The sequence below is a fragment of the Ovis aries genome, chromosome 20, assembly GCF_016772045.2.
Source record: "Ovis aries strain OAR_USU_Benz2616 breed Rambouillet chromosome 20, ARS-UI_Ramb_v3.0, whole genome shotgun sequence".
NCBI classification, from domain to species: domain Eukaryota; kingdom Metazoa; phylum Chordata; class Mammalia; order Artiodactyla; family Bovidae; genus Ovis; species Ovis aries.
Window position 1 is genome coordinate 16,978,213 of NC_056073.1, and position 271,044 is coordinate 17,249,256.

At 48.9% G+C, this 271,044-nt stretch overlaps 13 protein-coding genes and 2 long non-coding RNA genes across 51 annotated transcripts; 7 read left to right on the plus strand and 8 right to left on the minus strand.

The window, feature by feature from the left end:
• The first annotated feature begins 7,018 nt into the window (after positions 1 to 7,018).
• ABCC10 (ATP binding cassette subfamily C member 10) lies at positions 7,019 to 26,972 on the plus strand. 5 transcript variants are annotated; one of them, XM_027959227.3, is made up of 22 exons: positions 7,019 to 7,141; positions 7,405 to 7,576; positions 10,103 to 11,321; positions 12,575 to 12,802; positions 13,455 to 13,611; positions 13,839 to 13,948; positions 15,683 to 15,762; positions 16,506 to 16,677; positions 18,004 to 18,102; positions 18,523 to 18,712; positions 19,430 to 19,507; positions 19,665 to 19,859; positions 20,300 to 20,453; positions 20,633 to 20,822; positions 22,641 to 22,984; positions 23,301 to 23,470; positions 23,988 to 24,148; positions 24,404 to 24,657; positions 25,530 to 25,675; positions 25,770 to 25,867; positions 26,107 to 26,219; positions 26,536 to 26,972. In XM_027959227.3, exons 2-22 carry the CDS (start codon positions 7,416 to 7,418, stop codon positions 26,687 to 26,689), a joined length of 4,473 nt encoding a protein of 1,490 aa, XP_027815028.2. In that variant the 5' UTR covers positions 7,019 to 7,141; positions 7,405 to 7,415; the 3' UTR covers positions 26,690 to 26,972. The 5 variants fall into 5 exon arrangements, 4 of the variants coding, with proteins under 4 accessions (XP_027815028.2, XP_027815029.2, XP_060259180.1 ...); XM_027959228.3 differs by lacking the exon at positions 7,019 to 7,141 and having other exon boundaries at positions 7,280 to 7,576; XM_060403197.1 differs by lacking the exons at positions 7,019 to 7,141; positions 7,405 to 7,576 and adding an exon at positions 7,280 to 7,404 and having other exon boundaries at positions 11,196 to 11,321.
• DLK2 (delta like non-canonical Notch ligand 2) lies at positions 26,899 to 47,080 on the minus strand. Of its 5 annotated transcripts, none has more exons than XM_042237264.2 (6): positions 46,805 to 47,080; positions 31,009 to 31,139; positions 30,669 to 30,732; positions 29,247 to 29,377; positions 28,502 to 28,646; positions 26,899 to 27,821 (listed from the first exon to the last, which is right to left on the minus strand). In XM_042237264.2, the coding sequence occupies exons 1-6, from the start codon at positions 46,927 to 46,929 to the stop codon at positions 27,086 to 27,088; spliced, it is 1,332 nt and encodes a 443-aa protein (XP_042093198.1). In that variant the 5' UTR covers positions 46,930 to 47,080; the 3' UTR covers positions 26,899 to 27,085. The 5 variants fall into 5 exon arrangements, with proteins under 5 accessions (XP_042093198.1, XP_060259189.1, XP_027815030.1 ...); XM_060403206.1 differs by lacking the exon at positions 46,805 to 47,080 and adding an exon at positions 32,248 to 32,671; XM_027959229.3 differs by lacking the exon at positions 46,805 to 47,080 and adding an exon at positions 31,975 to 32,156.
• Positions 47,081 to 47,147: 67 nt separating this feature from the next.
• Positions 47,148 to 71,318, plus strand: TJAP1 (tight junction associated protein 1). 12 transcript variants are annotated; one of them, XM_060403205.1, is made up of 13 exons: positions 47,148 to 47,206; positions 47,666 to 47,791; positions 54,372 to 56,633; positions 56,725 to 56,854; positions 63,830 to 63,927; positions 64,581 to 64,706; positions 66,199 to 66,227; positions 66,911 to 67,072; positions 67,283 to 67,349; positions 67,577 to 67,606; positions 68,370 to 68,477; positions 68,569 to 68,652; positions 69,555 to 71,318. In XM_060403205.1, exons 6-13 carry the CDS (start codon positions 64,608 to 64,610, stop codon positions 70,650 to 70,652), a joined length of 1,677 nt encoding a protein of 558 aa, XP_060259188.1. In that variant the 5' UTR covers positions 47,148 to 47,206; positions 47,666 to 47,791; positions 54,372 to 56,633; positions 56,725 to 56,854; positions 63,830 to 63,927; positions 64,581 to 64,607; the 3' UTR covers positions 70,653 to 71,318. The 12 variants fall into 12 exon arrangements, with proteins under 12 accessions (XP_060259188.1, XP_060259185.1, XP_060259187.1 ...); XM_060403202.1 differs by having other exon boundaries at positions 47,696 to 47,791; XM_060403204.1 differs by lacking the exon at positions 54,372 to 56,633 and adding an exon at positions 58,806 to 58,904 and having other exon boundaries at positions 47,696 to 47,791.
• Positions 52,683 to 55,303, minus strand: LOC121817410 (uncharacterized). Its single transcript, XR_006057302.2, has 3 exons — positions 55,157 to 55,303; positions 54,420 to 54,598; positions 52,683 to 53,847 (listed from the first exon to the last, which is right to left on the minus strand). It is a non-coding gene; the product is annotated as an uncharacterized LOC121817410 (long non-coding RNA).
• Positions 71,319 to 71,766: 448 nt separating the features above from the next.
• Positions 71,767 to 75,138, minus strand: LRRC73 (leucine rich repeat containing 73). 2 transcript variants are annotated; one of them, XM_027958383.3, is made up of 6 exons: positions 74,334 to 75,138; positions 73,551 to 73,711; positions 73,075 to 73,197; positions 72,592 to 72,692; positions 72,222 to 72,444; positions 71,767 to 72,092 (listed from the first exon to the last, which is right to left on the minus strand). In XM_027958383.3, the coding sequence occupies exons 1-6, from the start codon at positions 74,603 to 74,605 to the stop codon at positions 72,022 to 72,024; spliced, it is 951 nt and encodes a 316-aa protein (XP_027814184.1). In that variant the 5' UTR covers positions 74,606 to 75,138; the 3' UTR covers positions 71,767 to 72,021. The 2 variants fall into 2 exon arrangements, with proteins under 2 accessions (XP_027814184.1, XP_042093201.1); XM_042237267.2 differs by lacking the exon at positions 73,075 to 73,197.
• Positions 75,139 to 76,818: 1,680 nt separating this feature from the next.
• YIPF3 (Yip1 domain family member 3) lies at positions 76,819 to 81,112 on the minus strand. Of its 2 annotated transcripts, XM_015102723.4 has the most exons (9): positions 80,906 to 81,112; positions 80,107 to 80,304; positions 79,818 to 79,924; positions 78,506 to 78,551; positions 78,273 to 78,365; positions 77,986 to 78,117; positions 77,686 to 77,799; positions 77,395 to 77,518; positions 76,819 to 77,296 (listed from the first exon to the last, which is right to left on the minus strand). In XM_015102723.4, the coding sequence occupies exons 1-9, from the start codon at positions 80,984 to 80,986 to the stop codon at positions 77,148 to 77,150; spliced, it is 1,044 nt and encodes a 347-aa protein (XP_014958209.2). In that variant the 5' UTR covers positions 80,987 to 81,112; the 3' UTR covers positions 76,819 to 77,147. The 2 variants fall into 2 exon arrangements, with proteins under 2 accessions (XP_014958209.2, XP_027814808.1); XM_027959007.3 differs by lacking the exon at positions 77,395 to 77,518.
• Positions 81,113 to 81,275: 163 nt separating this feature from the next.
• Positions 81,276 to 92,815, plus strand: POLR1C (RNA polymerase I and III subunit C). Of its 3 annotated transcripts, none has more exons than XM_012100703.5 (10): positions 81,276 to 81,365; positions 81,485 to 81,556; positions 85,914 to 86,021; positions 86,234 to 86,366; positions 86,653 to 86,772; positions 86,860 to 87,012; positions 87,165 to 87,314; positions 87,431 to 87,547; positions 87,662 to 87,821; positions 88,716 to 92,815. In XM_012100703.5, exons 1-9 carry the CDS (start codon positions 81,297 to 81,299, stop codon positions 87,778 to 87,780), a joined length of 1,041 nt encoding a protein of 346 aa, XP_011956093.1. In that variant the 5' UTR covers positions 81,276 to 81,296; the 3' UTR covers positions 87,781 to 87,821; positions 88,716 to 92,815. The 3 variants fall into 3 exon arrangements, with proteins under 3 accessions (XP_011956093.1, XP_042093203.1, XP_004018893.1); XM_042237269.2 differs by having other exon boundaries at positions 87,662 to 87,794; XM_004018844.6 differs by having other exon boundaries at positions 87,662 to 89,123.
• XPO5 (exportin 5) lies at positions 87,384 to 131,848 on the minus strand. 2 transcript variants are annotated; one of them, XM_012100702.5, is made up of 32 exons: positions 131,538 to 131,848; positions 130,068 to 130,189; positions 128,957 to 129,029; positions 127,774 to 127,911; positions 127,386 to 127,568; positions 125,183 to 125,209; positions 124,465 to 124,650; positions 123,742 to 123,818; positions 118,932 to 119,031; positions 117,745 to 117,828; positions 116,992 to 117,117; positions 115,908 to 115,998; positions 114,268 to 114,396; positions 112,887 to 113,005; positions 111,777 to 111,932; positions 110,378 to 110,419; positions 109,963 to 110,052; positions 106,762 to 106,961; positions 106,044 to 106,143; positions 104,742 to 104,923; positions 98,198 to 98,298; positions 96,170 to 96,266; positions 95,401 to 95,537; positions 94,791 to 94,888; positions 93,942 to 93,988; positions 93,116 to 93,213; positions 92,430 to 92,492; positions 91,505 to 91,587; positions 90,977 to 91,084; positions 90,707 to 90,844; positions 90,362 to 90,526; positions 87,384 to 90,213 (listed from the first exon to the last, which is right to left on the minus strand). In XM_012100702.5, exons 1-32 carry the CDS (start codon positions 131,640 to 131,642, stop codon positions 90,079 to 90,081), a joined length of 3,600 nt encoding a protein of 1,199 aa, XP_011956092.1. In that variant the 5' UTR covers positions 131,643 to 131,848; the 3' UTR covers positions 87,384 to 90,078. The 2 variants fall into 2 exon arrangements, with proteins under 2 accessions (XP_011956092.1, XP_060259181.1); XM_060403198.1 differs by having other exon boundaries at positions 87,384 to 90,526.
• Positions 131,849 to 131,939: 91 nt separating this feature from the next.
• Positions 131,940 to 159,393, plus strand: POLH (DNA polymerase eta). Of its 2 annotated transcripts, XM_004018846.6 has the most exons (11): positions 131,940 to 132,228; positions 135,399 to 135,539; positions 136,043 to 136,177; positions 137,642 to 137,856; positions 147,298 to 147,467; positions 149,253 to 149,356; positions 150,523 to 150,642; positions 151,237 to 151,360; positions 152,086 to 152,151; positions 155,839 to 156,008; positions 157,606 to 159,393. In XM_004018846.6, exons 2-11 carry the CDS (start codon positions 135,403 to 135,405, stop codon positions 158,489 to 158,491), a joined length of 2,127 nt encoding a protein of 708 aa, XP_004018895.1. In that variant the 5' UTR covers positions 131,940 to 132,228; positions 135,399 to 135,402; the 3' UTR covers positions 158,492 to 159,393. The 2 variants fall into 2 exon arrangements, with proteins under 2 accessions (XP_004018895.1, XP_060259182.1); XM_060403199.1 differs by lacking the exons at positions 131,940 to 132,228; positions 135,399 to 135,539; positions 137,642 to 137,856 and having other exon boundaries at positions 136,044 to 136,177.
• Positions 152,148 to 173,949, minus strand: GTPBP2 (GTP binding protein 2). Of its 5 annotated transcripts, none has more exons than XM_060403201.1 (13): positions 170,337 to 173,949; positions 167,126 to 167,371; positions 166,987 to 167,013; positions 166,518 to 166,702; positions 166,115 to 166,223; positions 165,460 to 165,657; positions 164,988 to 165,162; positions 164,633 to 164,852; positions 164,078 to 164,213; positions 163,900 to 163,958; positions 163,183 to 163,354; positions 162,583 to 162,747; positions 152,148 to 162,356 (listed from the first exon to the last, which is right to left on the minus strand). In XM_060403201.1, exons 2-13 carry the CDS (start codon positions 167,153 to 167,155, stop codon positions 162,180 to 162,182), a joined length of 1,653 nt encoding a protein of 550 aa, XP_060259184.1. In that variant the 5' UTR covers positions 167,156 to 167,371; positions 170,337 to 173,949; the 3' UTR covers positions 152,148 to 162,179. The 5 variants fall into 5 exon arrangements, with proteins under 5 accessions (XP_060259184.1, XP_060259183.1, XP_011956115.1 ...); XM_060403200.1 differs by lacking the exon at positions 170,337 to 173,949 and adding an exon at positions 168,818 to 169,035; XM_012100725.4 differs by lacking the exon at positions 170,337 to 173,949 and adding an exon at positions 168,818 to 169,035 and having other exon boundaries at positions 167,126 to 167,981.
• An 86-nt stretch (positions 173,950 to 174,035) lies between these two features.
• On the plus strand, positions 174,036 to 179,238 carry MAD2L1BP (MAD2L1 binding protein). Of its 2 annotated transcripts, none has more exons than XM_027958488.3 (3): positions 174,036 to 174,116; positions 174,725 to 174,993; positions 177,181 to 179,238. In XM_027958488.3, exons 1-3 carry the CDS (start codon positions 174,047 to 174,049, stop codon positions 177,691 to 177,693), a joined length of 852 nt encoding a protein of 283 aa, XP_027814289.1. In that variant the 5' UTR covers positions 174,036 to 174,046; the 3' UTR covers positions 177,694 to 179,238. The 2 variants fall into 2 exon arrangements, with proteins under 2 accessions (XP_027814289.1, XP_027814290.1); XM_027958489.3 differs by having other exon boundaries at positions 174,728 to 174,993.
• Positions 179,239 to 180,685: 1,447 nt separating this feature from the next.
• RSPH9 (radial spoke head component 9) lies at positions 180,686 to 222,648 on the plus strand. Of its 3 annotated transcripts, none has more exons than XM_042237275.2 (5): positions 180,686 to 180,930; positions 184,248 to 184,413; positions 186,383 to 186,512; positions 186,929 to 187,075; positions 222,364 to 222,648. In XM_042237275.2, the coding sequence occupies exons 1-5, from the start codon at positions 180,704 to 180,706 to the stop codon at positions 222,372 to 222,374; spliced, it is 681 nt and encodes a 226-aa protein (XP_042093209.1). In that variant the 5' UTR covers positions 180,686 to 180,703; the 3' UTR covers positions 222,375 to 222,648. The 3 variants fall into 3 exon arrangements, with proteins under 3 accessions (XP_042093209.1, XP_004018898.1, XP_011956101.1); XM_004018849.6 differs by lacking the exon at positions 222,364 to 222,648 and adding an exon at positions 193,793 to 194,015; XM_012100711.5 differs by lacking the exon at positions 222,364 to 222,648 and adding an exon at positions 187,282 to 187,555.
• On the minus strand, positions 194,408 to 213,945 carry MRPS18A (mitochondrial ribosomal protein S18A). Of its 5 annotated transcripts, XM_004018850.6 has the most exons (6): positions 213,824 to 213,945; positions 204,876 to 204,907; positions 200,340 to 200,447; positions 197,867 to 197,990; positions 197,584 to 197,653; positions 194,408 to 194,823 (listed from the first exon to the last, which is right to left on the minus strand). In XM_004018850.6, the coding sequence occupies exons 1-6, from the start codon at positions 213,933 to 213,935 to the stop codon at positions 194,679 to 194,681; spliced, it is 591 nt and encodes a 196-aa protein (XP_004018899.1). In that variant the 5' UTR covers positions 213,936 to 213,945; the 3' UTR covers positions 194,408 to 194,678. The 5 variants fall into 5 exon arrangements, with proteins under 5 accessions (XP_004018899.1, XP_042093211.1, XP_027814931.1 ...); XM_042237277.2 differs by lacking the exon at positions 200,340 to 200,447; XM_027959130.3 differs by lacking the exon at positions 197,584 to 197,653.
• On the plus strand, positions 208,833 to 209,986 carry LOC105603710 (D-aminoacyl-tRNA deacylase 1). The gene has a single exon (XM_060403210.1). The coding sequence runs from the start codon at positions 208,846 to 208,848 to the stop codon at positions 209,473 to 209,475; it is 630 nt and encodes a 209-aa protein (XP_060259193.1). The 5' UTR covers positions 208,833 to 208,845; the 3' UTR covers positions 209,476 to 209,986.
• Positions 222,649 to 234,592: 11,944 nt separating the features above from the next.
• Positions 234,593 to 239,977, minus strand: LOC114109665 (uncharacterized). The gene is made up of 2 exons (XR_003586275.3): positions 238,787 to 239,977; positions 234,593 to 234,719 (listed from the first exon to the last, which is right to left on the minus strand). It is a non-coding gene; the product is annotated as an uncharacterized LOC114109665 (long non-coding RNA).
• Between the last annotated feature and the right edge of the window lie 31,067 nt (positions 239,978 to 271,044).

The window sequence follows — 271,044 nt, forward strand, 5'->3', positions numbered from 1 at the left end:
ACACTAGGAATGTAAAATGGTACAGCAACTTTGGAAAACAGTTTATCAGTTTTTTAAAAAGATAAACATAAATTTACCATAATACTTAGCAATGTCATAATTAGGTATTTACCCTAGAGAAATGAAGGGGCTTCCCAGGTGGCTGCTGCTGCTGCTAAGTAGCTTCAGTCATGTCCAACTCTGTGCGACCCCATAGATGGCAGCCCACCAGGCTTCCCCGTCCCTGGGATTCTCCAGGCAAGAACACTGGACTGGGTTGTCATTTCATTCTCCAATGCATGAAAGTAAAAAGTGAAAGTGAAGTCGCTCAGTTGTGTCAAACTCTTAGTGACCCCATGGACTGCGGCCTACCAGGCTCCTCCATCCATGGATTTTCCAGGCAAGAGTACTGGAGTGGGGTGCCACTGTGGTAAAAACACCCACCTGCCAGTGCAGGAGACATAAGAGACTAGGGTTGGATCCCTGGGTCAGGAAGATGCCCTGGAGCAGGGCATGGCAACCCGCTCCAGCATTCTTGCCTGGAGAATCCCATGGACAGAGGAGCCTGACATACTACCATTCATACGGTTGTAAACAGTCAGACACAACTGAAGTGACTTAGCACGCATGCAGAGTAGAGAAGTGAAAACCAATGTTCACACAAACACTTTTACAAGAATATTTATATTAGTGTTATTCATAATAGCCAAAACTGGAAACAGCCCAGATTTCTTCCAGCAGATGAACAGATGTGCAAAATGTGATATATTCATTCAATGTAATACTATTCAGGAATCAAAAGGAAAGAACTGGGATGCAAGATTGGTTCAATATCTGAAAATCAACTAATGTAATACATTCTACCAATAGAATAAAAAACAAAATTTACATGATCATCTCAATAGACAAAAGATGTATTTTACAAAACCCAACACCCTTTCATGATAAAAAAAAAAAACTCAACAAATTAGGAACAGAAACTTCTTCAATCTGATAAGGGACATCTATGAAAAATAAACAGCTAACATCATACTTAATGGTGAAAGACTGAATGCTTTCCTTCTAAGATCGGGAAGAAGACAAGATATCTAATCTCACCACTTCTAGTTAACATAGTAATGGAGGCTCTACCCAGGCTGATTTAGGCAAGAAAAAGAAATAAAAGGGGGGAGGCATAGTTCTTGAGGTGCTAGTCTCCTGTACTCCCACTCTGCCTGACAAAGAAATAAAACCATTGTTTATTTCTCCTCCATAACTCTGTCTCCATATTTCTGTTTGGCATCAGAACACAGAGAGAAAAGATTTTGACATCATTTTGCCTAATAGACCCCCACCATCCTCTACAGGAAAAGCGACCGTGCGATAACAAACCTGCTTTTTGGTATAGCATAACTTCCTTGATCCGCTTCATTTAGCCAATAAAAGTCTCATTTTGTACAGCCCCTCGGAGTGTGCTTCTGTCTGCTAGGTTGTATGCTGCCTGATTCATGAATTGTTGAATAAAGCCAATAAGATATTTTTAAAAGAAAAAAAGGCATCCCAACTGGAAAAGAAAAAAGTAAAACTATTTCTATTTACAGATGACATCATCTTGTATATAAGAAATCCACTAGAATTATCATAACTAATAAACAAGTTCAGCAAGGTTACAGGACACAAGATCACTACAAAAAATCAATTTTATTTTTATACTCCTGTCCAGAACAATCCAGATGAAAGTAAATATCTATGAAAAAGTGAAATAAGTGAAGTTGTTCAGTCGTGTCTGACTCTTTGTGATCCCATGGGCTATATAGCCTACCAGGCTTCTCCATTCGTGGGATTTTCCAGGCAAGAGTACTGGAGTGGGTTGCCATTTCCTTCTCCAGGGGATCTTCCCGATCCAGGGATCGAACCCGGGTCTCCCGCATTGTAGACAGACGTTTTACAAAAGTGAAATAGCCCAGTCTCAAAAAGACAAATATTGTATGATTCCACTTACCATGAAATACCTAGACTAGTTAAATGCATTGAAACAGAAAGAATGGTGGTTGCAAGGGTTTGGAGAGAGGGGGTAGAATGGAGAGTAAGTATTTAATGGGTCTAGAGTTTCAGTTTGAGAAGATGGAAAATGTACTGTCACCGGATAGTGGTTATGTAAGGGAATGTATTTAATACCCCTGAACCGTACACTCAACACATTTAAAATGGTAACTTTTATGTTATGTTTATTTTATCACAATAAAAATAAAAAACGAATGAAGTACAGACACATGCTACAACAATTTGTAAACATTACGCTAAGCGAAAGAAACCAATCACAGAAGTCCACAGAGGAAGTTCCCCGGTGGTGCAGCGGTTAAGACTCGGTGTTTTCATCACTGTGGCCCTAGAGTCAATCCCTGGACACGGAACTAAGATCCCACGAACTGCATAGCCAAAAAACCCCCAAAGTCCTCATATTATATGACTGCATTCACATGAAAATTCCCTGGTGACTGAGATGGTAAAGAATCTGCCTGCAATGCAGGAGACCTGGAAGATGCCCTGGAGAAGGGAATGGCAACCCACTCCAGTATTCTTGCCTGGAGAATTCCATGGACAGAGGAGCCTGGCAGGACACAATCCACGGGGTTGCAAAGTCGGACACAGCTGAGTGACTAACACACACACATTCACATGGAAGGCTAAAATAAGGAAATCTATAGAGACAGACTAGGGCTAGAAATGAAGGGGGTGAGGGGAAATAAAAGACTGATAGCTAAGGGGCATACATGCTAAGTCACTTCAGTTGTGTCCAGCGCTGTGCTACGCTATGGACTGTCCCTCCAGACTCCTCTGTCCATGGGATTCTCCAGGCAAGAATACTGGAATGGGTTGCCAAGCCCTCCTCCAAGGGGTCTTCTCCACCCAGGGATCCAAGCTGAGGCTCTTACATCTCCTGTCCTGGCAAGCAGGTTCTTTACCACTAGCGCCACTTGGGAAGCCCGATAGCTAAGGTACAAAGGTTTCTTTCTTTTAACTGTGCTGGACAGCTTGCAGGGTATTAGTTCCCTGACCAGGGATTGAACCTGGGGCCACCACCCGAGTGAAAGTGCCACTTTGAGGTGATGAAAATGTTCCAAAGTTGACTGTGATGATGGTTGAATGTATCTATGAATACACAGTACAGACCGTTGAAGTGGGTGAACTGTTTACGTGAATTATCGCTCACTAGAGCTGTTTTTCAAAAAAGAGGAACAAACTATTGATATATGCTACAGCATTGGTAAATCTCAAAAACATTCTTCTGGGGACTTCCGTGGTGGTCCAGTGGCTAAGACTCTGGGCTCCCAATGCAGGGGGCCTGGGTTTGATCCCTGGTCAGGGAATTAGATTCCACGTGCTACAGCTAAAGATCCCACATGCCTTAAAGAAGTTTGAAGATCCCAAGTGCCACAACTAAGGCCCAGGGCAGCCAAATAAATAAATTAAAAGCAAAACGAAACGAAAAAGCATTGTGCTAAGTGAAAGAAGTCAGACAAAAAAAGGTCACTTGTTGTATGACCCCATTTATATGAAACGCGGTTTTGGGGAAAGAAAAGCAGATGACAGGTGGTGTGGGCAGGCCTAGTTCCTGTTTCCTTCCCAACCTTGAGACTAGAACCGCTCCAGGCGATCACTTACACGGTGACCTGGCAGTGAGATGATGTGGGCAGAACAAAGCCTGGGTGTATCAGGGGCCTTGCCCAGGTTCAGTCCTAACCACACTTGCCCCCTTGTCCTCCAGCAAATTATCTTGCTGATAATCATGGAGCAAAGTGCAGGCAGAAAAGAGAAAGTGAGCCAAAAGTGAACTAGCAAGACCGAGCTTGGTGGTGGTGGCGGTTTAGTCACTAAGTCGTGTCCGACTCTTGTGACTCCACGGACTGGAGCCCACCAGGCTCCTCTATCCATGGGATTTTCCCAGGCCAGAATACTGCAGCGGATTGCCATTTCCTTCTCCAGGGGATCTTCCCAACAGGGATTGAACCTGGGCCTCCTGTATTGCAGGTGCATTCTTTACCAACTGAGCCACCAGGGAAGCCCCCGCAACAGAACCTACAGCCTTGGAAAATGAACACCTAGGAGAACTCTTCTTCACTCCTCAGAGCTCCTCCACTGCCCTCCTTTCCCTGCCCCCTCCCGGGCACTCAGCCCACCTTTGCCCACCGCCACTCCCACCAGCTCCAGGAGCTGGTGTGCTCAGCTTACATCAGTCTCAAAACTGAAGTCAGTTTGCAAAGTTGTAGAGTCTTTCTTTGGCCATTCAGGTCTTAGAAAAGTTGGCCATCCTTCCACTCTGTAGACTACAAATCATCTAGTGACCAATGATTTCCTCCCCTCCCTCTTCAGCTCTCCTCTTGTTACCTAGCTGTTACTCCAACAGTTCCCCAAAGTGGAAGGAAGGAGACAAAATTGTACCTTTGGGCTCATTTTTAGAAACCATGGTGTAAAATTTCTCCAGAAAACTGGGTGGAACTAAGGGGCTGAATTTATATATATATATATATATATATAATTTCTTTTGGCTGTGCTAGGTCTTCGTTGCCGCGTGTGGGCTTTCTCTAGTTGCAGCAAGCAGGGACTATTCTCAAGTCGCGATGTGCCACCTTCTCATTGCGGTGACTTCTCTTGTTGTGGAGCGTGGGCTCTAGGGGGCACGGGCTCAGTAGCTGTGGCAGATTCTTAACCACAGGGAAGTCTGCCAAATGATATTAATTGGAGGAATTATTGGTTTCAAATTATCTTTCCTCCTCTATCTGCTGCTGCTGCTGCTAAGTCGCTTCAGTCGTGTCTGACTCTGTGCAACCCCATAGACGGCAGCCCACCAGGCTCCTCTGTCCCTGGGATTCTCCAGGCAAGAACACTGGAGTGGGTTGCCATTTCCTTCTCCAATGCATGAAAGTGGAAAGTGAAAGTGAAGACGCTCAGTCATGTCCTGCTCGTAGTGACCCCATGGGCTGCAGCCCACCAGGCTCCTCCATCCATGGGATTTTCCAGGCAAGAGTACTGGAGTGAGTGCCATCGCCTTCTTCGTTCCCCCTCTGTCTGGGAAAATGTAAATTGCTTGTTTGTGGCAGTCAGAAAGGATCCTATTGGTTGTATGACTCCTTGGCCAAAATTCTTACTGAAAATTAGGACCCTGGAGGGTTATGAAAATGAGGGGACCACACTCTGCACTACCTTCTCTGGATGGTCAGTGGGAACTAGAGCCTTTCAGATGTGCTTGAGCATCAGGCTGGCCATGGCTGGCAGTAAAAAGTGGTAAAGGAGGAGGAGTGATCTTTAACAGAAATGCCCCTAACATTAACTGCCCCTCTATTCAGAAATGGCCTCTCTAAACAGCCCTCCTGTCCTCTGATTCTTAGATTCCCCACAATTAACTTCACACCAGCCTGCTCATACCCATGCAATGAAAAACATTTATCCTTGTCTAGGATGACATATCTGTTTACAGTGACTAATGTAAACTTGCATGTAGCTCTGTAGTATTGTTTAGCTGTGTCCTCTATTTCTTGTAACTACATAATTAAGAGTCTGTGTCTTGGTCAATTCAAGATTTTTTTTGGCAAAAATATTTTATTTTTGGTAAGGAGGCACACAACCTCTGGGTATCTCTCCTTTTGTGAGTTAGCAGCCATTGATGATCAATGCCTAAATGATCCATAAATTATTAGAGGGTGTGAAATGCACACCCTCACATCTTAATTTGTAAAAATAGGACCCTTTGATTTCACTTAAAATTTTTTATTAATTTATAGTTGACTTACAGTGGTGTGTTAGGAGCATTAATTGCTGACATTAGAGATTCTAAGCTTCTCACTGAGATTAAAAGGGATAATCTTAGTTATCTGTTGAGCTGCTTTTCTTTGGGTGCTGCACATACTTGTGTGAGATGTTTACCGATACCATACCCCTTAAGTGAAAGTCACTGAGTCGTGTCCAACTCTTTGCCATCTGATGGACTATACAGTCCATGGAATTCTCTAGGCCAGAATACTGGAGTGGGTAGCCCTTTCCTTCTCCAGGGGATCTTCCCAACCCAAGGATCAAACCCAGGTCTCCCACATTGCAGGTGGCTTCTTTACCAGCTGAGCCACCAGAGAATGCCACTTAAACAAATACTAAAACTAAGATACAGAAGTAACCTGGCCAAGATCACTCTACTAAACGTTGGTGGGCTCAGGATTCAAGCTCAGGTCCATTGAACTATAAAACTTGTTTTTCCACTGCTTCCTTAAAAGATTCATTTCTTGTGTTACTACTCTAAGCAAGACACTTGCCCAGTAGCACTCTAAATTATTCAACTCTGTCAACAGTACTTTGGTAGTGATATTATTGCCCCCTTTTAATGATAAAGAAGCTGAGGTTCACAGAGGTTAGGTAACTTCCCAAAGGCCATCAGCCTTGGTGTAAGGAAGGAAATGGTTTAAGTGTCCCTAAGTGGCGCGGGTTCCATCCCTGTGTCTGGAAAATCCCCTGGGGAAGGAAATGGCAACCCACTCCAGTATTCTTGCCTGGGAAATCCCACGGACTGAGGGGCCTGGAGGGCAACAGACCATAGTGTCGCGAAGAGTCGGACACGACTTAGGGACTAAAGAACAACAAAAAGCGGCACTTAGCTCGCCCGTCTAGGTTCGCATGGCTGGAAGCTTTCAGAGTTACTATGAAATGCATGTCCCTGCTAGTAAACAGTAAACAGATGGGAGCGAGTACTCCAAGTGAGAGAGTATGGCTGACGCTGCACTAGAGCTGAGATCAGTCCATTTGCAAGCGAGGCAGCAGAAGCTCACGTAAACAGCAGTATAACCGTGAGACCTGCATCAGTGCGCCTCCTTATAGAGAACCCCCAGAGAGAGCGGGGCGCACGCGCACAGAAGGCCTGAGAATGGGAGGGTCGGTGCGCACTTGGGAGGTCATCCCGCCTCTAGGGGGTGCCAAGCGAGCCTAGCCAGGGTCCCACGTCGGCCGCAGGCTCTTTCGCTTCCACCAGTGTTCGGGATTTCAGGATCCGGTGGAAACCAGTTTTACTCAAGTTAAACGTTCCGGATCTCTGGGGATGGGGACACAAGGAGTGGGGAAAAGCGGAACCCGGCTAGGGGACCAGTACAGAAAGCCGCCAGCTTCTGGGAGCCTAAGCAACTCGCTTTCTACCGCTGAGGTAACGCAAGAACTGCCGGGTCCAGATTCCGGGCTGAAGCAAGGGAAGGCCCCGGGGCGGGGTGGGGGTGGGGGTCGTGGGCGGGGTTGGAGGCGGCGAGGTCAGTCAGGGTTCGCGCTGTCACTCTGGCTCCACCCCGCTTCCTGGTCGGCGTCCCGCCCGCTCGGGTGCAGGGTCCCAGGCTGAGCTGGGTCCTTGGGAACGCGGATTTCCCTCCTTCTGGAAGAGACCTTCCCTCCCTCCACCCTCGGCTCTCCCCGCAGGTGAGGCCTCGATGGAGAGGTTCCTGGCCCGGTTGTGCGGCACCAGCGAGTTGCAGCCGCTCCCGGTGTGGGAGGGGGACACCACCGGCCACTGCTTCACGCAGCTGGTGCTCAGCGCCCTTCCCCACACGCTCCTGGCCGTGCTCAGTGCTTGCCACTGGGGCCACCCGAGGTGAGTAGAGACAGGTGCAGACATCTGTCCGTGTATACCTGCACACTTCACTCGAAACCTACGTCTCCGCGGAAGTGTACCCTAAATAGTGAGGTCTCTAGGGAAAAAGGAGAATAAAATGTGGGCATTACTACTTTGAAGCATTGTGTCTGTTTGAGGGCAAGTTAACCTGTTTTCCTTGTGCCTCATAGCACTGTTGAGAAACTTAAATTAGATAATGCATTTAAGCATATAGTGCAGAGTCTGGCACATTTTTAAACGCCCAATGCATGGTAGCAATCATCACTTTTGTAGATTATCAGATGCCCAACCGCATTTGTCATGAATTGGAGACGAAAGTGGGTGAACAGTGTTTTTAAGACAAAAAGGTTAATGTGTGCTGAAGCTGTTGGACCAGTTTCTCACCCCTGCCATCTAGGAAACTTCAGTGTTTCTAGGCCAAGAAAAGCATAGGTACTCATCTGGACAGGAAGCGGTAGGTAGAAGAGAAGAGCTAAATTAGAACCTTAATCCTGCCTCCATTTGGGGCTATAAGATGCAGGTGCTGAACTCACCTTGATTTTGTGCTTAGTTCCTGTATAGCTGGATATGGTAAAATTAATCTCACTTTGGCTACTGATAAGGCAGGAGGAAAGTCTAACTTGTCTAGTCTAACGGACAAACGCGTCCTTACTTAAGATGAGTTTCAGAGATGGCAAATCCCTTCCTTGAGTAGAAGCTTCAGATCTGCTTGGTCTTGGAGGAATCCTGCTTTGTCCCTTATGCAGAGACAAAAGTCTGGAGATGGCACAGAGGGAGACCGACTGTGCTGAGACAAGTATCTTTTTAAAATGGGCATAGTCCCTTCAGAACTCACAGTGTAAGGAAAAGGCAAGAAAGACCAACATGTAATCCATAGAAAGTATGTTTCTCTCACTTCACTTAACAGACTCTTTGCAAGTTGTTCAAACGGGTAAGAGAGATCCAGAATCTCAGACAGAAAAGAATCTCAGAGGGCTTTGGGTCCAGACTCCTCACTGTTCACTGTGCTGATAAGAAAAATGAGATGCAGAGAAGAAGCGGCTTGCCCATGTTCGTAAACCTGGTTAATGACCAGGCTTGGAGCCAGTGTACCAGCCTCCAAGGGTTCACAATGTTTCTTATTCTGCCCTGCATCTTAAGAAGTAGAATCATGAAAGACCGACTTTTACTCAAATATAAACCCTTTTGTATAACTGTGATCGTTGAACTTTTTAAAGGAAACGCCAAACGTTTTACTCTACAATTAAAATTTTCAGTCACCCAGCCCTGCCAACAACAAAGGGAGTGTTTTTTAATGCAAGTAGTTCACTCTTGTTTATTAAAAACATTTTTTGCAAGCCAAGAAGATACAGACAAAACTCAAAAGATGTTTTTCTTCAGCTAATGGAGCTGCAAAAATGATCCACACCGTTTTCTACAACCATTAGAGAGACAGAGAGTGGAATATCCTGAGGCTTCAGCAAGTTTAACCTATACTAATAGAGTACAGAAGCTGTGTGTAAATCAAATTATTATTCATCTAATAGTGCTTCAGGTGAATTTAAGGGCTCGTTTTCAGTTGAGTTGCTCAGTCAAGTCTAACTCTTTGCGACCCATGGACTGCAGCATGCCAGGCTTCCCTGTCCATCACCAACTCCTGGAGCTTTCTCAAACTCATGTCCATCAAGTCGGTGATGCCATCCAACCATCTCATCCTCTGTCATCCCCTTCTCCTCCTGCCTTCAGTCTTTCCCAGCATCAGGGTCTTTTCCAGTGAGTCGGCTCTTCACATCAGGTGGCCAAAGTATTGGAGCTTCAGCGTCAGCATCAGTCCTTCCAATGAATATTCAGGACTGATTTCCTTAGGATGGACTGGTTTGATCTCCTTCCTGTCCAAGGGACTCTCAAGAGTCTTTTCCAACACCGCAGTTCAAAAGTATTAATTCTGCGGCACTCAGCTTTCTTCACAGTCCAACTCTTACATCCATACATGACTACTGGAAAAACCATAGCTTTGACTGGACAGACCTTTGTCGGCAAAGTGATGTCTCTGCTTTTTTATACGTTGTCTAGGTTTGTCATAGTTTTTCTTCCAAGGAGCAAGCATCTTTTAATTTCATGGCTGCAAAAGGGCTCTTTTGAGTAGATACTTTTGTAAAAGTGAAAACTCACCCCATAGAGGTTATCTGTAGGAAATTTAGGTTGAGGTGACGTGTGTGTGTTTTATTTGTTTGTTTGGTAATTAGGGTCTTCATGTTCAGTACAACCTTACCTCAGAATTGTTTTTATTTCTGTGGTGAAAGAATGATCAGAAATGGTATAGAAATGAGAAAATGGATTAGGTTAATCCAGGAAGATTTCCTGGGAGAAAAGACCATGAGTTCCAGGATAAAATGGGATGAAAAGGTATACAAAGCAGGAAAGGGAATTGACTCCCTCCGTGAGTGAGTTGCTGGAAGTCTCTCTGGGCCCTGAGTCAGCTGTGATGTGCCTGCCTTCTTTTCTCTTTCCCCCTGTTGTCCCCAGGAATCCAGATTACGCCCCACACTGCAGTCCCGGCTGGCGCCTCCGACTCGCAGCCTCTGTCCTGCTCGCCGTCTTGCCACTGCTCGACCTGCTTCCAGTCATTTTGCCACCAGGGGCAGGCCCAGGGCCCACAGGGCTTGAGGTGCTGGCAGGGGGTGTGGCGGCCGTGGCCTGGATCAGCCACAGCCTGGCCCTGTGGGTGTTGGCTCATGCCCCACATGGCCGCTCCCGGGGGCCCCTGGCCTTGGCTCTGGCTGCCTTCCTGCCGGCCCCAGCCCTGGTGCTGACCCTGCTGTGGCACTGCCAGCGAGGCACACTCCTGCCGCCGCTTCTCACAGGGCCCCTCTCCCGCCTGTGTCTCCTCATCCTGCAGCTGGCTGCTCTCTTGGCCTATGGACTGGGCTGGGCAGTCCCTGGGCGGCCACGGGAACCCTGGGCCCATGAGCCCCTCCTCTCTGAGGGCCAGGAGCCCGAGGTGGCTGAAGATGGGGAGAGCTGGCTGTCCCGCTTTTCCTATGCCTGGCTGGCACCGTTGCTGGCCTGCGGGGCCCGGGGAGAGCTCCGGCAGCCCCAGGACACTTGCCACCTCCCCCGCAGGCTGCACCCGACCTACCTAGCCCGTGTCTTCCAGGCGCAGTGGCAGGAGGGGGCCCGGCTGTGGAGGACCCTGTATGGGGCCTTTGGGCACTGCTACCTGGCTCTTGGACTGCTCAAGCTGGTGGGGACCATGCTGGGATTCTCAGGGCCCTTGTTGCTGTCCCTCCTGGTGGGCTTCCTGGAGGAGGGGCAAGAGCCACTAAACCACGGCCTGCTATATGCCCTGGGGCTTACCGGAGGGGCCGTTCTGGGAGCCGTGCTGCAGAATCAGTATGGGTATGAAGTTCGGAAGGTGGCTCTTCAGGCACGGGGGTCTGTGCTGAACATCCTGTACCGAAAGGCTTTACAGCTGGGGCCCAGACGCCCTCCTGCCGGGGAGGTCCTGAACTTACTAGGCACCGACTCCGAGCGGCTGCTCAACTTTGCTGGGAGCTTTCATGAGGCCTGGGGCCTGCCCCTGCAACTGGCCATCACCCTCTATCTGCTGTACCAGCAGGTGGGTGTGTCCTTCGTGGGTGGTCTGATCCTGGCGCTGCTGCTGGTACCCGTCAACAAAGTGATTGCCACCCGCATCATGGCCAGCAACCAGGAGATGCTACAGCACAAAGACGCACGGGTTAAGGTGAGGGGCTGCCTGGGTCCCTCAGCCTTCCAGAGACCCCACCCAGCCTTCTGGTGCCCAGGTCTCCCATGCATAATACCTGAGAGAGTGAGTGTGTGCTCTAAAAGTTAGGAGCTCAGACCAGAGAAAGACAGATGGGGTTCACATCTTGATTCTACCACTTACTAGTTCAGTCACTTCAGACAAGTCACTTCACCTCGTTGAGACTCCTGTTTCCTCATCTGTGAAATGAGGGTAATCATAGCTTGCCTCATAGCACAGTTGGGAGGATCGTGCAAGACGCTGCTCATCACGGTGCCAGTTACAAAGTAAGCACTAAGTTAATGTGGCCTGTTAGTAATGTTATAGTATCAGCTTCTGCAACCCTGAGAGAGGTGGGAACTGAGCTATCTGGGGCCAAATGGGATTTTAGTGTTAGAGCCAGGATCCAAGTCTCCAGCCTCCTCATCTCAGCATGGAGTGCCCCATAGCCACATGTAGAGGCCTAGGAGAACCCCAGCTGCCTTTTTGGGATGGGCTATGGGGAAGGGAGCAGCCATCTCCCCTGCCTGGGCCAACTCTAGGTGTGAGGGTCTGGCTGAGTCAGTTCTGCAATGTACAGTGATTGTGGTACCTTTTCAGAGGGGATGGTGGGCTTCGGGTCCATACAGCACAGTTGTCCATCTCTCACTGGCATAGCTCCGAGTGCTAATGGTGAGGGGGTGTCCCTGATAGCTGGTTATGGCATGGCCTTTTCCCCTACCCATGACAGCTACTGACCAGTCTCTAGGGCCTCCTGGGAAGGCTCCCAGTGCCTCCCTGGCTTGCAGGCGGGAGATGTTTGAGTGTTAGGATCCAAGGAGCTTCTCTGGCCCTTGCCCATCTTACCTGGGTCTATCAGCCTGCCCAACCCTGGGCTGTGGTGTGTACTCCTACAGGAATGGTTTCTATACCCCCCAAGCTGTGGGGCCAGACTGGTGACTAGCCCCTGAAGCCCACATCTTCTGGCTTTGGGAATGGTTCTTAGTCCCTCATCTAATGGAAGGAGTGCTTTTACCCCAGTGTGGTGACCTCCCCCCACTGCCCTCGTACTTTCGACCACTTCATCTGCTGAGAAGGTGGGGGGATTCCAGCTCCAGCCTGCCCCCAGCTGGGGCATAGGGGAGCTCCAAGTCCTTGACACCCCATGCCGGGAGCCTGGGGGAGGCTGGGCAGAGGAGAACACATGTGAGCAGTGTCTCCACTTCGCCCTGCTCTCTTGTTCCTGTCCCTAGCTCGTGACAGAGCTGCTGAGTGGCATGCGTGTCATCAAGTTCTTCGGGTGGGAGCAGGCGCTGGGGGCCCGCGTGGAGGCCTGCCGAGCTCGAGAGCTGGGGCGACTCCGGGTCATCAAGTACCTGGATGCGGTCTGTGTGTACCTGTGGGCTGCCCTGCCGGTCGTCATCTCCATCGTCATCTTTATCACCTATGTCCTCACGGGGCACCAGCTCACTGCCACCAAGGTGAGGACCAGGAAGGCTGGCGGGGGGGGGGGGGGGCATGGCTGCAGGGAGATGTGAGACGGAAGCAGCAGCACAGAGACCACAATGGAGTGGGGCGTGGGCCGGGGGCCTCATGCTGCTGGGAAGGAGTGGAGGGCCCCTGTCTGCCTTCCCCTTCCCCTACTGAGGGGAAGTTCTCTGAAGGGACCTTTCATCTGAGGCCTCGGATATATGACCCTTCCCTCTGCGAAGGAATTACTTCTTTTCCCCACCTCTTCCTCTCCAACTTCTTGTTGGGTCCCCTTAGCCTCATTCTGATAGCCCTGGGGGAAAAATTCATGATCCAGTGCAGGATGGATCGAGTGCTGGGTCTAGCCAGGAGATGTCGCCCCTTAGAAATTCTGAGAAGGTCTCAGCGTGAGTTGGGCATGTGTGTTTATCAGGGAGTGACCTGAGTCCCTGGAGGGTATCTGGGATTTCTGATATTCTTAGAGTGGCCACCTCTACCATCTGTAACCCAAATATCAACCAGCTAAGCCCTCAGTTCTGCTGCTGCCTGTTCTCCCCTCCACAGACGTGTTTGCAGGGCCACCCATAGAGCAGGCCTTCAGATAATTCCTAAGCTTTAGGTGATGCTTCAACCCCTCCCCCACCCACCTCTGACCCCACTTAGGTGTTCACTGCCCTGGCACTGGTGCGCATGCTCATTCTTCCCCTCAACAACTTCCCTTGGGTGATCAACGGCCTCCTTGAGGCCAAAGTGTCCCTGGACCGGATCCAGCATTTCCTCGACCTTCCCAACCATGACCCCCAGGCCTACTACAGCCCAGGTAATGGGAAGCTGGTGGGAAGAACCTGGCACAGGGGAGCAGAGATCTGTAGTCCTTCAGTTGCAGTACACAGATGCTGCCAAGAGAAGCCAGAGGAACAGAGTCTAGGTGGGGCAGGTGGTCATTTCCCCAGGGAGAATCCTCAGACCAAGACTGAGGCCAGACTATCCCTGGGCAAGTAGGTTGTGGACTAGAAGCCCAAGGTGAGTGGCCTCTTCCTTGTACAGATCCCCCGACAGAGCCATCTGCAGCCCTGGAGCTACACGAAGCTCTGTTCTCCTGGGACCCAATTGGAACCAGCCAGGAAACCTTCATCAGTCACCTCGAAGTGAAAAAGGTTCGTTGGTCAAACGCCCTAGGAGAGTCTCCAGACTAAAGAAAGACATGGGAGCTCAGTGACTGATAGACCAGGACAGAGCCAGTCATAGCAGTGGCCCCTGTGGCTCTTATTACCGAGGGGACGAACAGAGAGGTTTTGGTGGGCAGGCTTGAATTGGAGAGGTGATGAGATTTTTATCTCAGGATGGCATTTTTCTAACACCTAGCTGCTTCAGAGCAGTCACATCCATCGCTGGTCGCCAGACCGCTCATGTCCGCCTAGTCCAGACCAGCAATTGCATTTGTCTCTCTCTGTCCTGCGGGGGCTGTCGAGTTCAGAACAGACCCCATAACTTGTCCAGCATCTTCCCCAGGCTGGGGAGCCCCAGCAGCCCCTTCTCAGAAGGATATTGCAAATGGTTAGATAATCCTCTATTTAGCCTGGTGAAAAGGCATCACACCCTGTGACTCACACCAGGGCATACATCGTCAAAGGAGCACTTGTAAGAACGTTCCTGGCAAGACAGCAACTCCTGCTCATCAAGTCCTAAGTTTTCACTCTCCCCTGACCCGTGTCCAACCCTTTGCCCCACAGCTCAACCCGGTGTTCTCTAGCTGTTCCTGAACCGCCTCAACCACATTTGGCTCACATTTCTGGCTTGGGCTACATGTTTTGTTTTTTGTCTTAGTTCAGGCAAGACAAGGCTGGAATTTTTCAAAGGAATTTTACTAACGTGTCAGTTGGGGTTTTTTTGGATTTAAGTCATAGAAAGCCGCTGGAGCTAGCTTAAGCCAACAAGACTTTGTAAGACGGATATAGGGATGAATTGCAGAATCCACAGTCAAGCACCTGGGCAGATCTCGGCCGCAGCTCGGAGCCAGGCCTCGACTTGCCGAGCTGGTCCTTCTGTTCGCTCCTTCTAGATCTGCCTCCTTTCCTCTCTGGATCTGCTCTCCCCCAAACAGAAGTAGGCCTGCAGAGAGCCCTTCCACTTACAGGCCCTGGACAGGAGGAGGGGGGTTCCCAGGGCTAGGTCTCAGATTGGTCTGGTACCCACTCAAAGACAGGCTCACCCTGGCTGCCAGGGTGGGCACCACAGACAGCTGCTAGGATCCCACCTTTTTCTAGAGAAGGAATTGTTTTCCTTTGTGAACCCACTCCAGTATTCTTGCCTGGAAAATCCCGTGGACAGAGAAGCCTGGTGGACTACAGTCCATGGGATCCCAAAGAGGGGGACACGACTGAACACACAGACAGCTCCATGAATGTATGTTACAGCCAAGCAAGGAAGGGAGCACAGAAAATTTTAAACTGCAGGTCACAGAAATGGGCATTTGTATAAACATTGCTTTTTGTCCTGAGTCTTTAGAAGTCTGGCTGCAGGTGAACTTAGCCAGCCCACTCTGCAGGCCCCAAAGCCTGCAGTCCTTCCTTCCCCTGTCCCCATCCTGAGTTGCCTGCCTCAGTGCTTTCCTGGAAAGTTCAAGGACAGTTTTCCTCCCATCTCTCTGGCACACTGTTCCTCTCCAGAGGCTCTTCACACAGTGAAACTGATGCTTCTCTGAGTGGAGAATAAAACACTGCTCCCCCGGGGCCAGCATCGCATCTGTCACTGAAGCACACCTTAATCTGTGGGCTGGGGAAATCTTTCCCTTCAGGCTTAACTGGGGCCTAGAGAGAAGCTGTGGGGTGACTGGCAGCCCAGGGCCTCTGGAGGGAGGGCTGACACTCATGCTTGTGGCTTCCTCACAGGGAATGCTGGTGGGCATCGTGGGGAAGGTGGGCTGCGGGAAGAGCTCGCTGCTGGCCGCCATTACCGGGGAGCTGCACAGGTAAGCAACTTGCCGGCACCCCCATCCTTAGTTCTGCCCTTCGCCAGCGCCTCCCTGGCCCCCGCTATGTGGTAGACACTGTTTTAGGGGCCAGAGATGCCCAGATGAGCAAGACCTGGTCCCTTTCTTGGGATAGATTTCAGTCTGGAAAGGGAAAGGCAGTCAAGGAAGTGGATTCTCATAACCATCACTGGAGAAGGAAATGGCAACCCATTCCAGTGTTCTTGCCTGGAGAATCCCAGGGACGGAGGAGCCTGGTGGGCTGCCATCTATGGGGCTGCACAGAGTCGGACACGACTGAAGCGACTTAGCAGCAGCAGCATAACCATCACTGCAGAGTGTTAGAAGTGAGTGAAGAAATAAATGGAAACACCTGGCATCAGCTGCTCTCAGAGAGTGTCGGAAGGGATCCAGAGAGGAACAGAAGTGAGGGAGGACCTACTTGTTTCACTGTGAGAGTGAATGTGTGTGGGGTGCTGGCCACACTCTTTTCTGAGCACCTTGACCTTGATAGCTGTTTGACTGCAGTCAAAGAGCAGTTTCTGCCCTACCGGTCCACAGGGGGCCTCCAGCCTCCTTAGGACCCCTTGACCTCAGTGGCTGCCAATCCAGAGAGCCATGTGACATGAAAGGGGCCCCCGTGCAAAAGACAGCCATCAGGAGAGGCTTCTGAGAGGCAGGGGCTGAGCCGGGAGGGGACCAGCAGGGAGCCGGCCCCACACTGCTGGCCTTGGTCTCTGCAGGCTCTGTGGGCAGGTGGCAGTGTGGGGGCTGTCCAAAGGCTTCGGCCTGGCCACCCAGGAGCCCTGGATCCAGTTTGCCACCATCCGAGACAACATTCTCTTTGGGAAGACATTTGACGCCCAGCTGTACAAGGAAGTGCTGGAGGCCTGCGCCCTCAATGAGGACCTCAGTGTGAGTGCCTGGCCTCCTGCTTCCCTTTGTCCCTGACACCGGCAGGTCAGAGACTTGCTTCTCTGGGAAGGGGTTGCTTGTACTCGGGCGTCATTTATCCAGGACTGGCCGCCAGGCTATGGTCCTCACAGAGTGTCCCACGTCTGCGCAGCACCTGGCAAGTGTACGGGCTGGTGACCAGGTACTCCACACAGCAGCTGGGGGACTCTGTGGGTCTCTGAGACTAGGGGCGGGTTTCCCATGAGGTTTAGCTCTCTGCAGATCTGGCTAATGGTTCTGATTCAAGAGGCCTTCCCCCACCTCCCCCTGAAAGAGTCATGGTCATTCTAGAGAAGTCTGGCAAGCCACTAGAACCCCCACATCCAGAATGCTGAATTTAGGGGAATGAGAGTCCAGCTTTGTCCCCTGACTTTTCCCCGGCAGGACTGTGGTCAGCACTACCCTGTCCAGGTAGATGTGGAACATCCCTGGAAAGGAAGACCTCTGACTGACCATGGGACATCCTCTGTCCACTTCTCATTTGCTTCTACCTCGGAGACATTTCCCACATGTCTCCTGGGTGCAGGGAACTGCTCTGAGCACTAAGAAAAAGAGGTGAATCACAAAGCTTTTCCCTCAGAGGAGCCACTGTCTGGTGGACCACAAGTGCTTCCTCTGGCATGAGGACCCCTTAGCAAAGGAGACCACTCCCTAGGCCACAGGGAGGCTCAGGTACCTTCCTCCTCTAAAAGCCTAGGGAAGTTTCACTTCGAATTTGCCCATCTTCATCCTTGCCTGTGAAAAAGGCAGGGTAGTGAGTGTGACTACCTGTAGTCAGGGTAGTGAGTGTGGTTAAGAATCTGCATTCGTGTCCCGCCCTTAACTTGCTATGGAATGACCTTGGACAGCTTATGTACCCTGAGCTTTGGTCTTACCTGTGAAATGAGATAGTATCAACATCAGAAGGTTGCTGTGGGTTTGGGTGAGAGGATGCATGTAAACTGCTCAGCACATAGAAGGTGTTCAACGGGGTTCCCTGGCCGTCCAGTGTTTAACGCTCTGTGCTTCCACTGCAGGAGACATAGGTTTGATTCATGGTTGGGGAACTAAGATCTCTCATGCCACAAGGGATGGCCAAAATAGGAAAATAGAAAGTGTCCAACACATGCTTGTTGCTGCTGGAGTTGTGGTTTGCCCCCTCTGGCTCCGACACCCCAAATTTAAGTTCAGTCTCCTCAAACTCCCTGGCTCTCTCACCCTCGCCATTTCTTCCCAATGGAGGGATGGGAAATGGGGCAGAAGGTACTGGGAGCTCGCTGACCAACACCGGGAGGCCTGTCCTATCAGATCCTGCCTGCTGGGGACCAGACGGAGGTGGGGGAGAAAGGCGTGACCCTCAGCGGGGGACAGCGGGCCCGGATTGCCCTGGCTCGTGCTGTCTACCAGGTAAGTTGAAGACAAGAGGTGTCTGGAGCCTCGGGACTCAGAAGCTTGGCTGAGGGGTGAGGGGGTGGTGTGGGGATATTTCCATCAGCATCCGGTTTCTTCCCTCCCTCCTCTGTGCTGCTAAGGTGTTGGTCCTTTGGCCATCCCATCCTCCTTTTGCTGATTCAAGGCAGCATTAAAGACCCTTTGGAAAAAACATTATGTGGCCTGAGGGATAGAACCAGCACAGTTGAGCACTGGCCTCACTTTACTGGAGGCAAGTCCACCCTCTGGTCTCACTTCCTTCTTTACTGCTATAGGGATAGCCCCCAGAGTTCCTCTCAACCCTCCTGCATGACGGCCTCAAGATCACGTGCTTGGAGAGGTCTGGGTTCTGGCCAGAGGACCTGGCTCCCATGGTGTCCCCACCCCCCTCCCCAGGAAAAGGAGCTGTACCTCCTCGATGACCCTCTGGCTGCCGTGGATGCAGACGTGGCCACCCACCTGCTGCACAGGTGCATCCTGGGAGTGCTGAGCCACACCACGCGGCTGCTGTGCACCCACCGCACTGAGTACCTGGAGCAGGCTGACATGGTGCTGCTGCTGGAGGCCGGGCGCCTCGTCCGGGCCGGTAACATGGGCCACCAGGCCAGGCGGGAGCCAGGCTGAGTGAGGGAGTCACCTGCTGGGTGCGACAGATGGATCATCAAGGGGAGACTCGGCCACCTGCCTTGTGTGTGTCCTGGGTCCCCCTCATCCTTCTGTCTGATGGGAGGCCCTCTCCTGCCGTCACAGAACTGGCATGAAGGATGGAGAACAGGAGGGAAAGGAGCCGTGGATCTGGGACTCGGGGCTTGGGGAAACCTAGAGTACTAGGATCTCTGAGAGCAGTCTGATGTCCTCAGAGAAGAGAGAGTCAGGTTTAGAACCGTCATTTTATTTACAAATAGATACATAGAAACTCTGATGGATTATTATCCAGAGGGAAATGACCATCTGTAGGTTCACTAGATAGAAGCAGGAGGAAATGAAGCTCCGGCAGTGTTAGGAGTTGCAGGAAGTATGAGGAGAAAGCCCAGCAGTAGTGACAGGACTGGGTGCTCACACGTGGCCATAACTCTCCTCCCAGGGGTGGACCTTTTCTGTCTCTGCTGATCAGGCTCCAGACACAGAAGGAGGGCCGAACTTGAGGGTTCTGCTCAGGGTCTGGGGGTCCAGGGCAGAGGCCTGCTAGGGGAAGTCAGGTAGGGGTTCCAAAGAGCATGGAAGGTGGACTGGCTGACACGTTTAGAAACACATAGACTGCACCCCAAAGAGCCCCCTCCTAATCTCTCCTGCTGCCTTCCAGGGCCTCCCTCTGAGATCCTGCCATTGGTACAAGCTGCCCCCAGAGCCTGGGCTGAGGCTGGACAAGAGTCTGACCCAGGTACGGTCTGGGGGTGAGAGGAAAGGGCCTGCTCTTCCCCACCATGCTTGTAGAGACAGGTTTCTAGGAAGCTTGCCTGCCCCTGAAAACACTGAGGTTTTCGGCTATCATTCTATAAGCTGAATTCCCCACCCCGCCACCTCTCTGATCCTCGCAGCCACAGCCTGGTCCATGGAGAACCCAAAGAAGACAAAGGAGGGGCTGGAGGTGGAGGAGAGCGCATCTGGCCAGCTGCGGCAGGAGGAAAGCAAGAAGGAGGGCGCCGTGGCCTTCCATGTGTACCGTGCCTACTGGAGGGCCGTGGGCTGGGGCATGGCTCTCGCCATCCTCTTCTCTCTGCTTCTCATGCAAGGTAGGAGCAATCTCTGCAGGCCTTCATTCCCCCACTCGCCCTGTTGTCTAGGTCCCTGTCACTTGCCTCACCTTGTGCTAATCATGACAAAGCCCAGAGACCCACCAGGCGTGGGCAGCAGCTGGGACCAGAGGCACGTGTCTAATTCTGAGAGTCCCGTGACTGGCGAGGGGTAGGGAGGCTGGGCTCTGTAGCCATCTTCTGACTTGCCCGCAAGGCTGACTTCCCATTCTGCAGATTTAAGATCACACTCTCCCCAGAGCCGAAGGGTGACTGGCCCGGGAAAGACACGTACACTAGGGAGGACACGGGGTGGTGGCAAGGTAGGGAGGGCTGGGGGCCAAGGAGGGTAGAAACCAGAGTCAAGGGCAGAAGAGGGTATCTGAATGGAATGAGGAAGGTGAGTCTGTCCGGCAGCTTTCTCTCTCCCATCCCCCCAGCCACCAGGAACGCGGCCGACTGGTGGCTCTCCCACTGGATCTCTGAGCTAAAGGCAGCCAAGAATAGCTCCCAGGAGGCGCCAGCCCCCACCAGGCTGGGCTCTGCGGGGCCGCTGTCTGCCCAGCTGCTCCTCTTCTCCCCCGGGAGCCTCTAGTGAGTGGCCGGGGCACAGGTCTGGGGCTCTCATTGGTTCCTGGGCAGGGAGTGAGCTGGGGGCTGCCGTTACAGGGGCTGTGTCTTCTGGAAGGTGGGGAGAGGTGGCGTGGGGGCGGGGAAGGGAACCCTGAGTGGCCCCACTTTTGGTTACCCACAGCCCCCTCCCCACCATCCAGCACCTCAGTGTTCCCACTGCCCAAAGCTGCCCCCAACGGCTCCTCAGACCTCCGTTTCTACCTCACCGTGTACGCGACCATCGCTGGGGTCAACTCCCTCTGCACCCTTCTCCGGGCTATACTCTTCGCGGCGGGCACCCTCCGAGCAGCCGCCACCCTGCATCGCCGCCTCCTGGGTCGAGTCCTCATGGTGAGGGGACGGGAGGGTGGAGGTGGCCTCAGGGGCCCCTCCCAGTACCTGGGTTCCACTGGGGGGCCCGTCACATCCCCCAGTCCTCAGGAGAAATCAGCTCCTCTCAGATGGGTGCAGCACTTGACACCTTGAGACCTGGAGAGACTGAGAGCAGAGCAGCTGCTTGGGTTCAAATCCAGTTACTTAAGCCTATGGGTTTCTCGTCTGTAACGTGAGGAGAAGAGACTCTTCCTGAGTCATTTCCAGTTGGACTTCAAGCTCAGAGGACTGAGTTAACCACCCCTTAGTTCATGTGCAGAGAAGGCAATGGCACCCCACTCCAGTACTCTTGCCTGGAAAATCCCACGGATGGAGGAGCCTGGTGGGATGCAGTTCATGGGGTCGCTAAGAGTCGGACACAACTGAGTGACTTCACTTTCCCTTTTCACTTTCGTGCACTGGAGAAAGAGATGGCAACCCACTCCAATGGTCTTGCCTGGAGAATCCCAGGGACGGGGGAGCCTGGTGGGCTGCTGTCTATGGGGTCACATAGAGTTGGACACGACTGATGTGACTTAGCAGCAGCAGCAGCAGTTTTATAAATGACATTCTTTTCTTTCCGGTTTTATTTAGAGCTCATTTTAAGATCCATGCCTGTTGCTGTGTGTGTATGTTGTCTGTTGCTTACCCTATAGTACATTATGAGGATTCATCAGTACATGGAAAGCACTTAGCATAGTGCCTGGCATATACTGCATGCTCAATTAGCAATTATTATTAACGATGTTATTATTACAAAGCTCTTTTTTGTCTGGTATCTTATTAGGGCTTCCTTATAACCCTGTGAAGTGAGTACTGTTATCCTCTTTTTACAGATGAGGAAACAGGCTCTGAGAGTGCATGTGACTGGGGCAAGCTAGTCCTGTGGCCATTAACCCAGGACTGTGTGGGTCTTTCCCTTGCCTCTCAGGGAGCAGCTGCCCACTGTCTGCTCACATCTTCAGGCTGTGAAGGAATTGATTTTATCATAAGCTGACATTAGGGGTGACATTCGCAAGTCCCTTTGACCTAGTTCCCTGCCTTAAGATAGGACTGTTCTCCCAGTAAAGGCCGAGAGTTGGGAGACAGGGAAGGCGGGGAAAGGAAAAGGGTTGTCTTTGAGACGGTACCTCCCAGTAATGAGTAGTCTAAATAGCTCCTGAGCCCCTGCTCTGTGGCAGGCAGGCTCCGCTGAGCCCCTGGCTGCTGTCTATGCAATCAGCTCCAGGATGTGTGGTTCCATTACCGTCCCCCTTTTGGAGATGAAGGATGGGGGCCTTGAGGAAAGGAAGCCCCCTTGGCTGGGGTCTCACATCTGATAAGCATCAGGGCTGGAATCCAAGGGGCAGTCTGATTCCAGAGCCTGAGCCCTTGACCATGAGACAGTATTGACTTGACCGCTGTCCTCACCACTCTGTCCAGCCACAGGCAGTCAGGGTGTTCCTCCTGACGTTGAAATTGTACTCAACATGGCCTGAGGTCTCCACCTTCTGGAATGGGATTAGCTCCCTGCCCTCAAAAGCTGAGTAGGCACGCGTAGCATAGAGGTAGAGGGGTGGCCAGCCTGGCCTCTCAGGGTCCCCACCAGCCAGAGGGACAGAGAGCCCCTCTCTTGCCCACCCTGGGGTATTGTTCTAAGCTCTTCCAGCCCCTCCTCGGTGCCCTGAACTCTGGGAACACTTTACTGCTTTCCTGTCCTCTGCCTTGGGCCTTTCCCCCCAGCCCACCTCCCCGGGGGCGGCCTCCGCGGCTTTTCTGCCTTGTCCTACCCTGGCCCAACCACATCTCTTCTCCCAGGCTCCGGTGACTTTCTTCGACTCCACACCCACGGGCCGGGTCCTCAACCGCTTCTCCTCTGACGTGGCCTGTGCGGATGACAGCCTGCCCTTCATCCTCAACATCCTGCTGGCCAACGCAGCAGGCCTGCTGGGGCTCCTGGCTGTGCTGGGCTTCAGCCTGCCCTGGCTGCTGCTGCTGCTGCCGCCTCTGAGCGTCATCTACTATCACGTGCAGAGCCACTACAGGGCCTCCTCGCGGGAGCTGCGGCGCCTGGGCAGCCTCAGCCTGTCTCCCCTCTATACCCACCTGGCCGACACCTTGGCCGGCCTCCCTGTGCTCCGGGCCGCCGGGGCCACCTACAGGTGTGTGAGTGCCTCTTCCAGCCAGAGCCACAGGCATGAGATGCTGGGATGGTCGGGGTGAAGTTGGTGGAGGGGATTGGTGGTGGATCTCAGGTCCCCTGAGAAGAGAAAGGTGGATGATGGCACTAGGGGAGAGAGGAAGGAAACAGGAAAAACAGGTTAGTGAGGCCGAGAAGCCCCCCTGTGAAAGAGCGCACTGATTCCTCCGTAGCTCTGAGGTGCGGCCTGGGGGCAGGCGGGCCAGCGCCAAGGAGGGGGTGTTCTGCAGGGAGGAAGTCTGGGCGGGCCAATGCAGCCACAGCATGGCCTCCTCCAGGTTTGAGGAGGAGAACCAGAGACTCCTGGAGCTCAACCAGAGGTGCCAGTTTGCTGCCAGTGCCACGATGCAGTGGCTGGACATCCGGCTACAGCTCATGGGGGCTGCAGTGGTCAGCGCTATCGCGGGCATCGCTTTGGTGCAGCACCAGCAGGGCCTCGCCAACCCAGGTGCCACCCGGGGCCCTTCAGTCTCACCTCAGAAGCCTGTTATTCCTCATCCCCCCCACCCCCCTGACTACCATGACGTCTCCCTTTACCACCAAGGATTTTCACCTCTTGACCAGGATTCCCTGTGAGGATGTTGTCATTCTCAAGACCCCCGTTTCAGAGTTGGGGATGCTGAGTCTCGAGGAGTCCCTTGCCGGGTAGTGGTGGGTCTGGGGCTAAACAGGTCTTCTGATCACCACCTGCGCCTGTTCACCCCGTCCTCAGCGCCTACTACCCCACCCCAGTCCACCTGCCTTCTCCCTGTCCCCCTGCGTAGCCTTTCCAGGCCCACCCTCTCCCTTGCATCCAGCCTCCCGTGGGCCTGGCCTGGCTCCTGCATCTTCCCGCTTCAGTGCTAGCTTCCTTTAAATGCCCACGGTCCACAGCTTAGGGTTCGCCCATTCTGCCCACCCCCTCCCTACACGCATCCCAGTGTCCAAGCCTGCCCTAGCGCTCTGTCCTCTGTCTCCTCCCCCAGGACTGGTGGGCCTGTCGCTGTCCTATGCCCTGTCCCTGACAGGCCTGCTCTCAGGGTTAGTGAGCAGCTTCACGCAGACAGAAGCCATGCTGGTGAGCGTTGAGCGGCTGGAGGAGTACTCCTGTGACCTGCCCCAGGAGCCCCGGGGCCAGCAGCCACAGGTAGCCCCAGCCTGGGCGCTGGCACCCTGAAGGCGCCCCCAGTTCCTCTCCTTGTGCCCCTCACCAACGTTTCTCCACTCCTGTAGTGTCCCTTGTGATCTCCCCATTCTACGTGCCTGTCCCCCATCCCTCCTAACTCTCCCCACCTCTCCTCTCACACCATCCGTCCCTCCCTTCCACTCTTCAACCCGTCCCTCCGCCCTTCCCCACCATCTCACCCGTCTCCCGCCCTCTCCCATGCATGGACCCCACCAGCTGGGCATCGGCTGGTTGAGCCAGGGGAGCGTGGAGTTCCAGGATGTGGTGCTGGTGTACCGGCCGGGGCTGCCCAACGCCCTGGATGGGGTGACCTTCCGCGTGCGGCCTGGGGAGAAGCTGGGCATCGTGGGCCGCACGGGCTCCGGCAAGTCCTCCCTGTTGTTGGTGCTCTTCCGGCTGCTGGAGCCCAGTTCCGGGCGAGTGCTGCTGGACGGCGTGGACACCAGCCAGCTGGAGCTGGCCGAGCTCAGGTGTGGGGGAGTGAGAAGAGGGGACACGGCCACTGGTAGGGAGAGGAAGGCCCAGCCAGGAAGGCTTTATATCAACACACAGCAGCCAGGGTGGATCAGGAGGTGAGACAGAGGGTGGGACAAGCAGGCTAGAATAGTGAGCTCCCTGCACTCAGGCCTGGATTCAAAGCTGCGGCCTTAAGGCTTTCACCTTCCCAGCTTCATCTTGGACTTCCCAGCACATGATGCCTTCCACTCTAGACCACCGGTCACTGTCTCCTGAATCAGAGCCTCCCAGGTGCCGTGCCCTGGGGCTTGGGACAGCTGGTGACCTGGGCCAGTAGCCCCTGGCCACAAGTGGCTTCATCTGGAGCCAAACATTCCCCCAACCACGTTACTCTGTTATAATTTTCTCTTAGTTCCATGATATGGGAAAAGGTAGGGGGAAGCGCTGTCCTAAAGCCATTACTGACCCCAGGCCCTGGCCCTGGCCTTCCTGCCTTCTCTTGTAACCTGTGCTGGCCTCCCCTTATGGCTTGACCAGAGAGAGCCTCAGGACCTGATTTCAGGCCTGCTTTCAATGTGGAAGCGTGCCCTACCCAGTCACACTCTCTGGCCGTTCCTTGCCATCCACTGCTGCCCCATGACCCTGGCGTCAGTGCCACACAGTTTGGCTTATGCTTGTTCTGTTTTCGCCCCTCAGGCCTTTGGTTTCCTTGGTGTTCCTCATAGCACCAGCACAATTCTAGGTGCATGGCTGACCAAGCAGGGAGCAGGATGGGGACTGTGATCAAGTCCTACCCCACGCTCTCCTGAAGGGCTGGACCTATAACTGAGACCTGTGCTGGGAGCAGAAGTGGTCACATCTCGAGCCTCAACCCCTGTCCCCCCAGATCCCAGCTGGCGATCATCCCCCAGGAGCCCTTTTTGTTCAGCGGGACCGTTCGGGAAAACCTGGATCCCCGGGGCCTGTATGAGGACGGGGCCCTATGGCAGGCACTGGAGCAGTGCCACCTGAGTGAGGTGATCGAGTCTATGGGTGAGTGTCCTGTCCTGCGTGGTGGCAGGAAGAGCAAGCAGAGAGGGGCTGGAGGAGGCTTGGAACCCCAGGGTGAAGATGCTGTGCTTTGCAGGTGGTCTGGATGGTGAGCTGGGCGAGGGGGGCCGGCGCTTATCTCTGGGGCAGAGGCAGCTTCTGTGTCTGGCCAGGGCTCTCCTCACAGATGCCAAGGTAAGACAAGAGGGAGGGCCATTCGAGAGGGCCAGGAAGAAGGCAGGGGACAGGTGAGGGCTGAGGAAGAAGACTGGGGAGAGGTCTCAAGGGACCGAGTTCATTTTCCTTTTAGAGCTGGAGGTGGGGAGCTGTGGGCTGGCCTGGGCCAGACCAGGAGGTGGGGGCTGGAGGCTTGGGTAGCAGCCTCAGCTAACCCTCTTCTCCCCTCTCCTCCTAACCCTCCCAACATGTTCCAGATCTTGTGCATTGATGAGGCCACAGCAAGCGTGGACCAGAAGACAGACCAGCTGCTCCAGCAAACCATCAGCAAACGGTTTGCCAACAAGACAGTGCTGACCATCGCCCATAGGTGTGTGGCATCCAGAGTGAGAATCTAAATCAGGGGTGTCATGGACCCAGAGCCTCGCTTCCTTTCAGGGACCCTGGAGTCAGGGCTCTGGAAATTCTAACCCCTGTGACTCAGCTCCTCATTCTCTAGGCTCTCACCAGGCTTCTTGGAGGGCGTGGTCTCGGGGAACATGCAGCCCCTTCCCTAGCACAGAGCCCGGGGGCTGAAGCCTGTGGGGCAGGGGGCCACTGTCCAGGAGGGAAGAGGAGGAAAAGGAGGTCAGCCTTCTCTAGGGTGCTGTCTTCCATCCCCGCATTGACCCCCCCCTCCCGTGCAGGCTCAACACGATCCTGAGCTCCGACCGGGTGCTGGTGCTGCATGCGGGGAGAGTGGCAGAGCTGGGCTCCCCTGCCGCCCTGCGCACTCAGCCCCACTCGCTATTCCAGCAGCTGCTGCAGAGCAGCCCGCAGGGAACACGCTTCTCTCCGTGAGGGCCCAGCCCCCACTGCCGATGGTTTACACTCCTCCGTGTCTCTACCTCTCCCCCTCCTCCACAGAGGGGAAAGGGCGCCCTGGGCTCCTCTTCACAAGCCAGTCTGTGTGTGGGCAGAGTCCCGTGGCTTCTCCAGAGGCAGGCCTCTGCTCTGGCGCTCCGGCATCTGGGACTCCAGGTGGACTTTTTCTGGCAAAGGAGCCCACGTGCACTTCCATAGTTTTATTTGATAAAATTCCCATTTTTACATTCTGTGTATTAAAAAAATAATATTTGTGGCATGAGGCTGAGGTCCCTCAGTGTGTGTACCCCAGCTGAGGGGTGGCGAGAAAGGGCCACTCCAGTCCATGCGCCCTAGGAGGTGAAGGAGGGGCCCAGAAAGCCCCCACCTCCATCACAGAGCAGTGGTCTTTCCAGGCTCGGGGGGCAGGTCAGGCAGCAGAGGGAACCCTGCTGGCAGCATGCTAACCTGACACTCCTGGTCCTGGCGTGCTGGGGCGTAGTGTGGGGCAGGGTAGCAGCAGGGTCCAGGGGGGCAGAAGCCCCGGCGCCAGGCCCTCAGGGTCAGCAACACCGTGGACAGGACCAGGGCGGCAGTGACGGCCCCAAACACCACCACGGCCACCAGGCTGGGCTCACCCAGCCCGGCCTCTTGCCGCCGCACCACCTCCTTCACAGAGATGCGCAGCAGGCCGGCGCCCACGCTGTGAGGGATGGGCCCTGTGGCGGGTACCAGCACAGCCAAGGTGGGCCCTGGGGGGCTGTCCACTGTGGCGGCAGGACTCAGGATGGGCAACACTAGCTCACAAGTCTTGCCACCATAGCCGCTGGGGCAGAGACAGTCAAAGTCGTGGACCCGGTCCCGACAGCGGGCCCCTCTCTGGCAGGGGCGGCTGGCACAGTCGTCCAGGTTGATGGTGCAGAAACGCCCAGTGAAGCCCTCGGGGCAGAGGCAGGAGAAGCGGTTGATGCCGTCCAGGCATGTGGCGCCGTTAGCACAAGGCCGCATCAGACAGTCATCCACATTCACCTCACAGCGGGCACCCACGAAGCCCGCCAGGCAGCGGCAGGTGAAGTTGAGGGCAAAGCCTTGGTCGTCCTGGCACTGCCCACCGTTCCGGCACGGGGAGCTGGTGGGGGAGGCGGGGAGGGTGTTTTATCAACTGCCACCTGCAGGGTAGACCAGGTCGACATCCGGATCCCTGCTACCACCACCCCTCTCTAGCTCTGTCCCCTCGAGCCACTCTCTCTGAGCCTCAAATGCCTTCTTTAAAAATGGGATCAGAGCAGTACCCGGCTTCCCAGGTTGTGAGGGTTAAATGAGATGATCGAGGTCAAGCAGGTAGCAGAGGGCCTGACCCAGAGTCAAGACCAAGGCGAGTGTACTGTTCGTGTCCTCTTAGACTCTCAGACCCGAGGCGGGAATGAGGACAAGTCCAGCCCCACAGGCTGTCTCCTCATTCACCATGAGGCCTAGGCTGTCGCATGGGACAACTTCAGGGGCTGCACGCCAGCTTTCCTGGGAGGATGAGGGGGGTCCTAGACCCACAGCCTCCCCAACCAGGGAAATCACGCAGTGATGAGTTATACCTCCAGCCCCTGTCAATTTTTGTCATTGGAAAAATGGTTCAGATGGTGTAAAAAAAAAGCTGAGAAGCCCCTAGGATACTCCCACAGACTGGGGTTTTATCCTTGAGTGTCCCCATGTGGGACTTAAGACCCTCAGCCCTAACACTGCCCCGCCACCCCCCTCCACAGTCCTCTCTCCTCTGTCAGCAGATTCTCAGCTAACCCCGGGGCCAGCACTCACCCTGCCTGCTCACAGGGTCCGGCCTTGCGCTCACAATCACGCCCGTGGAAGCCTGGTGGGCACACACAGTGGTACTCACCGCCCCCGTCATACACGCACTGGCCTCCGTTCCGGCAGGGGGACTGCGTGGTACAGATGTGTTCATCTGCAGAGGAGACCGGGAGGGTTCTAGGACAGCCCCTCGCTCGTAGCACCCAGACCTGCCCAGGCCCCACCCAGAACTCTGTGGGGCTGGCTCATACTACAGTCCCGACCTGGATGGAAAACAACACTGAATTTGGAGTCAGGAGGCACCTAGTCCTAGCCCTGTCAGTCTGTCTCAATGTGCCTTTGGGTAAGTTGTATCTCATTTGTGTATCTCAGTTTCCTCACCTGTGATATGAGGACAGTTTCCCGCAGGTGTCTTACCTACCACAGAGGGTTGTGTTGAGGACCAGCTCAGATAACAGATAGGTATAAAGTCTACAACTATAAAATACTACAGGCTTCCCTTGTGGCTCAGCTGGTAAAGAATCTGCCTGCAATGTGGGAGACCTAGGTTCGATTCCTGGGTTGGGAAGATCCCCTGGAGAAGGGAAAGGCTACCCACTCCAGTATTCTGGCCTGGAGAATTCCATGGACTGTATATAAAATACGTATTTGAGGGTTTGAGCCAGACACAAGAGGCACTCAATAAATAAGGATGCATGTTTCTCCCAAGACACGTGGGGCCCCCAGTCCAACAGCTACCCTTTCTACTCCCTACCTTTGTCACAGAACTTGCCTGCCCAGCCAGGGTGACAGATGCACTGCCAGGGCTGGTGGCAGGCGCCGTGCTGGCAGCCAGGCATTCTCACACAGCGCTCACAGTGCAGCCCCTCCCAGCCGGGGTCACACCTGACGGGGGGAAGCACAGGGTCAGGGCTCTGGGTAGGAGGAGGTGAAGACAGGGAGGAGGCAAGCTCAGAGCTTCCAGGAAACAGGAGACAAACAGAACAGCCCCTAAGGGAAAGCAGGCCTATCCCAGGTGGATAGAGAGCTGCGCCAGGCCACCAGGCACCAGCGTTGGGAGTTCTGGTTCTGCACTCTGTCCAACCTTTCCAAGCCTCAGTTTTCTCATCTGTAACCTGGGGTGACACCTGGCAGGGACGTGTTGAGGAAGAAATGAAGATGAGGGGCTTCCCTGGTGGTCCAGTGGTTAAGAATCCACCTGCCCATGAAGGGGACACAGGCTCAATCCCTGGCCCAGGAAGATCCCACATGATGAGGAGCAACTAAACCCATGTGCCGCAAACTGAGCCCGCACACCCTAGAGTCTGTGCTCCCTAGCAAGAGAAGACCCCTCAATGAGAAGACCCCTCAATGAGAAGCCTGAGGACTGCGATGAAGAGTAGCACCTACTTGAGGCAACTAGAGAAAGTCCATGTGCAGCCTGAAGGGCCTGCACAGCCAACAACAAAGATAATTTTTAAAAAGAAAAGACATTAAGATGATGTCTGTTAAGTGCCCCTAGCACCATTTCTCGTATATCTGAGGTGCTTAGAAACATTTTTGAAAGAAAAATGACCTTGAAAGGTCATCAGGACTATCTTCCTACTCTGATTCCAGGGCAAGGCCTGCTTTAGAGAGTCCCCAACACCCCCAGCCCCTCCAGCAGCTTGCCTGTCAGCTCATGTTTTCACATCCAGACACACTCCTCCTGCTGCAGAATTTACCCGACCCCTACCCCAGTGTGTCAGTTACTTAAATTCATCAAAGAAAGACCCCCTTGCATAAGTGCATCTCCCCAACAACCCTGGCAAAGCCTCTTTTCCAGGCTAAACCGTCTGTCTTATCTTTATCTCCTCCCCCTTGCTTCATGGCTCCCACTCTCCACACTCCCTCAAGCTTCAGATCTTTCTCCTGGTATCTTGAAGAGGAAAGTTTTAGAGTTCCTGGACCAGAGATGGGAGAGTAAAGTGGGAAGCTGTAGTTAGAACACACAAAGGAGAGGCAAGGCAAAGTGGAAGGGGGAAGGGTTGGGCATGGTGCTGGGCCGCCCATCTGCCCTGTGTGCCACGGCTTTGAGGGGATGGGGAGGGCCCTAGATGTTCTGGATCAAGCCTGGGGCTTGACTCGGTTGTGGGTATGGAGGCCTGGGAAATGCGGAGCAAAGGGTTTGGGAGCACCGAGCTCTACGGAGAGGTACCTGCAAGAGCCGTCAGGCGCGCAGCAGCCGTGAGCCAGGTCACAGAGGGAGCTGCAGTCATTGCCTGCAAGAGATTGATGTGGGAGGGGTGAGCCCGGAGGTCAGGGTTCGGCTGCCTGAGATGCCCGGCCAGGGAAAGGACGCAGGGTCCCGGTAACTGGAGGGGCCCAGCTCTGGGGCAAGGTAGAACAGACTAATTGCATTCCAAAGGGAAGTACTGGTGTCGCCAAGCCCGCGGTCGGAGCGGCTTGCAGTGCCATCTCTGGCCGGCAGAGGTCAACGTGCGAGCGAGGGACGGCCGGACAGGGCCGCGACCACAGCCCCCCGGGGGAGCGCTCACCTCTGGCAGGCTTTACGGGTGCCCCCAGGATGCACAACAGGCAAACGAGATGTAGGCAGCGGCAGCCGCTGGGCATGGTCAGCGCCGGCCCCGGGACGGACAGACGGATGGATCGCCGGACGTGCAGACACCTGTGGGATGACATGGGCTGAGAGGCGGCCGGACGTGGAGATAGCGGCGAGGATTCCGGTTCGGTTCCGAGTGACAGGAGTCGAGGGGGAGAGGGGCGTCCAGAGAAAAACAAGGCGGGGGGAGTGGTGCAGCGAGAGGGCGGGGGCGAGGAAGGTGTGAGCAGGCGAGGGGATTGGAGACAGAAACGCGGAGCCGGCTACGTGGAAAGGAGGTGAAGGATGGACAGCGCGAGAGAGGTCAGGGCCGGGGCTGGGAACGCAATCGGGACGGAGGGGTACTGGGATACCGCCGAGAGGCGACACGGGGACCCGGCGGCGCGCAGGCTCTGCCCCCGCCTCTGACTCCCCACGTCCCCCTCCTGTCTCCGCCGCGCTGGGCTCGGCCGCGGCGCGGGGCTTCGGATACCCAGCGCGCCCCCAGCCCGGCTCTGTCCCGCGGTCCTCACCTCTGGCTGGGAGGCGGCGCGCCGCGGGGCGCAGAGCGAGGCGGGATCCGACGGACTCCGCCGAAGGGCCAGACCACGGAGCGGGGCCGCCCCTAGCGGGGCGCGGGGCCGGGCACCCAGGCGGCTGCCATGCGAGCCGAGCGCTGGGGAATCTGGGCCTCGAGGCGACCCCGAGCGGCTGCGGCGGCTCCTCGCACGCGCTCAGGCCGCCTGCCAGGGGCGGCGTGTGCCGGCGGAGCCCGCCTCCCCCCTCCGCTCCCAGGCTGCCGCCGCCGGCCCGCCCCCCACCCGCCCGCGCCCGGCGCTCCCACCCCCAGCGGTCACTCCTTCCTCCCGGCCTCGCGCTCCCCTGGGCCCCCGCCCGCCGCAGTCACCCGACCTCTCCGAACCTCGCCTTCTCCGCTGCAAGGAGGAAATTACGGGAGGCTAAGTGGGAGCCGACTGTAAAGGGTCGGCCAAGTGTGCGCAGCCGTTATTCTCCATCTCGCATCTCCGCCTTCGCGACCCGAGCAGCTCACCCCGCGCCCCACCTCTGCTCTCCCCAGTCCGCCGCCCATCACGCCTCTCAGATAAATCTCGCGCACGCTCAGGGCACACTTGACGCTCCCGGCCCTCCTCCTGTCACCAGCCCACGCCTCCTCCATTTGTAAATCCTACATAACCTGCTTAATCTGTCCGCTACTCTCCTCTACCCCGCCGTCCGCTTCTTTCTCCCCTCGCGGCCATCAACAGCCTTCCAGGGTCGATCCCTGCCTAGGTACTGGCGTGGCCCACTCACCCACCCCTCCATCCCTCCTCCCGCCACCTCTGTCTTTCCTATCTCTGCGTTCCGCTACCACTACTGGGAAGGTTCCGTGCACTGGGAACGCCCCCGGCTCTGTAAATGTGCACCCCAAGTTCCCTCCTCTGTACCCCGGATCACCTCCATTCTTGACCACAGGCTAATCGTCTACTGTCCAAACCCAGAGCTAGACTGAGTGTTGTGAGGAAGCTCTGTGCCTCCAGGCTAATGGCTCAGAGACCTCTGTCCCGGGAACGGACAGGAAACCGATTCTTGTTTGCCCAAGGCAAGAGAGCAGAAATCAGGACCACCTGCCCCATCTCTAGTCCTTCAAATCAAGATTTGGTTTCACCATCCTTAGATTCGTGGTAAGAAGTAGTCCCTAGCCTGTGCAGAGCAGCTTTCTACAGACAACCCCCACAGGTCGGAGCCCCTGAACTAGTTTTTCTTGCATTCTTCATTAAACGTAGCCACACCCACCCCATCTGCCTAGCCATCTTCCCCAAAACACTGATCCCCTCTTTCCTCCAGAGCTTTCTAAATTTGAGTTGAACAATGCCATAGCTCTGACTATATGTTTTACTTTTTTTTTTTTCACTGAAAAATTGCAAACAACTTATACTGTCCAAAATGATTGTAAACAAATTATGGTATACCAACACACTATGTGACTACTGAAAGTCACCTTTGGGAAGTCTAAAGATTTTTTTTAAAGCTAAGAATATATTAGGTGGAGGGAAAAAAAACAAGAAACAGAATGTGTCTCAATGTTGGCAGTGATTTTTTTCCCCAGATGATGGAATTACAGGTAATTTTTTCTTATTGATGCTTTTCAACATTTCTCGTTTTCCCAGAATGAGCATGTTTAACTTTTTCTTATTGTAAGAGAAATTCAATAACATTAAAGAACTTTTAGAATAAAGTAAAAATTAGGGGAATTTCCTGGTGGTCCTGTGGTTAGGACTCGGCACTTTCACCGTCCTGTCCCAAGTTCAATCCCTGGTTGAGGAACTAAGATCCCACAAGCTTCTCTGTGCAGCCAAGAAATAAATGAATAAAATAAAAATTTAAAAATCACCCATGATCCTATTTGCTTGATAAAACCACTGTTGTTGTTTGACGCCTTTTCCTATCCAGCTGTTTTTATCCAGAACCTGTAATGTTATATCCTGGTGTTTTGATTTTTTTTTTTTCACTGCATCATATATCAATAGTTTCAAAAGCTACACGATGGATACAATGTATAAAAATACAACTAATGAGAACCTACTTTATAGCACAGGAAACTCTACTCAGTGCTCTCTGGTGACTAAATGGAAAGGAAATCCAAAAAAGAGGGAATATTATGTGTAGCTGATTCACTTTGATGTACAGTAGAAACAAACGCAACATTTTAAGGCAACTATACACCAATGAAAATTTTTAAAATAAATTAATTAAAAGCATAATTTTTATGACTGCATGATAGCCTGTTAAATAGATATACCCTAATTTATTTAACCTGGGATTCCCACCCTAATTTATTTAACCTGGCGCAGTGGTAACAAATCTGCCTGCCAATGCAGGAGACACAAGAGACACAGGTTCAATCCCTGGGTCAGGAAGATCCCCTGGAGTAGGAAATGGCAACCTGCTCCAGTATTCTTGCCTGGAAAATTCCATGGACAGAGGAGCTTGATGGGCTACAGTCCATGAGGTCGCAAAGAGTCAGACTCAACTGAGTGACTGAGTACACACAACTTATTTAACCCAGCCTTCATTACTAGATACTTAGGCTGTATTTGCTTTTCATCATTATAAATTCATTCAACAAATTTTTACTGAGCACCTCTCTGCTGCTAGAGAATCCCATGGACAGAGGAGCCTGGTGGGCTACAGTCCATAAGGCGGCAAAGAGTCAGACACAACTGAAGCGACTTAGCACACAGCACTCATGCAGCACGTATGTGCTACTACTCCATGCCAGACATCATCCTAGACACTGAGCTACAACTCCAAGATAAATAGTAGTGCTACAGATTTTCATACAGTTTTTTCCCCATCTTTTAGATTCCTTCCTTAAGATGGAGTCTGAATTGACGAGTGACTGCGTCAAAGAATTTGTGAAAAATAAATAGTTGCTTTCCATGAATGAAATTCACTGGCAATTGCTGATGAAACAATAAAGATACTTAAAGCTTTGGAAGTTGATGGCATCAGATTGTATCACTTACTTCATGTTTTGAAGATTTTAGCACCTGGCATGTCACTCTCTTCACCCTTCCTTCTGCCAAATTCTTGGTGATTTTTTTAAAAGACTTTTTAAAATGTGGATCATATTTAAAGTCTTTATTGAATTTGTTACAATACTGCTTCTGTTTTATGTTTTGGTTTTTTGGCCTTGAGGCATATGGGATCTTAGCTTCCCAACCAGGGATCAAGCCTGTACCCCCTGCATTGGAAGACGAAGTCTTAACCACTGGACCACTAGGGCAGTCCCTCTTGGTGATTCTTGATTCAGTACCACATAGGCAAATTTTCCAATAAGCGTGATAGTCTGTCTGCAAAGATGGCCACTGCACTTCCTCCTGTCCCACATGACCTTTAGCAATGGTTTTGCTGCTTCTCCCAGCGAAAGATGGAAACCTATTTCTCAGGCTCTTGAATCTGGACTGGTCTTAGGACTTGTTTTGACTAATAGAATATGGTGGAAGTGACATTATGTGAGTCCCCAGTCTGGGTCCCAAAAACCGTTGCAGCTTCTGTTTGCTCCCTCAGAAAACTTCCAATATCATGTAAAGAAGTTTGGTCTGGCACGCTGGAAGACAAGAAGCCCCACGAAGGAGACCTGAGATGTCCTGGTCAATATCCACAATATAGGAGGTCCTGTTAACTGCCTCAGTCAAGCTTCCAGATGACTCTAGCTCATGAATGAGCCCTGGCAAGACTAACAAGAACTGCTCAGCAGAGTCCAGCCATATTACTGGATAAACAGTGGATGAGCAGTTGAATGGTGGGTGTTTTAAGCCACTCTGTTTTGGGATGTTGTTACTATAGCAATGCTGCTGTTCAGTCACTCAGTCATGTCCAACTCTTTGTGACCCCATAGACTGCAGCACGCCAGGCTTCCCTGTCCTTCACCATCTCCCAGAGCTTGCTCAAACTCATGTCCACTGAGTCTGTGATGCAATCCAACCATTTTATCTTCTGTCATCCCCTTCTCTTCCTGCCTTCAATCTTTCCCAGCATCAGGGTCTTTTCTAATGAGTCGACTCTTCACAACAGGTGGCCAAACTGATAAAAACCAGCTGCCCATTCCCTTGATTTCTTCCTCTCCACCAATGAGAAGGGTGTTCCCACCCGAATCTTGTTACTACCGGTTGTTTCACACAGTCCATAATTTTAAGTATTACACTTTCCTATAACCAGATCCTCTCTTTTCAGCCCATAGTACCTGGACTCAAACAGGTACTTTTGATACTTGGGTTGTGATTACTCTTTTTGCCATTATAAATGCATTCAACAGGGACTTCCCTGGTGGTCCAGTGGTTAAGAATCCACCTACCAGTGCAGGGAACATGGGTTCAGTCCCTGGTCTAGGAAGATTCCGCAACTAAGCCCAGGAGCCACAGCTACTGAAGCCTTTGTGCTGTAGAGCCTGTGCTCTGCCATGAGAAGTTCGAGCACCGAAATGAAGAGTAGCCCCTACTCGCTGCAGCTAGAGAAAGCCCACTCACAGCAACAAAGACCCAGTGCAGCCCCAAATACATAAATTAATATTTTTAAAATACATGCATTCAACAAATATTGAATTTGGATCTACAGGGATCACTCATAAGGACTACATTACAACCTTAGTGGGCCCTAGACACTTTGCCTGCATGGGCCTCTTCCTCCATGAAAGAATATTAAATGTTATATTTTATGATTGCCTTGGTATCAAGATAAATTTAATCCAGGCTGGATTCATTATTATATTTTCATTTTTATTATATTCACTTTTTTCTTCTGATTTTACAGAAGAAAAATTTAAATATTTTTTGGCCCCTAAAAGTATTGCAGGCCTTTGGCACTGTGCCTCCTGTGGATAAGCTGGCCCTGTCTCTCAACCATTGATCTCACCTTCTTTTCAGCAGCCCCTACCCCCATCACATCCACCCTTCCCTCCTTACCCAGCTTTGATTCCACGATCTATCATGATAATCAGCGCCTTGTCTATACCAACTCCCAACTCCCTGGCCCCTCTCTCCCATCATATTCATCTGGTAAAAACCCCGCCATGGTATGTTCTACAGCCAACACCCAAGCAGCTGAATGTGGCTGAAAATAACACATATCTCGGCTGTCTGGTGTCACTTAATTTCATATCCTCAAGCACTCTTTGTGTTGAACACTCGTGCTTCTGCTTTTCCCCAGTGTTGTGCACTCTCAGCCTCCTCGATGGTTATTTTTGCTTTCTCCTTTCTCCTCCCAACTGCCAGCCCCTTGGTTCCTCCTCCCCCTGCTGGTGGTCTCGCTTCCAACTTCTCGAAGAAAATAGAAGCAGCCTGAAGAGAATTTCCGCGTGCTTCCTCCGCCCACCTGCACCTGTCCCCATATACTCGCATCTGTTACCGTTGATGCGATGCCAGTTCTCTTACACAGGTGAACCCCTCCCCCCGCCTGGGCACTAGTTCCCCATCCCTTCTTACCTGTGTCCCTCAGGGGCCACAGCAGTTCTCCTCATCCCCTCTGCATCATCAGTCTGCTCTCTGTGAGCTCATTTTCATCATCCTGTCTCCCATCTTAAAATAAATGTTGTCGTTCAGTGACCAAGTCAAGTCCTACTCTTTTCGACCCCATGGACTGCAGTACTCCGGGTTTCCCCGTCCCTCACCATCTTCCAAAGTTTGGCCAAGTTCACGTCCATTGAATCAGTGATGCCATCCAGCCATCTCATCCTCTGTTGCCCTCTTCTTCTGTTTTCTATCTCTCCCAGCATCAGGGTCTTTTTCAAAGAGTCAGCAACCTCTCTCCAATTCCATATTCTCTTCCAGCTATGTTTTTTGGCTCCTCTTTACTGAAAATTCTTCAAAAACATTTGTCAACACCTGTCTTCACCTCATTTCCCCCCATCATCTCTTGGACCCACACTCGCCCCACCACTCCACCAGAATTCCCCTTGTCAAGGTCACCGATTCTATCGCCATTGTCAAGGGTTGCTTCTCAGTCCTCATCTTGGTGGCTCTGTGAGCTGCCTTGGACATGGTGGCTCCCCAGGTCTCTAGGGTCGATCTTGCAAGCTTTCCTACCTACCGCAACGGCTGCCCCTCCTCAGTCCCCTTTGCTTCATCTTTCTAATTTCTTCCACAGCCCCAGGGCTCCATCCTTAGACCTCTTCTCTTTTCCAGCTGCACCCACTCCTTTCCAGCCTAATGACTTTAAGTACTAGCTGTAAGCTAATCATTCCCAAGTTTATATTTCCAACTTAAGATGTATCCTTAAAATCCAGGCTCATGTATCTAACTGCCTACTCGATTGACATCTCCAGCTGGGATTCTCCAATAGGCAACTCAGAGTTAGCATGCCCAAAGACGGGAGTCCTGATTTCAGTCCCAGATGGCTTCCTATGTCAGTCTCACCTCTATCAGTGAATGGCCAAGTGTTTTAGGCTAAAATCCTTGGCATCATATTAACACTCCTCTTTCTCTCACATCCCATGTCCTGAAAATCCTGTTGACTCTGCCTTCAACTGAGAATTTGTTTGCTTTCCACAATCTGACCTCTAACACTTGGGTCAAGCACCACTATTTACTGCCTGGATGACCGCAACAGCTTCCTAATGGGTCTTCTATTATCGTGTAGCAGCCGTGGTGATCCTGATAAAGTGAAAGCCGGCTAAATGCCATGTGGTTTCTAAATTGAATCTTGAAATAGAAAAACAAATCATTAGTGGAAAAACTGGTGAAGTCTGGAGTTTAGTTTGCACAAAGTACCAGTGCTGGCTTCCTAATTTTTAAACGATAATTTTATTTATTTATTTTGGGTCTTCTTTGCTGCATAGGCTTTTCTCTTGTTGCAGCCAGTGGGGGCTATTCTCTAGCTGTGGTGAGCAGGCTTCTCATTGTCGTGGCTTCTTTTGTTTCAGAGCATAAGCTGTAGAGGTTGCAGGCTTCAGCAGCTGGGGCTTGTGGGCTCAGTAGTTGTGGCTCCCGGGCTCTAGAGCACTGGCTCAATGGCTGTGGTATACAGGCTTAGTTGCCCCGCAGCCTGTGGGATCTTCCTGGACCAGGGATCAAACCCGTGTCTCCTGCACTGCCAGGAGGATTCTTTACCACTGAGCCACTGGGGAAGCCCTGACTTCATGGTTTTGACAAATGCACCACAGTAATGGGTCACGGCGTCTGGTCCCATCACTCCATGGGAACAAATGTACCACAGTAATGGATCATGGCATCCGGTCCCATCACTCCATGGGAAATAGACGGGAAACAGTGTCAGACTTTATTTTTCGGGGCTCCAAAATCACTGCAGATGGTGACTGCAGCCATGAAATTAAAAGACGCTTACTCCTTGGAAGAAAAGTCATGACCAACCTAGATAGCATATTCAAAAGCAGAGACATTACTTTGCTGACTAAGGTCCGTCTAGTCAAGGTTATGGTTTCTCCTGTGGTCATGTATGGATGTGAGAGTTGGACTGTGAAGAAGGCTGAGCGCCGAAGAATTGATGCTTTTGAACTGTGGTTTTGGAGAAGACTCTTGAAGGTCCCTTGGACTGCAAGGGGATAAAACCAGTCCATTCTGAAGGAGATCAACCCTGGGATTTCTTTGGAAGGAATGATGCTAAAGCTGAAACTCCAGTACTTTGGCCACCTCATGCGAAGAGTTGACGCATTGGAAAAGACTCTGATGCTGGGAGGGGTTGGGGGCAGGAGGAGAAGGGGACGACAGAGGATGAGATGGTTGGATGGCATCATGGACTCGATGGACGTGAGTCTGAGTGAACTCCGGGAGATGGTGATGGACAGGGAGGCCTGGCATGCTGTGATTCATGGGGTCACAAAGAGTCAGACATGACTGAGCGACTGAACTGAACTGAATGTATAATGTTAATACTAGGATAAACTGGGTGAATGCTATATGGGAACTCACTTTACAATGTCCTGTAAATTGCAAATTACTCAAAATAAAAAGTTTGGGTTTTTTTGGTCATGTCCTGAAGCATGTGGGATCTTAGTCCCCCAACCAGAAATTGAACCCACATCCCCTGCATTGGAAGTGTGGAGTCTTAACCTCTGGACTGCCAGGGAAGTCCTTAAAACGTTTATTTAAAAGGTAGAGGTCAGATTGTCACATCTCTGCTCAAACCCTTCCAGTGGATCTTGTCTGACCTTGTCCCCTACCTTCCCCATCCTTGCTCTGCTCCAGCTAAATTGGCCTCTGTGTTGGTATTTGAACACATCAAGCATGTTCTCTGCCTCAGGACCTTTGCACTAGCTGTTCCTTCTGCCTGGAATGCTCTTACTCAGATATTTTCATAGTTCACTCCTTCATTTCATTCAGTCCTCTGTTCAAATTTCATTTTAGTAAAGAGGCCCTCCCCAGTTACACTATAGAATAACCCCATTTCTACCCCAGGCATATTCCCATTCCCCTACTTAATTTTTCTCCATAATTCTTATCCCCACCTGGCCTATACATCTATTAGCATATTTGTATATTGGCTGGCTCCTTCCATTAGATTATAAACACTGTGAGGGCAAGGACTTTGATTTTCTTTTTTCTTTTTTGGCTGCACCTTGTGACATATGGAATCTTAGTTCCCCAACCAGGGACTGAGCTCCCATTGGACCACCAGGGAAGTCTATCACAGCCCTGCTCTTATCCTTGTGAAAACTGACTGGTATGGGCTATCTGGTGCTAATCAACTCTTGGCTTTGATTTCTGCTTCACAATACAACTTAGTGGCTACTCTTTGGAAGACTTTGGGAACAGTTAGGCTAAAAACATGATGACTTTGGGGTTCTCCTAAGCCTGCCTGATTAGTGAGTGGCCTGTTTTAGAAGGGTGCCAGTAGACATCTAAGGTTCATTTCTGGCTTTGATCCCAGACCCTACCAGTAACTACTGCTTTAGAACACCCCAGTCTTCCAACCTTCTGGATTCCCCACTTTCCTGAGCATTTCCTTTCTGAGTACCAGCCAGTCAACCTCTCCTCCAGGGCCCCCAACCATGTGGATTCATCTTTCTTGGCCTTCCCACCTATCACCTTGGGGGCAGGTCTCCAAGTCCCCTTCCTCTTTCCCTAACCTCCTTTCAAACCAAAAGTTTTGTATATTACCAACACCAAATGAGGATGCAGAGACAAGAGAATGGGGAACAAGAGGAGAGCCTCATTTATTTGCACATTCATGGACCCACCCACAGATACTTCTCTTTCTCCCTGTCAGAGCCTAGCATGTGGTCAGGAGCTGGGAAAGGACCCCACACACTCAGTAAGCATCAGTCAAATGTATGCATGAATTAATACGAATGAAAACAGATACTGGGCCTTGACCTCAAGTAGCTGACAGTCTAGTAGGGCAGGCACACCCACTCACCACCCACACGCTCCGTGTAAACAGGGGTCCAGGTACACCTGTAGGGTTAAGACCTCATGGAGACCCAGGGGCATGCAGGCCTGACCCTTGTCCTCACCAGGTAAGGGACAATCATCTGCCTGCTTGTTCCTTCCTGCTACTGCTTCCCCAAGCCAGTTCTGGCCAGTCCACCGAGTGGGGGCTGTAGGTGGAAGCTGAGTTGTGCAGGCAGGGAGTCAGGCGTGTTTGTGTTGTCCCACCCTTTGCTGGGGCTTTCTGCCAGCCCAGGGCCCTGCACAAATGCCCTCCCCGTCTGGTTGCTTCCTGTCCTCCACCCCTACCTCTCCCTCAGAGCAGGAGTGGAGGCAGCTGCTCAAGGCCTGAAAACTAAACCAGCTATTGTGCCCCTCCTTTTGGCGTTGTTTGACTGTGGGGGAGGGGGAGGGGGAGGGGGAGGGGTGGGCTTATTATGTGCCTCAGGGGACGGAGTGCCAAGACTCAGGCCCCAGATGCCATGCTTGGGGTATCTGGGATACCTGCTCAGGGAAAGGGAGGAAGCTGGACGAGGGTTGACGCTGACTGTGGGCCTCGGGGTTAGTTGAGAAGTGGCAGAGGGGGATGCTTTGCCTGCTGATGAGCTGAGTGCAGTCACACAGCTCATGTCCACATGTCAAGAGAGGGGGTGCCTCTATTTGGAGCCATGAGAGTGTGCAGTTCCTGTGCACAAGCCCGGAAGGACAAGAGGCTCACCCACATCCAGAACTATGAGTGCAAAGCTCAGTGGTACCAAGTGTTCACACAGCACCCAGTGCCCATGAGGGATTGGGGGAGGCGATAGCCCAGGCAGGTCCTGCTCTAGCCCCTCCAGCAGCTGCTAAAGGAGCCATCCCCAGAGTTTTCCTTGAAGCCTCTGGGAGCTGGGCCCCTCTTTTCACATTTCATGTACAAGCCCCAGTCACCTGATCTGTAGGACAGCATACACGTTCGAGGCCAAGTGTCAATGCACACCTGGGATGGATGGAAGCCCTTGTGATTTGGCAAAGAGACAGGGGGTGGCAGAACTACCCAGCTGATAATGGGTCAGAGTGAAGTAGGGCCTAATGAATGGGCCACAGTGTGGTCCAGAAAGGGAGATAAGCTGTTACTTCTGCACCTTTTTGAGCTTCCCCAGGACTCAAAACTGAAGTCTGAGAAGGGAAGCATTTGCCGGAAGTCTGAAGGTGGGAGATAAGCCCTGCCCTTAAGGAGTCCCAGCCTTAGAGCTGACTGTGGTGGGACTCCACCAGAAGTCAGAACACAAAACTCAGTATCATATAAAAATGTATGGGTTGTGTATTTAAAAATAACTTTTTACTGGAAATGTTTTTATTGTGGTAAAATATATGTGACATTTTCCATTTTAGCCAACTTTTTTTTTTAAGATTAGAGATTGGTTGCTGGTAGAAGTGGGAGTGGGGGAGATGAATAAACAGAGCACAGAAATTTATTTAAAAATATGTATATATTTATTTGGCTGTACCAGGTATTAGTTGCAACACACAGGACCTTTAGTTGTGCATATGAGCTCTTAGTTATGGCATGTGGGATCTAGTTCCCTGACCAGGCATTGAACCCGGGCCCCTTGCATTGGGAGCTCAGAGTCTTAGCCACTGGACCACCAGGGAGGTCCCTTTAGCTAATTTTAAGTGTAGTTCAGTGGCATTAACACTGATTGCCAACATTCACCTTGTTGTACAATCACCACTATCCAGCTCGAGAATTTTTCATCTTCCCAAACTGAAACTCTATACCCACTAAACATTAACTCCCCCATTCCCCAGCACCTGGCAACCACCGTTCTATTTTCTGTCTCTAAGAACCTGAATACTCTAGGCCTCTCATAAGAGTGGAATCATGGAGTATTCGTCCTTTCGTGACTGGTTTATTGTACATATTGCAGTGTCTTCAAGGTGCGTCCGTGTTGTAGTGTGTGTCAGAATTTCCTTTTAATGGCTAAAAAGTATTCCACTGTATGTATGCCACATTTTGTTAATCCATTTATCCTTTACAATTGGGTTGCTTCCACCTTTTGTCTGTTGTCATAATCCTATCTTTAACAGTTAAGAGGCTTTAAGAATATTAAAGAATGCAAGATCCTATCCAGTTTCAAGGTCTTTAAAATTACATTTCTTAGCCTTACACCAAATTCAACATCCCGAGATAGGAAAAAAGACATTTAAATGTAATAAAAGCTTATCCACCAGGGTGGCAGCTGTGGTATTCTATTAATAGACAGAAGAATTATGAAATGTGTATAACCTAAATCTAGGGAAGCAGACTAAGTTATCACCTCTTGAGGTTTTGAAAGCATTGTCAGAAAAAACATGTAAATGGAGTTCAGCAGGTCTAATCAGGTCACAAACAAGAAGACAGCCTCCTAAACTATTAGTAGATAAAGTCAGCTGCAACTCAAATGACTGAATATGGTTTAAGGTCCTGCAAGCTAACATAATAGGGACTTCCCATGATGGTGGCCCAGTGGCTAAGACCCCGTGCTCCCAATGTAGCGGATCTGGGTTTGAACCTTGGTCAGGGGACCAGATCCCACATACCCCAACTAAGAGTTTGCATGCCACAGCGAAGATGGAAGATCTTGCATGCGGCCAACTAAGACTCAGTGCAGCCAAACAAATAAACATTTTTAAAAAGCCACACACACTTGTACATTTGCACATCCAAAGGAGAGGAGTGATGATGTCAACCAGCTCCTTCATAGTAAAAATAAGTTTATCTTGCATATGCTAAAAGTTAAAAACTCTGGAGGACTGTGACTTCCTTTCTTTTCAAACATATGTTTATGTTTACTGCCACTTTCCCTGCTTACAAAATATAAACTTAAATAGTTTTTCAGATTTATTTACACTAAATTTGTTTACCTGACAGTTCATGGACTTTCCTCTCCCTATGGATCCCAAGACAATTTTGGGAAAGGTAGAGAGATGATCTTTCTTTTCTCTTTCTTCCTTCAGGCAGATTCCTTTCAGAAAATAGTAAAAGTCATTTCAAAATAATCTGTTGTGGTCTTATATCACAACAAATGTCACATTTTGAAAGTACTGTATGGGTAATTTTAAAACTATTTTTAAAGAAATATTTATTTATTTGGCTGTGCTGGGTCTTTGTTGCAGCCTGTGGGATCTTCCATCTTTCCTGTGGCATGCAAACTCTTAGTTGTGGCATGTAGGATTTAGGTCCTTGATCAGGGATCAAACCCAGGCCCCCTGCATTGCGAGGAAGGAGCCTTAGCCACTGAACCACAGGGAAGTCCCTGTATGGGCAATTTAAAGGGAAACATGCAGAAATGTGGCTTCCCAGGTGGCTTAGTGGTAAAGAATCTACCTGCAATGCAGGAGACGCGGATTCGAACTCTGGGTCAGGAAGATCCCCTGGAGAAGGAAATGGCAACCCACTCCAGTATTCTTGCCTGGAAAATCCCATGGACAGGGGGGCCCGGAGAGCTATGGCCTATAGGGTCTCACAGAGTCAGACATGACTGAGTGACTGAGGACACACACATGCAGGACTGTACAGTGATGTATGGCAAAAACCACCACAATATTGTAAAGTAATTAGCCTCCAATTAAAAGAAATAATAAAAAAGAAATGTACAATGACTGGGAACCCTTATTTGAAAAGCTCTGCAAGAACCAATATAATTGATTCATGGAGTATAAGTTTATTAAATTAATAACAATACAAAGTTGCATGGGATTGAAAAACATAGAGAGGATGAGAAATAAAGATGGCTGACCTCTCCTTCCAGGGGCCTGGGAATCTCTGCTGAAGTTTCACTTGTTGTGTTGTTCGAGGAGTGAGTGCTTGAGGCCAGTTCCACCAAGGGACAAACCTGACTCCCACCCCTCGAGCCCAGGGAAAGAGGACACCTCTCCACTCTGAAATGTTGATGAGCTGTGGAGGGGAGAAGGACAGGGGAGCAGATGGAATTCCTGGACAATTGTTCCGGCTGTCACCAGAGAAGAGAGACAGGAGGCAGCACGGATAATTTACAGAGGAACAGATGCCTAGGCTCCTCTAGCACCATCTGGCCAAAAGAGGCCTGGGCTTGGGCTGGATATTATCTTTAGATCTGAGTAAACGCCTCAGCCTCCAGCCCATCCTATTTCCTCGACCTAAGCTGGAGCTTTCCCAGGAGAGCTCTACTCCCTGAGGACCCTGCTCCAAAGTTCTACCTGGCTCTCATCCTGCTCCCTCCCTTCCTTCCTGAGTCTGGATTCTGTCTTCACTCCCATACCTGATGTGGCCAAGTCTGGCCTTGGGGACCTGTACCTTCCATTTATGCATTTCTCTATTTTACAGTATTTTCAACCTCTTCTCCCCGTCACTACATTCCGAAATTCCTCCATCACTTCTTTCCATGCTATTTATGCATTCCACAAACATTTATTGTGAGGAGTTTCCTGGTAGTCCAGTGGTTAGGGCTCCATGGTTCCAATGTAGGGGGCACAGGTTCGATTCCTGGTCAGGGAACTAAAATGCTGCATGCCATGCAGTGTAGCCAAATAAAATAAATAAAATAGACATTTATTGAGTATCTACTATGCCAGGCATTATTTTAGATCCTGGGGATACAGTAATGAATGAGATAAAGTCCTAGAGCTCTGGAGTTTGCAGTATAGTGGGAGATGATCAACAAACAAAGAAAAATATGTCATAATAGTAAGCAGGGTAAGGGAGCAGTAGTAGTAGTGGTGTGGTGTGGTGTAGTGGTGTGGTGTGGTGTAGTAGTGTGGTGTAGTGTTCAGTTCAGTCGCTCAGTTGTGTCCAACTCTTTGCAACCCCATAAATCAGAGTAGTGTTAGTCACTCAATTATGTCTGACTCTTTGCAACCCCATGGACTGTAGCCCGCCAGGCTCCTCTGTCCACAGGATTCTCCAGGCAAGAATACTGGAGTGTGTTGCCATGCTCTTCTCCAGGGGATCTTCCCAACCCAAGGATTGAACCCCAGTCTCTTGCACTGCAGGCTGATTCTTTACCATCTGAGCTACAGGGAAGCCCCAAGGGGGGAGTGATTGGGGATGTTGTCTTAGACAGAGTGGCCAGGGAAGGCTTCTCTGAGGTGGTAAATTTGAGCAGAGACACAAATGGGTGGGACTGTCTGGAAGTAGCCCATCACAGGCACAGGGAACAGTAAATCTAGAAGTCCTGAGGCAGATATATGCTTAGCTTATGGGATGTTATGCTATTTATTTGTTACACATTTGTTGTGAGCCACACACCTGCTAGGGTATGAAGATATAATCAGATTCAGGCTTTGCCCTGAAGGAGCAGCAAGTTTAGCAAGGGACACAAAGTGCAAATAAATAATTACAGCTGCTGTTACTGCTACTGCTAAGTTGCTTCAGTCGTGTCCAACTCTGTGCGACCCCATAGATGGCAGCCCACCAGGCTCCCCCATCCCTGGGATTCTCTAGGCAAGAATACTGGAGTGGGTTGCCATTTCCTTCTCCAATGCATGAAAGTGAAAAGTCAAAGTGAAGTCGCTCAGTCGTGTCCAACTCTTGGCGACCCCATGGACTGCAGCCTACCAGGCTCCTCCGTCAATGGGAGTTTCCAGGCAAGAGTACTGGAGTGGGGTGCAATTGCCTTCTCCAAAATAATTACAGCATAGGGTAGCTACAATGAAGTGTAAGTGGCTAGAGATAACCAGCAAAAGAGCACCAAATCCAATCTAGGAAATTGGGGAAGGCTTCCTGGAGGAGGTGATAATCTGACTTGAGGGCTGAAGGAGGAGCAGGAATTCACAGTGCAAGGGGAGGAGAGGACTTGCAATGGCGAACAGGAAGTCCCCGGCAGAGGTGAAAGATGAGGCTGGTGAAGGGGCGAAGAAGCCAGGTCTTACCGATTTCCACGTGACAAGCTGAGAAGCTGCCTTTTATCCTTTGAGTGATGGGGAACCATTGCTACAACTATCACTACGTTTTTGTGCTGTTTTCCATCCATTCTTTTTTGTTTTTCTTTTTGCATACCAGACTCTCTCCTCACCCTTCTCGCTATCTCCCTAGTCCTGACAAGACACCACCTTCCATCTTCTGCAGCCAGCCCACAAAATCCTGCTTTTACAAGATCCGCGGCTTTCCTCCGGGTCCCGCACCCCTGTACCCCAGTCGGAGGCCACACCCCCATGGCCACGCCCCCCAATGACGCGCGGCGCCTGGTGCGTGGGGATTCCCGCGGCCGTGGCCACTACCCGGCCTGCCCCGCGGCAAGATGGCGGTCTGAAGGCAGTGGGCAGCGGCAGAAAGTTTGTTGTGGGATTGGATTAGTCGGGCTGGGAGTCTATACTTGTAGGGGATCGTGAGGATGCCAACAGGGAGTTGGGGCGGAGGGAGTAGCTCTGGGGTTGAGAAGAGGAAGTGGAGTGGTGGAAGGTTGAAGGCAGAGAAAAAAATGAGATAGGGATGGAGGGGAGGGGGCCTAGATTCCAGTGGTAGCCTTGGGGGGAGGGGATTCCAGGCGGGGAGCCAGAAGTAGGTGTGCAGGGAGAAAGAAGCAGAGTCACGAATTGGAGCGGAACTTCTTAGCCAAGAGTAAAAAGCCCGGAGCGTGGAATAGAGGCCCTAGCGCAGGCTGGTGAGAGAGGAAAAGGGGTCTTTTCCATGGAGGAGAATAGTAGGGAACGGAGGAAGAGAGACCTGAAGGAAAGAGGGAACTAAAGCCAAACAAATGACCCTCTTCTAGACTTAGATCAGCCTTTCCACAGTTCTTATAGCAGCATCTGCCCCAATTTCAGCTGAAGACTCAGGGGCCCCAGGGATTGGAAGAAATCACAGTGCCTGCTTGGAAAGAAGAAGAGGTAGCGACTTGCCCCAGCTCAACCCCAGAGCGGGTAAGGTGGCCTCCGTTGACAGGCTGGCATGCTCCCTGGAAGCAGGATGCATGGGCTCCGAGTGATGCTGAAAATCATTTTTTCTGAGAAGGGTGCTCTTCTCTAGAGGCTGCTTTTTGCCTGTGGTCCCTAAGTTAGTCTTCTGCTTAGATCTCACGCTGATTTGTTAAGAGTTGGGTGTAGTACTGAGCCTTGTATGCCTTCACCTGTGCAGGCGAACGTGGGCAAGAGCCTAGAGATCAGACTGAAAATGTTTTAACACATCCCTGTCACAAGCAGTTTCCTTCACGGTCACTGTATTTTCTTTGATCTCCCCATCACATCTTCAGTTTGGTCTCCTGCCCAAAGTGGAGATTTGTGGGTGACAGATGGTGGGCAGCCGTAAGGAAACAAACTTCTGGTTGGTGTCCGTTAACCATTTAGGCACCTGCTGTCGCCGATTCCTGAATTCATTCTTGCCACATGTCTGCCTCTTTTGATCTTTTCTTTTAGTAAGAAGGGCTCATTTATTTGGGCCCGTGTTATTTGGGGATGTGGATTTGGTGCCGAGGTTGGGTCAGAGGAGTGAGGCAGGCAAGTTGGGATGAGGGAGGAGAAACCCAGATCAGTTTATGGTAAGAGGTCAGGCTGACTGGTGCAAAGCTCTGCACATGTTTTTCACATCATTCTGTCCCTGAGACCCCTGATATTTGAGAGTTGCTTTACAACCTGGAGCAGTGTGATGCAAGGAAACGCTTGTAGAACTTGCCTTTTTCTCTTCTGGTAGTTTTTTCCTCTTCCTTTATATCTTCCTATCAAACCACATGAAAAAAAAACTTTTTTTTTAAGTTTTGGGGACTTCCCTGGTGATGCAGTGGTTAAGACTCTGTGCTTCCAATGCAGGGGTCATGGGTTCAATCCCTGGTCGGGGAACTTAGGACCCACAGGCTATGTGGTGTGGCAAAAAAAAAAAAAAAAAAAAAAATTAGTTTTATTAGCAAAACTAACCATGACTTTAGAAATAGTGGATTTGGGTTTGGAGGAAAGAGAAGGGGTTTGGAGGCAGAGAGCGCAATGAGTGTGGTTCCCACTTCTTTGATGCCCTTTGGTTATGCCTAAGCCAGAATTAGGAGCATGCTTCTTACTGGAACCTGTTTCAGCATCTGCTGAAACATCTGCTCCATGGTTGGATCAGCAAGTCTGATTTGATCTAGGACTCCTTACTAACCATCTTCTGCTCCCTACTGTCAACCCATCTGTGCCCCCAAAAGTCTTACTCCAGGCAGACCAGCCTAAGTCACTGTCACTAGACTAGCTTCAGTACCCTCAGGTATCTGAAGAACTGGTGTTATTGAGCTGTGACTTCATTCCTAGAAGGTTGAAAAACTTCTCTTTCTGAGAACAATTTGTGGATGTCTCTAGGAGATTGTAACCAGCAAGGACAGTGTGGTGAGTCAGCACAGAGATTAAGAGCACTGACTCTGGAGCTAGATTGCCTGTCCAAACCTAGACCTTGCCGTTTGTGACTCTGTGACCTTTAGATACTGCACAGCTCTCTGCCTCAGCTTTCTCATCAGTCAAATGGAGATGGTTGGAGTACCTATCTCACAGAGTGGTGCGAAGGTCAAATAAGGTAATACATTAGTGCATTTAGAACAGTGCCTGACATTCAGTACATATATTTGTTGTTGTTATGCTAGCCAGATCTCAGCCCTAATTTCTGATTCATGATTGAACTTGGTGTCTCTCTGTGGCAGACCTGTACTGGTTTGAGCTGCTCTCCTGGTGTGAGAAGAGGACAGTATGGATTTTACATATAGTGAGAATATCCTCATTAAACTATCTAAAGTGATATTAAAATGCCAGTGATTTCCTGTTTGAAACTGTGAGGCTGTAGAATTATCAATTTACCATCAAGTGATGAAGATAATAATAGTGCTTACTGAGCACGTTCTGTACTTGGCACTTTTGTAAGTGGATTAGTAGTTTAATACTTAGTATCCCCATCTTACAGAAGAGTAAATAGAGGTGCAGCATTGTTAAGTAATCTGCTCAGTATCACCCAGATAGTAAGTGGCAGAGCTGGGATTTGAAGCTAGGCAATCAGGCTTAAGCAGTTGAGCTTTTTTTTTTTTTTTTGCATTTGGTATGAAGTTAACTTTTAAATATGCCTACTGGCAATTTGTGTCTCTTGTTTGCTTGTCATGACGGTTAGATGTGAACCCATATTGTAGTGAACGTTTTTTTGATTGTTTAAAAAATGTTTTAGAAGTTGAGCTCTTATCTCAGCTCTCCCCTTCCTCTCAGAGTTAATAACCCTTGCAGGCACTGGTGGGACTTCCCTGGTGGCTCAGTGGTAAAGAATCTGCCTGCAATGGAAGAGACCTGGGTTCGATCCCTGGGTTGGGAAGAACCCTGGAGGAGGGCATGGCAACCCACTCTAGTATTCTTGTCTGGAGAATCCCATGGATAGAGGAGCCTGGCGGGCTACAGTCCATAGGGTTGAAAAAGGTCGGACACGACTCAAGTGCCTTAGCACACACACGGGGACTGGTGTGGGAGTGCCCTGTGCCATGTTCGCCCAATCTAAACTCTGTCATCATGATTCAACTTGGTGACTGCTCTTTGGAGAACTTTGAGCTGGGTGGGGTGAGCAGACAGAAGGACATAGAGCTCCATTCTTAGTGTGCATTGAATGTGTCGGTGTTTGTGTTAGTTAATGTAGATGTAAATATAGGCTCATTTCTGACTATGGTTACTGACATGAACCGTTGAAGGAACCATAGTGTTAAACTCATAGACGGTCTACATGCATCTTTCTTTAAAAACAGCAAACTACAGAAGGGGAAAAACTGTGGTATTAACATGAGAGGAAGTTGGAAAATAAATGTGCTTCTGCTGAAGCTTGTGTTGTAGAGGAAGGCCCTGGTGCCACGCCCAGGTCTCTTTCCTTTAAGCCAGGCAGGAGGCAGAGTATGTGTAAGGATTGACTGACGACCGGCTTTCCTTTGCCCAGTATTCAAGACTCACCCTTTCCCTCCATCTGAGTCATGCCCTGTCTATTTAATACATGCCCTCAGGGCCCATCTTTTTCTTTAGTAAATGACTCTTCACTCTGCCATCAGGGCAGGCACACGCCTGGGCTCATGGTGTCGGGGACTCAGGACCTAGGACTTGCCCCGTGATGAAATTTTCTGTCTGTTGTTGCATAGCGCATGTGCTTCTGAGAGCATCTATCAGTCTCTGCTCCCCTCCTCCATCAACAGAGGCGCCACAGGCCTCAGGATGGTGTGCTTTATCTTGACTTGTGCTGCAGTCAGCATGCTGAAACGTGTTATCTCCATAGAGTACGTGTTTGTGTTTTGGTAGAAATTCCCTGACTTCCTAGATTCAGGTCACATTTTAGGAAACGATTGAACTTCAGGGTGAAGGCTGATGGATTTTGAGCCAGTTCTCCCCTGTTACCATTCTCTTTTTGTTGTTGTCTAAATCAGCTTGTTTTCATAACACCCTGTATTCATTTGTTATCTTTGAATCAAATTCCTTCACCTCCTTTTCGCTATCATATTTTGAGTGCCAAGTCCTGTGAGTAAACTGGGCCTTCATTTCTCCAGTAGGATTCAGCCTCTTAACAGCTCTTTAAAAAAAAAACAATTATTTTTAAATTGTATTATTAGTTTTGGTTGCACGGGGTCTTTGTTGCTTTGCAAGGGCTTTCTCTAGTTGCGGGCAGTGGGGGCTACGCTTCGTTTTGGTGCATGGGCTTCTCATTGAGGTGGCTTCTGTTGTTGTGGGACGCGGGCTTAGTTGCCCTGTGGCATGTGGAATCTTCTCAGATCAGGGATTGATCCCATGTCCCCTGCATTGGTAGGCAGATTCTTATCCACTGTACCACCAGGGAAATCCCTTAACAGCTCTTTAAACTCCTCGCTCTCTAGCTTCTGGGTCTTTGTACACGCTGGTTGTGCTGCATTCCAGACTCCCTTTACCTTCCTTATTGCTCTCGTGGTCTCATTTTAAATGTCACTTCCTTTGGGATCCCACTGCCCTTTACTGTCCTGTGCTTACTTCTGTTTTAACACTTGGGCTATATTGTAATTGCCTGTTTATTTGTCTGGCTCTCATGAGACTGCAAGTGCCCTGAGAACAGACACTGTCTTACTGTTGTATTCTAGCGTTTGGGTTAGTGCAGGGTACGTAAGAGGTGCTTTATAATGCTGTGCTGCATATAGAGTGAAAGAAATGTGATGGGCAGTCTCTCCCTACTCTATCTTCCATGCTGCTGTAAAAATTTACTTTCCTATAAAAAATATATTATCTTTTCCCTTGAGGCCATGGTTTCTCTCTTGTTTGGGATAGAGGCCACAACCTTCAGCCTTGTGTGCTCAGAGGCCCAAACTCCACTCTCTAGCCTGAGTTACTGCCACTGTGTTTCATCTGTCCTGTGTCTCCTTGCTCCTGAGTTTCCTACTGCTCCGGAACCTTTTCTGAACATTTGTTTACTTTTTTTTCTTACTTGTGCATTTTACTCTCTGCATCATGCTCACCTTTGTCTCTGAAACTCTGCTGACCTCCTGAGACCCAGCTTCTCTGTCACCCTGGATGAGAAGACGTCTCTGTTTTCCTTTCTTCCTCTTGGTCCCTACAGCACTTTGAACCTCTGTTCTGACACTTGTCTACTTGTTTACCTGTCTGTCTCTTTCACTGAGCAACAAAAGCAGGTGAGACTGGGGAACAGTGTCAGGGTGCAAAGGAAGTTTGTTGATGCTTCTTCCCATCTTTTACGTTGAAATGCTTCCTTTGATGGATTGTGACAAGCATGTGAAATTAGCAAAGACTTTGGTGGATACACATGGGAGTGAGTAGGTGGCGGATTTGTTATGTAGTTAAGGCCGGAGATGACTAAATGGTGTGGGGTTTTGCTGTTGTTGTTCTTTTATTAAACTTCTATTGGAGTGTGGCCAGTTAAAATGTTATGATAGTTTCATGTGGACAGCAAAGGGACTCAGCCATACATGTGCATGTATTGGATGGGCTGTTTAAGGATCCATGTTCCCTGGTGTTTTGTGGACTGAAAAAATGTTGGGTAAAGCTGGTGGTCTAGTCTTTGAGAAACCCAGACTTCTTGTCCCAGTTTTTTTTTTTTTTTAATTGGGGGGGGTGGGCTTTGATGATCTTGAGTCACAGAACAGGCTGATGAACTCAGGTGCTCCCCAGAAATGGGGTGGGAGGCTGAGGGTTGCTGTCCATTCTTTGACTTTTTGTTTTCAGTATAGCTGATGGGAATAATTCTTCAGCACCAGTTCTGAACAAGCGCCAGAGAAGTTTGTTTCCAGAAGTCTAGACCTCTTAATTGTATAATACCGGGCCGCACTCCAATGGGAGTTTGCAATCACAGGAAGATTCGTCTGGTTCTTGGGAGGGCAATCTTTCTGTCTGGTGTTTAACTCCCTGCCCCAGCCAGATGCCTCTCCTGTTTGCTCTGAGAGCACTCACCACAATGTGATGCAGGGGGGCTGTTAACCTGTCTCTCCCCACCTAGGGGTCTTTCTTTGAAGCTTCTTAGGGGCAAGGTCATTTATTGAAGGCTGAGCGTTTAGTTAGCCCCTACATTGGAGGTGCTGAGCAGTCCTGTTCCCAGTCTAGTCTTTTCTTAGACTAAAGCAGATAAAATCTATCTGCTGAAACTCTTTGAACTCTCAGGAAGGAAAGTCCTGCATAAACAAAAGGTGATAGTATTAACAATCGCATTACTAATTATTTTCTGGGGTTGAGTTAATGCGGTTAAATGATCTAGGTGCTTGGCTTCAGCTGTCTCCCTCTTCAGCCTTGTATTCTAACCACACATCCCTAAGCCAGCCGGAAGGAGTTAAAGGAGGCACTGAAGTACACACAGGTGTATTTTCTTGCTTAATTAGCATCTTAAAAAGGCTTTAGCTGCCGGCACCCGCCTTATTATTCATCGAGCTCCTTTTAGTGCCCGCAGTCGTCTGCTGGCTTTTCTGTGGTATCGCTGGTCCTACCTTGGTGTGCTCCACGCTCACAGCCAAGACATCTTGGTACAGCCTTGTTCACGCCTAGGAGAACCACAGGATGAAACCAGTAGTTGGAGGTGGACTGAAGGCGTTTTCCCTGGGCTCTGCCCTCATCCCTTGGTGTGGGGTGCACACTGCAATGTGGCCCGTCCTCATGATGGTATCTTGGCAGGAGTGATAAGCTGCGCTGTACGTTAAGCAGATTTGAGAGGAGATCGGGTGAGCCAGCTGGACTGGATTGTGTTGTGTGCTTTTAGGCCTCAGAGGGACTGAGTCTGGTGAGGGTCCGTGAGTAGAAGAGTGAGACTTTCTTTGTTCCGTCTCTCTTGTAAGTGCCAGCTGTCCACTAGGTGACATTGGGATCTATCAAGGACACGGCCCCCTGTCTGTGAAGCGCTTTTATGTTCTCATGGTAAACTGGCAGAGAACTCCCTGATGGGGGTGCTGCCTTGTGAAGAGTCAGCCTAGACCCGAAAGCCCTGGGCTTCCATTAAGCTCACCAGCGGGATAGAACTCTGCACTTATCACCTTGGGTGCTGAACAGTGGCCTCTTTGCCCCTTTCCAGGTGAGCCAGATGGGGAATTCGGTCTCAGATGTCTTTGAAGGGCTTTACCTCAGGGCAGAATTGTCATCGTTTTCCTTGGCTCCCGGCAGAAGACAGCTTTCCAGGCTTTGAACTGGAATTGGAAGTGGAGGGCTCTGTCCCCGTGTGTCTGTGGCCTTGGGCAAGTCCTTTATCCTCTGTGTCACTTCAGGATGGGAGAACTCCACCTGTTCCCTGGCCTCACTGAGCTACAAGGACCAAAGGAAATACAGTTGAAGGGGAAGCACTTCTGGAAGGGTACAGCACAGTGCAGATGGAGTGATTTTGTCCATTTGTCAAGAAACAGTGCGTTTTCATCATAAACATGGTGTATCACCTCATTGAAAATACCAACCGTACAGGAAAATACACAAAATTAAAAATAAAGTAAAAAGACCTTCCCTTTCTTGCCCCACTGCTCCTGTCTAAGCCCTTTTCCAAAGACAGGGAATACTGTTAACCATTTATCCTGTATCCTTCTAATCATTCTAATGTATTAATACTTCCAGACATTCCCCATCATGTATTGCCTGTAAAATAAACACAACTCAATGGTAATACATATTGTTCTTCAGCTTGTTCTGCCCTCCTAACAATTAACCCTGGATGGGGCGGGGAGGGGGGAATTAGTCCCTGCTGGAGCCTTCGAGGAGCCCAGGCTGCAGCCTCCCGCCCAGCTTGGTGTGTTCCTGGGGGGCTGGCTGGCTCCTTGGGAGGGCTGGAGCAGCTTTCTCAGCGGTTCTTGCCACAGCAGACCCCCTGCTTACCTCTGAGGGATTGTCTTTTATGCTGGGATGAAGTGTTCTGGTGGGAGTGCCCTGGGGTGGGAATCAGGGTGGTGCGGGCATGATGGGGGCACCAGCACCCCCGGCTCACGCCTGTCTCTCTCCTTCACTCTTCTTTCCTCTCGGGTTGGAAAGGGCGGAGACTTCCCTGATTTCTCAACCCCTGCTGTCTGAAACCTTGGATTAACTAGGTCACTTGTTGCTCCCCATTTGAAAAACACACCAGACCCAACTGGTGCGTGTTTGTTTATTTATTAGTATGTGTCTGTGTCAAGGATTCAGAAGACAGTCTGCCCATAGCCATGCTTCCTTGCCAGTCCAGGGAAGCGGTCAGAGCCCACAGGAGGAGTTGGCGTCTTCTCTGCTAGATGGCTAGCTCACCGTTCCTGGTCAGGCCTCGGCCTTTGGACCTCCAGGGCTATCAGAGCAAGGTGGGGAGCCCAGCGAGGGGCCAGTTGGGAAGCCTGTTGGAGCTTCTCTTGCTCGTGTTCAGCGTCGGCCTGGGCTCGGGAGAAGCCAGGCCTATGTGTGCGGCCAGGGTGGTCTCTCTTTTCCCCTTCCTACCCCAAGTCGTCATATCATCAGACTGAATGGGGGTCGTTCTCCTGCTTTTTCCCTGCCAGCCCTTCTCCGTGAATCACAGGCAGTATTTGCTGATGTCTGTGCTGTAACTTTCCTGTCCTGCCTCCCCAGGGGTCGCATCTTGGACAGGGCAGGGGGTCTCTGGGACGCCACTGCTGTGGCACATTTGCCTGGAGGTCTCCAAGCCAGGGTGTGTCACTTTCCCTGGGTGATTCTGGAGGCTTCAGGGAAGAGTGTTCTCTGGGCTAGCTGTGTGAGAACCTTAGCCTTTCTGGGCTTTGTCATTCTGAGGGAGTGGGGGAGGCCCTCCGGGTCTGGGGAGCCTGCCTGTGGCCTCGCCCTTACCCTTGCCCCGTGGGCTCCTTTGGGGCCAGCTCCCTGGGAAACACCGTCCCCTGGGCCTTTCTGAAGCTGAAGGTGGCGGTGTACCACCCGTTCCCTGGGCTGGCGTGGCTCTGGGCTGGGCGCACACTGCCCCATTGTGCTGTGCCTTCCATGCAGCTCTTGTTGCAGCCTCCGGTCCCTGGGCCAGTTCTCTCCCAGCGCCTTTCCTCGGAGCCCGTGGGAGGGGGTGGGGTGGACTCTGCTGGCACAGGCTTGGGCGAGGTGGCAGCTGCAGCTGTGGGTGGCTTTGTTCTCAGAAGCAGCTTTCAGGGCTGTGGTCCAGCCTGGCAGCGGTGTTCTGGGAATAGGTGAGACAGGAGAGCTGCCCCCTGGTAGCAGTGCCCCCTTCCACCACGGCGATGCTCTCTTTCTGTTGACAGCCAGAGAGCCTTGCTCCCTGGGGTCACCAGCCGGGCTCACTGCTTGGCAGGGCGGGTGCTGTACCTCCATGTGGCCTGTCTGCCAGAGGGGAGAGGCCCCGCAGGGTCTGGCGGTAAGTCCGGAGGAGCGTCCCTGCCAGGAGAGGGCAGCGTGTGCCCTCGGGCGCCCTGCAGCCTGGCTTTCCTTCTGCTCTCTCTCTGCAGCTCCGGAGTTGGGCTGCTCACAGACCAAGCTGTCTGTCTGTATGGAGTGCCTGGAGGGCGTCTGCCACAAGTCTGTTGCTAACCGTGCTAACCAGGAGAGCTGGCTGGTTGGGGAGAAGACACTAACCCTGTGAGTCTGACCCAGGCCAGCTAACCCACCCTGAAGGTGCCTCCAGCCAAGCCTCTCGCCTCCCTTCCTGCCCCTGGCCTCCTTCCCTCTGCTTACACCGAGCCATCTCCTCTGCGCGCTTGTCCTTACCCCCGGGTTCCCTCCGTTGGCCGGGTCTCCTTGCCGTATGTGGGGCTGTGCACAGGTGTCTGTCCACCTGCCAGCCAGCTGCTGGGCTCTGCCCCCATCCCTCCCCTCAGTCAGTATGAGCTGCTCAGTTCTCCCTTAGAACAGCATGTCTCTTTAATCTGCTTTTAGCACCATGGAGTTTGAGAGCATCCCTCAGTCATGGTGCTGTTGGTTTCATGCCGCAGAGACAGATGGAAGGAGAGTAGGAAGGGAATTTTCTGCTAGACTGGATAGTTTCCTCCCTTTATCAAGAGGGGATGATGATGGAAATCCCTGTGGCAGTCCAGTGGTTAGGACTCAGTGCTGTCACTGCCAAGGGCCCAGGTTCAATCCCTGGTCAGGGAACTAAGATCTCTCATGGACATAGCCGGAAGGAAAAAGAAGATGATGTCCCCATTATTCCCATCCCAGGATAAGATTTGAAATTGCAGGTTCTTCTTGGGGACTGGGAGGTTGAGGAAAACCTTGGCCTGGCTGTGAGAAATGGCCTGGACAGAGGAGTGAAGCTCTGTCTGAAAGTTGGAGCCCAGAACCGGATACTCATCTGAGATGTAGCTCCCATTGGTGACCGTTGCACTGGGAGGTGGAGTGGGAGGACTTGATCCCCGCCCCCCGCCTTCCACGTCTGGAGCTTCAGGTGGACTTTAACCGAAAAGAGCTGGGAAGGGCGCCTTAGCCAGAGGGGGCAGGACCTGGCTCTGGACTCCACAGTCGGCCTGAGGGAGGCGTTGGCCTCAGCTTGCCATGGAGAAGCTCCCAACAGGCTCCCTCCTCCCTCCAGGCTGGGAAAGGAGAAGGGGGGTCCAGAGGTTGCAGGAAGGCTGACTACGCAGGGTGCCCTGGTGGTCTGCACAGGTAACTAGACAGACCCTGTCTGCTGATTCTGGGGGCAGTGCCCGGGGAGGGGGGCGGAGTGTGGTGCGCTAGATAGGGGGACCTGAGACCTGGAGGCCCTCTAAGCTGCCTCTGTTTCCCTTGAGCCAGGAGGCAGAGGGCAGGAAGCTGCTGGCGTCCACAGAGTGGGAGTGTATAAACAAGGGAGGGTGTAGGGGCTCCGAGGATGGTGTGGACCCTGAATAGAGAGTTAGCAAGCTGGAGGGAAAGGTTGAGGGCAGGAGGAGAAGGGGACGACAGAGGATGAGATGGTTGGATGGCGTCACCAACTTAGTGGACATGAGTTTGAGCAAACTCTGGGAGGTGGTGATTGACAGGGAAGCCTGGCGTGCTGCGGTCCATGGGGTCGCAAAGAGTCAGACACAACTGAGCAGCTGAGCAGCCCCAGGCTGGAGGGGCCTGTGGCTTGGCTCTGACCAGGAGAGCAGAAGGGGCGAGGAGTGGAGGGTTGCTTCTTCCTGAGGGGCAGGATGGGGATGAAGGTCAAGTGCTGCTTCTGATCTGGGGACTTTTGAGCACCCCCTTTGGGTTGGGGTTGGTTTGCTTGGCTCATCAGCAGTCTTCAGCCCCTTTCCTCCTGTCAAGTGTTGTCTTGAGCAAGGCCGGGTGGATAGACTTGAGGTATTTGCTCTGGTGGGAGCCAGGTGAGCTCTCACAGGCCACCAGCACTAGTTCTGAGACCTCAGGATGACTCTTGGGCGGAATATTCCCACCCATTCTGGTTTTTTAAATACCTGTAGTTTGTTCCACTTAGAGTGGGCGGGGGGCCAGGTTAGGGCCGCAGGCAGCATGTCCCAAAAGGGTGAGGTTGTGCTTTCCCAGAGGGGTGGCAGGCCTGCCTGGGGGAGGGGCAGTGGGGCTGGTCTGGACACAGACTGGCATCTTCCAGCCTTGTCATCGGCCCAGAGGAGAGCCTGCCCGGGCCCCACCCGTGTTCTGCTGGCTGCTTGCCTGCCACGCGCCCAGGATCGCTCAGGGCTTTGCTCAGGTATCTCGGGAACAGCTGCGCCGGAAACCGGGGCCCCAGTGCTGGGAGGACTGAACCCAGGCTGCCTCAGTGGGATTGGCTCCGTGTGGCTGTTCACTGACAGCCAAGGGGGATAGTAGCCTTCCTGATTAGGGGTGGACAGGGCAGTCTCCAGGCCCCCTGCTGGCCCACCTGGCTAGGGGCTGGCGCTTGCAGGGTGGAGGTTTGTGTTTCTTGGTCCTTAGTTGGAGCCAGAGCCCGGATTTCAGAGGCCTGAGAAGCAGTTGGGCTTGCACTATAGGAGTGTGTCTTGCCCCCCACCCCACCCCACCCCCCGAGGCGCAGCTTCCTCCAGGCCTGCAGGGTTCAGGGACCACTTCACAGCTGAAGACCATTCCCACAGGGGAGACACTCATCCCTGTGACCACACGCTCCTGTTTAGTGGTTCACCGGGGGCTTTAGGAAGGGCCCATATTTGGTTTTATTATTAATTTATATCCTGCTGGGGTAAGGCAGCATACAGCACAGCTGGGGTATTCTGAAAAGGGGCCAGTTTTCCTTTCATTTTAAAAGCAGCAATGCCTGCTATCTTCCATTTGACTTTCTTTGGGTGAATTATGAAAGAAGAGCATTAGTTAATGATTTTTGTGATGAGTGTGCCTTCCCTGATTCAGAAGATTGGGTTCATTGGCCCCTCAGGGTCCTTCACTTGCTTGATTTCAGTGACAGCTGGGGACAGAGACATCAGTAAGTACAGAAATGCTGAGCCCAGGTAGACTGCTGGGGTCATCATTTCTTAAAGAGACTGTGGGGTGATGGAAGTCGCGGAGGCAGGCACTTTCTTTGGGTAGGCAGCTGAACTGGGTAGGGAGCAGGGGTGTGGTACAGAACTTGGGGGCTAGAAGAGACCTGGGGGGTGCGGGGGAGGGCAGAGTTTGAGCCACACCTGTTTGGATTCAGTCGTCTCCCTCTGCTCGGCCAGTGTCGAGGGGGTAACCTCTGAGCAGAGAGAAAGCTGGATGCTGGGAGCTCCCTTCCTCTCTTGCACCTTTGACTTTGCCCTGGGCCTTGGGCAGACGCACAGAAGGGACGGCAGAGGGAAGTAAGAGAGTGTCCTTGGCTCTTGGAATTGAACCTTTCACTGTTGCCTCTGCGGGTGTTTGCAGGGAGGAGGAGAAAGGATAGTGGTTTGGAGAGAATCAGATTCTGAAGAGGGCTCCTCCTCATCCTGCTCTGTCTCCAGCAGTGTCAGGACTGACCTCGGGGGCGGGTGTGTGTGTGGGGGGCCCTGGTCACATCCACACACGCTCCCTGTCCGCAAAGGGGAGCGAGTCAGAGAGCCGTCCCCTGGTTCGAGAGAGGAGACAGGCAGATTTTTTTGTCCTTTGACTAAAGGACACTGCTCAGCCGGCTCCTGGGATATATTGCTCCTTATGTCTGCCTCTGATACACGCTCTGCTCAGCTGTTCAGCGGGTTCAGAGCGCAGGTTCGCTGTGCGTGCTGAGCCCCATCTCTAATGAAAGCAGACTTTGTTCTCTGGAGGCAGCTAATCGTGCCCGTGGGCTGCAATCAGGGAGAAGGTGTTTAATACAGGGCAGGCGGCAACAGGGGCCTGCGCCGACTGGCAGATTGCAACATGGCAATTACGAGGCTATCACCCCCTCCCTCCACCCCGCAGATATGGTTGAGTCCTCTGAACTGCTCCTGAGTGAGTGAAGAATGAATACTCTGCAGGAGAGGGAGGAGGAGGCAGGTTAGGTGGGGTGGGGGCTGTGAGAGAGCTGCTTTCCTTTCTCACCTCGCCTCCATGATGTGGGGGGTGGGGTGGGGTGTCTCCCTCAGCAGTGCCTGCAGGTGCAGCCCCAAGAGCCCCAGACCAGGTCAGCTGGGGGGATTGACTCAGGTCTCAGCCTTTCTCCCAGAAAGGCTTCCCTCATAGCTCAGCTGGTAGGGAATCTACCTGCAATGCAGGAGACCCCAGTTTGATTGCTGGGTTGGGAAGATCCCTGGAGAAGGGATAGGCTACCCACTCCCGTATTCTGACCTAGAGAATGCCATGGACTGTATAGTCCGTGGGGGTCGCAAAGAGTTGGACACCACCGAGCCACTTTCACTTTTCTCCCGGAGCACAGCTATTGTCACACAAACCCAGCCTGAGATGTGGTAGCCCACATCCTGAGTCTTCTGCTTCCAGTTCCTTGAAGCTCAGGTAGTTTGTGGTGAGAGGTGGGAGTGGAATTCTTCCTTGTCAGTTTCCAGACTTTCTAGAAGACCCTTCTCGTGGAGGTGCCCTGGAGCCAGCGCAGCATCCAGAGGCTGAGACCTCAAGGGCTGTCTGCCCGCTCCTCGTGGCCTGTGGCCCATTTGGATTTGTCCAGCCTTCCCTGGGGGGCTCTTTTTCTTGCTGTGGGATTAGGAGTCGACCTCGGGTTGAAACACTCCAAAGCAGCTTGGAGATCTCTGGGTGAAAGCTGTGTGCCAGGGAGGCTGCCTCCAGGAGCTGGGTCTTCCTGGAGGGGCTGCTCTGCTGCTTTGTAACCTGCCTCTCCGCTCCTCCCGTGACCCTGCTGCCCGGCTGCTGCTCCCTGTGTTCTCCAGTAGGCCTGGTGTCGCGCTCACCCCTGGGGCTGACCTTCCCTGCAGTGCCAGCAGCCTGCCAGGCCTGTGTGTGCCTGTTCAGTGCTGGAACTGTGGTCCCCTCCAGGCTGGATCTGGGGCCCTTAGCAGACCTCAGGAGTTGGAACCAGGGCCCCAGCGTGCACTGGAATTTAGGGATATGGGGCAGGGAGTGGCACGGAGTCTCCCTCCTGGACATGTGTTGGGATCGCTGCAGCTCCCTGGTGGATTGTCCTCCCTAGCAGGGTGTGGCCTTCTGCTTCCCCAGTCGGGAGCCATGTCCCTCCGTGTGACTCCGATATGTATGAAAAGGGCACCTCTGGCTGGGGGAAAGAACCTCCAAAACCACTGTTGTTCATCTGAGAGTCCTAGTCTGCACTTTGACCCGTCTCACTACTAGCCATATCCACGCTACCTGTCCCCCTCAGCGGGCCAGATTATCTGGGCATGAAAGCCCCAGGAATATGTGCTGTGGGGCCATGAGGTTGAGACAGGGCAAGATGAGCTCGTAGGACATGTGACAGCTCGAGCTGGGGCCGCAGGATGTGGAGTGAGGCCGCTGCCTCTCCTCACGGGTAGGATGATTAGATACCCGGGCACAGCGGTGTCCTCCGCCCACCACCCACACCAGTGTCCCAGAGCTTGGAGGGCAGTGTGGGCGCTGGCAGGAATAGGGAGGAGGGGGGAAGGCAGAGGCCAGCTCTGGACTTCATGGGTGCGCCTGGCTACCAGTGTCTCTCACTTCTGCCGTCTGACATCCTTTTCTAACATATACACACACACCCCGCCCCCGACCCCAACTTAGACCCTCTGAGTATCAGAACCCAGGTGCCTGGGCTGCTTGGCACTTTCTGGGCCTGTTCCCCAGGCCAGAGGAGCTTCCACCCAGGGCCCCACTGAAGGGGTAGCCCCAGGGAACTGTGGGGGTGATTTGTTTGCTCCCACACACCTCAGGAATGTGCTGTCCCTTCAGGCCTGCCCAGATTCCTGAACAGGGAGTCAGCCTGACACAGCCCGCTGCGTGTGCCCTGTGGGGACACGTTCTGCCTCGCCATCAAAGGGCTGGAGGTTGGCGGCTCGTGCCTGCTGCCACACCCCAGAACCCCACGCCAGAGGCCAGGCTGCCCAGACAGGGGGGAGGCCACTCCTCTTCCCGCCCTCCCCACCCCCTCACTGTGCCTCCCGCCTCAGGCCCTGTTGGAATGTGACAGGAGTCGTGGCCAGGGCATGTCCCGACTGCAGGAACACACGCTTCAGCCCGCAAGGCTTCCCTCAGCCCCCAGCTCTGGTTAGATGGATGGCGGAGGCAGAATTGTTGATGCCCGGAAGGCCACCTGAGGTTGGTGCCTCCACCGGTCCCTGTGGTAGCTGCTGCCCCCATGCTGCAGCCCAGCTCATTACAGGTGGGGGAGAGGTCGGAACCCCAAGAACTTGGAGGGGGCCTCACAGGCCACTCATTCCAGCCACCTCTCTGCAGATGAGAGACAAGCTTATCCAGTGAGGCAGGGACTTACCCAGGGCCACATCGTGTGTCAGAAGCAGCACCGAGCCTAGAAGCCAGGTGTTTCAGCTCTCCAGACTGGGGCTTCCTGCACAGGCTTTCCCAGCCCCAGGAATATCAACACTGTGTGCCAGTAATTCCTTGTCGTGGGAGGCTGCACCGTGCTTTATAGGATGTTGAGCAGCATGCCTGGCCTCTACACATTAGATGCCAGTACCACCCACCTCTGGTGTGACAAGCAAAAATGCCTTCAGATATTTGCCAGATACCAGGGGCGGGGAAAGGAGGGGGCTGGGGAAGACCCAAATCACTGTGGTTGAGAAGCATCATTGCTCTAACGTGCTGCCTTCTCCAGTTCTCTCACTGGGACCTTCCCTTCCACCTCGCGGCCTGTTCACCGCTGTTGCCCATAGAACTGGTGTTTGGGCTCCTCTGGAATCACGAGGAGCTTTTTCTTTTTTTCCCCCCAGCATCTTCTTGGGCCTCTCCTAGTCTTTTTCCTGGTGTTTTCTTCTGCAACCCACATCCCCCAAATCTCTGAGTTGTTGTTTCTAGACTCTGAGAGGCCCTGGAGATGAACAGGACAGATATGGGGCAGGATAGGGACAAGACAGGACCAGGCCTCTTCTGGAATCAGGCGTGGGGTAAGCCAAGAGCATGGTCACACAGACACACCTGTGTCTCCCTGGGCCCGGGACGCCGTTCATGGGGAGCCCAGTGCTTCCGCTCCGGTCCCGCCTCCATGGCTCTTCTGCGTAGCTCTCCTGTGGGCACTGACAGACAGGCCTTGACACCTGGGTTCTGTTTTCTTCCTGTCTCCGGTTTCAGGAGCTGTTGGCCAGAGGAAGTGGCCGGGCCGTGGGATGTAGAGAGCCACAGGCTGACTCCTGGACAGCAGAACAGAGAGTGCTGCCGACGGACGGACGGTATGTTGGTGAGGCCTGCGCCCCCCACTGGGCCCCTTCCTGGGAAGGCTGGCGGGTGAGGGGGCAGCAGGTGGCCCCTCTTGGTGGGGGCTGGTGAAGAGAGTGGTGGAGGCCAGAGAGGCTTGACCTTCAGGGCCCCCAAACCTGGTGACGCCCCGCCCCGAGGGGTCCAGGCTGGGCGTACATCTCAAGCCCTTACTTTCTTAGCTAACATTAGTTGAGCATCTGAGTGCCAGCTTCTGTTGTTAGTGCTTTCCATAGTCATTACAACAACCCAATGAAATTGGTTGTTGAAACTCAACCCAGTTTGGAGTTGAGGAAACTGGTGTTTGGAGAGTTGCTCTTCCCTCTGCGGTGGCCCTCCCACGCCCGCAGGGGCCAGGGGTGGGTCACTCCTCCAGCCCAACCCATGCGCCCTGTGCCCAGGCCCTGGGCCCTGCCTTTCCCCTCATGTGTTCCCACTGGCCCTGGACCCCTCTCCTGTTCACCACTGACCCACAGGCAGTGGCACACCAGAACTGAGCACTTCAGATAACCCTGGGAGTGGCCCAGGCCTATCTGCCTGTCTGGTGGCTCCTACCTGTCCCCCTTTTCCCTCAATTCAGAGGCTTCTTGCCACGTCTCTAAGCCTCCTCCCTCCTTATTTCCCTCAGCAGGTTGAAGAGCTCTCTCCTCCCAGAATGACCAGTGCTGCCCCTGCTAAGAAGCCCTACCGTAAGGCACCACCTGAGCATCGTGAGCTGCGGCTGGAAAGCCCTGGCTCCCGGCCCGAGCAGGAGGTCAGCAAGAGTGGTCCCCCTGCTCCAGCTGGCAGCTGCAGACCCCTGAGGCGGGGCCTGGCTGTCCTGAGGGGGCATCTGGTTCCCCCAGTTGGGGTGCGGGTGTGGTGTTGCTGGTACCTGCTTGGGCTCTCAGCTGCCGCCATGCTTGTGGGGGGCCATGCAGACTAATGGGGGACGGCTGTGACACGTCCACACATCCAGGAGCCCCAGAGTCTGTAGCCTGGACTGGACTGTAGTCTGGAGCCTGGACTCTGGCCCTCCGCTGGTGGAGCAGAGCTGTGCAACCTGTGGCCCCTCTGGGCACCTTTAGGGAGCTCCAGCTGCTTACCCTCAGCCTAGCTATTCTCCACTGTCCCCGAAAGGCTGCCCTTCGTCCAGCTTTGCTTTGTCTGGCTGACATTGATCAAATATGTGCTCCCTGCTAGGAACCGCATTAGATTCCTAGGAGGCCTTCTTCAGGCAACCGCCGAACATTCTCCAGATTGCTGTTCCTCTCTCATTAAGCTCCTGCAGGAGGAGGAGAGTTTATTCTCCCTGATACTGTGTCTCTACCCTGTTGAAATTCATGGAGCACATTTAGAGAACTTGAGAGATGGCCAGCATGTGCCAAGCACCCAGGGCAGAAGTGCCATCCACGACTTGCCCATTTTCAATTCAGGAAACATTAAAAGGCCAGATACTGTGCAAGGTGCTGCCCTCTGGGCACCACCCCCCTCCACCGGTTTTGTAGACATGGTCTCTAGGGTTCATCAAGATTAATGTAACCAGTCCAGGTGTCAGTGGCTCCGAGGGCCATAGTCTGGGCCACGCACCTTATTGTCCTGCCTGTGATGAGTGTCCTGAAGCTGTGAGGCCAGTCGAATGCCACTCAACATTTCCCTCCTGCCATAGCACGGGCTGGCTCTGCCTTGTGGTTGGCTGAGTTCTGGCCCTTGGGCTCGTGACCTGTGTGGGGGCTTGAGGAGGATGCTGCAGGAGGGAGAAAGCAGGCTGAGACGCTTCACTCCTCTCCGTCTGGGTTACCCCAGAGGCTGTCCTGCACTCGTGCCTCCCAAGCCTCTGGGAGGGCCCAGTGTGGCCCAGGGGGCCCGCAGGGCTTCATCAGAGCTCCAGACCCTACTCCATCCCACCTGGCTTTGTCACTTCCCTAGAAAGTCTTCAGCCTTGCCTGCAGGGCCCACTAGGAGCCCAGTGAACAGCTGAGAGGCTGTCTAGCCCAGGGAGAGGTGGCATGGCCTCTAGGACTCAGAGGGCTTGGAGCTGGTGTGGGGAAGGGCAGGGTTGGAGTCTGGCGGCATGGGCGAGGGTAGTCTCGGCTGGTCCAGAAGTTACTAGACGGCCTCCATCTCTGTGGGGCCCTGCAGCCCACTTGTGCCAGACACGTATGCTGCAGACATGAGCCTCTCTGAGGCTGTTTGGAGGAGGTGGGAGTGAGCGGGAGGCAAGTGGTCCAGAGCCAAGCCTCACGCTTCTGTTCTTTCGTGCACAGGAGCCGCTGACTGATGCGGAGAGGATGAAGTGAGTACCTGGTGCCCAAGAGCTTCCCCGCCTCAGCTCGGTCCCCTCAGCCCCAGGCTGTTGGTACCGTTGGGCTTTTCCTTGGATTAGGTAGAGGTAAAGGTTGGGGATTTTAGGGACTCTGGAAGGCAGCTTGACGTTTGGATATTCCTCCTGGAAAAGCATCTGTCTGATGAGAGCGTTGGGGAGGCGAGTGGCTCTGAGGGGCTGCTCGGGCAAGTCCCCAGCTGCCGCCTCCCTTGCCAGCTGTCTCGCAGCCCTTTCTGTCAGCTCCGTGAGGCCTCTGCAGAGCAGGGCCCTCCTGGGCTGGGTTTCCACGAGCTGAATAATGGAGCAGCTTGACTGTGCAGTGGAGAAACTGGAGCTGGGGGCCGCCTGGCTTGGGTTGTAACCAGAGACAGATGGCAACTGTGGCCCCTGCAATTCTGTCTTCTCCAGTGAGGGGGGCCGACTGTCCCCCTCCATCCCCTCTGCCTCCCCCACCCTCCAGGCCCAGCCTTGTTCTCAGGGGCAACAGGCCTATGGGATACGCTTCCCTGGACTCAGGCTGAGCCTCAGGGAGTCCCCTGCCCATAGCTGCCTGTCCTTCTGCCACCCCTACTTCCTTCCTGAATCCAGCCTGGGATTCCAGGTGGCCCTTCCACCTCTGATGCCCCTCTGCCCTTGACCCCTCATCCTCCTAGGCTTTTGCAGCAGGAAAATGAAGAGCTTCGTCGGCGCCTGGCCTCGGCCACCAGGCGCACGGAGGCTCTGGAGCGCGAGCTGGAGATCGGGCAGGACTGCCTGGAGTTGGAGTTGGGCCAGAGCCGGGAGGAGCTGGACAAGTTTAAGGACAAGTTCCGCAGGTGTGGGACCGGGGGCTGGGACACGCATGCATGCATCTCCCCGTTCACAGGGGGTTGTTAGCCAGGCGTGGCCTCAGAGGTGGTCCGATTCTGATGTGAAAACTGAAGTTCTGGGAGGGGCCCCTGCCCAAGATCCCACACCAAGAAGGGACTGAGCAGGGTCTAAAGAACAGCATCTTGACCCAGGGGTCTGCCTTGTGTTCTCTACAGACTGCAGAACAGCTACACGGCTTCCCAGAGGACCAATCAGGAGCTGGAGGACAAGCTGCACACGCTGGTAATCTGTCCAGGAGGGCAGCTTGTCGGGTGCTGCACTCACAGCACAGCACGGGGCTGGGACTTGGAGGGGGCCCCCGTCCTGCCCTGGGCTCGGGAGGGGGTGGCTGTAGTGGGGAGGGGCCTGCCATGTGCTGTGCGAGTCAGGATCGTCTTAACGTTCACACTGTTTCTCTTCTCTCGTCTTCCCCTCACGCTGCCACCGCCGCTGCTGTACTCTTCTCTCAGGCCTCTCTTAGCCACAGCTGGATTTTTGCAGTTGCGTCTGAGTTTGTGTGTTTTCTCCCTTGCCCTTGCCTCCTGCTCAGCTGAGATCTGGGATGGCTGGGGCCTGGCCCTTGCCCTCTGCCCACTCCTTTCCTCTTCCTCATGGGAGGCCTGGTCAGCAGTCAGTGCCTCACTCCTGGGGGACAGGTGGGGAGCCTGTTCTTGGCTTGGGCAGAGGTACTGATTGATGTCACCACTGAACACTCACAGCCTCTCAGCTGCAGTGGCAGCTAGCCCCGCCACTTGGAGGAAGGGGGCCTGTGGATCCAGTCCCTGAGCTGAAGATCAGAAGACTGTAGCTCCCTCCCTGCTTGACTAGATAATCTCCCAGGTGCCCCCAGCTGCCACCCAGCCCCGCTCTGTGCCCAGCCTCCTTCCCCCACCCAATGGCCTGATCCTGGAAACAGCTCCATGCAGCATAGGCCTGAGCCCCTGGGTTTGCAGTTCTTGCCTCTCAGGGTAGAAGCTCCCTCCCCTGGTATGTAGAGCTCCTTGAGCGCCCTCCAAGGTTGGGCAGCTCTTAGACTGCTCTGGGCCCGGGCCACTGTCGGTCATGCTCAGAAAGCCCCTGCCCCACAGCCCGCCTGCACTGCAGGAGAAGTGTCCGGTCTCCTTCTGTCTGTCCGCCATCTGTCTCTGCTCCATGTGCCTTGGCTGCCCTAGCACCTGTGGCTTCCTGTGTCTCTGGGCTGGGAGGAGGGAGGAAGGGCTGGCTGGGGCCCGGGCTGGGTTCACTGTGAGCCTCGTGCCTCAGATCAGGAAGGCCGAGAGGGACAGGAAGACGCTGGACTGGGAGATCGTGGAGCTGACCAACAAGCTGCTGGATGCCAGGAACACCATCAACAGGCTGGAGGAGCTCAACGTACGGCCTCTTGGGGCCCCCGCCTGCGCCACTCTGGCCCCGCCCCACTCCCCGCGCGGGGCTGGGCTCTGAGCCGCGTCTGTGTCTGCAGGAGCGGTACCGGCTGGACTGCAACCTGGCCGTGCAGCTGCTCAAGTGCAACAAGTCCCACTTCCGTAACCACAAGTTCGCTGATGTGAGTAGCATACCCTCCCAGCCAGTGCCCACCCACCCTTTCTAGGACCCCTCCAGCTCCAGTGTCTATGCCTCTCTGTCCTGTCCTTGCACCTCTGGCTCCCCTGCTTTCTGCTTTGCCTTCCCCTCGCCTTCCTGTTTCCCCTCAAGCCAGGCAGCTCAGCCTCTGGTTGGTGTCCTACATGCTCTCAAGGGCCATCACTAGGGGCAGGGTGAGGACTGGCCCTATGGGTATTTCTGGAACAGAGATGGGGAGAGGGTCTCAGTTTCCAGATCTGATGCAGGAAGGAGGGGGATGCCAGAAGTATGGGCCATAAGATAATTGAGAGAGCCCCTTGCTCCAAGGGGAAGCCCTAGACTCCAGAGCTGCGGCTTAGGGCTGACAGGGTCGACAGAAGGAGTAGGCCTTAGCACCAGCTCTGGGGTCAGATCCTGGCTGTATTAATCAAAAGCTTCAAGTCATTTCACTGCAAAATGAGCACATACCTCGGTGTGCTGTGAGAACAGCTGATAGCAAAGTGCCCCGCACACTGTGAGGAGGGAGCCTTGCACACGGCAGCCTTTATTTTTGCCCTGGAGAAGGTGATGGCACCCCACTCCAGTACTCTTGCCTGGAAAATCCCATGGACGGAGGAGCCTGGTAGGTTGCAGTCCATGAGGTCGCTAAGAGTAGGACAGGACTGAGCGACTTCACTTTCACTTTTTACTTTCATGCTTTGGAGAAGGAAATGGCAACCCACTCCAGTGTTCTCGCCTGGAGAATCCTATGGATGGAGGAACCTGGTAGGCTGCAGTCCATGAGGTCGCACAGAGTTGGACACGACTGAAGCGACTTAGCAGCAGCAAGCTGTCTTAGGCTGGGATCCTTCATGTCTCTTTCCTTCTCTCGTTCCTGTACCCCAGCTGCCCTGTGAGCTACAGGACATGGTTCGGAAACACCTGCACAGTGGTCAGGAGGCCTCCAGCCCCGGGCCTGCCCCCAGCCTGGCCCCTGGGGCTGTGGTGCCCACCTCGGTCATTGCACGCGTGCTGGAGAAGCCGGAGTCTCTCCTGCTCAATTCAGCCCAGTCAGGCAGCGCCGGGCACCCCTTGGCTGAGGATGTCTTCGTGCATGTGGATATGAGTGGGGGTGACCCAGGTGACTCAGCTAGCCCCCCAGCCCCAAGCAGCCCCAGCCCCCAACCCAATGGGGAGTGCCACTCCCTGGGCACTGCTGGGGGCTCCCCAGAGGAGGAGCTGCCCCTGCCGGCCTTTGAGAAGCTGAGCCCCTACCCAACCCCATCTCCGCCACACCCACTGTATCCTGGCCGCAGGGTGATCGAGTTCTCTGAGGATAAGGTGCGGATCCCCCGCAACAGCCCCCTGCCCAACTGCACATATGCCACCCGCCAGGCCATCTCCCTGAGCTTGGTGGAGGAGGGCAGTGAGCGGGCCCGCCCCAGCCCGGTGCCTAGCAGCCCTGCCTCGGCCCAGGCCTCCCCCCAGCACCAGCCCCGCCCTGCCCCACCGGCGCTCAGTGCCCCGGCCAGCTCTGCCAGCTCCGAGGAGGACCTGCTGGCCAGCTGGCAGCGGGCGTTTGTGGACCGCGCTCCGCCCCCGGCTGCTGCGGCCCAGCGCACAGCCTTCGGCCGGGATGCGCTCCCCGAGCTGCAGCACCACTTCGCCCTTGGGCCTGCTGGTGGAGATGAGGTGCAGGCACCGTCGTCCCCGCCTGGTGAAAGCGGGCTTCTGCTGCTGCCCGAAGCTGACCCTGGCTTTCCCAGGGAGGAGGATGAGGAAGAGCTGAATCTGCCCATCAGCCCGGAGGAGGAGCGCCAGAGCCTGCTGCCCAGCGATGCTGGCACTGAGGAGGGGCCCAGCACGCCTCGCGCCGAGGGCAGGGTGTGGGCACTGCCCAGCCCCAGCCGCCCCCAGCGCAGCCCCAAGAGGATGGGGGTGCACCACCTGCACCGCAAGGACAGCCTGACTCAGGCCCAGGAGCAGGGCACTCTGCTGCACTAGCGCCCGGCTCACCTTCCCGCCGCCACCGCACTGGGATCGCAGGGCACCCCTGCCCTTGCAGCTCAGGGTCTCCACCCAGCCCAAGCCCTTGGCCTCTGCTCCCTGCGCGAACAGGGCCAGGCCACACCAGGCCTTCCAGCTGCACTGACTGTAACTGGCACCAGCTGGCCTCGTGGTTTTTCCCTCCTGGAATATTTATTCTCCAATGGTGACGTGCAGCTGGGGCTTATGACCTTTCTTCCAGTCAGCCCAAATCGGTCTGTTCTGGGGAGCTGAGGCGATTATTACATCAGTGTTTATCCTCCATCCTCCTTTCATAGACATCAGTTTTTTTCCACCCCCCCAGAGTGTAGGGGGTCATTGGGATTATTAACCTCTAAATTCTAGTTGTTGACCTGTTTCCCGCTCCTTCAGTCCTCGCACGAGCTGTGGCCTTCAAGGGACCTAGCACAGCAGGCCCTCAGGGGTGTGGGAGAGGACTGACTCAGGGCTCCTCAGATGTTCCTCCTCCCTCTGGAAGGGAGTAGAGGGTGGGATTCAGGGGCCTTAAACTGGGCTCTAGGTGAAGCCTGGCCCCACTCCCAACCTTGGCTCTAGACTGTTACTCCCAGCACTGGGAAATTTTCACATCGGTAACTATTTTAAAATTAAACTATTTTACTGGAATGGCCTCATTTGTTTTACTGACCTTCCTTCTCCAGTCTTCTCCCCCTTCTTGAGTATCCCCAGTCCTAGTCATGTCCTAGTCTTTGCTCCTGACTCCCCCTGTCTTCACTCTGCCTGGGGCTTCCTTGGGCACAGAGCATCAGGCGGGGAGAGAGTATCCCTCAATTAACCTTGGCAGGGCTCCTGAGTCTCCTTGGGGTAGGGTCCAGCCAAGTTTTGGGGGCACTTCACCTCACTTATGGCCCTTACAGGGTCTGTGTAAGGTGTCACCCCCAAAACCCAGGTCCTAGAAGTCAGACCTGAGCCAGACCTGCTTGAGACATTTGGGGCCAGTGGATACTGCCTGGAGCTTGGGCCGGAGGGTAGCACTGCCACCTAGTGATGTCTAGAGGTATTTCCAGTTCCTCCCCTACTGCCGTCCCCCAGTGACCAGAGCCACACACCAGGATAGAGAGTTCATAAAATCTCTTCCGAGCCAGCGGTCTGCAGCCAGGGCTGCCAACAAGTCCAGAAGCATTGCCTTGGGTTCCAGCGCCCCCGAGGATTTTGTTGAGTCACAGCCTCCAGAGCCTCCCACCACACTGCCAGGAGCTGCCAGAGCCCCAGGCACCACCACCCCTCATCCCCAAGCCCCAGGGTCTGACCCTGACATCTGGGGCAAAGGGCTGGAGACACAAATGTAATGATGCGCAGAAACGGAGAGTCACATCTCAGTCTCAGCCAACAGGCTGTCCCCTAGTCCTGATGTCATTAGCACCATCTGAGAGCTGGGATCTGTGGAAGGCGGAGGGGTGTTCAGACCACCAGGCATCCCTCCTCTGGGGACCACAAACAAGTGGCCTAAGTTTCCCACACCCTGTCTCCCTGGTCTCAAGCCTCCAATCAACCTCTGGGGGCTCTTACCACTGGGGCCCGTCCAGGAGCTGCTGCCCCTCTGGTGGGCAGCAGGCTCCCGTGCTCGCTGTCGTTCCTGGGTGTCGCCCGGCCCTCCTGCCACCTCCTCCTCCTCCTCCCCCTCAGAGAGGAGGTCACAAATCTGCTGCTGCAGCTCCGGGCTAATGCTGTTCTCGGCCAACACCAGACTCCGCAGAGCTGTAGGGTAATTTTCTACCATGTCCAGCAGGGTCTGCAGTGGGGAAGGATATGGAAAAGAGTGAATGCAGTTAACGCGGCTCCTCAGGCTCCAAGCTGCCACCCCTTTGGTATGTCCACAGGACGTATGTTGAGGCTAACCTCAATCTCTGGTCCATTCCCCAAAGTGAAGACTTCTCACCTGAGCTGACTGGTTGGTGAGGCCTGTGCCCTCCAAGTCTAGGACCTCTAAGGTGCGGCTGGAGGCCACAGCTACAGCCAGCATCCCTGCCACGTGGTCGCCTGGGGAGACAGCACACACACACTCACCTGTAGTCATTTGCAGGCCTGCTAACTTTCCCACAGCCTCCCCATCACCCTAAACACCTGAGATCCCACCCCAGGCCAGGAAAGGCTGGCAATTGGTAGATGGCCAGGAGGGGAGCATTGTGACTGGCCAGTGAATGGATGAAGCCAGCCAGGCCCCAGGGGTGGTGATGGATGCTCTCATCTAACTGTTGGTCAGCTGGTCCTCCACATCAGTGGCTCCTGTACTTCCACCCACAACCCTCTTTTTCCTTTCCTTCGCCAGTGTAGTGGTTACCATGGCAACCGATGATCCCAGGTTCTTGGAGCTGGGGTGAGGGGCGTGCTGAGAATCAAAAGGGACTTTTGCGAGCCTCACCCAGGGGGTTGTAGTCCAGATTGAGGACGCGGACCTGGGAGCTGTGGGCCACGGCAATGGCGAGGCGGCTCCAGCCCTTAGGGGTGATGCCAGGATTAGCGCTCAGTGTCAGCTCCTTCAGGCCTGGGCAGCATCACAGTGAGAAGCCAGGACGGGGAAGGTCAGGCCCTTTTCCAACCCCTCCCCCACCTGGGGATCTTTGGGGTGTCCCTAGTGACTGAGAGCCACGCCACCCCCTCCACAGAGCTTCAGGGACATTAGAGCCCCATGCCCTTCCTGCCTGCTGTAGCCTGGATTCCCTATGTCTCCATTCCTGCTCAGCTCCAACTCTCCCTCCTTGAAAGGATCTGAAAACCATTCTCACCCACATAGTTAGAGCCCTCTTCTCCGGGCCGGGCCCCCTCCCCTCTGCACTTAGTTTTTTGCTTTTCATTAAGGCCACATCAGCCCTTGCCCTCAGCAGGGCCCTTGCTCACCAGACTTGGCCCCGTCAGGCGGGAGGAGGCCACAGATGAGGTTGATGGCTTCATCACCCAGCATGCAGTCCCCCAGGTCCAGTGCCACAAGGGCAGGGTGGAGGGCCAGGGCTGGATTCAACAAGGCCAGCCCCGCGTCCGTCAGAGGGCTCCCATGCAGACTTGAGGGGTAAGAGCAGAGAGCAAAGGTTACTGCCATCATCAGCCCTGTCTGTAAGGGGGAAGGCGCACCCTCCCTGATGGTGAGCCCTAGAGGTGAGGAGGACATTTGGTCACAGCACATGGGAGAGGCCCTGGGAAGGAAGAAAGTTCTAGATTCTGAAAGAATGCAGTTAAAAGAAGAATGTGGCTTCTTTTGGGGGGCAGGGACTAGGCCCCAGATCAGAACACAGAGAAGGGGTGTGTGGGGATGGTATTTTGGACATAATGTATGGGCAGGGATCTAGTCCTCAGGGGAGGATTCCTTCTCTGGGGACCAAGCAGCTGCCCAGGAGAAGCCACTGGGGTGATCGGGTTGGGAGGTACAAGGACTCTGCCAGGGAGGGGGTGGGTATCCTGTCTCACTTGGGGTGGGGCTGGTGTTCACGGTCTGGAGATAAAGCAGGAGCTTGGAGGGTGTGGTGGAGGTATGGTCAGAGAGGAAAGGTGCGTGAATAAGGGGTGAGAAGGTAGGTCAAGTGCAAAGACAGGTCAAAGGAGGTGTGGGAAGGAACAGGAGGTGGCAAGAGGAGTGAGAGGAAGGGGTGTGGTGCCCAGGACCCCCTTTCGAGAGAGCACACTCACAAGAGGGACTGGATGGAGCGGTTGGTCCGCAGCGCCTCCGCCAGCTGCTTGATGCGGTTGGGACTGGACACGACGCCCAGGTTAAGGTTGAGCTGCGCCAGGGACGTGGCCCCGGCCAGGGCCCGGCAGATTCGGCCGAAGTCGCGGTCGCAGAGACGGCAGCCGCGCAGTGAGAGCAGGCGCACGGCGTTGTCGCGCAGGCCGCGGCAGATGTCCCGCACCTCGGCGCCTGACAGAGGCTCCCCCGAAATCTGGATGGAGCTGGGCAGCATCGTACCCACGGCTGGGCCGCCGGGGCCGGGGCCCGGGCCGCGGCCGAGGTTGGCGGGGCCGCGGGCGGGGTCGGGGCTGGGGTCGGGGCCCGGGCTCGGGTCGCGGACGCAGAGGGGGTAGCGGGGGCGGCAGAGGCGCAGGAGGCGGCGGCGGCGGTGGAGGTGGCGGTGGCGGCGGCGGCGGCGGCGGTGGCGGCGGCGGCGGAGGAGAGGGGCGCCGGGGCCGGCCGGGATTGCGGAGCCGCCGAAGTCGCCGGCCGGGCTGAGACCGCGCGGCGCTGGAGCTGGGACGGACCGTGGGGTCCGTGTCTGGGTGACGGGCCGGGGGGCGCGTTCCGGGGTCGGGAACGCTCCTCGTCCCTCGCGGTTGCGGCGGCGGCTCAGGGACCTCAGCTTAGGACGCACGGGACCAGTTTCCACTCGGAGGCCGCATCTGCTCTCTCCCTTCCTCCAGCCCCGCTCCCCCTACCGCCTCGTAGGGAGAGCCCGAGGCGGCCAGGCCGGCGGGCCGGCAGGCGGGCCGGCAGGCGGGCAGAGGGCGGCGGACTGCAGCCCCGGCTGAAGCTGCTGAGCCGGAGCGGGCGGCGGGTTCCCATGGCAACGGCCGCGTCACCACCGCTCGCCCCGCCCCCTGCCCGGCCTAGGCCACGCGGGCCCGCGAGGTTTGCGCACACCCGGCCTTCAGGTGTGGACGCCCTTCCCCTGGGTGTGGGGCCAGACGACAGGTGGAGAGTAGGTAGCCGGGTGGAAGCCTGGGTCGGGAAGGGGATGGGGAGAGAATAGAGGCACGTCACGTGGAGATGGCGTTTGGGACTATTAGTGTACCGGGTCCTTTTGCTCATTTTTTCGTCGTGCCTTCGCCGGGATCCAAGGCACGCCTCTCTCTCCAAGGCGGGATCCCCGCCGCCTACCGGCTCCGCCATCCAGTTTCGAGGTCCCTAGGGCCCTTTAATCTGCGCCTCGCCCCGCCCGTGCGACGAGAGGCGCCGCGTGCGTGGGGATTCCAGCCGCGTGCCCCTTGCCATGATGGCTGCGGCGCAGCTGCGGCTCCCGGGGTCCCGTCCTGGCTGAGACGGCCCGAGTTGACAGGCCCAGTGGAACCCTCAAAGGGTCCTTGGAGCAGGTGAGCCGCGGGTAGATGCAAGGTGCTGGTGCGGCTCCTTTCCCAGGTGATCAGGGCGCTGCTGATGCCCTGACGTTCTCAGTACCCGTGGAGACTGGAGTAGCCAAAATGAAAGGCGTGCCAGGATAGCCGCCTGGAGTGGTTTTGCGGCCGTGGATGGTGGCTGGAGCTTTCAGTAACGGTACACTGCTTAACACAGGCAGTGCACTTACAACTTGGTCCACTCCCATATGGTCGTATAGGGCAAACCCTAGGCATGTGTTTTTTAGTTCCCTTATTAGAAAGGAGAAATGCTGACCCAGATTTACTAGGGTAATTAATTTTTTAAAAATGAATCATACAAAGTAGTGAAGGGAGGCCAAGGATCCTGTTCCTTCCATTAACCACCCTAAGTAACTCCTTAGGTGGAACAGATTAAACGGCTAGTGGGGGTGGATGTGCTCTCCTACTGGTGGTTATTGCTTTTAAGAGAAAAGACTGAGAATTGAAGAAAGCTTTGTTGCTCTGGCCCCATATAACCAGGGCAAAGCCAACTTTGACTTCAGATGTGAACTCTCACAGGAAGATTATCCTTACACAATGACCCAGGTGCCAAATGACCTTGTTATGACATGGGGTTGCATCTGGAAAGTTGTGTCCAATTGTCACTGCTCCATAGGCATCCCAAGAGTGACACGGAGGCCAGAGTCAAGCTGGGTGCACTGTTCCATCAGATTCCTGGCTCTTGAGCTAAGGCCTCCGTGATGCTGCACGGATTCTCATTCCCTCTGCCTTGGGGACAGGCAGTCTTCAACGCAGTCCGGTGTAGTCTGGACTGCCCCACTCTAGTATTAGTATTTTTGGCTATGCCACTGGCGGGTGGAATCTCAGTTCCCTGACCAGGGACTGAACCCAGGCCCCCTGCAGTGGAAGTGCAGAGTCTTAACCACTGGTCTGCCAGGGGAAGTCCCTGGGCTGTCTGACTTTCCTTCTGCTTGCACAGGGGTATACTTCAGGGAGGAACATGTGACATGACCACCACTGACAGAATAGGGAAGTGCGCAGGAAGAGGGGTGGCAGGGAGGACCACTAGAATGGGTAGCTGCAGGCACAGACTTCAATCAGTATTTTAATTACCAAGTCTATATTTAGCAAGACAATGTGGGAGAGATAAAGAGGAAGGAAGGGGTAGGTGGTGAGAGGGCCTCCGAGGAGCTGACCCACTTTCTGCACTGGCTGCAGAGCCCTGCAGTCCTGGCCAGGAGTTCCTGGCCTTGTGCCCCCAGAAGCCCGACAGGCATCGAGGCAATACTTAAGTGGCAACAGCTCTGTGGCAGCTGTAGACCCCATCAAAGAGACACACGTCATCAGTACTGTCCTCTAATCTTCCTCTGCTTCACCGCTGGGGGAAAAGGGGCCGGCCAGGGATTTCAGGTGGGGTCAGTGTGACTGCAGGGTCACGGCGACAGCCCTGGCTGTGGCGTTGAGCACGGTGGTGGGAAGCCTGGCAGCAGGGAGTGCAGCGGGGATGTCTCTGGGGACCCTCTGTATGGGCGGGATGTTGGGGCCCTCCAGCGTGTCCAGGATCCCTGAAAGGAGGAGGATGCAAAGTGAGTGAGGGTTGGCAGGGTCCTGCCCTGGGCAGCTGTCCTTCCCCTCCCCACAGCCAGGCCCTCCTGACACTCACCCTCTACCACCTTGTGGTAGGCAAAATGCAGATAGAGTAGGAAGAGCATGTGCAGGGTAGCCAGGGTGCCACAGAGGAGCAGCCGCTGTGTGGGGCCCACGGTTCGTGACACCAACACTGCCACCTTGGGCAACAGGAAGAGAGCTCAGAGGCCTGCTCCAAGCGAGTGGTGTGAGGAAGGCACTCTTACCCAGAGCAAAAACTCTTTGTGGGATTGGACTTGAGCTTTGAGCTGTTTTCCCCACTCCCTGGTAGGGCAGCCCACCCCTAGAAACCTGCTGCCCAGCTTACCATGCGCAGGGTGGACAACCCACCCACCAGCAGCCAGAAGAGGTAGAAGAGGGCATGGAGGTGGACGTTATAGGTGACGAACAGGACGATGCAGTGTCCGAAGAGGCCGTAGCCCTAGGAAGGAGGAGGGTGGAGAGGAAAGTCGCTCAGACTGAGCTGGCCTCATGGGGACCTTGGAAAATGAATGGTCCACTGGCCAGCTCACCCCATTCCAGACCCTGGGGCTCTAAGACAGGTGCAGACCAGAGCCTGGTTACTCCTTTAGATCACACTTGCCCACCACTGTGCTGGATTCCTTACCAGCAGTGCCAGCATCTGGAGCATGGTGATCTGTGCGTTGCACAGATAGGCGAGGAAGTAAATGAAGGACGAGACGCCTAGCCAGTAGCCGAAGCAGGTGCCAATGGCTGTGCCCATCAGGGTGCCCTCCCGCTGTGGGGTGAAAGCTCTAATTAGTTCTGTGAGGCCTCTGGTCTCAGTCTCACCCAGGGCCTCCTCCCTCAGGGCCTGCTTCTATCCACCATGTCTCTGTGGGCAGCTTTCAACTCATTTCAGTCACCCCCCGCAAAGTCCTCTGTCCTGCTTACGATAATGGTGTCAGATGTCTTCATCCCATGGAGGAGGATGGCCACCAGCGTGAAGACAAGCATGAGAGGTCCATAGAGCTCACCTGCGATTTTCTGTCAATATACCAACTCATTCAGGCTGGGGGGTACAATGGCTCTTCTGTTGATGTCTTCCTGGGCTTTGCCTGGTGGCTCCACCCCCTGCCCCAGTTCCTCCCCCCGCTCTTCCAGACATGCTACGCTCCCCTACTCACCTGGGGGAAGCTGACCATCTTGATAGGGATCATGGATTCCAGGAGCCTGGGAGGGGAGAGGGGAGAGGAGAGCAGATGAGAGCAGAGGCAGCACCAGGCCCTGAGGTTCTGGAAAGCCTGAATCTTCCTCATCTCACTAACTGAAGAGAACATGCCGGTTGTTAAGGAAGAAGAGGGTACTAAAGACAGACGAGCGAGGAAATCACTACACTGCCCCTGAAAATGCTTTCAGGAAGAACAGCCCTGACGCTGTGCCAACTGACGCAGCAGTGACACGGGGAATCCAAAGAGACCCCTGGGCCTTTGGGAGGGCTTGACCGTTTACCTATGTGACCGGTTCCCCTTTAAAAGACATGCAAACCTCAGCAGAGATGCAAAGATAAACCCCTGGGAAATGTTTAGAAGGAAAGTTGTCACTTGCGAGAACCAGGATGCCCCCAGCCTCTTTCTACTTATCATCCCTCCAGATACCACACTGAGCATTTTCTTGAGAAATATATTTGAAGTGGTATTAAAATTCCAGGCAAGACAAACAGAAGTACCCAAAACTTCCCCACTTCTTAAGTGAGTAGCTCCTAGTAGTACCTTAGATCCTGACTGGATTTTACTTCTGAGAAAGCGCCCTGTCCAACCCTCCAGCCAACCCTGGGTCAGGGGTCCCTCCTGGGTGTGTCCCTTCATGGCAAATGAGTGCTTGAGGGCTGCCCTTGAGTTAGGCATCCCATCTTACATCTAAGGTTCCCAGACACAACTACTACAGCGCCTGATGCACAGCCAAAGTTAGTAAATACTTGCTAAGTGGTAGTGGGTATTTGATAAGCACTAGTTGAATTAAAGGATGAACAAAGAACCAAGCCAAGATTAAATCCAGTTCTTGAAGTCATTCAACAACTATGTACTGATATTCAGATTCAGAGGCTGTTCTGGTCCTGAGAATTTAAAAGTAAACAAAACAGAGCCTGCTTCTGAGGAAGTCTTTGGAAAGAGAGACCCAGGAATAAGGAAGTACAGCACTGCTGACATGTTACCTGGGAGAAGTGCAGAGAGCCCTGCTGGAGCACGAGGAAAGGACAAACCGGGTAGGGGGAGCAAAGGAAGTGACATTTGAGCCAAGCTTTGAGGGAAGATGAACAGTTTATTAGATGGAGAAGAGGAGGAAGGCAGTGTGTTATCACTACGCCCTGTTCTATGACAAGAGGAATGGTGTGGCTGGGTCATAACAAGGCGAGTCTAAGGGTTTGATGTCCGGTTGTAGTTTGGATGAAGGACTGGGTGTTAGGAGGGCAGTTTCTGTCAGGAGGAGGAGCCTCACCTGCTTCGCACCTGGGCTGGCTCCACATCAAAGTAGGGTCTCAGGATGTCGATGTTGGCATACAAGCTGAAGGCTCTGGAGGCTTGTCTCTTCCCTGCCTGCCACATCTATAGCAAGGAAGATGGGTGGGGTGAAAGGGTGCTGTCAAACTCTTGGCTCTATGTTACTTATTTTTTATCTGATTTCAAAATGGTGTGAACTGGACAACCTGGGGTGGACTTCACCAACTCCAGAACCAGAGGTCTCCTCGGTATACTTTTCCACCTGTCAGGGAGCCAACTGTGCTTACCTGATCAGCCACCTGCCGGCTCAGCTGTCCCTTAAAGCCCTTCATCCCCAGGAACTCCCCATCCTCTTCTTCAGCAGCAGCTGCATCAGCATCCACTTCTTCCTCACGCAGGCGCTGATGCAGCTCACCCATGTCCTCGAAGCTGGAGCCTGAGGTATCATCCATGTTCTCCATGTCAATCACTGCTGAGCCCCCACCCTGTGAAGACAACAGACCCTAGAGTGCAGGACCTTTCTGCTTCGTCCAGTTGAGTCCTTCTCCGTTCACCACAAGGTTTGGGGCTAGGGGACTTGAAATCGCCACAGATGACGCCACTCTCTTCTCCTCATTTGGTCTCAGAACCCCTGCTTGTTTGGTGCTCTGTTCTAGTCTGGGGAACCTAGTCCCTGTCTTCCATACACGGCTTTTTCCTACCTTCCCTACCAAGGCCCCAAAGGGCTGCAAAGTGCCCATTTCCTTCATCTCTCCCAACCCCAAAACAAGGCTATGCGCACCAAGTGTGGTTTTGGCTAGTGAATCCCATCCACCCCCAAGCCCACTCCCGCCATGCCTGTCTCCGACTGACTTTCCTAAACTTGTGGAAAGCAAGAGCAATTGGGCCCAGATACCTAAGGCCCCTGGCTGGAGTACCAGTCTGGAGCTTTAAGACCAGCACTAGCCCCACTGCCTTTCTTGTGCACGAAGACTCAAAAGAAGATAAAAAGTGTTGCAAATGGACCAGACTTCCAGGCTCTGAGGGAGAGTTCAGGGCGGCTGCCGGCCCAGGGGCTGCGGGCAGCCGGAGCCGTGGGGCCATTACCTGGATGTTTTCTTCGAACCCTCCCCATTCCGGGCCGGTCCCGTTTCGGGCGCCGCCAGCCGGCGCCGCCGGAGTTGCCATGTCCCTCGAGGGCTCCCGTCGCTGAAGCCCGTGCTTGTCCCGCGCGCGGAGGAGGAGTGGGAGAGATGCGGGCCTGAGAAAGGGACAGGTCTAGGGACAAGAAAGAAAGGTACTATGGGTCGGAATGCAAAAAAAGGAGAAACCCGGATGTTTGGCTCAAACCAACTTCCGGTAGCTGGGGACGTGGACGGAGGCAAGGCACAGTCTCGCGATATTTAAGATTCTAGGAGGTGCGTTGCTACAGAAACGGAGGCGGACGACTAGTGCGCACGCATCAGTTAGGTACTCTGGTCACGTGGAGGAGTTGAAGATGGCGGCGGCCCAGGCTGTGGAGGAAATGAGGACCCGCGTGGTTCTAGGGGAGTTTGGGGTTCGCAATGTAAGTCTTGTGGCCTTCAGCTCGGGAGCAGAGTGAATCAGGGATGAGTTGGCGTCAGAGTGGGGACGGGCTTGGCCTCGCTGCCCCTTCGCAGACATTCTCGTCTCTCTTTGCTCTAGGTTCATACCACTGACTTTCCCGGTAACTATTGCGGCTACGATGATGCCTGGGACCAGGACCGCTTTGAGAAGGTAGGTGGAGCTGGAACTGTGGGATCGGACTTTGTGATATGAGCAACCTGTGCCTTAGAAGCTGTCCTTGTAATTTCCAAGGCGCAGCAGAAAAGGGCAGCTTGCAGCAAGGGGCAGAGGGCGGTAGCTGGAAGCGGGGTTGTAGCTTCCCCCACCGGTAGTCCTAACTACGACCACAGGAGCCAGCAGTTAGGGCTAGAGTCCCTAGTCCTTGTCTGCCTAGTCAAGAACGAATTCAGGCGAGGAGGCAGAAGGTACAGAGTAAAGTACGAAGTTGATTGAAAAGAGAAGTACATGTAGAAAGGCACACGGGCAGGACCCTCCCATGGGATGCACACTCACCTCTTAGCCAAGATGGATCTGGAAGTGAAGGCTTCTGGGAAGAGCAAGACTCGTTATGGCCTGAATTATCCTCTGACTTTTGACCCCAAGTAGCCTTTCTGCACTTGTGATGTATCTTCCTTATCCTAAAAAGGGGGAAGCGGAGATCCCTTAATCCTTACTCAGACGAGGGATTTCGCCTTGCTTTGTTCTTGCTATAATTATTTCTTCAAGATATTTACTAGAGACAAAGACTGTTGACTCTGTTTCTGTTCTCTCTTCGTTTCTGGAGGGCAAACAGGAGGCTGATAGGAAATTCCTCAGCTGGAGCCCGTCTGTCTCCTGCCATACTTGTGATGTGGGACATGCTAAAGTAAAGGTCCAGGTTCTTATTCTACCTGTCCAAAGTGCAAAAAAATGTCACACAGAGAAACTGAGGTGTAGAGAGAACAAAGAAGCAATTTATTAAGGAGAAGGGAAAGCAGGCACTCACAGAAGAATACGAGTGTCCACACGAGTGAGGAGACCACCTGAGGGTCTTTCTAGCCCCACTCCATTATTTTAATTCCTTGAATGGGTGCAGGTTTCTTTGTTGTTGTTCTTCAGTTGCTCAGTTGGGTCTGACTTTGTGACCCCAGGGAATGCAGCACGACAAGCTTCCCTGTCGTTCAGTATCTCCTGGAGTTTGCTCAAACTCATGTCCATTGAGTCAGTGATACCATCCAACCATCTCATCCTCTGTCACCCACTTCTCCTCTTGCCCTCAATCTTTCCCAGCATCACTCGTTTGCAGTGAGTCAGCTCTTGGCATTGCGTGGCCAAAGTATTGGAGCTTCAGCTTCAGCCTCAGTCCTTCAATGAATGTTCAGGGTTTATTTCTTCTAGGATTGACTGGTTTGATCATTTGATCTTCCTTGTTGTCTAAGGAACTCTCAAGAGTCTTCTCCAGCACCACAATTCGAAGGCATCAATTCTTTGGCACTCAGCTTTCTCTCACATCCATGCACGGCTACTGGAAAAACCATAGCTGTGACTATATGGACCTTTGTCAGCAAAGTGATGTCTCTGCTTTTTAATGTGCTGTCTAGCTTTGTCATAGCTTTTCTTCCAAGGAGCAAGTGTCTTTCAAGGCTGCAGTCACCGTCTGCAGTAACTTTGGAGCCCAAGAAAATGAAGTCTGTCACTGTTACCATTTTTTCCCCGTTTGTCTGTCATGAAATGATGGTTCAGATGCCATGATCTTAGTTTTTTGAATGTTGAGTTTTAAGCCAGCTTTTTCACTCTTCTCTTTCACTTTCATCAAGAGGCTGTTTAGTTCCTCTTCGGTTTCTGCCGTTAGGATCGTGTCACCTACGTATCTGAGGTTATTGATATTTCTCCCAGCAATCTTGACTGCAGCTTGTGCTTCATCTAGTACTCTGCATATAAGTTAAATAAGCAGGGTGACAATACACAGCCTTGACGTCCTCCTTCCCCAATTTTGAACCAGTCCATTGTTCCATCTCCAGTTCTGACTGTTGCTTCTGGATCTGCATACAGGTTTTTCAGGAGGCAGGCAATGTGGTCTGGTATTCTCATCTCTTTAATTTTCCACAGTTGTGATCCACACAGTCAAAGGCTTTAGCTTACTCATTGAAGCAGAAGTAAATGTTTTTCTGGACTTCTCTTGCTTTTTCTATGATCCAGAGGATGTTGGCAATTTGGCCTCTAGTTCCTCTGCCTTTTCTAAATCCAGCTTGAACATCTGGAAGTTCTTGGTTCACATACCATTGAAGCCTAGCTTGGGGAATTTTGAGCATAATTTTGCTGGCATGTGAAACGACTGCAGTTGTGCAGTAGTTTGGACATTGTTTGGCATTGCCTTTCTTTGGGATTGGAATGAAAACTGACCTTTTCCAGTCTTGTGGTCACTGCTTAGTTTTTCCAAATTTGCTGGCATATTGAGTGCTGTACTTTAACAGCATCATCTTTTAGGCTTTTAAATAGTTCAACTGGAATTCCATCACCTCCACTAGCCTTGCTCATAGTAATGCTTCTTAAGGCCCACTTGACTTATTTGATTAGGGACGGTCTATTTATTATTGGGAGGATGGGTGGTTATAACAGCTTCTCTTGTGCATCTGTCTCCTAAAGCCACCACACTAAGAGCTTTCCCCCCTTTAATTTTCCCTTGGAGTGAAACACCAGGTTGTATAGAACCTTTATTGCGCATGCTTGGCCAAGCTCTGTTGGGTTACTAGTCAGGGTTTCCGATATAGGTGTCACAAAGTTTAATCAAGGTTTAATTCCTATTCCTGATGCCACTTCTCCATGCTTCATCTCATTCAGTGCAAAACAAGGAGAGGTGGCTTTGCCTTTTGCCTAATGTCTGTGTATGATGAGGCCAACATAAACAAATGACTCCAGTGTAATGTGGCAAAGGCAGCTGAAAGTAAAAAAAGATGATGGCGGTAGGGTGGAGGTCGGGATTTTTTTGGGGGGTATCCCACACAGACACTTAATCCAGAATGGGAATGGGGAGCAGAGGTATGGAAGATTTCCTGAAGGAGGTGACATCTAAGTTCGGCCTTGAACAAGGAGCAGAGGCTGAGGAGTGTGTAAGCAGCTCAGTGGTAGGCAAGATTGAAGTGCATTTTAGGCACCAGAGGTGATAGGGAGCTCTGGAAGAGTTCTTAAGCAAGTAGGATCATATCTGCAAGCTTAGAGGTAGAGGATTTGAGGCTTGTCCTGTGGGGTGTGCACAGTTTGTGACAGTTGCATAGGGAAGTTGAGGCTGAAGGCAGAAATGAAGAGTGTGATGATGAAATAGAGCACAGGGGAGACGAAAGGTAAATTTGGCGGTTGCTTGGATATGGGCTGTAGGGGGGAGTGTAAAATTACTGCTCTGATGGGTGGTGGTCATTTAGCGATAAGAAATCAGTCTGGGGAAGGGGACTGTTGGGGCATTCAGTTTCCTGTGAGTGAAGTCCAGCAAACTGATTTTATATATATATATGAGTTGTTCATACAGATTATCGCTGAAATCATGAGCAGGGTTGAGGTCACCCTGCTGCTACTGCTAAGTCACTTCAGTCATGTCTGACTCTGTGTGACCAAATAGACGGTAGCCCACCAGGCTCCTCCGTCCCTGGGATTCTCAAGGCAAGAACACTGGAGTGGGTTGCCGTTTCCTTCTCCAGTGCATGGAAGTGAAGTCGCTCAGTCGAGATGGACTCTTCGAGACCCCGTGGACTGCAGCCCACCAGGCTCCGTCCATGGGATTTTCTAGGCAAGAGTACTGGAGTGCGGTGCCATTGCCTTCTCTGTGAGGTCACGCTGGAGAGAGACAAAAACTTGGGAAACAGTAACATTTATATAGTAGGTAGAAGACTGTGGATTTAGAAGGATTGATCAGACCAGGAGGAGGAGATTGATGCTCTGAAATCAAGGCAGCCGAGTTTGGAAACAGGCTTCTCTCAACAGTCCCAGGTGTAGCAGAGGTGTATAGTAAGATAAAAGTTGAGCAGTGTCAACTGGGTGAGCAGTATGTGAGCCTGTTCTTAGTAACATAGCCTCTGTGAATGTGGCTGGAAGCCATATTGCAGAAGGTTTTTTTACTTTTTGAGGAATTTGTAAGAAAATTTCATTTCTGGTTGTGCTTGGTCTTTAATGGGCCGGGCTTTCTCTAGGTGCAGTGAGTGGCTTCTTACTGCGGGGCCTGCTTCCTGTGGGGCATGGGCTCCTGTGGTGCTGGCTCAGTAGTTGTGGTTCATGGGCTTAGTTGCTCCATGGTGCGTGGGATATTCCTGGACCAGGAGTCGAACCCGTGTCCCTCCTGCATTAACCACTGGACCACCAGGAAAGTCCCTGCAGAGGGTTTTAAATGAATGGAAGATAAAAATGAAGGCTTTTCCAAAATCAAATGAAGGATTGGGGGAGAAAGTAAGGTCTAATGAGGGACATCTGGGCAAAGGGAGGTTTTTGAGGGGAATGTCAGGTGGGGAGGTATTGCATATACAGAAACAGGCTTCATTTAGTGTCTCTCCTATCCCTTTAGAATTTCCGTGTGGATGTGGTACACATGGATGAAAACTCATTGGAGTTTGACATGGTGGGAATCGACGCAGCCATTGCCAATGCGTTTCGGCGCATTCTGTTAGCTGAGGTATCGGTGGGCACGGTGGCAAAGGTGGGGTTGTGGGGGGGACCTCACTTGGGGAATTGTCTCAAGTGGTGTTCTTGCAGTGTTGCCGAGCATTCCTCCTGCTCATTCTTTGTAAACTTTTCATTAAGTCTCCTAGAGTGAGGTCTCGGTCTCCCTGTATCTGGACACGGGGGAGTTGCTGGGGGCACTGCAGGGTCTCTCTCCTTGGGCAGGTGCCGACCATGGCTGTGGAGAAGGTCCTGGTGTACAACAACACGTCCATCGTCCAGGATGAGATCCTCGCCCACCGCCTGGGCCTCATCCCCATTCATGCCGACCCCCGTCTTTTTGAATATCGGAACCAAGGTGAGGGTTTGAGAAAATGACATTTTGGGAAAAGGGGGGCCGTCCTCCTCTGAAAGGGGTTCTGGAATCAGACTGCCTGTGTTCGAATCCTCTATTATTTACCTTGGGACCCTGGGCCCATGACCCATCTTGGGGTGCATCTGTGCTCTTCTCTGTGAGAACACTTACCCTCGCCCTTCCTGTGTTTGCCAAGAGAATGAGAGAAATGTGCCAGGCGGGCGGCGTGGTGCCTGGTGCTGATGTCTCCGTCAGTGCTGTGAGCGCCCCACCTTCCCCCTTTGTGCAGGAGACGAAGGCGGCACAGAGATCGACACCCTGCAGTTCCGGCTGCAGGTCAGGTGCACGCGGAACCCCCACGCTGCTAAAGACTCCTCTGACCCCAATGAGCTCTATGTTAACCACAGAGGTGCGCGCCGGGGGCTGTGGGGGGAGGGGAGCTCATTCCCTGGTGGGCGCATTTCAGGGACTTGGGTGTGATGTGCTCCCCCCGCAGTGTACACCAGGCACATGACGTGGGTACCCCTGGGGAACCAGGCCGACCTCTTCCCAGAGGGCGCCATCCGCCCAGTGCACGACGACATCCTCATTGCGCAGCTGCGGCCTGGCCAGGAGATTGACCTGCTCATGCACTGCGTCAAGGGCATCGGTGAGACCTTTTGACTACACTGTCAGTGAGACATGACAGGAACTCAGCTGAGATACTCCCAACAGGCAGAAAGCCACTGGCCCTTCATTCAGTAGCTTAGGGAATGTGAAGAAGGGTCTCCTCCCAGGCTCTGAGTGCCCTCTTTCCTCCAGGCAAAGATCATGCCAAGTTTTCACCTGTGGCAACAGCCAGTTACAGGCTCCTGCCAGATATCACCCTGCTGGAGCCTGTGGAAGGGGAGGCGGCAGAAGAGCTGAGCCGTTGCTTCTCACCTGGTGTTATTGAGGTGCAGGAAATCCAAGGTATGGGATTTGGGATGGTGTGTAAGCCCGGCCCTAAAGCATATTTCCTTTGAAGATAGCAGAGAAAAATTCAAGTTGTGGGCTCATGTATTTATAATATGGTTTGTTTTCATTAGGTAAAAAGGTGGCCAGAGTTGCCAATCCCCGGCTAGATACCTTTAGCAGGGAAGTCTTCCGGAATGAGAAGCTAAAGAAGGTTGTACGGCTTGCGCGTGTTCGAGACCATTATATTTGTGAGTTTCAAGTTGAGGGTGGGACGGTGGTGGTTTTTTGATGCCACAGTTTGCTGGAGGTCAGACGTGGAATCTAGCAGTATGTGTTAAGGCGCGTTTCTCTCTGGTCCCCAGTTTCTGTTGAGTCCACAGGGGTGTTGCCACCAGATGTGCTGGTGAGTGAAGCCATCAAGGTGCTAATGGGGAAGTGTCAGCGGTTCCTGGACGAACTGGATGCGGTTCAGATGGACTAAGGCTACGCTGGATGGTATGGCCAGGATCGGATATTCCTGAGGCAAGCTGAAGACTTCAGGTTCTGCCCTGCCCCCGCAGTACTGCTACTGGGACCCCAGAGAGACTAGGGGGCCTGGGTTTTCTGGGGACAATTCCAGCTTTATTTTCAGTCAATACATTTTGTTAAATGTGCCACAAAATGTGACTTTTATGCCTTTGTAAGGCCTTGGTGTAAATAAATTCACATCCAGACAAAAATCCCTTTCTTGGAGACCATTTCTTCAGTTTCCATCCAGAAACACGGGGCCCCACCTCACGAGATTTGGCATTATTTAGCAGTTAGGAATTTTGAGCTCAGACATGACTGCAGGTTCTGGGCTAAGTACCTCTGAAGCCCCAAGAGAATGCCAAATGGGGGCACAAGCAGACCGCAGGAAAACAGCGTGTGCTGCTCACCTATTTCCTGGATACGAGGACGTTCCTGAGAGAAGAGGGTGTTCCATGGCAGTCGAGTCACAGGGCCATCAAGACACAGGCAGGAAGAACAGTGCTCTTTGGACAGCCCCTCTGGGTTAGGTCCAGCGGCCACCAGTGGCAACACTTGAGAGGATGCAAGGACTACCTGGCCTACATGTCATGGAGAGAAATCCCCTGGCTGGCATGCTATCTTAGTTCAAAGGGAGGGCCTGGTGGAGCAGGTCTCCTAGGCAGTTCCTCCTGTCCAGCCCCGTTGGCAAGATGCTTGTGAGGAACAGCGACCCTGGAGTGTGTCACTGGTTTGAAAAAGGCAGATGGGGCCCTTTCTGTATGAAACTGAGATTTTTACTGACATGCAGATGTGCTTCAGTTAAATGTTTCTACAAAAAGGTTATATAAACAATAGAAAACTTCTAGCATGAAGTCACTGGATGTTAAAAATATTACAACACAATAAATACAACTATACCCTCCACAGCCCCACCAGAGAAGAGCAGGCAGCTGATAAATCTGGAGGGAAACATGCGGAGATGGCCTTCACAGTGGACAGGAAGCCCAAAGCACCACCCAGGAAGAGGGGACGGATCCAGCCTGTGCCACAGAGGGTGCTACGTGGACTCCCAAGTCTTTTCCAGCTTCACCTCTTCCTGCCCCCACCTGACCTGGGGCCATACCAGCTAAGAGCTGCAGCTTTAGTCCATGCACTCTCTCTGGCTCTCACTGAAAAGCCTGGTCAGTGGATTGGACTGATGCCAGGCCTCTGTGGGGAGCACATGAACACTGTGGAGTTTAACTTAATTCCCACACCCATGTCCCCTCTGCTTGTAGGGCCATCCAGTGATGTCTAGAAGAGACTGGAGACTCACAATATAGGCTCTGATGGGAAGGCATGTTTTTTTCTTCTGCAAATGGCCCATGAGGGAAGTGACCAGGACCCAAAAAAGACCATGAGATTTTTGAAGGCACCTGGACTCAGCTAGTCCTAGGAGAGGAGACCAGTGGCTAGCTGCTTGTCACAGATATAGCCTAGTTGGTCTGGATTTATCCTTGAATGCCAGTGACATCACATGACACTAGATAGGGTACTGTGGCTCTTGTGTCTGAGTGGACTCTGGGGGCTGGGGAAACAACACTGAGGATTCGTGGTGGGACAAAATATGTGAGCTCTAAGGGGTGTTAGAGCACTACAGACCCTGGCCCAGCCCTGGCCCCTGAAGGGATGGATGTTTGATACTGTACCCAGAGCTTATCAGTGGCTCATACCACGGATCTCCTCAGGCGACCAGATTCTTGCTCAAAGTGGGAACTGGCCAGATTCAGTTCAGCACCTGACCCAGATACGCCCCTGGAGAATGGGGAAGGTTCTTGTCAGCCCGGCAGCAAGGGGGCTCAGTGGAACTCGCAACAACCCAGGAGAAACTCTGGCACAAGTAGTTCAGGGCTGAGCCCTTGCCGCAAGCCTGGCTGGTCACAGCATTGGGTGTAGCGCCCCTAGTTACCACTCTGCACAGGTGTATGGCTGCCTGGGCACAGGAGGGCTTGGGGAGAAGGGCCGCTCTGCTCTAGCTTTTCTCTCTGGGAAAAGGCAAAACTCCAGAGGATGGGACATACCTGGGAAATCTAGACAGAATGGTGTAAGCCCTGACTCCCTCTCTTGATACTTGAGCACAATGACTTCCAGCCCTAAACAGGGCTCGCTCTCTCCAGCTCCAGCCCTGGATCTCTCTCCAGGCTGACGACGGTGGAAAGTGAGGTGGCAGTGGAGAGGGGCCTAGAGATCAGCTACACAGGGGAAGAAGAGATGACAATAAAGGTCGAGGAAGGATGCGCAACAGCTTGATTTAGGGTTCAAAGATGGTGGCTAGGCCACCCTCCTCATCCAGCGCATCTGTCTCTGGCATTGGCTTTGGTTTTTTGAAAAGTGAGGGAAGATTCTTAATGTGAACTTCTTTCCGGAATTGCTCGCCCAGGGGTTTCTGTGGAAGACAAAGAGAAAGAACTAACGCTGGGGCTTGAGTAGTGGGTTACTTTAAGGATTATCTTACCGTAATGCGCATGACCACAGCTGGTTTCTGAGGCGACTGCAGAGGTGGTTGGGAGCACTAAAGAAAACGTGAGACCTACCCCAATGCACCCAGCAATGAGGCGCTTGAATTGGTCCTTCCGGCGCTTGTCAGCCACTTTCTGCAGAGAGGGGTTCAATAGCTTGCAGTCAAACTGGTCCAGACAGTCCTTCTGAATTTCTGGAATCTGCTCCATCACAGCTCTTATCTCCAGGTACCTGGGCCGCTGAGAAGTAGGGATAAACCCACTCAATGGCATGGGTCTGGGCCCTGCCACACCCACATCGCAGAGGCAGCACTAGCAACTTGGCAACTGCCTGCATTGAATTATTAAGGCCCCAGTGACTGGAAGCGGCCTGTGAGGGATCAACTGCAGCCATCCTGCCTGAAGGCTTTCTCCACTCACCAGTGCCTCATATATCTGGAAGGCCAGGTGGACCAGGGAAGCCATGCAGCCGTCGTGCTGCCCATGTGTCTGTAAGCCCTTCAGCACGCTGGTGAACAGCCATGTAACAGCATCTGCGAGCAGTGTCCCTGACAGCACCTGGGGAGACAGCTGTGCTCAGGGTGAAGGGGGACTCTCTGAAGGCCCCAGCACCCGGGTTCGTCCGACTGATTCAATCCCCATGACCCCAGCGTTTCATTGGAGGTGAGGAGGAGGGATGAGGAACCATACTTGTTTGAGGAGAGGCCAGCAGAGCTGTGTGGTCGTCCTCTGGCAGGACAGAGTGTCCTTCCAGGCCAGGGAGTTGAAGGCCGTAATTAACAGCGCTGTACAAACATCCTAAGGGAAAGGAATGAAGGAACACAATGAGAACTCAAGCACAGTGTTCTCTGTTATGCATCAGGAGCTAGGGTTTCAATAGGTAAGCAGGAAAATGGTAAAAGCAGCTACTGAAAAGATGGGAGTTTGTTTCTGCTATGTCTATCAGGCCATCAAAAACAGGAACCAATCAGTATAGAAAAGAAAACCTGTGCAGGAAGGAGACCGCACCCAGGCTCGGGGAAGCTGAACACGGGCCTGGTGGCGACGTGCCTGGGTGTTTATCTGAGCCTTGACCCACGCCAGCGTGGCAACACCGGGGCCTTGTGCCTTTCCCATGTGAAGGAATAAATACCCTCCTGGTGGTACCAGAAAGTGAGTAGAGTGGATGCGGGCTCCCCAGCAGGGCAAGGAGAGAACCTCAACTGCCCCTCCACCCACCTCATGCTTCATCAGGCATTTCCCCAGGTCTGTAAGCTCCGCCATGGCCGAGGGGGCTACCTCTGTGGCCATCATCTCTTCATCTGTAAGTAGAGAGCAGAATGTGAAGGTTCATCCTTTCAGAACAGAGGCTGTCCTTTCTGACAAAAGCCTGGATTAAAGCGGAGTGAGGATCCTGGGCTGACAGGTGGTTCTAGGTACTGGGACATCCCCTTAAGCGCATGAGAGGGTGTAGAAGCCCTGGCCCACGGCAGATCTAGGGATACACCTAACTGTACACTTGCAAAACAATTTTTTCGGGACAGTTACTTAAAAAGCCACAAATGCTGAGGCTCTTTTATCACTGAACCAGTATTTGAGCACCCACTGTAGCAGACACTGAGTTACTTACTGGGGATATAACAGAAATAGGACAAAATCCCTTTCTTGTTCAGAGTTAAGTTCTAGTGAAGGAGAGAAGTAATTGACAAACTATAAGTAAAACATGATGTCAGGTAGTGATCAGTGCTGGTAAGACAGAGCAGAGGAGGAGACCAGAGGCTGGCGCTGCTGTTTTTGATGAGACAGACATAAAAGACACCCCTCAGAAGTGACATCTGAGCAGAGACCTGAATCAAAGCAACAATATCCTGGGATGGTCCAGCATATAGCTGGGAGAACAATCATTCTGGATAGATTGATCCAGAATCTGGATAGAGAGATCACCAAGTGCAGAGGCTGTTGGTGCTCTTGGTGCAGAGGCTCTTGGAGAATACAGCAAGGGGGCCAGTATGGGGGAAAGCTACATGTATGTGTACAAAGACTCTTCCACACCAGCCTGCTAGGGACATGCTTTCCATGGGAACTGACCTGGTTACAGAAGCAACAGTATTTAGGAGTAGGAGCTTAAAGGCTGACCTCCAAGGGCTGCAACAGCCTCACTTACCATCTCCATCTGCAGGGGGAGCAGTAGTGTGGTCAGCACCTTTCTTTGAAACACAGCACACAGCTAAAGCAAGAAAGCAGAGTTACTGGGCTGATTATCACCAGACAATAGCCATCTCAGGCCAGTGGATCCCAAACTGTCTCTGGGCAGGCGAGGACGGGGGAAGGTAGAGGACCGTCCAGGCACAAAGTCGGCTTCACCAACAGAAACCGAAGCATTTAACCAGACCGTGTTCTGGTCCCTCTTCAAGTTCAAGCAACTGGAGGGAAATTACAGAATGACCTAAGAGTAACTGACTGGGAGTAGAGGTCTCACAGGTTTAATTGGTCTACTTTGGATGTCAAACAAATGAACTAATCAAAAAATAAAAAAGAAATATAACCACCTGCATGTCCAAGAATTAAAAGTTTATCCATTTGACAAAGCTAGGAAGTCACTCCTACCATTAATCCAAATTCCTCCTGCCATTTGAACCATTTCTTCACATACTGGCCTTTGTATGAACAATGCCAATTCAGTTCACAATTCATAACGTGTCTTTAAGTTGACTTAAGGGCTACCTAGTTTCTATTTAGTTCATTATTTCTTATCAGTCTGTCAGTGTTGCTGCAAACATGTTAGGTAAGTGACCAGCTGTTTTTCCAGAAAAAGGCTTGTCTTCTACCCCTGGTTCCCACGCCACTTACTGATCAGGTCCATGACTTCTCGGGTTAACATCCTCACCAGTTGTTCCTCCAGCATCTCTTGAGACTCTGGGTTTTCATCTGTTGTCTCATCTTCTCCACTGCAGGAAATCAGGGACCAAGTCTCAGGGGACGCAAAAGCAGCAGTGGCCCTAGCCAGGCCCTCTGTGCCCACTTCCTCCTCCTGACTTCCCTGGCCTGCATTCCACTTGGACGTTAGGAATGGGCAGCGGTGGACTTCCAGTGGTTAAGAATCCACCTGCCAACCCAGAGGACATGGGCTCGCTCCCTGGTCCGGGAAGAGCCCACATGCCACAGGGAAACTAAGCCCACGTGTCACAACTGCTGAGCCTACACACCCTCGAGCCCACGCTCCACAAGAGAAGCCACTGCAGTGAGAAGCCCAGGCACTGTAACAAAGGGTGACCTCTGCTCTCCACAGCTGCAGAGAGCCTGTATGCAGCAGCAGTGATCACTGAGGAGCACCATTATAACACTTGTGACTATCCAGCTGGCTCAAGGGGACTAGATCAAAATCCTAAGTGGTAAAAATGTCTCAGCATTCACCTAAGGCAGCTGAAGGTACCCCCAATGAAAGCTTGAGCCGAGTCTGCCGGTTGCCATCTACCATTTCGGCTGAGCATAACAATAACCCACTATTCTAGCCCTGGGATGGTAGAATCCTTCCTTCTACCATTTAGGCTGAGCATGACAATAACCCAGTACTCTTTTAGACCTGGGATGGCAGAATCCTTCCTACCCCATGGCTGCCTTCTCTCACCCCAAACCTGGCTGCCAACTCATCCATCGAGAAGAGATACTCCCTTACCAAAGCAGGCTCCTCTGGTTGATGACTTGCCATTTTTGGGAAAGCCTCTGGGAAAACAAAACAGAAATAAGCGCTACACTGGGGGCGAGGCTGGAAAAGATAACATCTAAGGGCCACTTTGTGGTTAGAATTAGCTGAGGATGAGTCCAGGTAACAACTGCAGAGCCTTAGGAAATCCCACAAGGTTAAAAAACCAGATATGGTTTCTGTAACCTCTCCCAAGGTGGCTCAGTGGTAAAGAATCCACCTGACAATGCAGGAGACACAGATTTGATCCCTGGTCTGGGAAGATCCCCTGGAGAAGGAAATGGCAGCCCACTCCAATGTTCTTGCCTGGAAAATCCCACGGACAGAGGAGCCTGGTGGGCTACAGTCCATGGGGTTGAAGAGTGTTAGACATGACTCAGCAACGGAACAGCATCCTCTCCCAAACCCAAGTGAAGGGCAGCATATCAAACATTTCTTTGCTTGGCACGGATCAAGAGCATTTTCTAATTCCTGAGTCTCTTCTGGACACACCTAACTCTCTGCCCCGCTGGTCTCCCTGATTAATTCAAGAGTTGGGGAAACAGAACTCCAGAGGAGCATGCTGCTGACCACCTTTCCTCAGCTAACAGGACAGGAGCAGAACTCGAGTCTGCATGTGCTCGGTGGGCAATGGCACCAGTCTGGTTCTTGGGTGAGCTGCTCTATCCAGTGCAGGGTGGGGGTGGAGGGTAGGGTGGGGCGGATGTGCAGCTGTCCTGGCAGGGCGAAGAGACAACACTTCTGGGAGCTCTTGTGAGACTCACAAGAGGCCCACCCACTCTAAGGGGTCTCTGTGCTACTCTTTCCTGACTGATCTCTTACCACGTGGAGGTAGGTGAAAAGAGGTCCAAGGATGGGAGACACCAGGGCTTCATAGTGCTCCGGGGGACAGAAGAGCACCAGAGGCTTCACAAAGACCCATGCCGAGGCAGGTTAAGGAGCCTTAGCGTACGAGCGCACACCCTGTTGTTCTAAAGCACTGCTCCCCTGTGAGGCTGGAACTACAATAAGCTCTCCTTCACCACTTTCCTTATGCTGTAACTTTAGGGAAGAAAGACACTCCCCAAAACAAACAAATGAAAACAAAGAATCTGACTGAGAATGCAGTATGAGAGTGGGTCTTCAAAGAGAGGCACCCGACAAAGTACAGAAAAGGGATAAGAGCTTCATCTTCCATCTTTCCAAGCAGTGGGAGGGTAAAGATATCTATCTCTAAGGAGAAAGAGCTTTCAAGACCCCCTGAACTGCTTCCAGGTTGTCCCTGCTGTTTACTTCAATCTTCTTGTCCTTTTAATGTGGTTACTGGATACAGAATAGAAATGACGCCATCTGTTTCACGCAGCTCAGTTCTGCCTCCTCTAGTGCCTGTCAACAGTTCTTGTCTTAACCTTCTGGCCCTTTGGGGGTTTTCCAGGGACTTTCGAAAGGATATGAAGCATGGGTCGGAGTCGGTAGTCAGGAATATTGTTCAAGTTGACGAAGGCAGAGCTGAGGAGCTGGGTGGCCAGGTGCTCCACGGTGTAGAAGTCCTGCTGCATGGAAGGGCCTGCCTTCCCGAGGATATGGAAACTGCAAGGGAAAATCATGGACAAAATCAAATCCATGATCTGTCACCACCATCCCTGACTCCCCTGGGAATCTCTTGTCTACGAGAAGACTTCTCAGCTAGAAAAGCAACTGACTGTATTTCCTTCTTAAGAGAACTTCAGTTTAAGCATCCTTTGAAGATGTGGACTTAATCTTCTATCAGAAGTGAAAATACCAGCCCCCACCACTTTTAAGGAAACTTGTTGACAGCAGAGCCAGTTATTCCCCCGCCCCAGATACCACAACCAGGACCCCAGGCCACCAAACATAGCCGCCACCTTCTAGTGTCCCATGCAAAGTAGTAAGGGGTCTGAGAACCTGCATCCCCATCACTGTATCTTCTACTCTGATCTCATCATTATATGCACTGGAAATAGACAAGGTGGGCATTAAAATATCAAGTCATGGCTAGGATTAAAGGCACATGTGACAATTAAAAAAAAAGAAAAAGGAGGCAATCAGCCTGTTCATTTTGATTTGACACTAGAATCATTTGTCAAATTCTGTCTTCATATTACCTGCACACTAGAATGCTGGATCAGATATAAAACTCAAGGCCATTCCTACACAGGGCATCTCTAGGAGAACATGAAAAGGCAGCATGGCTTCCTTACCAGTTTTCATAGAGGGTGCAGAAGAAACGCTGCATTCTTTCCAAGACCGTTTTGTAGACAGGAGAGTCATTCAGTTCCAGGAGAGGCTGAGGTAATCCTACAGACAAAGATGGGTCAGGAACCTGCTGCTCCACTGCTGAGGGCTCTCAACCTACCAGCACCTTTCACAGGCAGAGGTGGTTTGGGGAGTGGGGGTGGGATGGGGTGCTATAAATGCAAAGCAGCTAACCAAGTCTTCTACCAGCAGGAGAAGCTAATAGCTTCCCTGAAGGGATTATTACACTGTCTTTGCAGGCAAAGGTGAAAGCCATTTAAGTGTCCAGGTCTGAGGACTCCAACTTTAGCCTGGGTTTCTCCAGATGGAACTTGTACCGAAGCACCAATGACAGCCCCAAATGATCTCTCCATAAAGCACTTGGAATGTACCCCTTCCCTTTTAAGTCACAGAATCTCTTTTTCAAGCAAAAAATTATGCCAAGGGCCGAGATGTATGGCAGATCAAAATGAAACCCATTTATCTCAGTATAAGAGCTGCCGTCGAAGATCTGTACTTCTCATCAGAGGCAATTTTGTTTCCAGCCTTGCTTCTGCTTGGCAGCTGCCAGAGGGAACTGTTTACCCATTCTACTATGTTTTGGTTGGTCATACATTTCTACAGCACGAGTTCCTGGCTTAATTTGAATAACGGAAGGGGGATGGAAGAGGAATAGGCGGTGAAGCAAAACCTACTTTTTATACTAATAGTAAGACATTTCTTGGATGTTCTATCTTTACTGATGTCTGAAACAGGGAACTTAAGTAGTGGTGCCAAAGGAAATGGCCCAGGATCATTTAGGTCAAGACAGATGGGCCCTGGAAAGGGAAAGCAACAGTCTTCTTGTCATTAAGTCATGGCTGAGGCATGCACATTAGATTGCTTAATAATGGCCAGGGCCAGGCAGAGGTGACAGCCGGGGCAAGAAACACTGGGGGGGCTGTGATGGAGAGCCAGCCTGAACTTTCAGAGATCAGCACACAGTTTAGACAACTCTGTTGTCTCCAGTTCCAACTTCTAACCGATCACCCTGCTCTCTGTGCTCCAGCCACGAGTCGCCTCCTCTTCCCTGGATATACTGAGGTTAAAGCATCTGCCTCCAATGCGGGAGACCTGGGTTCGATCCCTGGGTTGGGAAGATCCCCTGGAGAAGGAAATGGCAATCCACTCCAGTATTCTTGCCTGGAGAATCCTATGGATGGAGAAGCCTAGTAGGTTACCGTCCACAGGGTCGCAAAGAGTCGGACACGACTGAGCGACTTCACCTTCACCTTCTGCCTCATGCCTGGGATTCTGGCATCTGCCACTCTTGTCTGTGTAGAATGCTCAGCATCTTCTTTTGCCCCCCAGTCTGGTTGGTTCCTGTGCATCCTAAGTCTCCACTCAGAGGCAATCTTGTGACTCCTCTCCATGACTGGGTTGGGTCTTCCAATAAACCCTCTCTCCCAGTCACTTTTCTACACAGCGCGTATCGTGATTATGACTGTAGAGTTATTTGCTAATGGTAAATATGAGTTAAAGCAACATTCCGATAAAGGCAAAACTTGAGAAACTTGATGTAGAAACTATTCCTTTAAAAATTTAATAATAAATATAATATTTTACTGTAAAGCTATTTAAGCTTAATTGTTTGATTACTTTCCCCCTTCCTCCTGCCCCCCATACAAAAGACAGGAAAGTAAGCTAATATCCTTCAGGTCAAAAAAACCATGATTTACAATCGAAACACTCTAACATGTACCACCAGCTGGTAGCTAAAGCAGAAGAGGGGTTAATGTGGGGTGTGTTTGCTTCTGGAGACCTTCTCTGCATGTTAAGATAATGAAGTGAATGCGTTTGTTTCCAGAGAGCCTGGAGGAATTCCATTTGAGCATTTCTGAACAAACTAGTGGTCAAGGTACTGCCAGGTGAGGAGAAAGGGACACAAGGCACAATGAAGCTGCATTAGGGATAAGCTGAACTTCAAGAAAAAAAAAAAAGGTTCAACTTCTTACCTAAAATAGCAGATTTTTCCACTTCAAGCATATCCAGAGCCCTTGTGAAAGGTTCTGCCATTTTGGCTAGCATTTCTGGTGCGTATAATGTATTGTGAGTTCTGAAAAAAATAAGAATGTTGTGTGAACTTTCTTAGCCTGCTGCAGAAGGAAAGAATGGATTTTACCTTACAATTCAATGATGTTGCATTTCCACACAGACATCTTCCTGTCAGCACTATTCTTGGCAGAAGAATTTAAATGTTTCCCTGGAGAAGGGGTTAGACTTGAAGCTATTAAGTTTATCTGTATGGTATACAACACCTAACAGCAATCAACCACAAGAACTGAATTCTGAGACAGCTGGACAACATCTCAATCTAAAGCTGGAAAGCAAAATTCTTTCAAATCTGAGATAGCGCCTGGGTGCTCTGTTTTCTGACTGCCGAAATGTAAGAGGCGTTGTGGTGCAGGAACACAGGCAGGAATAGACAGCAGGTAGTAATATACCCCCATCTTTAGGATTTTTTTGCCTCTGATCCAACAGGGTGGACCCAACAATGTTCTGACAGCTGTTTAGCCTCCTAGAGGCACCTATGCAATTCCTAACATGAGCATTTCTTCCTCACCAAAAATGACTCACCTGAATAGTTATCATCTTTGTTAAAGTACGGACCTAATCTGTCTTCCACAGCAACGGCACCCCTAAACATGATAGCCAGAGGCACAGCTACCTATTTTTCTTTTAAAGGTTAATTATAAAACTTTCAAATGTACAGGAAATTCTAGAATATAAGATGGGACCAGGCAGATTAAATATTTAAGATGAACACTGAGGGACTTCCCTGGTGGTCCAGTGGTAAGAAATCCGTTGTGCGTTGCAGGGGACTCAGGTTCGATCCCTGGTTGAGGAACTAATCCCGTATGTGATGGAGCAACTAAGCCTGAGCATAACTAGAGTCTGTGTGCTGCAACCGAGATTCTGCACGCTGCGATTAGGACCCGACACAGCCAAATAGATAAATAAACAGATAACTTTACAAAGGATGGACATGATTACTTTAGACCATGCTTATTTTTTGAAAACCTTCAATAATTTTTAAAAAACCTAACCATGTGCATTCATCACTACACTCCTTCAAACTGCGTTTTTGTGATTGGCTTACTCCGCTTAGCATAAAGTCAAGGATTACCCATACTGTAGCATGTTGCAAAAACTCCCTCCTTCTTAAGGCTGAATGATATTCTACTGTACAGATCACATTTTGCTTATCTACTCATCCACTGATGAGACTCTGGTTGCTTCCAGGTTTTATATGCTATCGTGAGTAATACTGCTATGAACATGGATGTATAAATAGTTCTTTAAGACCCACTTTTAATTCTTTTGAGTATACACCTTGAGCTGGAATTGCTGCTTAACGTGGTAATTCTGTTTTCAATTTTTAATTGTTTAATTAAATTTTCTTTTTTTTTGGGGGGGGGGGTGTGTGCTGTACTGCAGGATCTTAGTTCTCTGATCAGGGATTGAAACTGGCCTCCCTGCAGTGGAAGCGGAGAGTCCTAAGCTGCGGACCACCAAGGATTCCCACTATTTTTAATTTTTGAGGAACTGCAAGGTGTTTTGCACAGCAGGTGTACTATTTTACATTCCTACCAACAGTGTATAAGAGTCCCAATTTCTCCACATACTTCCTAACACTTATTTTCTGATTTTTAGATAGCTGCCATCCTAATGGATGTGAGGTTTCTTTAGTTTTGATTTGCATTTCCCTAATGACTAAAGACGTTCAGCATCTTTTCATAGCCACACTGGCCATTTGTACATCTTCTTTAGAGACAAGTCTATTCAAGCCTTTTGCTCATTTTGATGAGATTATCTGTTTCTGTATGTCCACCCTTCTCAGTGGGCTTCTCAGGTGGCTCAATGGTAAAGAATAGGCCTGCCAAGCAAGAGATGCGGGTTAAATCTCTGTGTTGGGAAGATCCCCTGGAGGAGGAAACGGCAACCCACTCCAGTATTCTTGCCTGGAAAATCTCATGGACAGGGGAGCCTGGCAGGCTACAGTCCACAGCATCACGAAGAGTCAGTCGGATACAACTTAGTGACTAAGGCACCATCACTATCCTTCTCAGTTACAAACTATTTTAACTTCTCTAGCTCTGCAATAAGTTTTGAAATTGAGACATCCTGAGTCTCCCAATTTGGTGCTTCTTTTTCAAAACTGTTTTGGCTTTTGGGGGCTCCTTGCAATTCCATATGAATCTGAGGATCAGCTTTCTGCAAAACAAAACACTGTTGGAAATTTGTTTGTTTGCTGCTCAGCCTGGGGGACCTTATTTCCCTGACCAGAGATCAATCCTGTGCCCCCTGCAGTAGAGGGGATGCAATCCTGACCACTGGACTGCCAGGGAATTCCCACTGTTGGAATTTCAATAGGGACTGCATTCAACATTCAGACTGCTTTGGGTAATATTCCATCTTAATGAACTTGAGTCTTCCAATCCATGAATACAGGATGCCTTTCCCTTTAGGTCATCTTTAATTCCAGGAATGGTTTTTAGTTTTCAGAATATGTCTTGCATATCCCTTGGTTAAATTTATTCCTAGATACTTTATTCTTCTGAATGCTATTACAAATGTAATTAAGTTCTTAATTTCCTTTGGGGATCATTCATTGCTGGTGTATAAAAACACAACTGATTTTTGTATGTTGATCTTGTATTCTATAACTTGGCTGAATTTATTTATTAGCAGTAGTAGTTTTTGTTTTGTTTTGTTTGTTTTTTTGGGGGGGATCTTCCATGAAATGGGAGGATCATCATTTGTGCATACAGATAGTTTTGCTTCTTTTCCAATTTGGACACCTTTATTTCTTTCTTATCTAGTTGTTGTGTATGGGACTTCTAGCACACAATGTTAAACAACAGTGGTGAAAGTGGACATCCTTCTCATGTTCCTGATGACAGAGGAAAAACTTTTTATCTGTCACCACTGAGTATTAATGTAACCTACGGATTTTTCGTCAAAATCATTTTCATGTTGAGAAACTTTCCTTCTAGTCCTAGTTTGCTGTTGCAAAACAACATTGTTGAGAGGGTGTTGGATTTATCATGAGAGGGTATTGGATTTTGTCAAATGCCTTTTCTATGTCAACTAAGATGATCAACTGGGTCGCCCCCCTTTTCTGTTAGTATGGTTTTACTATGCTGACGCATATTTTTAAGTTGAATGACTTCTCACTAAGGAGTGGCACCATGGTACTGCACTTCTAACTCACATGCAGTGGAAGAAGGACTCAGTACATACTGCTCTGGTGTCTCTGACCCCAGATCAGGTGTTCATAAGCAGGGTGTCCAACAAGCCCTAGTAATAATCAGATTCCTAAAATATCTCCTTTCCTGACACACTGGCAAGTTAGAGCACTATGCGTCCACTATTAAGAGGAACTGGTTACTGTTTGGCAAAGAAAAAGACGAGCAAGCGATAAAAATTTCAAGTTGTGCATCATCTGTACCTATCTGAAATATTCTTATTATCGTCAGCTAAGAATGCAGCCATCATACACACAGGTGTATATTATTCAGCCACAACAGAGGAGAAAATCTTGCTCTCTGTGACATGAGGGACCTTGAGGGCATTATGTACATGAAACACATCAGACACGGAAAGACAAATACAGTGTGGTCTTACGTATGGAATCGGAAAACCCAAACTCAGAGGAACAGAACCAGTTTGATTGGTGCCAGACGGAGACGGGGCTGGGGCTAATGGGTGAAGGTGGTCAGAGGTACAAACTTCCATTAAAAAGATAAGCATGTTCTGGAGAGGTAATATATACCACACAGTGACTATAGCTAACAATCCTGTGTGATGTGTTTGAAAGAGAGATCTTACAAAAGAGATCACAGAGGATAAAAAATGTGTAACCGCATGAGGTGATGATGATAACTAAATCTACTGTGTTAACATTTCAAAATATATACATATATCAAATAAACAAACAAAAAAGTATGATCACTAGGCTAACCAGGGCTTCCCACATACAAAGATTTCAATAAAACCTCGCAGATACATGGAAACAGTGTAACAAACTTCAAGTTTATCAGAAAAGTTGTTATCCTAATAGACAGCCAATGATAATGAACCTTTTGAGAACCAGAAAATTCTATCCCCCACATCTATCTTCCATCCAACACACTAAGAACAACACTGTCCGGTGGAAATAAAATGTAAGCCACGTAAGCCATTTAAAATTTTCTAGCCGGCCAAACTTGAAAAGTGAAAAGAAATAGCTTAATGATATTGTTATTTAACCTGACACATAAAAAGATCATTTCAGTGTTAGCAATATAAAAATTAATGAGGTATTTTAAATTCTTTTTGTACTAAATTTCTGAAATGTGGTGTGGCTCTCATACCTACAGTTTATCTCAATTCAGACATGCCATATTTTAAGTGCTCAGTTGCCAGCTATGTGGCTAATGGCTACCACACTAGACAGTGCAGCTGACACCCTTGATTATCAGTTGATAAGGAATTTAAACAGGAATCTTCTAACAAGTAGTTAATACAGAAACTGGCAGAAATGTAAATTAGTACAACTTTTGAAAACTATTTGATTCACTCTATGAAAGCTGAAAATACTCACACCTTATAAACCAGGAACTCCATTCCTATATGTAGGAGTCTATTCCTACCCAACACAAAAAGACATTTGTAAGAAGAACATTAATGGTAATAAATGTTCTTTGTAATAAAAAAAAGATTTATTACATTCTTTGTAATAAAAAAAAACGCTGGAAACTACCCAAAAGTCCATCAACACTAAGTGGATCAATGAATTAGAGCATATTCACACAATGGAATACCATACCAGCCATGGAAATGAACAAGCCGCAACTACACGCAATAACACGGATGCCCCCACAAACAATACTGAGCAAGAGAAGCCAAGACACAAAAGATTGCACGCTTCTGACTCCATTTATTAAAGCTCCCAAAACCAGATCGAGTGTTAGTTAGAAGTCGGAACAGTGGTCACCCTGGAGGGGCAGGGAAGGACTGAGAGGCACTGGGTAAGGTTGTTTATTGATGTAGGTGCTGATTACACGAAGGTGTCCACCTTGTAAAATTCATCTGCCTGCACTCACAATTCGTGTCCTTTTCTTATGTGTATCTGTACCCTTAACATTATACTTCAAGATAAAATTTATTACAAAAATAAGGCAAAACTTTTAACAGCTCCAGTGGCACACTCCTCAAGCAATCTAACTACTTCGTAACTACAGTCAACATTTTTCAAAATACCTTTTGATTGACTTTGGGATTTTCCAGGAGCATTGAACTCTCTGACAACTGTCTTGTCTCCCTGCCCTACCAGGGGTGCACCCTGTTTTCAGGTTAGGTTCCCACCACACGGACTCTGGCCACAGGCCTAAAAAGTCAGTGAGTCTCCTGCCGCCTGACTTCATCACATTCTTATTTCTCTAAGCCATAGAAGATGCTTTTGGTCTTAGAAACACACACATAGTAACAAACTTTTCCTTGACTAAATATTCCACCACCCTCTCAACTTGCAAGCCATACTTCTTTGCAATCCTTTTTCTCCTTTTGAAATCAGAGCAAAATATTGTCTATTTCCATAGACATGTCCACAATGACAACTTGTTCAGACACTCCAGCCCTCCAATTTGGTCAACATTAACTTAAAACCTTGGATTCTGTTGACAGCAAAGCATCCCTAACAAATGAGTAGTTTGGTTTGCCCAATTGTGACTGTGGTCTTACACCACAGGGTGAGAGGCCAAAATGCAGAGGAACAGAGCTCTCATCTGAACTCAAAAACACTATAACGTGTAAAAAAGCAATCAAATTTTGCTTTGGTCAGTAAGAATTGCTTCTCTCCAGAAGCTCTCTTGCACTGCAGAGACAATCTATTCCTGGATCATCAAACATATATCGTGTAATCAGTAAGTCTAGATTTAGCGTGTCTGGGGTGAAACCCTAATTCTACATTTTAACCAAGCTCTCAGATGACTGCTGATGCTGCTGGTCTAAGGACTCAGCTTTGAGAAATAAAAACCGAGGACCCTGCCGTGGAAGAGGTGCCATGCCTTCCTTTGGCATGACTGGTCCATTTGAGAGCATAGTCACTACTAATAAATCCAGATGAGCGCATCTGAACATCTAACCCAGAAAAGCACCACCACAGAAAGCAACTGCCCTGCTCCCAAAGAAAAATTCCCTTAGTGGCAACATTTTAGACTAAAGAAAACTTGGTAGGGAATGAAATTTAAAGGAAGTAAAAGAACTCAGGGGGCGCTCAAAATGAGAAAAGCCATTTTAAGATTAGCACCCACGGATGCGTTCACTTGGAATGCAGGACTCAGACAAGGGAAAGCCAATGTTATTTTCAAAAAGAAGAGCCCTTCTAGAAAAGAACCAAGACTTAATCTCTCATTTACCACCAAATGGTCTGAAGAAACAAACACAAATTAAGCTTTGGAGATTTGTCAGGTAAAGTCTTAAATACAACAGAGAAAAACCCTTAGTCTGACTCACCTTATAAGGGCAAGCAAATTGTCAAGAAGTTTCAGGATCTGTTCTGTGCAGGGGTTACGGAATATTGGGTTCCCAGTGGGTGTATAAGCCACCACAAATCCCCCAGCTTTGGCCTCTTCTAGGTCAGTGGGCCAGCAAGTTCGTTTCATAACACCCAGGATGCTATAAACACAAAAGCTCATCTACAGAAAAACAGAACATGAGAAGTAAACATAAAAGGGGAAGAAAAGGCCACAGGGCTAATAGATCTTTGCAAGATTATGGTGAAAGTGATACAAAAGTTGGAGAGAAGGGAAAGATGCTTCCCACCCCCAAGCATTCTTGTTTCTTTCTTTAAGGTCAAGTCCAGAAGGGACCCATTCAATGCCATCTTCAAGACCAGTGGTAGGTTCCAGAAGCGTCCCTTTCACGAGGATGTCCTAGAGGCTGTGGTGACCCTCCTGAGGACCCAAAGGTGGCCTGGACATGCTTCAGACGAGACTGGGCACATTCAGGGTGGAATGGCGGTAGACTGGACATGCTTTAAAACTGTGTTTACCCTAACAACATTTCATATTGGTTTTGAGTTGGTCTTGCACCCTCCAGTTTAGGCCTTCATAGGTTTGCCTTAATCCTCACTCATAGTACTTTCTACCAACTGACAACTTGCCAGGTTAACTAATAAGACTTTTTGCCATAATGGAGCTAGGAACAATGCTCATTTGAATAGCAAAGGCCTGGAAAATCTCAGGTTTGCAAGTCAGGCCACCATTTAGGACTTTACGCTATGTTGTGTTTTTGTGTTCAGTCATGTCCAATTATTTGCAACCCCACGTTCTATAGCCCACCAGGCTTCTCTGTCCACAGAACTTTGCAGGCAAGAATACTGGAATGGGTTTCCATTTCCTTCTCCAAGGGATCTTCCCGACCCAAGGACCGGACTTGCGTCTCCTGCATTGGCAGGCAGATTCTGTACCACTGTATCACCTGCGAAGACCAGGACTTTACATGCCAGAGAGCAAAGGCACGGAGAATCCACCCTGCTGACCAAGTTCTGACCTGCTTCCTCATTACACCTTTAGTTCTCTGAGCTACTTAGAGCCTTAAAATCAAAATAACGGCTTCGTAAAAAGGCCACCAGCTGTGCTGTGAGAACTAACTCAAGAATTCAAGACCAAAGAAAAGAAAGGACATTCAGGGAAGCAGAGGCTCCCAGATTTTTCAGTCGTATACAAAAAATCTCCACAAACCTGGATGAATGACAATACCCTACTTCTATCCAAGGCTAACACACCTTCCCACTCCCAGGAGAAGCTTACTTACTCGTGCTCGGTTTAAGCCACAGGGATCCTCCAGCCCCGGGTCACAGTTTTTCCGATCGGCCCCCACATAGGCAATAAAAGCATCAACATCTGAGAGCACTCTACAGGAGGAGAAAGACAAGTTACACCATGATGTTAACCAAGGACAGTTACTTCCTCAAGAGATAAGCTGTATTACTTGAACCCCAAAGAGCAGTTGTTGCAGTGAGAGGAATCTGATCATATTCACTGTCAGCTGTCATGTGAGGATTCATTAAACTTCTCTTCCCCCTTCTAAATGTGACTGGTGACACCTGAGGAATCACAGAGGATGCCAACTTCAAAATGCTATGTGGGCAGAGGGGTATCTGTGCTGCTCCTACCTGCACAGCCCCCACCAGCTGCTCCCACTTCTCTATAGGTGCTGGGGCTGTAGCCTGACACCGCCGCAGACCTCCCTCTGGGGCCTTCTGCCCCACCCTCTCCATCTTTATTCATTCCCTCTCTGTTCCTCTACCTCTGCAGAGCAAGGTGGTACTTTCAGCACTTCACTCCAAGACTGAGTTTAGACACCTTCAGGTATCACCAAGAGCAATGAGAATAAGCAAGCCACCCACACACATCAAAGCGCACTGCTGCCACGACACCTCCGTATCCTATGCCCCGACCCCAGGCACAGCTCTTGGAAGAGCTTGGATGCTCAAATGCAGTGAAGGTCAAGAGCAAAGGCTCTCCTCTACCTGTGCATGTTTTCAGAAAGCCAGATGCTGGCTACAGGTGCCATCAGCTCCTCGAGGAACACCTTCTGACGCTCGTAGTTCTTGAACTGGTTGCTGATGAGAACCAGGGCTTCCATGAGGGCACACTTCTCCATCTGTGTCAGCAGCAGCTCGTTGGACAAGAGCTGCTTCACATGGTTGTACAGCATGTCAAAACTGGGCTGTATATCAGAGAGAGAGAAACCCAGAGGTGGCGAAGGTCTGATTTTCAGTGAGTGTGGGTCACTCAAGGAAGGTAAAATGAGGACGAAGACATTCCCAGAATAGTCAGGCCACTAAGACTGTCACTTGATAACTTAATTACAACACTCTTCTTTTGCCTGAACAGGCAAGGAAATTTAGGCTTCAGTATTTGGGGAACTGTGCTTTCCTCGTCTATAACTAGGAAAACCATCTGTCTCTCTTTTTTTTTTTTCCATATTAACTTTTACAGTATCTTCATAGACAAAGAAAAGTATACCCATTTGAATGCAGAGTTCCAAAGAATAGCAAGGAGAGACAAGAAAGCCTTCCTCAGCAATTAATGCAAAGAAATAGAGGAAAACAACAGAATGGGAAAGACTAGAGATCTCTTCAAGAAAATTAGAGATACCAAGGGAACATTTCATGCAAAGATGGGCTCGATAAAGGACAGAAATGGTATGGACCTAAGAGAAGCAGAAGATATTAAGAAGAGGTGGCAAGAATATACAGAAGAACTGTACAAAAAAGATCTTTAAGACCCAGATAATCACGATGGTGTGATCACTCACCTAGAGCCAGACATCCTGGAATGTGAAGTCAAGTGGGCCTTAGGAAACATCACTATGAACAAAGCTAGTGGAGGTGATGGAATTCCAGTTGAGCTATTTCAAATCCTGAAAGATGATGCTGTGAAAGTACTGCACTCAATATGCCAGCAAATTTGGAAAACTCAGCCGTGGCCACAGGACTGGAAAAGGTCAGTTTTCATTCCAATCCCAAAGAAAGGCAATGCCAAAGAATGCTCCAACTACTGCACAACTGCACTCATCTCACACGCTAGTAAAGTAATGCTCAAAATTCTCTAAGCCGGGCTTTAGCAATATGTGAACCGTGAACTTCCAGATGTTCAAGCTGGTTTTAGAAAAGGCAGAGGAACCAGAGATCAAATTGCCAACATCTGCTGGATCATGGAAAAAGCAAGGGAGTTCCAGAAAAACATCTATTTCTGCTTTATTGACTATGCCAAAGCCTTTGACTGTGTGGATCACAACAAACTGTGGAAAATTCTGAAAGAGATGGGAATACCAGACCACCTGACCTGCCTCTTGAGAAACCTGTATGCAGGCCAGGAAGCAATAATTAGAACTGTTCCAAATAGGAAAAGGAGTACATCAAGGCTGTATACTGTCATCCCACTATTTAACTTAGACGCAGAGTACATCATGAGAAACGCTGGGCTGGAAGAAGCACAAGCTGGAATCAAGATTGCCGGGAGAAATATCAATAACCTCAGATATGCAGATGACACCATCCTTATGGCAGAAAGTGAAGAAGAACTAAAAAGCCTCTTGATGAAAGTGAAAGAGGAGAGTAAAAAAGTTGGCTTAAAGCTCAACATTCAGAAAATGAAGATCATGGCATCCAGTCCCATCACTTCATGGCAAATAGATGGGGAAACAGTGAGACACTTTATATTTTTGGGCTTCAAAATCACTGCAGATGGTGATTGCAGCCATGAAATTACAAGATGCTTACTCCTTGGAAGGAATGTTATGACCAACCTAGACAGCATATTAAAAAGCAGAGACATTCCTTTGTCAACAAAGGTCCATCTAGTCAAGGCTATGGTTTTTCCAGTGGTCATGTATGGATGTGACAGTTGGACTATAAAGAAAGCTGAGCGATGAACTGGTGGTGTTGGAGAATACTTTGAGAGTCCCTTGGACTGCAAGGAGATCCAATCAGTACATCCTAAAGGAGATCAGTCCCGGGTGTTCATCGGAAGGACTGATGTTGAAGCTGAAACTCCAATACTTTGGCCACCTGATGCGAAGAGCTGACTCACTGGAAAAGACCCTGCTGATGGGAAAGACTGAGAGCAGGAGGAGAAGGGGATGACAGAGGATGAGATGGCTGGATGGCATCACCAACTCAATGGACATGAGTCTGAGTGAACTCTGGGAGTTGGTGACGGACAGGGAGGCCTGGTGTGCTGCGGTTCATGGGGTTGCAAGGAGTAGGACACAACTGAGCCACTGAACTATGGACAAAGATCAGTTTGTTTTATATAGCATTGCCTACAATGCGGGAGACCCGGGTTAGATCCCTGGGTTGGGAAGATCACTAGAGAAGGAAATGGCAACCCACTCCAGTATTCTTGCCTGGAAAATCCCACGGACAGAGGAGCCTGGCAGGCTACAGTCCACTGTCCATGAGATTGCAAGGAGTCGGACACGACTGAGCGACTTCACTTCACTTCTTCATATACTTTATAAGTACAAAAAGCAAATAAAAAGGTGGGGGGAGAGGGAAAGAAAGAGACAGACAGACATAACTACTGTGTATTCAGAGAAGAAATTTTTGGTTAATCGTTATCTGAAGTAGTGCTAAACTTCTTAAGAGAAACCCTCCAAAAAAGGTTAGGGTTTGCACCTGGCTTCTCTCAAGACTTGTGTATTACTTGGCATGGTGTTAAGAACATCACATAGTACCGTAAAGAGGTGTAGAATGACAGGGACACTGCCATATGGAAGAGACCTATTCATTTGAGATAATACGTTTGCATATTTAACTCCACTAAGGAGAGGGGGCCTCCCAGGTGGTGCAGTGGTAAAGAATCTGCCTATCATGCAATAGACACGGGTTCAACCCCCGGGTCAGGAAGATGCCCTGGAGAAGGAAATAGCAACCCACTCCAGTATTGTTGCCTGGGAAATCCCACGGACAGAGGAGCCTGGCGGGCTATAGTCCACGCGGTCACAAAGCGTTGGATACAACTCAGTGACTAAACATCACCACCGCCGCAAGCATGACAGGAAGAAGACACCAACTCCAGAACACGTATACTAATACTTTTTCTTAGCAAAGCTCAAGTTCCTAGTTTTCCCCTTATGTGAGGTAAATCAGGGGTGGATTTACAGGGAAACGTACGCAAACTGGGCACGTATCATTGGCTCCTTGACCACAGTCAGGGCTTACCAGCACGAGCTGGGGGTAGTCACGACACATCTTGATGATGGAGGAACACGCGTGTCTCCTCACATTCCTTACCGCCCGGGTCCTGGGAGCCTGGGAGGAGATATTCAATCACCTTAGAGCCACTTTAAATATAATTTACAGATGCTGCAGAGAATCATGTGCGTATCTCCTTCAGAGGCAAACACAACTCTCATAGCTGCAGGAGCATGATGAAATGGCACTCTACTTAGCACGAAGGAACCCACGCATTTGCTGCCTGCCCTAGAGTGTCTCTAGTGCCCGACACCACATTATATGACTGTCTCCTGCCTTTATTAACCCCTTTTGCTTATAGAAAAAAGCTAGACTAAGTGCTGGGTGTTTACATTTTTGTTCTGAAGAAGTTATAATTTGTAGGTTGAATGAACGGTCTTACCTTACTTTCTTCAACAATTTCAAAAGTGACTGATGAAAACAGCTAAGGGAAAGAAAAAAAGTCATTCATCAGTACCAAATGCATAAAGTATTTTAAAGTAATAGTTATAAAAATTTCAACAAAATCCCCAAAGTGCAAATAATATGGTAGCAAAAGGGTTTTCAACTGGCTTTACAACGTTTCAGGTGTTCCCTTCCTCAGATAACTGGAAAAAGCTTGATAGTCATTAATTTTACCATTGAATATTTTACAAATAAAAAGTTCTCAGAACCCCTGAACAAACCAGGCCATTACCGAAACACTCAGCCAGGGTAACATCGCTCCACTTTTTATTAAAAGTTGAGTGGTCTACTCTCCCTGATCCATCTCACAACTTCCCACTTAATCCAGTGTGGTAGAACTGCTGCCCTAGTCACTGTAATGGAGTAACACTCCAACAAAGGTCTGATTGAGGAACTCAATGGACATTTTCCAATTCTTAAGAGAATTTCCACAGCAACAAATGAGTCTGTTTTGAAGTCTAAAGTTCTCCTGGACTTGGTAACACACTTTCTCTCTGGTTATCCCTTTCTTCTTCTTTGAGGGCTCTTCCCTCACTGATGGTGATCCCCAGGATTCTCTGCTTTAGCCCATGTCCAACTCCACATACATCTCCTCTGCTAAAGCTTAATCTCCACTGTGGAGGAGGGCATGGCAGCCCACTCCAATATTCTTGCCTAGAGAATCCCAATGGACAGAGCAGCCTGGTGGGCTGCAGTCCATGGGGTTGCAAAGAGTCAGACACAACTGAGGGACTAAGCACACACACACTGTCTATACTGTTGGCATTTCTATCACGGCTATGCCTTAATTTTATCTCATTAATTTTCTGAGTCTAGACCTAATCTCAAATAGCCAATTCGGGGCGACACATCTCCACCTTGAAACTGTATGTATACTTCAAACCTAGTCTTGCAAAACAGAGCTCACCCCTTCTTTTCCTCACTCCTACCCTCCTCCTGGTCCAATACTCTCACTCAGGTGGGACTCCAACTCTCACTAATCACCTAAACTGGACCCTGGAAACTTTCCTCGTACAACTCTCCTCCCAGCCTGCCAGCACATGCTGACACCTCCTCCTTCAGGTGCTCTTCCATTCCCCAGGGTACACGTCCACTAACTGCGATGCCACGGAGGTACCACACCTGTCTATGTGCATTTCCTCTCCAAACAGAGAGGTGCTTATGGACAAGGCTTTCCTCCTAGCATGGTTCCTGCTCCACCGTAAGTACAGAGTAAATATTTGACAATTGAAAAAACAACTGTTTATTAGCTTATCTCATATATTTATACAAACAGTTATGAAAAATACTTAGCTTAGAAATACCAAAATAAAGTTTACAAAGGAGGGGGAGTTTACCTTAGAGAAGACCTGGGGCAGGAACTCTGGTCTGTAGGTGACAAATGGAAACAGTGCCGAGACATTAGTGAGGACGCAGGACAGGATGAGGGGGTCCTTGGTGTCAAAGTTCAGAGCCATCTGCAATAGCTCTACTCCATCAGTAACAGGAATTTCCTGGATGCAGACATTAGAGAAGGTTGCAAGAACTGAAACTGCTTCTGTTAAATTCCCTTCACACTCTATAATTATGGCCACCAAATATGGTTTTATATATTGCTTCTTAACCCTTAAAACAATCTAAGCATCACACCACGTTATTAAATTTTTCATAAGTGATGCCGCCATTATTAGGGCTGCAGCACCACCTACTACTGGAAACTGAAAACAAACTCAGAACGCCGTCATTTCTAACTGAAGTGATGTAAAAGCAGATGAAGTCAATGATCCTAACATCCAATTTGTTAATATGCCACTTATGTGAAAAAGCAATAAATCTCACTTATCATCAAGGGACTCAGATTCTTTTGACTACTAACCTAGAATACACTAAGATGATTACCGCTCAAACAAGTGATCCAATTATTTTAATCTTATTAACATAGTTAATACAGTATATGCTGTTATCCAGATAATTACATAATTACCTTTAACATTATAAGATACGGGTGATAGGTGACATGAAGTATAGAAAAGCAAGATCTACTTAGTCAGATTACTTAGCAAAGAGGGAGGCAGATCAGCCATCATGAATATTCTGGCCAATCTGCCATAAACTGAAAAGGTAATTACCATAAATCTTAAGGGTAATTATCTCTCCAGATTTTCCGATTCAAGGTATCTATCACTGTCCTCCCTATAATTGTTATCCTGCTTGTGGTTCACTGTACTATCAGGCTCATCTTATTATGTAAAAATTAATACTAAACCCTGCAGGGCTTAAGAGTCAGAAAGACCCACCTGGGTCCCAACTCTGCTATTTATTAACTATTTGATCTTGAATATGTTATTCACCTCTGAATCTCAGTTTCTTCTTCTGTGAAATGCACTTTCACATATTTCCCTATCTCCCTACCAGCTTTAAAAAGATCAAAATTATTATGCAACCAGCAATGGGAAATAAGCACTTACTTCTTTGTCTAGTGTTCGAAACATCTGGTTGATAACACTTTCCAAAAAAAAGGTCATGGCTTCCCACTGCACAAATGATGGTGAGAATATGGAGCAGAGGCTGCTTTCTCCAGTTCCAGCTGTGGGAGAACAGGATTTTAAAGACACATACACACACACACATAAGCACTACAGGATCACAGAACACATCGAGCCAGTGGGGCCTCAGAAACCACTAGGTAATTTCACAGTTGAAGGAATAGGATAATCTAACCCTGCTTAGCCAGGGAAGAGAAAACGATGAACAGCAGAAAGGGGTCCTTATCCTGCCTCCACCTCCAAAAATGAGCTATTTGGATTTACTTCTGTGAGCCTTGTCTGCAAAACCAGTTCGACTATTGAATGAGAATATACACGTAATCATCAAAACCAGTGCCTGGCCAATTAGACAATTGAGAAATATTAATTTCCCCTTCCTTCCCCTTTATAATCTGTCCATGGGAATCTAAATGCAAGGCACAAGCCAAAGGAATCACAAATTACTTTTCTTGCTACTGTATAGTGCTCACATTTACTAGCTTCATCTTGGTACACAACCTATTCAGACCTCCATGAATACTGAAGCTACTAAGATACCAGGGACCTTCAGAATAAATTGTGAATACACAAAACTGAACGTCCCATGAATGTCAAGTAACTAGTGTACCTGCTAACTGATCACAGTATGGAGCTTTTCCAAAGCAGTGACTTTAATCCTTCCCTTACATTAAAAAATAAATTAATTAATTAAAATCCTTGGGGAAAAAAAAAACCCTCTCACCCACTGCATGCATTCATAAGATGATAGACAGAAGATACAGAAAAGTTATCTGGCCTACGCTTTTGGGTAGAGGGGGCTTATTTTGATTTTACATAAAGTGACATTTCCCAAAGACTTGGAGGGGAGTTGAGCAATATGGGAAACCCCTGTACTGTTCCTGCTGAATGTGACAAGCCATTCTTTTCCAGTTTAAGAGAAATGCTATGCAAGAACTTGGTTGAAAAGCTTTAAAAAGTTAGGTTGAGACAGCTGTTAAGACGGTGCCTGAGGTGAAATAGTAAAATAAACAATAAACAACTGGTTGACTCTGTTAGAAAAGAAAAATGAAGGCAAAACTGATAGGGTCCTGGTTTTGCCCTAATTAAAACAGAATTAAAATCTGGCATTACATCTGTCTTCTCTGCCTGTGTTTTCCAATGAAAAGGCTCACTCTCTAGGATGGAAGTGGGCAGTGAGCAAAGCTATTTCTGAACACTACTATCATAATGTATTGATTTGGATGGGGCTCAGAGGTTTATTTCTATGCAGTTTTGATAAAATACTTCACTAATGTTTGGGGGCAAAAAACAAAAAAAGTCTTACAGTTCATGGAGCCAGGGTCAATAGAAGTTGAGAGCTGATACTTCAGCCACTCCCCAGCCATCTGGAAGCTAGTCTTGGGATCCAAACGACATGCTAACCTTATTACCTCTCCTTGTTGGGCCCGAGAAGCTGCCAAGAGAAAGACATGAAGCAAGGATTAGCGTATCGTAGATACTTAGGTAATGTTTATTCATTTATCCACCCCAAGAGAAAAATAATCAAAAAGATTTTGTTTTGAAGAAAGAATCTAACAAATGTTCACTAAAGCTTTGTTAACAAATCTAGAAGTTTTCCAAAATAAATTCTAAGAAGCTGTCACACCAGCTAAATCCTCTAAGCTGCAAACCAAACAGAAACTCCCCTTTCTGTTGGAATTAAAAGATCAGGTTGGTACAGATGTAAAATGGTATGGCTGCTGAAGAAAATGGTTTGGCAATTCCTCAAAACATTAAACATGGAATTACCATATGATCTAGTAATTCCCTTCCTAGGCATATACCCTAGAAAAACAAAAATATACGTTAATTTAAAAACCTGTACACAAATGTTACAACATGATTCTTAAAGCCAAGAAGTGAAAACAACTCAAGTATCTATCAATGGATCAATAAAATGTGGTATATTCATATAATGAAATATTATTGGCAATAAAAGAAATGATAAACATTACATGATCAAAGTACTGATAAACATTACAACAGATCAATTGTTAAAATATTACACTAAGAGAAAGACAGCAGTTATCAAGACAATACACAGTATGATTCCATTTATATCAGATGTTCAAAATAGGTTAAAGAAAGAAAAGTAAATGGGTGGTTTTCCAGAGGGGTACGAGGGTTGGGAGATGACTGCTAACAGTTATGGGGTTTCGTGAGATAAAAAAATGTCTTAACATGGACTGCGGTTGTAAAACTCTGAAAATACACAAAAAAACCTCCACTGCATTGTATACTATAAACGGGTGAACTGTATGATGAATGAATTATCTCAGAAAAGTTGTTATTGAAAAAAGGTGGGGAGAGGAGGTATAGAACCAAGCTATAGAACACCTAGAACAGAATTAGGAATTGTGAGCTTTCCTTCTCTCTTTTAGTGAAAAAGACTTACAAAGTAACATGGTACTTAATTCTAACATGTTTTAGAAATCAAAGTGCCTTACGTATGGTTGCCATCTCTAAACATCAACGTCCAAAGAAAGTGTGCATGTGCGTGTTTTAAGAGAGAACACCAAGCCTGGAATGAGTGCAACCCCAGTGCCCTCTGCAATGTGTAACTGGAGATTAAACAGACTGCCGTACACACTTGGGGAGGGGGAACTTCCCAGATGGCTAAGCGGTAAAGAATCCACCTGCCAAGCAGGAGACACGCGTTTAATCCCTGGGTTGGGAAGATCCCCTGCAGAAGGAAATGGCAACCCACTCCAGTATTCTTGCCTGGGAAATCCCATGGACAGGGAAGCCAGGAGGGCTATAGACCACGTGGTCACAAAAGAGTCAGACACGCGACCTGGTGACTAAAGAACAATGACAACATCCAGACTTGGGGCTCTGTAATACAGAACCCCAGCCCATGCACCATGACTCAACGCTAGATGCCGTGCTGAGACTGCTGGGAAAATTTCAGGCCAGTTCACTCACAGTTGAAGAAAGCATTGAAGTCCTCATCGCTATCAAAATCAAATCGAGAGTATTCACAGCTAGGGCTGTCAGTTTTAGAAGGAAAGCCCATCTGGAAACAGAAAGATAATTGGGGGAGGGAATGAAAATGGACCCACTGAAAGAGTTTTCAATTTTAGGAGCTCAGAGACCTTTTATTTGAGAAGAGCTAAGGGTTTACATGAGTTAAGGCTTTTATGATAAATAACTGCTTCTGGTCTACACCAAATCCACAATTTGTTCTCGGCTGGAACAGTCCTGGAGTTGCAGAAAGAGAACATTTTTATTTGACGCTCTCTTTCAAGTTTCTAATGGAAAATCAAATTCTAAAATCAGTTTAAGGTCTTTGAGTATAAAAATGTCTCAAAATAAAGTGTTAATACAATAAGCAAACAATAAGTAGAATTGAGACTATTTGTCTTCTTAAATGTTGAACCCTGGGAATAAGCATGGGACTTTGTGTTTCATTCAGAAAGTACCAAGGAGCACAACGGCAGAGATCTAGATGACAGTGTGCTACCTGAACCCCTGAGGAAATAAGAGAACCCTTGAATAGGTCCCATCCTCTGATGTTATAAATCAAGAATAAGTAGCTGTCAGTCGCCACGAGCCTCGAGGAGGCCTCCGAGTGTTCATAAGCAACTCCCGACTGAGGCAGTGGGCAGTCTGCTTCCGCTCTCCCTTTCTTCTCATCCACATTCCGGACTCTCGTTTGGCCTTCAGAAAGTCAGATATTTACTTCCTTTTGGCATCCCCCTGACTCCACCCTCCGTTCTGCTTTTAGCTTCTGAAGAGCAGTGATCACATTTTATGGTCATAGTCGCTGCTCTCATCCTATCACTTTTTTCCCAGCACTTGGCTCAACACTTGGCGCATAAGTGCCCGCAAATACGAAAGAGCAGACACAGGGATGAGTAGACACAGTAACGAGTTTTCTTTTTAAGGAATCAAAGACTAATATGCCTAAGGAAAGGATCTCAGTGACCAACACAGGGCTGTCAATGGTGCCAGCTAAGTCTTAAGATGTGTATTCACCTACATTCCACTTTAGGGTCCCACTGCATACCTTGACCAAGTTAGTCATAGAAGCACGCAGATATTTTGGTATTATTGCTAATAGTAAAGGGTCTCGGGATAGGATCTCATGTCGAAAGAGGGCTCCCCAAGTCATCTGAGTTGAAGAGCGCAAAAACTAAAGGAAAAACAGAAAAACACTAGGTTTAAGGATTTAAGTTTTATATAACCAAGACTATTACTTAGCTCAGCAATTATCTGCTGTATTTTTCCATGGAAATAAAGCTCTGTAATACTTTGACTGAAATTGCCCATACTGGAGTACATCAGCAATGACTGGTCACTACATACCATACGGTAAAAGTTAGACAGACTGTGGGTCATGTGCAATATCCAGAGAATGAGCTGAACTCTACCACTTTCTCTTTTATGCAAGAAAGCATACAGATACCTCAGGATGATACTGCAAGGAAAATCCTGGATTGGATGAAATTAATTTTATAATAACACAATTAATCAGACTTTCTTATTTAAAGTATGTTTAGTAGCAAATTACTAGAGAAACACTTCACATCTGATTGAGCATTATTAGAATGGTATTACCTGAGGGGTAATTGCTGATCTAGACTGCAAAAGCTAACTTGGGAAGAAGATGCAGCAATTCTCTTAATGAAATCCCACTACAGTAACTCCCCAGGATCTTAAGAGTCACATTTTATATGTGAGCTGCTAATTATTTCAGGTGATAGCACTTGATTTTAATTTACTAACTGAAATTTTGATTAGTTATTGCCATAAAGTTTACCTGACTTGGATGAGTTGTGAAAGCAAGAAAAGATTCCAGGTATTTTCCAAAGTTTGCTGGTATTTCTACATCAGAATCCACACCCTGTAGGACAAAAAGGCTGTTATATTAATAATGCTGATGGGGAGGTCAAGGTGGAGAGTGGAGTTAAGACAACTTATATCCTCAAAACTTTCAGTTTTGAAAGGACTTTATTATACTTCTTTGTGGCCTAAGGAAGACATCATTTCAAGGGCAAAAACCCAGAAAAGCTGCTTTACCTCAGTCATCATTAAAATCTATTCTGTGATCAAACAGTGAAACAAAAGAGCCTTCATGGACTTCCTGGTGGTTCAGAATCCACCTGCCAGTGCAGGGGACACAGGTTCGATCCCTGGTCCAAGAAGATTCTACATGCCTCAGGGCAACTAAACCCATGCACCACAACTACTGAGCCCACTTGCCTAGAGCCTGTGCTCTGCAACAAGAGAGACCACCGCAATGAAGAGTAGCCCCGCGCACCGCACCTAGAGAAGACCCTGGCACAGCAATGAAGACCCAGCACAGCCACAAGTAAATGAGTGAAAAATTTTTTTTTAAAAAAGAATACTCATTTCAGAAATCACCTGTTTCTTCAGACCTGGTCTAGTCACATTTCTGTGATTCAACCTATTAAATAATCCCTCGATGGTATACATCTTATGCCTGAAGTTCTATCCCCTCAAGCCCCCAAAATAGGCACTGATATCAAGTACAAAAGTTTGTACCAACATTCAATCTTTTAACATGTAATAGAGTTATTTTCAGGTCAATCAGACTAAAGATTTTTTTTTAATGATTCAATAATATATCCTTTAACTTGGGAAAAGGGTTCTTTACTCGAATCCATGGTTCAGGATCTAATAGGACTTTCAAGGGTAAGGCAACAGGTAGACTGAAGTTTTACAAGTACCAAAATGAAAAGAAACAACATTGATTTTATGGAATAACAGATATGAACATTTACTATAGATATTAATAACTGATATTAAATAAATCTATAGCATTCAAATTCAATTAAGATAATTTAACCTACAGAATTATAAGAAATAATCTGTAGGGTAATGTTTCCTCAGGCTAAAGTCAAGGGCACGTGTTACCCCTTACACAAATACAACTTTCTAAATCCTCTCCTCAGATGGCCTTGAAACTCTCCAGAAAGTGCTCACCAACAATGCACACAGCTGATTGCCTAGGGCACGCAGCACCTGACAGAGTCTCTTCAGGAAGACATAGTGTTTTTCAACTAAGCCTCCTCCGTCAGCGGTCCTGTGAGATGAGAAAACAGTGAGATTAACAGCACTTCAAGAGCACCACAGATATTCCCCTGGAATGGACTGTATGTGGTCTGTGCTCTAATACTCAAATTTCAGGTGACTGTTACTGTTGAAAAGAAAAAAAAAAATCAACCCCCAGACCGCCAACCAAACACTGAAAGATCGATGAGGAAGAGGGTTCAATGCAATCTCATCCTTTAAGAGGCACCCTAATTTGGGGTATTATATGGTACCAGGGGTATTTTGGCATAGTAATGTAAACTCTAAGCATGACTCCACAAAACAATGCATATAAGAAACTGCATGAGAAGACAGTGATACCCAGGAAGGACTTGGACCCCTAGGGAAGCATGTAGTGATTCCTTATACCACTGACAGAATCAAAAGGACTATAATTGAGATAATGAGGGACTTCCCTGGTGCTACAGTAGATGGGAATCCACGTGCCAATGCGGGGGATAAAAGTTCAATCCCTGGTGTGGGAAGATTCCATATGCTACAAAGCAACAAGAGAAACCACTGCAATGAGAAGCCTGTGCATTGCAATGAAGAGTAGCCCCGGCTTGCCACAACTAGAGAAAGCCCATACACAGCAAAGGAGGTCCAAGTACAGCCAAGAATAAATAAATAATAAATAATTATTATAGAGACAGAATGAAAAGATAAGTGATAGGCTGGGCGAAAATATTTACAAAAGACACATTTGATAAAGACTATTATACAATATACACAAGAACTCTTCAAAACCAATAAAAAAAACTCTGATTAAAAAAATGGGCGAACAGACACCTGATCAAAGATTGGAAATAAAATATGAAAAGAAGCTCCCCATGAAATTGCTATCAGGGAATTGCAAATACAAAAATGAGATAGCACTACACACCTATCAGAATGGCCCAAATTTGTAAGTCTGAGAACACCAAATGCTGGGGAGGATAAAGAGCAATAGGAACTCTCATTCATTGCTGGTGGGAATGCAAAATAGTTCAGCCACTTTGGAAGACAGTTTGACAGTTTCTTATAAAACTAAACATACTCTTACCATATGATTCAGTAATCACACTCCTTGGTAACTACCCGAAGGAGCTGAAAACATCTCTATACAAAAATCTACATATAAATATTCACAGAAGCCTTATTCATAACTGCAAAAACTTGGAAGCAACCAAGATGCTCTTTATTAGGAGAATGGATAAACTTTGGCACATCCACACAATAGAATATTATTCATTGGTAAAAAGGAATAAGCTGACAAGTCATCAAAGACATGGAGGAACTCTAAATACATGATCCTGAGTGAAAAAAACAACCTGCAAAGGCAACACACAAGACTTCTGGCAGTCCCTTGGACTGCAAGGAGATCAAATTAGTCAATCCTAAAGGAAATCAACCCCAAATATTCACTGGACGGCCTGATGCTGAAACTCCAATACTTTGGCCACCTGATGCAAAGAGCCGACTCATTAGAAAAGACCCTGATGCTGGGAAAGACTGAAGGCAGGAGGAAAAGGGGACGACAGAGGGTGAGATGGTTGGATGGCATCACCAACTCGGTGGATATGAGTTTGAGCAAGATCTAGGAGTTGGTGAAGGACAGGGAAGCCTGGTGTGCTGCAGCCCACGGGTCACAAAGAGTCGGATACGACTCAGCGACTGAACAACCACAATACAACATCCTAGAAAAGGCAAAATTATGGAGAAAGTAAAAAGATCAGTGGTTGCCAGGGATTTGGGTGGGAGAGGAAAGAACAGGCAGAGCATAGAAGATTTTAAGGGCAGTGAAGAAACTCTGTAGGATACTATAATGATAAAGCTGAAACCCACAGCATGTACCCATAAAAGGTAGAACATAATATGTGTAATATAATGTATAACACATTGTGTGTCATTTTAAGTTCCTCATCTGTGGTAACATCCGTCAGATCATAGAAAAAATAGAGTTCCAGAAAACATCTACTTCTGCTTTATTGACTACGCCAGAGACTTTGACTGTGTGGATCACAACAAACTGGAAAATTCTGAGAGATGGGAATACCAGACCACCTTACCTGCCTCCTGAGAAACCTGTATGTAGGTCAAGAAGCAACAGTTAGAACCGGACATGGAACAAACAGACTGGTTCCAAACTGGGAAAGGAGTACGTCAAGGCTGTATGTTGTCACCCTGCTTATATGCAGAGTACATCAAGTGAAATGTTGGGCTGGATGAAGCACAAGCTGGAGTCAAGACTGACGGGAAAAATATCAATAACCTCAGAAATGCAGATGACACCACCCTTCTGGCAGAAAGCAAAGAGGAACTAAAGAGCCTCTTGATGAAGGTGAAAGAGGAGAGTGAAAAAGCTAGCTTAAAACTCAACATTCAGAAAACGAAGATCATGGCATCCAGTCCCATCATTCATGGTAAATAGATGGGGAAACAATACAAACAGTGAAAGACTTTATTTTCTTGGGCTCACTGCAGATGGTGACTGCAGCCATGAAATTAAAAGAGGCTTGCTTCTCAGAAGAAAAGCTCTGACAAACCTAGACAGCATATTAAAAAGCAGAGACACTACTTTGCTGACAAAGGTCCATGTAGTTCAAGCTATGGTTTTTCCAGTAGTCATGTATAAGCTGAGCACCGAAGAATTGATGCTTTTTAACTGTGGTGTTGGAAAAGACTCTTGAGAGTCTCTTGGACTGCAAGGAGATCCAACCAGTCAATCCTAAAGGAAACCAGTCCTGAATATTCATTAGAAGGACTGATGCTGAAGCTAAAACTCCAATAGTCTGGCCACCTGATGCAAAGAAATGATTCATTTGAAAAGATCCTGCTGCTAGTAAAGATTGAGGGCAGGAGGAGAAAGGGAAGACAAAGGATGAGATGGTTGGGTGGCATCATGACTCAATGGACATAAGTTTGAGCAAGCTCCAGGAGTTGGTGATGGACAGGGAAGCCTGGTGTGCTGCAGTCCACGGGGTCACAAAGAGTCAGACACGACTGAAAGACTGAACTGAACTGAAGTTCATCAACTCTAACAAATCTATCACTGCTGTAGGGGGAGGTCTATAATGGAGAGGCTGTGCATGTGTGGGGGCAGGCAACATATGGGAAATCTCTGTACCTTCCCCTGAATTTTTCTGTGAACCTTAAACTGCTCAAAAAACATAAAATCTTTTTTTAAAAGACTGTATTAAAAACATTAACTTGGTGTATCATTTCTCCAAGTCATTTAGTTCAGATGAATAAACACTTAGGTGCCATTTTAGAGTGCAAATATCTCTTTAAATTAAAAAGAGAGTTTTATTTAGTGGCAAAACCTGACCTAAAATGATGTAGCACAATTCACACTAACAAGAATTAATCAGGATTGGTGTGGACAGCAGCCATGGAGGCAGTACACTATAACGCAAAAAGCATGGGCCTCGGGCTAAGAAAGACCTCGGTAGCTGCTGCTGCTGCTGCTGCTAAGTCACTCCAGTTGTGTCCAACTCTGTGCAACCCCATAGACGGCAGTCCACCAGGCTCCCCCGTCCCTGGGATTCTCCAGGCAAGAACGCTGGAGTGGGTTGCCATTTCCTTCTCCAATGCATGAAAGTGAAAAGTAAAAGTGAAGTTGCTCAGTTGTGTCTGACCCTCAGCAACCCCAGGGACTGAAGACTACCAGGCTCCTCCGTTCTTGGGATTTTCCAGGCAAGAGCACTGGAGTGGGGTGCCATCGCCTTCTCCAAGGTAGGTGCTAGTGATGCTGAAAGGCAGTGTGGCACCATAGTTTCTGGTGCTGGCTCTCAAGTCTGACCACCTGGTTCGAATTACAGCTTTACTAACCAATACCAGTGGCACTAATGGGGATGGGATACCTCAGTGGGAATGTCATAATCTTTAGGGAACTAAGAAATGGGACTTGGAAACAGTAACTAAAGTGGCTACCCAAAAGACACATTATTCATTTCCACAGGAAAGAAAGCCATCAGAAAATCTGTGTTAGAATGGACAGTGAGAGAGTTCAAGTAATATATATGTGTCTCACATCTTTTCATTCGTCCTTGGCGCCAAAAGTGAAGAGTATGGAAGCAAAGTGGGTGTTGTGACACTTTCAACTACTTATAATACACAGTTCTATCTGACTCCTGGGTAAGAAACACATATCAGGAAATGCTTTAATATTTTCCAGAGGAATTAGAAGAAAATAAGCACAAGCCACTATTTCAGGACCTCGAATGTGTTTACAGGTTGGTGGAATGTGAGTGGGTGCTAAATCAACAGCCACAACTTATTGCCAGCAGAAAGTCTTCAAAAAGGCAAAACGGTCCCTTTAAGAGTGCCTGATTTTTCTTCTAAAAATACAGGGAATTCCTGGTGGTCCCGTGATTAAGAATCTGCCTTCCAATGCAGGGGACACGGATTCCTTTCCTGGTTGGGGAACTAAGACCCCACATGCAACTAAGCCTGTGCACCTCGACTAGAGAGCCCACATACATTGCAGCCAGGGAAGCGTGCACACTGCAGTGCAGATGCAGCAAACACACACACACAGACACACGCCCACAGCAAAATAAACCATAAGGGCGTCACACTGTCCTTAGAATAAAGCTCAAACTTAAAAACCAAAAAAACAGTTGACTGACTGCCAACAGTCAGATAGGAACTTTGGATATATCCAAATAAGATACAAAAATGACAAAGAAATTAGAAATCACATAGAAAAGTAGACACTCACTGTGCAGCGGAGAGTATATAATGCATGGCAACATCTCCAAATAAGACCATCAAGGGCTTCCGGTCTTCCAACTTGCCCTAGACCCAATTTTAAGGAAACAGGTAATACAAACTATGTTACTAAAGACTTCTAAGTACTAACAACTTCTACGCCTATATAATCAAATATACTGACTTCCTAATTTTCACATAGCCCTGGGGCTAACTGAACACTGGAAAAAGGTCAACTCTTTAAATTGAAATCTGGATAAGATGTATTTTAAAATGTGTTGGTACGCCAATTAAATAAATGAATAAAAATTAAATATGCTGGGTAATAATGATATGAAAGCAAATTACATTTAAAAACATTCTTCATGGAGAAAAGTCATGATCTCATTTGTTAGCCAAATCAGCTATAAAGTCAGTTCAGTCACCTTCTACAATTCTTTGACATAATACTATGTGAGTTTTAACATGCCATTTACATAGTTTTTTAAATGTGAAGCACCAAAATCCACAAATGTTTCAAGACCCACCTAGCCCTACACATCTCTGTATATCCTGCCAGTGGATTCCTAGAATACTGGCAAACTGTTGTCCAAAAGGTTGGAGTCAAGTAAAACAAACAAAACAAAACTAAACACCTAAACCTTTAAATGTCTTTCACCACAACATGGAATGGAACACACACAGGCATCCCTCAGAGGCTAAGGATCCAAGTCAGCCTGAAGTGGTAACTTACTTTCCTGCTGACCGCGATGAGAAGACACTCAGCTGCTCCCAGCTGAAGTTCCTGTTCGTTCAGGAGCAGGCACAGCACCTCCAGAAGTTTGCAGTTCTCAGCGGTAATGTGACTCATGGGCACCCAGTCAATGTAGCCTGCCAGAGTGTTCAATGCCGCGACTCCTACTCGACAGTTTGCTTGCGCCTGCATGAAAAGAAATAACTTTTAACTGTTAAGTCCTCACTAACAGGTAAGAAAGCTGTGGTTATATCCGACCTCCTTTTGTTTTCTAATTCTAAAAAGAAAACAATGGAAAAGAAATTGCTCATGCAAATTATTGATAGGCAACTCAAAGGTTTTTTCTGATACACAATCATTTCTCAAACAGCGGCGCCTCATGTCCGTTAATACGACCACATTGGCATGTGTGGTCATTTTACGTCCTTCAAGAAATCTCAGATGTTATAATCTTAACTCCCTTTCACCACAGCTCAGTGATCAGATAAACCAAGGCTGAGGGAATTCCTTGGTGGTCCAGTGGTTAAAACCCTGTGGGTTCAATGCTGAGGGCATGGGCTTGATCCCCGGTAGGGGAACTGAAGCTCCTACAAGCCGCACAGCATGGCCAAAACAAACAAAATGAAACAAGGCTGAGGTCACCCTCCATCAGGCGTATGCATCCCCATACCCGAAAGTCTCAAAAAAGCCTCCTTCCAGCTCCACAGAGAGCTCTTACCTTTGACTCCTGAGAGTTATCTGTCTTCTGAAAGAAAAGAAGTATAAGGATCGAATGTTTTTAATGAACAAAAGGCTGTGTAATAACCTTCCACCCCCATAATCTAGGCCCTCAACTATTTTCAAATAGACTTAACTTTTAATTTTGGAACAGAAGACAACTTTACTAAGAACACATAACTACATAACTGATATTCTCCAGAGGAGGACAGGTTATTTTAGTTTTAGTAATACAACAGAAGGTTAATATTTAAAGAGCTTACATAAATTTATTAGAACATTAAGATCCAAAAAGACAATTTCAAAGCGCAGTTTACAAAGAAATAAAACTAACAAATGAACAATGGAAGCAGACTCAACACTGCTATTGATGAAAAGAAAGTTAAAATTTAGGTATTAGCAATTTTTCCATATTAAAATAAAGACAAATTATATATACTGGCAAAGGTATACTGAAATGATGTCGTGTTAGTGGAAAAAACAAGAAGCAAAATTAAAATGAGTACAATTTATGACCATGTATATATGGACGTAACTGTAGGAAAACCACATGCACAAAGAATATTAAATGCTAAACACACCAAAATAATGTCTGTTCAGTAAATTAAACAATTTATAATTTTATAAGCAGGAGTAGCAACTCCTGAAGTACTTGAAAACTTACCACCATTAGCATCATAAAAGATTTGTTTTGTAATTCTTTTTTTCAACTTTCAAAAGGTATTTTTTCTAACAAAGAACAAGTATTAAGCCTTCACCAGTGGTGATCAAGGAGGGGTGTTAATGGGACAGAGATGAGTAGAACCCTTTCACCAGTATCTACTGATGCTGCCCAAGAAGGAAAAGGGATCCAGGCAACAACAGCCCAGTCCAGCCTTGACCCTCTACTCCAACAAGCCTGCATTCCCATTCAGATCCTATTCTTCTGCCCCTGGAACGAGTGCAGGAGCCAGGGGCTAGACGGGGAGCCGACACATCCCATTCTAGTTTACCATCCAGCCTACTGCCCAGGGAAGGGGAAAGGATGGAAGCAGAGAAGGAACTACGAGCAAACTAAGAAGTTGCAGGTACAAGAAATGTCCCTTGGTATGCTCTGGTCCCGGGAGCCTGGTTTAACAGATGGAGAAAACAGAAACTGAGGCTAAAGAAAAACATCAGTGGATGTTTTTCTAACTTGTGTCACCCTGCTCTAGCATACTGGCTAGATGTCTAGGGTATCAAAGCATTCCTAATTTGTTCATTTCTCTCAGGGATTAAATCTCCTAGGGGAAAATAAAAACACCTCTTTCACCCTCAATACACATAGGTTTTTTCAATTAAAATACTTTTAATATTTTCTTTTGAAAAATCCTGGGAAGATATTTTGGGGGAAAGAGTTCATTCTAGTAAAAAGGATGGGGCTTGAATTCCTCACAATCATTAATCAGGGGATCTTCAATAAATACTCTCTGAAAATTGGTTTCTTCAACCATAATATGGAGACAATAGTTTTTGACTCAGGATTGTTTTGAGGATTAAAATAACGTGTAAAGCATGAAAAAGTATACAGCATAATATTAGATACTCATTGTGTCTCCCTACCCTGACAGCTAACAATACTTTGTCTTATCATTTGTGTTAGTCTTCTAGAGCTCTAAAAATAAACTTAAGGAAGCCGCTGAGGGCAGAAAAAATAATGAACCTTAATGAACGCTGTTTGTGTGAAATAAACGTGTATGAGGAGTCTAGATTAGGGTTCTGAAACCTCAATCCCATTGACATTTTGGGTCAGATAATTCTTTATTGTGGAGAACTTTTCTGGGCACTATAGGATATTCAGCAGCATGCCTGGCCTCTACTCACTAGATGTCAGTAGCAGCCCCTAGGTGTGACAACCTGGAAGGCAAAATTGCCCTCCCACTGAGAACCACTGTACTAAATTTTTTAAAATTTAGCTTCATTTTTATACTATTTCAGGAATTTTCTTACTAAAAAGGGAATTATTTTTTCTAGTATGTTCAGAACTCACTGAATTGAACCTCCTAGAAAATTAATTCCACTTTTTCCTGTCATCTTTCTGTTCTGCTTATAAAATAGCCTTTTCTTTTACTGACCTGAACACCCTAGTTCCTTGCCGCAGGATTAACTTCAAAACACACACAAACCCACTCATATCAGAAAACAGAACCTGATGAAAGGTGGGGGGTATAATCAGTATCCCTTACCACTTGTTGGTACTTGTTTACATTTTCTTGAAGTGTGTTAAGGAGAAAACTGAAGATTCTTTCCATGTTCTGGGTTAATGTTTGCTGGATATCCCTTCGTCTTTGAGGGGGTAGTGTCTGAAAGGTCACTACATCCTCTGCCAGCCGCAAAAGAATGAACATCACTAATTCAGTCTGTGTTTCCTACACCAATAGAAAGAAGGTAGTTAAATATGCTTTTTTTAAAAACTGGGGTATGATAGTTGATTTACAATATTGTGAAAACATGTTTTGCATTATAAATATGACCAAGGGCTCTTTTCTGCTGAAAGGACAGTCAAACAAACCAGAAAAACTCGGAAGAGCAAACAAAAACAAAACTCTGAACTGATACAGCTGTACTGCATACCCCTTGTTTGGAAAGAGTGTCCAATTCTACTAGCATGTCAGGCCAGTGCTGTGGCCACTCCCGCTTGATCATTTCTACTACAATTCGAGACAGAACATCTTTAATATGGTTCTCCTCTTCCAAAATGTTCAGAGTTCCCTGCAAAAGAATAAGTGACATCAAGAGGTTTGCAAGACTGAATTCAAAGGAAAAAACTGGGCTGTAAGAGTGTAGAAAACTTAGGAGCAGGCCTACTTTCAAACTAAACCAACCAACCTGTTCTCCATGTCTGAGTCACCTGTCCTGCATTCTCACTAATCATTCTTCCCTCTTAAAGCTTAACAGAGGGTTGCATCAGCTAATAAAATGGCTGTCACACAGAGCAAGGAAGACAACACTGTTCTTCTTTACAAACCGAAGAGACTTTCATATTGTTTCATTTTGTATGAGGGCCAGAGTAGAAGAGCATGGAAATAAGGAATACATTGAAAGGCTAATAAAGTGAGAGATTCAGGAGCAACTGAATATCTTCCTAACAGTTCTAGGTTTAGAAGACACAGAAGACCATTATTGGGACTCTCTTCTCAAGTCTGGTATCAAGTTTAATGGATTAAAATTTCTATCACATCTCCCCAGAAGTAACAAAATATAAATCCTAACTAGCTAAGTTAATAATTTTGAAGGCGATTTTTTTTTTCTATCAAAGACACTAGACTTTGGGGATGAAAAGGGGCATGAATTCTCCTTTTTATGTCCTTTGTGAAAAAGAACATTAAGGCTGCGGATTCTAAATGTGTTTATAAAGTTATAGTCGAACTCCCCAAACAAACTCATTTACCCTATTTTTTATTGCTAGTAACATAATTCAGTTTAAAATAAAAGGAAACAGCAAAGTGCAATCTAATCTAGAACTGATTAATCTAAGACTCTTATTCATTTGTTAAAAATGTTTACCTATCTCTACTTTGTCTTCATAATTTTAAAAATAGAACACATAAAGGATTAATTAAACCAAGTAAATGGGATGAACTGTGATTTCCAGTGATGGTGGTTCTTTTTAATTTGAAGGTAACATTTAATATTACATAAAGTTGTTTGACCTATGTAGAACCAGTGAATTTTTACACAAATGCTACACTGGAAAAGTCACACTTTGTCTAAAACCACCTCGTAAATGCAAGTCTTCCAATCAACCATTCCTTACATTTGCGATCAGCTCCATGACACTGTTCTTCAGATAGACCTTCTCCAATCGAGACATGTTGTTCCAACGAAACCTGGCCACCAAAATGCATAAAGTCAACAGAACAACATTAGAAGCCTTCTCTTCAGAAGAGATTAGCTTTGATTCCTATGTTAAAATTATGCTGGTGATATTATTCAGAAATTATACTCTGGATTTTGTATCCTTCAAAAAATGGACAGAAACAGTCCACATTTAATCAAAATACTAAAAGCAAAAAGAGTTTAATACAGACAGTGACCCATTAATTAGAATCCAGGTAGGATCTGTGCACAGATGAGCTTTCCCCCTTGGTTTTATTGACAGACCATAAGCAAATACATATCTGGGACAACTACAACAATGTAGTCGGTTTTCAGAAACTAGAATCTGATAGTACTAACTCCCTTTCTAGACTTGCTTTGTTCGGTCACTAAGTTGTGTCTGACTCTTTGCGACTCCGTGGACTGCAGCACACCAGGTTTCCCTATCCTTCATCTCCTGGAGTTTGCTCAAATTCATGCCCATTGAGTCAGTGATGCTATCTAGCCATCTTAGGCTTAGAAGGTAATAACAGCACAATTCCAGAAAAACTGTGACTAAATCTTAAAAGCTGATGGATTCTTCAAATAGACAGTAGGGGTAGGAGACTCAAGTTAGAACAGGTTTTTAGTTATTCTCATATAATCCTGGTTAGAATCTGGCCATGCACACTCAAAACTTAAGGAAAAAGAAATTAACGGCAGTGTTTTTCTAGTGTTTAGTCAGGTATTTATTTACCTGTACACTGCATTATTCTAAAAACTCTGAGGTTGGTGGGCATATATTAGGAGCTCAATAAATACTAGCTAAGTGACGTGAGCTAATATTTGCAGAGTACTTAGTATGTACTAAGTACTTTACACTTAGTATGTACACGCACTTTACACGGATGAAGAAACTAGGGAAAGGTTAAGTTCTGAATGAGAGCTCCCATGAGGCTGTGATGACCTCTAGGAAGCATTCCTTTCTCCCTGGGGATTGCTCTTTTCTACTTACCTAAAGACTATCTCCAAGGGTTATATAAGAAAAAAAGATTTGCTCTCTCACGTACTTGACAACGTGTTCCAGGATCTGAAGGCCAAAATGTCTGACGATGGCAATTTGTGTTTTCTCAGCCAACCGCAAACCACAGGGAACACAGACAGGGCACTTTTCTTTAAACTCCTCACAAAACTGAAGAAGAGGAAAGTTAGTGTTTCCCTTAGGAGCCAAGAGAAAGGGGGACTAGAAAAAAAACAAAACTCCAATCTGAGCTATTGTTTTAAGTGACAAAAGTTAGATAAATATTATATAAAGGATTATTTTCACTTTGATAGTTCCAGATTTCCCATGCAATGGCCAATTAGTGTTGGAAAAAATAATGTGACCTTTATGAGTAAAAAACTGTTAGAGATAAATCCATGAAGCACATAGGGGTGAAACGACAATTACTAGGATTAAAAATCTTTGGTTGGGGGAGGAATAAACCAAATGTGGAAGTCTTTACAACTGCTGAGTTTAGGTGACAGGTATACACAAGATCATTATAGCATTCTACTTATGCTATTTCACAGTAAAACAACAAACAGAACCCAAATATTTGATTCCAAATCCTATGACATACATCTATACATTGTAAAACTTCCTCCAAGTGATGCTCAGTCTACTTCATGAAGTTACATCTCTTAAAACACACACAGTCCTGTTCCAGTGGTCATTTCTCACTGCCCACATACACTGCTTGATGGGGTAATAAACTCAAATCGTATTGGCATCCCCATTTGTTTTGTGTTTGCTTTCCCAATTTACACAAGAATCAGTCTCAGTAGTAGAGAATCTGGCAGTCAAGAAAACTACTTTCAGGAAACCAAAAAGCCCTTGCTAAAATGCAAAATAAGTGGTAGAAGTTCACCTTTGCGCAAAATAGTCTAAGAATATCACACAGTAAAAAACATGGGGGTGGGGGGTTGAGAATTAAGCCAGAAATATCCAAGACACAAAAGTGGGTTAGGGAGAAGTGTAGGGATGTAAGCAAAAGGGCACTAGAGAGGCTGGAGCTCGGTTAGGGAGAGTCAGGAGAGTGTGTCAGCAGGAAAACGTTTAGTGAGGGAGACTAAAAAGAATGTGGCCGATGTTGGGGACGGGTTGGACACGTGCTCCACGGGAAGGAGATGGGATGCAGGAATGTGGGGGTTAGGGGAATAAAGTGGGTTCAGCCAGCTGTGGAGGGGATCGTGGTGCGGAGAAGAGTAAATAGAAGCGGGGAGAGGGGGAGGAGAGGGCAGTGGGGAGTGTCGGTGAGAAGAGACTGCTACAGTGAGGCAGGGACCAGAGCGTCCCGGGAAAAGGGTAGGCGCGGCGAGCAAAGAAGGCGGGGAGTGGGAAGAGGCGCGGAGAGCTGCAAGGGGGAGGGCTCCCCGGGGTTGGGACCGAGGTCCAGGGGCCGCGTGGGCGGGAGACGACCAGCGTCGTGGGCTGCGCCGGGACGGCTGAGGCGGGGGGAGGGTCTCGGGGCAGGCCCGGGTCGCCAGAACTCAGATACCTTGAGGGCTTCTAGCCGGTAACGCTGGGTGGAGCTGGGGTCCATCATGATCGTCACCGCTTTCACCAGCTGCTCGCACAGCGTGTTCACTCGATCCATCGCCATGAGTAGTGCCACGCACCACGAGCGCGCAGCACCGCAATCCTGGGAGCACGAGGCACGGACGGCTCCGTTGGCGGGACCACACGCTGGTACCGGGCCGCGGCGGGCCGAGGCGGGGCGGTGAGGAGCAGGAGGAGGAGCGTGAGCCGCCGAAGATCCAGCCGGGAAAGAGCCGGCGCTGCGCACGCGCCCGACGTCCCAGTGCGCATGCGCCCGCGGAAGTGGCGGCTTCCTTATGACGGTTGCTCCTTGGTGGGCGGAGCGAGAGACTTTGGGGCCGCGGTACGCAGGCGCGTCAACGGTCCCCGGCGGCGCGCGCGCTGTGTGATTGTCAGGAAGACGGTGTGCCGGTCGCGCTGGCCAAGGTTGGACCCGCCCGACTGTGCTAGCAGCTGCCTAGGCGAGGGCCGTCTGCGACCCTCGGTTCATTTCTCCGTTGTTCCAGGGAACAAATCTGTCTCAAAACCGACTGATCCGTTCCCAGAAAGGGGACAAATATTCAAGACCGCTTTAACGTCCTTCCAGTGGACACCTAGCCCAGTCTCGACGGCGTCCGCGGGTGGCGGTTTTGCCAAGTGTCGTCACATTGGTAAGAGAATTTAGAACCGTTCTGTATCTGTTTTTAGACTTTTCATGTTGCCTTGGCTATTGGTTGTATAATATAGCAGTGATTGAGGACAACATTGGCCCGAAATAACAATAAAGTAGAAAGCATTGCTTACAGAAAAGGCCCTCGTATTGCCTTTTAAGAGAATTTTTCTTGTGGGGAAAAATGGTAGCTTTTTAAACTTCCCTCTTCACTTGTACTGGTTTTCCTTGGCTGTGTTACCACCTGATAGGCACTAAATGTGTTTTGTACAGATCTTGGTAAATTGAGATCGTTAAAGATGAGGAATTGCAAATACCGAAGGTTTGTACAGTTTTGGTCATTTGAGGTGTTTGGTCATTTGAGGTGTAGCCTAATCCTTATTCCCAAAGGAAAGTTTTAACATAGAGCGTGTTTCACTTTTTATCTTTAAAAAGCTGTTGCTGTAAACTGAAAACTAAAACAGTTAAAATCTAAATATCCGTTTTTGGTGGTTGAGTATTTAGGAAATGTTTGCTGTACTTAAATCACTGCTCCCTGTTCCTACTCCACTTCTAGTATTTGTATCTAATATGGTAGTTAGGGGTGTGTGTGTGACAATGCATTTACTATTTTTAATCCAATGTAAGTCTGTGTGTGCATGTGTGTGTGTGTGAGAGAGAGAGGCATTACATTTACTGTTTTTAATCCGTGTTTTTAAGTCTGTGTGTGTGTGTATGAGACAATGCATTTACTATTTTTTAATCCAATATTAATCTATTTGAAGACTACACAAAAGCCACTTCAGGGCAAAGTGATTTCTGGTATGTTATGGTTTAAAGTATTACATTCTGCCTGTTTTCAGTGAGTGGAATTTGTAAGGAATTAATGCCTTGACTTGGAGAAGGCAATGGCACCCCATTCCAGTACTCTTGCCTGGAAAATCCCCTGGACGGAGGAGCCTGGTAGGCTGCAGTCCCTGGGGTCGCTAAGAGTCAGACAAGACTGAGTGACTTCAGTTTCACTGTTCACTTTCATGCATTGGAGAGAAATGGCAACCCACTCCAGTGGGTTGCCTGGAGAATCCCAGGGTCGGGGGAGCCGGGTGGGCTGCCGTCCCACAGAGTCGGACATGACTGAAGCGACTTAACAGCAACAACAGCAATGCCTTGACTACTCTGGTTTTTTGAAGTCATCATTTTCCCCTCTAATCTTTCAGCTTTGTAGTAGCATGACACTTTTTTCAAGGTGAACGTTAATTTTTGACACTTAAAAAAAGTACAGTTGAGTGCTTACTCAACTGTAAAACCTGTGTTCTCTCATATTTAAATACCTTGTTTACGTTAGGTCAGTGGTTTCCAATCTCTGCTGTGCATTAGAGAAGACTTATAAAAATTGCGATGCCCAGGTCACACCCATTCTAATTAAGTTAGATGTCTGATAGTAGAAGCCAGAAATCAATAGTGTTTAAAGGTTCCTAGGTTATTCCAATCTGTAGTAAAGTTTGGGAGCCACTGCTTTCGTTTATAAAGCCTTCTTTCAGATTTCTAACAATGTTAAATGAAAACATTTACCTCTATCAATGGTTTATAAGGTTTGTTCTTTCAATCTAGCACCCATACGTTTACGTATGTCTGTCTACAAATAGTGTGTAGTATTTTCTTTTTTTGGTTGTTTTCTTTTTGTCTTCAAAAGTTGAACATGAATAGATAGAAAATCAGCAGTAGAACACTACAAAGTAATTGTTACAGGCCAGATCCGCTGATGGGTGCTCAGAAGTTCAAAATTTGAAGAGAAACGGGATATGTGCATAGTCTCAAAGTATCTCTTCTACGAAAGGAAAAAATAGTAACCTTACAGTGAGAAACCTAGCAAACACTGTCACTATTCAATGATATGTTTACCATCACTAGTATTAAGACATAGTGACGTCATGTAACTCCAAACATGATACATTACTTGAGAAAAGCAGAACACTTCCACAATGTTCTTGCCTGGAATGCATAACCTCAGTCTTATCAAGAGAAAACATCAGGGCTTCCCTGATGGCTCAGTTGTAAGGAAGCTACCTGGCAATGCAGGAGACACAGGTTTGATTCCTGACCCAGGAAGATCCCACATGCCTCAGAGCAATTAGGCTGGTGCCCTAGAGCCCGGGAGTTGCAGCTTCTAAAGTCCATGCACCTAGAGGCTGTTCTCCTCAACAAGAGAAGCACTGCAGTGCAAAGCCTGCTCATTGCAACTAGACAGTGGGCCCCACTCACAACAACTAGAGAAAAGTGTAAGCAACAGTGAAGACCCAGCACAGCCAAAAATAAATAAATTTTTTTTTTAAGAATTTATTTTTAAAAAGGGCAGGGGGAACATCAGACAAACCTAAACTGAGAGATGTTCTCAAAGCAACTGAGTAGTTCCCTGTGAAACTGTCAAGGTCATGAGAAACATGGAGTGGCACTGATTGGAGAAGACTAAGGAGATGTGATGACTAAGACTGGATCTTAAGCTGGATTCTGGAACCAAAAATGGACATTAATGGGAGTAACTGGTAAAATTCAAGTAAAGTTTGTAGTGTGAATATTACGCTCATGTTCATTTTTTAGCTTTGATAATTGTGCTGTGTAAAATGTAGCACTAGGGGAAACTGGGTATGGGGGAACCCTACTATGTTTGTGACTTTTCTGTAACCCTAGAAGTTTTTCAAAGAAAGTTTTGAAATTCACATGAATGCTTTGATACTATATATTATTTTGTGCTTCTCTTTACCCTGAACTTATATTTGAAATTTGTCTGTCCATTAGATTCTAACTGTTGGCTTTATCCCACCATTGATGTACATTGTAATTTGCATTTGTACATGCAGTTTGCATTGATGTACATGTAATTTGCATTTCCCTATGCCTAATGACATTGAGCCCATTTTCATATGCCTGTTGACTATCTGAATATCTTTTGTAAAGTGTTCAGTTCTTTGGGGGAAATGGGTATTTTTTAAAGCTTTTATTATTATTATCCTTCTAAAGGTGTATCAATTTGTTATTCTCCTTCCAGCAGTATATGAAAATGCCTGTTTCATTCTTGTTAGTTTCCATGCTCCCATGCTTATGGTAATTCGACAGTGAAAGAATGGAAGTAGTTTTCTTTGGTGATTTAGATTCAATGTCCTTTCTAACTGTTCATAATATATTGTCTTACAGAAAAATGACTGATGGAAGAGACCGGGTAGTTGCTCTAGTGGACATGGACTGTTTTTTCGTTCAAGTGGAACAGCGGCAAAATCCTCATTTGAGGAATAAACCTTGTGCAGTTGTACAGTACACATCATGGAAGGGTGGTGGGTATGTATCATAGTTATTCTTATAACTCTGAACTGCTCTTTTAATCTCTGAGAATACATGGCACTATGCTAGGTCCTATTTTTGAGAGTTCTGAACTGCTGTGTTTGAGAATGAATAGTGGTATCAATGGGACTTCCCTGGCAGTCCAGAGGTTAAGACTTCACTCCAGGGGGTATGGGTTCCATCCCTGGTCAGGGAACTAAGATCCCATATGCTGTTGTGTGGCTAAAAAGTTTTAAAAAAATAGTAGTAGCATCAGTGGCCAAAAAGTTTCTACTATTGTGTTTATAATCTAGTTGTCATGTGAAATTTTATGATCATGTGAAATTTTTATGATCATGTAATATTTTTGCTCTGTGGCCAAAAAATTAAGGAAAAAAAATAGTAGCATCTGTGATCAAAAAGTTTCTATTATGTTTATAACCTATTCATCATGCTGAATTTTAATTACTTTTGCTTATGATCATATAATGTTTTTGCTCCCCTTTTTTTCCTAACCTTAGAATAGTTGCAGTAAGTTATGAAGCTCGTGCATTTGGGGTTACTAGAAACATGTGGGCAGATGATGCTAAGAAGTTATGTCCAGATCTTCTACTGGCACAAGTTCGTGAGCTCCATGGAAAAGCTAACCTCGCCAAGTAAGAAGAGAAGATGGTTTAAGGGGAGTAGAGGAGTTGGAATCATTTCATGAGGCTAGGAACTGATGTTTTCTAATTTGTTTTGTGTAAATGACGTCTGAAAAGGTTCCTTCAGTCAGCCAACTTTTCAGTGTGAAATGAAAACAGATTTTAATATTATATTTTAGGAACCGTTGAGAATCATTACCTATAATAATATCTACCCTTAATACCTTTTTAGTTCCTGAAATGTTTAAAAATTAGTTATTGTAATTAAAAGTTAATACCAGTTCCCATGTTCTCAGGCGAAAAGTCTGAAGTGTTTGAAGTTATTAAATTGATTGTGAAACTTAAAGAGTTTTCCCAGAGAAAGTTGAGTCAGATTCACATTCTAGTGCAATATCTAGAATTATTTGCCAGAATTGAACAGATTCAAAGGTGCTGACCTTCTGTTTTGAACTGAGCTCTCTCCCCACAGATTTTAGAAAGTTAGCCTCAGAATAGAAGACATTAATATAGGCATAGCCAAATTAGAGGTAGGTACAAGCCCCCACCATTATAATAATCCTAATAGCTAATAAACATATTGAACATATGTCATATGCCAGGCACTGTGTGAAATTTTTCATTGGCAGTGTCTCTTAAATCTCACATCGTTATAAGGTAAATTCTAGTATTATCCACCCCACCACCTCCCCACTCATTCCTACACACACCCACACACACACACACAAGGGGTAAGTTTAGAGGTTAAATAATTTAAGTTCACACAGCTAAGAAGCAGAAGACTGAGGATTCAACTCTTTTTCAGATCCCCACGTTCTCACAGTACACTATACTGTATGTGGTGGTGTGTGTAGGGATCATGCTTTGACTTGGGACTTTAGATATTCCTGAATTCACCTATCAGAAGTCTAAAAGTGGAGTGTCATAGCCAACCTCACATTGGAATTATTGCCAGAAATGAAGAAAGATTTAACTGAAGATTAATACTGTTACTCTAAAGTAGAATTAATTTAGCTAATGGACATATGTTACATTGCATTGAATAGAATTTTATGTTGGCTGGGAAAGACAGTGTCATGTCCCAGAAATATAGTTGACTTCAGAGTGTGATTTTGAAAAGCCACATGCCACCAACTTTATACTGGATCATTTATTTTACCCTTAAAATCTTCATCAAGTAACAAACAAAGGCAGTTTTTAAAAATTTAAGAATATGTTTATAGACCAAAAAGTTATTAAGACCTGGATAATTTAAAATTATTTTAATAGTTAACTTGAGATGCCACATAAAAATTAAAATATGATTTGCAGAAACATATATATATATATATGTATATATACACACTAAGTTTTTCAAGTATTTGTAAAAATACCTTGGAGTAATTTACTCAAGTCTGTGAAGGAACACCAGCTACTTCGAAAGAGCATCCTTTCCTTGGTCTGTATGTATGTGAGTATATTATGCTATCATGCTCTTAGGTACCGGGAAGCCAGTATGGAAGTGATGGAGATTATGTCTCGTTTTGCTGTAATGGAACGTGGTAGCATTGATGAGGCTTATTTAGACCTGACCAGTGCTGTGCAAGAGAGACTACAAAAGCTCCAAAATCAGCGTATCTCAGCAGACTTGTTGCCAACCACCTGCATTGAAGGGTTTCCCCAAGGGTCTACAACAGAAGGGACTGTTGAGAAAGGTACTTCCATAGCATCAGTATTGCTTCTGCTTCCTGCCTTTGGAACCTGCTTTGCTTGGTCACACTGCTCCTTCTTGGATTTAGTGAAACGAAACTTAACCTACAACGTGAATGAATCTCAAGGACTCACATGGAAGGATATACAAATTCTCTTATCTTTCCAGGTATATGGATATTGAGAAGCTGTGAAATCTGTAAAATCAAGTTTCTCCTTAAGCATAACTAGGGCAGGTTAAAGTTATCAGTAGAAGGCTGACTGAGCACTTCCATTATTTGTAGGTTAATGTATAACTTGGTTCATAAGAAGGGTGAGCTTTTTTAAGGGGACCTCAAAAACAGGGAGTTGATGTACTCACAGGATGATGTCATCAGTGAGCTGCTCAAGGCCTCGTATTTTATTTGACTTATTTTACTCCTTTTCCCTTCATAGTGATTCCCCTCACTCCCTTCCTACCCCACAAACTCTCTGGCACTCACTGACATAGATCTTCTTAAATATGTATATGTCTTTACAGATTGTACAATGTTGCTTTGTACTTGTGCTTTTAATTATTTTTGTTTATTTAATTATTTTATTTGATAATTATTTTTTTCATTTATTTTTTGAAGTGTAGTCAATTTACTATTATATTAGTTTCAGGTGTACAACACAGTGATTCAATATTTTTATAGATTATATTCTATTTAAAGTTATTATAAAATAGTGACTATATTTCCCTGTGCTGTATCCATTTATTTATTTTATACACAGTAGTTCGTAACTCTGAAACCCCTGCGCCTAACTTGCCCCTTCTTCCCTTTCCTCACAGTAACAACTAGTTTGCCCTCTATATCTGTGAGTCTGTTTCAGTTTTGTTGTATTCATTTGTTTATATTTTAGATTCTACATATAAGTGATAACATGCAGTATTTGTCTTTCTCTGACTTAATGTGTGCTTTTAAAACTTGTGCTTTTTATATAATTTGTTCTTTTAAAACTTGTGCTAGAGTTTTAAAAGCACATATTATATAAGTGAAAAGATGTTCAACATCAATAATTAGTAGAGAAATGCAAATCAGAAATACAATGAGGTATCACCTCACACCAGTCAGAGGGGCCATCATCCAAAAAATTTCCAAATAAAAATGCTGGAGAGGATGTGGAGAAAAGGGAACCCTTGTACACTGTTGGTGGGAATGTAAATTGGTACAGCCACTATGGAAAAAAAGTTTTGGAGGTTCCTTAAAAAACTGAAAGCAGAACTACCATATAACCCATCAATCCTACTTCTGGGTTATATACCCAGAGAAAACCATAATTCAAAAAGATGCATGCACCCTAGTGTTCATTGTAGTACTATTTACAATAGCCAGGACGTGAAAGCAACTTAAATGCCCATCAGTAGAGGAATGGGTAAAGAAGATGTGGTACATATGTACAATGCAGTATTACTCAGGCATAAAAAAGAACAAAACAATGCCATTTGTAGCAGCATGGATGAGGTACAAATGAACTTATCTACAAAACAAGTAGAGTTGATATAGAAAACAAACTTGTGGTTACGAGGGGATAAGGAAGGGAGGAATAAATTGGGAGATTGTAACTGACATATATACACTACTATATATAAAATAGATGACAAGAACGTGCTGTGTAGCACAGGGAACTCTACTTGGTATTCTGTTATGGCCTCTGTGGAAGAAAAATTTTAAAAAGTGGATATAGGTATTGATACATGTATAACTGATTCACTTTGCTGTATACCTGAAACTAATACAACTTTGTACATCACCTATACTCCAATAAATTTTTTTTTAAAAGATGCAGTTGAGTATAAACTGCATTAATTTGCCGTGAAACAATGTTAAAAGAAAAACTTGTGCTTTTAATTACAAGATCATGTTATGGTATTATAGATCTCATTCTTTTTAATTTTCTTTCATTGGTGGTTTTATAGATCTATCCATGTAGCTATATTTATGTGTAATTGATTGCTTTTAAAAAAATCATTTATTTGGGAGGAGGCGCTGGGTCTTCATTGCTGCACAAGCTTTTCTCTAGTTGCAGCGAGCAGGGGCTGCTCTCTAGTTGTGGTGCACGAGCTTCTCAGTGAAGAGGCGTCTCCTGTTGTGGAGAATGGCCTCTAGGGTGCACAGGCCTCAGTAGTTGGGGCATGTGTGCTCAGTAGTTGCGGCTTCCTATGCCTCTAGAGCACAGGCTCAGTAGTTGTGGTGCATGGGCTTAGTTGCTCTGCAGCATGTGGGATCTTCCTGGACCAGGGATCGAACCCATGTCCCCTGCATTGGCAGGCAGATTCTTTACCACTGAGCCACCAGGGAAGCCCAATTGGTTGCTTTTAATTGCAGTGCAATCTATGGTATGGATCTACTATGTTTACAGACCCTTCTGTTTATATGATCAATGTCCTTATTAATCCTCTTTTGGACCTATGCAGGGGTTTCTCTGAGTATTTTCAGGAGTGGACTGCTAGATCATAGGGTATACACATATACTTGGTTTCACTAAATATTGCCAAATTGGTTTCCAGAACTGCTGTAACAGTTTGCCTGACCCCTGACAGTACACAAGAGTTCCCATATCCTCCCTATCCTCACCAGCAATTGGTATTATCTAATATTTTAAAATGTAATGGCTATAAAGGTGTACTTTATATTTTGGGGCTTGTTTTAGCTTATATTTCTCTATTTACTAATTGAAGTTGAGCTTTTTTTCATATACTTGTTAGCCAGTTGAGTTTCCACTTTTATGAGTTTGCTTATTTATAATCACCCAATTTTCCATTGGATTTCCTCCCTTTTTTGTCGGGGGAGAAGTCTCCTGTATCCTAATTGTTGGTTCCTTGTCTGTTTTTGACACTTCAAACGTCTTTTCCCAGGTCTGTCATCCATTAACTTTATTTATACTGTACTTTGTTGAATGAATTCTTTTAGTCCTTCCATTTTTCACTTTATGGTTTGTGCATTTTAAATCTCATTTTAGACATTCATTTCTACCAGATGTTCCTAAAGACATTTTTCTACATTTTCTTCAATTTGCCTTATAGCTTATTTTTAGGTATTTCAACTATATGGAGTTGACCATTATATTTGATTTAAAGTAGGGAGCCACCTTAATTATTAATCTTTTAGTGAGTCACTTTTCCCCAACAGTTATTTATTAATAATCCATTTTTCTCAACTTCTCATATATCAGTTATTCTATAATAGCCCATTAGGGTCTCCTTTTGTTTCAGAAACACATTGTTTTTATTAGCTTGTGGTATATTATAATATTTGATAAGGACTCCCCTCTACTTTTGTTTTTCAAAATTGTCTTGGCTATTTTTGGACCTTTATTGTTTGGTATATATTTTAGAATGCATTAGTTGAATTCCTCAGATAATTCTGGAAGTTACATTGAATTCACATTTTTATTTATTAAAAAAAATATTTATTTAGTTAGGTGCACTGGGTCTTAGTTGTGACATGTGGGATCTAGTTCCCTGACTAGGGCTCAAACCTGGTCCCCTGAATTGGGAGCTCAGAGTCTTAGCCATTGGACTACCTGGGAAGCCCCTTAATTCACATTTTTAAAAAAGATAGTATCTTAAACTATCCCATCTATAAACATTTCACCAGCTTTTTAGGTCTTCACTTAATGTACCTTTTAGTGATTTTTATTTATTTTTTAAAATGCATTTTGATGAAATGTAGTTTTTTAAAATTTCTGACCTTGCTGGGTCTTTGTTACTGTGTGGGCTCTTTAGTTGCGGCCAGTGGGGGCTACTCTACAGTTGCGGTATACAGGCTTCTTCTTGCGGTAGCTTCTCTTGTTACAGAGCACAGGATCTAAGGCGCATGGGCTTCAGTAGTTGTGGTTCCTAGACTCTAGAGCACAGGCTCAGTAGCTGTGGCACATGGTCCTAGCTGCTTCTGACCAACCAGGGATTGAACCTGTGTCTCCCACATTGGCAGGCGGGTTCTTCACCACTGAGCTACCAGGGAAGCCCTGTTGAAGTATAGTTGATTTACAATGTGTTAATTTCTGCCATACAGCAAAGTGATTCTTTAAGACACACACATATATATAATTCTTTTTCATATTTTTTCCATCATAGTTTGTCACAGGATATTGATATAGTTCTCTGTGCTATACAGAAGGACTGTGTTGTTTTATCCATTCTATGTATTGTAATAGTTTGTATCTGCTAATTGCAAACTCCCAATCCATCCCTCCCTGCTGCCCTTGGCAACCACAGGTCTGTTCTCTGTTTTGTAAGTCTGTTTCTGTTTTATAGATAGTTTATTTGTGTCCTACTTTAGACTCCACATACCTTTTAGTAATTTTTAAATTATAATTTTTATGATATGATTATTTCTGCTTCTGAAATCTGGAATCCAGTAGGTTTCCCTTTTTCTTGCTCATCTAAACTTTGATATAATATACATAAAGTGTGTAAATTAGGTGTACACTTGACTGATGTTCACAAAGTAAACCCACTTGTATAAACAGAACCCAGATCAAAAAACATCAGAACTCTAGAAGCCACATTTGCTTGCCCTCCCAGTTGTTCTCTGTCCCTCTTCCCTCTCTCCTGTATAACAACTGTCCTGATTTCTATTTAACTTATTTTTGAAGTTTCTAAAATTGAAATTATGCAGTATATACTTGAGTCCGGCTTCATTCATTCAATATTGTCTTTATGAGATTCATCCATTCTGTTGTATATAGTTGGGTTTGTGTAGTATTACATTGTATGAATATATTACAATTTACCCATGGATATTTTGTGGGTTTTTTTTCCAGTTTTGGACCACTAATAACAGAGTTGCTATGAACATTTTTGTAAATATCTTTCGGTGAACAAGTGTATACATTCTGTTGAGCATGTGACTGACGTGCTCAGTTGTAGGGTTTGCCTGTATTCAGCTTTAGTTTGTCTGTACTCAGTGTTAGTAGATAGCCCCCAAAGTTTTCCAGAATGGTTGTACTGATTTATAATTCCACTAGCAGTATATGAGAGTTCTAGTCGTGCCACATCTTTGTCAACCCTTGCTTTTTCCTCTTGTGTTTTAACCGTTTTGATGATTGTGATATCATATATGGTGATATCATGTTATGGTTTTAGTTTGCATGTTCCTGGTGTTAATGAGATTGAACATCTTTTATGTAAGTGATGACCATTCTTTCATGAAGTGTCGAGTTAAGCACTTGCCCATTTTTCTTGGTTGTCTTATCTCATTCATCTATAGGACTTCTTTATGTATTCTGGATATGAATCATTATCAAATATATATATTGCAGCATCTTATGGTTTGTGACTTTTCTCTTTTTAAAATTTTTTTGCCCATGCCAAATGACATGCAGGATCTTAGTTCCCTGCCCAGGGATCGAATCTGTGCCCCCTGTAGTGAAAGCCCAGAATCTTAACCACTGGACTGCCAGAGAAGTCTTGAGACTTTTCTTCTCTTTTTGAGGAAGGCCTGTATTGCTATGAACTTCCTTTTGGGGACTCCTTTTGCTGTATCTCAGATTTTGTGTGGTTGTGTTTTGTTTTTATAATACTTAAAATAATTTGTTGTTTAAGTTTTTTTTAAGACTGTATGCCCTTTTAAACCTGTTGAAAGCTATGGACCCTTGCTTGTCTCAGAAAAATAGATACTTACATATAAGACAATTTTGCATGCAGTTTTCAGGAGATTTGCAGACCCTCTCAAAACCTACATAGTTCAGAATAAAAACTATTACACATTACATTGGTTTTGTGGGAGGCAACTCATTGTTGAAGAGCTCTCTGATGAAGATGATGGTGCATACCTCTGTTGGTGGTCAAATGTTACTTCTACTCAAATGGTTGTTTACCAGTGTTTTAAAGAAGTCTTATTTCTGTATGAGGAAATAAAAGGTATTTGTATATGAAGGAACAAGTTGCTTTATTGTGTCCAGTTTAAATTTTAAGCTTCCAGATGCAGTGATAACATCTTATTATTTAGAGTGTTCAGAATAATACAATGTCTAGGAAATGATTTATGGTGATATTTCATATCATATTCCTGAGTCTTCATATGATGTGTGTAGCCAGAAAAAAAATCTGTTAACAGAAATGAGCTGATCTAAGTGTATATATTCTCCCAGAAATTATTTTTCATGAATATGACATATATTTCAAAGCTAGGAAAAGAATCCAGATATCTGTGATGTTTTGATACTAAAGTTCCCATTCAACTTGACCATCCTGCCTCTTAATGGGTCCTATTTACCCATTTGCAACTCTGGGTTTTCTGTTTCTGAAATAGTTATGTGTGTGTGAAGTTTAAGTAGTATGATTACTTAATACTCAAAAACTGCCAGAGTGAAAACTTTCCCTTTGGGGCCTCTTTGTAACTGGTTTGTGTTAGCTAAAGAACTCCTTTGTTTTCTCCTTTGTTTCCTCTTAATTCATTTCTTTCTAAGCAAATATTGAACATGTGAATGTGTATAACAAGAAAGTTGTGTAGCTGTATTAATATAAAAAAATTATAAATCAACTTTCAGGGACTTCCCTGGCAGTCCAGTGGTTAAGACTCCATGCTTACATTGCAGGGGCTATGGGTTCTATCCCCTGGCCCATGTGCTACCCAGCTCAGCCAAAAAGAAACAAAAAGAAGATAAAAATAAATTAATATTTAAAAACTTAAAAAAAATCAGCTGCCAAAGTTGAGAGCTGTAGGAGTTGGGATAGACTCCTTGCAGGCTTTGAAGAAGGAAGCTGCCATATTGCAAGAGGGCTTTTGGAGAAGCCCCCACGTCTATGCTCTGAGAGCTGCCCTCTGTTGATAGCAAGCAAGAAAGGAGGACCTCAGTCCTACAGCCGCAAGATAATAAATTCTGTGAACAACCAGAGGGAGCTTGAAAGTGAAAGTACTAGTTGCTCAGTCATGTCCAACTCTTTGCAACTCCCATGAACTGTAGCCCTCCAGGCTCCTCTGTCCACGGAATTCTCCAGGCCAGAATACTGGAGTGGGTAGCCATTCCCTTCTCTAGGACATCTTCCCGACCCAGGGATCAAACCAGTCTCTTGCATAGTAGGCAGATTCTTTACCATCTGAGCCACCAGAGCTTGGAAGGTACTACTCAGCTCATGGCACAGAAGAAGGTATACCACTTATCAGTATAAGGACTTCTCTTTTGTATTAATAGTTATGGATCCTAGAGTTGTGGACCATAGCTAGAGTTTATCAGTTTAATCCTGAAGTTTTGGCACAAATTACCAGTGCTCACTCTTATGACAGTTCTAGTCAACATTGTATTAGAGGTTCAAGATGATGCAGTCAGTACAGGAGAAGAAATAAAAGATGTGAAGGAAGAATGAAATAGGAGATATGGCCATGTTTATAGAAAATCCTAAGGAATCTACCCTCCCCCCATCCCACTAAATAATTGAGTTTAGCAGGGTTGCAGGGGACAACGTCAATGTGTAAGAATTTGTAATACTTCTATATATTAAAATCTAAAATGGGAAGTTGAAATTTAAAAAGCAATGGCATTTTTGCAATAGCATTAAAACCATGAAATTATCAGAAATATATCTAACAATATATGTGGAAAAAACAGTTCAAGATATATGCAGGTCAAGCCCCAAGCTAATCTACAGATTCATTTCATTTTCACCAAAATCCCAGCAGGATTTTATAGAAATTGACAAATTGATTCTAAAATTTATATGGAAACGCAAAGGATGTGGAATAGTCAAACAATTTTAGGAAAAAACTAATTTGTAAGACTTCACACTACCTGATTTTAAGAGCTAACTATAAATTTATGGGTACTTCCTAGTGATCCAGTGTTTAAGACTTTGTGCTTCCAAAGCAGGGGGTACGGGTTTCATCCCTGGTGTGGCCAAAAACAAAGTCAAAGTGGCACAGGCAAGAATGGAAGAAGTATGAGTAAAATAGAGTGAGCTGCAATGGATATGTGGAATATGCTGAAGTGGCCTTGGTAACTAGATAACTGCAATTGTGTTAGCTGCTCAGTCTTGTCTGAGTGTTTGCAACCCCATGGACTGTAGTCCACCAGGCTCCTCTAGAGGTCCATGGTATTCTCCAGGCAAGAATACTGGAATGAGTCGCCATTTCCTTCTCCATAGATAACTACAGTGAAGGGGAGTAAAAGAAAAGAAGGCAATATTAGATTTTAAACCTTTAAGAGAAACAGGAAGTTGTTTGGGAAAGAGAACCTTTGGGGAGTAAGACATAAAGATTGACTTCAGTAGCATTTTGTTTGATACTTTAATGAAAAATTCAAAAATTTAATGAAAAATTTTCTGTAGGGAGGTAGAAATAAGGGATTAAAGTTTAAGAATTTGGGGCAGGAGCTTAAGATTTGCATGTACTCAGCATAAGCAAATTGAAACGTAAGCCAGTACCAGTTCACCGAGAGAAACGGTATCTACACAGAGAAGAATGTTGCTCAGTATCCATAGTTAGGGCATTAGAGGAGGAAGACAGGTTAGCAAAGGAGAGAAACAGCAGTTGGAAAATACTTTCTATGTGTTCATCTTCCTCCTCCTCTCATATATACGAACCTTTACTCTATCTCTTCAAGATACTCTGTATTTTCTTGCCTTGTCATAGCTCATTTGTGTGTGTGTGTGCTCAGTCGTGTCCAACTCTTTGCAACCCTTTGGACTGCAGCCTGCCAGGCCTCTCTGTCCATGGGATTTTTCAGGCAAGAATATTGGAGTGAATTGCCATTTTCTGCTCCAGAGGATCTTCCTAACTCAGGGACCAAACCCACATTTCCCACATCACCTGTGTCTCCCGACTACAGGCAGATTCTTTAACACTGAGCCATCAGGGAAGCCCTCACTTAAGCCTCTTTAAACCAGCATGTATATTTCTTCTTAACTTTCTTGTTATATGATTTTAAAATGCTTTTCCAAAACTGACTAGTCCTAAATTGGGTAATAAGATATTTTCAAGGCCATAAGTACAAAGCTACATCTAATTTAAATACTTTGTCAAGAGAATAAATCTTCTAGTGGTGCTGATTAGATTTAAGCTATTCAACTGGAATCAACCTCTAAAAATACAGAAGTGCTAACTTAAGTTTATACTGAAGCGTGAGATAATTCTGAGTAATTTCTAATTGAGTAACTTAATAGAATTCTTGGTGGCATGCAAGGGAAGTTGGAGGAAGAAAGTTCAAAACTGGAGAGAGAAAACAGAAGTACTTTAAAATCATTGCTCATAAAAGATAATACAAAATATTTGTTGGTTATTGAAGCTTATAAGGTTCAGCCTAGGCTGGAAATTAAGGCTGCTGGACTTGGTATGAGAAATTGATCTCTGTTGTGATACTGAGTAGTCTTCTAAAAACATATCTAAAGTACCTGAAATCTAAGCATTCTGCATTTGATAACACAATTAAATAAAACCCTGATTTTAAAAAAATGTCTACCTGGGACCTCTCAACTTTTTCAGAGGAAAGGCGAAAACAAGGCTTATTGCAATGGCTTGATTCTCTTCAGACTGAAAGCACCAGCTCTCCAGACCTACAGCTCACTATGGGAGCAGTGATTGTGGAAGAAATGCGAGCAGCCATCGAGAGGCAGACCGGTTTTCAGTGTTCTGCTGGGATTTCACACAATAAGGTGAAGGCTAATAGTAGATTTCAAAGAGAAACAGATATATCTATAGTTAAACACAGGGATAGAAACAAACACAAACTTTACAAAACAACAATAAAGCATAGACGGGATAGGTATGAGTGGGGCATTTAAGATTTTTTTTTATGTGGACTATTTAATAGTCTTTATTGAATTTCTTATAATATTGTTTCTGTTTTATGTTTTTCTTTTTTTTGACTTTGAGGTATGTAGGATCTTAGCTCCCTGACCAGGGATCAAACCCACATCCCCTGTGTTGGAAGAAGAAGTCTTAACCACTGGACCTCCAGGGGAAGTCCCTGCATGGGGCATTTAAACCATTACACGTCTTTGAAATGTGTTCCTCTTTAAACTTCACATTGAAGACAAAAACCTAAGTAATTCTTTCAACATGAGAATTGACATTGCACATGTACTTTCCTAGGAAACAGGCTGAAAATTTTGCTGGAAATGGTTATATAGTTGTAGCCACAATATTTCCTTAATGATTGAACTATCCAAAGAAAGGAGGAAGTGGGAATTCCTTGGTGATCCAGTGGTTAGAACTCAGCACTGTCACTGCCTGGGGCCTGGGTTCAATCCCTGGTTGGGGGAACTAAGATCCTACAAGCCAGGCAGTGTAGCCAAAAAAAAAAAGGCTAGTCTTTTTATTTTATATATGAACCTATTCCTTTTCACTTGCTGAATATTCTAGTATTATCTCACTTCTGTGGTGTGACCTAGGTATTCTCTGCTTTTTTTCTATTCTTTCTAATTAAAGTACAGTTTGGCCCTGGGATCTTCATCCCCTTTGGTCTAGGCTTAGTCATAGGGTGGTAGCTGATTTTCCCTGGTTACTACCTTCTCTCCCTTCCTCAAGAAGAGAAAAGTTTGGCACTGTGTAGCTTGCGGGATCTTAGTTCCCTGACCAGGAACTGAACCCAGGCCCTCAGCAGTGAAAGCACTGAGTCTTAACCACTGGACTACCAGGGAATTTCCAAAAAGAGTAAAGTTACCAAATTACCCAGTAGAGTTTGGGGAAGTTTTTTCCTGGTTAGGTGGAGAGAAAGGAAACAAAAATCTCAGTGTAGTAATTTAAACTAATTATGACCTAGTAGAAGTTTCAGAGAATCTCTCCCATGAATGTGAAGTGATTTTATATTTTTTCCTACCAATTATAATTTGTGAATTGATACCACTGAAGTACCTTGTTCTTCGAAAAGACTTCTCATGGGTGTTTTTCATTTTGAAGTCTTATTTAGTACAAGATGTTTGCTACTGGATGATGATTTTGAGCCCAGTCTTTGTCACAGATACTAAATGATGGTAATCTGTATTAAACTGGGACTTAAAATGGACTGACCATTAATCAAGAAATGTCTGTAAGTGGGGTAGGGCAAAATGAGTTTGTTTTAGCATATTCATATGGACACACTAAGAAATGGCTCTTAAGTTTCTTCTGTAGCTTCTTTGTTCTTTACCCTCTTGAAGTAGGAGAACCTTAAGGAACAGATGAGGGTGGAAAAAACTACTAAAGGAAAACAGAATGGAAGATGTGGGAAGAACAATGAGGATAATGATAGTGGGTCATGTTTCCACTGTGGATGTTGTTGGACACCCAGGTTTGGAGATGTCTTGAGTTTCTGGTTCTGTTTTTGTTTTTAATGTGGAAACCACTAGTTACAGCCCTTAAGCTGTGCCTTGTATGTGAATGTGGGTATGTGTATATATTAATATTCACCATGCGTGGGTGTTGACAGTAATGAGGTTTTTATGCTTCCCATGCTCCAGGTTCTGGCAAAACTGGCCTGTGGATTAAACAAGCCCAACCGGCAGACCCTGGTCTCACATGGGTCAGTCCCACAGCTCTTCAACCAAGTGCCTATTAACAGAGTGTGAGTACTCAGGGAGCACCTCACCTTCCACTCCTGTGTCTATGTGAAGGCCCTCTCTAGTTGTAGCTTCTTCTGTTCTCTAAGAATTGGAGCCAAGGAAAACAGGTACCATGGAGACAGGAGGGAGAAAACAGAAAATTCTGCAAACACACTGAGATTTCTTTTCTTAATGAACCTCCAATTCCAGATTATCTGTGGAAGATACTTAATCCTGAATTTTAAAAAATGAACTGATTTTTAGCCATACGTTTAACTTCCTTCTAGGTTTTTTATTAAAACCTATTACTAAATAACAAATAGGAACTTTAATTCTTTCCTTTTTTCTAATATTGTAGCAAGCCATTCAGGGCTACTGAACTGTTCCCAAATAAAATTAATAACTAGGCTGTGCATACCAATTGTGTGTCCTTGACCAACAGCTTATAATATTGTTGAAGGGACAAAATATAACTGTTCAAAGCAATAATGAAAGTTCCGTAATCAAGACTGTGTGGAACTGCTAAATGAATTGTACAGGGAGTCACCAAAGTTCATAAAAGTCACTGGAGAAGGACTTATAAAAAGGGCATGGGATTTCGTTTTCAGATTTGGCACAATTTGGAGTCAGGTGAGAATATAAGAGAAATACCAATTTGGAGAATGTTTTGAACACAAAAAGGGAGAAAGTATAAGGTATTTTCAGTGAACGGGACATGACCTAGGACCATATTGAGGAAAATAAGTAATGGAAAAAGGACTGAACAGATAGGTTAAGGACAGATTATTAGACATCTCAAAGGCTAGGCTGAAGAATTACTATATTCTTAAATACAAAAGGTTTTACTATTGAAGGGGTTTGTTTTGGGAGGTGGAATTTGAATCCATAAATGGGACAGTAGATTCTATATAATTAAAAATTTTATATAGTTGATTTGATAACCACTTAATGAATTTACCTTTGTGTTTATGCTATGGTTACTCCTATTCCTAGGCCCTAACTCTCAGAGTATTGAATTCCCAGTCATCTAGTCTTATTCTAGAAAATCAATAGTTTACAGGACCACTGTGTTATCCTTTTCCCTGAATCTTCTGGAGAGCTGCTTACACAGACAAAATGTTTTGTATCTATTTGCTAACTAGATATTGATGATGTTACTTACAAATGTATTGTCTTTTGTTGTTGTTAGCCGTAATCTTGGAGGAAAACTAGGGGCCTCTGTCATTGAAATCCTGGGGGTAGAATACATGGGAGAGCTGACCCAGTTCTCTGAATCCCAGCTCCAGAGTCATTTTGGGGAGAGGAATGGGTAAGTGATTCCTGATACTGTTCAGTCATAACTTTTATGGATATGTTAAATTCAAATGTAGACAAAAGCATCAGGTAAAATCTAGACCTATTAGGTTAATATTCACTCCTTGAGGTAACTGCATTGATCCTTTTGCTTTAAAATATTAGGTCACTATAGCCTATCAGTCTAGTTCCCCCCCCAACCCCCACCCCCCACCCCATGTACCTAACTAATTAGGTTGGTAGAAAGGAACTCAGCTTTGAAGCTTGGTTATATACGTGTACAAAGATGCTGATATTTCTTTAAGATCCTTGTATTTAGGCTTAGTAAGTACCAAAAAAGCTTGGGGATGTAAAATCCTGTAGCTTGGTTGGTACTTTTCCAAAATATAAATGATGACTTGACCTTAGAAAGCATAATCGGTATTGTTCTTCTGAGCAGTTTATTGTACTGGAATTCATAGGGAAGGGCAAGATTCTGTGATGAACTTAATTTTGAATAGATTTTTCCTGTTTCATGAAAAGGATAAAAGGTTTAGTATAATATAGGTATTTTGTTTTAACAAGGATAGTCATTTGCTTTCACCTTAAACTTTTGTGTTGGTTTTATTAGATCTTGGCTATATGCCATGTGCCGGGGGATTGAACATGATCCAGTTAAACCCAGGCCAATAACCAAAACCATTGGCTGCAGCAAGAACTTCCCAGGAAAAACAGCTCTATCTACTCGGTTTCAGGTAGGCAGACATTCTTGACAGAACATTGTCTCTTTTAAGGGAACTGGTGGGTAGGTTTTGGTAGCTGTGGAAACTTAGATGGAACCTTTATGCTGTAAAATACACAGGAAACCGAAGGGATTTTGTGTTGAAAATTGATGAATTTCACTTGGGATTTTTATTATTATTTTTTTCTTTCTTCATCCAAAAAGAAACAGAATGGAACTGACTGAAGTTTGAAATGGAATTACTCATTTTTTGGTAGATGAAAACTTAGGAAGCCAGGACATTGTGCCTCAAGTTTGTGTCTTTTTTCTCAGAGCTGGAACATGCCTGAAGTTTACCTGATAGCATGCCAGCAAGAAAAGAAAGTGAAAACTCTTAGATTGGGGCAGGTCAGAGTTCTGAAGATTTCTGTCATCTGGTGATCCTTATGGGGGAGACTGTTGCACACTTCCATTTTGGGGAGAACCGAACAAAATGACCATTTGTGTGTGCAAAGTCGCTTAAGTCATGTCTGCGACCCTATGGACTGTAGCCAGCCAGGCTCCTCTGTCCAAGGGATTCTCCAGGCAATAATAATGGAGAGGGTTGCCATGCCTCCCAGTATCTTCCCAGCTCAGGGATCAAACCCATGTCTCTTACGTCTCCTGCATTGGCAGGCGGGTTCTCTAGCGCTACCTGAGAGTTCTATAATAAACCTAGAGTCTTTAAATGAAAGATTAAAATATCAATACTCTTTTTAGGTGCAATGGTGGCTTTTGCAATTAGCCCAGGAACTAGAGGAGAGACTCACCAAGGACCGAAATGCTGTAAGATTTTCTTTATTGCTTGGATGAGCTTTGGAATATAAGTATCAGTATGGAGTAGAAAGAAGATACAAAAAGATACCAGCTACAAAATGTTAAGAAATTTTTTATCTTTTCCCATAAAACTGCCATAAAACTCAATATGATTTTCAAAAACCTAAATCTGTGAACTACTGACTACTAGATCTGTGAAGACCTGACTACTCCTGTCTCCCTCATTACCATTTGCTTTTACATTTTTGTATATTATCTAAATCCTACTCCAACTCTGAATACACAGTGGATCTTCATCAGAGTACAGAACTGTTAAGCAGGACATTTAGGGATTAGAGTGTAAATTATTCAGCTTTAACACAGTCCATGTGACATAGAAGTATTCAGTTTTAGAGACAGAGTCTTAAGGCAAAGATTAAATATATGATTAGTTTATCTTCTCTCTTTTAAAAAAAAAACTTGACACATATATATATTTACATACCATAAAATTCACCCATTTACAGTATAAAGTTCAGTAGTTTTCATATATTTCAGAGTTCAACTATTCCATAATAAATTTAAGGACATTTCCATAACCCAAAAAGAAATCCTGTACCCACTAATAGTTATTCCGAAAGCCCTAGGCAGTTCTAGTCTGCTTTCTGTCTGTATAGATTTACTATTCTGGACATTTCATATCTGTGCAATAATCTTATATGTGGCCTTTTGTGACTGGCTTGAAATCTTTAACATGTTTTCAAGGTTTATTCATATTGTAGCATCTATCAGTCCTTTATTCCTTTTTATGACAATAATATTCTACTGAATGGATATATCACATTTTATTTTATCAGTTCATTAGTGAATGGATATTTGAGTTGTTTCCACTTTTTGGCTATTATAAGTAATGGTGCTGTGAACATTCATGTACAGATTTCTCTGTAGACATGTGTTCACTTCCCTTGTATATATACCTAGGAGTAGAATACTGAGTCACATGCTAACTCTATGTTAGCACGTCAGGCTGTCGCAGCACTATTTTATACTCCCAGCAATGTAAGAGGCTTGTAATTTCTCTATGTCTTTGTTGTTTAGTCACTAGGTATAAAGTGGTTTTCAGGTGCATGTTGACTATTTTCTGATTTTATTTGGAGAAATACCTGTTGAGATCCTTTGCCATTTTTGAAATGAGTTGTCTCTTTATATTGAGTTTTAAAAGTTCTTTATGTGTTCTGGATACAAATCCCTTGTCAAATATATAATATACAAATATTTTCTCCCTGTGGATTTTCATTTTCCTGATGGTATTGCTTGATGTGTCCTCTCCTGTTGAAACATCAACTGAATACTGTCAAAAATCATCTGTAATTAACTGTCTGCCCCTTTATAGCGGAATTGGTAGTAAATGTTTGCTCTTTGGTTGTTTTTGTTTAGTCACTAAGTCATATCCGACTTTGCAACACATGGGCTGTAGCATGCCAGGCTCCTCTGTCCTCCACTATCTCCCAGAGTTTACTCAAATTCATCTCCACTGAATCAGTGATGCTATCTCACCATTGCATCCTCTGCCACTCTCCTCTCCTTTTGCCTTCAAGCTTTCCCAGCATTAGGGTCTTTTTCCAGTGAGTCAGCTCTTTGTGTCAGGTGGCCAAAGTATTGGAGCTTCAGCTTTAACATCAGTACTTCCAATGAATATTCAGGATTGACTGGTTTGATCTCCTTGCTATCCAAGGAACTCTCAAGAGTCTTCTCCAGCACCACAATTCAAAAGTATCAATTCTTCAGTGCTTAGCCTTCTTTATGGTCCAACTGTCACATCTCTACATGACTAATGGAAAAACCATAGCCTTGACTATACAGATCTTTGTTGGCAAAGTCATGTCTCTGCTTTTTAATATGCTGTCTAGGTTTGTCATAGCTTTCCTTCCAGGAAGCAAGCATCTTTGAATTTCATGGCAGCAGTCACCGTCTGCAGTGATTTTGGAGCCCAAGAAAATAAAATCTATCACTTCTTCCACTTTTTACTCATCTATTTGCCATGAAGTGATGGGACTGGATGCCATGATTTTAGTTTTTTGAATGCTGAGTTTTAAGCCAACTTTTTGCACTCTCCTCTTTCACCCTCATCAAGAGGCTCTTTAGTTCCTCTTCACTTTCTGCCATTAGAGTGGTATCATCTGCATATGTTGTTGATATTTCTCCTGGCAATCTTGATTCCAGCTTGTGCTTCATCCAGCCTGGCATTTCGCATGATGTACTTTGCATAAAAGCAAGGTGACAATACACAGCCTTGATGTACTCCTTTCCCAATTTTGAACCAGTCCATTGTTCCATGTCTGGTTTTAACTGTTGCTTCTTGACCTGCATACAGATTTCACCGGAGGCAGGTAAGGTGGTCTGGTATTTCCCATCTCTGGAAGAATTTTCCAGTTTGTTATGATCTACACAGTCTAAGCTTTAGTCAGTAAAGCAGAAGTAGGTGTTTTTTCTGGAATTCCCTTGCTTTCTCTGTGATCTAACAAAGGCTGGCAGTTTGGTCTTTGTTCTTCAGTAGGTAACATAAAGAGGTTGTGCTGTGGGCTTATTTGATGTTGCCCACTAGGTGTCGCTCCGTTCTCATCTCTCTATCCTCTGATAGTCTGACCTCATGTCCTGTCATTTCCCCCTCACCTAGTCCACTAACAGCCTCCACTCTGCTGGCCTCTTCCCCATTTATTTAACACACCAAGTAAATTTCGCCTTCACTTCCTCCCCAGTTCCTCTATCATATCAGCAGGCTCCGTCACTCTCTGCCTTACTCTGCTTTTTTCCATTGCACTTTGTAGTCATTTCTATTACAAGCCTACTTGTTTATTATATGTAGCCCCTACTACAAGATAAGATCTTCCAGAGCCTGGACTTTATTTTGTTCTCTCCTTTATCTCTTGATAGTGCCTGATACAGTTATAGGTAACTGGTTTTAGTCAACAAGAACTTCTTTGTAGTTATGTATCTCTCGAGATACATACAAACCTGAATAAGCTGTATTTACAAAATGCACAAAAATACAAAATGTATTTTTACCTAAAAATTAGTTGCTACTTTTGGTTTATTTGTCTTAAGTATATTTCTTCTCACTAGAATCTTTTGATTTTGAGAGGTCCCTGTGTATACTTGTCACCTTATTGCCTCTTGGCCTTATTTTCTTAGTTTGCTTTGCATCAACAGGATTCATATACTTAGATTTCACCGAAAAGTGAGTCAGTGATCTTGCTTTCTAGAGGCAGCTCACTACCTGTGTATCTTCTATAGATGGGCTGTAAGGAGATGCTAGTAGAAACTTCTCTTCTTGAGCATCAGAGCACCAGAGAGGTTAAGAAGAGATCCACTACTCAATCCTGACCCCCTTTCAATGACTTACATGAACTCTTCCTTCAGTCACAGAATATAGTACTGTAGACCTTTGTATAATCTTCCTGCATGGATACCAAAGAAGAACATTTAGGAGAAACCATTTTCATTTATTCTGTCAAAATATCCTAGATATTCTAATACTCCACCCAAATTATGTCTTCTCCAGTTACTTATATGCAGAAACAGCACAAATATTTTAAAAATGAAACCCTATTTCCAAACCATTATGCCACCCTGATTCTTTTCTCTCACAGAGTTCAGTATTAGAATCCAGCTGCTCAAGGTAACTTTAGTTCTGTCTCAATCCTCTTACACCCACAGAACGACAGGGTGGCCACTCAGCTGGTTGTGAGCATGCGTATACAAGGAGACAGACGTCTCAGCAGCTTGCGACGCTGCTGTGCCCTCACCCACTATGATGCTCACAAGATGAGCCATGATGCATTTGCTACCATTAGGAACTGTAACACTTCAGGAACCCAGACTGAATGGTGAGTTTCCTTCTAGCTCATCTTCATTTGAGACTCATACCCTGTCTTTATTTAAAATTAGTATATAAGCTTTCCAGTTAGGGTAGGTTCTTTGTAGCATGGCCTGTTACAGAGAGGGGTGGTCATGCATTAAGGGAGAGAACCCAGGAGAAATACCGGAAACATGGTTCAGCCTCTTTGTCTACATTGGGTTTGCCGTCCAGTGCCCAGGGGTAGGTTTCAGAGGCAGACTGAACCAACACTACCCTTTCTGATACTAAGTTGTTATAGTCAGGGGATCGACCAGGTGTACTTGGGAATGCAGAACTCCTAAGTTTCAGAGAACTTCTCTCTCAACTGTCTATTATATTTTAAAATCATCCTCCTTAATAAATTTCACTTCAGCTGGCCATTAAAAATAATCAGCTCTATATGGGAGTGTGTTCATTTACTGTTCAGATAGTAATGATTTTTAGTATTGGAATCCTATCATTATTTAACATAGCCTCTTAAGTTGTAAAAGTATTCCAAATTCACAAGGTAAATATATTAATGTGAGAAAGATAAACTGGTTGTTTAATATAGATCTACATTAGAGATTAAAAAAGAAAAGTTTAGTTAGCCATCTTAAGTTATTGCTTATCTGAATATATTACTTTCTAAAGTTAGAGTCTTTGTAATACTTAGAAGACTTACTTACTTGAAGAATACTTACTTACTTGGTATACTTGTTATTTACAAAGACTAACAAGAATTAGTAAAGAATGAAGATTATTTATTTTCAACTATTGAGTGATTTTACTGAACCAAATGATAATTGTGATACTGTGTTCACATTAAACCTTATAAACTGGCAGATAATAACAAATTTCACCAAGAGTATAAAATATTATATTGGCAGGGAAGCATAATAGTATCTGATAAGACTGTCCCAAAGCATGAAAGGGAATAGTGAGATACTGTCATAATAATCTTAAAATAGCATTTACCCTTTATCTCATCGAGGGACTAAATCTGTATATAAAAGCACATTTTCATCTTCTGAAATTCAACTTATGTGAAAATGTATTTGTGAAATGAGACATAAAGAGGAACTTTATGACAAATTTCTTGAAATATTTCTGAGACTAGGCTAGGTAATCAAAAGCAGTTGTGAAATTTCATTCTCTAGATAAATTCCAGAGTTGAAAATGAGAGTTCAGGTTCTGTTTAAAAACTGCATAGAGCATTTTTTTTTTTCGTCTTTCCAGTCTATTTAAAAACTTTTTTGTAGCTTTAGATAGTGTCTTGCCTCAACTGTGAATTTCAGCAGCTGTGCAGTAGTATCATGCAAATAGTAAACCCACTTGTCAGGGGAGCCAACTTACACATCCTACTTGCTGGGTGTTCACCAAAGGTTCTCAGGGTGTGGCCCTAGACCGCCGCATTAGCATCACCTGAGAACTTTTTAGAATGGCAGATTCTCCACCCATCCCAGGTCCGCTGAATCTGTATTAACCCAATATACCCCAAAGTTTGAGATAGTGATAATTTCCTTCTGTGGCAGAACCAGAGTCCCAGTCATTTAGAAACTTAATCTGTGACCTGCTGCTAATCTATTCTTTTACTTTCTATACAGGTTCCCTCCCCTTATAATGCTTTTCCTCTGTGCTACCAAATTCTGTTCCTCTACCCCTTCACCTGGCCCAGACATCACCACCTTCTTGAGCAGTGACCCAAGTTCTCTGCCAAAAGTGCCCATCACCAGTTCAGAAGCCAAGACCCAGGGAAGTGGCCCAGCGGTGACAACCCCTAAGAAAGCAACCACTTCTCTGGAATCATTCTTCCAGAAAGCCGCAGAAAAGCAGAAAGTCAAAGAAGCTTCACTTTCTTCCCCTACTGCCACTACACAGGCCCCCATGAGCCCACCATCCAAGCCCTCATTAGCTTTTCAAAGCAGTCATACTATAGGAACCGAGCCCTTCTTTAAGCAGAAAAGTCTGCTTCTAAAGCAGAAGCAGCTCACTGATCCTTCAGTTTTCTTCCCTCCACAGAAGCCCAGTCCTAAAGAGTTACCAAACTATCTTCCAACAGAGAATCCAGATTGTGCCCCTGACTGTGAAAAGATGTTGAAGCTAGGATCCCCCAAAACAACTCCCACAGAGATGGATTTGGCCCAGAACAGCCTCAACAACCTTGCTTCTTTAACTTCCACATCTGCTCTGGAGGTGGCTCAAAAGGCAACTATGACCTCCAGTCTTCTGGCTGCTGAGGACCAAGTGCCCTGCGAGAAGTGTGGCTCTCTGGTACCTGTGTGGGACATGCCAGAACACTCGGACTATCATTTTGCATTGGAGTTACAGAACTCCTTTTTGCAGCCCCACTCCTCAAACCTGCAGGTTGTTCCTCCCAGTTCTCCTCAAAGCAAAAGAAATCCCAAGAGCCCTCTGGCTTCAAATAATAAACGGCCCAGGCCTGAGGGCATGCAGACACTGGAATCATTTTTTAAGCCATTAACACACTAGTGCTGCCCTCAGGCTTGCTGCAGGGTGGTAATATTTTATCTGTAACCTGGGAGGTGGGAATAAGTTCACTTCTCAAGGAGACTTGTAACTTCATGAAATTTTTAATAAGAAAAATAATCCAGATCTTGAGTTAAGGCTCCCATCTCTTACAGGCATGGATTCAAATCCTACTCCTGAAAGGATGTAAAAACTCATCTTTCAGATAACTTTTTTAAATCGTTAGTCTTTAGGGAAGCAGTGTCAGTTTAGAATGCCTGGCCTTGGAGATTCCAAACCTGGCTTTGCCTCTTGGAAAATGTCCTCAAGAAAGTCACCTTGTCCAGGACCTTGTTACTGGCAACACAAGGGAACATGTTAAACATAATCTCAGCCTTATCCCTACCCCTGCTGAATCTGTGTTAATGAACTTGAGAAATGAATTTGATCTAGAAAATAATAACTGTCCTCTGGGCAATGTCATTTCCTTAGACCCTAAGTACACATTTAAAAGGGAAGTGCTTGGGCCTTCAGGGTCACTGCCCTGTTCAGCTCTTTCCTACTGAAGTGTGAATATTTATTTAGCTTGGGGTTTTAAATGAATTATTGTAGCTTTTTGCACTTGTCTGTTTATATCACTGTATACTTACTCTGCTTATGTGTGTGGCTATCGGCTGTGGCTTTTCTGATGTGGGACATGTTGATTACGCAGAGAAGCCAACTGAAGGTGAACTGAGTGATGGGAGCATAAGGCACATGTACTCAAACCAGTACTTTCAGACTTATTTTAGCTTATTTATAAGTTGGGGACCTATAGTTTGAAGGGGGAACATTTGAAAACCACTGTGTCTAGCAAATTAGTTCTTCCTCCAAAAATACTTTCCACTTTTGTGTTAAGTATCTAATAAAAGAAAGTACTTACCGTGTACATGGCTCTTCCTTACTAGATCTGTAGATTTCTTAAAGGCAAGACTTCTTCACAGAGACTTCCCTGGTGGTCCAGTGGCTAAGACTCCCGTGCTCCCAATGCAGGGGGCGCAGGGTTCAATCCCTGGTCAGGGAACTAGATCCCACATGCTGCAACTAAAGATCCCATATGCTGCAATGAAGACCCAGTGCAACCAAATAAATATTTACAACGGGAAAAAAAAAGAATTCTTCACAGTGCTTTGCACACAATAGGTCCTTGATATTCACTGGATGAATATAGAGTGAAAATTTTAGGGTTAGGGAAACTAACACTAAAAATGTACAGACTACTTATACACTTTTTCATCCTTCTCAGTGCTGTATCAATGCAGAGTGCCTCACTAGTTTGTGGAGATGTCTCAGTTATCATTTTCTAAAGCTTCCTTTCTTAATCTAGGGAGAAGTTTGAGAAGAAATCTCCTCTGGGTGCTGTACAAATTAAGTTGAACAAATTGTTAACACTTCAGTAGACAGGAAGAAGTCATACAGAAAAGCACTGTGGTAGAAACTTTGGTTCCAATGGCCTTCTAGAGGCCAGGAGCTGTCCTGGGGGGAGGGGAGAGGGAGCACTAGTGAAGAACCAACAAGGCCGCACCGGAAGCACACCTTGGTTTCTTGGGGATGCCAGCCCTGCCCTGGCATATTGGCGAGGAGCCCATGGAGGGGACAGCAGACAGATGTGCAAGGGCCAGTGTTGGGCAAGAGCTGTAGTACTTCATGCTGACTGCAGCCTTGCCTCACAGCAGTTTATGAGCAGCTGTACAGAAGGAAGTAAAGGGTTCTTAGTTCCCAACACCAGTAGGAAGTTCTTCAACCACAGGCTTCTTAGTAGCCAGTTAAACCAGCGATATTTAAAAAGCAGCCAAGGGACTGTGCTTCCCCTGCAGGGGGAGCAGATTCGACCCCTGGTGTCAGGGGACAGATGCTTCATGCTGTGCGGTGTGACCAAAAAGGGCAGCTAAGCCTGAATGGTAGGGAGGCTCACTTTAACGCTCTGAAGGAAGAGTACCCCTGGGACCGTGGGCCACATTTATTATTAAATTCCTTTTGCAAGATCAGCACTGCAAATGTAGTCCCTGTTTTTTGCATTGGACTTTAACCTTGAGCCATATTTCTCCACCTATAGAATGTGGTAGTCAGGTACTCTGAACACAAACAGTAAGAAGACAGGTTTCAGTGGGTAGCCTTCAGCTCCAAAAAGTCAGTTTAGACTATATTATGAACCTCACTTCACTTTGCATTGTTAGGAAAAGAGTGAGGATCAGATTGCTGTGTCTTAAGTTCTACCCATCACTACATAGCTGGCATGCTTATCTCCCTCTGACAGGGCAGTCATCAGCCTCCTCATGTAACCTTGTGACCATGAGCAAGTGGCCAACTCCTCAAGTACAGGGTGGGTACCTGTCTTAGCTGGAAAGGTGACAGTTTCACTTTCTATTCTGCTCAAAGAACTATGCAAACCAAGCCAGAATACTTGAGTCACAGCACTGGAACACTGACCGCAAGTGTTGGGGAGGAAAGGACGCAGGGTGAACAAGGGGCCAGATGGGTTCTTTCCGCCCGTCAGGACTTAGCACCATAAGGGATTTGCTTTTCTCTGATCCTTGAGAGGAATTCAGCTCTGGAAGGTGAGCCTGGGGCTTAAACATAAGCACGGTGTATTCAATAAAACATTTTTATTCTGTACAATATATATATGTGTATTTAAATATATATGTGTATATATATATATATATGCAGAGAAACCTCAACCAAATCCCTGAGCCCATGGGAACCCAGGACACTAACAGGGAAAGGAGGGAATCCATGCCCTAAAGAGTAGGAAATATGGCAACATCCTTCCCTTCCCTCCAGGTTCCCTGCAACAGAGGGAAAGGGATGCTCACTGCAAACTACTAAAACAAGAGAGGACTCACATGGGGCCAGAAGGGAGGCGAGGGTGTGGGACAGGGAGCTGTGGTCAGGGAAAGTAAAACATCCTGGTTGATCCAGCGTTAAAATCAACAGATCACTGCGGAGGCGGGGACAAGACTTATTGACATGCAGCTGACCTTCGGTTGGCCAAGTCTTAGCTTGGCGGCCCCACACCTGGGCCAGCACAACAAATAGCACCTGTGGGGCCTTTGAGAGGAGAAACTGGGGACGTGGCCCTTGAGTGAAGAAGGGAAGGGGGAGAAAGCTGAGGAGCTGGCCTTGTGTCTTGGCACAGGGTGGGAGCTCTGCCTTCACTGTCCCTGTGCCTTTTCTTCAGACCCTGGGCCACCGGATGGCCCGGAGCAGAGGTCTTTTGTCCACAGTCAAGTAGAGGTGGGCAACTTACATGGCCTTGAGAAGAGGTATAGAAAAAGCTTTCGAGGACCACCCCGAGCAGTTGTGACAATTCCTGACGTGCAGGGACCACTCCGGTGGATCACGCCCAGTCCTGACAGTGGGGCCGCTGGGGCGGTGGTTAGCTCCCTCCGGTAGACAGGCCGCAGGGTTGCCAGGCTTGACGAGCCAACCAGGTGAACACTAGGCTGCTGAGCACTGCCCTGAATTCTGTCTTCTCCCTCACGACTGACTGCCCCTCCCTGGTCATACCTAGATTGGCATGTCTCCAGAAAATGTGGCAGGGAGCGGGCAGTGGAGAGCGCCCCCACTCTCTACCCTACTAACACACAGAGCCGCCAACGTGGGGGGCAGCGTGGCCGGAAGTCACCTTTTGTATTGTAGGGACAGCAGAAGAGCTGTGCCCGCTTGAAGTTCAGAAGCCCATGTTGGCCTGGGCCTCTCCTGCTGCAATGGCTTGCACATCAGTGACATGGCCGATGCCCTTGGTGACACCCTCCCGGAACAGCAGCTTGGCGCCCACCTTCAGGTACTCTGGGTGTTTCAGGAAGCGGAAACGTACCACTGCCTTCTCCCCTGTCCGCAGCTTGTCCTGCAGCAGATACACGGTCACTGGCCCTGGACCATGCCTCTTGTCTCTACTAGTCTTGGCCCTCCACCCTCGAGGGCTGAGCAGGCATCTACCCACCCTGAGTGGGGCTTTGTCCCCTTGGAGGGATAAGGGAGGTCTCTGAGTCTGAGAACAGGCTTCCCTCCTTTCTGGACGCAGAATTCTGACTGTTCCCTGGGAAAATGGGGGCATGGCAGGGTCCCCTCACCTTTGCATGGATCTTCTCCACCACTGCTGTCTGGCGTACGTTGCCCACGTGAACTGTCACCTGGAAGCCTCGCCGGAAGGTGGTGGCATGGAACAGCAGCACTATCTCTGCCTCGAACACTGAGCAGATGGTGGGATTCATCTCTGGGCTCACCATCACCATGCCCTGGGGAGGCAGAGCCCTCGCACTCAGGAAGGGCAGACCTCACGTTAGTGTCCCCTCCATGGCTGCCCTCACACCCTTTACAGCTTCCTCTTCCTCTAGGACTTCAAACCCAAAGACCTCAGAAGACTGAAAACCCTTCTCTTTAAGGAGCCCTCCCTTACCGACCTGTGTTCTCTAACCCATCTACTGCTTGGTATTTTCAGAGTCCTGGACACTAGGGTTGTGACACAATGATTCACATTTAGTGATCTGTGCTTTGTGAGTATCCTAAGCCTTCTCCATACCCAGACAGCATATGTCCATACCCGGACAGCCTTCTTGGGTTAGAGACCATATTCCCTGAGTTCCCCTGAAGCACCTCTGATGCTTCTCCTTCAAGCAGCCAGCCTCCCAGACCCTTTTGTGTTTTCTCTCCAATCCACCCTTCCACCTCACCTTGCGAAGGAGAGCTCTGTCAAAGTCCCCGAGGGCCAGCGTAGCGGCCTGACCAGCTCGCAGCACACGACAGGCAGAGCGGTTGCGTTGGATGCTGCAAACTCTGAGCTCCAGGAAGCAGCCATCATCTGTGGGGCCTACCACCAGCTGGTCCCCCTCACGGCAAATCCCACTGCAGCCCAGAGGGCAGAAGGCACAACGTCAGCCTAAGCCCCCCACCTACTTCTCTACTAGGTCATTCCCTTCTGAGTCCCTCAGGTCGGGGAGAGAGACCCCAGATTGTGACTCAAAGCTAAGGAGATGACTGCCTTGCCCCAGTCCAGACTGAAGGCTCACACTAGCAGAGCCTGGCAGACAGGGACCTGCTGGCTTAACACTGACCACCTGATTCCTGAAAATGCAATCATGCCCTTGGGCAGAGTCTCAGGGGTCCTCATTTCCCTGGTGGCAATGAAGTCAGCTGAATGTACTCTACGTGTCTTCGTGGGGTCAAGACCCAGACTTCCCCCTGCAGAGGCCTGAAGGGTCCTAAGAAGTGGTAAGTTTCTTCCCTTATAAGCCAATTGATGAGCTTTCTCCAGCTCCTCTGATGGTGAAAACCTCATCTACAAACAAGCACATCTGTTCACTGCCAGCATGGCCTGTGAGCTATGTTTTCAGGTCCTTGGGTGTATGAGGGCTGAGTAGGGTAGATAACAAGCAAGAAAGGCAATTCACCTGGAAAGTGTCCCTCCAACAACTGTGCCCACCTCTGGTACCGTGTAGATTTCATCCACCTGAAGCCAAAGAAGATTCTATCAAGGGCTGGCAGCTCCAAAACCTCAAAACAGACTCTGGGCTCGGGATTAGTCCCTCCTAGTTCCCTGGCTGCCTGCCTGTCCAGATGGCCAATTACCTGGAACTCTGTCAGCTGCTGCATGAGCTCTTCCTGCTCTTTGCTATTGGTGAGTGGAGGCAAAATGTTCAGAAAGACTTTGAGCAGGTCCAGGCTCTCTCCAGACACGCTGGACAGTGTGAAGATAGGGGTGATGCTGTAGAGGAAGGCAGGGAATAGGCAGATGAGGGAAGTTCCAATAGGAGGCAGTGGCTGGAGCCCCTACATGGAAAGGCAAGCCTCTCTCAGAGTGGACAAGGGCTGCCCTCTCCTATCTGGTAACCACCCCAGGACCTTGGGGCCTCTCTCTATGAGCTTGGCACGTGAGACCCATCCCAGAGCCCAGGGAGATGGCAAACGTCTGGCACAGCACTTTGCCTCCAGGCTTCCAGGGGTCAGGAAAGCTGGTTGGGGGAAAGATCGAGCCTTCAGCAAAGACTCCCTCCCACAACCCCAACCTGAAAAAGCACAGAACTGAGCCACAACTGGTCTGGTCTGAGGGAAGGGGAGGGGTACCCCATGCTCCGGGGCCCTGCGGCAGCCTTCCCTGAGGACTCTGGAGTGGGAAAGCCTTACTTGGGGGACTGGGCAAACTGCTGTGCAGCAGTGACGGCATCGTCCTCGGAGGTGACCAGCATGGGAACCTTGTGGCAGCCAGGCTGCTTGAGGACCCGCTCTAGCTGGCGTACTGTCCTCTCCACGGTAGTCTTGGCACACAGGTCCACCTTGCTGACCACGATGAAGAAGGGCACTTTCAGGGCCAGTGCCAGCCCCAGGTGTTCCCGTGTGGTGCCAGCTGCTCAGAGAAGACAGGCGGGAGAGTCAGGATGAGGGAAGGGGGAGAGAGCAAGAGGAGAGCTGGTCTGGCTCCCAGATGTGTAGGGTCCTGGGGGAGAAGAGTGAGCCCCGCCCCTGCACCGACGCCTCTTACCGATCCCAGTGTTTGCACTGACGAGGAGCAGGGCGCAGTCGGGGCAGTAGGAGGTGAGGCCGAAGATGGTGGTGTGCAGGTACTTGTGGTGGCCTGCCAGGTCGATGAAGGTGATCATCTTGGAGCTGCTCTCACAGATCTCTTCTGCCGTCCTTGAGTCACTGTAATTCACCACCTGGCCCAGAGCCCCGGGCTCTCAGTGCCCCCGGCCAGCCTCCCCAACCCTACAGGAGCTGCCAGGACCTAAACCAGTCCCTGGGTAACTCTGCCTCTTAACCCTGAGCCCCGCTGAGGATTTAGTTCAGTTGATTCCCTGTTTGTTTTCTAAGGAGGTCACAGCGGGTTCAGTGCCCTCAGGGCCTTCATCTACACTACTCCACAGTCTCCACACTCTGCCCTCACACTCTGTCCTTTACCACTACCATCCCATCCTCAGAGTCTGGTCCCACTGGGTCCCGTTGATTGCATGCACCTCTCCCTTGCTGTTAAAGCCCAGGATCTCGAAGCTGATGCTGGAGGTTCGGCCGGACTGAATTTCATGCAGGTGGCGGAAAAGGTTGAGCCGGGCCCGGCCCCGCCCATTGTCCAGCTCTCCCTGGGTCAGGACTCCAAGCAGAGTTGACTTCCCTGAGTCCACATTCCCCAGGACGGCCACACGGAGGTCCAGGAACTGCAGATGAATTGTCAGGTTAGGTTCCAACCCCTCAACTTGTCCACTGAAAGGTCAAAAGCAGCACCAGGGACTTCCCTGGCGGTGCAGTGGATAAGAATCTGCCTGCCAATGCAGGAGACATGGGTTTGATCCCTGGTCCAGAAAGACTGCATGTGCAGTGGAGCAACGAAGCCCAGGAGCCACAACTACTGTAGCCTGTGCACCTAGAGCCGGTGCTCTGCAACAAGAGAAACCACCAGAATGAGGAGCCCATGCACCACAATGAAGAGTAGCCCCCGCTCACCAACTAGAGAAAGCCGGTGCACACCAACAAAGACCCAGTCCAACCAGAAATAAAAGGCACAGGCAGTCTCTGGGGACCAAATCTCAGAGTCTCAGGCCAGGGAAGAGTCTGCCACCATAGGACCTTCCCAGGGAGCAGGGGTGTGAGAAACAGGAAGGGGTGGGGACCCACCTGTTGGTTGTCAGGAACCTTTCGTACTAGCACCTCAGTGATCTTCCGGGGTGTGTCGCTATCATAGTCCACTTCTCGCTCCCGGAGAACAGTGATGTCTGCCCCAACTCTGTCACAGCAAGGCCACAGCTGCCACGTCTCCCCTGTACTCCCCATCCCCCTGGACCCATGGCCTCCTCATACCTCCCCCAGAGCTCCCAACACCTTACTCCACTTCCTACCCGCCTCCAATCTATCCTGCATCCACAGCTCCCTTGACACAAATGAACCTTAAGTCAAGGGGCAAAAAAGGCTGGATCCAGGGCAGAGGATCCCAGAAAAGTAACCCTCCCCACTTCAGCCCTTTGTCCAGAGAAGGCGGGTCCTGGGGATTTAGGGAAAGGAGGACCGAAGGGAAGCATACTTCTCTGCCATCCGGTGCAGGGTCTTGAGGGAAGCCCGCATCTCCTCCTCAGCCAGCCCCACCAGCAGCCCATTGTCCTCTACCCCAATCTGGTAGACGGCCTCACCACGGCCCTCCTGGAGCCGCCACTTCATCTGTGTCACCAGGTGCTCAAAACGATACTGGGATGGGTTCACCAGCTTCAGCTTAGGGCAGGTGAAGTATTACGAGAAGGAAAAGTCAGAGATGATCCTCCTGACCCCACAGGGTTCCCCATCTGTCCTGCTGCAAGGACTAGGGCCTTCCCTTCCCTCTTAACCACCCTCATCCCTGACCTCCTTGGACAGCGAGTCCTCTTCCAACAGAATGAGGTACAGAAGCCTTACTCTGAACCACATCTTTAAATGACTATAGAGCATAAAGTTAGAAGGATCATAAAGAAATCATCCCACACCAAGGACAACCTGCCCCTCCCCAGCCTAAGACTCACTTTATATTCGATGTTTCCATCTTCAGCCTGAAAAGAAACAGGGAGCTGTTACCACACTGTCCAGACCTAACCCTTACTTCCCTGATTCCCACTGGGGTTCAGGCAGCTAACGTAAGAGAGAAAGAAGCTTGAGCCGCACTTGTTTAGGCAGGTGTCTGTCAAAGGCCATGGCAGACCAGCTCTGTACTCAGCTCCAGGGTGACCTCTCTGAAGGAAAGGCCTCCAAGAACATAGTCAGTCATCCATCTAAGCCAGGAACGGAACCCTGAGTCCCTCTTTTCGGATCACTGGCAGCATGCTCTTCTTAGATGCAAGATCACCCTCTTTCCTTCCTTCTAGGGCCTCAAACTGCTGTCCCCACGTCTGTGTCTTCTCCATGTCCAGGCTGCGGAGGCAGTTCTTTGCTACTGGTCTGAGAGACATCATTTCCTTCCTGCCTGCCCCTCTCAGCTGATGACACCAAGAGTAAGAGGTTGCAAGAGGTTTTGGAGCAGTGCCAGAGGGTGAGCTCAGCACTGGTCACTACAAACCCAATGAGAGAGGAGCCAGGTGAAGGACAGTCAAGTCTCCAGAGCTGGGGTTGAGATGAAGAAACTCAGAAAAGATAATGAAGGAGACAGACACCACAAACCAGACCACTGTGGCTTTTCCCCTTCTGCCCCCTAGCCCTCGCGCCCCAGCTGAGGTGAAATCTTGAGTCCATCACACCACCTCCTCCCCTTCCCTATATCAGATGACCCAACACAGAAGTATCCCATTGCCCGAGCCTTCCCCTCTCAGGTGCAAAAGGATATGAGATTTGCCTGTTCTGCCAGTCCTGTATTTCTGCACTCCTCCTCCCTGGCCATTTCATTTTTCTTCTCCCCTTCCTGTCATCATTCCATCCCTTCAAGGCTCTTTGACTCTCAGGCTTTTACAGGTCTTCACCCATAATCGCATGGGAGTGTAAAGGAGACCTTTCCCCATCAACAGAGATTTTCCTTTTTATCATTTTGCTGGAGATGAAAAATTAGAATGGATGGCTTCAGAATACTGATACAAGGATGATGGTCTAGGCTAAAGTTTCTCAAAGTGTGGTCCCAGGACCAGCAGCATTTGCATCACCTGGGAACTTGTAAGAAATGCAGATTATCAGGGACACTTCTGACCTATTGAATCGGAAATTCTAGGGGTGGAGCAGCAATCCAGGTGATTCTCTAACGTGCTCAAGTTTGACAACCACTGGATGAGGCTCTTCCCCTGTGTCCTTTTCTATAGAGGGACAAATAGCAATTATTGCCTGCCTTAGGGAACAGCTGGAGCAGGAAGGTGGAGGCTGTCCACACTTCCTCGTAGGACAGGCAAAGGGCGGGAGGACTTAGCCTGAGTGTTCTCTGCTTGTGTTTGTGTGTGTGGAGAGGGAGGGAACATATTGCTCTTTTCCCGGTACTCCTCTCCTCCTTGGAACGAGTTTAGAAAACTAACTCCTCACATCCCCGGATGCAGTCTCCCTTCCTTCAGCTGCACAAGAAAAGGGCTGGGGCATTCTACTCTGCTCTTCCCAAGGGATGCGGGTGGGACCTCCTTTCCCCACTTCATCTGGAGTTACTTATATCAGAGTGGGAGATTCCCGCCGCCCTCCCAACTCTTCCTCCCCCGGGTACTGACACAGGAATGGAGGCCCAGTCTTTCTGGCCCTCCTCCCTGGGGTCCTTGGACCGGAAAAAACGGTTCTCCTCTTCTCGGGGGTCTATGACACCGGAAGAGGGTACTACTCTCTGTCCCGCCTTCCTGGAGTCCCAGGACCGGAAGCAGTGGTTACCTCTGACCCCGCCACTTTTCAGGTGCTCACCTCGGGGGGCAGGTACGGGGGGTTGTTGGCTTTGCTCCCTCTGTTCCTTCCGTTCTTTTTCTTCCCCTTCGGGCCACCGCAGCTACTGCTGCCGCCGGCGCCCCTAGCCTTGAGGGTTCCGCCCACGGCCGGGCCCCCTCCGGGCCGGCAGCAGCCGCCGAACAGCTCCGATACCCGCGAGTCCATCCGCCGCTGCCGCCAGCCCCCCGCCCGGCCCCTCCCCCCCGCCACCGCCGCCGCGGACGCCGCCGCCGCCGCCGCGCCTACTGCCACGGCCGAGTCGGGCCAGCCAGAGGAGAGCGGGGTGGGGCCCTGCGCAGGCCACGCCTCCGCATCACCTGGCCTCCGGGTCGCATCAGAAACAGCCGCGGAGCACCATGGGATATAGAGTTCTCAAGCCTAGGAGCTCCCTGGAAAGAGCTCGCCGCAGCCCTACAACTCCCAGGAGGCATCGCGGCGCAAGGGGCCGCGGGTGGCTTCAGGGCGTAGGCAAGGAGCGCGGCTTTGCGCGCAAAGGCCTAAGGGAGCTGTAGTCTGGCTCCAGTCTCCGAGAGCTGAGCGGGTCTTTTCCGGGGGCCTGGAGGTGGGGCAGTCACTGGAGTCGGGGGAACTTACATAGAATCTAGCCTGGTAGGCGCTTCTGGATTTGGCCCCTTAACGCGATCGCAGACAAGATGTTTTGGGCCTGGAGAGCTGAAGAACTCAGGGCGACTTGTCCCTCCAGCCTGCTGGCTCCGCCCATGCCTCAGTTTCTCCCTCAACGGCATGCGTGCCTTCTGGGTGAGTCAGGACCAATGCCAGGGCGGAGGCGGATGGTGGTTAGCCTAATTATGGCTTTTATTGTTACGATTATTATGCCACCTTTACACAGTAGTCACTGCTTTATTACCAGGCTGGCACCCTCCGGGGGCTGGTTTTAGCCCCGAGACACCGCGGTAGCCCCGACACGAGGCCGGAATCCATAAACCAGCCCTGCCCCCGCAGCGAGTGCCCGCAGCGAGTATTACGCCTCCCCTTTGTTTTGAAGCAGAACCAATCCGGGAGGACCGAGTTTGGTTTTAAAGCAGCCAGGGGTGTAGGAGGGGCCTGGACCCTACTTGGGCGGGGCTGGGGCTCGGGTTACGTCAGCCGCTGTGAGGGCGGGGGAAGTTGCCTGGAATAGAAACTTGGCAAAGGGCCCAGGGGATTGCTGACTTTTGACTTTCTTGCCAAGCTGTCATCTCTCTTGCTCTTTAGGGCTCTTGCAGTCAGCAAAGAGTAAACACATTCAGTGACACAAACCAGTGTACAACACACTAGAAAGGCAGAGTGGAGAAGCAGTTGGTGTTGCTGAGCTGGGAGTCAGGACGCCAGAGTTCAGTTCCCAGCCTCGTGGCTGTCTCGTGACTCACCACTCACCCATTGTACGTCCACTTCCCCTCTCTTCACAAACAGCGAGATCCTCAAACACGGCCTAGAAATAAAACAACCCTTCCCTGCAGACCTCAGTTTTCCTGGAAAACTAGCACCAGTGGCTTACCTCTGGTGATCCTTGCAGAGGTTCAGACCTGCTGGAGTCCATGGCTTCCCCCCAAGGACCACAAGGAGGAAGGCAGGTTACTGATCAGGTAGATGCTGTCCACATGGCATAACTCCCCAAACCGGTGAAAGCAGAAGGACCAAAATCTGCAAAAGGGCTTAGCAGACCCAACCAATTATGGGGCCTTCACTGGTTGAAAGCAGCTGTGACTTCTGTATTCTGTTCAGCTAAAGGAAAGTTATGTTGCAGACAGCCAGGGACACAACCCCACCAGGAAAACTGTTGTTTGGGGCTGAGTGAGACAGCTGAAGAAAGATGAGGGTTGGAAGCGAGAGCTAAGACTATTCCTCCAACATTATCATTGCCACCACCACCACCACTGGGCTCTCTTGATAACCAGGGTCTGCTGCAGTCACCTGATAACACTTGTGCTCTCGTCATCACAGATCTTTCAGCTGTCCCCCACACAGTTTCACTTCATTCTTTCCAATTCCCTTCTTTTAAGAGATGGGGTGGGATAGCCCATTCTGATATCCGATCTTATACAACCTGGCTTACCGCAGACAGGAGTGAAGGCTGGCAGAGGAGTAGGAGGAGCAGGGATGTCTGCCCAGGAGATCAGGGTCCTGGGAGATGGAAGGTGATTTGTGTGTTTAGTTTCCTGGAGGGGTTGCTTATGAGGTGCTTATGAGGTGGTTGCCTGTGGGGTAAATAATGGATGTACACACGCAGACTTTTTTCCTGGTACATAATTAGTACATACATAATTCATTCTTTATGTATAGTATCTTTACATACATTTTAAAGTCAGATTTAGCAATATTTTTCTTTATATTTTCTTGGTTTTGTGTCATGTCTAGGCCAACCCCACTCCTAAATTATGAATTATTCTCCAGTATTTTCTTCTAGGAGTTTTGAGGTTTATTTCTATGTTTATATGTTTAATTGATTTGGAATGTATCTTTATGTAGAATGTGTAATGGGAACTAATTTTTTTTCCCCTCCTAAATGCATAGGGAGTTGTTTCAAATTATTTGCTTTTAAGAGTCAGCCTCATCATTGCTAAGACCTATATATATATATATATATAGATAGATAGATACATTAATCTGTTTCTTGACTCTCTTCGGTTTTGTTTATTCCTAAGCCAATACCACAGTATTTTAATCATTATGCTTTTTATGGAGTGTTTTGATCGCTGGTCCCTGTTTCCTGAAACACACTTGTTCTTTTTGTCTCTATCACCTAACACTTGTCTATTTTTATTACTACTTCCCTGGATATTGCCAACAAAGGTCCGTCTGGTCAAGGCTATGGTTTTTCCAGTGGTCATGTATGGATGTGAGAGTTGGACTATGAAGAAAGCTGAGCACCGAAGAACTGATGCTTTTGAACTGTGGTGTTGGAGAAGACTCCTGAGAGTCCCTTGGACTGCAAGGAGATACAACCAGTCCATTCTAAAGATCAGCCCTGGGTGTTCTTTGGAGGGAATGATGCTAAAGCTGAAGCTCCAGTACTTTGGCCACCTCATGCGAAGAGTTGACTCATTGGAAAAGACTCTGATGCTGGGAGGGATTGGGGGCAGGAGGAGAAGGGGACGACAGAGGATGAGATGGCTGTATGGCATCACCAACTCGATGGATGTGGGTTTGAGTAAACTCCAGGAGTTGGTGATGGACAGGGAGGTCTGGCAATTCATGGGGTCACAAAGAGTCGGGCACGACTGAGCGACTGAACTGAACTGAACTGGCTACTCCTCAGTCTCCTCTGTAGACCCTTTTTCTTTCTGCTCATCCTCAAACATTAGTGTCTTCAGGATCCTTGCTCATTTTCATTGTATACAACCTTCCTGGGTGATAATCCACTCCCATGCTGATGACTTTCAAATACCTATTTCTGCTCCTCATGGTGTCCCTAAATTATCTCTTCACTGTCCAATGGAACAGCAAACTCAACCCATCAAAAATGGAACTCATCTTTAATCCTTACCCATTCCCAATAAAACTGGCCTTCCTCTGGTGTTCCCTCCTTCATTGAATGGCACAACTAGCCATAGAGTTGCTGAAGTAAAAAGTCTGCTTTTTTTTTTTGCTTATCTTCTGGACAGTCTCTCACTCTTCCTCCTCTTCCTGGTATCAACCACCTTACTCACGGGACTTCTAAATATATATAGGGTTCACCCAGTTCTCTCCACCCCACTGTGACTACCCTAGTTCAGGCCTCTCTCATCGTGTCCTTGGGTAATTCCAATTGCTAGCTCTGACTAGTATCTGTGCCTCCTCCTTTGTCCTCTCTGTAATCTAATCTCCATACTGCAGCCAGTGTAGAGGTTAAATTTTTTAGTTTAAAATGTAAATATAACCATGTCACTCTCCTACTTAAACCTTTCAGACGTTCCTCCATCCCCTTACAGGAACAAGTTCAAACTTTTTAATTTGGCTTAGAAAGCCTTCCTTACTATGATTTGGCTTCTGTTTGTCTGCTGCTGCTGCTGCTAAGTCAGTTCAGTCGTGTCCGACTCTGTGCGACCCCACAGACAGCAGCCCACCAGGCTCCCCCATCCCTGGGATTCTCCAGGCAAGAACACTGGAGTGGGTTGCCATTTCCTTCTCCAATGCATGAAAGTGAAAAGTGAAAGTGAAGTCGCTCAGTCGTGTCCGACTCTTCCTGACCCCATGGACTGCAGCCTACCAGGCTCCTCTGTCCATGGGATTTTCCAGGCAAGAGTACTCTACCACAGCTTTAATACTTCATAAGCTGAACTCTTTTTATTTCTTGAATTGAGAATGCTCTTGTATCTCAAGGTCTTGTTAAAAACAAAATTTAACTGAAGATTTGAAGATCTAATTGGCTTTATTTAACAATTCATGAATCAGGAAGTATCTCATCGAGTAAATACAAAGGCACTCTGAGGTGCTGTACAAGATGCAAGACTTTTATAGAAATGGAGGCAGGATAATGAGGTTATTAGCAAAAGAAAGGGGAATTCCATTTAGGGGGAATGTTGGGGGACTTATCTTGCAGATTACCTCACTAGAGCTGAAATGCCAGACTGGTTAGTTTAAAATTCCACTCCAGGAGAAGCTGAAACTCCTACTAGATTAGGAAATGAGTCTTGGTGGGATTTAGCAGAAGTGAATGCATTTGGGCCTTGTTTGTTTTTAACAGTCTCCAGGACCACCAGACCCTCCTCTTTACCTTTACTCATCTTAAAGATCAATTTCCTCTTGGACCACGCCTCACTCCCACTTCCTCTAGGTTATGCGCTCCTGTTCTCCGCGTCCACTGCCCTTCCACACCTTACTGTATAATTCATCACACTGCCTTGAATCTACAGGCACTGAACCCCTTGAGGACCCCTCCAGTCGCTGGCTTCTTCGCCGCAGACTCCAGCACCTAGGACAGGGCCTGACACGAAGTAGGTGCGTAGCGAATAGAGGACGCAGGAAAGAATGGATGCGAGCGAGTGGGTGTCCTCGGAAGGCAGCGCCAAGTAGTTGAGAACCCGCGGTTTCTCTGTGGGAGGAGGGCTCGACGGACTCGCCGAAGGGTATTAAGGAGGGCTGCGCTCCTTAACAGTGCACTCCATTCCTCACCCAGCGAAGCCTCTGCCGCACAGACACGGCGCCCCTCCCACTTCCGGGCCAGCAGAACAGGAAGTGGAGGCGCGGGCTTCCCATGAAGCAGCGCGGGGCGCCTATTCAAACCGAATGGAGAACGGGGAGGAGGTAGTGATGGCGGCCCCGGAGCCGGAAGTGCAGTCCCCGGCCGCAGTCCCTGGTAAGATATGGAGTCCGGAGCTCGAGGAGTTTGTTTCCTCCCTGCCACGGCTCCCTCCAGTCATTTAGCCCGTAGTCGTTTCACTAGCCCGTGTTCCTTGTCCCCATTTCCCGTCGTCCCTCCCAGCTCTGACTTGGCCCCTTTGACTCCATCGCCCCCGCGGCCCTGAATTCCATTGGTTCACTCTCCTTTTCGCGGCGTGTTCTGGGCTCTGCTTGACACCGCTTTTTCTCAACTCATTTTCCCATATCAGGGCCTCTGCTTTCTGAGCAGATCTCCAGTCTCTGTCTCAGAAATTCCCGCCACCTGGCCCCCCCAAATCCTGCAGTCTCTTAGACAACTGGGATCTGGAACCTGCGAGCGGCCTCCCAGAGGGGAGTTTGCGGAGGGAATCCGCCTGTGTAGGCGTGTGGCCTCAGCTGTGGTGGCTGATGTCCCCACAAGGGATGGAAAGACTGACTCTGGCCTCTTCACTTTTTCTCATCCAAGTTCTAATCAGGCCGGACCCTGTTTAGCTTTGGAGAACAGAGGAGATCGGGCTTCAGGGTGGTATGTCCATAGATCTTTTAAGTTTTTCGTTTTTCTCTCTTGTCCCTCTGTGCACCTAGTAGATTTGGAGTGGTGTGAGAAGTCGGAGGAAACCCAGGACCCCCAGATAGAACTACTTGAGACCACCTCCACCCAGGAACCTTCCAACCCTTTGGAGCCCTTTCGTCCCAGAGACTGCATGGTGCCAGTGGTGTTTCCTGGGCCTGTGAGCCAGGAAGGCTGCTGTCGCTTTACTTGTGAACTTCTAAAACATATCATGTACCAACGCCAGCAACTACCTCTGCCCTACGAACAGCTTAAGCACTTCTACCGAAAACCTTTTCCCCAGGTAGGCACAAGCTTTGGGAGAAAATTGGTGAGTGAACTTTGTGGCTATTAGATGGTGGCAGGTAGAAAGGGTGGTCAAAGGAACCTTCACGCATGTCAGCATAAGCAGCTGTAAACGATGGTTCAGCCCTATGGCTTCAGTCCTTTCCCACTCTAGTCTGGATATTCAAAGCCTTGCTTTTTCTCTTGTTTTCTTTTTCTGAAACTCCTATTGTGTGTTACATTTGGACTTTATGAACGGATCCTCTAATTTTAGTGTATTTTCTCTCCAAATCCTCATTTCTTTGTTTCTGTTATATTTTCTTCCTTGAGTTTATGTTCTTAAACTTAATTTTTTGGCAGTCGCAGTCTTAAGAACTTTTTCTTAAAATTTTTATTTTTTAAATTTATTTTGACTGTGCTGGGTCTTAGTTGCAACCTGCAAGCAAGATCTAGTTCTATCCCTGAACAGGGATGGAACCCAGGCCCCTGCATTGGGAGTTCACAGTCTTACCCACTGGACCACCAGGGAAGTCCCACATGTTCCTTTTTAGTTATATCCTGTTTCCTGTCTGTATGAACTTCCCTTGTGGGTATTAATTACTGTGTTTTTGAAGTTTCCCTCTGTCTCTTGCACTGTCTCTGTTTCTTCCAGATTCCTTTCCTATTTATTTGTTTTGGTCTCTTTCACAGTTGAGGCTTTTATTTGGTGTCTGAATGTTTAAGAATAAGTCATTAAAAGTTCTGTGTGCGAGGCTGGCCCTGTGAGCTAGCTGATAGACTTAAAGGACATTGGGTGGGAACAAAGTGGTAATGATAACGGGAAAGAGGATTATTTGCTCTAATAAAGGTGATTTTGGAGTTATCTTTCAGTTAAACATGGTAAACTGAACACGTTTATTTCTGCTTCTATCTGATAGACTACTCAATGAGAGAAGAAGGAAGGAAGGAAAGAGAAAGAACACTTCCAAAGCATTGTGTTTGGGTGGGGGAAACTTGCAGGCCATCGAAGGGTACTGGGCTTCCCAGGTGGCACTAGTGGTAAAGAATCTGCCTGCCAATGCAGGAGACATGAGAGATGCAGCTTTGAACCCTGAGTTGGGAAGATCCCCTGGAGTGAATGGCAACCCACTCTAGTATTCTTGCCTGGAGCATCCCATGGACAAAGGAGCCTGGCAGGCCACAGTCCGTAGGGTCACAAAGAGTTGGACATGACTGAAGTGACTTAGCACGCATGCACACTTAGGGCCCTTGCACAGGTGTTCACTCAGTCCCCATGTGTTCACTTTTGTGTTCTGTGGTGCTTAAGTGAACAACTCCTGGGCCTTTTACGGACTTCTTCAGTGTGGTTTTGCTTCTCAGGGGAGTCCCCTCTGACAGCACTTGGTATTCAGCTCTCTTGAGTGCTTCCTACTTTCTCTCTTCCAAAAATTTGTTGTCGTCTTTAGCCACTGTCATCTATTTTTTAGTTATTTTTGCCACTGGGAGTCCTCTTTCTCTCCCCTCCCTTCCTGCTTCCCTCCCCTCTTTCTTCCTCCCTCCCACCCACTCTTTCATTTCCTTCCTACCTTCCATCAGTTTGCCATGTTTGTTTGTTTAATTTGTTGAAGGATAATTGTTTTACAGAACTTTGCTGTTTTCTCTCAAGTCTCAACATGAATGCCATGTTTAACTGGAGGATGAATTCCAGAATTTATTAGACCAAATAATCCTTGGTGGTTTTTTTTTTGGCTGAATAATTGCCAAGCACAGGCTCTCTAGTTGCCCCGTGGCATATGGGAATCTTAGTTTCCTAAGCAGAAATCAAGCTCTCCTCCTGTGTGTTGGAATGTGGATTCTTAACTACTGGACCACCAGGAAAGTCCCCAGTCCTCAGTCTTGTCATTATTTTCAGCACAGCAAAAGCTTACTACCTGCCATGCCACCACATGAGTATTTTAGTATTTTAGTTGCTAATTTCTGGATGCCCTCCTGGTTCAGTACACTGTCTTTGCTATTCTGAGTGAGGAAGAATCATAATTTTGTACAAAGAATCTATTTTCCTTTTTGGTACATTTCCCTGTGATAAAACCCAGGGTCTTGAGTGTGGCGGTTCACTGAACTGGAGCTCCAGTCCGTAAGTCTGCTCTGTTCTAGCAGGGTTCTTCAAAGGGCGTTAGCTTTCGTCTACTTCGCAGACCTTCTCTGTCTCCATTCTTTGTCCTCACAGGCAGAGGACGTGGTGAAGAAGAAACCTCGGGCCACTGCTGAGGTGAGCGGCAGGAAATGCCAGCAAACCCTGGCAGAACTGGAGAGTGTCCTCAGCCACCTGGAGGGACTCTTTGCCCGGACACTAGTCCCTCGAGTGCTGATCCTCCTTGGGGGCAATGCCCTCAGCCCCAAGGAGTTCTACGAGCTTGACTTGTCCCGATTAGCCCCCAACAGCATGGACCCGAGCCTGAGCACAGCAGCCTGTTTGCGCCGCCTCTTCCGAGCCATTTTCCTGGCCGATGCCTTCAGTGAGCTGCAGGTCCCTCCACTCATGGGCACCATCGTCATGGCACAGGGTCACCGCGACTGTGGAGAAGATTGGTTTCGACCCAAGCTCAACTACAGAGTGCCCAGCCGGGGCCACAAGCTGACTGTGACCTTGTCCTGTGGCCGACCTACCATCCCAGCTGCAACCTGGGAGGATTACATTTGGTTCCAGGCACCAGTGACACTGAAAGGCTTCCACGAATGAATGGGAATGCTCATTGTGAACACAGTGGCTAAATTATCTTTCCCCTGGTGGCACCACATCACCCATCTCCTGCTTGGACCTAGTTAATTCCTGGTGAGAGGAAGGGTCTGTCCTTCTGGCTGCCTGCCCCCCTTAGACTTTCTGGTGGACTGATGGTTGGCTGGGGTTGTAATAATCGTCATTGAACAAGCATCTCTTTGAATCACAGGCTGATTTTCCCAGAGGGTGCTGGGTCAGGTGTTTCTTTTGGGGGCTGGAAAGCAAACATGGGCCCACAGACAGGCTCCCTCCCCTCCCCACCCACCCCCGGAGGGGGTCGGGCAGGGAGGTGACCCTTTTTAGCTTTTGCTGTGGCTTTTCAGAATTTTTAACAGGGACATAATGTGGGTGTGACTATAGACTTAAATATATTATAAAATGAACGGATTCATATTAAATTTTCCTGAAACATTTTTGGCTTGAAGAGGCTTAAGGCTAGAGTAATCTTCCTTGGTCTCTTAGGCTTCAGCCTTCCATGATTTCTTTGTTTTCTAATAGTTCTTTCTCTTCATTATTCCTGGGCCAATATGGGAAGTTAAATGACTTGGCCAAGGTTCTTTAACAGTTGGATAGCAGAGTTGGGACTAAGAATCCTCTTCAGCTAACTTCTAGCCCGATGTTCTTTGCTTGCCACATGTTGGGTTCTGTGACCCTTAGAGTATGTGTACCCAAAGCAGAGGTCACACAGTGTGAGGGACCTGAGAAAAGAAAACCAAGAGAGTCTCTGCAGAGCCTGATTGAACCATAGGCTAAGACACCGGGTCTGCCCTGTAGAGTCACTTCCGTGAGGCCACATGTCCCTTCTGGAATGCGCCCTGCCATCTCCACTGCAGTTGCATGGCAGCTGCTGGCAGTTACTGTTGGCAGTATTGTCCTTGTGCCATCCCTGCCCTCCTGCCTGTGGCCATTCCTCCTCGGCAGCATCTGTGGGTTGGCCATCCTGATCCTTACTGTTATCCTCTCCAGCTTGGTGCTGTCCTGACCACTGAGCACTGATGCTCTTTGTCCCTGAGAACATCTGCTTATTTCTTGGAAGCAAGTTGAACACAGAATCCTCACGCTGCTGGTGTCGGGGATAGGTGTGTGGTGTGTGTGTGTGTGTGTATGCGTACAATATATACTATTTTGTATATTTTAAGAAAACATGGAAAATAGTTTATATTTTATGGTAGGTTTTAAGCACTTTACATACATTATCTAATAACCTTACAGATGTCATATTATTGTCTCTGTCTTATAGATGAGGCTTGGGGAGACTGAATAACTTGCATAAGTGTTGAAACCTGGATTCAGACCCAGTCCAGCTGACTCCAGAGGCTGAGTGCTTTACACTGTACTGTACATTCTGTGTGATTTTACTCTGAGATGATTAAACAGGGTTTGCCGTGCTGAATTTGGTAGCATTGGAAAGCTGTGGGACTTCATCTCTGGCTTCAGATTGTGTTTCCTGACGTGGAACCTGCCACTTCCTGGTGCTAAGTAAATATAGAATCAATGCAAACAAAAGGTTTGAGTTCTTTTCTGTGCTGTGTCCACCTGAAGCATACTCCGCCAGCTTGGACTCTCCACTGTTTTTGTGTCTGATAGTACCTTACAGAAGAGGAATAGGGCCATATCTCTCACTTGGAAAGGGACAGGCTGAGGGGTCGACTTAAAGGGAGGGAGAATTTTGAAGAAGGGAGTTACAAACTTTTGAGGTAGAAGACATTAAGGCAAGTCTGATCCCTCAAGTCCTGCTTTAAAAAACTGTCACAAATAATGTCTAGACAATCAAAACAAAGTTAATTATCCAGGTAATTTAGACACTTCTTGGCTTGGCATTGGGGCCCAGGTCATTCTGATTTCATGAATCTGCTCCAAAGGAATCCAGAAATTAAAAGATCAGTTAATAATTTTATCAACAAATATCATCTCCTCTGACAACAAGCCTGCTGAGGCACCTGTTTATGTCTTTTAACCTTGGCTGGGCACTCCAGCGATGCATGTGAAGAAATGGTATCTAGCCCAGGGAGTGAAGAGCCCCAGCTTCAGTGGTTCTGGCCTTTCATCTGTTGTTACCATTTGAACCTAAAAGCAGTAGGTGTGGGGCCTGAGGTAGGTAAATGTAGGTGGTAGGGAACATGTAGCTGTTGATGTTGTAAATGAAAATGTTGATGGGGAAGTGTAGTCCATAAACTCACACATTTTGTAACCCTCTTTGCACCTTCCTTTCCCAGGGTGTGGCCCTATATGGTGCCCCATTGCCTGGCCAGCCCCTCCCTACCCCCACACACTGGAGTCCTAACCATTGGACCTCTGGGGCATCCCCACACCCTCTTCTAGGTCTTTGCTTGCCACTTAGCTGAAACAGTCCTATGAAAGGGAAAAGTCAAGAGCTATCTGTGAAGACTGAAGACAGTGGAATAGATGGACCCCACTCTGTAAGACCTGGTTCGGGGGGGATTGATTGTCTTGGGAATTTTAGAACCAGGAAGATCTGAAATTCTTTTCTTAGGAAATTCTGAGGCCAAGAAAGGACAGGAATGAAGTGAAATAATATAGCTAGTCTTACTGTTGTTTTTCTTCCCAAGCCCCCATTGCGTATGTTATACAATGAGGACTCAATAAATATCGACTGTGTGGAGGGGTTTTAGAGGAAGCAAAATAGCCCTGGAATTGGGCCAAATTGGGACCTCCAACCTACCACTGTATCCTGCTTATTCTGGGGTAAAACCATGCTGTTGCCGTGACAACTGAACACCTCCCATCACCCAGCGGGGGAAGGAAGCAGGAGGGAGCGTGTGTACGCCCAGGCTTTTCGGAAGAGCTCGGTGGCAAGAAGGGCTGGCTGGCGGGCAGCCCCAGAAGGCTAGCCTGCAGGTCAGGTGGGTGAAATCCTGCTTCCGGGAGGGTGGAGGGGCGGAGCTTTGGGTCTCCATGGACACGGTTTCTCCTAGCAACCCGGCGGGCGTTGAGCAGAGCCGCGGACGCGATGGACGCGGAAAGCCTCCTGCTGTCACTGGAGCTGGCGTCTGGCAGTGGGCAGGGCCTTAGCCCAGACCGTCGGGCCGCGCTGCTCACTTCTCTCATGCTGGTTAAACGCGACTACCGCTTCGATCGGGTCCTCTTCTGGGGCCGCATCCTCGGCCTCGTCGCCGATTACTACATCGCTCAGGGCGTGAGCGAGGATCAGCTCGCACCGCGCAAGACCCTGTACAGGTGGAGAGGGCGCCCAGGCTGGCCAAGGCTGCAGGGGGATACTGAGGGGAGGGCTACCGGGCCGAGAAGGGGTGAGTGGGAGGTAGGACCCAAAGGGGCGGGTTCCAGAAAGCGAGGGGGTGAGATCTGAGAGAGCAGCCCCGGGAGGACACATGGGGAGGGGCGCCAAAGAAACTTAGAGGCTGACGGTTTAATAATGGAAGCAGGGCAAGAACGGAGGAGGGGCAAGAGGAAGGCTTCCGGAGAGTGAAAACCCGGAGGAGAAGCCCTGTGGTGGACCTGGCTTTCCAAAGAGAAACGTTTGGAGAAGGGTCCAAACTAAAGTTTGGCTTTAGTTTGGAGAAGGGTCAGAAGCCTTGAGGGGTAGCGGGGAGCTCTTCGGAAATGGGTCTTGAAGCATTTGGGGTGGAGGTGTTGGCTCATGGGAGGCACTCCAGGAAGTAGTGAACGAATGTGGAATTGAAGGAAAGGGATTTAGAACTGAGGAACTTTTCCTGTACACTCCGTTTAGGACCATCCACCCTCCTTTTGACTACCCCGTTGATGGGGAGCTCCCCATCTTACAAGGATTCTGTTCAGGCTGAAGAAAGTTGGAGACTTCATTTATCTATCCGTGCAGCAATCCAACACTGACTGAATGTTTTCCGTGCTAGACCTGGGGTTAAAAAGATGGCTAAGACTCTCCCTATCTCCAGTTTATTCACACCCAGCAATTACAGCAAAGCATCTGAAAACTAAGACAGAGGTGTACACGAAGGGGAGGCAGGGTGCAACATTCTCCTGGAGGGCATCTTTTTTTTTTTTTTTTTGCCTTCAAGATCTCAGCTTTAAGATCTTATTTATTCCTTTTGCATTTTTTGTAAATTATTTATTTTAATTGGAGGCTTATTACAATATTGTAGTGGTTTTGCCATACATTCACATGAATCAGCCATGGGTGTACATGTGTCCCCCATTCTGACCCCCCCCCCCCCACCTCCCTCCCCATTCCATCCCTTCGGGTTGTCCCAGTGCATCAGCCCTGAGCGCCCTGTCTAAGGCATCGAACCTGGACTGGCGATCTGTTTCACATAGGGTAGTATACATATTTCAATGCTACTCGGAGAGCAATTTTTAATAAGATTACTGAGATCTGAGAGATGACCTGGAGTTCTCCAGGAAGGAGTTGGGCAAAGGCATGCCAATCAGAGGCATGCCTTGCTGGCTGGAGCTCGCTTGGGATGTTTGGGAGAACAGAGGGTAGGCAACCAGGACAGTGGCAGCCTAGGGTGTTAATGCTAAACTTGATGGAGAGGCCAGGAGATTTGAACTTTGTCCATAGGCTATGCAGAGCCACTGAAGGCCTTCAATGAAGAGTCTGCTTGGACCTGAGTGGGCAGAAGGGTCTGGAAATGGGCGAGCATTTGGATATCTGTTGCAGACTGAAAGGAGGAAGGAATGGAGCGGTGGGCTTGGAAAGATTTCAGTGGTAGAAGTGGCAGGACTTGTGACTAAATGGGGAAAGGTGAAGAGGTCAAGGTTGACCCTTCCTTCTAGCTTAGGTAGCTGGGTAAGGGCTGGTGCCACTCACTGGGAAAGAATTCAGGAGGTACTAGGGGAGGCCCAGCGAGTTTGCTGTCAGGTCCCATGGGGCAGAGTGGTAAGGAAGCATATTAAAGTACAGATCTGCAGTCCAAAAGAAAAATTTGGACTGAAGATAGAGATTTGAATCTCACTGTATTCCAATAAGTTTTTATTTCTCCAGCACCTAGTATGTGCTGGGCATTGATCTAGACATGGGGAATTCAGTGCTAAAGTCCTTGTCTTCATGGAGTTTACATTTTAGTGTGTGTGTTGGGGGTGGGAGGGAAGACAGACAATAAACACACACACATATACTGCATACGCTTAGCATTGGTGCTAATTGCTAAGGGAGACACGGAATACAGGATCAGGTACTATTATAAAAAGGGTGATCTGGGATGGCCTCTCTCAGGAGGTAACATTTGAGAAGAGACCTGAGGCAACTGAGTGAGCTGTGTTTATCTGAGGGAAAAGCATTCCAGCAAGTGCAAAGGTCCCGAGGCAGGTGTGTGCTTAGCGTACCTGTGGGATCCTGTAGAGGCTGGTGTGGCTAGAGAGGAGTGAGTGAGGGGCCACTGCACAGCATGAGGTCAGCGAGGCTGAGACAGTTGTGCAGGGCCCTTGTGAGTGCTTGGCTCAGTGGGAAGTCAGTGGGAGAGTCTGCAGAGTCACAGTCCGGCTTAGGTTTTCCCAGTTGGGTGGGGAACAGACTGAAGCAGGAGCAGGTACGGACATGGGGAGACCATTTAGGAAGCTGCTGTGATATTAGGTGAGAGTAGGTGGTGGCTTGGATGAGGGTGGAAGTAGTGGAGGTGGTGAGAGGTAACTGGATTTGGGGTATCCACTTGGGAGCAGCTGGGATTCTGGGAGTCAGGTAGGTGAGACTGGAGACAAAAGAGGGGTGAGAATAGATCCTTGGAAACACTTAAGGCTGGAGAAGGGGAAGGGGAGGTGTCAAAGGAAGCAGACATGGAAATGCACGTGTTGGCTTGTAGGTCCCATGGCTGGCCTTCTTCAGAGCAGCTTCTTGCAGTGCCAGGGAATCCTGGTGCAGTGGTCAGAGTGAAAGCGGGGTGAGGAGGAAGGGCTCTGGCAGGGCAAAATGTTCTTGAGTATGGTCCAGAGTTGGGGAAGAGGAGGGAGGGGCAGGAAAGGGGCATTTCCCAGAGGGGCATGGATTTGAGGACTGTTAAAGCGGGGGCATCTTCATGTTGTGAAGGAGCCAGTGGAGAGTGAAGAGGGCACACAGAGCAGGCTGGGGATGTGGGTGCTGGGCAGATGAGGGAGGAGCAGGCAGACACCCCTCCCGGCAGGGTGTGAGAAAGAAGTGACTGGGCTGGCGATGCCCCTGAAGCTCTCAGAGGAGGAGAGCTCCTAGAGCCTGGGCCGGGAGAAGCGTGGGGGAGATGGCTGTGTGTCAGCTCAGCAGGCAGGCTGAGCATGGATGTGGGCCCTCTGGAGCAGAGGGATCTGAAATTAAGGCAGTTCAGCTTCCAGAAACTCATCTGCAGTCTCATAATCCAGATATGTAGGAAGACACTCTTGGAATCTTGGCAGACTGAAGCTTTTAAGAAATTAAGTTGTATGTCATCACATATGGGGTGGGGTACACCACAGGCTCTTGTGGCTTCTAAGGGGGAAAGGTGTGACTCCCACCAGCCTTTCTTGGGCCTCAGCCCTTTGGGAGAAGGGGCAGAGACAGGAAGCTGGAATGAGGGGAGTTAGAATTGGGGTCATGCGGATGTTGTTGGCAGCCTGAACTGCATGGAGTGGAGCCTCCTGCCTCCCGCCACAAAGGAGATGGAGATACAGACATCTGTGGTGAAGGGTCGCTTCATGGGGGACCCCTCCCATGAGTATGAACACACTGAGCTGCAGAAGGTGAACGATGGCGAGAAGGTCTTTGAGGAAGAAGTAGTGGTGAGTGAAGACGAGAGGAGGAGGGCCTGAACACAAGGGGCTGGGCTGGTGGACACTGGTGGCAGCAAGCACGGTCATCATCACAGCCACTGGGGCCACGGGCCCTGGGCCTCCGTGCCAGCCCACTCGCTCCAACCTGGTGCCCTGGGACGCTGGTGCATTGCCTCCAGGGAGTGGAGAGGAGGAAACCTCTGTTAAGTCACCTGCCCAGGGTGACATCACTCCTGAATGTTGACAGGGTGGCAAGGGGATGGGCAGCTCTCGGGAGAGCTGGGTTATAGGGCCAGGGCTAGGAAGAAGCAGTCTGTGCATTGCTCTGGGGTCAGGGGATGTGCACAGGTGCTTATATTTTTGTATAGATTTGTATTTTACTAGATAACACATTCAGGCTTCCCAGGTGGCACTAGTGGTAAAGAACATGCCTGCCAATGCAGGAGACATAAGAGACACAGGTTTGATCCCTGGGTTGGGAAGATCCCCTGGAGAAGGGCATGGTAACCCACTCCACTATTTCTGCCTTGGAAATCCCATGGACAGAGGAGCCTGGCGGGCTATAGTTGACAGGGTTGCAAAGAGTCGACACAACTGAAGAGACTTAGCACACACACACACACACACACAGATAATACATTCACTTGAAACTGTTAGCAGTGATTACTTTTAGGAGATGGGATTATGAGTGGTTTTAATTTTCTTAGGTATATTATAAAATATCTCCATATTACCCAGATATTCTACAGTAAGCACGACAGCTTTTATATTTTAAAACAGCAAAATAAGCAACATTAAAATATGGGATTGCATGGTTGGAAAATAACCCAATTTCTGAAAATAGACAAACCTGTGATTCAAAATCCAACCTTTGCCCTTGAACCTGGGTGAGGCCAAATGTCTGGGTCTAGGTCTGTGATGCTTCAGCTACAAACCCCTGTCTGCCGGACAACCTCTACATCCTCTGTTTTCTCTTCTGTAGAATTGAGACTTGTACAAGTGAGGTGCCATTTTTTTTTTTGGCCTTGCCACGAGGGTTGCAGGATCTTAGTTCCCTAACCAGGGATTGAACCCACGTCCCCTGCATTGGAAGCACAGGATCTTAACCACTAGACTGCCAGGGAATTCCCAAGGTGATGTATTTAAAGCACCTGGCCTAGACACTTATTAGTTTCCATCTCCTTTGTAAACAATTCCAATCAGCAGCCCAGGGGAAATACGTGGCTGAATGGCTCTGGGGTCTCCCAGTGACCCTTTCCCTGTCAAGTGCTGTTTTCTTCCAAACATCTCTATGCAGTCCTTTTGTTTGGGTTGGGGTTGCCCTTGATATTGATTCTAACCAAATTTCATCTGTGTAAACATGTTACAGTATGGAGTGATGTTTGAGAAATGATGTTAAGTCAAAGAGCAGGACAAGAAACTATATAAACTGTAACTCTAATTTTCCTTTGAATATAGGCATAGGAAAAAAAGAATAGAAGGGATTATACCAATGTTATCAGCGATTACCTTCAGGAGGTAGGATTATGAATGGCTTTAATTTTCTTAGGTATATTATAAAATACTTCTATATCACCCAGATATTCTACAGTCAGCATGATAGCTTTTATATTTTAAAAAGGCAAAATGAGCAACATTAAAATATGATGACGTTTCTGGACTGGTATATAAAACACTGTTAATGGTGTCTGCTCCCAGTGAGAGCGACTGGGGGACCAGGAATGAGATGAGACGCTGCTTTTTATTATTTTTTAAAAAAAGTTTTAAATATCGTACTTACCAGCGGTATGTATTACCAACTTAAGAAAGGACAGGAGGGAGGGAATGCAGGCAAGAAATTCACTCATGGTGAATTTCCATGCACCTGGCATCTCTGCATGATGACCCAGGTCAGATGAACATCCAGAGGGCGCTTGCACCAGGCGTGACTGACTGGGCACAGCACCCCAGCGGGATACCTTGTCTCCTGTCTCCTCAGGTCCAGATCAAGGAAGAGATGCGCTTGGTGTCCATTATTGACCAGATCGACAAGGCTGTGGCTGTCATCCCCAGAGGCGCCCTCTTTAAGACCCCTTTTGGACCTATCAATGTCAATCGGACCTTTGAAGGTAAGTTCTCTTCCTGAGCGCAGTCAGATACACGTCTGGGAGTCCAGGGGAACCTACCTGTTTTCTCAGAGAAGGAATAACTGTTGCCACATCACTTGGGAGGACCTGCCGAATGGCGTTACTGGACCCTGACTTTTATGCCTGAGTTGAGAGAGCGTCTGGCCGTCTGAGTTCAGGGCTGTGTGCAGGGCTGGGCTCCCCACCTTTCCTCACGCTGCTCCTCCGTAGTCTGTTCTCGTTGCAGGGGCTGAGCCAAGTTCTGGCTGAGAAAATGCTGGTCCCTTGCCGCCCTTCAGTTCCCCATCAGTAGCTGACTGAACCCTTTGCAAGCCCCTCCATGTGGTCGCCAATCAGAGAGGAAGGGGATTGTGGGGCTTGGGGATGACCATCCCTTCCTACCTGCCGCCCCTTTGTAGGACTGTCCTTGTCCGAAGCCAAGAAGCTGAGTTCTTACTTCCACTTCAGGGAGCCTGTTGAGCTGAAGAACAAGACCTTGCTGGAGAAGGCTGAGCTCGACCCATCCCTAGACTTCATGGACTCTCTGGAGCATGACATCCCCAAAGGTAACAGCCTGTTACTTGGAGGACATTGGATCCACCCCCAGGTCAGAACAGTGGGCCATGCCACCTGCCAATTCCCTCTTAAGAGTGGGACCCATGGCCTGGGTGGGAACTGGGAGTTCAACATGGGGGCTTGAGTAGGAGGCTCCTCCAGGGCCCAGTACAGGGCTCAGCTTCAAATGTTTGCAGACAAAAGGATTGTCTTCCAGGTGCTTCCACAGACAGGAAGTCTCTCTTGATTTTCATCTCAATCTTGAATGAAGGCAAGTTGGGAATTTCCCCCCACCAAAACATCCCTGAAAATAGTAGCCGTATATACATCTTCACGGTTGGTTTTCGGGGTTAGATCCAGTGCTTGGCACACAGCTGGTGCTCAGGGAGTAGGTGCCAACTGACCTGTAGAGGACCACCTGCTAAGGAAATGAGTTCTGTACATCTGTCTCCTGCTAAGTGTGCTTTTAAATAATAAAACATACAACTTCAGAGGCCTTCTTGTGCTTCAGGGCCCACCTGGCCCAGGCACACAGCCACAGTTGGTGGGGGTCAGAGACCCCGGTTCCTCCCTGGGCTCCCCCAGTAGAGATGAGCACATCCTTGGAAGATGCTCTTGCTGGGCTCTGCATCCCAGGACAGGTGCCAGGCTCTGGGCATTCAGGGGCCACACCCGAGGCGCTGCCTCAGCAGCCCTGCTTTTTTCCCCATGCCTGGTGTTCTGAGAGCCGGAGGGATCTGTTGCTGATGATGGCAAAGACAATGATTCTAGGAACTACTCATAAGGCAACGACACTGCTTACTGTGTGCCAGGCGCTGTACCCAGTCTTTCCCGCGCCTCTTTTTTTTTCCTTAGTTCATTTTAATCTTCACAGCGATCTGTGAGTTAGATACTATTATATCATTATCCCCATTTTACAGATGAAAAAACCAGAGGCTCAGAGAGTTAAATCCAAGGACACAGTATATGTTAAAGCATTAGACTCCAAGGCTCTGGCCTTAACTGTGGTGTCAAGTAGATGGTGTTTTCAGTGGACAATGGGAATCGCAGGACAGTAGTCACCCCCATCACTAGGGGAAAACATTTCTGAGGAGTGATGAGCAACCCAACTGGGCTGGAACTCAGGGTAGAGGTGGGGCAGCAGGAGTCATTACACGCAAGGGCTCCGGAGCCAGAAAGCCTGAGTTGGAATCCTGTATCTGCTGTGTACTACTTGGCCACCTCAGACAATTCCCTCAATTCCCTTGTACCTCAATTTCTAAAAGGGGAAAATTGATCTTTTCTGCCTCATTGGGTTGTTATGAAAATTAAATGAAATAACAAAACATTTATGATACTGCTTAAGACATCGAAGGCTTCCCTGGTGGCTCAGAGGGTAAAGCGTCTGCCTGCAATGCGGGAGACCTGGGTTCGATTCCTGGGTCAGGAAGATCCCCTGGAGAAGGAAACAGCAGTCCACTCCAGCACTCTGGCCTGGAAAATCCCGTGGATGGAGGAGCCGGATAGGCTACAGTCCATGGGGTCGCAAAGAGTCGCACACGACTGAGCAACTTCACTTAAGACATTAAGGACTCAAGTAAAAATCAATAAGTATTACTGATACTGTTTTCAGTAGCAAAAACGCCTTAGAGGGGGGTTGGGCAGGCTAGGGAGGGCCTAAAGGGCCAAAGGGTAGGAGGGTTTAGTTGCTCAGCTGTGTCAGACTCTTTGTGATGCTATGGACTGTGGCCCACCAGGCTCCCCTGTCCGTGGGATTTCCCAGGCAAGGATACTGGAGTGGGTTACCATTTCCTTCTCCAGGGAATCTTCCTGACCCAGGGATTGAACTCACATCTGCATTGCAAGGAGATTCTTTACCACTGAGCCACGTGGGACCCTAGGAGTAGACCAAGGCAGTAGGCGCTGCTGGTGGCTTGTAGGCAGATCTGCGATAACAAGGCAGTGGCGGCATCAGTGGATGCGGAGGGCAAGCCAGGGCTCTGGAGGCCGTTTTGGGGCTACTGTAGTGCCCCGGGGGGCTGGGCCATGGGTTACAGGTGGCTAAGGGCTGCCAGCAGAGTGGCTATGCTGGCCTCCACCACACGGGGGCACCAGAGTCAAGCCTCCCTGAGCATAGACTGGGGGTCCCGGACCTGGCAGGGAGATGGTTATAGAGGGTGAGAATTTCTTAACCATCAGACACACTTTCCAGATTCCCATTACCTCCTCCAACTCTGTGCTCCCCACTTGACTAGGGGCTCGTGGGGACTGCACATCCCTGGTTGGTAAAGGGAGTTAGGAACACTGGTGGTGGGACCCAGTGCCAGGGCCTGCGTGGCCGACTGAGAAAAGTCCTCTTAGCACCCCTAATCTGGGGGCAGCAGCCCCTCCCCGATTTGGAGTATGGCTGGAAAGCTCTGCCCAGTGAGGACTTCTCAGCTGCGGCAGAAAGGAGCCCAGGGCCAGTGGATGAGGCTCTCCCTTCAGAGCGCTGGGTGACACAAGCGGGCCTCCTCCCCACCCCCCTGGAACCTAGACTTCTTGCACTAACAGTGGGTCTCAGGGCTGAGAGATCAACTGATGATTTGATGCCCCAACAGCGCCTTGTCCTTAGTGCTGGAGCCTTAGGAGTGAAGCACTCCCAGAGTCTCCTGTGTCGGAGGGCTGGAGGGGAGATATGCTCCTGGCCTGACTTTGGGAAACTCCACAGTTCTGGGCCTCCAGCTCCCCTTCTCCCAGAGCCACCACCAGAAAGCCTGCAGGAAGTCTGGCCGAGTTTTACTCAGGATGGTTTGGTGGGGCCTGCAGTATGGCGGAGGAAATGTGGCTGGCTGGGGGAGAGCAGCCCCTCTGACCCTGCTCCCAGACTCCCTGCAGTATCTGCCCCTGGAAGAGCAGAAGGAGCTGCTGGGAGGCTGCCCCCACCAAGCAGACAGTAGCCAGAATGGCTGGGTCACTAAGCGAAGCAAAGTCCCAACAGAGAGTTCCCTGGGGCACCAGGACTGGCGGGAAGTATGGGATCTGCCCAGGTAGGATCAGCTTCCTTTCTGGGTCTGAGGCAACTGTTGAGGGGAACCCTGTGTCACCTGTGAGCAGGAATGGGTCAGGCAGTCCATGGGACTCCTGCTCTCTGTGGCCACGTGGATTGGCCAGGTGCTCAGCAGCTGGTCCCTGGACCACCCTCGGCTGGAGAGAGGATGTAAGAATGTTGCCTGGAGCCACCTGTGGCCTTCCGAGCTGTCCCACTGTGCCGTGGGGTCTGTGGAGTTCTGTGGGAGTAGGGTTTGGCATCAGAAGCATCCTTCTGGCAGACACAGGGCAACAGCCAGGAGTTCACTGAGCTTGGGCTGCTGCTAGGTGAGACACGGAGCCCTGTCAGGATGCCGGATTTCTGGGCAGTACTCTGCTGTTCAACGCTCCTTAACCTTCTATGCTGTCAGCAAATAGTCACTGAGCAGCTAGTATGTCCCAGGGACCAGAGATGCTGCTGAGAACAAGGCACCATCCGTGCCTCACAGACGTTTGGGAAGATCAAATGAAACAGGATGGGAAGTGGCAATGTAAACAGCAGGTGCCGCATAGGTGTCCTAGGAAGCAGAGCACGCAGGTGGAGGGCAGAGCGCCTCTCTCTGGGCTGGAGCAGAGATCTCAGGGACTGCCGGCTACGAAGCAGCCAGGGTTCCAGCACAGTGCCCAGAGCAGGCAGCAGAGGGCAGCAAGGGGCCTGCCTGCCTGGAAAGCAGCTTTTAGTAAGTGATGGCTGGGAAGAGGTGGGGGACAGGGGAGACAGCACTGGAGAGGGTGGGCAACGCAGGGTCCGGGATCAGCCCTCTCTCAAGGGGGTATGCAGGTGGCACCTCCCTTCCAGTCTAGTGGAGGTTCAGGTGACAGGTGCTCGGCCTTCTGCACCAAGGGGCTTGGCTTTGCCTATCAATAAGACTGGGAACTCTTCGGCGTGTCCCCGCCCCCACCCCCTCCCATGTGCTGTGGCCCTGGTGTCGGGGAGTGGTTGCTCTGAAAAGGGGCCTGTGGCCATTTTTGTGTGTGTGAGACAAGTTGTGCGGTGCTGGTCTGAGTGGATTTAAGCCATTTGCTGCCCCTGGACAGCCCTGAACTCCAGCCTGGTCCACTCTCCTCCTCCAACTTAATCTCAGAACTTGGCTGCCTTTCTTCCTGGAGGGCAGGGGAATGTAACTATGATGAGCATCTCCCAGCCTGAGCTTCCCACACTGGCAAGGTGAGTGAGACCCCCAAGGCCCAGGAGGACTTCTGCTCATGCAGGAGGCCCCATTCCTCATTTACCAGCTTGTATCCCACCACATCCTCAGAAAAGAGAGCTTGTGGAGAAGAGTGGCTGCCAGGGGGCTGGAGGGTGAGGTCTGGGGAGACTTGGGAGCAGCATGGGCTGCAGGAGGCTGCTTCCCCTAGAGTCCCAGTGGTGGCTGGCTGGGCCCAGCCTTGCCAGCAGCTGCAGCAATAAAAGTGGGTGAAGGTGAAAGCAAGAGCCTGGCTTCCCAGGTAGATGCTACGTGACTCCTGGCACGTTGAGAGTATGTGTTTCCTGGGCGACAAGCTGAGCCAGGGACAAGGAAAGGACAGAAGTGTGACAGGAATGCAAGGGGAGGGAGGAAGTAGTGTCATTGGCTGGCCAGCCCTGTACATACCACTTCTGTACTCTGCCAGCACCCTGGGCCTGCATGGCACAGATCCCTAACCCTGGTGGGGGAACCCTGTTTCTCCTTGCTCTTGCTTGGCCAGTGTAGAGGGAGCCCCTGATGAGCCTGGCCCCTCCCCCACCCACTAGAAGCAAGAGGTGGCCAAGCCCTAGGTGGGCAGGTTGGTACTGGGGAAGCCAGGACCGCCCTTGCTCAGGGTATGCCACAGCACTGGAGACAGAGAACTGCTGAGTGTGTCTGGCTGGGGGACTCCAGTTCTTTCTCCAGGGCAGCATTTGGCCCAGGGTCGGGGCCAGTGGGGCTGTAAGCTGCCTTCTCCGGTGGTCAGAGCCTGACCTTTTTCAGTTCCAGGGGGCTGTAGCTGTGGACTCCTGGAGCAGAGGGACTCCCCAGATGCTGCTGCGGGGACTGGCATGGGGAGCTGACCGGGGTTACCTTCCGGGGGTGTGTTCTGGCCTGAAGCTGCATACGGTGTACTGGTGTACTGGTGCACAGGGAACACTCTGGTCTGTCACACCCCGTCTCCTGTTACCCCTAGGCCATCTGTTTTCTGGAATGAATGACTAGCAGAGCAACAGGCTATGGCTCCAGAACCTACAGGCAGGTTTATGAGGTAGAAGATCTCAGGGATCCAGAGAGGCAAGCTGCAGGAGCTGGGGGAGACACTCCCCACTTCTCTGACCACCCCCACCCCCCAGGCAGTGCCCCAGTCAGAGCCCTGGGAACCCAGGGACACTCTTCTTTCTCAATGCTATCTGGATGGCACTGAGGGGGCCTGGGGGAGTAGGGTCAAGCCTATACTGTGGTTTCTGCTTCATCCCCTCAACCTTGGCTGGTGGTATTTGGTGCAGGCCACCGCACAGTGCTGAGGTGGCTCCTGCGTGGGCACCCCCCAAGCAGGTTAAGGCCACCAGACTACATATACCCCAAAAGCTCTGGCTTTGACCTGGGCAGGTGCTGGAGCCCTGAGATGGGCTGAGCTGCCATCAGGGCAAAGGGTGCCTGGTGGTCAGGTCTCTTGTAATCAGGGTGGCCTCTGGTGGGTGGGGCCTGAGCTCCAAGGCTGCTGGGTGTGGAGTGACCGGGGTGGGCCATGGTTGGAGGCGGCCTGGGGGCAGCGGCACAGCGGGAGCCAGGCAGCCGGGCTGGGCTGGCAGCTGATGAAGGCCTCGGCGCAGTTCTCAGTGCATCACTGGCTGGTCCAGCACCAAAACCTTCAAAGCATTTGCCTTTCTGGCAGGGGCTGGGGCAGAGTTGCGGCTGGGCTGGGAGAGGCCTCGGCGCAGGGGAATAGGAACTCCAGATCTGCATCCAGGGGCGATTTTCCCAGGCTCCTTCCTCCCACACAGCGGCTCCCTCCCTTGGTTCTGGAGCTGGATCAGGCCCTTCCCGCCAAGTCCTCGTGGCTGCACAACTCAGCCCCAGGCTGGGCTGCTCCCGTCTGGGGAGCAAAAACCAGGGCAGAACCCAGGACAGACAAAGGCTCATTAGCTGCGGCCCAAGTCCCCTCCCACCAAGGACGGCTCTCAGTCTACCAGCTGCCAGAAAAGGGCTATTGAGCTGGAGGCCTGAAAAGGCCACATTTATGTGAGCCTGGGCAGGTCTCATCCATCTCAGAGTTAAGTTGCTGGGCCTGGAGCAAAAGTTTGCAAGAGAGGTGAAGTGCACCAGGACAGCAGGCCACCAGCGAGCCAGAGTGCAGGGAAGAGAGGAGCCTGGCGTCTCCCCGGCCTAGCCCCAACCCCGCTCCGCCTGTGCATGGGTGACCCAGCTTCCTCCCCCATGCAACCTGTCACTGGACTTGCTGACAGGAACAAAATGGACTGCTTTGAGTTCCACCTCTTTTCATTTCCTTCGCCCTCCCTCTGGAAGTGGCTTTAATGAGCAGTGAAATGGCTCAAAGGCAATCAGAGGAGTAAAGCGCCGGGATAATTAAACTGTCTTCCCCTTTCCCAGTGGAACCTTCACGCTCAGGCCTGGCTTCCTGGAGCTGGGGTTTCCGCACCCCTGGCCGGGCTCTGCCTCCACGATGCCCAGGCCTTGCCCTCTGCTGCCTCTTCCCCACCCCCCCAGGGTCCTGGAGTGTCCAGATGGAGAGGGGCAATGCCTTGGTGGTGCTGCGCAGCCTGCTCTGGCCCGGCCTCACCTTCTACCACGCTCCTCGCACCAAGAACTATGGCTACATCTACGTGGGCACCGGCGAGAAGAACCTAGACCTGCCCTTCATGCTGTAGGCGGGCTGCCCGGGGGATGTGCAGTCTGAGCAGTGTTTTCATAAAGGCGGTGGATCTGGTCAGTCTGTTCTGTGCTGCTGCTTACCCCCACCTCCACCTCCATCTGGTGTCCAGGCTGAGGAGAGGCCCAGCTCTAAATAGAGCAAGTGGCAGAGGGCTGGAATGTGCTAACAAGAGAGAATGGTGGGAGGGAACGGCATGGGGGAGAAGGTGGCAGCCAGGAGGCCTCTGAGGAGGGCAGCTTCTTGGACTCAGAAGAGAGCTGCACGTAGGCCGGGCAGCCTAACAAAAAGCCAACGGCTGTCAACAGAGAGGAAGGGAACCTGTGTGGCTGTGAGCTCCGATCGATGCGCCCACGTGGCCCACCACCAGAGCCCGGTGACTCAATGCGCAGTGACTGGCCAGAAACGGGCTGAGCCCCCCGCGCTCCCCAAGCAGTGAGCACACACCCAGCGGGGGAGCACAAGCCAGGTTTATAACATTCCTTCAGACAAAGGGCCGGTGCCCCAGCCCTGAGCCCAGGCCAGTCGTGAGACCACCGCAGCTGCGCAGGGTCGCCTGCCCTGACTGCCGCCAGTGCCCAGCACCGTAGTGGTGCAGGTCCCAGGCACTGGAGCAGACCTGCCGCCCTCCTGTGCCATCTGCACTGGAGGAGCCGGGCCGCCCTGGTGGGATGGGGTGGGAGTGCAGGATGAGCTCAGGCTCTCAGGAGGCCCTGCTCTCAGTCAGTGATACAGCACCAAAGGCCTGCCCGTGTAGGAGACGTTGTCCTTCAGGAGGGGGGACCCCACAGCCATGCGCACCTTGTTCCAGCGGTGGCCTTTGTTGTAGATGGGCTTGACGGAGCGGGGAGACCAGCGGGTCAGGTACCTGTTAGGGGAGGATGGGAGGCAGCCATGAGGGCTGGCAGCCCAGGATGCGGCAGAGACCACGGGCATGGGCACCTTGGGCCGAAGCTGCACTTGGTCAACCAAATACTTTCACCAGCTTTCCCTTCTTGAGGAGAAGGGGCTTTTCCTGGGAGCAACTGCCCGGTGTGCTGTAAACAGATGGGCTGGGCTCTGGCGGCCGCACGCATGTGTGGCCACGTGCTCGCTTGTCTTTATGAGTTGCCAGTGTGTGCGTGGGTATCTGCTGGGGGAGGAGGCAGAGGAAGAGGCTACTCAGCAGATCGGCCCTCTCTGGCCCAGTCGTGGGGAGAGGAGAGGCTGATGTAAGGGCCTGGAGGAATCCCTCCCTCTCCCCGACTTGGCTCACTCTGCCACCCCAGCCCTCAGGGAACAAGCCTGGGCAGCCATAACTGGCAGAGGACCCCTGACCCTTGACCCTCAAGCAGGCCATGATGGGAGCCAAGGGTGAGGGCCCGTGGGTGCAGACGTAGGCCAGGAAGGTTCATGTAATATGAGCGGGGAAGGGGAAAGATGGCTGCCGCCCATAGTCCTTTGGCCTCCTTGGGGACGGCAAGGCCCTGACAGTTCCGGGAAGAGTGGCTCATGCCGGCTAAGACTGGGGTTTAGTCTGTTCAGAACGAAATTGGGATCCTATCCAGAGGCCCACCCTTCGTCCTGAAAGCTCAGCCTCGGCAAAGGCCAGGATCCTCCCCTGCTTCCACTAGGTTAGGGCTCAACCCAGTGCCTCTAGAGACCCTCCCATGAGAAGTTTTAATTAAAAAAATGAATAACCATGGCTGAAAATTTTTAGATAACAGTGAAAAAGTTAAAAAAAAAAAAAAGTGAAAAAGTGACTGCTAATGTATACATTTCAACTGAGCTCCCCTGGACTTCCGTCTTCTGAGTCCTGAGAGGAAGTAAAAGCTGTAGGACTACACGCCACGTGCGAGGTGGGCAGGCAAGAGGGCTTCTGACGACCACTGGGTGGCTGTCAGCCCCCCAGCAGGGAGGTCTCTGTGCAGTGAGCTGGCCCCAGAGCCGCCTCTGCTGTGGCTGGTGGTGCTGGGACCTGACAGGGCCCTATGCTGGTGTCTCCCTGGCTTCAGAGGGGTGGGTGAGGAGGCGGGATGCGGAAGCAGGCTCCTTGGGATTGGAGATCCTGAAGCACAGCAGGCTCTCCAGAGGTGCTGCCTTATTGCACCCCTCCGCCCACCCTTGTCCCTCCCACCCTGGAGAGACCCTGGGAAGCTGGGCTTCGGCTGGCCCTGGGCCTGATGCTTGTGCCACAAGGAGCAAGCAGCTGCTGTGGAGGGGCTGGGGCCTCCGGTCAGCACTCTGGGACTACTCCAGCTCTAAGAACCAAGGCTCCCTGCTAATCAAGCTCCTTCCTCCTACCTCTCTGGAAGGGGCGGGGAAGGAGATGGCACGGCTTGACAATCGTCAAGTCCCTAGCTGTAGCCAGGACTCCCTCTCCTCCCCAGGAGGGCCTTTTGCAGCCCCACGAGCCCCCACACACCATCAATCCTGCGTCACACTAAGGGACACCGGATATACGGGAGGGAGCCTGGCTTTGCTTCAGAGGCTGAGGGCAGGATGGATTGTATCCTCAGGCCTGCTGCTGTCTCTTAACAAGTTGAAGTGGGGGTGGGCTCAACTCCCAAATGGTCCACAGCATATTTGGGAAAGACAAGAGGAAGTTAATATGTCCTGTTCCCCCAGGGCTGCTGGCAGATGGCCCAGCTGGCAGCGCGGGAGGTGCAGGTGGAGATGGGCAAAGGGCCAGGGTGCTGGCAAGGAGTCCGTGAAGACCCAGCTCTGGCCCTGCACCCCCGGCCCAGCAATCTAGAGCCGGTATCTGCCTGGCCTTCCGTCCTCCATTCCCGGGTTCTGTTGGGGGATCAGCCTAGGAGGTTTGCTGGGGGTGAGGGATCTTGCTTTGCTCCACCCGAAGAGTGCAGATCTAGTGACATTAGGACAGGCTGAAGGAGGGAGGGCCGTTGATAGGAGAGAACAAGAAACACCAACATCAACTTTACAGACCTGGATCTACTCTCAATAAGACAGTATTGTAGTTCTAGGAGTGTGTAGTGTGGTAATGTCAGAGACAGCTGTTTGAGTGTTAGACAGGAACCTGTTCCTACACCCTGCTCAGGCTGAAAGGCAGATTGATTGATTCTAGGATCTTTCTAGAATCAATCTTTTTCTCCTGTTCCACAAAACCTCAGGATCTCATGGGATGCCATACGCAGCTGAGCAGGTTGTTAACTGTACAACTCTAGGGAGAACATTCAGAATCTAGTCTACATGGATGCTGCCTTCAAGTTTTATAGTATATGATCTGACAGCTCTATACGTGGTCCTACCCCAGATAGCCCTCCCATTTCTATTTCTAAAGTCTCACTTTGCCCTTTAATAACCCCAGTGCTATTACTGAAAGTTTGTAGAACTGCTCTGACATTCCCATAGCAACCCAGTATGATGTCATAAACAGAGGATTAGCACATTCTAATGCCCAACCAGCAGATCTTCTTACCCTTGTTACCCCTGGGCCAAGTGCCCTGCTGGGGAGGGACAAGGACAGACGCTGAGGCTGGCAGAGGGAGAGTAACAGGCGTGCACCGTGGTGGGACTGACTGGGTGGTGGGGGTGGCGTTCAGGCTGGAAGGGACAGAGCGCTCCAGCTTTCCTGAGTTGCAGGATGAGCTCCAGGAGCTGGCCTCCCCAGCCCAGGCCTGTGTACCTGTTCAGTCGGGGTCTGGTCTTTGGAACAAATCCTTCAGGAAGCTTGGGCCTGTGATTTGGGAGCAGACCTGAATGGAGGGAAAAGCATTTAAGAGGATGGTCTCTGTACTCCCTCTGCAGCTCTGGGGGCTGAACAGAAAGCCCAAGGGGGTGGGAGGCTGGCATTGGGGGGTGAGTATAATGCAGTCTCTGGACGCACACTGCTCTTTCAGGAGGAGCTAGGGGTGGAAGGTGTAATGATGCCCACAGCCCCCTGCCCCCTCTGCCCAAGGGCCCTTTACCTGCTCGGTGGGCCATCTTCACACACTCCTCTATCTTGCGGTGCTCTTCTTGGCACAGCCCGGTGACCCTCCGGGGCAGCATGCCCCCATGTGGCCGGATGAACTGACTGAGCAACAGAACATCCTAGCGGAAGCGGAAGACAGGAGAGGAGGATCGTGTGGACGGGTGCTGGCTGCCAGGGCGCCAGGGCCAAGTGGCCTGCAGGGTAGACTGTTGTGGCTAGCATTGTAAGGGGCTGACGCCACCCTGAGAAGCGACCTGAGACCATTCCCTCCACACAGAGCTCTGCACTCAGGCCCACTGCCTCCACTGCAACAAGTTCAATCCCAGCTTAGCAAGATTTCCTGGCCCGGTTATCAACCCCAAGAGTTCTCAGCTCCTCTATGAGACAGTCTTCCGACAGACTTGGTGAGAGAAGGGGAACTTTTCAAGAAGGTTAACAAGCTATCATGCACCCACAGTATCTCTCCTGGTGATGAAAAGTGTGTTATCTTCTTTGGGTGGCATAGGGGGTATGTTATGTATTTACACACAAGAGGGAAGACCTGTACCATTTCTGCCCCCAAAGTCTACATATGACAGCCTACACGCCACAGCCCAGAAGACATGCAGAGAGCCCCTCCACCTTCTGCCATGCCCTCTGAACGAAGCACCAGGTAGCAATAAGCTGAGGAGGATAAGGTCAAGTTGTGAAGCTAAATCCCACATCTTCTACGCCCCCTGTGCCCAGATGGGAATGGATTCTTGGGCTTCCTTTGAACCATCAGACTGCTTTGGATGAGTCAAGGAAATAATGATAAACAAAGACAGCATCCAGAGAGAGCAAGTCCCCTCTCAACTCTCACAGGATGGCAACGGTTAAAGAAAAAGTCTCCCACACCACCCCAGGGGCCTGACATGCCTGCCTCCACAGTCCTGGTCCTCACATGGATTCGCTGCCCTGGCAGGCGCCTCACTGTATAACTGTAGATTTGCTTTAATCACTGGTCAGCTCCTGGGGGACCCAGGCCCCCAATTCCCACCCCCGTAATCCTCAGAATCTGATGAAAAGAACTTGGACTGGATTATCTGGGGATAATACACGGGGCTCACAGCCCCAGCGCTGCCCCCACTGCAGGCTGCCAAGGAGGCTGACAGCTCTCTGCAGCTCGGAGTGGCGCTGTCCTGAGCGGAAAGGGGTGAAAAGGAAAACAACTTCTCCAGCCTTTACCTTGGAGGGGATTGGATTTCTTCTGCTTGATAAACAGAACCAAGTCCATTTCCTGGAAACGGCTGATAGGAAGAGTACTCCGCAGTGGTCAGGCAGGTGTGGGTTCCCCTCCCCATCCACAGCTGGGATCCTAGGTATGGCCAGGACCCTACAAACTTCCATGTCACAAGAAGCTGAGAGCACTGCCTGTGGCCTGCAAGTTCCCTGTTACTCCAAGTGGCCATCAGCAAAAGGGCGGGGATAGGGTGAAAGAATACCGCCACCCCCCCACCCTGGGGTGGCGTGAGGCCAAGGCTCCCAGCCCAGGAGATTAGTTGGGTTGTTCTGTTCAGATCCCATGGGCATGTGGCCTTTCCTGCTCTCACCACCTGACCGGGATCTCTGCCCTTAGTCATCCCATTCCACAGAGGGGCACAGGGACAACATGCAGGTCAAACTGGCCCACAGCCTGAATCACCTGAAACCTAAAAATAGGGTGCTTAATGCCACCAGCAGGACTCTGAAGGACAAGTACGTATTTCTCCAGGGCTGTGTCCATTCCCTAGGCCCGCCTCATCTCCAGATATGATGCAGAATAGCAGCTGGGACTGGCGGCTCTGCCTGGGTTTCATACCCCAGAGTGCATCCCAGCTCTGATACTTACTAGCTATGTGATCTGAGGCGAGTGCATTAACTTTGCCATGCCTCACATTGCCTCATCTGTAAAACAAGGAGGAAAACAGTACCTGCTTCACCAGGATATTGTGAAAACAAAGTGAATTATGCCCCTACCACTGTTTCCTCTCATCATCTCTCCGTGAAACGACAGCTCTGGAAGAGCTACAACAAACAGGGGTCCCTGTAGCTCCAGTGTGGGAAGAGAGTGAAGTGCCCTCAGATCACAGTGAGGACTCTCAAGACACACCCTCATTACACAAGGAGGAAAACCAAGCCCAGACTGATTCCATCCCTCAGGAACACAGCCCTACGAGACTGGGCTCCAGGGCCCTGGTGGTCTGAGCTGCCTGCAACCAGACCAGGAACTGAGTCAGGGACTCTCCACCCTGGCGCACATTAGAATCACCTGGGGAGCTTTAAAAAATAATGATGGCCAGGCTCCATCCCAAGCCAGCAGAATCATCTAGGCGTGGGGTCTGAGCATTTTTAAAGCTCCCCCGGGACTCAGCGTTGAGAGCCGCTGGACACAATGCTTCTGTCTTGGTGGCTCCGTGAGACGCCTGTTAAGCCCGCGGGAAACGGAGCTCTGAGATGCGCAGACTCACCTCATAGCTATACTTGTGCTTCAGGTTCCAGCGGCAGATGGGGCATTGGCCAGAGGGGTTGGGGGGATTTGGACTTTCCCTGGGAGTCCCTGTGATTCGGCCTTCAATCTAGGAGGCAGAGAAAGAGAGCTGATGAGGGGGAGAGTTGTGTGGAGACCCCGATCCTTGAGGAACCCCCAAAAGCTGGTGAGGCTTCCTCTCTAGAGGCCTTGGGGGAGCAGTTAATGGGCCTCTCTGCCTGAACACGGCTGCTGGACACTGGGTCTCAGGTGGCCACAGAGCTGGGCTTGGTGACCTGTGAGGGTAATAGAAACTGAACTTAATGCTGGTGGCAAGAGGAGAGGTGTGTTGTATCTGCTGCATGCTAGCTTTCCATCCTCAAAAAGACAAAAACTCCAGAGCTTTATGCTTCCCTCTCCCTGCTTTGGGAAAAAGTAATCCATGGACATGGTAAAAAGTTTCAAAATGCCCAGGGATGTGTAGTCCAAAGGAAGTCTCACCCTTTATCCGGGATATCCTTCTTAGCAGTTTCCAGCTCTAACACAGGTAAGTCTACAACCAGGCATGATTTGGCCTCCAGGGGACACCAGACAATGAAACAATTCTGATCGTCCCCACGTGGGTGAGGCGGGGTGGGGATGGGTCCAGTTCAGTTCAGTTCAGTCGCTCAGTCGTGTCCGACTCTTTGCGACCCCATGAATCGCAGCACGCCAGGCCTCCCTGTCCATTACCAATTCCCAGAGTTCACTCAGACTCACGTCCATCGAGTCCGTGATGCCATTCAGCCATCTCATCCTCTGTCGTCCCCTTCTCCTCCTGCCCCCAATCCCTCCCAGCATCAGAGTTTTTTCCAATGAGTCAACTCTTTGCATGAGGTGGCCAAAGTACTGGAGTTTTAGCTTTAGCATCATTCCTTCCAAAGAAATCCCAGGGCTGATCTCCTTTAGAATGGACTGGTTGGATCTCCTTGCAGTCCAAGGGACTCTCAAGAGTCTTCTCCAACACCACAGTTCAAAAGCATCAATTCTTCGGCCCTTAGCCTTCTTCACAGTCCAACTCTCACATCCATACATGACCAATGGAAAACCATAGCCTTGACTAGACGGACCTTAGTCGGCAAAGGAATGTCTCTGCTTTTGAATATGCTATCTCGGTTGCTCATAACTTTCCTTCCAAGGATTAAGCGTCTTTTAATTTCATGGCTGCGGTCACCATGTGCAGTGATTTTGGAGCCCCCCAAAATAAAGTCTGAGACTGTTTCCACTGTTTACCCATCTATTTCCCATGAAGGGATGGGACTGGATGCCATGATCTTCGTTTTCTGAATGTTGAGCTTTAGGTCAACTTTTTCACTCTCCACTTTCACTTTCATCAAGAGGCTTTTTAGTTCCTCTTCACTTTCTGCCATAAGGGTTGTGTCATCTGCATATCTGAGGTTATTGATATTTCTCCCGGCAATCTTGATTCCAGCTTGTGTTTCTTCTAGTCCAGCGTTTCTCATGATGTACTCTGCATATAAGTTAAATAAGCAGGGTGACAATATACAGCCTTGATGTACTCCTTTTCCTATTTGGAACCAGTCTGTTGTTCCATGTCCAGTTCTAACTGTTGCTTCCTGACCTGCATACAGATTTCTCAAGAGGCAGGTTAGGTGGTCTGGGATTCCCATCTCTTTCAGAATTGCCCACAGTTTATTGTGATCCACACAGTCAAAGGCTTTGGCATAGTCAATAAAGCAGAAATAGATGTTTTCTGGAACTCTCTTGCTTTTTCCATGATCCAGCGGATGTTGGCAATTTGATCTCTGGTTCCTCTGCCTTTTCTAAAACCAGCTTGAACATCTGGAAGTTCACGGTTCACGTATTGCTGAAGCCTGGCTTGGAGAATTTTGAGAATTACTTAACTAGAATGTGAGATGAGCGCAATTGTGCGGTATAAGCATTCTTTGGCATTGTCTTTCTTTGGGATTGGAATGAAAACTGACCTTTTCCAGTCCTGTGGCCACTGCTGAGTTTTCCAAATGTGCTGGCATATTGAGTGCAGCACTTTCATAGCATCATCTTTCAGGATTTGAAACAGCTCAACTGGAATTCTATCACCTCCGCTAGCTTTGTTCGTAGTGATGCTTTCTAAGGCCCATTTGACTTCACATTCGAGGATGTCTGGCTCTAGATGAGTGATCACACCATCGTGATTATCTGGGTCGTGAAGATCTTTTTTGTACAGTTCTGTGTATTCTTGCCATCTCTTCTTAATATCTTCTGCTTCTCTTAGGTCCATACCATTTCTGTCCTTTATCGAGCCCATCTTAAGAGCCTAGATCTGATAGATAGAGTGCCTGATGAACTATGGAATGAGGTTCGTGACACTGTACAGGAGACAGGGATCAAGACCATCCCCATGGAAAAGAAATGCAAAAAAAGCAAAATGGCTGTCTGGGGAGGCCTTACAAATAGCTGTGAAAAGAAAAGAGGTGAAAAGCAAAGGAGAAAAGGAAAGATAAAAGCATCTGAATGCAGAGTTCCAAAGAATAGCAAGAAGAGATAAGAAAGCCTTCTTTAGTGATCAATCTAAAGAAATAGAGGAAAAGAACAGAATGAGAAAGACTAGAGATCTCTTCAAGAAAATTAGAGATACCAAGGGAACATTTCATGCAAAGATGGGCTCGATAAAGGACAGAAATGGTATGGACCTAACAGAAGCCCCTAGCAGGGAAGCTGCTAATAAGCATCCTATGACAGACAGCACAGGCCCCCAGAGCAGAGAACCAGCCCATCTAAAACACCAATAGTGCTGGGCTAAGAAACCTGGTCTAGCCCTACACGAGCAGACAACTGTGTGCACACACCCTCCTCCCCTCTAAAAACACAGAGCGGGGGACACAGTCCCCTGGCTGCTTCCTCTCAGCACTCTGGATGACACCTTTCACACCCCACTTGGGCCACGTGTGAAGTGACCTCCGCCATGGCTGCTGTGTCCTGTGACACAGCCTTGGAGAGACTAAGCGCAATAAAACAGTGACCTGGGCGTCAGCTCCAATTGCAGGAGGGGGAGGTTAGACAGCCTTGCTGAATTGAGGCCACGGATTATGAGAGTGAGGCTGGGCCAAGTCTGAGAGGCTTTGGGAGGGAAGCAACTCTCCCAGGGGAGAAGTGGCAAAAGACAAAGAAGCTGGCTGCACAGGGTGCTGTTACTGCCTTTCCAGCAATGCCACCCCAGCGATGCCAGAAATGGAGCCAAGAGCTCGGGAAAATGGGCAGGTGCATGGAAGGTCTTGGGAGGGGGTCAAAGTGGGCCTGGGTGGGGAGAGCTAACATTTACACACTCCCCACTACAGGCCTGGCTCTGTGCTGATAATGGTCCACATGGATCATCTCATTTAACTCCACAGCCTAGTGAGGGCAGATTCATGATCTTATTTTACTGATGAAGAAGTGAGACTCTGACAATAAGTAATACCCAAAGTCAGCCATGGCACTGCCTCTCCAGGCATGGCTAGGCTCCCTCCCCAAGGGCTCTCATGGGACCACATGCCTCTGAGTTCGTTCCACAAATAGCAAATTCACGCCCCACAGGAAAAACACTCTGCACACAGAGAAACCCAATGAGTTTCTCTCCACCAGCATGGAGTTTCCAGGGTGAACGCTTGTTTCAGTTTGGGATAAGGGAACTATTCTTAAAGGGATGGGAGTCCCTAGAAAGAACTGCCTTGAGGTCTTAACCTCAAGTATAAAGATTGAGAGGGAGCCTTCTGGGGAAGACCCAAAGAGGGAACCCTAAGGGCTTGTCCTGGGGATAAGAAGGCCTTGGGGAGGGCCGTGCATGGCTAGCTGCCAGAGGGTTAAATCCCTGGTTGACATGGAAGCCACAGAGGCTTCTGGGAACTCTGTGGAGTGGTTGAGGATTTCTTGGGAGGCACAGAAGGCCATGTGAAAACAACGTTGTCTTTTAGGGATTATAGGATAATCTAGGCCCCATGACTCCCTGAGGACGGGAGGTGAGATGGGCCCAGCGAGGGTGGGGGTTGGGGGAGGAGTAGAGGGGATGAAAAAGCGTCTAGCTTTCTCACCACCAGATGAGCCAGGGCGCCAGCTATGAGCCCAGGGCCCAGAAAGTGTCACCTCCTCACAGCCTCACTGAAGGAGTAGCTTAGTCATTCTAGCCAGAAAGGAAAGAGACAGATCCAGGCTCCTGGCCTGGGGTCAACTTACTCTTTCTAGCCTTGCCATTGCCTTAGTTTCCCCTTTGGAAAACTGACTTATTGCCCGCCAAAAAACATAGCAGCAAATACTTCTGAGCCCGTGTCATACAAAAGACCACTCTAATCAAGTAACAGATGCCTCAGTCCAACACAGCGACTGTTCCTGATTAACCACACTCCCGCACACAGGTTGAAAATAGTAGATGCGGGATTTATGGTCACAGAGGGAGCAAATCCTGAAGCCAGTCCAGTTGGGGCTCCTACCCTCTTCTCAGAGGAGCCAGGCAGCTCCAAGTGGTACAGAGGTTGGAAGTGGCCAGCTCGACAATACTTACTATAGTCGTCTTCCCTTCTTGGATCTCCACCACTACAGAGATAAAGGGGAAACATTAGGTCAGCCATTTAATAAGGAACAGGCGTTTTAAACAATAGCTCAAACCTTACACATGAACGAAGATGAAGCGCTCTGTCTGCGCCTCCCATGGCCTCCACTCGGGGGGTGCAGGGTTTGCCGCCCAGGGCCCGGCTCTGTGCCCAGCAGGCTGTGCAGAACAGTGCTCAGGTGCTTCAGTCGTGTCCAACTCTTTGCGACCCCATGGACTGTTGCCCACCAGGCTCCTCTGTCCATGGGGATTCTCCAGGCAAGAATACTGGAGTGGGTTGCCATTTCTCCTCCAGGGGATCTTCCCGACGCAGGGACTGAACCCATGTCTCCTGTGGCTCCTACACTACAGGCAGATTCTTTACTGCTGAGACACTGGGGAAGCCCATAACGTAAGGGCTCCTGCAAAGCAGGAGACCCCAATTTGATTCCTGGGTTGGGAAGATCTGCTGGAGAAGGGATAGGCTACCCACTCCAGTATTCTTGGGCTTCCCTGGTGGCTCAGCTGGTAAAGAATCTGCCTGCAATGCGGGAGACCTGGGTTTGATCCCTGGGTTGGAAAGATCCCCTAGAGAAGGGAAAGGCTACCCACTCTAACATTCTGGCCTGGAGAATTCCATGGACAGAGGAGCCTGGTAGGCAACAGTCCATGGGGTCACAAAGAGACTGGACTGAGCGACTTGCACTCTCACTTTTCCTGCAGGCTGGGTGGGGGCAAATCCAGATGCCCGTATCAGTCACCTCTGAGATTAAGGGTCTTCACACTGTTTCTGCCTTTCTGAGCCAAGATTTATCTTGGTTCCATCCAAGGTGCTTGGCAAGATCTTGCCCTACTGTGGCTAGCAATCATGGCCTAAGAGCTGAGGGGTTGAGGGTGGACAGAGGCCATAAAAAGACCTTCAAAAGTACCCATTGTATGTGTTCTTTCATGAAGAGAAACCAGACAAATGTGGTTCCTGACCTTGACCAGTCTGAATCTAAGATGCAGCACCCAGGGGCCCCACAATGGGTAATAATGAGATCAGTTCACTCTGAGAACATCTTGAGAGCCTTGTGTTAAACCTGTACAAAGGCAGCTATCTCTCCTCCCTGCAGGGATGCATTTTGTTATCCACACTGGAGAGGGAAGAGTGACAGGAACGAGGGGCCTGCAGGTACGGGGTTGGGGTTGGGGCAGAATTTCAAAGAGAGGACTGCAGAGCCATCCTGAGAGGGACTCCCTCAGCTCTTCGCCTATTTAGGAGACAGGCAGTCAGAAAAGAACCCAAGGGCAAAACAATTTCATTGCATGTATGTCAGGCTGTACTTATGTCCTCTTATTTAACCAGGATGCAGAAAGACAACTTCAGCAATATCCTAAGGGAGAACCAAGCTCATAACCCACATTTGGCAAATAAAATCAAACAGAAGGTTCTTGGAGATTCTCCCATGGTCGCCCAGTTTCTTTGGAAAGAGAGAAGCCGTGGCTTTTGGCACAGGAACTGGCACACTGCAGATGCTCCATAAACGCTAGGGAGCAAAATATTGGTCGCGATGCCCTTCTGACTGCTAACTACCATAACAGAAAATGCGAGTGCACACAGCTATAGCTAGGCTGCAAATGGTCTCCCCAAATGCTAAAACCATATTTTAACAGCAGCTTGGTTACCGCAATTAGTTCTACTCAGCTCTAGTCAAGGAAAGAAGCACTACAGATTAGAAAGAACCCAAGGTTAACTTTGTGAATCTAATCAAAGTTACGGACCTCGCCCTAGAAACACGTCCCTCGGTGTACACACAATTAGACACGGATTACAGGAAGCTCACAGACCCCTGCAGCTATGTACCTAAATGGTAAGACTGGTTTTCCCTCAGTGGTGGCAGGAGGTGATTTTCTAAAGTTTCTAAAATAAACATGTACTTCTTTTGCAATAAAAATAAGCAGTAAAAACAGAGAGGCTAAGAAAAGAAAAGTGAGGCAACTCGAACCCACCTGGAGGCCCAGGGCAGCATCTGTGATCACTGGGCTCTGTGACTGACACCAAATTCGACCCAGACTGCCTGGAACTATCCCCTATTCGTTTTCTGGGCACGGCCATTCATAAAGACCCATTACTCCAAACAACCTACCTGAGAGCCCCTCAGTTGCGACTCCACACACACAAGGGAGTGACAACTGGCCAGAAAGGCCCTGAGGCTTTCTCCAGAGAACACTATAGTTACTAATCAACTCAAAGACAAACTAAGCTTCTCTCCCTAAGACAAAATGCGTCACCCCACGTACAGATCTACTTGTTCCCAAGAGACCAGCCTAAACGGGATGTGGGTGAGACTCAACCTGGTACTCAGTCTGGAGGCCAGCACATCTCCAGGGGGATGGTCACTGTGCTGCGTCAGCTTACAAGAGCATCGGGGCAGGAGGGCTGAGACCTAGCCCAGCTGGGCACCCAGGAAACTTTGCAAATCTGCAAAAACCAAGTTGGAAGAGGGGCGGAGGATGACCCAGTCTGAGTAACAGCAGGTGAGGGGGGCAGCACAGGTTTTTAAGAATCCCGATAGGAAACAAAAGGAGAGACCTACTTCGGAATCACTTGAGTCGGCGTGAGATCAGCGCCCTGAAGTGAAGCAGACCAACATGTGCTTCCCCTCTCTGTGGAGGCACTTGGGTCCTAACCATGAGGTAAACAAGTCGAGCAAAACACACATCACTCCCGGCAAAGAACCAAACCCTGAAGTCATCCCACTGGCCCCTGGAAGAGAGATCAAAGTCCATGGCAAGCTCCACTATTCATAAGCTCCCCACACAGCAACTCTGAGCCAGTGAATCATCTCACTATAAGTTAGCGGGTAAAATAGGCAGATGCTTATCTCATAGAGACAATTTGTCAAACGAGGAGGAATGACTTGAGAACTCATATGGATCTGAGACTGATCAGGGCGGTATCTCAGTGCAGGGGCTGAGGACCCACTGGAGCCTGAAGAGGCCCTAGTAGATTGCAGGCCTCTCAAAACAGAGATAGGAATCAAAACAGTATTGCTTTTCAGCATGCATACAAAAACATGTCAAAACCAAACAAAACCTGAGATCCATTTTGTCCCTGGCCTCCTCTCCATTCAAGAGAAGTGGGGGTGGTTAAGAAAAGCTGGAATAACAGGAGACCATTAGTCACTGACTGAAAACTTGTTTAGAAAAAGATGGAATTGCCCTTGTGTTCTGAGATGTGGCTGGATCAAGTAAACTAAAGAAGCAGTTTTCTAAACCAAGATTAAGGGCCAAGATCTTACACATCACATCATCTGTGCCACAGGAGGCAAGGCATTTGCTAAGCAACTGTGGAGTGTACGACTGGGCTCCACCCACCGTGGAGAGCTCCCCTCTAAGAGGAGACACAGTCTTTGCCCTAGAGGAGAAAAGAGAACTAAACCAAGCATGGGAACTTCACTCTAATAAAGTCCATGCCTCGTAAAGAGGTCCTTTGAGTACTTCAGTAAATACTCACCTAGGATGGAGTCCAAGATAACTGAATTGTAAGTTTAGAGCAAACAGCATCGCAGTGAGATTGCAGTGAGGCAAAAAGACCTCAATGGCCACACAAACAGACACAGAGAACTGCGGCGGGATAAAGGCCCAACTGTTTAGTAAAGGAGGAAGTGAGGGGAGATGAATGACAAGAGCTGGAGGGAACTCCTGCAAGGAGTGCCCAGAGGACCGATGTCCTTCTTGGAAAGGCTCCATTGAAATCAAGTCCCAAGCAGAGCACGAAGGGATGGAGTAACTGAATGGCAAGGTAGCTACAAGGCAGCACCAACAATCCTACACAGCACTCTTCACAAGTGTGGCCATTGACTACTTTTCTCAAACTTCTTCCTCCCTCAAGCACTGCTCCCTTCTGCTCATCTTTAACTCTGCCACAAAAGTTTTCTGATTCTCGGCAGCCGCCGCCATGAAGGCCGTGGTGCAGCGCGTCACCTGGGCCAGCGTCACAGTTGGAGGAGAGCAGATAAGCACCATTGGACGGGGCATCTGCGTGTTGCTGGGTATTTCCTTGGAAGATACACAGAAGGAACTGGAGCACATGGTCCAGAAGATCTTAAACCTGCGTGTGTTTGAGGATGAAGGTGGGAAACACTGGTCGAAGAGCGTGATGGACAAGCGGTACGAGGTGCTGTGCGTCAGCCAGTTCACCCTGCAGTGTGTCCTCAGGGGGAACAAGCCTGACTTCCACCTGGCCATGCCTGCAGAGCAGGCTGAGTCCTTCCACCAGGGCTTCCTGGAGCAGCTGCGCAAGGCCTACAGGCCGGAGCTCATCAAAGATGGCAAGTTCGGTGCCTACATGCAAGTTCACATTCAGAACAACGGGCCTGTCACCATAGAACTGGAGTCTCCAGCTCCTGGTGCTGCTGCCTCTGACCCGAAGCAGCTGTCAAAGCTTGAAAAGCAGCAGCAGAGGAAAGAAAAAACCAGAGCCAAAGGGCCTTCTGAGTCAAGCAAAGAGAGAAGCACTCCCCGCAAGGAAGACCGCAGCGCCAGCAGTGGGGCCGAGGGGGACGTGTCCTTGGAGAGGGAGCCGTAGGTGGGCCGGACGCAGTGCATTATCATTGGGCAGAACTGGATCCTGAAAAATTCATGAAAGATGCTAGGCACCTATACTACTTTAAAGACTTGGACCTGAATCCTGAAAAGGAAGATGGAAATAAGAAACTAGGAACCTACAAAAGCACACACAAAAAACCCACCAAAGGAGCGTTCCATTTCTTGTTGCTGCTGTGGCTTAATAGAGGAGATGGGTGCTGCCAGGGTGGGGAAGATGCCCCATGCACAGGGCAGCAAGGAACACACCCAAGGGTCCCCTCAGGAAGGCCACGTTGGTCCCTCTGATTCTCGGCTTGCTTTTGGAACAGGCTGGCCCAACGTCACTTGTCATCGAGTCCTCCTTTCACCCTGTGGCGTATTTCTGAGTGTCCACGATGGGTCCCAAATGCGGCCACACCGTCCATGTTTTTCCCAACACTGGCTAGGCCAGGGCTCATGTTAGGATGTAAAGAGAACAGTCGTCCATGATAATACATTATGTGAGACCTTTGCATCTTATAAATTTTCTCTTTTTTTCTAAAAAGAAATAAACTCCAAAGCTCAACAACAACAACAAAAAAGTTTTCTGATTCTCTCACCACCTACCCTTTCCTTTTCCCTTGGACCTGAGGGAACTTCCCTCTGCGCTATCCTTCAAACAAGGAGTCTCACTGCTACACAAAAATCTCTTTCCACTAGCAGGTTACTCTGGACCATGTCTTTTGAATTCTTTAAAGCCCCCAACTTGCTCACTTCTATCTCAAAGCTTTTAGTTACAGGGCTGTCCATCCTGCAAGGCACATCCTTTTCTGAAATGCTAGGTCCTCCAGAAAGCTCCCTTAGCTAACTGGAAAAGAAGAAAAACATTCCCTTCAGCTTTTACTTCTTTCAACACACTCTGCTCTGAGGGTCTGCCAGATCATTATTGCTCATTTAGAAAGTCATATGTGTTTATTACTCTTGTTTTAAATGCTTTCCTTCACAACGGCTCTAAGAGTGACAAGGCAGGAACAAGGTCTTATCTCTGCTAGGTCTTACAGTGCCAATCATGAAATCAACTCCAGCAAGTTAACTGATAAGAGCTTTTAGGAAAGGGAGCCACCGGGAAGCCCTGCTGTGGAGTACCAAGGTGGTGTCACTGGTGGAGAGGGAAGATTGCTGGCCCTACTTCTGACTCCAGCACTTACTAGCTGTGTGATGCTGGGCACAGCTACTGAACACCTCTGGACCAGATTTCATTTGTAAAAATGCCAGTAATACCCACCCTTAAAGGCTGCTGAGAAGACTGAAAAGTGTATGTGGAAAACCTGGCAGAGTGCTTGCTGCAGGCACTTAGTAAATCACAATTTCCACTTTTTCCCTTCCCTTAAGTCTTGCTTCTTCCATAATCATCTTTTTTGGTTCTGTATGTCCGTCTGGTCAAAGATCAGACCAGGCTTTCTCAACAGCAGCAGGACTGGTATTTCAGGCCAGGTGCTTCTTTGTTGTGGGGGGCTGTCCTGTGCACAGGAAGATGCTTAGCAGCATCCCTGGCTTCTACCACCACACACCCAGCTGTGAAGACCAAAAATGTCTCTGGACATTGCCAAGTGTCCCTGAGAGAACAATCTGCCCTTGACTGAGAATCACTGCTTCATACAGAGAGCTTCTACAGGCAGGAGCAGTAGTGCTGAGTGCCCAAGAACTCTGACTAAAATTAAAGAGTACTATCGTATCAGAAAAGTAGAAATGCTTGAATGTTTTCAGCAAGATGCCAGCTCCCTCTCTGTGACTTTAAATTCTATGTATACAATCAGTTCAGTTCAGTCACTCGGTCGTGTCCAACTCTTTGTGACCCCATGAATCGCAGCACGCCAGGCCTCCCTGTCCATCACCAACTCCCGGAGTTTACCCAAACTCATGTCCATCGAGTCAGTGATGCCATCCAGCCATCTCATCCTCTGTCGTCCCCTTCTCCTCCTGCTCCCAATCTCTCCCAGCATCAGAGTCTTTTCCAAATCTATACAATATTATTCCTCAAATATGCCAGCCAGGACCAGTCAAAATTAGCTATATGTGTAATTCTTTTAGCTTTACACATAATGGATAGAATATCAAGAGAAAGTTGTTGGTGTTGTTTTTAATTTAAAGGCTTTGGAGATAGGTGGTTCTCAAGAAAAGTATAAGCTAAGCTAATGCCTTCAAGTAAGATCACATCAATTCAATTATTTGGCTTTTAGGTCTGACAGCAACACAGAGAAGTTAGCAGGTATTCATGGTGAGGAAGACTTCAAATATTCATCTCATCATATAGCCATCTCTCCAACTGAAAAATTCAAATCTCAAATATTCCTTTGTAAAAAAAACCAAAACTATTCCTTTTGCCTATCCTCTGGGAACATGGGAAAGAAATGTTTTCAACTTCTAATTTCAAAATGGATATGTGCATTGTAGCTGTTAATGTTTGACACTTGGTAGATGCCATCAAAATGTTACAGGCATGGAATTCCCTGGTGGCCCAGTGTTTAGTAGGACTCTGCGCTTTCACTGCAAAGAATCCAAGTTTGATCCCTGGTTGGGGAACTAAGATCCCACAAGCCAAGTGGCACGGTCAAAAAAAAAAAAAAAAAAAAAAGGCTATGGGCATATGCCTATTTTACAGCATAGGAACACATGAAACAACTTTCCAAGTCCTTTTTACCATCAGGGTGATCTCTTCAGCATCTTTCTTTATCAGTGCATTAGTTCATCCAGCGGTAAGGAGGCAGTACCTGGATTTTGTTTTTCTTTCTAGCAAATGTTCCATCTTCCCTTCATAGCTAAACTCTTCAAACACCTATTTCCATTTCTTCATTAATTCTCTCTTTAATTTTCCCAAACTGGATTCCTTATCTGCCATTCTACTGAAAACTTACAAAAGACTTTTTCTGAGACAAATCCAATGCTCCCCTTGTTAGGCTCTTTTTGTTTTTTTGGACTTTTGTGCTTCCCTTGGCACAATGATCACTATTTTCCCCTGGATATATCTCAGCTTTAGTTAAAGGATATGCTACTCCAGGTCTTAAACACACACACACAAAAACACTTCTTTGCACATCACTTATCCTTTCATGCTTCCAGCAGTGCACAAAGGAAGGTTATGTACTGAAAAGACCTTTCCATTTTCTGCCAGATTCCATCCTTATATGAGCCTATTAAAGACACACCCCCTTCAGGAAAACTTCCAATTCAGTTTGCTGTTTCCAGTAACCAAATCTCTCTGAACATGTGCTTAGTCGCTAAGTCATGTCCATCTCTTTTAGGATCCCGTGGGCTGTACCCAGCAGGCTCCTCTGTGCATAGGATTTTTCAAGCAAGAATACTGGAGCGGGATGCCATTTCCTTCTCCAGGGAATCTTCCCAGACCCGGGTATCAAACCCGTGTCTCCTGCATTGCAGGATTCTTCACCCGCTGAGCCATCGAGGAAGCCCCAAATACCTAATACCTAAATTGTATTTATTGGAGAGTACTGCATCATCTCATTAGAACCTAACTTCTCAGGAACCCCTTGACAGTTTGAAGTATAGCACTTCGCCTTCAGTAAGCTCTCAGTTCAATGTCAGGCTGCCTTTCCAGACTAAATGAAAAGCAAACCCACCATCCAGGATATGCCTGTTTTAGCTGTTCAATGGCCTTTCCATCTTACCTTCCACCTCTCAGACTAAGGGTTCGGGCAGTGAAAGCTGCCATAAGATTATAGCATTTCAGATGAGAAACTGGAAAAGGAGGCCCAGGGGAGGGTATCCAGCTGACCTTCCCTGATCGCGCAATAATTCTTTAGTGAAGGAGGCGGCGGTTCGAAGAATACGGAATAGAGAATTAACATCCAGTGCCTGCGTGCGTAGGTGCTAAGTCGCTTCCGTGTCCGACTCTTTGTGACCCTATGGACTGTAGCCTGCCAGGCTCCTCTGTCCATAGGATTCTCCAGGCAAGAGTACTGGAGTGAACTGTCATACCTTCCTCCAGGGGATCTTCCGGATCCAGGGATCGAACCCATGTCTCTTATGTCTCTTGCACTGCCAGGCCCTTAACAAAAAACTTTTCTGAACCCTAGGACAGGTTTCTATTCTGCTCCTAAATAAGCAAGGCTTTCTCTCCGATCTTCATCCCCCTCGCCTCCCTCCCCGCCACCACCCATGAGGACACTCACGATGGGTGAGAGATCAAGGAAATAGCATCAGGGTTCGGAAGAAAACTGCTAGCATTCCCGGAGCGCAAACATCTGCGACGTTTCAGAATCGCGCGAAAGGGAGGGAGGGGCGCATGGGGGCAGAAGCAGCCATCGTTTCTTCTCTTCAACCCTAGGAGGTCACGAGGACCCAGCACTCACCTTCCCTGAGCCAGCGGGCTGGTGGCCTAGCCCAGCTGGTCACGGTCGGGCCTGTCAACAGCCCTCTGAGAAACCGTCCGCAGCCGGACACCAGCACATTGAGGGCCGCCATCTTGAAAACTATCGCTGACCTCTTGTGCACTTCCGCTTCCGGAACGGGGCGCGCGCGCAGCCGCAATACTGGGCAGGAAGAGTGCGTCTTGTGAGCGTCCAGCTCCGTTACTCTTGTCAGTTACTTCGATTACCTCACCTCTACAGCTCGGAGCAAAGCAGAGCTAATGTGTGAAGCCTGTGCTCCTTTCATTCTGAGAGGCTGGGGAGGTTTTTAGCTCCTGTCGGCCAGTCCTCGAAGTCTCCAGGGTCGCTTTCGTTCCCCGGAAGACTTCGGTAAAATCACATGCACTATCCTTATTTCTTTAAAACTTTTTCTTTACAAGTGAGATGTGGATTTTCAGCTTCTTGAGGCTGCGCCTAAGTCTGTACCAGAGAAGTTGAAATGGTTAGGACAATGATTCTGGAACATCAGGTATCCCACAGATCTAAGATAGAATTAATGCTCACGCCCCAGCCCCACCCCACCCCTCTCCCCATGGTCTCCAAGCTGCGCTCCCCTCACCAAGGGGTCTTTCATTCTGGTAACTTGACGCTGACCTTTTGCCCTAAATCCTGAAAGATGATGCTGTGAAAGTGCTGCACTCAGTTCAGTTCAGTTCAGTTCAGTCGCTCAGTCGTGTCCGACTCTTTGCGACCCCATGAATCGCATCAGGCCAGGCCTCCCTGTCCATCACCATCTCCCGGAGTTCACTCAGACTCATGTTCATCGAGTCCGTGATGCCATCCAGCCGTCTCATCCTCTGTCGTCCCCTTCTCCTCCTGCCCCCAAATGCCAGCAGATTTGGAAAACTCAGCAGTGGCCACAGGACTGGAAAAGGTCAGTTTTCATTCCAATCCCAAAGAAAGGCAATGCCAAAGAATGCTCAAACTACTGCACAATTGTACTCATCTCACAGGCTAGTAAAGTAATGCTCAAAATTTTCCAAGCCAGGCTTCAGCAATATGTGAACCGTGAACTTCCAGATGTTCAAGCTGGTTTTAGAAAAGGCAGAGGAACCAGAGATCAAATTGCCAACATCCTCTGGATCATCAAAAAAGCAAGAGAGTTCCAGAAAAACATCTATTTCTGCTTTATTGACTATGCCAAAGCCTTTAACTGTGTGGATCACAATAAACTGTGGAAAATTCTGAAGGAGATGGGACTACCAGACCACCTGACCTGCCTCTTGAGAAACCTGTATGCAGGTCAGGAAGCAACAGTTAGAACTGGACATACAACAGACTGGTTTCAAATAGGAAAAGGAGTATGTCAAGGCTGTATATTGTCACACTGCTTATTTAACTTATATGCAGGGTACATCATGAGAAATGCTGGGCTGGAGAAAGCACAAGTTGGAATCAAGACTGCCAGGAGAAATATCAATAACCTCAGATATGCAGATGACACCACCCTTATGGCAAAAGTGAAGAAAAGCTAAAGAGCCTCTTGATGAAAGTGAAAGTGGAGAGTGAAAAAGTTGGCCTAAAGCTCAACATTCAGAAAACTAAGATCATGGCATCCAGTCCCATCACTTCATGGCAGATGGATGGGGAAATAGTGGAAACAGTGACTGACTTTATTTTGAGGGGGCTCCAAAATCACTGCAGATGGTGATGGCAGCCATGAAATTAAAAGACGCTTATTCCTTGGAAGGAAAGTTATGACCAAATTAGACAGTATATTAAAAAGCAGAGACATTACTTTGCCAACAAAGGTCCATCTAGTCAAGGCTATGGTTTTTCCAGTAGTCATGTATGGATGTGAGAGTTGGACTATAAAGAAAGCTGAGCGCCGAAGAGTTGATGCTTTTGAACTGTGGTGTTGGAGAAGACTCTTGAGAGTCCCTTGGACTGCAAGGAGATCCAACCAGTCCATCCTAAAGGAAATCAGTCCTGGGTGTTCATTGGATGGACTGATGTTGAAGCTGAAACTCCAATACTTTGGCCACCTGATGCGAGACTCATTTGAAAAGACCCTGATGCTGGGAGGGATTGGGGGCAGGAGGAGAAAGGGAAGACAGAGGATGAGATGGTTGGATAGCATCACCGACTCAATGGACATGGGTTTGGGTGGACTCTGGGAGTTGTTGATGGACAGAGAGGCCTGGTGTGCTGCAGTTCATGGGGTTGCAAAGAGTAGGACATGACTGAGCAACTGAACTGAACTGAACTGAAGCTTATTTCTCAGGGCTCAGCTCAAACTTCACTTCCATGTTAGTCTTCCTTAATCTCCCTGTCACTGGTTCTCCACACCAGATATCTCTCCATCTTAGTTGTTGGTTTCTTAGTTAAGTCGTGTCCGACTATTTTGACAACGTGGACTGCCAGGTTACTCTGTAGTCTGCCAGGTTACTCTGTCCATGGGATCGCCCAGGCAAGAATACTGGAATGGGTTGCCATTTCCTTCTCCAGGGGACCTTCCCAGACTGGGGATTGACAGGTGGATTCTTTACCACCAAGCCACCAGGGAAGCCCCCTCCATCTTAGTACCCTGTTCAATTATAGTTTTGTATCAATTTGTGTAATATGTATCTCCCCATCAAACTGTAAGCTCCACGAAGGCAAGGACATTGGTTTTGTTGTTGACGCTCATGTCTCCAGCATTTAGTACAGTGCTTGACACATAATGAATGCAAAATATATTTGTTGAGTGAATAAGTAGGACCTATTTTCTACGGCTTTTGTGAAGATTAGATGAGATAAAAACATAAGTGCTCAATAACCATAATTTATTAATAAGGCAGTTACTGAGATGACCGTGTGCTAGGTACTTTTCACAAGTTTGACATGTCTAATAACAAAATTTATAGTACCAAAAATAAAGCTCAGTTTTCTATCTTTTAGATTTGCAGGATGAACAGAATGTTTCTCTAGAGCTATATAAGAAAGGAAAGCCATTTACACCTCAGTTCTTCCACATGGTGGTTAGGATATTATTTTCCACACTTGAAGGGGGATTTTCTAGTTCTCCTAGTCTGATTCACACATGGGGAAATAAGGCTTATTAAAGGGCAGAGCACACTCTCTGATGAGGGGAGGGAAGGAGTCAATCTTCCAGGTGGGACTGTCACATTGGTGGGCTAAGATGATGCAGAGCAGCTGCTGTATGGGGTACTTGAGTGGTATCAACTAAGAGGGAAAAAGGAAAAATGTGGCACTGGGTTTCCTTAAAACGTCACATTCGGAAAAGACAGGCCCCAGGAAGGGGGAACTTGAGAGAATGGTCAGTCTAGGAGGTGAGACAGACACGTGGGTTAGGAGTGGAGCAGGGAATTTGGTGGTGCGTGTGTCTAGGTGTTCTAGCCAGGGCAGGAAGTCCTCATCTGTCCTGGTAGCTTTTACTTTCCTTCTGTACAGATGACCTTGAACCCTTCCTGCTTGTACCACACCCCATGTTTCTTTACAAGCCCCCAGCTTCTGGGGATTAACTGGGACCAAGGCAGTAACAGAGCCCCATCCAGGGTTTGTTTTGGACGCAGTGAGTCAAAAGACTTGAATGTTAACCCTCTCTTTGTTATCATATCCTAATTTAATCAAAGTTTATTTAAAAAAATAAACTTGTGTTTTCTACGATAAGTAACATGTTATCATTGTAAAAAAAATGAAACAATGAAGAGAAAATAAATAGCCATAATTCAGACATAAGCATTATTTGCATTCAGCAAAATGAAATAATACTGTGTGTTTTCTTTGTCTTGTAATGTCGTTTTTTGATTAATCTTTGGCTGCACTGGGTCTCTGTTTCTTTTTGAGTGGGCTGTTCTCTAGTTTCAGTGAGTGGGGTCTAATCTTTACTGTGGTATGAGGGCTTCTCATTGTGGTGGCTTCTCTTGTTGCAAAGCACAGGCTCTAAGCACACAGGCTCAGCAGTTTTGGCACGTGGGCTTAGTTGCTCCTTGGCATATGGAATCTTCCCAGAGTAGAAATCAAATCTGTGTCCCCTACATTGGCAAGCAGATTATTATCCACTGCACCACCACGAAAGTCCATATTTATTTATTTCACTGTGCCGGGTCTTAGTTGCAGTATGTGGAATCTAGTTCCCTGACCAGGGATTGAACCTGGGCCTCCTGCACTGGGAGCACAAAGGAAGTCCCTACTGGACCACAGGGAAGTCCCTTATTTTTCTGTGAATCCATTTGTAATTAGTTTCTATGTGAAAAAAGAATTTTGTGAGACCAGATTTTGCTAAGAGACTAGCCTTTACCTAAAAAAAGTTGTTATTGAAGAAAGTATACAAGTTATCTACAATTGATGAATTTCCACAAAGGGGACACATTACCCACACCAACAAGTAGAACATTACTAGCACTCCCCTAGTGTCCCCTTCCAGACGCTACTCCCTACCTCCCACCACAGTAATCATTATCCTGACTTTTAACACCATAAATTTCCCCCCCTGCTGAACTTTGTAGAAATGGAATCTCATGTAAGCATGTACTCTTTCCATCTACTTTCATCTGCTCACCAATGTCAGGTTTGTGAGAGTCACCCACATTTTTATTATACATTGTCATCATCGTCCATTCTTATTGCATATAATGTTCCATTGTGATTATACTACAATTTACTTATCCTTTCTTTTGTTGATAGGATTTAGGGAATTTCCAGTTGGACTGTTACAAATAGTGATGTGATACCCATTCTTCTATATGATTTTTGGTGAATACAAGGGCAAACTTCTCTTCGGAATATATCTAGGAGTGGAACTGTTGGCTTATAGGGTATGTGTACACTCAGCTTAAGTAGATTCTGTCAAACAGTTTTTTAAATTAAATTAAAAATTTAAATTTTTGGCTGTGTTGGTTCTTTGTTGCTTTGCAAGGGGTTTCTCTAGTTGGTGGCGAGCAGGGGAACTGCGCTGAGGTGTGCAGGATTGTCACTGGGGTGGCTCCTCTTGTTGCAGAGCACGGGCTCTAGGCACATGGCCTTCAGTAGTTGTGGCACATAGACTCAGTGGCTAAGGCTCGAGGGCTCAATAGTTGTGGCCCATGGGCTTAGTTTTTCTGTGGCATGTGGAATCTTCCCTGACCAGGGATTAAACCCATGTCTCCTGCACTGACAGGCGGATTCTTGTCCACTGCATCACCAGGGAAGTCCAAACAGTTTTCCACAGTAGTTTTACTGATTATGGTTGTTCCACATCCTTATCAATATTTGATTTTTTTTTTTGTACTTTTCATCTTGGCCCTTCTGGTGAGTACAGAGTAGGTTCTCATTGTGTATTTAATTTACATTTGGTACTTTGGCCACCTTATGCTAAGGGTTGACTCATTGGAAAAGACCCTGATGCTGGGAGGGATTGGGGGTAGGAGGAAAAGGGGACAACAAAGGATGAGATGGCTGGATGGCATCACCGACTCAATGGACGTGAGTTTGAGTGAACTCCGGGAGATGGTGATGGACAGGGAGGCCTGGCGTGCTGCGATTCGTGGTGTCACAATGAGTTGGACAAGACTGAGCGGCTGAACTGAACTGAACTGAACTGATGCCTAAATGAGGATGAGTCACTTTTCATATATTTACAATCCATCTAGACATTGTCTTTTGTAAAGTGTCTGTTCAAGTCTTTGGCCCATTTTATGTTGGGTTGTCTTTCTTATTGATTTGCAGAAGTTCTTTATATACTCTGAATACTTGTCCTTTGTTGGATGTATGTATAGTAAATGTCATCTCCCTCTCTTTGGTTGCCTTTTCATTCTTTTACATTGCAGTTGACCCTTGAACAATGCAGGGGTTAGGCACCAATCTCCATGCGGTTTAAAATCCGAGTGTAATTTGTAGTTGGACCTCTGTACATAGGCTTCCTCCTATATGAGGTTTGTTCATAATCACTGTTCCATATCCATGGAACCAACCAACCAAGGATTGAGTGGTACTATAGTATTTATTATTGAAAAAAATCTGCATGTGCATGGACCTATGCAATTCAAACCCATGTTATTAAGGGTCAACTATATTTTAAAAATAATAATTATATTTATTTATGGCTGAGCTGGGTCTCTGATGCTCTGTGTCGACTCTCTAGTTGCGGCCAGTGAGGGCTACTCTCTAATTCCAGGTGGATTCTTTACCAGCTGAGCCACAAGGGAAGCCCAAGAATACTGGAGTGGGTAGTCTATCCCTTCTCTAGGGGATCTTCCTGACCCAGGAATCAAACTGGGGTCTCCTGCATTCCAGGCAGATTCTTTACCAACTGAGCTAACAGGGAAGCCCAGTTGCCATGCTCAGGCTTCTCATTGTGGTGGCTTTTCTTGCCGTGGAGCATGACGTCAAGGGCATGCAGGCTTCAGTACGTGCGGCACATGGGCTCAACAGCTGTGGCTCCCAGGCTCTAGAACCCAGGCTTAATAGTTGTGCTGCATGGGCTTAGTTGCTCCGCATATGGGATCTTCCTGGACCAGGATTGAACCTGTGTCTCCTGCATTGGCAGGTGGCTTCTTTACCACTGAGCCAGCAGGGAAGCCCCAACTGTGTGTGTGAGTGTGTGTGTGTATATATATATATTTATATATATACACCAACTGTATATTTTTTGATAAGCAGTGTTTTAAATTTTAACATCATATAATTTATCAGCTTTCTTTCCTTTGTTGTTGGCTTATTTGGTTTTTATTCAAATTTTTTCCTCATCAAGGTCATGAAGATGTTCTCCTATGTAGTCTTCCACTTTTACATTGGGTCTTAAACTCATCTGGAATTCTTTTATTATGTGGTCTGAGATTGGGATTAAGATTCATTTTTCCCCCCATGGCGATATTTAACTGACCTTGCATCATTTATTAAATATATTATAATTTCCCCCACTGCATTTTATCTGATATAGATCTATTTCTGGAATCTCTGTTTGGTCTCTTTTTCTGTTTTTCATTGTCTGGAAGTGCCATTACTTGCTTAATCAATCCCCAATTACTAGGCATTTAAGTTGTTTTTTTTTCCTGCCTGGTGCTGGGTCTTAGTTGTGGCACACAGGATTTTGTTGCTGCATGCTGGCTCTCAGTTGCAACATACAGGATCTAGTTCCATGGCCAGAGATGGAACCCAGGCCCCCTGCATTGGGAGTGAGGAGTCTTAACCACTGAACCACTAGGTTGCATTTAATTCAGACATATTTTTGAAGACCTATCTCCCTACTCCAAAACTAGCATCTTTTTTTTCATTAGTGAGTCTTACATACCTTGTTCCCAGTTGAGTAGGTTGTGGCTTTTGTCATTATTGTTTTTTCAAGTACAGCTGTACTGTGGGATATAATGGAGTGAGGGCCCTTCTCTGGGGGGCTGCAAAATGGTAGCTGCCACCCAATGGGGAGGTCCTTTCAAGAGTCAGAGGGCTGTTGGCAGATTCACTCTCATGCACGGGAAGGAACTATTTCCAGCTGCAATAGCAACCCTGGAACAGGCCACCAAGATGCCTCACTGTGTGCACTTGTATGAGAGAAAGGAGGCCGATGAACAACTCCTTATCCTGACACAATCTTCCTCCTCTTCCCAGGAACCCAGCCCCCTTGCTTTCACCCCATTTTCCAAGAAAATCCTCCTTCTTTCCTCTGGGGTCCTTCTTGGACCCTAGATCTTAGACCTGGAGAGAACTCAAGTCCCAAGTAAACTGTCCTAATGAAGATGTTCAGGGAAACATTCATAACAGAGGAGCCCAGGAAAATGTTCATTTCCCCAAGAAAAACTGGCAGCAGAGAAGATCTGTTTGGTCTCAGTGACTTGCTGCTGGCCAGTGGGACAGCCGGCTCAGGTCAGAGCAAAAGCAAGCGTTAGGAAGCCCTGGGTGGGTCAGCCTGTCTATGGCTTCGGGGCTGAGGAAGTCCTGGTCCCAGCTGTGGATGAGTGTGCTCGCTCTTTCAGCCCTCCTCCCACCTCGCCCAGGAAGAGGGGGTCAGAGCCAAGAGCCACACAGATGTTCGCTGTGAAGAAGCAGCAGCTGCAAAAAGGCTCAGGAAAGTGGAGAGAGCTGATAGGGTAGAGACAACGGTGGGAGGAGGCTGCATGAGAAACTGGGAGAAAGGGCTGGCAGAGAGAGGGACAAGGGATGGTCCTGTTTGCTTTTTCCTAATTAATGTGGTTTCCTTACAAATCCCCCCACTGATTCCAGCTGGTCAACTCAAACCATAACAACACGTGGCCTGCCCGGGCCAGGAGCTGAGGCTGCTGGCCTCCCCACAAGGGTCTGGTTTCCTCTGTGGCCTCTGCCCCTCCTCCCCAACTGGCTTTGTGCAGATGAGGGAAGGGACGACACCCGAGTTGGGGCTGGGGGTGCCAGCCAGGGACTGCTGGCTTTCAGCTCGCCTGGCTGTTCACTTCGGTTTCCTATGACCTTTAAAAAAGGGCACTTCTTTGCTTGTTTGGGCTGCTCCTTCCAAACAGGTATGGGTGGGGGTGGATGGAGAGACCTTGGACAAAGAACCTCTTGCTCACTGATGGCCTCTCTACCTACAGGTGTGCCCTGACTGACGCAATGGCCCTGGGAACCATCGGGGTGTGTCCTCACTCATTCAGTGTTTTCCAGTGTTGTTTCATCTCCTCATTGGGACTTTACTGTGTCCAAGTTATTCATCTTATCCCCTTATTCCTTCTTGGATTTGCTTTCCCAGCAAGTCTCAGCTGAGCAGCTACTATGTACCTTTTGTGAACAAATGATTACATGCCTCAGGGGAACACTTTCCGAGGATAAAAGTTCTTGTCTGATAAGTATGTTGTAATAAACTGGATGGTTGACCTGGGCTTGTTTGCTTTCTCTTCCTTCCCCCATCTTCCCTGCAAAAATTCTTTAAAAAATAAAATAAAACGCACATTCAGGAAATGTACATAAAACTTGACTGTGCCGTATAATAGATTAATTGCAAAGCAAAACTGGTTTATTTCTATGCTAGATCACTTGGGCATGCTGCTACCCTGATATGGATAGGGGGAGAAATCCAAGAGAAGTGGGATTGGTGGGAAGCAGGTTTAAGGGCCTTCAGCACCCTAGAACCTTTCCAGAAAGTGAGACCAGAGAAAGGCAATCCCAAAATAGAACTGCCAGAGGAGGGAGAGCGGGCCTGCAGTGCCCTTTGTGTCCACTCTTCAGGCTGAGGCCAGGAGACATGCCAAGCAAGTGTATCCTAGTCCGGACCCCCAGCACTTGGCTGGCATTCACCTCACCCCATCTTCAGCCAGTGGTGGGGGCCAGTGAGACCTGCTCCACTCAGTTGCCACCCAAACCAAGCAAGCCCTGGCTGTGACTGGGCATTTCTGCAATGGGCTGGATGCTTTATCAGAAAAGGACTTCATGTCCCTGTCCGGCTGAGAAACTCATCAAACTTCTTTCTCCCAGTGCCTCAATTCAGTTCTTGTATAAGAGGAAGGCTTTTAACCATTTAGAATCCTCTGGACTTACTGGCACATTTTTGCTGATGAGTATAAAATAACACCTAAGGAGATGCTGTCCCCTGTATGCACTGGGGACGGCTACAAAAGCAAAAGGAAGGAGCTTCAGGCTGAAAACCAGGCTCTCCTCTAACCAACAGGCAAGCAGAAGTCAGTACTCCTGCTCTCTGGACCTCAGTTTCTCCATCTGTGAGGAGTCTTGTCTGGTTCTAGGATTGTTTCTGTGAACACTTCTATCTTTGTAACCCAGAGTGGTAGAGTTCAGTCTTTAGTCCTCACCCCTCTCTTTGCTCTCTTAGAATCTCACCCACTTTCACCCTCGGCTTTCACCTTGAGGCTGATAAGTCCAAAATCCACGACAATGCTTTTTAAAAAATCTTTTGGGCCATGTCAGGGATTGAACCATCATCCTCTGCAGTTGAAGGGAGGAATCTTAACCACAGCAACCCACCTTTGAGCTCCAACCTCTGTCTCCAACTGCCTACAGAAATTTCTATTTGGTTCTGAAGGAGCTTATATAAGCACCCTCTCTAAGCAAGGCCACCTCACGCTCAGTTGCCAGGTCGTGTCTGACTCTTTGTGACTATGTGGACTGTATCCTGCCAGGCTCCTCTGTCTATGGATTTTCTAGGCAAGAATCCTGGAGTGGGTTGCCATTTCCTTCTCCAGGGGATCTTCTTAACTCGGGTTGAACCTGCGTCTCCTGCATCTCCTGCATTGGTAGGCAGATTCTTCACCACTGAGCCACCTGGGAAGCCCAAGGCCACAACAGCCTTTCTCTTGCTATCGGGGCTGTTGGTCTTCCTGTGGCTCAGATAGTCACCATTGACTGCCTTCATCCAATTTCCAAAGCTTTCATAACTTTCATGAATTTCAAAATTGTTTCATGATTTCCTCCTCTTCCTTAACCTTTGAATTCCCACCGTCTTCTAATGCCTCAATTTGCCCATCCGTTTCCCCATCTTCAGTCTACTCTGTCTGATTTCCCGAAACACCCCAATCAGTTTCCCACTCGATGGGGTCTCATCGTCCACAGCTACTGCCTGAATCTGCATTTTTAAGGAAGATGAACGTCTGAAAACTGCTGACTAAGGGGTTGACATGAGGGGCCTTCTATGATATGCCTCCCCTCCCCTCCCCACTCTTCCTCCCTTTCCTCCCGCACAGACTCTCAAAACCTACCTCTGCTCAGGACTTCCCTGGTGGTCCAGCGGCTTAGACTCCTTATGTCCACTGCAGGGAGCATGGCGTTCGATCCCTGGTTGGGGAACTAGATCCCACATGCTGAAACTAAAGAAGAGATCCTGGGACTTCCCTGGTCCCAGGTTGGAAATCTGCCTTCCAATGCAGGGGACTCAGGTTCCATCCCTGGTTGGGGAGCTAGGATCCCACTTGCTGTGGGGCCACTAAGCCCTAGGCCACAATCAGACAGAAGCTGGCCAAAGATCCCTCATGTCACAACTAAGATCCAGTGCAGCCAAATAAATAATTAATTTTTTTAAAAAACCCACCCCTGCTCATTTTCCTTCCCTTGTCCACCCCATCATGTTTCTCTTTGGGGATACCCTCCCTCACCTTCTAGTCAGAATCCCCACCTCTTTCAGAGCCTGGCCCACCCCTCACCCCCTTTGTCAGGACTTCCTCCATTTGATCTTTTTGCATTCTCTCCCACCCTTTTCTTCCTGCTGCTCTAGTGTTTGTCTGATTTCTACCTCTGACTCCTTCAGTTCAGTCAGTTCAGTTCAGTCGCTCAGTCGTGTCTGACTCTTTGCGACCCCATGAATCGCAGCACACCAGGCCTCCCTGTCCATCACCAACTCCCAGAGTTCACTCAGACTCACGTCCATCGAGTCAGTGATGCTATCCAGCCATCTCATCCTCTGTCGTCCCCTTCTCCTCCTGCCCCCAATCCCTCCCAGCATCAAAGTCTTTTCCAATGAGTCAACTCTTTGCATGAGGTGGCCAAAGTACTGGAGTTTCAGCTTTAGCATCATTCCTTCCAAAGAAATCCCAGGGTTGATCTCCTTCAGAATGGACTGGCTGGATCTCCTTGCAGTCCAAGCGACTCTCAAGAGTCTTCTCCAACACCACAGTTCAAAAGCATCAATTCTTTGGTGCTCAGCCTTCTTCACAGTCCAGCTCTCACATCCATACATGACTACTGGAAAAACCATAGCCTTGCCTAGACGGACCTTAGTTGGCAAAGGAATGTCTCTGCTTTTCAATATGCTATCTAGGTTGGTCATAACTTTTCTTCCAAGGAGTAAGCATCTTTTAATTTCATGGCTGCAGTCACCATGTGCAGTGATTTTGGAGCCCCCCAAAATAAAGTCTGAGACTGTTTCCACTGTTTACCCATCTATTTCCCATGAAGTGATGGGACTGGATGCCATGATCTTCGTTTTCTGAATGTTGAGCTTTAAGCCAACTTTTTCACTCCCCTCTTTCACTTTCATCAACAGGCTTTTTAGTTCCTCTTCACTTTCTGCCATAAGGGTAGTGTCATCTGCATATCTGAGGTTATTGATATTTCTCCCGGCAATCTTGATTCCAGCTTGAGTTTCTTCTAGTCCAGCGTTTCTCATGATGTACTCTGCATATAAGTTAAATAAGCAGGGTGATAACATACAGCCTTGATGTACTCCTTTTCCTATTTGGAACCAGTCTGTTGTTCCATGTCCAGTTCTAACTGTTGCTTCCTGACCTGCATACAGATTTCTCAAGAGGCAGGTCAGGTACATGCTATTCCGCATTAGACAGGACTCTCTGAGATGTAAGTGGCAGTCATCCAGTTTGAAGAAGGACATTTCCTACCTTTTATCTTTATCTTTTTAATTTTTTTTTTTTTTTTTGGCTGCACAGCTTGTGGGATTTTAGCTCCCCGATCAGGGATGGAGGTCCTCGGCAGTGGGAGCCTGGAGTCCTAACTACTGGACCACTAGGGAATTCCCCATTTGCTATCCCTTAGAAGCAACCCTGGGTGGAGAGGGTTCAGTGGGGCCTTGGGACACCTGGAGCCAGAGACTCAGCCACCATCAGGCTCTTCCCCTCCTGCTCTTATCTCTGTTTCTCTCTGCACTTGGCCTTAATTCTCTCCTTGTTCTCTCCTTGAGAGGCTGCCAGTGGTTCCCAGCCTTGAGGCAGGGATTGAGTCACTAAGATTGGCAGGCCCCAGTGGAACTGTATGGAGAAACTGCAGGACAGACAAAAAGGAGTTTCCCCAAAGAAGGGAAAGAGAAAGGGAAAGTACTAGATAGAAAGGCCAACACATGGTCACCACTGTGTTAGCTAGAAGTCAGGTCAGCTACGCACTGCAGAAAACCCCGAGCAGCAGTGTCTATTAGATGATAAGGTGGCCACGGACTCTGAAACCAAGCTCCTTCTAGCTGGTTGCTCTGCCACTTCTTAGTCCTGGACGATGGCTTGAGCTCCAGCCTTTCTGCCTGTATGATCTAGGGAACAGAAAGGAGAAAGAAACAAAGAATGATTTGGGAATTCCTTGATGGTCCAGGGGTTAAGACTCCAAGCTCTCACTGCTGAGAGCCTAGGTTCAATCCCAGGTTGGGGGATTAAGATCCCAGGAGCTGTGCAGTATGGCCAAAAATAAGTAAATATATTTTTTAAAAGGGATGGTCCAACTTCCTGCTATCCTTGAAAGTCACCTTCTGGAAGTTGTACATGCTTTAGCTTACATCCCTTATATTGTCAGAAATAAGTTCTATGGCTACAGCTGAATGGGCTTCTGGGAAATATCTTAATTCTGAGCAGCCATGTGCACAGCTAAGAGTCAGGAGTGCTGTTAAACACAAGGGAAGGAGAGAATGGATGTCAGAGGACAGTGGATGTGCCATGACCCTAATCCACCAGGGGCTTTGAGGGGGCATTTCCTGCTAATGGGATGCCCTTTTCTACACTATGGCATTTAAATGGTTGAAAGACAATCCTGGCACCCAAATCTGTTTGGTCTGATCATCCTTAAGTTCCATTTTTCTCTCCTAGGTTCCAGACCTCAGGGTTCTGGTATGCAGCTGAGGCTGGTCAGTATTCTCCTTAAAATGAGATGCTGTGAGCTGGACCCTGGAGAAGGCGATGGCACCCCACTCCAGTACTCTTGCCTGGAAAATCCCATGGATGGAGTAGCCTAGAAGGCTGCAGTCCATGGGGTTGCGAAGAGTCGGACACGACTGAGCGACTTCACTTTCACTTTCCACTTTCATGCATTGGAGAAGGAAATGGCAACCCACTCCAGTGTTCTTGCCTGGAGAATCCCAGGGACGGGGGAGCCTAATGGGCTGCCATCTCTGGGGTCGCACAGAGTCAGACACGACTGAAGCGACTTAGCAGCAGCAGCAAGCTGGACCCAGTATCCCAGATGTTGTGTGACCAGTTACAAGATATAGCCGAGCTCTTGGTACCCTCATTTCAACACCCTATATCTGTTAAGGTCCCCAGATTGCGACAGAATGTGCCTGGCTCATTGGACAACGAGGGGCTTGTTGTCCTCTAACCTCACGCTCATCCTGGTATGACACCTCACTCCATAATCTGCTCCTCCGCAGACTGACCCTAAAGCAGAAGGGACTTCCCAAGCATCTGTGCCATCTTTCTCTTGCAAAGCCTTCATTTAATATCTTGACTGTCAGTTGGTGGATCTGCTTTCTCCTCCGACTTCTGCCAGGTCAGAAGCCGTGCCCTCTCCACCCTCCATGTCCCCCATGGAGCAGTCTGTGTTTTGTCTCCCTTCGGGTAAATGTATCTTCTTAGATAAAATGCAAGATCTCCCAGAGCAATGGAAACCCACACCCTGCGTTCAGAGTATGTCACAGATTGGGTTCCTGAGCAGTGGACTCGGACGCAGAGGTTAGTATGCAGTGGGTGTTCTAGGAGTACTTGGTTGTTCTACTAAAGGGAAGGAAGGGAGGTTGGACAGATAGAGGGGTCAGGCTGTGGTGGGGCTCAATGAGCTGCCCCTGCCTCTCACAAGGAGTTCCAGTGCTGGGGTGATCCTTCAGGGTGACTCCAGCTGGGACAGGGGGGCCTGATCTTTACAGCCTCATGACAATCAACCATCGGAGGTGGGTAGTCTCTGCAGAGGTTGGCAGCTCAGGTATTTCTGTCTGCAGCACTCTCAGCAGCTGGAAAAATCCGCCCTTTATTCCTGAAGTGGGGACTGGACAATGCCTCATGGAGTCCGTCACTGAGTGGGAGACCTACAGGCTCACAGTTGCCGCTGATCAGGCTGGTCGTTTGGGGCCAGTCCGTTCATGTCTCTGAGCCTCAGTTTCTCCTCTTGTAAAAACTGATGTCTGGGGAATCACCAGGTGAGATGGGTGGAGAGTGATTGGATACGGGAGTAGCTCTATTCAAAGGCTTGATTTGAATCCAGAGGCCACGCCCAGGTCCTCCCATAAACCCCCGATCTTATCTTTGCTACTGTGGACATTATCAGAGGACATAATCACTTGGGTCCTAGGCCAGGGATGGGCATCTAGGTCACAAAGGGGCAACTTTAGGGACCAACTGGCAAGAACCCCTGGAGAGCTCTGCTGTTTGAAATGGTCTGATGGGAGGTTGGCAAAAGCCAAAACGTGGTTGTCAGAGACTGAACGTTGGCATGGCCCCTCACCCCAAATATGTAGGTTGGACCCTTAACCCCCAATGTGACTGAATGAGAAGTGAAAGTCTTTAGGAGTTGATTAGACTTAGATGAGTCCTGAGCGTGAATCCCCAGTGATGGGATTAGCAGCCTCATGAGAAGAGATGTCAGAACTTTCTGTCTGCCTTGGGGGGCTACTGTGAGAATGGGGCCATCTGCATACCAGGAAGTGGACCCTCACCAAGAATCCTATCTGTTGGTTGGCACCTGGATCTAGGCCTGCCCAGCCTTCAGAACCATGAGAATGAAATGTCCGGTTTTGAAGCCGTCCAGTCTGTGGCAGTATCCTACTCAGCATGGGAGTGGGAGGTGGGGAGGGAGACAACTGAGAAATCTGGGGGTTCACGGCTTACAGGCAAGTCCCCTGGCTCTCAGGACTGGGCCCACTGCTGCCTGCGGCACCTGGGGCACGTCCCTGGGCTGCTCTGGACTCCAGTGACCTCGTGTGTGTTCAGTCTCTACAGTCATGTCCGACTTTTTGTGAGCCCCATGGACTATAGCCCAGCAGGCTCCTCTATCCATAGAGTTCTCCAGGCAAGAATACTGGAGTGAATTGCCATGCCCTCCTCCAGGGGATCTTCCTAACTCGAGGACTGAACTCGTGTCTCTGTGTCTCCTGCATTGTAGGTGGATTCTTTACCACTCAGCCACCCGAGAAGCCCTTAGTGACCTCACTGGAAACTGAGAGGTGGGGTGTGAGTCTCTGAGGTCATCTCTGACTTGGTGAGCTGAAGTGCATCGTTTGCACCTCCGTTCTGGTGCGATGATGGGTAAGGGAGACGCTGGGAGCCGGAAAGCTAAGCTTTCTCCTCTTTCCCTTCACGCTGTCCCTGCTGTCCCTACAGAAGCCACTGCTGGCCCTTCAGGAAGCCTGCCCTTGTGTAGAAGGGGGTGGGGTGGTGGTTGGAAGGTGCTGTAGGCAGTGAGAAAACTGCAGGGCCAGGAACGGGCAGTCACAACTTCCCCTCTGCACTGTCCTTCCTGGCTGGTGGCAGCCTCCGGATGAACTTTGAGTCTGACAGTCTCTGGGTGAATTGATTAAAGTCAAGGGTATAATAATAAAAGAATGTAAACTAGATTTTATCAGTGACACAGATCTCGTGACCACGTGGTGTGTGCTCTTGTGTATGTGCGTGCTGGGAGGGCAGAGATGTCTGTCAAGTTTGGAAAAAGGCCACCTTTTCCTTTGGCTCCGTTTCCTTTGGACCCCTGAGAAGATTTTCGGTTCTGTGTAGCACCACAAGCCACCAGGGCTTGGAACGTGAGAACGCAGGGGAGGTAGTGAAACCAGCCTCTCTGCTCAGTCCTGGGGGTGTTGGAAGGCACCCCGGGCACAGAGTGGGGGCGGATGTCTTCTCTGCTTTCTCCTTTCTAGCCCATCTGACCTTTTACAGGGATCTATGTCCCCGCGACCTTCCTCTCTGAGAAGCTGCGCGTGGGCTTGAGTAGAGACCGGGCGACGCATGGGATGCTCTTAGAGGGGCCCTTCCAGGCCAGGTTGGTCCTCGCCCCTGAAGACCTGCGCATGCCCCCACCTCAGGCCTGCAGGCTCCCAGAGCCGAGGGTCTCCAACTGGTGGCAGCAGTCCTGGGAGGCAGGAAAGGGCAAGAAGAGGGAGTTCCTCTTTCTGGAAGGACCTCCCAGTCCCAGAGCGGTCTAGTGACACAGAAAGTTAGAGGAAAAGTCCGAGTCAATCAAATGACCTGACATCTGGAAAAAGAGGCCTTGTATTTGCGCCTTCTGGTTGGGAGCGGGGAGGGGCTGGTCAGGTAGTCCTGGGTGGTAGATTATTCCTTGTGGTCCTCCCCATGGTGCCAACTGCTAAGAAATGCCTACTGTGCACTCTACCCCCTTCAATCTGCCCAAGAAGCTGGTAAGAGGGAGAGAGCAGAATCCAGGAAGGAAGGAGGGAGAGGCCAGAAGGGGGAGGCAGAAAGGGAGGAAAGGGCTTGGGGACAGAGGGAGCTGGAGAATGAGCAAACAAGCAGTGTCCTGGAAAACAACTTGTTTCCCCTTTCCAGGCTCCCTGCCTGCCCCGCTGGAGGCAGTGATTTAGAATAACGAGCCATAATTTGATTACATTCTCTTCTAGCCTCGCAGGGTAAACAAGAATCTCCCGTGGAAGGAAGGGACACGCTGCCCAGGCTCTGGCACACTCCCCAGGGCCTGAACAGGGGTTCCCCCTCCTCCTGGGTGCGCCTGAAACACGTAGTTGGGCGGCTTCACCCCCCTCCATTTTCTACCAGGGTTTACGTTCTCCGTTCTCCGGGTGTCTCCTGCCCCTCCTCCCCTTCTTCCTCTTGGCCTGCCCCAGTAAGGTCCTCACCCTGAAGCCTGCATACCGTGTAAATATTTAAACCCATCTATTATTTCCTGTTTATTAGCAGTGTAAATCCTGAGTTCATTCATTGTGCATCTGTCTCCCTGAACCGTCTCAGAGGAAAAGGCCCGAAGGCAGGGCTGTGTGTCCACCCTTCCCTGGGAACAGCCTTGCTTAGGCCTGGGGTCAGTCATATCACCAATTCTTTAAAAATGCGCTTTTACTTTTTCCACATTTAAAAATTGCGGTCAAATATGCATAATATAAAATTTATCATCCTAACCGTTTTTTTAAGTGTGCAGTTCAGGTGTGTGCTGTACATTTGTAATGTACCACCATCTCCACCGTCTCCACCCTCCATCTCCAGAACTCTCTTCATCTGTGGATGAAACTCTGTACCCATGAAGCACTAATTGCCTGTTCCTCTCTCTCCCCAGCCCCTGGCAACCATCATTCTGTTGGGTTGGCCAAAAAGTCATTCAACTTTAAGTACAAATAAAAGACACCTTTTCCATTTTCACTTAGAACTGTTTTGAACAATGTATTCACTAACTTGAACCAACTTTTTGGGCAAGCCAATCTTTTCTGTCTCTCTGAATTTGACTCTTCCAAGTATCTCATATAAGTAGCATCATACACCATTTGTCTTTCCGTGACTGGCTTATTTCACTTAGCGTAACATCCTCAAGGTGTGTCCACCTTGTGGCATATTGCAGAATTTTCTTCCTTGTTAAGGCTGAATGATATTCTTTTGTATGTATACACCACATTTTGCTTAGCCATTCTTCTCTCGACAGACACTTGGGTTGCTTCCATGTTTGAGCTGTTGTGAATAAGACTGCTTTGAACATGGGTGTACAAATTAGCTTTTTAAAAAAATAATAAAAGGCTACCTGTTATTGATTGCTTACTGTGTGCTTGGAACCACATAGGCATAATGACTTAATTGTCACCAGTATCTCCCAGGTGGCAACAGTTCTCTCCATGAGGCTCTGGAAAGCCAAGTGATTTTACCCAAGGCGAGGAAAGGGGAGAGTGAGCACCATCATCCGTGTGTGCTCCAGCCATGACCCTTCGCTGCACTGTGTTGATGACGGACCTGAAGACGGAGGCCCAGGGTATGTCACCCACATTGCACCCCTGGAAAGGACTGACACTTTCCCTGAGTCTCTGCCCAGTTTGAGAATCCATCCTCCAGTTCCCAGGATTCAGGGAGGCCAGTTTCTCCCTCTGGGCTGTGCCTTAGCATCCGATGTGGGGATTTAAAGCAGGCGGGCCCCTAGGCATCAGTTTTTTTTTTTTTTTTTCTTGGCCGTGCTGCAGTGTCTTAGCAGGATCTTAGTGCCCTGACCAGGGATTGAACCGGGTCCCTGGCAGTGAAAGCGCCAAGTCCTAACCACTGGACGGCCAGGGAAGTCCCCAGGCATCAGTCCTCTTTTTTAAATTTTAATATTTTTTGAGATATAATTGACATGTAACACTATATTCGTTTCAAGTGTACAACATGATGATTTGATATTTGTGTATATTGCGAAACAATAGCCACAATATGTCTAGTTAACATCCATCTCCACAGAAAGTGATACTTTTTTTCCTCTAATGAAAACTTTTAAGATCTGCTGTCTTAGTGACTTTCAAATACCCAGGCATCAGTCTTTGAAATAACCTCCCCAAGTGCTTCTCGATGCCCTCAGGGTTGAGAAGCACCGGGTTAGGAGAGAGGAAGAAGGATAGACACTCCCACCCACTTCAGCCCCTCGGTTGTCCCCTGTGTCCCCAGCCCCCGCCAAGGGCCACAAATGCCCCAGGTCCAGTGGCTCAGAACCTGGGGCTGCCTCCTCCCCTGCCTCTAGAAGTTCTGTGTAGCGAGTGTGCCTCCCGAAGAGGATGGCCTGGATACAGGGCCATGTGGGGCCCGGGATGGACCCATCAAGCCCAGCCAGACTCCAGAACAAAAACAGCGGCTGACAGTCCACAGGCTGCTGGCATTTTTGTCACCTCCCTGGGGGTGAAGACAGTGAAATGGAGGGCAGGGGTCAGTTCGTCATTAGCAGGGTGGGGAATGGAGGGAGTGGGGTGTACTGGGGCCCCATAGGGCGGGTCCAGGGACATCATCTTCTCTACCTCCAGGCTGTAGCACATCTCCCTTTGGTGTCCTTGATGCAAGCCCCACCCACCGCCCCATCTCCCTGAGCTCCCGTTAAATCCAGGGTGGTGTCTGGCCCAAAGGATTTCTGTGTGGGGCCCTGCCCTAAGGTGTCCAGCCTCAGGGCCTGCCTGGTGGGGGCACACTGGGGTGAGCAGACTCTTTCAGCCTGTCCTGGATCTCTTCCTCTGAGCCAGCCTTGAGCCAAGAACTCCAAGGTCCCTCTGGGAGTAGCAGTTGGCCGGCTTGGTTTCCACAGCAACGTGGAAGATGGGGGCAGGAGCACATCAGAAGGACATCTGCCTTGGGCACTGAAAGACAGGTCTGGCCACTGCTGAGCTTCATAACTTTGGGCATTCACATCTCAGCATCTCTATCTGCATTAGAAAGGGGCTGGCCCAGATCCCTGCTTCTCAAACGCACTCCGTGTTGGAATCCTTTGGGAGAGCCTTAAAAACTACCCTTAACTGGATTTCATCCTCAGAGATGCTGCTGATCTAATTGGTATGGGCTGTGGCCTGAGCACTGGGACTTTTACAAGGTCCTTAGTCAGAGTTTGGAGAAGGAAATGGCACCCCACTCCAGCACTCTTGCCTGGAGAATCCCATGGATGGAGGAGCCTGGTGGGACACAGTCCACGGGGTCGCAAAGAGTCAGACACGACTGAGCGACCTCACTTTCACTTTCACTAGCCAGTGTGACTCTTTGAGACCCTGTGGACTGTAGCCCACCAGGCTCCTCTTACAAGGTCCTTGGAAGATTCTAATTTACACTCAAGTTTGAGAACCACTGTTCTAGATAACTTCTTTCTGACCATGGTCTCATCATGATATCCATAGGGTGAAGTATTAATCGTTCAGTTGTGTTTCTGACTCTTTGTGACCCCTTGGACTATAGCCTGCCAGCCTCCTCTGTCCATGGGATTCTCCAGGCAAGAATACTGGAGTGGGATACTTCTTCAGGGGATCTTCCCTACCCAGGGATTGAACCCGGGTCTCCTGAATTGCAGGTGTATTCTTTACCTTCTGAGCCACCAGGGAAGCAGGATATTTGTTCTATGTATTTGTTCTATGTCACCAGAGGCGACCACAGAGAGGACTCCAGCTGTCCACCTGTCTGGCTGTCCCTAAGGACTGCATGACTCCATACCTCTGTGTCAGCAAGAAGTGCTCATGCCTTTCCAGCTGAAGTTTATTGCCTCATTGGTCCTGCAATGGAGGAAATTCATATTTTTGTGCTGAAGTCCCAGGCAGTTTACGAAGTTACAGTTTACACATGGGGTATCTTCTTGGTGCATCAATTTCCTAGAAGATATTAGGAGAAAAATTATGATTCACCTTATAAGTAACTTAAGACATTTAAATATATATACTAACAGATATGTATAGCTATATCCTGGAGTAGAATGCAAAGCTCGCATATGTTTGGAGCTAAAAGATTAGATGTCAATGAAATTTGACCATTGTGTCAGGAAGCATTGGCCTGCCATACTCCCTGACTTGGATGACAGTTGGAGGAAAACACTGGAGAAACCTTGAGTCAATCTACGCAGGTGAGGAGCATTAACTCCTGACAGTTCAGGAAGGCTACCTGGAGGAGGCAGCATTTCAGGGAGCTTCTTGGAGAGAGGGGAGGAAGAAACGAACAGGTTGGAAGAAGGGCATGGCTGGAGCTCTGTAAAGCCTGCAGCAGGAATATAAGCTAGACAATGTCTTTCTTGCCCTTGGCTTATGAATTTGAGAAAGTCCCCAAAGATCCCTCCAATACACACCACTACCCTCGTCCACACCCTTGAGGCCAGACCACTGGCCCTTAGCCCGTCTTCCTGGAGCAGCTGGTGCAAGATTGCAACACCAAAGCCCTTGTCTTGGCTTTAGAGGCTGCTGCTGAGTCACTATCGCAGAGGTAGCCGCTGACCACCCAGGCAGTTGCCCCAGTGTTCTGCCATTTCCTCCAGCCTATAGGCTCTGCTTCCAGCCTTAGGGGCTTCCCTGGTGGCTCAGATGGTAAAGCGTCTGCCTGCAATTCAGGAGACCCAGGTTAGATCCCTGGGTTGGGAAGATCAGCTGGAGAAGGAAATGGCAACCCACTCCAGTACTCTTGGCTGGAAAATCCCATGGATGGAGGAGCCTTGTAGGCTATAGCCCATGGGGTCATAGAGACTCAGACATGACTGAGTGACTTCCAGCCTTAGAGAGATCCTTGTAAGGTCAGGAACAGGCTTGGGGAAGGAGAAATTCTCTCTCTGTTTCTCCTGTAAAGTCTGTCTGGCAGACTGCCCTTTACCCTTCTCACCCCTCCCCCTCCCCAGTGGCTGCCAAGAGATTGGGTACAGAGCAGAGAGACCACGGGAGGGGCACTCTGCCCAGTGGTGAGAGTGCCGCAGGGCCTGAGCCCTGGGTCCTCTGTTCTGTAGCCTGGCTATCAGAGAGGGGATCATGAGCCTCAGATGCCACCAGCTTCTTGGCAGAGGGGCTGTTCTTTCTCCTTGGCAACTGGGCCAGTGATGCCCTGGGGGCACTGAGCATCCTCTCCAGGTAGGAGGATTGACCTTTGCTTCTGTTCATCCCACCCTAGGGAGGTAGCACGGAGGACTTGCTGACTACATGGACTATTTGGAAATTTGTTATTTACCACCATTGCATACTAAGTGTCCAGACAGTGCCATCCACATAGTAGGTGCTCAGTACGTATTTATAGTATAAATAAAGGAGCCTGACTCTGGATTTGAATGCCCTTGGTAGATACTGTGGGACTTGCTTCATTCTGTAAAACGATGACAGTCGTAGAACCTACTTCCTAGAACTGACATATATAAAACCTTGAGACAGTCCCCAGTATATGCTAAGCACTCAATAAGTGTTTACTGTTATCTTAAACCCCTCACCTTATTTTCCAGTCTCTCCTGCCCCATGAAAGGCTCTCTGTTCTCCTCTGAGCCGCTGCAGGAGATGTGGTCGATAGCAACGGGGACCAGCTGGGCCTGGCATTTGCCACCTTTGGGGCCTAGGACAGTGTCCAGACCAGGCATGTGTGGGGCCCTTTTCCTTTCTCTGCCCTTCACATGCCTGCGAAGTGTGGTTCGAACACACGTCAACAGAGTCTTGCTTGGTGTGAAGGGCAGGAGGGGCCTGCAGATCATGAGGTTGACAGTCAAGGGTTCCCCCTTTGGATCACTATTTTTTTTCCCTGAAAGAATGATCTTTCTAAGCCAGAAAGAAGACCCTGTCATGCCCTTGCTTACAGTCCCTCCACGGTTCTCTGTCTCCAGCAGCATAAGCCCAGGACGCTGCAGGGGCCCGAGCAGCTCCCAGCCCTCTGCTCCCCCCGCCTCTCCATCTTGTCTCTAGATGTTAGTCTTGGGCTCCACAAGCCAGTCACCCCAGACGACCTACCCTCCCCAGCTGGCCCGCAGGCTCCCACAGTATAAAGCATATGCTCTCCAGAGAGAGTCTGGCCTGGCCGCCACACAAATGAGATGGCCTCAGCGCTGCCTGGAAAGCCCATCCCCTCCCCTGCTCCCCCGACCTCATTTATTATTTTCTTTCAAGGTTCAGCTCAAACATTAACTCCTTTAAGTAGCGTTGACTGACTCCTGCATCCTTCACGTACTTCCTTCTCAGCGTCTAACTGATGAGGGCGTGTGCTTCCTTTCAACAAGGCACATAAACGCCACCGGTTTCCCCCACTGGATGGGTAACTTTTTCATTTTTTTTCGGAAGAAGTTCTTTATTTTATTTTGGCCACGCAGCACGTGGGATCTTAGTTCCCCGACCAGGGATGGAACCCACGTCCCCTGCAGTGGAAGGGTGGAGTCTTAACCACCGGCCCGCCTGGGAAGTCCCTGGATGGGCAACTTCTTTGTGGGCCAGTATCTCTGGTGCTTAACTTGGGACTTTCAGCGTGACGAGCCCAGGGAAAACTTGTGGGAGGAAAATGAACAGATTTCTTGGGGTGTGTAATTACTGGTACACATCAAAGCTGAGAGTGGCTGTACCACGGGAGGGTGTGGGCCCTGCTGATGGGCTGGGACGCATTTGGGAGCATGGGTAGTTGGTGGGAAGGGTCAGGCGACTCTGGGCTGGGGCTGGCAGTCTGGGAGCTGGAAGGCCCAGGCTTCTTGTCTCCTGCCCGCTTCCTGGAAGCCTTGTCGGGGCCTCTGTCTGCCAGGCAGCGATTAGGGGTCAGATGGATCATTGTCTCTCTCCTTGTATGAAGGAACTGACGCTCTCACTTTTAACCTCTGGCATGGGTGGCTGTTCCAAGCAGTAGGCACTGAGTGACCTCCAGACATAGGCTTCTGCCCTTAGGGCTCTCAGCTCAGGTGTGGATCAGAAGAGGGTGAACACCTTGGAAGATGATATTATCCAGCCCCTGGCCTCCATGCAGGCCTAGACTGAGAGTGGTCCTCCCTTCACTGGAAAAACTTCTGCAGAGGGAGGTTCTCTAAGGCCTTTTCTCCACCTCTCAACACCACGCTCTTGCTGGGCTGAGCCTTTCCATCTCATTTGTGTGGTGGTCAGGCCAGCCTCTCTCTAGAGAGCATAAAAATTGTGGTTATTTATTTATCCTAATGATTTTTAAATTTGTATTCATTAATAACCATTTATCATGTCTCTGTGTATGTGCTCAGTTGCTTCAGTCACGTCTGACTCTTTTGCAACCCCATGGACTGCAGCCCGCCAGGCTCCTCTGAGCATGGGATTTCCCAGGCAAGAATACTGGAGTGGGTTGTCATGTCCTCCTTCAGGGGATCTTCTTGACCCAGGGATCGAACCCGTCCTCTCCTACATTGCAGGCGGGTTCTTTACCACTGAGCCACCTGGAAAGCCCTTATCATGCTTCTACCATAGCTAATTTTTATTGAATATTTATAAGGTGCTGAATACATGGATTTTCTGGCTTTTGCTGTTTATTTTTTGGCTGCATGGTGAGGCATTTGGGATCTTTGTTCCTTGACTAGAGATTGAACCCATGTCTCCTGTAGTGGAAGTGTGGATTTCTAACCACTGGACAACCAGGGAAGCCTCGGGACAATTTAAATAGTTGGGGACATATGCTGTGGGTTCAGACGGTGGTCAAATCCCAGCTGTGCCACTTGTTAGCTGTGATGTTGGGCACGTTCCTTCATGGCTGGGTGCCTCAGTTTCCTTATCTGCACAATGGGGATAATACAGGGTTGTTGGTAGTTGGTAAGGTTGTGGTGGCGATTAAGTGAGTTAATGCATGAAAAGCTGTTAGAGGAGCACCTGGCATGTCGTAAAATGCTCAGTTCACATGAGCTGTGCTTATTACACAGCCGCTGCCTTCCTGTTCCAGATCTGGCCCGTTTTGCACCCTCCCTGTTTGTCATTCACGTCCACACACTTACCTCACTAGACCAATTCAATCTGACAGACATTTCCTTGCTGTGCTCTCTGTGTGAGGTCTGAGCCGTCCTGTGCCAGGCATTGACGGAGGAACAGATGTGTTAAGTTGGAGTTCCTGCCCTTAGGATGCTGTGAATCCCCTGGACACATGAGGCTGGAGACAGAGGATGAATAAGACAGGTTTCTGCCCCCAAGAAACTCACAGTCCAGATGGGAGGCTGATGTGGAAACAGACCTGGCAGAAAAATAAAAGGGCCACTGAATATAGAAGCTACAGCTACTTTTTCTGCTTTCGAGGAATGTACTATGTTTCATCTTGAGGAAGTGGTTCTTTTGTGGGGAAATACAGCAATGGGACCTTTGGGTGAGACAGGCCTGGCCTTGAATAGGTGAAGATGAGGTCAAGAGGGAAAGTTTTGCATGTTATCAGATGTTGAGGAAAGTGGCTTCACAGAGGCAACCCAGCAGAGGTTCAGTGGGTGAGGACCAGCAAAGACATCTCTAGGTCGAATGAAATCTCATCTTTTTAATTTTATTTTTTAAATTTTGGCCATGGCATGCAGCTTGCAGGGTCTCAGTTCCCCAACCAGGGCATTAAATCTGGGCCATAGCAGTGAAAGTACAGAATCCTAACCTCCAGACCACCAGGGAACTTCCAATGAGTGTCATCTGGATTTAAAAATTTTATTTTCCTCGGTAGGTAATATATTTGCATATTTCAAAATTTTAAGTGTATGAAGGCGTAAATGATGAAGAATGTGCCCTTGCCCCTGCCCTCCATCACTAAGCTTACCACCAGGCTCACGTAACTGCCGGGGGACGAGCTGGGAATCAAAACCTAGGAGTCTGGAGCTTCGGGTCTGGAGTCTGTGCTCTGAACCTCCCCGTGTTTCCTGGCTTCACAGGTGAGGGGCAGAGCCCAGAGAGGCAGTCACACCGCACATTGATGTCAAAACCTAGGGGGCTAGAAGCCAGGACCGCACTGAGGACCCTTCCGCTAGCATATTGCCTCAGTTTGCCTGATGAGCCCAAAGTGGGGCGGGGTGGTGTGAGGAAAGGGTCAGCAGGCGTGCAGTTCTGAGATGGCGGTTTGTTCTGGGCAGTGGTGGTGGGGACAGCCTGGTGTCTGGAGACATGCTAAACAAACTGCTGTTACAGGCTGAACTGGGCTGTGCCCCCAAAGACCCCTGCTGTGGACTCAAGAAATATATCTGACTCTTAGTGCCCTTTCAACTGTGGTTTGTCCACTTGGTGGCTTTTCTGTGACCCAGACTAACGCCTTGCCCTGTCCTCAAGCCCACCAGGTAACTCTCTCTTTCTCCCCAGCTGTCATCAGTAGCATCATTTTACCACATAAGCAGGATTCATCATGTTTTGGGGGTGGGGGACATTTTTAAAATTTTATTTTGACGTGCACACTGCTATATTTATCTGTTATTTATTTATTTTCAGCTGTGCTGAGTCTTCGTTGCTGCACGCGGGCTTTCTCTGCTTGTGGAGAGTGAGGGCTACTCTCTAGCTGCAGTGCACAGGCCTCTCATTGTGGTGGCTTTTCTTGTTGCGGAGCACAGGATCTAGGTGCGAGGGCTTTCCGTAGTTGCAGCACAGGGGTGCGTTAGTTGTGGCACGCAGGCTTAATTGCTCCGCAGCATGTGAAATCCTCCTGGACCAGGGATCAAAGCCTTGTCCCTTGCATTGGCAGGCAGATTCTTACCCACTGCGCCACCAGGGAAGTCTGATAGGGGGAGGTTACTCAAGGAAACAAAGGAACCACAGGCAGGTGAGAACTGTATATGGTGAGGACTCCATAAATGCTCTCGGTGGTTCCCTGTCCAGGTCTGATGAAAGTGATTTGGGGATCAAGGGTGATGGCATCGAGACACTCTGACCTCTTTCAGAATGGGGCACTTTCAACAACTGTCACAGTTAGGCTAGGGAGCGCCCCTCCTTGCTGTTCCTCGCACCCCCTCTCCTCTCCCTCAGTCACAGCCCCGGCATCTCTCTGCTGCAGCGTTGCGCCCACTGGTGAGTCTGTCTCAGAGAGAGATCAGCTCCCCTCCAGCTGAAGACTGCGGGCAGGGCAGTGTCTCCCCTGCCCCCACCACGCCCTGCCATGGCTCGGCTCCTGTTGGCCTCTCCCAGGCCCTGTGAACACCTTGAGAGCATCTCAGCCTCCCAGCCTCTGACATAGTGCCTGGCACTAGCTGTGTGCTACGTGAGTGCTAAATCGCTTCAATATTGTCTGATTCTTTGTGACCCCATGGACTGTAGCCCACCAGGTTTCCCTGTCCATGGAATTTTCCAGACAAGATTACTGGAGAGGGTTGCCATGCCCTCCTCCAGGGGATCTTCCCAACCCCAGGGATTGAACCCACGTCTCCTGCATTGGCAGGTAGGTTCTTCACCACTCAAGCCACCTGGGAAACCACTCATTAAAGCCCATGGCACCAAGAAGTGAGTCTACCAGCCTGCCAGTCTCTTTTGAGGAACTCTGAGTCTGCCTAGCTTCTCTAAGTCTGGCCCTAGCAGAGCATCACCTTCCTTCTATCCAGCCTGCTTTTTTTTTTTTTTAAGCCACTTTCTTGAGGTGTAATTCACATACCACACAACTCACCCACTTAAAGTGAGGATTCGATGGTTTAGTCTAGTTGCAGAGTTGTGTAACCATCCCCACAAGCAGTTTTAGAACATTTCCATCACTAGCCCACCCATCTTTTGGCTGCACCCATCTTCCTTAGCTTTCAAACACCCACAGTTTTCCTCAACTTAAAAGAAAAAAAGCCTCCTTTGACCCTGCTCTGCACTCTCTGGCCATTGTGCAATATGTTTCCCTCTTTCCGTGACTAAGCTTCTTGAATGAGCGGTTCACACCCACTGCCTTCATTTTCTCAGATTCAATAAACATTTTTTAAAAAGCATCTATGAGGTACTATGCCAGAAGTTTTCATATACATCATCTCATTTAATCCTCATAAACATTTTGTGAGCTGGGAATTATTATCTCTATTTTAGACGTGAGAAATACAAGGAAAGTGACTTGCCCCAGGGCTTTGGCCGGGATCTGGTTCCAGGTTCGTGTGAATCCAGAGTGGGTGCTCTGCTCTACTGCCTGCCATCAAGGCCAGCTGCACAGTCCAACTGCTGACCTTCTTACTCATCATGTGGTCTGGGTGTCTGTACCTCCCAGCACCCCTCTGATGACCTTGCTGCGCCAATCAGATTGATGACCAGTACTGTCTCTTCTTCCAGCCTTAGTTCAAGCTCTTCCTTCCACCTGGCATCCTTTTCTTTCTTATTTTCTATCTGAAAATCTGATAATCCTTTTTTTTTTCTTTTTCCCTTCTTAGATCTGGCTCAGCTCTACTCTCTCCTTGGGAACGCCCTATATTTTTGGTTGAGCCTTGGAGAAGGGGTTGACAGAGGATGAATTGGTTGGATGGCATCACCAGCTCAATGGACATGAGTTTGAGCAAACTCCAGAAGATAGTGGAGGACAGGGAAACCTGGCGTGCTGCGCGGTCCATGGGGTCGCAGAGTCGGACATGACTGAGCGGCTGAACGACAAGAACCTGCTTTTGAGGGCTATGACTTGCTTTGTTTGTTATCTAACAGCTTGCTGTTCTTATTGAAATGGCTGTGACTGTAGTTTTAAATTTCCTGGGACTCTGAAACCACATTGGTATACTGCAACCCACACTTTGCTGTATTATTATTATTATCATTTTAAAGTACCTCATCAGGTACAAGATCAGCTGGCACTTTAAAAAAGTAATTTTTATTTTTGTTTTTACCATACCACATTCACGTGCCGCATGGCATGAGGGAGTTTCCTTCTCCAACCAGGGACTGAACCCACATCTCCTGCAGTGGAAGTGTGAAGTCTTAACCACTGGACCACCAGGGAAGTCCCACCTTGCTGTATTATAATGGAACAGGTGCTCAGTGTTTTAGCAGAAAGGAAAGAAGGAGAGAATAAAGGGAGGGAGGGATAGAGGAAGAGAGGGAAGAGGGAGGCTTTGGGGGTTGATACAATGGTAGCGACAGTAGATGACCCAGGAGATATGCACAGAGAGGTGTTTTCAATCGTGAAATCTAACAAAATAAAACTGGCATCCTAGTGAAGAGTCCTCACATACATGTGCCCAATGAGTACTATTTGTATTATTCAATGACCTCTGCCCTGACCCCATTCCTGGAGATGGTATTTGTGCCCTCCTCTGGGTAAGAAGTCTTGCAAGCAGGGACCATGTCTGTCCCTGATCACTTTCCTGGACTCAGCACAGGATTTGATACATGGCAGACTTCCAAAACTGCTTAGCAAAAAAGTAGGTTTACTGTTGCTCATCTGAATCCCTCAAGATGTGTTCCATAGATGTCTTCGGGATATGTACCAGCTCAGCCACCTCACTCAAGAAATACTAATTAAGCACCTACTGTGTGCCCAGCATAGTTCTAGGCACTTGGGATTTGACAGTGAACAAACAGATAGGTTTGCCTGCCCACATGGAACTGGCACTCTAGTGGTTGAGAGAGATGACAAAGAAGAAAACACAAAAATTAGTAAATTTGGGGGTATATTAGAGACCGAGAAGGACTTTGGAAATTAAGAGTTGAATAGGATAAGGGGAGAGGATTGAGAGTGCTGATAGAAGATTGGTTACAGAAGTATATTGTTGGGTCAAAGTAGGCTAACTGAGTGGTGAGATTTAGGATCAAAACCTGAAGGAGGTAAGGATATTTGGGGGCAAAGAATTCAAGGCAAAGAAAACAGCAGAAGTAAAGGCCCTGAGGCAGAAAAGTGTTTGAGGCCAGTGTGGCTGGAGCAGAGGGAAGGGGAGGGTGATAGGAGGGGAGGGAGGGGGCAGAGGGCTGGAAGCCATTGTGAGCCTCTGACTTTTACTCCAAGTGGGAAGTAACACTGGTGTGTGTTGAACAGAGGACGGATGAGTTTGTCTTGAAAAGCATCAACTCTAACTCTGGTGACTGTGTAGAGAGTAGACTGTAGGGTCCAAGAGCAGAAGGAGGGAGATCTGTGAGAGGCCCCTGAAGTAAACCAGGAGAGAGGGGAAGGCAGCTTGGTGGTTGGGAGTCATAGGGCTTGAATGTATTTTGAGGGTAGAGCCAACAGGACTTCTTGATGACTGAAGGTGAGATGAAGGGAAGTGTCAATGGTGGCACTGAGCCATTCGTTTGAAGGAAGGAGTTGCTGTTAGCTGTGGTGGGGAAGCTATGAGTGAAGTGCCTTTGGAGGGAAAGATCAAGGGTTTGGTTTGGACATGTTGAGTTTGAGTCCCTAGCGGGCACCTAGGGGGCGCTGATGCATAGGCAGTTGATTACTCAGGTCTAGAATCCTGTGCTCTGGCTTGACTGGAGTCTGCTCTTTACCACCTGTGTAAGGCTGCTTCCAGGTACAGAGGGTTCTGGTCCCACAGACCAGGTCTGCACAGTGTGCAGGGTAACTCTGTTTCTGAGGCTTAGTTTCCTCACTTGCAAGACTGGCATAAATAACACACGTTTGGGGGGTTGCTGCGGGAGGTCAAATGAGATAGCTGACGCCTGGCACAAAAGAAGCAATGAAATGGTCATGAAAAAATAACAAGGAGCCAACCTGGATTGGCTCCTGTGGAAAGAAAAGTGAAAGCGTTAGCTGCTCAGTCACGTCCGACTCTGTGGGACCCTATGGACTGTAGCCCACCAGTCTCTTCTGTCCGTGGAATTCTCCAGGCAAGAACAGTGGAGTGGGTAGCCATTCCCTTCTCCAGGAGATCTTCCTGACACAGGGATCAAACCCGGGGTCTCCTGCATTGCAGGCAGACTGCTTACCATCTGAGCCACCAGGGAAGCCCTGGCTCCTGGGGACCGGTCTTCAAACGGGTTAAGGGGGTGTGGAATAAGGGGTGGGGAGAGGAAAGGCTAAGAATGAGGTCAGAGCCCAGGGGTGGGGGTGAGGGGATGTGATTTCATTGTTCCAGGGGGACTGGAGCTTGTCGACCAGCAGGAAAGGGTGGGTGTAGGGCCATCCAACTGCAGGTGCTCGGATCAGTTTCTTGGCTTGGGACTGAGCAGCTCTGAGTGTCCCAGCCAGGATGACGACAGGCAGGGCAGGCTGTGCTGTGGCCTGGGGACACGGTCCTTACGCAGCAGCACCCACAGGAGATATTAACCAGTCCTTGGCCTTTTCAAGCCCACATCTTTTAAGAGAAGAATCCAGAATTTCCTCGGCTTTTCTTCCAGGCACAGCACATGGCTTGTTGTGTGGCAGGGGTTTAATGAATGTCAGCATGTGTCCTCTCCATATCTATAGAACGGTGGCGAAGAAACCATAGTTTCCAGAATTTCTGTGATGATGACATGTCGTATCTTTGCAGCGGTGCTGATTTTTAACCCCTAGGACAACTGAGTCTCAGAGATGTTCAATAACCTCCCCACGGTCACATTTACTATGGGATAGAGGGAGATTTGGGGGCAGTCTCCCTCGGCAGAAGGTCTTCAGCAAGTTTAGAAAGTGAGGAGGGCAGAACTGGGCAGAGTGGAAGGAGGGTCAGGCTCCATCTGGGCAGGGCCTGGCTTTCATAGTGGGTCCAGGCAAGGTGGGGGAGTGAGTGAACTGGATGAAGCTACAGTGAGTGAGACCAGAAAGTGGGGCAGGGTGTGGAGTCAGGGGAAGGCATCCCATGCAGTTTCCTGCGGTTCTTAGAGAGGGGGCAGGCAGTGATCTTGGGTGTAAACCAAACCAGTGAACCCTCTGGCGAGGGCAGTGCCATCCTCCCATTGCACAGCTGGGGCTGCTTAGACCTGGTGAGGGTAAGGACCTTGCTCAAAAGTCACATGGACCAACAGTGAAGGAGCCAGGATTGTGACCCAGCTCTGCTCAACCACAAAGGCTGCCCTCTGTCCACTACACGATGTGGTTGCTGTCATGACCTCCAGGCAACAGGGGGATAGACAATATCGGATGACTTTTTGCAGATTTCTTCCAGTAGAAACATTCTCTCCGTCTCTGTCCCCGGTCTCCCTCCACACTCTCCCCTGCCTCCTCCCTCTCTCTTTCCTCCTCATTACTCAACCCCTAGTAACCCCGAGGGCAGGCAGACTGTCTGCACGGTTGAGGGAGGAGCAGACCAGCTCTTCTGGGTGACACACATGCACCCTTTGCAGCCTGCCCACCTCCCTCCCACCTCACCCACACGGTGGGGAGGCCCCCCTCCCCCACCGCCCACTCTGCAGGCATCCATGGCTGAGGGGGTCTTTCCCAGAATTAGCCACCAAGAACAGCTGGAGCAGGGAGGGGGAGGTGCGAGAAGGGATGGAGGCTAACAGCTTCCAGATGTGCCAGGGCACGAGAGAGCCGAAGGAGCCTCCTGCAGTGGCTGGAGGCTGGGAGGAGCTGGCCTCTGTGTCCCAGACTTCAGGACTGCCAAGGCAGCTGGGCAGATCCCTACTCAAGAGCTTCATGCAAATCCATGTGAGCAGGGCAAGGAAGACTTCTGTGCTGCACCTGCAGGGAAAACCCCTGTGGCCCAGCTGCTTACTATGCCTTTAAAAATTTTTTTAATTAACATCCAACTGTTACTTTATTTTGTTTTTAGGCTGTACCATGCGGCATGCAGGATCTTAGTTCTCTGATCAGGGATCAAACCCATGGCTCCTGCACTGTGAGCTCAGAGTCTTAACCACTGAGTCACCAGCGAAATCCCTGATTATTACTTCATTTATATCACTAAGCTTAAATGACTTGGAAGAGACAAATGAGCGGTTCTATCCTATTTCGGGAAAAGTTTCCAATAAATGCTGGTTATGTGGTGACAGGTAACTAGGAATGGTGACATCTTTGGGTCGAGACTGACGATGAAGCATGGGCTCTGGTGCTATGGTTCATCTCCAGCAAGGCTCTGGAGATGACGACCAATGCCAGTCACGCAAACATGGAGCCTCTAGGGCTGGTCCCAAATTTGCATCTCTTCCCCAAAGCTAACAAATCCATATAATAACTGAGGCTTTAAAAAAAGTTTTAAAATGAAGCCCAAATAAGATTAAAACTATACTCTTGATACACTTTCCCTTCCAAAATTTACATAAGCACACTTTTTCTCTACTAATATTAATCCTGATACTATCGACCTTGGCTATACTGCCAGTGGTGGAGGCAGAGATCAGGGGCTGAATTCTAAGCACTTGGAATTGAATCCCAATTCAGCCACTTACCAGCTAGGGAACCCAAGGCACACTGCTCAGCTCTCTTGGCCATGCAATGGTTTCTGTTTCATGAAGCTATTATTAGAGTTGAATAAGTTAATCTATGCAAAACACTTGACGTGGTGCCTGGCATGTAGTACATTTTTACCATTCAGAAAACACCTACCTTGTTTCAGAAGCTGTGCCATTTTACCCTTGCAACCTGGAAATTAACTATGAGTACCCCCATTTTTATGAGCAGAAGTTGAGGATCAGAGAGGCTGAATGACCGTCCAGGGTCACATGGGTCAACATGAACCCAGACCTATTAGACCCTAAAATCCAGGCTCATTATACTGGGCCCCTCCCTGGTTTTTGTTGCTATTGTTACTATGTTTCAATTAGTAGTGAAGGTTCCAAGACCTGTTAGGGGCTGGGTTGCATCATTTTCAATCCGGCTCACCTAAAGAGAGGACCCTGTCAGAAAAATGGGCAATAGCTCAAGGGTTCAGAGGGGCCCTGGGAGGGGAAGCCAAGGGCCCTAGAGGGGCACTAAGAACAGGAGATTTCAGGACGTGGGAGGAGCAGGGTGGGGAGGGGGGCTGGGAGGCTGGGGACAGGAGATCCAGAGGTTGGGAGGAGTCCAGGTTGCCCCGAGGTGCCCTCAGAGTGCCCCCAGCCCTCTGAGCAAAGCCCCTGGGCCTGCTGGCCGCTCTTCCTCCTGGTGTGTGTGTTTCTTGCTTTGCCAGGGCTGCTCCGCTTCTGCACGTCTTCTCTTTGGCTGGGGCGGAGTGGTGGAGGGTCTCCAGAATTCCCCTTTGTGGGATGGAGGGGACAGGAGGAGGAGGACCAAGACTGAGGGGGCTGGAGCCGGCCAGCAAGGAGGCCCGCCACTGGCCCGGCTCCCAGGGCCTGGGCCCGAAGAGGGAGCTGCCTGCCCCTCGCTATTCCCTCCCCCTGCCCCCCAGGGCTCCTTGGCTGCTGAGCCTGCCAGCTGGGCCCCCGCCAAGCCAAACAGCTGCCAGGGGGAGAGGAAGAAGCATTTCCGAGCAGAGAGGCCCCTGTGGGCTCCAACTCAAACCTAGAATCCCCCTTTCTCACCGCCAAGTGAAAAGGAGAGTCTGTGCACATGCACACAGGCATGCATGCATGGCACCAGGGAGCCCGGCCGGGGGCTGAGGGCCGGGCTGGCCGCAGGATGGGGGCGGGGCAGCGTGTCTGGGTGCTGGCCTGGGAGGTAGAGGGGGACCGGGGCCATGATCCTGCCAAGTGGGAGGGTGGTTGGGGAGTTAGGTTTGGCAGAGGTTGGGGAGGGGTTCAGTGGTTTAATACCCCCAGCCCCCCAAATCTATACCCGAGACCTCACTGTGTGATCTTATTTGGAAATAGGGTCTTTGCATATATCATTAAGGTAGAGATTGAGATGAGATCATGCTGGATTAGGCTGGGCCCTAAATCCAACGAGAGTGTTCTTAGAAGCAGAAATGAACATACAGAAACCCCTGGGAGGTTTGTATGTGAAGATGTGAGAGAGAAGGGAGAAGAAGGCCACGAGAGGAAGTGCATGAAGCTGGAAGCAGAGATACAAGCCCGGAGCCAGGGAACGCCTTAAGCCACTGGAACCTGGAGGAGACAAGGGAGGACTCCTTGCTAGAGCCTTCGGAGGGAGCCTGACCCTGTGGACACCTTGCCTCCAGACTTCTGGCCTCCAGAATGGCAATGTAACGCATATCTGTTGTGTTAGGCCACCAAGTTTGTGGTAATTTGTGATGGCAGTTCTAGAAAATAGATAAAAGGAAGCATATGGCAAAGGGGTTGGTGGGGCCAGGGGTTGATAAGAAAGCGTGTAAAGCGGAATGAAAAATGAAAAAGCTCTGTTATTCATCATACTACTCTCCTGTGCCAGGCACATTTGAAGATACTTATCTCATTCTTCACAAGGACCCTGCCGGGAAGAATTGATTCCCATTCTATAGAGAGATTCAGACCTAAGTTTGTTCCACGAAGTTGGGATTCCCGTATCGGATCCTCCGTCTCTGAAGCCTGGCCTCTTCCCACCTTCTCTCAAGGGAAGCTCAGCAATTTCTGGGCTGGAGGATACATGCTTCAAGTTGGAGGGAAGTTCTCCCAGGGCCCAGGAGGGGAACACGCCATGCCTCACGGGGGAACTGGGCGAGGAGTCATTACCTCATTGCTCTGGGGCCCTCTGTGACTAAATGTCCTGGACACTCTTTACTCACCACTGTCCCTGGAGTCCTCGGGGACACGTCTGAGGGTCTGGTTGCATCCCCAGCTTTAGGGACGGAAGAGAGACACCCCTGTTCACCTCCTGCACGCTGCTTCAGCCACCATTGTACCTCCGCTGTCGTCACCTTCCAGCAACGCCATCACTTCTGCTGTCACCGCCAGCCCTCCGTCACCACCACCATCACCTCTACCTCCGTGAGCACCGTCACCATGACCACCATCAACACCAGCTCCACCCCCACCCCCACCACTGAGACTGCTAGGATGACCGCAACAGCCACGGCCATGTTCTCACCTCCATCGCCTCCCCTCTACCCCTTCCACCATCACCACCACGATGGCCGATCACTATGTGACATACTGGAGAGGTCAGGGGCAGGAAGGGGACTCGGGGGAGACTTCCTGTGCCGGGACAGCTCAGCCAAACCTAGCAGGGGAGGACTTGGATATACTTGGTATATATCTGGCTGACAGATGGCCTCGGTAGTGGAGGGAACCCAAAATTCAACCTTGCAGGGAGGGGAGGTGAGCCTGCCTGGCAGCTGTAAATCCAGAGTGGGACACAGGCTGTCTTCATGGGCGTGGGTTCAGGCGGGTGGAGGTTATTTGAGCGACACGTCCCGGCCCTGCCTGGCTCGTGCTCATCTCGAGGGGATGCGGATTTTGGCGGGTCCCTGGCTCCCGGCCACCTGCCTGGCCTGGCCGTGATAGTGAGGTCATGAGAGTAGCTGTACCCAGAGTCCTGGGGGGTGGAGTGGGAAGGAGGGCCCGCCCTGGCTGGGAGAGAAAGGCCTCTCTCCTCAGGCTGACCCTACCAGAAATGATGAGGTAAGCCCTCTTACTAGTTTTTTTACACATAGGTTAAAAATTTGTTTTAATTAAAAAGATATTTTAAATTATCATTTGATTTTTGGCTGTGCTGCTTCTTCGGTATTGCAGGTAGGCTTTCTCTAGCTGTGGCGACTGGGGACTGCTCTAGTTGAAGTGCGTGGCTTCTCATTATGGTGGCTTCACTTGTTGCGGAGCCCAGGCTCCAGGCGCGAGCGCTCAGAAGTTGCAGCTCACAGACTCTAGAGCTCGGGCTCAGTATTGTGGCTTATAGGCCTAGTTGCCTCACAGCATGTGGAGTCTTCCCAGACCAAGGATTGAACCTGCGTCCCCCACACTGGCAGGTGGGCTTTTAACCCCTGGACCACCAGGGGAGTCTGATGTACGCAGTCCTGACACTTCATTCCTCCAGACTCCACTCCCCTCTGCCTGCCCCTCAGTGGCTCTGGGTGCTGCGGGTGCTGCGGGTGTTCTCTGCCATGGGCTTGGAGTTTCTCTTCCCCAGGAGACCCTGGCTGGTCATGTGGTTCAGTCACCTGGGGAAATAGAGGGACCAGAAGGCTGTGTTCTGGGGGCAGAGAGAGAACTGACTATTGGAGAGAGTTATCTCATTTCTCCACTCAGCTGGGCAGCCCTTCCTGCCATCTTAGGCCAAATGTGTATGGTGGTCGGGGAGGACGGCAGAATGTTCCAGAAGTTCAGGTCACAGCTGCTCCCCTCACCTCTTGTCTGCAGGCCCAGCCAACCTCAACTGCCTTTAAGGACGGGGCTGGCCCGTTCTGGGAACAGCCTCTCAATCCTTCCAAGCCCCTAAACTGCCCAAATGCCTGGCTAATCCCACCATCTAGGATCGCACTTGAGAGCTTCTGGAAGTGGGAAACAATACTATCGCGGGATGTGTTTATCTCTGCATCAGGCGTGAGAGCCGGGCAGACAGGCTGGCGACTGGAGAGGCTGAGGGGCCACTGAATCCCAGAGACCGAGGAGTGGAGGGCGGGGTGGGTGAGAGCCTCGGGAAGGGCCCAGGCTCTCCCCACGCCCTGGGAAGTGGGTGTGATTGGAGCTCCCTGCGGCTCGCTCCTGCAAATCACTCCTCAGGGGAAGGCTCTTGCTGGGTTGGGAAAGACTCTGGCAAGACGAGGGGATCTTTTGATGGCGATTCAGTAGCGAGAGCCAGTGTTCACTGAGTGCCTGCTACGTGTCAGGCCCTTTCCAAGCACTCAATATGTGTCCTGATGGAGCTCCCCCACATCACTGTAAGATGAGTACAATCACTGCTATATCCGTATTTTGCAGGTAGCATCCTCTGTGACTGGGGGCAAACCTTTGCTCTCTGGCCTCAGTTTCCTCATCTGCTCTCTGCAGTCATCCGACTCAACCTGCTGCTCCCCGAAGGTTTTTCCAGGTGACATTTGGAGTCAAGCTACCTGTTTGGAACGTTTCCTGTTTCTGGGGCCTCCCTGGGATTAGCCTGGTCCTGGTAGTGGCTGGGGGTGGAGAGAAGACAGTGCCCGGGAAGGCCCCTGTGTGGCTCTTATATGGCTTCATGGCAGTGCCCCTTTGACTGTGCTCTATCAAGAGGAGCAGGGCCATCACAGATCAGAGACAATAGCCGAATGTGCCTGTTCACTCACAGACCCCGTCTGGGTGTGGGTGTGGGGGTGAGGAGGGTCTGCTGGGATCCAGTTCCCACCAACCCTGGATTCCCCCTGGCCTCCCCTGACTGTGTCCCCTTCCCCGTCAAAGGCAGTGGTAGGGACCCGGCAGACCCTTAGCTGTCACTCCCTTCCCATCTCATGCTCTCCTCCAGCCCTCAGAGCACCCAGTGGGCGGCATCTCAAATTATCCTCCTCACCCCACCCCGCCACACACCCCAGAGCCTTTCTATTTATCCTGGAGGTGCTTACTCAGTGCCCACTCTGTGCCAGGTACCCTTCCAGGTATAGGAGGAAAGGGACAGATAAAACTTGATCCTTGCCCTAAGGAGGTCACAGCCTAGTGGGGTTTAATCCCAAACCAGTCCCCCATCCCTTACCCTCCATACTTCACCTCTTGGACACATCCTCATGTGTTTGGGAGATCAACGAGGGTGGAGGACAGAAGTGGAGAGGGGAATTCTCTGGAGTCTGGAGGTCAGAGAAAATCTGGAGCACCGGAGCAAGCACTAAGAACTGGAGACAGTAGACCCTGGAGGGGCACACCTGGCCTGTGGACCCATTTTTTCTCATGGCTACCTGGGGCTGATACCTGATGGGAAGATGCTGGTGAGTGCCATCTTCCTCTTTGCTGGAGGAGACTCTCAGCTATATATGAGCCTGTTTGTTGAGCTGGAATTCTGAGACCCATTGAGGCTAAATTAGCGAGGCTGAGGAACCTTGTTTTTATGCTAGATGGCCATGGCCTTAGCAACAGATCAGCAGTTCTACTATTAATACTAAAGAAGAAGAGATGGATAGAAGTCTATGACATAAGGTCTTAGCTGGGTGAGAGACGGGGGCAATGAAGACTGAAAAGGGTTTCGGAGAGAGGGACTTGCATGCGTGGAGGCACTCAGGCGGACAGGGCATTGAGAATGACTCATTGACTCCCAGCTTCTGGTCTGATCAGCTGGGTGACTGACGGCTGCATTTGCTGAGCTGAGGCACCCTGAAGGAGGAGCAGGCTTTTTTTCCCTCTTCCAAACACTTACCTTGAAACATTTACTTATTTATGGCTGCACTGGGTCTTGGCTGCTGCTCCCGGGCTTTTTCTAGTTGTGGAGAGTGAGGGCTACTCTCTAGGTGTAGCGGGCAGGCTTCTTGTTGCAGTGGCTTCTCTTATTGCAGAGCTCAGTAGATGTGATGCATGGGCCCAGCTACCCCATGCCATGTGGGATTTTAGTTCCTTGACCAGGGATAGAACCCACATCCCCTGCACTGAAAGGCAGATTGTTAACCACTGGACCTTGAGGGAAGTCCAAAGGAGCGGATGTGGGGATCAGCACAAGTTCAGCGTTGGACAGTTGAGTTGAGGGGCCTATGAATCATCTACGTAGTAAGGCTCCTGGAGATATGGATCTGGCCTCAGGAGACGAGCCTGGGTTGTACGTCTATATTGGAAATTGTAGGCTTGTCAGCTGGAGGCTTCCCAGGTGGCACTAGTGGTAAAGAACCTGTCCGACGATGCAGGAGACACAAGAGACGTGGGTTCGATCCCTGGGTTGGGAAAATCCCCTGGAGTAGGAAATGGTAACCCATTCCATAGTCTTGTCTGGAAAATTCCATGGACAGAGAGGAACCTGGTGGGCCACAGTCCATGGGGCTGCAAAAAGAGTCAGACATGAGTGAGCACACACACACACACAGGCATGTTAGCGGCAACTGCAGTCATCACGGGAGGGAATGAGAAGGCCCAGGGAGCAGCTAAAAGTGAGAAGAGGAAACACTAAAGGCACAACCCTGAGAACCCTCATTTTGTGGCCTCCTGGTCCTTATTTCCCTTTGGGGATAGTCTCTCTACCATCTTGTAGGTGATATATCAGATAATCTCCTCTCATTCTAGAGTTTTAGAAGGATTTCTAGAGGCCTGTCCTGTCAGACCCTCCCTCGCACCTGCATGGGACAGCCTAGCGGTGGCCTTGTGAGCTGGGCTCAGCTGACCAGACTCTGCCTTGTGACTGGGTATCTTGAGTGTCCTAACACTAGCATGGAAGAGGCCTTTGGAATCCAGCCAAGTAATTTATGTCTCATTTCCAGTCTCCCAGTCCAACCCCTGAGCTACTTCCTCAATATTTTTCTAATAAATGCTATTGGTGGTGGAGGTGGGGGGGAGCCTTATAAATGCCAGAGTTGGTTTCTGTTACAAATAAAAAGGAGCCAGCAAAGGAAAATGAGCTGGACGGGACTTCAGAGAGGCCAGAGGAAAACTAGGGGAGTGGAGTTTCGTAAAAAATAAGCAAAAGAGTATATATATCTTGAAGGAAGGAGTAGCCAGTGGGGTCAATTTTTATTAAAAAAAATGTCCAGTATGTTTAAATAAGCATAGGAGGAACAGGCAGGAAGGAGACACAGCTGTTAACAATGATTAACCATAGGGGGGAGGTTCAGATAGATCTCTGTTTTAAAGGAAGGAACCTAACTCATACTTGCTCAAGACAAGAACAACAAAGAAGTCACTTATTGGCTTATGGTCACTGAAGAGTCCACAAGTGGACCTGTCTTTGGCACAGCAGGAATAATGTCATCAGGACTGGTCTCTGCTCCCCTGCACCGGGTTCCTTCTCAGGCAGCTTCTGACAGACGCACACCCAGTTAGCAACTCCAGAGCAGACAACTATTAATATTCTCCTTCCCAGGGGCTTCAGTAAAATCCCAGCATTGGCTTTATCGGCCTGGTTTGGTTCATATGTGACTTCCTGAACCAATTAGGACATGTTGGCACTTGAGTGGCCAGGCCTGAATCACATGTCTCCCCCTGGAGATGGGGGCGGAGGTGAGTCATCTCCATCTAAGTCATTTCTTTCGAGGGCTCAGAAGAAATATAGACACGATGATCAGAAGAAGGAGTGGGTCCTGGGCACAGAAATCAAAATCTGTAGCCCAATTTACCAGGAGGAACGGTATTAGAACTGGTTAGATTTGGGTTCCCTGGGCCATCCCTGGAGGTCAGGGGCCAAGGCCCCCTGGAGGCACATTTCCCTAAAGCAATGGGTACTGGGCAGACCTGGAACATGAAGGTGGTCCTGGTGGTGGGGAGACGTGAGAATAATAAAATAGCTTAATGGATAAGTGAAGTTAGAGACTTGGATTTGAATCCAGGCTCTGCAGCTCGCTACCTTTTTACTTATCAGTTTCATTTCTAGAAACTGGGTTAATGTCAGAGGAAGAAATAGTGCCTACTTCTTAGGATTCTTATGAGACTCAAAGGGAATAATCTACACAAAGGTTTAGCTGTGTTCCTGGAAGATGGTGAGTGCTCAGTGAATGTCTGCCATTATTACAGTGTTCTTAGGGGTGTCCTATGCCCTCGAGAGGGAGGCAGGCAGTCTTTGAAGCCCCCTTCCTTGTGCCATCAGAGTCTCCCTGGTTCAGGGCTCAGAATTCACTCATGCACTCTATCACAGCCCAGCCAGATCCCAGCCCAGCCAGATCCTAGCTGCAGAGTACACCCCGACAGGGCTGGGTGGAGGCACTGGGGGAGATGCTGGAGGGTCAGAGACTGGGGAGGAGAAGGTGGGTGAGGAGAGTGAGGTGGACCAGGAAGGCAAGGAATAAGGGGAGGGGTGATTTTGGGCAGAACCAGCAGGGGTCACTGCAGATCTAGGTAACCTCAGGGAGGTCCCCGGGCCACGCAAGGGCCCTCTCACATTACTACTTGCCTTCGCAACCATCATCGCTGGGATGCAGTGCTCTGGCCAGCTCTGGGCAGAGGGGTTGGGGTTTGACTCATGTAGTTGCGTCCACCCTTGTGCCCTACAGGGCCTGCCATCTCTCTTCCCATGGCAGACCTTCACGGTTGGGTGTGTGCCTGGCTTCCCGCCTCCGCTGGACCTGAGTTCCCACAGTCCCTAGAGAGTGGCTCTGGAGATGCTTCCCTATAGAGAGTTCTGCATCCAAACGTGTTTCCTCATCTCTCTCCTCCTCCCAGAAGGTCTCAGCCCATACTAGCACGTTAGAGGCTCAGAGAGGTCCTGCAGGCAGGAAAAAGTGTCAGACTGTTCAGCGCAGGTTTCCGATGCTGATTGCAGCCCTTTCACCACATGGCACACTTAGGGAAACACTGGTTTCAGGCACCATCCTGGGCGGAGGGTAAACGCCCCAGGGAAAGTTAAGCCCATCCCCGCTTCTATCACAAAGTATTAATAATATGCAACCATATGTTTGTTCCCATGGATGGAGGAGCTTGGTGGGCTGCAGTCCATGGAGTCGCTAAGAGTCAGACACGACTGAGTGACTTCACTTTCACTTTTCACTTTCATGCATTGGAGAAGGAAAAGGTGACCCCTCCAGTGTTCTTGCCTGGAGAATCCCGGGGACGGGGGAGCCTGGTGGGCTGCTGTCTATGGGGTCGCACAGAGTCAGACACGACTGAAGTGACTTAGCAGCAGCAGCAGCAGCAGGTTTGCTATAGAGAAAGGAAAAAAAAATAAAAGTGCAAGGAAGAAAATTGCCTCCCTCATCTCCTGATCCTTAGAGTCACTTCAAAAAGCTCTGGTCACTGCCCTCCCTCTTCCCAGGGAGGAGGTGACCATGGGGTTCCCCTCAAGGCACACCCACTTCTATTGAGGGGGAAGCCCTATCCGGAGAAGGGCCCTTTTAGCGGTCATCGCATCCAACCCTCTGTCTCCACCCTGCATAATTCATGCCTCCCTTTCTCAGAGATCTTCCTAGGGGGAAGGAGGATGGTGGTGGGGTTTCAGAGGGTGCTGAGTGGCATCGAGGGGAGGGAGTCTCAGGTTCATGAGGGTGGAAGGAGATCTTCCTTTCTAGGTGGGGAGACAGGCTCTGAGGGGACATGGCTTACAGGGGTTTCGCCGTGAGCCGGTGGCGGCGCCCGCAGAGCCCTGGCTCCCGGCTGGGTGTCTTCCCCACGGCTCCCCCAACTGCTCTCCACACCAGAGCTTGTAGAGGGGCCTGTGCCCTCCCTGCACGGCTGCAGTTTCCTTTGCGGGGCTGTCGGGCCACCCGGGGAGTGTGGGTGCCGGGGGCGCGCACCACGGTTGTGTAACAGGCTCTGGGCTGTGCGCGCGCTCGGTAACCTGATGCAACAGGGAAGTTGCGGTCCCGGTCCCGTGAGCCGGGGTGTGGGCTCTTGGCTCCCGGCCCAAACCACAAGGAATATTTGGCTTGCGGCTGCGGAGGCCAGGCGTGGGGGGCCGCAGACTTGTCTACGTCAGGGCTTGTCCGTCCCTGGGGTGCCCACATCCTGGTCCCTGTGGGCACAAGGCTTGAAATGGGGCTGCCGGGTCAGCTGATGCTACGGGTGTTGGGGGGGGGGGGTTGGTGCGGAGAGGAGGGCCTTGCTCCATCCTCATCCTGTTTGCCAGGATGCCTGTTGTGGTGGGGGTGGGGCAGGTGGGGCTTTCTCCTGTGGTTCCATCCCTTCCTGGTTGTAATTACGCGCCCCGCCACCCCCCCCCCCGCCCCCAATCCTGGAGCCCTCACCTCAGTTCGTGCCTCACTCCCTCCGCCCTCCTGAGTCTCCCAGTTCTGCTAGCCACCGCACCCCCCCCCCCCCCCCCCCCCCCCCCCCCCCGCTCCCGCCCCATAGTCTTTTCTAAAGGCTCCTCGCTCCCTTTGAGGAGAAGCAGAATGGAGGAAGATAAAAAAGAATAGCCGCTTGCTGGGCAGGCCAGGTTTTAACTGCCACTGCCATTTCTGAACGGAGTGACCAAGAATGATCTGTATTCTCCCTCTGCCCTTGTGTGCTCATCCAAAAGATGGGATGCTGGAAGGGAGCCTAGGATCTAGGGAGGGACTCCAGGGATGGAGATTGACCTTTCATTCACTCTCCCGTGGATTGAGCATCCGGGTACCCTTGCCCCTGCATCTGCATCAGCAGATGAAGCAATGGGCACTTTGGAGAGCCAAGGGCCTTGGTAGGGCTCTGGCCTTGAAAGCAGGCACTCTGCCCCCTGCCCTGTGCCTCAGTGGACACTTGTGAGCCCTGCCTCCTCTCCAGTCTGAGAGAGAGGGGAGGCATGTGCGATTCTTCTGTCCCACCCCACCCACTCTATCTCCTTAGAGATCCAGCATCTTTAGGGGTGGCCCGTGGGACTGCAGGACTCAGGTGGGGGTGGGGGAGGAGGAAGAAGAGCTTCTGTGTTCAGTGTGTCCCCTCTGTCCCTGGCTGGGTCACATCTGGCCCCCTGGGGCTCCTCCCCAGCGCTCTCAGAATGCCTTACCTCTCTATCACTCTTTTCTCCACTGGCTGCCAGTGTTTTGATAACCCATTTATGCATCTGTTTTTAAAACATAGATAACTTACAGTGCTTATTGTGTGCTAGGCCTCACATATGTTAATTCATTTTTCCTCCCAGCAGTTCAGTTCAGTCCAGTCACTCAATCGTGTCAGACAGCAGAGGTAGGCGTAATTACAAAGAAGGCAAGTGCCCGGCTGAGATTCAAATAGCTTGTGCTGTTCACCCTCAGTCACTACCGGATCAATCTGTTTTACTTTCTTTAAACTTTGGTCATGGGTCATTGCCTGTCTTTGTGTGGGTTGCCCATTGTTTGTCTCTCTCTGTAGTCGGTAAGCTCCAGGAGGGCAGGGACTTCATCTTTCTTGTCCACAGTCCCGAAGTCTTAACTGGTGCTTGATGCGTGGAAGGTGTTCAGTAAATATTCCTGGAAAGAAGGAGCCTCTGAGCCTCTCAGTGGAGATGCCTGGAGGGTGTACTCTTTGGTTATTCATTTCGGTTTTCTGTACTGACCAGTACAGGGCCTGGCCCAGACATGGTGCTCAGTAAGCAGTTTGCTAAATAAATAAATGAATGAATGGGCGAATGAATGAAAGGAAGAAAGTCCAAAGGATTCAGTTGTTGTTTCTCTCCCCTCCAGACTCCAAGAACTAGTGGAAGGTCTTCAGCCACAGGAAATATGGGAGAAGAGTGTATTCTTCCGGGATCTCTGTTTTGGTTTCTTTCTGTGATTTCGTGTGTGGGCACAATCTGGGTACACAGAAGAAAAGTATGAGAAAAAGACTGGAAGCCAAAAAAAACCCTGGGAACAGACTCCTGGAATAATTGCTTTGGGTCCAGAGACAGGAGGAGATATAAACAGAGTGTACGTGTGTGGCCCAGAGGATGCTCCTAGTAAATGATGAATAAATGAGGGAGTGGGTAAGTTGAATTGACTGCATGGTGAACTTCTTGAAGGGAGGCCCAGGCTGTAATTTTCTTTGTAGCCCTAAGCCCTCAGTATGGGCCCAGAGTTTGGTGCATGTTTGTTGAATGAATGAATAAATGTTAGCACCAAGAAGCATGGAAAGGAACAGAAATGGTGGGTGCTGCAAAGAGGCCCAGAGCCCTAGTGAAAGAGACCACAGATGCAGATTCCAACCTCTGGGTCTTCTTCATAAGAGCCAGGGTTTGAGAAGTAAGGAAAGGGCCTGGTGGATGCTAGGAGTCTGGCTCCACTCCCTCTCCCCCTCCTTTCATTCTTTTTAGGTGATCTGCCTGGGATACTATGTAGATACTAGTGATAATTAGAAAAAGTAATCAGAGCACCTATTTACTGAGCACTTACTATGTGCCAGGCTGTAGGTTCTTTAAGTAACTGAATTCTTTCAGCAACCATATGAGGAAGTGTACTATTTCTGCCATTCTATAGAGCCAGAGACTGAGGCATAGTAAATGTAAAATTTGTACAAGTAGAAAGTGAACGCACAGTCATTGCTCAGGCTCTGCTGGGGGATAGCAGAGCTTCCCTCTGTGTGGCTATAAATGAATGGATGAATAAATGTTAGCAACAAGGAGTATGGGTCTTGATCTAGTTGCATTACCTCTCCAGGCCTCAGTTTCTTCATCTGTAGAATGGGAGTAACATTGCGATATGTTAGGAGACGGAAGTCAGAGGATTTTCCCAGCTGTAAAGGGGCTACAGCACTCCTTTAATGGGAATTTTCCTCCTCCTCCTTGTGAATCAGCATTATTTTCATTATGATTATGTTAGTGATTATAACTGTGATCATGATCACCCCTGGACCTGGCTTCTTGCCATTAATTAATATGACAGGCTAGGCTACAGCACTGGAGACCCTGGTGAAACAGACAAATCCACTTCCCATTCATGGGTAATTCTTGTCTGATTTGGCCTCCACTTATCTTGTATTTCCATTTTTATTCTCTACCTTCCAAGCCATGACTCACTTTCAGCCCCACCTTCTTTTTCCTTAATTACTGCAACACCTTCCCCAGTGGCCTTCCAGCCTCTGGGCTCTTCCCCATCCCCATTAACTAATTTGCTTAACATGTAAAGTCAAAACCTGTTATCTCCTGCCCCTGAGGCAAGAACTAACACTGTGTTCTTTTTTTTAATGATGTGAGAGGCCCTTGATACTGTGGCCACATTTTCCAGCCACCTACAATGCCCTACAGCTATGCCTTATGGCTGGCAGTTCCTGGAATAGAGGATGGATTGATGACTGGTCGCTTCTCCTTTGCTGTTCCTCTGCCTTGCTAGGACCAAAGTCTTTCCCCACTTTGTCTCCACAGTGAATGCCTACTTATTCTTTTTACCCTTCAAAACAAAAAAGGCATCATTGCTTTTTCTGGTTATAAAAATGATGAATTCTCACTATAAATAATTAAAACAGTATAGAATGCACTAGAAAAAAAAAGAAAATGTGTACTCTTCCCATAGTTCCAACAACTGGAGAAAACCACCCTCAAAAATCGATAAAACAATTAGACAAAAGATCATTAAAGAAATAGAGAACCTGAACAATGGCATCACCGACTAGACAGACATGAGTTTGAGCAAGCTCTGGGAGTTGGTGATGGACAGGGAGGCCTGGCGTGCTGCAGTCCATGGGGTCGCAAAGGGTTGGACACAAATGAGCGACAGAACTGACTGACTGAACAACACTGTGAACCCAATTAGACACAACAGATATATTCAAAACACACCATCTAATAACAGCAGACTACACTTTCTTCTTAAGTGCACAGGGACCTTTCTCTAGGACAGACTGTATCTTAGCCACAAAATGTCTTAATAAATTTAAAAATACTGAAATCATACAAAGGGTCTTCTCTGATCACAGTGAGATGAAACTAGAAATCAATAACAGAAGTAAAACTGAAAAATTCACAAATATGTAGAAATCAAATAGTATACTCTTAACAATGGAATCAAAGAAGTCATAAGGAAAATTAAAAAATACATTGAGATGAATGAAAATGAAAACCCAACATGCCAAAACCTGTGGGGTGTAGAGAAAGTAGTACTCAGAGAGAAATTTGTAGCTGTAAATTCCTACATTAAAAAGGAAAGATATCAAATCAATAACCTGAATGTATACCTTAAAGAACTAGAAAAAGAAGGGCAAAGTAACCTCAAAGCTAACAGAAGAAGGCAAGGCTAATAAATATGAATACAGATAAATGAAGTAGAGAATAGAGAAGCAATATAGGAAATAAACAAAACCAAAAATTCTTTGTGAAGGTCCACAAAATTGACAATCTTTAGCTAGACTGACTGGAAAAAAAAAAAGATAAAGCTACTAAAATCAGATTTTAAAAAAAGCTACTAAAAAAGATAAAGTTACTAAAATCAGAAATGAAAGAGGGTACATTACTACCAATCTTACAGAAATAAAAAAGATTATATGTGAATACTACAACAAATAATATACTGACAAATTGGGTGGCTTACATAAAATGAATCAATTCTTAGAAACATGCAAAATTCTAAAACTGACTTAAATAGAAAAAGAAAATCTGAATAGATCTATAACAATGGAAAAGGTTGAACCAGTAATGAAACTCCTACAGAAGGGAATTTTCTCAACACGACAGAAAAGTCAGGGATTGATGGCTTCACTGATGAATTCTACCAGATATGCAAAGAATTAATACTAGTCCTTCTCGAAACCTTCCAAACACTGAAAAGGAGGGAACATTTCCAACTCATTCTATGAGTCCAGCATTACCCTGATATCAAAACCAGACAAAAACACTATAAGAAAAGAAAATTACAGGCTAATACCCCTTAAATGCCTAAGTGCAAAAAAATCCTCCACAAAATACTAGCAAACCAAATAAAACAGTATTTAAAAAGAATGATACACCATGATCCAACTGGGACTTACCTCTGAATGCAAGAATAGTTCAATATATGAAAATTAGTCAATGTAATATACTACATTAAAAGAGTGAAGGAAAAAAAGACATATAATCATCCCAATTGGTGTGGAAAAAGCATTTGACAAAATATAAAAACTTTCATAATAAAAACTCTCAAGCTAGGCATAGAGGGGACCTTCTTCAACATGACAAAGTCCTATATGAAAAATACACAGCTAGTTCAGTTCAGTTCAGTTCAGTTGCTTAGTTGTGTCCGACTCTTTGCGACCCCATGAATCGCAGCACGCCAGGCCTCCCTGTCCATCACCAATTCCAGGGGACACCAGACAATGAAACAATTCTGATCATCCCCACGTGGGTGAGGTGGGGTGGGTATGGGTCCCTAGCTCCTAGCAGTTCAGTTCAGTTCAGTCGCTCAGTCGTGTCCGACTCTTTGCGACCCCATGAATCGCAGCACGCCAGGCCTCCCTGTCCATCACCAATTCCCAGAGTTCACTCAGACTCACGTCCATCGAGTCCGTGATGCCATTCAGCCATCTCATCTTCTGTCGTCCCCTTCTCCTCCTGCCCCCAATCCCTCCCAGCATCAGGGTCTTTTCCAATGAGTCAACTCTTCGCATGAGGTGGCCAAAGTACTGGAGTTTAGCTCTAGCATCATTTCTTCCAAAGAAATCCCAGGGCTGATCTCCTTCAGAATGGACTGGTTGGATCTCCTTGCAGTCCAAGGGACTCTCAAGAGTCTTCTCCAACACCACAGTTCAAAAGCATCAATTCTTCGGCGCTCAGCCTTCTTCACAGTCCAACTCTCACATCCACACGTGACCACAGAAAAAACCATAGCCTTGACTAGACGGACCTTAGTCGGCAAAGTAATGTCTCTGCTTCTGAATATACTGTTTAGGTTGGTCATAACTTTTCTTCCAAGGAGTAAGCGTCTTTCAATTTCATGGCTGCAGTCACCATGTGCAGTGATTTTGGAGCCCCCAAAAATAAAGTCTGACACTGTTTCTACTGTTTCCCCAACAGCTAACATCATATTTAATGGTGAAAGACAGAAAGCTTTCCCCCTACAATCAGACAAGATTCCACACAGTAACGGAAATCCTAGCTTGAGCAAGTAGGCAAGAAAAAGAAATAAAAGACATCCAGCGAGAATGGAAGAACTGAAACTATCTGTTTGCAGATTTCATAATGTTACCTTACCTTGCACTACATATAAAAGTTACCACGAAATGGATTAGTGATCTAAGTTTAAGAGCCGAAACTTTAAAAGTCTTAGAAGAAAACAGAAAGAAATCTTCAAGACTTTGGATTTGACAAGGATTTCTTTAAAAGAAGAGATTAATTGAACTTCATCAAAGTTAAAAACTTCCACTGGAAAAAAAAAACTGTACACTTCAGATGGTTAAAATGGTAAATTTCATATTACATGTATTTTCAGTCAGTTCAGTTGCTCAGTCGTGTCCGACTCTTTGCGACCCTGTGAATCACAGCACGCCAGGCCTCCCTGTCCATCACCATCTCCCGGGTTCACTCAGACTCATGTCCATCGAGTCCGTGATGCCATCCAGCCATCTCATCCTCTGTCGTCCCCTTCTCCTCCTGCCCTCAATCCCTCCCAGCATCAGCATCTTTTCCAATGAGTCAACTCTTAGCATGAGGTGGCCAAAGTACTGGAATTTCAGCTTCAGCATCGTTCCCGCCAAAGAAATCCCAGGGCTGATCTCCTTCAGAATGGATTGGTTGGATCTCCTTGCAGTCCAAGGGACTCTCAAGAGTCTTCAACACCGCATTTCAAAAGCATCAGTTCTTCGGTGCTCAGCTTTCTTCACAGTCCAACTCTCACATCCACAGGAAAAACCATAGCCTTGACTAAACAGACCTTTGTTGGCAAAGGAATGTCTCTGCTTTTCAATATGCTATCTAGGTTGGTCATAACTTTTCTTCCAAGGAGTAAGCGTCTTTTAATTTTATGGCTGCACTCATCATCTGCAGTGATTTTGGAGCCCCCCAAAATAAAGTCTGACACTGTTTCCACTGTTTCCCATCTATTTCCCATGAAGTGATGGGACCAGATGCTATGATCTTCGTTTTCTGAACGTTGAGCTTTAAGCCAACTTTTTCACTCTCCACTTTCACTTTCATCAAAAGGCTTTTTAGTTCCTCTTCACTTTCTGCTATAAGGGTAGTGTCATCTGCATATCTGAGGTTATTGATTTCTCCAGGCAATCTTGATTTTATGTGTATTTTACCATAACAAAAAAACCTAAAAGACAAAAAAAGAAACAACTAACTCCACCCCCCGCCCCCCCGCAAAAGCCTAAAGTAGAAAAAACCCTTTAAATTTCAATTAATATGTTTATTGTATGGTTCTCCCTTTCCCCTCTACCGTCACCCACTGTGCCTTTCATTGTACCTTGTACACCTTTATTTGCCACTTGTAAGGTCATTATTGATTTACAGATTGGTTACAGTTTGGCAGGGTCTCCACCGTGAATTCCCTGCAGGCAGTAGCACAGTGGAGACTGAGTTCACATAAGTCTGCCTCTGACCACTGTGGACCACTGGCAAGTTCTTAACCTCTCTGGGTTTCCACGTCCTTTTTTTTTTTTCCCCTACGTCCTTATCTATAAGGGTGATGATAGCATCTGCCTCATAGGGCTGTGGTGAGGGGTCAACGAGCTCATGCCCCTTAAGGTCTTAAAAAGATGCCCTGCACACAGGAGGACATGCTCAATAAACATTAGCTCTTACTATGTGGGCCTGGCAAAAGGAAAATGGCTAGATAGTCGGTAAAACGAGTATTCAGCAACAATCCCTGCTCCCCTCCCTGCCATCCCTGCAGGCTACAGAGATAAAATCTATTTCTGTGTGTATATATTTGAATAATCAAACGTGTGTGTATTCACCCCAGGATGCGGAGAGGAAGGAGAACCCCCTTGCCCCTCTTCCCTTGCCTGTCCTCCTGGGCTGGGGCAGGAAGATTAGACAAGCTTCCCTCTCGCGTTCCTTGGAGTACTGTCCCTGGTGGCAGCCCTTATCCCTGGCTTTTGCCTATCCTTAAAGCAGGGCTCTGGGTGTGCCCAGGTTGAGGACGGGAAGGGCTCAGGTTTGGGGGTTAGAGTCAGTCACTGCTGCCATATCAATCAGGGCCCTTTCATCAGCCGGAAACAGCGGCACCTAGCCGCCCCAACAAGTCCGGACGGGGGTTCCCTGCCCCTCCCCAGCCTGCCCCTCTCGCCCCCTCCTTCCCCAGCTGACAGTCACTCTTACCCTCCTCCGGATGCGGGGGACAGGCTGGGGCAAGCCAGGGACATACTCAGTTTCCCTTCCCTACTGCCCCTCCCTGGGGTGATACCCCCCTCCTCCCTTCCCTCCACCCCATCTGCCCTAAGTCTCCAGGACCCAGCTGGGGTAGGGGGCTAGAGGGGTAGACAGGAGAGGCGTCCTTAGGAGGCTGACTGTGGTCAGACCTGAACTCCTTGGGCAAGGTGCTTTAACCAGAACCCTGGAACAGCAAAGGTGGAGGGAACCCCAGAGCACAGCGTGGGGAAGGCCCTAGCCCAGAGTCACACAGTGGCTAAGCCAGTACTAGAACCCAGAGTTTTGTTTTTTCTTTTAAAAACAATTTTGGCCCCACTGCAGGGCATGTGGGTTCTTAGTTCCCTGACCAGGGATGGAACCCATGTCCCCTGCCGTATAAGCAGAGAGTGTTAACCACAGAGCTTTGGAAGCCCATTTTTCTCTCCCTTATTCTGCAGCCTCAGTTTCCCTGTCTGTGTATTGAGGGACCACTGTGGGCCTCTCAGGGTCTTTCCTCTTCCCCTCCTTGTTTCTCCCTGTTGAGGGTCCCCAGGTTTGCTGGTGAAGGTGGCTGGGTTGGAGTGAGGGCCCCTTCCTGAAGATTCAGCCTCTGTTTTCAACAAAACCCTCTCTCCCGACTCCGAGACCAGAGGCTACTGTGTGGGGAGTGTCTGGTTTGGGTGGTGGCCAGAGTGGTTCTGCTGGGTTCATGGCTCCATGTTCTGCCCATTGCGCTGTCTAGTCTGGGGACTGACAGAGGCCTGATGGCTGATCCCTGCTGGGATGTGATTGTCCAAGGCAAGCCCCAGAGGTGGGGAGGGTGTGCATGAATATGGAGGTAACAACCTGGGCAGGACCCATGCTGTTTGGGAGTCAGGATCCCAGAGGACGTGGGAGGGGAAGACTGACTGAGCCAGTTCAGAACCTGGCATCTGAGGATCCAGTTCTTCTGAGGGTCAGGACCTTGGCTGGACTGTGCAGAGGTCCCACAGGTCAGAGAAATGCTTCTCTTCTCCCTCTGACTGCTGCTTGCTCCGCTTGAATGAGTGAGAGGGCCTCACTAGGGCGGCAGCCAGTGTCTTCCCTTTTGGCCAGCATCACCAGACGAAGTTGTGGGTGGATGGAGGCAGGGAGGTGGTGGGTGTGCTGCAGTGTGCTCTGGGACCCCCGGGCTCTTCTCCCGGCTCCACCCTCCTCCCGTGGGCCGCATGACTTTAGGTGAGTCATTGAGACTTGGCTTCTCCATGTGGACAAAGGGTCCCGGCCCTGCCCTCTCTCTACTGCAGGTGGGTGTGGGAGTCTCCAGGAAAAAGATGGTGTGTCTCTGGGACGAGATGGTCCTTCAGCAGCTACCTATCCCTCATCCCATGGCCTGAGGCAGCTGCAGCCAAAAAAAAAAAAAAAAAAGAGCAATTGTATTGTCAACTCATTCTGAGTCAAAACACTCCATCTCCAGAGTACATCTGACACAGCTTGAGGGCCCTGCCCTCAGGGAGCTTACTGTCAGAGCCAGTCAGCTGGTACAGGTCGGGGCAGACAGGAGCCCAATTTAAACCTGAGGAGGATGGGGCAGGGGAGGGGGAGGAGGACCCTTCGCAGCCGCAATCTAGAAGCAGTGGCTGCTCAGGTTCGTCCGCCTTATGAAATCTACAAGTCCTTCCTGACGTCCCCAAAGGCAGCCACGTCCTCTGTCCTTCTCTCCTCCCTCTCTCTGCCCCTCCTTCACTGCCTGGTGAATGTCCTCTGTCTTCCAGCAAGCTGGGAGCAGCTCGAAGCCCTTGGCCACCGCTGTCCTGAGGCCTAGCGCAGTGTCTGCACATAGGAGGTGCTTATTCCAGGCAGGCAGGGAGTCTGGTGAAATCCAGCTCCCCTCTTCTCCCCCCCCGCCCACCTCCCCCACTGCTCTGTTCCCTGGACAAAGCCCCCTGGCCTGGGCCTGAATACTGCAGGGATGGGGGCTATAACAAGGTCATGGGCAAGTATGTTTTGGGAGGCATGTGGGGTCCAGAAGAAGACAGGGAATGAGCAACACTGTTTCAACCAGACCCTGGGTGCCGGGGAGAAACTCAGAGGAGAGAGAGGCCCCCTGGAGTAGCTGACCCCTCTTCCCCACGGTCCTCCTAACTTGAAGCTATGCCGCAGAGGTAAAGTGTCCTCAGACATAGTCATGCTGGAAAACTACCCCCTACATCCTTGCCAGCTCCCTGTCTGGCATGGGGGTTGAGGTCCCAGGACTCTGGGGGAAAAAAAAGGCCTGATGCCTGGGGACTTAGAAGATCTGAGAGAGGCCTTGTGGCTGAAAGGGGTGCAGTGAGTTACAGCAGGGGACTAAGGGGTCTTAGCAGGGGCACGTGATCAGGGGGGCAGGACAGAGAAGATCTTGGGCCTGAGTGGTGGGGGTGGCAGGTCCCCACCCCTGCCTTTCACCAGGTAAAATTCAGGATTCCTGGTTAAATTTGAATTTCAGAGTGCTTGGCTCCAGGATTCCCTTTGGCATAAAAAAGAGAGAAGAAATAACAAATAATTTTTTAGTATATTGCGTGGGACAGTGAATATCCTGTCTTTCTATTTGCTAAACCTGCGAGCCTACCCCCACAACCACCATGGGGACAACCATCTCCCCTAGGCTGCCCGGAAGTGGGCTTGGCTCAAGTTCCAGTGGACTGGTCACCCTGCTCCTAGCCAGGCTGGGAAGCCCTGGGACGTGCTGGCTCTGTGTCTGTGGCTGCAGGTACAGACAGCGACTGTGGTGAGCAGCAAGGCTGGGTGTGTGTGCGGAATGGAGGAGGGGAACTGAGCCATGGCAGAGCCAGAGACAAGAGAAATTTTCTCTGTGGGTTCCTGTCTCGTCCCCTCCCCAGACTCACCACCACCCAGGGCCTGAGTCACTGGGGCAAGGGGCCGGGACAGGCCAAATTTTTCCACTCAGCCCCCAGCCCTGTAACACAGCTCACCTGATCAGCCCCGCCCACCCAGAGGGAAATTCCAGTTCTAAATCCTGTCCGGAATTCTCACTCTGGCCAGCCAACTCCGCACTGGGGGTTGGGGAGCTTCTGGGGTCAGGAGACACCTCTGGGACTCCCTTCTGCATAAAGAAGAGAGAAGCTTCCTGAGGGCACAGCTAGGGCAACTTTGGAGCTGGGCATGGGGACAGGAGGGCTGTGAAAACTAAGACTGAGGCCAGGACAGTATGTGTAAAGATTTCTCTTGGGACTTCCCAAGTACAGTGAGCATCAATTTAGACTGTCCCCAGCCCCTCAGTGTGTGTGTGTGTGTGTGTGTGTGTGTGTGTGTGCATGCTCTTCTCACGCAACTGCTGGTGGCAGAGGGGCTGTAACTACACAGCTATTGCCGACATAAAGCCCGTATTCTTCAGCCCAGGGTTCAAGGCCCTTTGTGTCTAGACCTCAAGGTATCTTTCCATGGTTATCCACTGCTGCTCTCTTCGGTGTCCTGGGCTCTCATCCAGGTCCTCAAACTCAAGTGCCTGCAGGGGCCAGACAGGTAACTGGGGACAAGGGAAGTGGACTGGGCTGGGGTGGGAGGTGTGCCACTCAGCTTCTCAATGGTTGCTGCATTTCTGGAATTTAAGACTACTGAGCCCGCCTCCCTCCACCCCCAATTTCATTGTTTACCTTCTGGCTCTGGCGATGGACTGCACCTTTTTCAAGGACGCTGTGGAGGCCAGTGCAGGTGGGCCAGACAGAACATGTCTGAGGCTCGGATATGGCACACAGGTGCCAGTTTGCAATCTATTTGGTCGAATTGCACCGTTCACTGTTTCTTGTATGGGTCCCTCCCACCCCTGCCTTAGCACCTTTGCTTAAGCTGTTCTTCTGGCCTAAAATACCCCCTGCCATCTCTGGGTGCCCAAATTCTATCCATCCCTTAGAGTCCAGCTCACAGGCCTCCTCCCCCATGAAGCTTCTGTTACCCTTGCCTTGCACTTTCTCCATCCTCTGTACATCTTTTATGAACCAAATCACTTCCTGTTTTATGTTAAGTTTATTTATAGTCCTGCTGAATCACCTGTAGAAGTCAGTTTTGTGGTCAGTTAGCCTCTGACTGTCTGGCACAGAGCAGTAGTTCAATAAGTAATTGTTGAATGAATGTCAAATGGACAAAGAGAGAAACCCAAACATCCTTTTGAGTCAGAATTGGGCTCAGACTGTGGTTCTGCTCATTTATTAGAACTGTGTGACTTAATGGCATGTTACTCTGTCTGAGCCTCGGTTTCATCATCTGTGAAATGGGTATATTAATAGTATCTATATCTGATGGTAGTATGAAGAATAAATATAGTAATGTGTAACAAGCACTGACAAGAGTGCTGAACAAATCCAATAAATCTAAGCCATCATCATCATTACTATTGTTCTTATTATGTAGCTCAAATGCCACCTCCTCCATGAAGTCTTCTCTAGTCCTGCAGTTGGAATTAACCTCTCCCTCCATTGAGTTTCTACGATATTTTGTTTGCCTCATGTTATAATTAATTAGTAGTCTGCATAACTGATTCCTCTATCAGGTTGTCACCTCTTGGAGGGCAGGTCCGTGCCTCGTTGATCTCTGTATTTCTCAGCCTTTCATACAGCAGTTACTGAGTATTTTCAAAAGCCAGCACTATGCTGGGGGTTGGAGATATTTCTGGTGAAAGATGTGCCCCGTATAGCACCTGGCACTGTGCTTAGGTTAATATTCATGTTCGCAGAGTTCCCCCTTCTTTTTGCTACTCAGCGTATCCCAGCATCACTGTAGGGTGGCTGGAATTGGGTGAGGGGTGCGGGTCCAGCAGAGCCCAGGCTCAGCTGACCACAGAGGGGCAGCTCTCCCCACCGTGTGCTGGGAGGGCAGAGCTGAGCTGCCGCTAAACAGTGAGCAGGTGGGCATGGGGTTGCCTGGTCTCCTTTCCTGCCTGGCGTCCTCCTCTGTGGACAGCGCAGGGACCAGCTCTATGCCCCAGCCAAGTAGAGATCCCCCAGCTTTGGGGTCAGACCTCAGTTCCTGCCTCCCTGCATCCCATGAGATGTTCCTCGTTAACCATTCAGTGACCTAAAGACAGACTCCTGGTGTGACTTTCAGCAACTTATTTGGCTTCTCAATCTCAGTTGCTTCATAAGAGGAATTAGGTGATTTAATACCTTTCTAGGTCTCAGTGTTAGTGTGGGTTGGTTGCACTAGGCTGGTGGGTGTGAGTACTGGGCACCAGGTTGACTAGCCTTTGGCTCTTTCTGGGTCTGAGGCTCCCAGGCTGTAAGAAAAGCTGATCTTACTGGTCTCCAAGCTCCTCCCATCCCTAAGAGCCTTTGAGATTCTTTCCCGGGAGCCCAGACCCTGTAAGTGGGCCTTGCCTTCTTCATTCCTGGAGCGTGGGGCAATCTGTCCCTGAGAAATGGGGTCCTGATGCATTCAGGTCCCAGGGATCCCAGCCCCAGTTCCCCAGGTTTCAGTCTTGGTACCCAGGTACTCAGTGTCTGCCCTAAACCCCACTTGCTCCCCTTTCACCATCTCCCCTTGCACATGTGGCTGAGGCAGTGGTTACAGTCAGGTCCCTGTGTCTGTGCCCCTAACAATCCCACCCTTTTGCCAGAGATCATTTACTGTGTCCATTGCCCACAGCCAGGAGGCACAGAGAGAGGGAAGGAGCCTCTGAAATCCACTGCAAGGGTGTGTGGTAGAAGACAGGCAGGAGGCATGGGCCAGCTTAAGCCCCAGCTGTGAGTGGGGATTCTGGGCATGTGTGGCTCTGACTGCAGAGTTCTGGCGGGCTGTGGACAGGAGGGGTGGCCATGATTCAGCCTCCCCCGTGCACTGCAGCAGGGTCCAACAGTGAGCCTCCAAAGGCAGGGGTGCAGGGAGGAGGTGCTGAAAGAGGGGGCTTGAGAAGCCCAGCACAGAACCCTGGGCTCCCCTCCCCCACCC

Coding starts and splice junctions, on each gene's coding strand:
- ABCC10 (XM_027959227.3), top strand. CDS start 7,416: ATGGAGAGGTTCCTGGCCCGGTTGTGCGGCACCAGCGAGTTGCAGCCG. Junction 15,763..16,505: donor ATTACCGGGGAGCTGCACAG/GTAAGCAACTTG, acceptor TGGTCTCTGCAG/GCTCTGTGGGCAGGTGGCAG. Junction 18,103..18,522: donor TGGCTCGTGCTGTCTACCAG/GTAAGTTGAAGA, acceptor CCCCCTCCCCAG/GAAAAGGAGCTGTACCTCCT.
- DLK2 (XM_042237264.2), bottom strand. CDS start 46,929: ATGCAAAAAGAAAAACAAAAAAGAATGGATGGAAAACAGCACAAAAAC. Junction 31,140..46,804: donor AGCTTGTCACGTGGAAATCG/GTAAGACCTGGC, acceptor GTCATCCCACAG/GTGTCTGCACGTCCGGCGAT. Junction 27,822..28,501: donor GGACCCTGTGAGCAGGCAGG/GTGAGTGCTGGC, acceptor CTCCCCCACCAG/CTCCCCGTGCCGGAACGGTG.
- TJAP1 (XM_060403205.1), top strand. CDS start 64,608: ATGACCAGTGCTGCCCCTGCTAAGAAGCCCTACCGTAAGGCACCACCT. Junction 67,350..67,576: donor AGGACAAGCTGCACACGCTG/GTAATCTGTCCA, acceptor CTCTTCTCTCAG/GCCTCTCTTAGCCACAGCTG. Junction 68,478..68,568: donor ACAGGCTGGAGGAGCTCAAC/GTACGGCCTCTT, acceptor CTGTGTCTGCAG/GAGCGGTACCGGCTGGACTG.
- LRRC73 (XM_027958383.3), bottom strand. CDS start 74,605: ATGCTGCCCAGCTCCATCCAGATTTCGGGGGAGCCTCTGTCAGGCGCC. Junction 72,445..72,591: donor TCACCAACCAGTCAGCTCAG/GTGAGAAGTCTT, acceptor TCCCCACTGCAG/ACCCTGCTGGACATGGTAGA. Junction 72,093..72,221: donor CTCCTGGACGGGCCCCAGTG/GTAAGAGCCCCC, acceptor CGCCTTCCACAG/ATCCCAGCTCTCAGATGGTG.
- YIPF3 (XM_015102723.4), bottom strand. CDS start 80,986: ATGGCAACTCCGGCGGCGCCGGCTGGCGGCGCCCGAAACGGGACCGGC. Junction 78,552..79,817: donor CCAGCCCAGGTGCGAAGCAG/GTGAGGCTCCTC, acceptor CTCCCCTCCCAG/GCTCCTGGAATCCATGATCC. Junction 78,118..78,272: donor AGACATCTGACACCATTATC/GTAAGCAGGACA, acceptor TTCACCCCACAG/CGGGAGGGCACCCTGATGGG.
- POLR1C (XM_012100703.5), top strand. CDS start 81,297: ATGGCGGCGGCCCAGGCTGTGGAGGAAATGAGGACCCGCGTGGTTCTA. Junction 86,367..86,652: donor TTTTGAATATCGGAACCAAG/GTGAGGGTTTGA, acceptor CCCTTTGTGCAG/GAGACGAAGGCGGCACAGAG. Junction 87,315..87,430: donor TGAGGTGCAGGAAATCCAAG/GTATGGGATTTG, acceptor TGTTTTCATTAG/GTAAAAAGGTGGCCAGAGTT.
- XPO5 (XM_060403198.1), bottom strand. CDS start 131,642: ATGGCGATGGATCGAGTGAACACGCTGTGCGAGCAGCTGGTGAAAGCG. Junction 129,030..130,067: donor ATCCTGGAACACGTTGTCAA/GTACGTGAGAGA, acceptor TTTGGTGGCCAG/GTTTCGTTGGAACAACATGT. Junction 106,144..106,761: donor CTTTCTGAAAACATGCACAG/GTAGAGGAGAGC, acceptor CTCCTCCTGTAG/AGTGCTCTCAGATGTTGATG.
- POLH (XM_004018846.6), top strand. CDS start 135,403: ATGACTGATGGAAGAGACCGGGTAGTTGCTCTAGTGGACATGGACTGT. Junction 147,468..149,252: donor CTGGGATTTCACACAATAAG/GTGAAGGCTAAT, acceptor CCCATGCTCCAG/GTTCTGGCAAAACTGGCCTG. Junction 150,643..151,236: donor CATTTTGGGGAGAGGAATGG/GTAAGTGATTCC, acceptor TGGTTTTATTAG/ATCTTGGCTATATGCCATGT.
- GTPBP2 (XM_004018847.5), bottom strand. CDS start 169,003: ATGGACTCGCGGGTATCGGAGCTGTTCGGCGGCTGCTGCCGGCCCGGA. Junction 166,703..166,986: donor ATGGAAACATCGAATATAAA/GTGAGTCTTAGG, acceptor ACCTGCCCTAAG/CTGAAGCTGGTGAACCCATC. Junction 164,214..164,632: donor CAGTTTGCCCAGTCCCCCAA/GTAAGGCTTTCC, acceptor CTTCCTCTACAG/CATCACCCCTATCTTCACAC.
- MAD2L1BP (XM_027958488.3), top strand. CDS start 174,047: ATGGAGAACGGGGAGGAGGTAGTGATGGCGGCCCCGGAGCCGGAAGTG. Junction 174,117..174,724: donor GTCCCCGGCCGCAGTCCCTG/GTAAGATATGGA, acceptor CTGTGCACCTAG/TAGATTTGGAGTGGTGTGAG. Junction 174,994..177,180: donor ACCGAAAACCTTTTCCCCAG/GTAGGCACAAGC, acceptor TTGTCCTCACAG/GCAGAGGACGTGGTGAAGAA.
- RSPH9 (XM_004018849.6), top strand. CDS start 180,704: ATGGACGCGGAAAGCCTCCTGCTGTCACTGGAGCTGGCGTCTGGCAGT. Junction 184,414..186,382: donor TCTTTGAGGAAGAAGTAGTG/GTGAGTGAAGAC, acceptor CTGTCTCCTCAG/GTCCAGATCAAGGAAGAGAT. Junction 186,513..186,928: donor TGTCAATCGGACCTTTGAAG/GTAAGTTCTCTT, acceptor GCCCCTTTGTAG/GACTGTCCTTGTCCGAAGCC.
- LOC105603710 (XM_060403210.1), top strand. CDS start 208,846: ATGAAGGCCGTGGTGCAGCGCGTCACCTGGGCCAGCGTCACAGTTGGA.
- MRPS18A (XM_060403208.1), bottom strand. CDS start 213,935: ATGGCGGCCCTCAATGTGCTGGTGTCCGGCTGCGGACGGTTTCTCAGA. Junction 197,991..200,339: donor AGCACAAGTATAGCTATGAG/GTGAGTCTGCGC, acceptor CGCTTCCGCTAG/GATGTTCTGTTGCTCAGTCA. Junction 197,654..197,866: donor GAAGATGGCCCACCGAGCAG/GTAAAGGGCCCT, acceptor CCCTCCATTCAG/GTCTGCTCCCAAATCACAGG.